At 43.2% G+C, this 288358-nt stretch overlaps 7 protein-coding genes and 3 long non-coding RNA genes across 18 annotated transcripts; 5 read left to right on the plus strand and 5 right to left on the minus strand.

Moving 5' to 3' along the window:
• Positions 1-11255: 11255 nt before the first annotated feature.
• On the plus strand, positions 11256-43242 carry PUS7 (pseudouridine synthase 7). The gene is made up of 18 exons (XM_081927906.1): positions 11256-11535; positions 14012-14054; positions 16033-16430; positions 19840-19924; positions 20033-20134; positions 23112-23256; positions 26005-26022; positions 28725-28836; positions 30422-30499; positions 30972-31100; positions 34181-34306; positions 34754-34815; positions 36110-36270; positions 37004-37130; positions 38085-38186; positions 39059-39188; positions 40677-40768; positions 42278-43242. Exons 3-18 carry the CDS (start codon positions 16063-16065, stop codon positions 42412-42414), a joined length of 1974 nt encoding a protein of 657 aa, XP_081784032.1. The 5' UTR covers positions 11256-11535; positions 14012-14054; positions 16033-16062; the 3' UTR covers positions 42415-43242.
• Positions 43243-45028: 1786 nt separating this feature from the next.
• EFCAB10 (EF-hand calcium binding domain 10) lies at positions 45029-51201 on the minus strand. The gene is made up of 4 exons (XM_081927904.1): positions 51074-51201; positions 48716-48880; positions 47753-47837; positions 45029-45221 (listed from the first exon to the last, which is right to left on the minus strand). Exons 1-4 carry the CDS (start codon positions 51168-51170, stop codon positions 45185-45187), a joined length of 384 nt encoding a protein of 127 aa, XP_081784030.1. The 5' UTR covers positions 51171-51201; the 3' UTR covers positions 45029-45184.
• A 1031-nt stretch (positions 51202-52232) lies between these two features.
• RINT1 (RAD50 interactor 1) lies at positions 52233-72687 on the plus strand. Of its 3 annotated transcripts, none has more exons than XM_081927688.1 (16): positions 52233-52356; positions 55347-55426; positions 55607-55671; positions 56221-56419; positions 57973-58214; positions 60556-60729; positions 60809-60961; positions 62236-62392; positions 63656-63766; positions 64169-64394; positions 65620-65757; positions 67083-67282; positions 68382-68596; positions 70778-70958; positions 71052-71170; positions 72218-72687. In XM_081927688.1, exons 2-16 carry the CDS (start codon positions 55373-55375, stop codon positions 72438-72440), a joined length of 2457 nt encoding a protein of 818 aa, XP_081783814.1. In that variant the 5' UTR covers positions 52233-52356; positions 55347-55372; the 3' UTR covers positions 72441-72687. The 3 variants fall into 3 exon arrangements, with proteins under 3 accessions (XP_081783814.1, XP_081783813.1, XP_081783815.1); XM_081927687.1 differs by having other exon boundaries at positions 52242-52356; positions 55604-55671; XM_081927689.1 differs by lacking the exon at positions 52233-52356 and having other exon boundaries at positions 55380-55426; positions 56232-56419.
• A 1901-nt stretch (positions 72688-74588) lies between these two features.
• Positions 74589-152771, minus strand: ATXN7L1 (ataxin 7 like 1). 7 transcript variants are annotated; one of them, XM_081927670.1, is made up of 13 exons: positions 152563-152771; positions 151820-151888; positions 149570-149632; positions 118476-118580; positions 99607-99829; positions 93454-93731; positions 88529-88611; positions 86817-87073; positions 85501-85693; positions 81467-81588; positions 78363-79308; positions 77618-77692; positions 74589-77196 (listed from the first exon to the last, which is right to left on the minus strand). In XM_081927670.1, the coding sequence occupies exons 1-13, from the start codon at positions 152675-152677 to the stop codon at positions 77158-77160; spliced, it is 2568 nt and encodes an 855-aa protein (XP_081783796.1). In that variant the 5' UTR covers positions 152678-152771; the 3' UTR covers positions 74589-77157. The 7 variants fall into 7 exon arrangements, with proteins under 7 accessions (XP_081783796.1, XP_081783795.1, XP_081783797.1 ...); XM_081927669.1 differs by having other exon boundaries at positions 74589-77199; XM_081927671.1 differs by lacking the exon at positions 149570-149632 and having other exon boundaries at positions 74589-77199; positions 152563-152720.
• Positions 152772-157182: 4411 nt separating this feature from the next.
• Positions 157183-159420, minus strand: LOC309379076. Its single transcript, XR_014172349.1, has 2 exons — positions 158176-159420; positions 157183-157998 (listed from the first exon to the last, which is right to left on the minus strand). It is a non-coding gene; the product is annotated as an uncharacterized lncRNA (long non-coding RNA).
• A 9125-nt stretch (positions 159421-168545) lies between these two features.
• Positions 168546-198396, plus strand: CDHR3 (cadherin related family member 3). The gene is made up of 19 exons (XM_081929272.1): positions 168546-169010; positions 170698-170897; positions 171486-171654; positions 175378-175451; positions 177219-177313; positions 177446-177550; positions 180754-180905; positions 183123-183312; positions 184245-184413; positions 187559-187784; positions 187820-187918; positions 190357-190586; positions 191552-191720; positions 192431-192675; positions 193556-193752; positions 194528-194541; positions 195047-195078; positions 195838-195886; positions 197458-198396. Exons 1-19 carry the CDS (start codon positions 168935-168937, stop codon positions 197823-197825), a joined length of 2859 nt encoding a protein of 952 aa, XP_081785398.1. The 5' UTR covers positions 168546-168934; the 3' UTR covers positions 197826-198396.
• Positions 198397-200227: 1831 nt separating this feature from the next.
• SYPL1 (synaptophysin like 1) lies at positions 200228-209394 on the minus strand. Its single transcript, XM_081927892.1, has 6 exons — positions 209265-209394; positions 209084-209155; positions 205883-206001; positions 204281-204485; positions 202606-202794; positions 200228-201237 (listed from the first exon to the last, which is right to left on the minus strand). Exons 2-6 carry the CDS (start codon positions 209150-209152, stop codon positions 201109-201111), a joined length of 711 nt encoding a protein of 236 aa, XP_081784018.1. The 5' UTR covers positions 209153-209155; positions 209265-209394; the 3' UTR covers positions 200228-201108.
• Positions 209395-209398: 4 nt separating this feature from the next.
• On the plus strand, positions 209399-244260 carry LOC309379079. The gene is made up of 3 exons (XR_014172352.1): positions 209399-209457; positions 226722-226873; positions 243752-244260. It is a non-coding gene; the product is annotated as an uncharacterized lncRNA (long non-coding RNA).
• Positions 233193-257602, minus strand: NAMPT (nicotinamide phosphoribosyltransferase). The gene is made up of 11 exons (XM_081927760.1): positions 257383-257602; positions 248957-249113; positions 246757-246860; positions 245834-245962; positions 244714-244872; positions 244283-244419; positions 242316-242541; positions 239242-239361; positions 237844-237984; positions 237616-237750; positions 233193-236458 (listed from the first exon to the last, which is right to left on the minus strand). The coding sequence occupies exons 1-11, from the start codon at positions 257440-257442 to the stop codon at positions 236345-236347; spliced, it is 1482 nt and encodes a 493-aa protein (XP_081783886.1). The 5' UTR covers positions 257443-257602; the 3' UTR covers positions 233193-236344.
• Positions 257603-273611: 16009 nt separating this feature from the next.
• On the plus strand, positions 273612-276116 carry LOC309379513. The gene is made up of 2 exons (XR_014172522.1): positions 273612-273926; positions 276061-276116. It is a non-coding gene; the product is annotated as an uncharacterized lncRNA (long non-coding RNA).
• Positions 276117-288358: the final 12242 nt, after the last annotated feature.

Genomic DNA, 288358 nt, shown 5'->3' on the forward strand with positions numbered 1-288358 from the left:
ATTGCAGACTAAGGTTTTATCTTATTTTAAGCAGGAGTGGGTGGATCCAAAAGGGTGGAGCACCCACACAGAGGGCCATTAACTTCACCCCTTATTTCCTCATTTCAAAAAATGGGCTTTAGCCATGGTAACTACAATGCATAGAACTGAACTGTAGGTTCAGTTTTCAGGGACAAATGATGAAGTATTCTTAATTCCTGGGTCTCGGCCTACTTTTTCTGGCTATAGTGTTGCTGCTGGTATAGCAGAAGTAAAAGAAATAAACCTTGCATTTGCTCAGAGAAATACAAGATTACTTCTCATTAAAACTTCACCTATCAAATAGGTTCCCATTTCATGTAGCATCAAGATCTCAAGCTAATTTATTGAACAGTCTGGATACTGATGCTTTCCCCCCTACACGTATCCAACAGTTTGGCTCTCAAAGTCTACTTTTGGCTTATCAAAGCAGGGCAACCTTCTTTAACTCAAATATAAACCAGTTACTGTGATACATGTATAAACAAACAGGAGCAGTCAATTAACATGCCATTCATAACAGTGACTGCAGCTACATCTAGTGTTATGCAAGCAATAAATGAGGAGGCCTTGCAACTAAACTTTAGAATGGAAAACATCTAACTATTGTGCGTTCATAAGCAGTAAAAATCCTCTTTTAAGTATTTATAAAGATCACTTATGAATGAACTTAGTCAGTTTCACATAACTGGGGAAAACAGCAGCTCTCTGCCTCCAGGCATTGAAAATTCTCTGTACTCCTACAGCAACTTCTGTGCTTTCAAAACAAAGTAATCTCTTATTAGTGTTTCTAAATATGAAATGTGACACTAAGAATTAATTTCCATCTGATTCTATCTTTATCTGGTGCAGTTTTAGATCTACATTTTCTTATTTCCATCAAATGCCTGTCTTTAGCAACAAAAAATAGGCAGACATCAGCCAAAATTATAGTTAATGTCATTTTTAGTTTAATTGGTCTGGTGGTGGAAGAGCTTCTACATTGTACTAGTGGCAACTGTAAGATCACAGCCACAAAGGCACTCTGTACTGTACTGTGAGAGTTCAGAGGGTCATGTCTAAGCTTAATAAACCAGGTTATTAATAAGTCTCTTGGACTTCTCCCTTCAGAGTGGGAGCTAGCAGTCTACGTTTTACAAAGACAATAAAGTGGTACCTCGGGTTAAGTACTTAATTCGTTCCGGAGGTCCGTTCTTAACCTGAAACTGTTCTTAACCTGAAGCACCACTTTAGCTAATGGGGCCTCCTGCTGTCGCCACCAGAGCACGATTTCTGTTCTCATCCTGAAGCAAAGTTCTTAACCTGAAGCACTATTTCTGGGTTAGCGGAGTCTGTAACCTGAAGCGTATGTAACCCCCGAGGTACCACTGTACTTTCCTAGTTCATCCGATCCAATAAACTATGGTTAGCAGTTTTGGAACAAGGCAGGATATTAAGACAAATACAATCTATGGTTTCATATTCTGGCTTGTTCCAAAGTTGTTAACCAAATTATGTATGCAATGTATGTATGTGTAAATGACAAGCAGTATGCTATTTTATACAAATAAATAAAACTGAATAGTGTGGACCAAAAACTTTTGTTAATGAAAGACTTCCTGTTCTGTATGCTGATTTGTACAAAGGGCTAAGAAGCTCATTCATATCTTATTAAGCTGATTTATGGTTATTCAAGTGTGGCCACTGTGTGAAACAGTGGCGTAGCGTAGGTTGTCAGCACCCGGGGCAAGGCAAGTAATTTGTGCCCCCTAACCCGTGGATTTGTGCCCCCTAACCCGTGGATTTGCACCCCCTAACCCTAACCCCCAGATGTTGCGCCCGGTGCGGCCGGCCCCCCCTGCACCCCCCACGCTACGCCACTGGTGTGAAAGCCTGGGCATGGCTTGCAGTTCTGCATTCTCTTAGAGCTTAATTCTCCCTACATGTGTAACTCTGCCCCTCCTTTTCTCTCACCATTGTGTGGCTTATGTATGTCCATTCCTTTCCTTATTTTTCCCATGGGCAAACTGGTCCTCCAAACACACGGCCTATAAAAATATGTATTTTTAAAATTATTATTATCCCCTTACATATTTCTTGAAATGCCTCTCTCCATATCCACCAGTCCAAGTCCTAGTATTGGGAGGTAGGGTGGAAGGCTGCTTGTAGTATCACCAAGAGGTGTGACAGGGAACCTGGAGCAAGGCCTTCTCCGTGGTGGCCCCCCCAGCTATGGAACTTCCTCCCCAAAGAACACAGATGGCCATGCCACAGATGGACTTTCACCGCTTGGTGAAGACGTATTTATTCTCCCAAGATTTTGGCGGCCGTGTGAGCTTTGCTTTATTTTGTAATGCCTCCAACCCTTTCTGATTGCAGTAGCAGCCATTTTTAATTGTTCAAATGCATAAAATAAATAAATTAATCACAACTAAATCTGTAAAAAGACCTTCTTGATATAATGTGGTATCAGTACTCTGACAAGGCTTTTCGTGGCTTTGCATTCCGTCCTTGAAATATATGACTACGTAATAAACCTTGGGACTTTGACTAATCCTGTTGATTGACACTAAGATATTTTATACAAATAAAAAAAGAAATAAAAATTGCTGGATTGGAAGGAGACCTAAATGGCATCTAGTCTGACTATTTACACGACCGCAGATCCTTACATTAGCAAAGGCAATTGGCAGTGTAATTAAGACTACAGTGCATAAGATCCTTACATTAGCAAAGGTAATTGGCAATGTAATTAAGATTACAGTGCATAAGAAGCTGGCTGAAGGAAGGACCAAGGATTATGGTAAGATTGTCATATGGATAAACAAGTTATCACTATGTTACAATTTTCTCAAAGCAGTAAATTCATATCAATGCAAACAACATTCCCCCCCCCCCCCATATTTGCACTATCAGCAGGGATGGAAAGGAAATTGCTCGACCTCTCAATGCTGGTCTCTTACCTGTGGTATCGCATTGTCATATATAGGAGTTCAAAGAAGGGCAGATGGGGTTGCTGTCACTTTCCTTTTTGGCATTTTTTCAGGAAAGCATTGTTAGCAAACATGGTTTGTACTATGTACAGTATAGACTCAAAAGGGTGCATTAGTCTTCCCCAAAGAGATATTGACCATTCAGACCACAATCTACCTGTTGACTCAACACCATTGTGACCTCATCTGGCAAAACGGTGGATTTTCCAACCACAAGGGCCTATGCTGAAGAAGCCAATTAAATCTAGATGTAACTCTGGCCATTAATTTTAGCCAGGCAAATATAATTACTTTATGCTCTTATGCAGGTTCTCTACTATAATTTGCTTCCCTGTAATTGAATTCCCTTTGCTTACCTTAGTCCTCCCATGTTTTAATGTTGCATGTTATCTCTATGTTATGTGATTTATTTCTATACTTTAATCCCAGAGCCATTTAAGTATTGAGTAAATTTTTAAAACATCTAAATAATATGAATCAGCATAATGAATATTCAGTCAGATTATTACCTTTCACCCGTATATATTTTATCTGATTTTTATCTGGCGAGCTTTTCAAATCCTTTACAAATGAATTGTTGTACCTACTTATTAACAGAGGAGAATTCAATTTAAGTTAATGATTTTTAAAATAAAGATATAATAGTATGAAGCAGCCCTTCTCAATCTTGGGTCCCCAGATGTTGTTGGACTACAACTCCCATCATCCCTAGCTAGCAAGACTAGCAGTCAGGAATGATGGGAGTTGTAGTTCAACAACATCTGGGCTCCCACAGTTGAGAAATGCTGGTAAAAAGGTATAATAGTAAATACAAACATGTCTGAAGAGGGACATGGATTCATGCATTAATTGAAAGAAACTGAAATAATTATATATGTGGTCTCCCAAGTTTTTGAGCTTAATTGTATTTTTTAAATTTAGGTAGACCATGTAGTAGTAAATAACTAGATAACTAATTTGTTATGGATAGGCACTAATATTGGTTTTGATTAACATTTTGTATCTTCTTATTTATAGGAAATAATGGTGGTTCCAATTATCACTAGAATTATTATTGTCTTACAAGTTGGCAAACAGGAGGTATCTCTTGGCAAAATCAGTTGTGTAATTGGCACTTGGCATGATCTAGCCCAGAGGTTATCAACCCTTTTGTGTCTGGAATTTTGGAAAGTGCTAAGGGCACCGATCACAAAATGGCTGCCGCCAGGGTTGTGGCCAAACACAAAATGGCTCCTGCCTCCAAAAGGGCAAAGAAAGAAAGAAAGAAAGAAAGAAAGAAAGAAAGAAAGAAAGAAAGAAAGAAAATAAATGGAAACATAAAAGGGTTGTAATATGGAAAAACGTTTTTATTTTTCCCAAAAAAATAAGATTGAACAACTTTCTTCTTTGCCAGATACTGCCGAGTTCTTATGTTGTCTGTTACTGGTGTGCTGCTGTAAATTAGAGTTAGAAAATAAAATATAATTGAATCCAGAAATTATTTTGAATTACTACAGCATACACATGCCTAGTTACAAATAAAAAGTCGTACATAATGCTGGCTAGGAAGTTTGTTTGTTTGCTGCTGCTATCGCTATGAAATGTAAAAGAAGTACAAGGAAATTACACAGAAAATATATAGAGAGAAAGAGTGGTAGATGAACAATACTAGTAATATTGCTGCTGCTTTTGCACTGTGTTCTCCCCTCCCCAAACATATTGGGAGCCAGACAAGAGGAAATAGTGGTGATAATATGATGCCTCTGAAATACCTCCATCTGCAAAAACAACACCACATGGTAACAACCAAGGAAAAGATTATAATTGTTATCTCTATCATCATTATGATGCCTCTACACTACACTCCCCCCCCCCCACGCCAGCAAAAACAACTTTGGAACAACTTCTATTATAAAAAGGGTTGCTATGTCTTCACTAAGAGCTGTGTGCTCCACATACTGGCAGGCAGCAAAATAGACAATGCAGCAATGGGAGCATTCTTGTGTTTCTTCCTCTACCACCATTTTTTCATAGTTTCTCAAGCAAGCCGCCTCCGACTGTTCACATAGTCAGTGGACAACAAAGTCCCACCCTTCTTTCCCTACTCCAAACACACCTATTGAAAAAGCCTCTCAAGTAGGGCTTGCCAATTGCTCGATGCAGCTGGTAGGCAGCTGGTAGGCAGCAAAGCAAAACAAATACTGCAGCAAACACATAGAATCAAGAAATAGAACATAAGACAGAAGCAAGAAAGCTCACTAAAGGGGAGAAACAGCAGCTTTTTAGTACTGCAGGGATTCCTGTCACCTGGGGTCCAAAGAACTTGGTCCTCAGTCACAGCTCTCTCTACATTCATTAGCTAAAAACATGAAATGTGGGAGCAGCCATGCTGGCTCATTTCACAGAAATTGCTTAGAAGGGTACCTGGACATTTTGCTTCGTAACCTTCCTTTTAGGAGGGCTACAGATTCTATTTTATTTTTTAAATGAAAACTCTGGGGCCCTTGCAAGAGGCACCAATGAAGGCTTTTGTGGGTACCATGGCATCCACAGGTACTGGGGTTGGTGACCCCCAACCTAGCCAAAGCTGTACACTTTAAAATCCTATCATTTCAACGGCAGAGATTTATGTACTTAACTATTTAATTAAAATGAATGGAACAACAACTTTTACTGGATCATGCACTCTCTTATGAAGTAGTCGCTGCCACCACAGTCCGATTTAGGAGTAAGCAGGGCTGCTGTTTGTTTTGACAGTTCTAGCCCCAGGCTTTATTTTTAAATAGACGTAATAAAAACATTACATTCATGTAAAACACTTGTTTTCAGTATACCACTTTTCTAAGGCTAGCAGTGTGAATGAGATCTACATTAAGGCATTTTTACGCATGATCCACATACACTTTTCATACTTAATTCCCTTACTTAAGCCTCAGATACTTAAAAAAAAAGCATTATGCAAGAGAGACAGGAAGTGTAGATTGAATTTGCATACATTTGCATTAAATATGTGGGAAATATAGAACACTATTTCCAGATGGGGCCAGAGGCCTATGCTTGAAGGAGGCTGCAGACTCCCGGGAGCCTAAAAGGAAATCCCTTGAGAAAAAAGGGTGGAAGACTTGCACAAGCTTCTGTACTACATAGGTTAGGTCCAGATTACATTGGGAAATCATGTTGACAATGAGCTGGATAATGATTGGGGACAATGTCTGCCCTGCCTTAAATGAATCAACCAACACCTTATTGAAATACCAGAGTATATAACAAGAAGAAATCCAAAACATACACTCAGATTTATCGGATATAATGGGCATTGTCAAGATGCTACTGTGTTGTCAGAAAAGAGTTGGCTTCCAATTCAGTCATGCTCAGAGTAGGTCCACTGAAATCCATTGATTTAAAAGGATCTACACCAAGCATGTTTTAGCTGGATACCATCCAAGATTTATAGGTGCTGAACTGTCTTTGAAGCTTGACAAAAATTGGTCTGCTTCTCAGAATAAACAGCTGATGTTTATAGGGTTGCCATATTTTGAAGAACAAAAAAAAGAGGACACAGTTGCCGACTTCCACTTTTGGATCAATATGACGACTTTATCCATTAAAAAGAGGATGTGCCCTGGAAATGAGGACATATGGCAACCCCGAAAGTAGTACCTGCTGTTTTAGTCCTCCATTGCTTGTTCTTTGGCACTATGGAATGGAAGGACAAGTTGCTTTCCAAACAAAGGCAGATCTAAAGGTTAATAGGTAAAAATCCTAAACATAGTAGGTAAAGGTAAAGGACCCCTGACCATTAGGTCCAGTCGTGACCGACTCTGGGGTTGCGCGCTCATCTCGCTTTATTGGTCGAGGGAGCCGGCGTACAGCTTCCGGGTCATGTGGCCAGCATGACGAAGCCGCTTCTGGCGAACCAGAGCAGCACACGGAAATGCCGTTTACCTTCCCGCCAGAGCGGTACCTATTTATCTACTTGCACTGTGTGCTTTCGAACTGCTAGGTTGGCAGGAGCAGGGACTGAGCAACGGGAGCTCACCCTGTCGCGGGGATTCGAACTGCGTCCTTCTGATCAGCAAGTCCTAGGCTCTGTGGTTTAACCCACAGCACCACCTGCGTCCCGTTAACATAGTAGGTATCATCTAGCTAAACATATGCATGCTAGAAAAATCTGCAGCATATTACCTCTGAAGTAGCATGTAAATATACCTTTGGTATATATTTCTGCAGGACATGTACTTGGCCGGATTGTGACCATTAGGATTTGCATGGAAATAGCACGTTTTGAACCAAGATAATCATATTCTTCCAAGACACTCCCCTACAATAAGATTTTAGTAATCTTTAGTTACCTCAATGACACATGGTGTAGAAAAGTTGGATATAAATGACTGCAATAAGCAGGTCTTCTGTTTTAATATGGTGCACTGCCTTGCTGTTTTATTATATGGAAGTAGAAATACTTCCACAAAGAAACAAGTGGCTATTTTTCCTGCCTGTGTTTTGAGTTAATTTGTCTTACTCCAATCAGAGAAAAAGCTGGCATAGACACAGCAAATATTCTATGAATTATGTTCCCACTCACTGCATTCTGGAAGACCTAGCCTCCCTTCTTTTGTTTCCTCCCACTAAAATGCATTAACAGTTCTTTATTCTTCACTTTGCTACAAACCTAATTTAAAATGGCAGTAAGACTATAGAGAACTGTAAAGGTCTTTCTACTTTTAATATGTATATAGACCAGTTGTCCGTGCTTATATGTTTCGGAGAAGGTCTGTTACAAATGCAACGCCAGCAATACTTCAGGGTGGCAAATGGGCAGTCACTCTTAAAAAACAACTGGTAAGAACACTTAATTATGTGAAGAGAACAATGATGACCAAAGATAGCCACTGTACCCGATAAGAGACCAAGGCCTGGTCATCTTCATGCATGGGAAGCCAATGGGAAGCCCTCCAGAGTTGACCAACCTAACTAGAGTTCTGTCTACCACCTTGTACCCTGCTTATTAAACAGAACTTTAAAAATACACATTTTGAACTGAGTCACTCATTTCAATATCATGGAGGACCAGAGGACCCCAGCCCACGTAGCATTTGGGTGAGCTGCCTTAACAATGGGCATTATGAGTATTTTATGTGTATTTTAGTGAACTGAATAGAAAGATTATGAATCACGGGGGGCATGGAGAGTGCATATGAACTTAACAATGCTCAGCTTATTTTTTTAGTTGCCCTTTTGTTAACGCTGTTTTATAGATTATAAATGCCATATCAATAACTGTAGTTGCCTTTTTGTTATGGCATTTATCATCTATAAAACAGCAGTATCAATTGCTAATCGTGTTAATACGCCTTTTGCTGCAATTGTGATGTTTGGCTTATTTTTGTAGTTGCTGCTGTGTTAACAGCATTTTATAGATTGTAATTGTTTCATGCATGATGTTAATTACTTTGTAAATCATGGGCATTTTTTCCATTATGTTTTATTACATTATTGTTATTTAATGTTTGTAAGCTGCTTTAAGATTCATTTCAATGAAAAGCGGCAAGGAAACACAAGAAATCAACTCAAATGAGAAGGCCCCTGGTATCTTCAGCTGGAGATAAAGACACCTCTTGAGAGGTGCTGGCAACCGCTGTAAACTCAGCTGGACGGAGGTTAGAGGTACAGTAGCTATGAATGAAGCAGGTGTCATTGGAATTCTGTTTTTATGTCTGTTGGAAACCACCCAGAGTGGCTGGGGCAACCCAGCCAGATGGGCTGGGTATAGATAATAATAATAAAAAAATTATCCTGCAAATTGGTGTGAGAGTTGTCTCAAGCAGCCTACATACTCAGGCAACCTGCTGCAGTTTTAAGAGGGAAGATCCATGTAAAGAAAAGGAAGGAACCTTTTATCATATGTGGTGGACCTGTCCCAAGGTGAAAGACTTCTGGGAAAAGATTTATAATGAATTTTTAAAAATGTTGAAATAAACATTTATAAAGAAACCAGAGGCCTTTCTTCTTGGAATAACAGGTTTGGAATTGCCCAAGAAAGATGTTAAATTATTTTTGTATGCCACAACTGCTGCTCGTATTTTGTTAGCTAAAAAGTGGAAAACCCAAGAATTAACAACGATAGAAGAATGGCCGATGAAGATGATGGATTTTTCAGAGCTAGCCGACCTAACCGGAAGAATCCTGAAATATACTCGGAGTCGCAAAGTGATTTCATGCTCTTTATTCAGCTCATAGTGGTGAGGAGGAATGAATGAATGTCCCCTCAAAGTATCTGCTTTATATACATTATTTACACAATGGGCTGCACATGATTGGCTAATTCCGGAATTCTACTGTAAGCCAATCAGGTTGTGGATTCACTTCTATCTGGAGCATGATTGGGTGGTTCCTGCTAACCAATCATACTGCTGCATTGTTCTAGGACCAATCGGACTGCTGCAGTTTGGATCCTATTCAACTCAGTACATAACAAGTCCACAACCAGACAGTGGATTAAATTTAATTATTACTTAGTTAAATACAGTGGCACCTTGCGTTAAGTACTTAATTCGTTCCGGAGGTCTGTTCTTAACCTGAAACTGTTCAAAACCTGAAGCACCACTTTAGCTTTAATGGGGCCTCCCGCTGCTGCCGCACCGCCAGAGCACAATTTCTGTTCTCACCCTGAAGCAAAGTTCTTAACCCAAGGTAATATTTTTGGGTTAGCGGAGTCTGTAACCTGAAGCGTCTGTAACCTGAAGCGTCTGTAACCTGAAGCATATGTACCCCGAGGTACCACTGTATGTTAAGTTAAATTAACTGAAAACAGCTTGCAGATACTTAATTGGCTTAGGATTTTATTTATGTTAAGCGATGAACTAATATGTTTAATTTCATAACGTGAAGATCTAAGGATGTTAATGTTTAAGTGAAATTTTATAAGAACTGTGATTTGGAAAACCATTAAAAGGCTATGCAACCAAGGGGAAGCGAGGAAGTCCCTTAACAATGTTAATAAGTGTAATTTTCAATAAGGCTATGATTTATGTTCGTTTGTCTTATGTGCTTGTTTGTTTATAATGTTGTGAAAACCAATAAAAAAGTGTTTGGGGAAAAAAAGAAAAGAAAAAAAAGAAAATCCCCCATAGGCCTTACTTTTAAGTATGGAGATCTGGCTGGAAGAAACATGGATCCTGTTGGGCCGGAGCATCTCCGAGATTTGGGGTTCAACATTGAGGACTATCAAAGAGGCCGGCAGAGAGGAACTGAGAGAGATTTAAGAGCCTCGGACGTGAGATCTCCAGGCTAATAGTATATTGAGACTGATGGACACTTGCTGGGGACTGGAACCGGGAAGGGGGTGGGTGGAGTTTGGGAATCCAAAGGGTATATAATTATAACTTGTTTTGTTTTTATTCTGTTTTGTTATCCGTATGAAAATTGGGAAAGTCGTGGAAGGAAATTTTGGTCGACTTTAGGAAAAATGCTTAAGAATGAGTATTGATGTATAAGTATTGATGTTTAAGTTTGGATAAGCTAAAACTGGTCTTTTAAACGACCTAAATTAAATGAAAATAAGGTTTGTAAAAATAAATTGAGGAAATGGATGAAAGAGAAAAAATAAAATAATAACATGTTAAAACAAATTATCAAGTTAAAGTTGAGAAATAAGTAAAAAGGATTTGCTGAGCTAATAATTTGAATTGGAATACAAGAAGGGGAGGTGTGAGGTCTGAGAAGCAAGTTAAAAGAAAATAAGCAATTGAAATTTGATGTGTTTTTAATTGTTTTTAAGTTTTGTACTTTTGTATTTTTGTCATTTTTTGTTTTTCTGTTGTTATTGAAAATGCTAATAAATATTCATTTAAAAAAAGAAGAAGAAAAAAGAAAATCTAAGAGGGAAGATCCCCCAGGGAGCAAAGGCGCGTGCAGCAGAAGCGCCAATCCTTGTTTCTCCATCCTGGAACCAGATTACATCTCTCTCCCGTAGCCTTCGAGAAACACTCGCCGAAGGAGCTGGCATACAAATCCCCATTACGGCGGCCGAAGAGCTTTCTTCATCGGCTTTCCAAGGGAAATCTTCCCCGGTCAATGCGGGGAGCCTACCCGGCCTTCCCGCTTGGGATTGACGCGCCGCAGGGTGGCCCCAAGGTGCGCCCCGGCGAGGCCAGAGCTCGCCAAAGCGATCGCCAGCTGCGCCCGATCCTCCGAGCGCTGCCGGATCCCCCCCGGCCCTTGTCCCGAGGCAGCCATAGCGCCTGCAGCCAGCCAGGCGCCGGAGAAGGAGGAGAAGGAGGAGGAGAAGGCAGCCCTGCGCGCTGCTTGGCCGGGGCTGTGCCCAGCGCGCAAGGGCGCACGTCACGCGTTTCTCCGCTGTGCCCCGGAACAGCCTGAGCAGCTCGCCCAGAGCCTGTGGGCCTAAGAGAGAGAGACCGCCCCTTTCCCCTCCTCCTTCTCCTGCTCCGGCCCGGGCCTTTAGATCGTGGGGAGAAGCTGGGCACGTGTGCGGCGAGGATCGCTTGGCGCCGGACGGGGCTGCGCCGTGCGCCCCGCTTCCCTTGGCTAGCCGGGAGATCAAGAGGTGGGTCAAGGTTTCTGGGGCAGCGCCCTTTGCGGATGCCGGCGCAGGGGGGGATCCCGGCCGGGTTGGGGGGGTGGAGGAGGACGGGGAGGGGCGAAGATTGGAAGAAATTGAAAGACTATTTACAGAAAATTAATGAATGTTAAAATTAATGAATGCAAAATCAATGAATGTTAGAATGGTGTCGGACAGAAATTAAGTGGTTTCCAGCTGTAATGCTTTAGGAGAATATGAAAAAAAGGTTTAGAAATAGGTTAAAATTACAGATAGGTAGCCGTGTTGGTCTGCCATAGTCAAAACAAAATAAATTCCTTCCAGTAGCACCTTAAAAACCAACTAAGTTAGTTCTTGGTATGAGCTTTCGTGTGCATGCACACTTCTTCAGATACACACTTCAGATATATACTTCAGATACGTGTATCTGAAGAAGTGTGCATGCACACGAAAGCTCATACCAAGAACTAACTTAGTTGGTCTTTAAGGTGCTACTGGAAGGAATTTATTTTGTTTTAAATAGGTTAAAACTTATTGATAAGGATTGGCCAAACTAACAATTTGAATCGGAATACAAAAAAGGGAGGTAGGAGGAGGTCTGGGAAATAAGTTAATGGAAAATAAGTAATGGAAACGATGTGTTTTTAACTTTTTGTATTTTTGTATTTTTTTTCCTTTTTGATTTTTATTGTATTATTATTGAAAACTTTAATAAATATTCTTGAATAAGAAAAAAGAAAAGGCGCCCCGCCGCCCTCGCCAGAAAGGGGGGCTCCTCTGCGGTGCCTTTTCTGCGTGGGCCCCCACAGAGGTAAAGCGCTTTCGGAGAATCTTCTTTCGAAAGTGGGCGCCGGGGGGGGCTGTGCCTTTTGCGCCCCCGCCCAGCTGCCTTTCTGTGACGCGCACACGCACGCGCGCTCGGTTGCGCGAAGGAAGAAGGGGACACCTGGCATTCCAAATGGCAATGGGAAAGTTTTCAGTTCCTTTAATTTCCGGGGACCCCGCCCCTCGCCCCGATTCTCCCGTAGCGTTGCCATGCAGCCTATGACATTTCTTTGGGAAATCGGTGCACGCTGTGCAATGCCAACTTCAAACTTGAATTTGTGCAGCCTTTCCAGCGAGGAGGAAAATCGCGGATTATATTTTTTTAACTGTATTGGGGTTAGGGGAACAGCATGGGGGGCTAAGTATATTTGGACTAAAGGTAAAGGTAAAGGTACCCCTGCCCGTACGGGCCAGTCTTGACAGACTCTGGGGTTGTGCGCCCATCTCACTTAAGAGGCCAGGGGCCAGCGCTGTCCGGAGACACTTCCGGGTCACGTGGCCAGCGTGACAAAGCTGCATCTGGCGAGCCAGAGCTGCACACGGAAACGCCGTTTACCTTCCCGCTGGTAAGCGGTCCCTATTTATCTACTTGCACCCAGAGGTGCTTTCGAACTGCTAGGTTGGCAGGCGCTGGGACCGAGCAGCGGGAGCGCACCCCGCCGCAGGGATTCGAACCGCCGACCTTTCGATCGGCAAGTCCTAGGCGCTGAGGCTTTAACCCACAGCGCCACCTGCGTCCCTCCATATTTGGACTAGAGCCACTGAAATAAATGAACATAAATTACTTATGCCTGGTAACTTAAGTGGGAGTACTATGAGTAGGATTAATACAGGGGTACCTCAGGTTACATATGCTTCAGGTTACAGACTCCGCTAACCCAGAAATAGTGCTTCAGGTTAAGAACTTTGCTTCAGGGTGAGAACAGAAATCGTGCTCCGGTGGCGCGGCAGCAGCAGGAGGCCCCATTAGCTAAAGTGGTGCTTCGGGTTAAGAACAGTTTCAGGATAAGTACAGACCTCTGGAACGAATTAAGTACTTAACCTGAGGTACCGCTGTATTCGATACAACTCAGTATGTACACATCAGCAGTCCTGAACGTTCCAGAGCTATAGTTTGGGCAGATTTCAGACTTGTACTTTGTTTTCCCCACTGAAATCCCAAGGCACACCAAGGAGAGCCAAATGTGCATTGGGAACTTAAAGGTGGACCCATATGCAATATGTTGACTTGGGGGGTTGTAGACACTGGGATAATAATAATAATAATAATAATAATAATAATAATAATACATTTATTTATACCCCTCCCTCCCCAGCCACCTGCATATACAAAATGCACATCTATATCTGAGTACTGATCAGGGATTTCAATAACCTGAGGGGTTGGGCAATGGAATTGTTGCAGATCAGATGAGATCTACCAGTAAATCTCAAATCTTCTGCTCACCCCTACTGTAGAGGGAAAATATTCGGGACAAAGGAACTGGTCTGCTGCTTTACCTGATGCAAAGGACAAATATATTTAATTTTTTTAGGAAGAGAAGGGCATACAAAGTCTTGTTGTTGTTTTTTGTGGAAGTATTTATCACTGATTGTTTCCATTGAGCATGAAATTCTTTTCTGTTCTTCTATAATTTTCCACCTTTGCCTATCCAAGAGGGGACGTTGAAGCTCCTACTGAAGCACCCTCTTCTGAAAAAGTGAGTAAACAGTATTATTTATTGTAGCAAGTTTCCTCTCCCCTTCCACCTCAGGGAGCCTGTTCACTCTCCTCTGGTTTATTGGAGGGGAAGGTTTTTAGCTCTTTGTCAACCTCCAGGTGAGTTCCAGAAAGAAGGCAGAAGATTCTCTTAGTGTTGGGGGTGGAATCCAAGCAATGGGGGGAAACTGGTGACACTTATGGTGTAGGCTGGATCAAGAGCAAATAACTACAGATAATTACAGATCCATCAGGAAGACATGCTAGGTCTAGAAGCTGGGAGTAAACTAAGGTTTGCTCAGAGCAGACGTACTGAAATTGACGAACATAATTAATTTATGTCATTTCATTTCTATTTTTTTTAAAAAGCAATATTTATTAAAGTTTTAAAGGTTACAAAAAGAAAAAAGAGAAAACACCAAATTAAGCAAAAACAAGACAACACATCACAATAAGGAAAAAGAAAAAACAAAGAAAAAACAGAAAAATAAAACAATTAAAAAACACAACGAACCTTCCCATAACTTATCTTTCATTTGCTTGTTTCCTTGACCTCCTCACACCTCCCTTTTTCGTATTCTAGTTCGGTTAGCTATTTCAGCAAATCCTTTCCATCTTTCCCAGTTTTTGTCCTATAATTTATCTTAATATAATGTAACTTTACTTTCCCTCCTTTCACCAATTAACAGTCTATTTTTACTTAATCCTTTATAACATTTCTGCTAAACCCACATAACTTCATTCCAACATCCTTCTAATATTCCTTAATTTTACAATGTTTCTGTAAATAAACTTTAAATTTCTTCCAATCTTCTTCCACCAACTCTTCTCCCTGGTCTCGGATTCTGCCAGTCATTTCCGCCAGTTCCATGTAGTCCATCACCTTCATCTGCCATTCTTCCCTTCATTTCATTTCTATGGGTCTACTATGAGTAACAGTTTAATATCACCCAGAAAAATCTACCCATTCCACAGCAAAACTGTTCCTAGACCATATCATTTCAAGCTGTAGATGGACACATTGAAGATCATCTGCACATAGAAGCTAGGTGTCAAATAGGGATCTAATTTATCCATTGGTCTGATGTGTTATTGTTCCCCATTCTCCCTCTTGTGTCTTTTTCGGGCCTGTGCCTATGAACCTCATTTTAGGATGCAAAGGCATATTTTTGTGGGGTAGCAGTCATTCATGACATTCTCTCATAAAACTATCAGGTGCCTGGTAAAGAGATGGAAAACTAGCTTGCTCTGCCATGTTCAGTTAAAAGAATGCATTTGCCTTTGTTGGAAGGTTTTTTTTTATTATTTCATGGGTGCAACACACAATGCATAGGTGTAACACAAAACAGTCAACACATAGCTGACCCCTGTGTAACAGAGGCCTGACGGGCATTAACTAGAATTCAGATATTTAGTGTCATTAGTCCCGTGATGTGGAACACACTTCCAGCAGAGATTGGGCAGGAATCCTGACTTTTAACTTCCAAGTACCGTATTTTTCGCTCTATAAGACGCACCAGACCACAAGACACACCTAGTTTTTGGAGGAGGAAAACAAGAAAAAATATATTCTGAATCTCAGAAGCCAGAACAGCAAGAGGGATCGCTGCGCAGCGAAAGCAGCAATCCCTCTTGCTGTTCTGGCTTCTGGGATAGCTGCGCAGCCTGCATTCGCTCCATAAGACGCACACACATTTCCCCTTACTTTTTAGGAGGGAAAAAGTGAGTCTTATAGAGCAAAAAATGCGGTATATCTTGAAGATATTTCTGTGCCTACAGGCTGCTGCAGCTGTTTGAAACTTTCTTGATGAGCTAATCGTTTCAGTAATAGTTTGGTAGCGTTTTTAACGGTGCTTTATGTTTTGTTGGCTACATATTGCTGTACGCTACACTGATATGTCATGAGATGGTGATATATAAATAAACAAAATTACAGGGAATATCTTTTGGGGTTAAATGGTCTACTTTTTTCTCTGCAGTAGTTCATACCACCAACTTTTGCTTTAAAAATGGAAGCGGTAGAAGTGGATACTGCATCCCTTAAGCGTCCTCATTCTGAGGACAAAGAGGCGAACGTGGATGAAATCAAAAGGCAAAAATTCTTGGAAGAAGCACTGAAAGAAAGAGAGAATACTGACCAAAAGACTGAAGCTGAGGCAGAGCGCAAACCCATCAAACCTCCAGTTGAGGATGCAAAAAAAATAGTTCTTAATGAGGGAAGCGCAGGCCAAGATGAGGAAGAATTGGAAGAAATTGATGGAGAAGGAGACCCAGAGAGCTTTGCAGACATGATGAAGCACGGCCTAACAGAGCTAGATGTTGGCATAACTAAGTTTGTTAGTTCTCACAGGGGCTTTTCTGGAATATTGAAAGAGAGGTAAGTACTAACTCTTCTGCTGCTCAACCCTGTGGGTGGATCAATGCTTCACGTAACCCCTTTTGCTGGTTCAGCTTGAACATGGGTCCCATCTGCACAATGCATTTAAAGTGGTAAAAAGTCATGGCTCCCCCCCCCCAAAGAATCCTGGGAACTGTGGCTTATTAAAGGGGCTGAGAGTTGTTAGGAGACAATTCCCAGAGCTACAATTCCCAGAGTGGTTTTAACAGTCCAGTCCCTCTTCACAGGGAACTCTGGGAATTGTAGCCTTAGAAAATAAAGCAAGTAATCACGTCAGTCTGCAAAATCTGTAGTCGGATGGAGGGGGTAGATGTATAGCAGGGGTCAGCAAAGTTTTTCAGCAGGGGGCCAGTCCACTGTCCCTCAGACCTTGTGGGGGGGCAGACTATATTTTGGAGAACAAGAAAAAATGAACGAATTCCTATGCCCCACAAATAACCCAGAGATGCATTTTAAATACAGTGGTACCTCGGGTTACAGATGTTTCAGGTTACAAGAAGATTGGAAGAAATTCAAAGTATATCTTAAGAATTGTTGTAAAATTGATGTCAAGGGAAAGGAAAATATAGAATTACAGCTGTATTTGTTTGATTAATTATGAGAAGAAATCTAAAAAGAAAATAAGTAATTATCTAATTGGTACGAAGGGTTGTTGGAAAAATTTAAAATAAGGATGCAGAGATGGGGAGGTAAGGGGAAGTCTGAGAAACAAGGTTCATGAAAAATGGATTTGAAATTATATATGTTTATATGTTTTTGTCTGTTTATGTGTGTATGTTGTATTGTTTTGTTTTTGTTATTTTGTATTGGAAAATTAATAAAAAATTATTATAAATACAGGTTACAGACTCTGCTAACCCAGAAATAGTACCTCGGGTTAAGAACTTTGCTTCAGGATGAGAACAGAAATCGTGTGGCGGCGGCGGGAAGCCCCATTAGCTAAAGTGGTACCTCAGGTTAAGAACCGTTTCAGGTTAAGAACAGACGGGTCCACTCTCTGCAGGTGTCAGCTCCTTGTAAACTGAGAACCAGCCTTTTTGAATGCACGCTTTTTCCCCTTTCTGGAGCAAATTCCCCTTTATACTGTAAAAAAGGTGAGGGTTAGTTTATAGCATTGACCATGTCCTTGTGTTGTGAGTTCATCTGCACAAACCATGGTTTTCTTTTATAAGACAGAATTTGAAATCCTAGCTTGAACTGAAGCCACGAGGAATTCTGATTTTTGTTGACCATGGTTGGTATTGATACAGGACGCAGGTGGCGCTGTGGTCTAATCCACAGTCTCTTGGGCTTACTGACCAGATGTGTAAGGTGAAAACACAATTAATGCCAGGAAGACAGAGGGAAATAACTTGGAGGAGGAAGGGGATATACATTTCCCACTTTGGCTTTCAGTCAGTCAGTCAAGTTTATTGCTTATAGCCAAAGGCTGCTGCAATGTATAAAATGTCAATCAAAATATATACTAATTTGATACAAAAACTTAAAACATTTGCATTGTCAAAACATGACCTAATCTGCACAAAGCTATAGAAACTCCTTAATATACAAATTAAAACATTAGACAATAATTATAAGCTAAAATCACTGCGGGGCCGCTGATATATTAAAAGAAATGTTAAATAATGCAATAGGCAAAATGTGCTACACGCCAGGTCACATACTTATCAATGTCTGCAAGGAGATACAGTGGTACCTCGGGTTTAGAACTTAATTCGTTCTGGAGGTCCGTTTTTAACCTGAAACTGTTCTTAATCTGAAGCACCACTTAACCTAATGGGGCCTCCCACTGCTGCCGCGCCGCCAGAGCATGATTTCTGTTCTCATCCTGAGGTAAAGTTCTTAACCCAAGGTACTATTTCTGGGTTAAGCCTGAAGCATCTGTAACCTGTAGTGTCTGTAACCTGAGGTACCACTGTATATTGATTGATGGATTTATTACGGCCATTGGCCCATATCTAAAAACAATACATCAAAATTTATCCATAAACAATACAATTTAAACAGTTCCAAGTTAAAACACCCCTATAAAACCAATTTTACTTCAATTAAGTAAACTATACACAATAAGCTCCCTCTATGTCAACCGCAATTCAAATCCCTCAGATTTTGGGGGATATGCGTCTTAGTTCTGGCACTTATTGATGGTTCTTAAGTTTGGCTAAGCTGTCATACAGTTTGGCTAAGCTGTCATACAGTCATACAGTGATCCATTTCTCCTCTTATGAAATAAGACATTAATCAGGTATCTAGCGACTGCATGGGATCTACTTGAGTCTTCGTCGTTTAATAAGTATATTATTGGGGCTTCCTGAGGTCTGTCAGCAATTCTCGATAAATATGGGGCCAGAAACTTGGACCGTGAAGCCGAATGTAAAGGACAACAGAAGATTATATGATATAACGATTCTATAGATCCACTTTTACAGTCACAGAGGAGTGAGATCTGTCCTTTGGAGAGTCTGTTACCCAACACATTTGATGGGAAAACATTGAATCTAGCCTTTATAAAGGCGTACCTGTGCATCACCACAGATAAGGTAGTTAAATAAGATGGAAGTTTCGTTGGTGGTGTTAAGCCAAGGTTTATCGGCGAACAGGTGCCACCACCTGTCGCAATATTAAATTGTAAATCCATCTCCTCTAATTTGTGAGTTATAATTCTCTTGGCAGAAATTAAATCCAATTTTAGTAGTTCAGATGGAGATAGTCCTAAGGACACAAGTTTCCCATGTATTATTTTTGCCCAAGGGCTAGGGAAGTCGTCTCTCCAGAGACACTGTACCGAGTGGAGATTTGGAAGTTTATGCCATAATGCCAACCAGTAACAGAGGATGCATTTCCATAATGTGGTTTCTAGAGATGTAACATTTAGTGTCTGTAACCTGAGGTACCACTGTATAGAATTATGTCAGCAGGATTCTGGCCAGGGGACGTTTTCATTATAGGTGTCAAAAACAGTTCTCTTGCTTCAAGATATAAGGGGCAGTACAAGATATAATGCGTAAGGTCCTCTAATTCAGGGCATCCCCTAATACAAACATGTTCAGTTACTGGTATGCCTCTATGAGGCTTTCAGTTATGTGTTTTAGGGAGCCCATACTTTCTCTTCATTAGACTGTGTTTCTCCTTCTTGTTCCTTTTGCAAATGAAACTGCTGAAATAGAATAAATAGAATAAATCCTTCATTTAGTACCCTACCCCTTAAGCAAGATTCTTCTTTTTGGTTTCTTCCTTTTTAGTTTCTGGTGTGAAAGGGCTGATAGACCTCAGTCCCAAATTTAAAAGTATAGAAGTGACTTCAGGGTTGCAATTTAAGCTGAAAAGGCTCTTATTTGACATTTGTATCCCATTCTCTGTTGACTGTCCTGTCTTGTTTTCTACTTAGATATTCAGATTTCGTTGTTCATGAAATAGGAAAAGACGGGCAAACCATCCATTTGGACGACTTCTCTGTGCCTTTAGATAAAGAGGTAACTTTTCTCCTCCTAGCTTCCATCATCAAATGTGGAAGGCCATAATTCAAATCTTGGTTGAAAGATTTGCACAGATTTCTACTTAACATTTTGTGGTGTTTATAGGATCCTTCTGAGGAGATCTTCACAGTGTTGTCAGCTGAAGACAAGCAGCGATTAGAAGACCTCCAGCTTTTTAAAAATAAAGAAGGCAGTGTGGCCATTGAGGTAATTGACAAAATATCAAAGGTACTAAATAAACAAGTTAATGGTTGGCAAAATGATGCAACAGCATCAAACTGTTTTGGAAGTTGATTTTGTTCGACTATGCACCTGTGAAGGGTATATAAAAAGCTGCAAGGCTTTTTTTATGAAGTGTTTTAAATTAATTTCCAGAAAAGTTGGGAATAACTACAATCCTCTACATTCATCATCACGCTGGTAAACAATGCTTCTTGTGACTAAATTTACATATAGGAGCAAAGTAGGCCTTTTCCTCTTGGGAATATACCCTGCTGCTTGCCTAAAGGCAAATGAGAGTGGTATTTTTTTGTAGTTTGGTGTATTGGTCTCATTACTATTCTAAGGGATTATGAAAATGGGATTAAATGATTAAAAGAATAATATAATGACAGGAAAAGTGAATTTAATAATATAATACAGTGGTGCCTCGCAAGACGAAATTAATTCGTTCCGCAAGTCTTTTCGTCTTGCGAGTTTTTCGTCTTGCGAAGCACGGTTTCCCATAGGAATGCATTAAAAATCAATTAATGCGTTCCTATGGAAACCGCCTTCAGACCAGGTCTGGGGACAGTCTGTCCCCCTACCTCTTCTGAAGTCTTTGCTCCCCCCCCCCCGCCTGCCTTTCCGGGACAGCGGAGACTTTTCCGCTGTCCCTGGGCGATCTTAAAATGCTGGCGGTTGGCAGCGAAGGCTTCGCTGCCGCCCGCCAGCATTTTAAAAGCCCCCGGGACAGCGGAGACTTTTCCGCTGTCCCGGGGCAATCTTAAAATGCTGGCGGGTGGCAGCGAAGGCTTCGCTGCCGCCCGCTAGCATTTTAAAAAGCCCCCAGGACAGCGGAGACTTTTCCGCTGTCCTGGGGGCTTTTAAAATGCTGGCGGGCGGCAGCGAAGCCTTCGCTGCCGCCCGCCAGCATTTTAAGATCGCCCAGGGACAGCGGAGAAATTCTCCGCTGTCCCGGGGCGATTTAAAAGCCACCGGGAAGGCAGGCAGGGGGACAAAGAGTTTTGCCCCCCGCCCGCCTTCGGAAGAGGTCCTGCACCTCTTCCGAAGGCGGGCAGGGGACAAAAGTCTTTGCTCCCCCCTGCCTGCCTTTCCGGGAGAGCGGGAAGGCAGCGCTGCCTTTTCCGCTCTCCCGGAAAGGCAGGCAGGGGGGAGCAAAGACATTTGCCCCCCGCCAGCCTTCAGAAGAGGTCCTGGACCTCTTCCGAAGGCGGGCGGGTCTGCCAGCCTTTCCGAGAGAGCGGGAAGGCAGCGCTGCCTTTTCCGCTCTCCCGGAAAGGCAGGCAGGGGGGAGCAAAGACTTTTGCCCCCCGCCAGCCTTCAGAAGAGGTCCTGGACCTTTTCTGAAGGCTGGCGGGGGGCAAAAGTCTTTGCTCCCCCCCCCCGCCTGCCTTCAAAAGCCGTCCGGGATAGCGGGAAGCGCTTCCCTGCTATCCCGGACCGCTTTTAAAATGCTGGCGGTGGGGAGCAAAGCCTTTCGCCCCCGCCGGCCTTCCTGGACCTCTTCTGAAGTCCGGAGGGGGGGGGGAAGGCTTTGCTCCCCACCGCCAGCATTTAAAAGAGGTCCCCGAGATTTCCCTATGGGCTTTCGTCTTACGATGCAAGCCCATAGGGAAAATCGTCTAGCGAAGCGTCGCAAAAACCGAAAAACCCTTTCGTCTTGCGGGTTTTTCGTCTTGCGAGGCATTCGTCTTGCGGGGCACCACTGTAATTTATTATTTATACCTCGCCCATCTGGCTGGGTTTCCTCAGCTACTCTGGGCGGCTTCCAACTGAATATTAAAAACAAAATACAGCATCAAACATTAAAAACTTCCCTAAATAGGACCACCTTCAGATGTCTTTTAAAAGTAAGATAGTTGCTTATTGCCTTGGGAGGGTGTTCCACAGGGCAGGCGCCACTACCGAGAAGGCCCTCTGCCCGGTTCCCTGTAACCTCACTTCTCGCAGCAAGGGAACCGCCAGAAGGCCCTCGGAGCTGGACCTCAGTGGGATGAATACGCTCCTTTAGGTATACTGGACCGAGACCGTTTAGGGCTTTAAAGGTCAGCACCCACACTTTGAATTGTGCTCGGAAACGTACTGAGAGCCAATGCAGATCTCTTAGGACCGGTGTTATATGGTCCCAGCGGCTGCTCCCAGTCACCAGTCTAGCTGCCGCATTCTGGATTAATTGCAGTTTCCGAGTCACCTTCAAAGGTAGCCCCACATAGAGCTCATTGCAGTAGTCCAAGCGAGAGATTACTAGAGCATGCACCACTCTGGCGAGACAGCCTGCGGGCAGGGAGGGTCTCAGCCTGTGTACCAGGTGGAGCTGGTAGACAGCCACCCTGGACACAGAATTAACTTGCACCTCCATGGACAGCTGTGAGTCTTGGTCCTTCAGGGGCACAGTTACCCCATTCAGGACCAGGGAATCCCCCACACCCACCCGCCCCCTGTCCCCCAAGAACAGTACCTCAGTCTTGTCAGGATTCAACCTCAATCCGTTAGCCGCCATCCATTCTCCAACCGACTCCAGACACTCACGCAGGACCTTCACCTTTTCTAGACTATGTCACTTCAGATTTGGGCACCTGATTTGTAGTCCCTGCATACAGAAAAATCTAGCAAGTCAAATAAGGGTTGAATCTTAGCTTTCTCCCTTACGTACTATTTTATTTTTCTTTTAAAATGTGCAAAGAATTCTTTTTCTCCTGAGGAGCATACAGTCCTAACCCCCACCGGCTGTCTCATCTAGTGATGGTCAGAAATGGGCTTCTGTCCTCATCTGCTGTTTATGAGATGATGTTTACTTCTCTCCCCCCCCCTTCTTTAAGTTGGTTATTTATTGCTTTTCAGAGTACACGAAATAGCAATACAGTGAGGTCTTGCAGGCCTCCAATATCACCAGGAAACTACAAAGCTAAAAACCAACTAAGCTATCACTTTTTGTATTATTATTTTTTCTGCCGCTGCTTAGGTCATTGAAGACACTAAGGAGAAAAGGACCGTTATGCACCAGGCTGTAAAATCTTTGTTTCCAGGGCTAGAGACTAAAACAGAGGATCGGGATGGGAAAAAATACATCGTTGCTTATCATGCAGCTGGAAAAAAGGCTCTTGCAAGTGAGTTTGGCCTTATTTGAAACTTTCAAAACAAAAATGGCTTCGTAGTATATCCTTGTGTAAAAATCTGTCTTAACTGCAATTCCAGGTGTGCCTACTCAGGTGCAAGTCCTGTTGGGCTCAACAGAGCTTGCTTCCAAGTGAGCATGTGTAGGATTGCAGCCCAATTAATCAAAATCAGCATTCACTAGGCATTGATTGTGTTAGTTTAAGTCACATAGGATGGTAGGAAGTCTTGGAGGGAGATTAAAACCCTGTGTACTTGCTTTTCCTAAGTGCGTTTTTACAAAGCTATGGAAGAATTGTCCTTAAAGAAATAACGGTCTTGTAACAGACAGTCCATAAGTATGTAGTGGAAAATGGTAATATTCTAGTTTGGGTCTGCACAGAGATTTGTGTAACTGTAGAACAAGCAGATTTGATGTAAGCTCAGCCTTTCCCCTCCTTTCAAAATGCGGCTTCTGTAGATTTTTTTTTTAATTAAAAAAAGGTCTGAACATGCAGTCAGGTTGTACAAATAAAGTTAAAAGAAGTTGCAGGGGTTATATGATCAACCTATGTTGCTGAAACACTATTTTGTATGATGGAATTGCTAAAATAAAATAATTACCTCCGTATAAACCTGAGGAAGCAAGCATTAAAAAATCTGCAAGGATTTTAGAAAATGTATCGGTTTTAAAATAAATGCTAGTCTTACTGTCTAAAAATGGAAAACGTTTGGAAAGGGAGGGGGGAAAACCCTGTAGGCTTCCATGCTGTCTGCTTACTTGGGAATAAGTCCCATTGAACACAGTTACTTCTGAGTAGCATTGGTAGAGGAGAAAAAATATCCAGGCTTAAAATTAAAGCATGGGTGGCTAACCTTTTGCTCTCCAGAGGTTGCTGTGCTGAAATTCTCATCATCCTGAACTATGGGGCTTGCTGGGTGGGAATGAGGGGAGTTGGTTAACCACCTGTATGGATGAATGGACCCACTGCAGTCTGGTGCTACTTGAGGATGGGGCTAAATCTGTCATGCCCCACTTCTGCACAAATTTTATCTGTTCGGAAATACAGATTAAGAATAAAAATACTTACATGAGGCTGTCAGAGGGTTCCAGCGTTGCCTGCCTGGTGCTTTCTGATCTAAAAGCGTGTTTGTTCCTTTTAAAATTGACTAGAAAAAGAGTCTTTATGTACTCTTTGTGCCTTTAAATAAAAACCAACCAACCAGTAGGTTGCTCTGCAGCTTGGCATTTTCCCAGCCTATGCCAAGATTGACTGGGAGAAAAATATCCCAGTGTCTTTATTGGCATCTTGATCTGTTAAACAGCAGTCAGTAGATGATGCTCATCTCCATAGAGTGAAAAACGTCAGATTAAGCAGCTTGTTAGGGCAGATAAATTTCTCAATCCTAGCTGCTCTGTGTCTTGGAATTAGAATATTATTGCTCTTCACAGCTGTGAAATCTATATTGCCTATTTTATTTTTATTATCACGGCCTAGGACCCTCGTACCTACGGGACCGCCTCTCCTGGTATGCCCAATGGAGAGCCTCAAGGTCCATAAATAGCAACACCCTAGAGGTCTAAGGAAGTTAGATTGGCTTCAACCAGAGCCAGGGCCTTCTCAACACTGGCTCCGGCCTGGTGGATCGCTCTGCCTCATGAGACCAGGGCCCTGCAGCATCTGATTTCTTTCTGCAGGGCCTGTAAGACAGAGTTGTTCCGCCTGACCTCCGGCTTAGAATCAATTTGATTCCCTCCCCCTCTTTCTTTTTTATTTTCCTTTCTCCTCCTGCGATGAGGCTACATTTTAATATTTTAATGTTTCAGTATTTTAATGTTGTGTTTTAATTTTGTTTTTAAGTTGTATTCATTCAACTTGTTTTTATTATTGCTTGTTAGCCGCCTTGAGCCCGCCTTGGCTAGGGAGGGCGGGGTATAAATAAAAGTTATTATTATTATTTAATGTGATTCAAAATAGGATATTAAAGATCTGGGGGGAGATGTGGTTGTCAATTGCACAGAATTTCTTTATTGCACTGAATATATTTAAGTACAGTCCATGTTTGCATGCGTTGTGCATGGAGCATGCATGTTTACAGGTACAAACAGAAATACTCAAGCCACGCTCTCCATCTTCCCTACTGTTGGAGCAAAATGCATGTGTTACCATATGTTATCTGGATGATTTTTCTAAAATGGTTGAAGGGAGGGGGTGATGTGAATGTCTTTGTATGGTGCTACCAAACTTCAGGCAGTGACCTTTCAGACAGTCGTACGTTTTCCCAGACGTCTAGTACAAGTGAATTTGTTCAGTGCATATGAACAAACTTCCTCCTGCGTAAGAATTTGCAAGTTCACTGTATTCTGTACTGGTTGGGGGACGACACAACCTGACTCATTGAAATTTGTATTAATTAGACTCTCAGTTTGGAACTGGATTCTGCAGGCGCTTCTGTTCTAAACACATGGAACGCTTAATAACCTTTGTTTATCCGCTCTTTGCGTCGCTGCCCTCAGTGTAGTTTGTTGCGTGTGTAGCTGAAACCTTTCCATTTGTTCACTTCTCCCTCTGCACGATTCCATTGCATAGCTGTCTAAATAGACGTCAGTCGCCACATTCACTGTTGAATGCTCCAGACATCTGCAGCGTTATAACACATAAACTTGCATGTTCCCATCTGAAGCACTTTGATACCTTTAAAAAATAAAAACAAAATAAAACATTCCTCTCTTATGCTCTTTACCCCATGCCTATGAACAGAGGTCAGAACTTCAACAGGTAAGAAAGAGATGTTGGCATTTCATGTTAGGAAAAAATGAAATGCCAATCCAATCGACAGTAATTTAGACCAGCTAAACAGTTTTCCAAGTTCATGACTAACAGAAATAAACCTTTCTCCAGCCCAATCATAGAATCATAGAGTTGGAAGAGACCACAAGGGCCATCGAGTCCAACCCCCTGCCAAGCAGGAAACACCATCAGAGCACTCCTGATATATGGTTGTCAAGCCTCTGCTTAAAGACCTCCAAAGAAGGAGACTCCACCACACTCCTTGGCAGCAAATTCCACTGTCAAACAGCTCTTACTGTCAGGAAGTTCTTCCTAATGTTTAGGTGGAATCTTCTTTCTTGTAGTTTGGATCCATTGCTCCGTGTCCGCTTCTCTGGAGCAGCAGAAAACAACCTTTCTCCCTCCTCTATGTGACATCCTTTGATATATTTGAACATGGCTATCATATCACCCCTTAACCTCCTCTTCTCCAGGCTAAACATGCCCAGCTCCCTTAGCCGTTCCTATCTATCATAGAATCATAGAGTTGGACCACAAGGATAATCTAGTCCGGCCCCCTGTAATTCAGGAATCTTGTTGCCCAGCATGGGGCTCAAACCCACATCCCAGATGACAAGACTCTCCTCTTAGCCTCGCTAAGGTGGTTCAAAGGAAAGCAGAGCAAGACGTTTGGCACCAGCTTAGCTGCCAGAAAGAAGTCTATAAGGCACCACCCAAGCGTCTTAGGGACTCCACTCTGGGTTTGTGTAGGGTTCGCTCCTTAAGCCTTTTCTTTTCCCACAAGGCAGTGGAGGTTAAGGACCAGATGGGCAAGCCTCGGATGCCCCTCACTCATTTTCTGTGAGCCTCCCAGAGAAGCATTGTTATGCTACAGCGTACAAAAGCCACAATAAATAAATCAATAAAAATAAATTTGTCCTCAACAAATATGACCCCTAATTGTCATAATATTAAAATAGATAGCCTCTTTGAGAGTTAGGTTTTCAGTATGCTCAGAATTCTTACATTCTACATCACTTTTTTTGTAAACTGCCTTGAGGGTTTTTCCCGGTATGTAAATTTTATGAAATAAAGGATAAATAAAATGGTTTAACCAAAGTAATTTGGAAATAATCCCAAGTACAGGGGTACCTCTAGTTACGAACCTAATTCGTTCCAGAGGTGTGTTCTTAACCTGAAACTATTCTTAACTAGAGGCGTGCTTTCGCTAATAGGGCCACTTGCTGCCACTGCGCCGCCGGGACATGATTTCCGTTCTCATCCTGGGGCAAAGTTCTCAACTCAAGATAACTCTTCCAGGTTAGCAGAGTTTGTAACCTGAAGCGTTTGTAACCTGAGGCGTTTGTAAGTACTGTCCCTCTGCTTGGTTGCAGACCATAGCAGTTAATCTTTCAGAAAATTATAACCCATTAATATTGTTCTCTATATATAATACCTTTCCTTGCACTTGAAACAACAGAAGACAAGAGAATTAAGTGTTAAAAGAAAAAGAAAAACATTCAAACCCCTGAGGATACATTTGCATCCTAACACTTAACAGTGATTAATGTGAACCATGGTTTGCACGTTCTGACCATAGTTTCTGCCCAGTTTTGAACCATAGTGTAAATGTTCACCATATCTAACCACAGTTAAGGAGAGCAAACAATTCTTAGGCATTATGTCTTCTCAGAGCCTGTTTGAATGCAGTGATGTACCATAATTGATGGCAGTGGGAACAAGGTGTGTTCTTGGCTACAGTTAGTGTTTAGCGAGGAGAGTGCTTAACACTGGTCCCAGGTTTGGATGACACGCTAAGCCTAACCTCGACTTAACTGGGTGCAGCTCAGAGTAATAAAGGCCAGGGAGGAGTGAAGCGGTTGCAAGCTCCTCCATGGGAGCCTTCACAATCCAGGTAGACCATAGGTTGGTTTACTGTGACATGGGAAGAAGACCATTGAGTTTGTTCACATGTACTACCAAACCATGGTTTAGCACATTAGGGACAAGTCCTCTGCTTGCACAACGTTGTTTAATTAGGTTTGTCAAAAATGGAGTATGAGGAGGAGCATACTAGCCTCAGGCTTGGTAATACAACACTAAACCATGGTTTGGTATTAAGTGTGAACCAGCCGAGTGCGCTTTTGAAAACCACCCAAGAGTCTACATAAGGAAAATGCGATTTGAACTTCCTTGTTTTCAGTCCCAGTGCATTAGCCTCAGCATCACATTTGCAACAAATGAAATATTTGGCAAGAAGTGTAATCGTTGCATTAATAATGTGTGACTTTGCCCTAAGACTATCCAATATAATATTTTTTTCGTTGGTGGGACCCCTGACATCTCTGCGTATGGGCAAGCTACCGTACAACAATCTTTTCAGGTGGCGACCCTTAGTTTTGTGGGATGAATTATGTTGCATATCTTTGCAGTGTTCTGATGGACTCCTAAAAAAGTTGCCAAGAGGAATTTAACATTGTCGAAGGAAGATGTCAGCCTGATATATTCCACCCCCACAAAGAATTGATAAAGCACCAGCAAGTGTACAAATGATTTGCAGGGGGGGCGGGGAAGAGAGATTTACTCAAGACTTTCTTTTTGTCTGAATTACAAAAACACACACAAAAAAAAACCACAACAACCCTAAATGGAAAACAGTGAAAATGGCCATACTTTAATACTTTGTATGTTTTAACGTTTTGTCTTTAAAGATCCAAGAAAACATTCTTGGCCCAAATCTAGGGGAAGTTATTGCCACTTTGTCTTGTACAAAGAGAACAAGGACACCATGGATGCCATCAATGTGCTGTCGAGATTTTTAAGGTGAGTCAACCTTTTGACAAGAGAGGACAGTAAATCTGCAAAACTTGCTGTTTCTGATAGGTGGTAGAAATGTCATCCTTTGAGATGGTTGGTTTGAGGAACATTGCAGCATGTTGAAGGTAAAGCGGTTGCTTTTTAGTGGTCAGTTTTGGAAATAATGTATAGCTCGCGTGTAACAATTTGTAATTTTTCATCATTGTGGAATCCCGAGGCGGTAAGACTCCATTACAAAAACGGGAGGGAGAGAGATAGAGAGAACCATGCATCCATGGGAACTATATGTTATTAAAAATAGTGTTTCGAACCCTCAGGGATAAATTCTCCCATTCAGTTTAAATCCTATGCATTGTAATAATCATAATTTTATTATTATACCCTGCCTATGGGGTTTCCCCAGCTACTCTGGGCGGCTCCCAACAGAATATTAAAAACACAATAAAATATCAAACATTTAAAACTTCCCTAAACAGAGCTGCCTTCAGATGTCATCTAAAAATCAGATAGTTGTTTATTTCCTTGACATCTGATGGGAGGGCGCCACCACCGAGAAGGCCCTCTGCCTGGTTCCCTGTAACCTCACTTCTCGCCCTGAGGGAACTGCCAGAAGGCCCTCAGAGCTGGACCTCAGTGTCCAGTCTTGTGTGTGTTCAAATACTTCTTTCCAAATTCAGTCTTTACATCAGCTTGGGGACAGTGCACATTGCTTTTGTCCTGTCAAGCTGACAACTTCTAAGACTAACTGTGGTGGCACATAATAGAAGGAAAAGGTTGGCTTTGACTTGTGTGCTCTGGCTCCTAATTGCGGGTAACCGTGGTGAGACAGAGACGTGTGTTTTTCCCCTAGACTGTCGGAAGTTCCTTCCCTGAATTTTTGTTCTGCTTTGTACTGAACTTCAAGAGAAGCAGCCTCGGCATAAGTGCAGGGTAGAAATAAATAAAAATTTTGCACTTTGCATCAGCTCGCAAGTTATTCAAGTGGTGGCAAACAGAAATCCTTACGGATTGTTTTTATTTGGGGGAGTTTTTTTGGGGGGTAAATGACTCTTAACTGGATCAGATTGTTGTTATGTCTCTTGAGCTTCTCTCCTGTGCATAATTATGGATCAAATCAGCAATCGGGAACCTCAGATGAGGAGGCCAGACATGGTCCCCATGGCGTCTCTGACCCTCGAGACTCATGCAAGCCCTGCCCCTTCCCCAGGCCACCCTCTCTTCCGAGACCAGGCCTCCGTGGGTCGTGCTCTGCCCTTGCGCAAGTCCTGTTACAGGGTGGAATATGTCCTTTAATTGTAACAGTGCTTCGCACTTGCCTGGATGAAAAGGAGTGTGTGTTTGTAGAAAGCGCTGACATTTTTGCAGGGCTGGAAGGTAGCCTACTGTACAGAGGTAGGAGTCACATCCGTTACACCACCAACTTTGTCCAACCGCTGACATGCAGCCCCTTTCAAGGTCGCCCTAGCGGGAACCTGGCCGTCAAGTTTATTTAAATGATACAGCCTTGGCAAGCAAAGGTAATAACATCTATGCTTCTTTCCCCTGCCTGTTTTGCTAGTGCTGAAGATTTTTCTTTCTCATTTTTTTAAAGAGTTAAGCCAAACATATTTTCATATATGGGGACGAAAGACAAAAGGGCTATTACAGTTCAAGAGATCGCTGTTCTCAGGTAAGTAGAAGCAGGGCGGTGTTTAAATGTTACCTGGCTTGCTGACAGAAATATATTATTATTATTATTATTATTATTATTAATTGTATACTGCCCTATACCCATATATCTCAAGGCAGTTCACAAAATAAAATCACAATATAAAAATAATCTTTGTGCAAGATGGAAATAATTGATTATATAAAAGTGTTGTGGCATTCAGTAAATACACTAGGCATTTGAATCAGTCATCCCCCAATTCTGCAGAGTAAGTGGCTGCAGTTAGATTTGAAAACCCTCAGTTTTAAACTGGGGGCATGAATGTTAAAAAGATGTAATGAACGGGCTGCTGGAATCACGGTTTCAGAAATAGATTTCAGAAATACAGTTTGTTACCTGTGCTTCAGTCACTGTACAGTAACTCCAAAATCAATTATCCTGTGTGGAGACCCCGTTTCTTGTGAAATCTTTCCCTCTCTATCTCCATGTTTAGAATCACTGCACAAAGGCTGGCTCACTTAAATAATTGCTTGATGAATTTCAAGCTTGGAAACTTCAGTTACAAGAACCACCCGCTAAAGCTGGGAGAATTGCAAGGAAATCATTTCACAGTAGTTCTCAGGTAAAAGTTCCGTTTTCCAAGGCTGCTTAGTGCTTTATGTTAAATCCCAGTGTGTTGTGTGAAAGATACGATAATCAAAGTTGACTTGCTGTTCTATATATTTTTTTCTGTTGGAGAGATAGAAAATCCATTCATCTAAGAGTGGGGGCTGTTTTTAAAGAGACTTCTGGATTTCACAATCACCAACAAAAATGTGTCCAGCTTTGTTTTTCTTACCCAGGGTTATAGCCAAGATAAAACAAAGGGAGGTGATTGGTCTGGTAGCATCAATGTTAGGAATATCCCAGATTTGAACATGGTGGGTTAGATCCAGATTAAATTTGTTGCATTGGACCCACTGGGTTCTATTCAGTGCTGCGTGAGCAGCGTTCCATTTGCGCAGCATAACTTTCCCTTTCTCTCCTTTGCCTGCATGCCCCCAAAATCTGACCCAGAGTCCCCCACCCCCTGGAGGGTATTCAGGGGGCTGCAGAGGAAAGGAAGATGAAATTTCATTGCAAAATCTGAAGTACTGTGTGTTACATAAGTGGGATCTAAGCGATATATTTCAGTGGAACCTAAATTGTTTCTAATGGGACTTAAGTGTGTCTAATTTACCCTGAACATGATGCTTTCTTTTGAATACTTTTTAAAAAAATTTTTTTGCACAGCCTGGTTTTTCTTTATCATGCCTTTTTCTTCTGGATGCAGCTCTGCCTTAACAGCTGCGAGGGCAGCGTTTGCACGCCTGTGCACGATTGCTCTGCAGTTGTGGAATCTGGAACTTTGCCCAGGGTTTGGCTGCTTGACAAGCTTAAGCAATTCAGGGAGCAGTCATAACAATGACACCAGGTTAAGTTGGTATAAAGTCTTCTTCTTTGGCAATCGCTCGTAGCCGAGTAAGATTGTCATCCATAAACATGGTTTTAACAATGAGTCCGTAAGTGACTGTGGAGGCCAATTCTGGACTCATGCGTCCTTCCACAGTGGGGACATTGGTTTCCGGGCGGGAGTTGATCACGGTGTGGATTTGCCAAGCGTGCCTTCCTCTTAGCACGTTTCTCCCTTGCGTCCTGAGTTTGTTTTTTTTAAAAAAAATATTTATTACTTTTCTAACAATTTAAACACTACAAAAATTATAAACAATACAATACAAAAACACTACATAACACTAACACATTAAACTAACAAAATAAAACAAAAACAGTTTAAAACACATCAAACAATTTCAATAACTTATCTTTCATTCACTTATTTCAACGACCTCCGCACACCTCCCTTTTTGTAATCCACTTCTGTTAATTGTTTCAGCAATTCCTTTCCATCTTCCTCTGTTTTCTATCCTATAATTATCTTAACATATTCTAACCTTATTTTTTCCTTTAATACTCTAATAATCTATTTATACTTAATTCCTTATAACATTTCTACTAAAGCCATATAACTTCATTCCCACATTTTTCTAACATTCATTAATTTTACAGTATTTCTGTAAATAGTCTTTAAACTTTTTCCAGTCTTCTTCCACCGACTCTTCTCCCTGGTCTCGGATTCTGCCAGTCATTTCCGCCAGTTCCATATAGTCCATCAACTTCATCTGCCACCTTGCGTCCTGAGTTTGAGTGTCTTCAAAGCCCATGACACCTTTGGTAAAGGCTGTTCTCCAACTGGAGCACTCGCAGGCCGGTGTTTCCCAGTTGTCGGTGTTTATACTACATTTTTAAAGATTCGCCTTGAGACAGTCTTTAAACCTCTTTTGTTGACCACCAGCTTTACGCTTTCTATTTTAAAGTTTGGAATAGAGTACAGTCATACCTCAGGTTAAATATGCTTCAGGTTAAGCGCTTTTGGGTTGCGTTCCATGGCAACCCGGAAGTAACGGAACGTGTTACTTTCGGGTTTTGCCGCTCGCGCATGCACAGTCAAAATGACGTCATGTGCAGTCGCGACACGCGCATGCGCGGGTTACGTTCGCTTCAGGGTGCAAACGGGGATCCGGAACAGATCCTGTTCATATCCAGAGGTACCACTGCAGTTGCTTTGGAAGACGATAATCAGGCATCCGCACAACATGACCAGTCCAATGAAGTTGATGTTGAAGAATCATTGCTTCAGCCCTGGTGATCTTTGCTTCTTCCAGTACACTGATATTAGTTCGTATAAAGTACGTCAGATCCAAAACCCATTCAAGAGCGAGGCTACTGCTGGCAGAGGAAAAGCAAGCCTTTGCAGTAGTGTTTTACTTACACCACCCGTTCTGTTGGGTTGTGTGTCATGTGACTTGGCTGAATAGAGTTAGGATTCAGCAAAGGACCGCCCCCACCCTGTCCAGCTATGCCCTGCAATGCCCCTTTTGGGAGCTTACACCAGACCCAGAATGTAGAACTTAAGCCTGTGTATCTCTCTCTGAGCTGGGGTTGAGGACTTGCGCCACTATAGCCCTGGCTAAGCCAGGGTTCAGCCAGCTGAGCTGGAGATCTACTGGATCCTAACTAACTCATTCTGGCAGATCTGGGGGTTGGATTGGTTCCTTAGTGGTGTTTTTTTAATGCAAATTTCAATCCCTTATGACTGGAGGGACAAATACCTTGTGAAACATCTGAAGTAGGCGAGGGTCTGAGAACTGATGTAGTCAGAAAAGCTATTTTTGCAGGTAAACTTGATTTTTCTTCCCTGCTCCTGTTTACTGGATGGATGGATGGATGTTTATTTATTTATCCAATGTTTATTGGATGGATTTTCCCCCTAAATTGATTTTTTATTTTATTGTTATTCACATTTTATACCGTATTTTATGCTGGTTTTTTTTGTAGCATCAATTAAGTTTTTAAAATTTGTTGTTAGCCACCGAGCCCGGTTTTCTGAACCGGGAAGGGTGGGGTATAAATAATTTTTTTAAAATTATTATTATTACTCAGGGCTATAAACCTAAACACTCAATGGTGAAGCAAGAGCTGAACTGAGTGGGATTGACCTCTGAATACGTCTGTGCACAGGATTGTGCTCTACACGTGCAAATTCATTGTGACTTTTATCTTTCCATTCTAACGCACGGTGTGTGCCTGTGTACTTTCTCCTAAAATAGTTTTTTCTTTTATCAGAAATATAACCGGGACCGATGATCAAGTTCAGCATGCCATGCAGTCTCTCAGGGAAATTGGGTTTGTTAACTACTATGGGATGCAAAGATTTGGAACCACGGCTGTCCCTACATATCAAGTTGGAAGGTGAGCTCCTTTTATTTGGCATATATGTGGCACCCTAAAGCAGCTGGGAGCCCAGCGAGTAGGAATTTGGGGCCTGACAGATACGGATTCAAACCTCAGATCACCTGTCGCCTTGCTAATTGGCCTGGAATGGGCTGCTGTTTCTCAGCTTTAGCCCCCTTTCAGTAATAAAAAATAAAATAAAATCATAAATCTCCTGGTCCATATGATTATGGGAATGATTGCTATAAGGAATACTATGTTTAAAATTTTGGCTGCTGAATGCACACTGTAAAAAGTTTTCATTTTATCCGAATTGCATGCTTTTTCCTTTGAAACCTTTAGTAGAACTAAGACTGCAGCCCAACCCACTTGTTTGCTGGTTCAAGTGATTCCTTGGCAGACTCTCAGGATTTTCCTCCCTTGCTGGCAATGCAATATTAACCAGGTGTTCTTCTATATTTTTAGAGCTATACTACAGAATAACTGGAATGAAGTCATCGATTTAATCCTAAAACCGCGTCCTGGAGGCAAGTATTTTTTTTTTTAAAGCCATTTTGGGCTCAATTTCATTCAACAGTGGTTTTACATACTCAAAGGAGCACGTCTATATAGTTTGCCTGTTTATGTTTTGAAAGCAAGTGATTATATTAATAAAAATATTGATAAACAGCTACAGTGGTACCTCGGGTTACAAACACCTCGGGTTACATACTTCAGGTTACAGACTCCGCTAACCCAGAAATAGTATCTCGGGTTAAGAACTTTACCTCATGATGAGAACAGAAATTGCGCGGCAGCAGCAGGAGGCCCCATTAGCTAAAGTGGTACCTCAGGTTAAGAACAGTTTCAGGTTAAGAATGGACCTCCGGAACTAATTAAGTTCGTAACCAGAGGTAGCACTGTATTCTTTAAAAAAAATAGTAATAGAATGGTTCACCGCAGTCATACATAAAACCATACAATTAAATCCATATAAAAATTTAAAATCAGAAATCTACTGAGAAGGATATTTTCTTCATTGCCAGCAAAGGTTTGGCAGCATAGAACAGTTTCCAACAGCTGCTTAAAGTTTAAAAGAAGCGGCTGGATCTCTGTTTACAGAGCATTCCACAGGACTGCAATAATGGTAATGGCACATTTTCTCATTGCTGCCAAATGAGCCAGTGTCCAACATATAGATCCTAATTCATTTCAAATTGTGTCCTGATTCTATAATACTAAGTATTGTAAGCTGATGCTGTAGGATGGAGCTTGATATTTAAATTCAGAAATGCCGTATCCTGAAGTTTTAAAATGGGGAAACAAAAGGATATGTGGGTTGCAGAGTAGGGAATAGTTAAAAACCCAGCTAATAGCACAAATTGAAGATGGAAATATAGGTGGCCCACTTGATATGTGGGGATAGCTGTGGTTCCAAATCTTTGCATCCCATAATAGTTAACAGTTAACATGACGCTCTGAGGAAAATGGATTTTAAGGGCAAGCATGCTGGTTTGTGGGTCTAGATGTCAGACAGCATACATTGCAAATCCACCCAGCGGATAGGTATTTGCTGAAATTCAGACTGACTTTAATGGGGCTAACCTCAAGGGAGTTGAGTAAGGTCTGCAATCTAGCATGTTGCTATCTGTTCCAGATAGTTAACTGAAAATGCAGGATAGTTTTGAAACTGGCTGAGATGGATTTTGTGTTGTAGATACCATTGACTTAGGTTCTGTTTGGGCCTGTTTTTGAGCTGAACTCCTTTTAAAAATAAAAAGGAAACCCGCTCACATGGGTTGAAATTAAAGCGCTTCCCATTTATGCAAATGGTCGTTGCAGCTGAAAAGGGATACTTGGTAAAATGCCGAGAAGAGTGGGCAAAAACAAAAGACCCAGATGCGGCCCTCAAAAAACTGCCCGTGAAACGGTGTGTGGAGGGACAGCTGCTCCGGGGACTTTCAAAGTACGGACTGAAGAATATAGTCTCTGCATTTGGCATAGTAAGTTGAAGTGTTTTCTTGTTTTTGTAGACCCTCTCTGAGCATGTCTGAAAAGAACTTGGGGGTGAAGTCAAATTTATGGTGAATGGTAAATGGCCTACTGGAGAAGTATTTTCCCCTCCTTCCATATTTTTCATTAGGTTTTATTAGTTCTGACTTGCCAGGCCAAAGGGAGTTGTTTTTTAAAGATGTAAATTGAGCCAGGGGCCCCTAGTATTTTCTGGCGTGTATTTAAACCATTAACAGTGCCGTCCTTACATATGTCTGCTCAGAATTGTGTCCATTGAGTCCATTGGGTGGTGCTGTGGTCTAAACCACTGAGCTTCTTGGGCTTGCTAAACAGAAGGTCGACGGTTCAAATCTGTGCGATGGGGTGAGCTCCTGTTGTTTTGTCCCAGCTCCTGCCAACCTAGCAGTTTGAAAGCACGCCGGTGCAAGTAGATTAATAGGTACAGCTATGGCGGGAAGGTAAACGGCATTTCCATGCGCTCTGATTTCCGTCAGGGTGTTCTCTTGCGCCAGAAGCGGTTTAGTCATGCTGGCCACATGACCCAGAAAGCTGTCTGTGGACAAACGCCGGCTCCCTCAGACTGAAAGCAAGATGAGCACCGCAACCCCATAGTCACCTTTGACTGGACTTAACCATCCAGGAGTCCTTTACCTTTACCTTACCCCAGGCATGCGCCTTACAAAATTAGCATCATGTTGATTAACACTTTTTCCTGGTCTGCAGATCCCAAGAAATAATCGTTTGATGTATATTCATAGCTATCAGAGTTATGTATGGAATAACATGGTGAGCCGCAGAATAGAAGAATATGGGCTTGTTGCTGTGCCAGGAGATCTTGTACTAAAAGGAGGTAAAATGTCAACATTGCTTGATGTCAGGGCATGTGTGTATGTGGTGGCACATTTTGGAATACCGTAACTGCCTAGTATTTGTTCCTTAAAACTAGAGATGAGCACATACACCCTCTCGTTTATTTAGATTTAGGCTTGGCAGACCAAACTTTTAAAGTGTTAAGTTTTTTTTTAAATGCCCAATTCTGGATTATGCTCTTGGTTATATCATTGGGAGTGCGATGGGATCTGAAAGTCCTTTGAGCCCCCCTCCCTTCCCACTCTGGAGACGGCAGCGAGCTCTTGCTCCCAGTCGTTGCTCCCAGTTGGATTCTGGTATCCCAGTGGCGTAGCGTGGGTTGTCAGCACCCGGGGCAAGGCAAGTGATTTGCGCCCCCTAACCCGTGGATTTTAGCACTGATTTTAGCACTGCGAGCGCACGTGCCCCCGATGTTGCGCCCGGTGCGGCCGGCCCCTCCTGCACCCCCCCACGCTACACCACTGTGGTATCCTGTGGGGTACTACATTTCTCAGGTTACCTGAGCTCTGGAACATGGTTGTTTGGGAGTCCCCTGTGTTGACAGGGAAGAGGGCTTTGCAGGAAGGGCTTCAGTGAGATACTGCCATCACTGCCTAAGTTAAGTAGGAGAAGAAAGAGGTTCGGTGGGGGAGGTCTTCAGAGGGCAGAGACACAGATTTCAGAGAGGAAGGACCTGGTGATCCGACACAGCAACACTAGGTCTTAGATTTGCCAGTAATTTGTCAGTGTACCTACCAGTGACAGTCTGGTGCCTTCCATTGTGTGCAATTTTGTGCTACCCAGGCTGCCTAATCCTGTTTGAAACTGTCTGTCCTCTTTGCTTTGTTCCTTGTTAAGGAGCTCATAAAGATATACTATCTAGAAAAAATATTTCTCATTAGGAAGTCTGGTTGAGATGACCTGGAAATTGCTTGAAACATCCTCTTGCTTTTAGGTACAGCTGTTTATATCGAAGAATCAGATGTTGAGAGTTACACCATCCATGATGTTGTGATGCCGTTGCCTGGTTTCGATGTTATCTATCCAAGGCACAAAAGTGAGGATTCTATTTAAAGTCAAAAGTGGATGATATGTGCATAATCAGGTTTGCTATGCTGGCAGATAAGTGCTGGGGATGAGTGTGTACGTGTGTCTGTACAAAAGTAACTAAATGGGTTTCGTATCTGATTTCAATAAGCACAGATTAAATAGGTACACTGAAATCAGCTGGCTTCATTGATTTCAATGGATTTACTAATGTGACTAACATTTGATGTATAAATATTGCTGTATATTAACGGAGAATTCGGAATATTTCCTGTATTTGGATCAGCGGTAATTTAGTTGTAACCATATTTTAAGGGAAGATCATTCAGTCATTAAATAGTGTTCTCCAAACAATAGCATCAGGCATTAACAAAGTGCAGCTAGCAGGAGAAATAGAAAAGGTTTTTTTAAAGAAACATTCATCAGCTTGTATGCTAAAGGGAAGGAAAAAGAGTTTGTTGGAGGCAAATAGTCTAGCAGCATCCAGATTTAGGGCATGTGCGGTCATTACTTCATTCCTCTATCCCCAGCTGGTACACATTGCGTGACTGGGAGCATGTTAATAAATATTTTTAATAGGAATGGAGGCACATCTAACTAATAGGGGCTTATATGATCGTGGGCTTTGCTGCCACACTAGTTCAATTCAGGATGATTGCCTACTTACCAAAATGGCTTGATAGTAGGTTTTTATATCCCAGGACCAGGGATTTCCTACAAATAATTCCTTATTAAATAGAGCTTTAAAGAACAAAGACTATGCTTTTGGGCCACGTTTCAGCATTACCGGTCAGAATTGCATCAGATGCAAAAAGGGGAAACTTACAACGCATTTGCCCTGAATTCCATGATGCCATTCATTTATATGTCCTTTTACGGCAGTTGGGAAAGCCTACGAGGAAATATTAGCCGCTGACAATCTCGACATCAGTAACATGAAGCACAAAATTCGCGACTATTCCTTATCTGGGGCCTACAGAAAGATCATCATCCGACCTCAGGATGTGAGCTGGTAAGTAAATAGCACACAGTTTAGTAGCCAGAGGAGGAGACGGATGACAAGCCTAACAACTGCTACTAGAAATGATGGTTTTATTGCTTCCAGAGTGTACTAGTTACTTGAGGATTTCAAGTGGGAGAGGGCTGCTGCGTTCATGTCCTGCTTTTGGACACCCCAAGGAGCATGGAATATGGGACTAGATCGGTCTTTGGACTGATTCAGCAGGTCTTTTTTATGTTATGAACCATGTGTTTACTGATGTGTGCTTGGTGATGGTTGTGCTCCACTGCTTATCTCTTTTTTCTTTTTAATAGATATTTATTAAGGTTTCAAAAATTATATTAAAAACAAAACATAACAACAATACAAACAAACACAAAAAACCAAGTATAATTTCATTCCCTTATTTTCTTGTACCCTACTTCCCCGACTTCCTCATACCTCCCCTTTCTGTATTCCAATTTCTAGTTATTACTTCAGCAAATCCTCACCCTTATTTTTCATCTAGTTTTTAACCTTTCTTTTCTATTTACTTAAACCTTTACAGCTGAAAACCACATAATTTCTAAACCAACGTCATTCTAGCATTCATTAATTTTGCAATGTTTTCTAAGATAGTCCTTAAATTTCTTCCAATCTTCTTCCGCTGTCTCTCTTCCCTGGTCGCTCCACTGCTTATCTCAAAGAGCAGCATGCAGCCACAAGTCTATAGTGCTGCTGCTCCTCAGTTAAAAAGATAAAGGTTTCATGTTTAAAGGGGAGTCACATATGTATGTAACAAAGGTAACGTTTAACCTTCGTTAGGAAGAAATCCCAAGTCCTCCAAGATTCAGGTGCAAGACTCTGCAGAGCTACTTGAATAAATCCCATTGGTTTCAGAAGGAACCGGGTAGGCGTGGAAAGTATTGCAGTGTTTAAGCCAACAGGCTTTGCACTGAAAACAGGTTGCCATCTTCATTTTTTTTTTTTAATAAAAAATTTTATTCATTTTTCCAACACATAATATAAAAAACAAACAGAAGACAAAACAAAAACATACACAACATTAAACATATACCAACTTCCCCATACCTCCCTTTCGCTGCATCCTTATTCCTGAAAACAGGTTGCCATCTTCAAGCCCGGGTGTGGGGAACCATTTCTACCAAGTATAAAACAGTCTCCTAGAATAATGATGCAATGAGGAATTTCTAATACAGTGGTACCTCTGGCTGCGAACGGGATCCGCTCTGGAGGCCCGTTCACAACCTGAAAAGAACGCAACCTGCGTGTGCGCGGGTCGCAATTTGTCGCTTCTGCACATGCGTGTGACATCATTTTGTGCGTCTGTGCATGTGCGAGTGGCAAAACCCGGAAGCAAGCCTTTCCGGTACTTCCGGGCCGCCGCGGGACGCAACCTGAAAACGCACAACCGGAAGCAAACGTAACATGAGGTATGACTGTACAGGTATATGATTCTTATTGTTGGGCACATTTTAAATCTCTCTCTCTTTTTTAAAGGGAGCTAGTTGTGTATGATGACCCTAAGATTCCGTTATTTAATACGGACTTAGATAAACTGGAAGGAAAACCACCTGCAGTTCTTGCAACAGGTAATATTTTTTCAATTGTGCCATATATGATTATTCAGCCATGCATGTCCCTTTTTTTTAATAACAACAACAACAACTTTTATCTGTATCCTGCCTTCCCCGGCTGAGACTGGGCTCAGGGCAGCTAACATCAAATATATAACATTGGTATAAAATCAAACAGTAATTAAATTACCTCCTAAAAACAAGTCAGGATCAAATTAAAATCTAATTAGAAGGCTTTCCGCGGAATTAGGATTGGGAACAGTAAATGTTCATAAGGCCTAACTGATGTTCGCAGAATCTAACTGCTTAGTACAATGGGTTTTTTTAAAAAATAAAATGTTGGGCTGAAAGCTTTAAAAAGTGTATTTCTTCCCCCAAATTAGATATTGAGCTAATAGACAGAGTTAAAATAGCTTACCAGGAACACTGGTACTTTTGCTGTAGAGATAAACATGAGCTGGCCTCTTTGAAGGGATGTGAGATACTGCTGATGGAGGCAAAGTTGCTGCCAAAACAAATCTCCCATTTGAGGGACAAGTTGAAGAGAGCCCTCAATACTTGGTCACCTCACCCTCTTTTGCAATAGTTGCTCGAGGATATCAGATGCCTCTTGGCAAAAATCTGGTTGCCAGTCTAAAGACAAAAGGTAAAAAAACATGGAGCAATCTCTTTCAGGGGCAATTGGACTTGCTAGTAGACTGGTTTTGTTGAGTTGATCCTTCACTACTACCTTAGAGATGTTGTTGGATTACAAGTCCCATCATCCCTAGCTATAGTAGGACCAGTGGTTGGGTACGATGGGACTTGTAGTCCAACAACATTTGGGGACCCAAGGTTGAGACAAGCTGCCATAGAGAATTTTATCTTTTTTGCTATAAAGGATGTGTGTGTACTCCTGTAATGACACCGCCCAGGGAACACCCATTATTTCTCCCTCGCTCTGTACATTCCCACGCAGGAGATCAGATTCCGAATTCCTGCAGATCTGTATTTCTTCCAGCCTACCTCTTGTGGCTTGATTTGCTGGGTATAATTCTGGCCTTTTAAACCAGCTTATGGTTAGGAGGATTAACCTTGAGTCATTGTGACCCTTTGACCGAAAAGGGTTAGCCACCCTGGCTTAAACACATCTGTCATTGTGACTTCAAATCTGTAAAGCAGGTTGAGAGATCCCACGGGGAGGAAGTGGCAGCTCACCTGAGTTGTATGTTTAACATTAAGATCTTGGAAGTGATGTAAACTGAGTGGTTGGAGGCAATGTGTCTCTGAATACCAGCTGCTGGAAACCACAGGAGGGGAGAGACTCTCTTGCCCAGGTGCTGTTTCCAGGTTTTCCACAAGCATCTGAGAACAGGATGCTGAATAGATGGGCCATTGGCTTAATCAAGCAAGCTCTTCTGAAGTTATTACGTCAAATATTTTGCTCCTTTGGGGGATGAAGTCATTTGTTTGGCAAACTCTAGGGCTGTTTGATAACCCGTGGTTTTCTTCTTCTTCTCCTAAACATTAATTTACTTACGACAGAAGGCAAATACAAGGCTTTGAAGATGGACTTTTCTCTCCCCCCATCAACTTATGCTACAATGGCCATTCGAGAAGTGCTAAAAATGGACACGAGCATAAAAAACCAGACCCAGTTAAACACAATATGGCTACGCTGAAGATCCTTCGCAGCGATTGGATAAAAGTTTTATCATGAAACTGGTTTCGTATTTACTAGTTCTATCCAGGCAATTTCTAATTAAAATTGTATTTTTGTATTAGCTTGAGGTATATAATTTCAAATTCATTGTAAAATGGTGTTTATAAAAATGTAACTTTTGTTTTTAAATAATCTGAGCAAATACGGTGCTTGAGCTGTCTGCACAGTGCAATTTTGCTGGCGTAGAAGAACATGGATGGCTTTGCTAGTATTTTCAGGTCTGCAGAAAGCGTTTCTAAAATGTTTTCTCCCAATACAGTAGTAAACATGGCTTCATGAGTCTGGTACAGATGAAAACTGATTGCAGGGATGCGTAACACTGCAGTTCAGAAATCTAATTAGAATAGGATACTGATGAATGCATATTTATAACCAGTGAACAGATATATTTAGCCTTAAGAATGCTGATAGGCTCTGCACTCACAAGTGGCAGAATGTTCATGTCTTTTATGCGTACACAAATGTGTACAGCTGCTTTTATTTGAGCTGTAGTTCATTAAACTTTTGTGTTGGTTTTTCACAACCTATTTCAGTTTCTGCTATGGGTAAAGAAGTGAGCGAGCAATGTCAGAGTTTGTACCCTCAACAAACAAGGTTTAGCTCTAACATTTATGGTTTGTCTGTTGCTGGCAATGGATGAACTAGGAAAATCTCTAACCTGGCATGTCAGGATTAAATAGCCATTCTTAATTGGACAGCTATGATGTTGTACTCTCATTTTATTTCTAACACTCAACAAAAATATGTTTTCTACTGCTTGGTTTATTAAAGAGTGTACTGAAACCTCTTCCCCTTTTTTGTTCTTGTGCCCCTAATTTCTACCAATATTATTTATGTCTTTACAAGCAACTCCCCCTTTCCGTGGCAGTTGTGTTCTGGGTCATTTTGCGCTTGTGTGAAATTGCTTATAATCAGAACGCCCATTGAAAAATCCTGCAAACGCCCCATTCTGCCCCTGCCACGATCCGGCCCTTTTTGTGACATTTTTGAGTCACTTCCTGGTTTGGCATGATGCGTGTGTGTGCGGTTGCGCACATATCGGACATGCCTAAAATGGTTGCTGCCTGCATTCGACTTATTTAGTCACTACAAAAAAAAGTTTCCAAGCAACTTACTAACAGGATAAAAGACAAAAAGGCTTTCTTCATTATCACACAGCAAAAAATGTATTTCTGCACACATGCATGTGACAAATGTATAACTTTGGAAAAAGTTGTGCTTTTGCAAACAACTCCAAAAATCCAAATCCATTTCCCCCAAAATTTACTAAGTACAGTGGTACCTCGGGTTAAGTACTTAATTCGTTCCGGAGGTCCGTTCTTAACCTGAAACTGTTCTTAACCTGAAGCACCACTTTAGCTAATGGGGCCTCCTGCTGCCACCGCGCTGCTGGAGCCCGATTTCTGTTCTTATCCTGAAGCAAAGTTCTTAACCTGAAGCACTGATTCTGGGTTAGCAGAGTCTGTAACCTGAAGCGTATGTAACCCGAGGTACCACTGTACTGTAAAAACCAAGATACAGGTAGGTAGCCGTATTGGTCTGCCGTAGTTGAAACAAAATAAAAAAATTCTTTCCAGTAGCACCTTTGTTGTTGTTTAGTTGTGTCCGACTCTTCGTGACTCCATGGACCAGAGCACGCCAGGCACTCCTGTCTTCCACTGCCTTCCGCAGTTTGGACAAACTCATGCTGGTAGCTTCGAGAACACTGTCCAACCATCTCATCCTCTGTCGTCCCCTTCTCCTTGTGCCCTCCATCTTTCCCAACATCAGGGTCTTTTCCAGGGAGTCTTCTCTTCTCATGAGGTGGCCAAAGTACTGGAGCCTCAGCTTCAAGATCTGTCCTTCCAGTGAGCTCTCAGGGCTGATTTCCTTCAGAATGGATAGGTTTGCTTTTCTTGCAGTCCATGGGACTCTCAAGAGTCTTCTCCAGCACCATAATTCAAAAGCATCAATTCTTCAGCAATCAGCCTTCTTTATGGTCCAGCTTTCACTTCCATACATCACAACTGGGAAAACCATAGCTTTTACTATACGGACCTTTGTTGGCAAAATGATGTCTCTACTTTTTAAGATGCTTTTTAAGTAGCACCTTAGAGACCAACTAAGTTTGTTACTGGTATAAGCTTTCGTGTGCATGCACACTTCTTCAGATACCTTCAGGTCACCTTAGTTGATCTCTAAGGTGCTACTGGAAGGAATTTTCTCATTTTGTAAAAACCAAGGTTTCTGTTTTTAAAATGGATAAAGGCAAACTCTGAAAAATGTTTGCCCCATGCCTATTCTCTAAACAGGCAAGGGGCAATCATTTTTCATCCTGTTCCTTTTTGTTCAAGCTAGAGCAACTTCACAACGTGGCAAGGAAATGTGTAATTCTTTTCCATCTGGTTTAGAAATGGCCCATAGGAGTGACACTCATAATCTATTTACTGATCTACATAATATACCTTGCATCTTGTAGGTAGAGAGAGGTAAATATAAACAATAGGTATCATGAAACCTTCATGAAGGAGAGAGTTTGGGGCAATAAATATTTATAAAGCCCCCCCCCAATGCAGTAAAGGGACTAAAACTGCTTAATTTTGGCTATAATGAGCCCAGTATTTATTTGACAAGCCAAATTCTAGAATTGCTATAGTGTTGGTGTAGTTGTTATTACACCAGGAAAAGAAATAGTAGTTTCTCAAAAGTAAAATATGAAGTCAAGCAGCTTTAGATCAGAACACTGAAGATTAAAATGCTCCCCACATTTCAGCAAATTTTTTCATCCTGTGGGAAAACAAAAAACAACAATTAGAATGTATAATGGGCGTACCATTCACTGTTCACAATATACAGTATGAGGCTGAGAAGCATGTCTTAATTATATTGAACAGAGAAATTTCCTGCATGTATTTTGTTTACTCAACATCATTGCATGCTAAATCTGTTCTGGATTGTGGTCATTTTATTTTAAGTACCGAATGTTCTTCAAATAATCTTTGCGTTTGTTAATGCCACTTATTTCTATCACAGCTCACACTTTCCAAATTTTTCCACAGTAAACATGGCAAGTTTTCTTTAAAGTTAATCGCCTTCAAATGCCATAAATTTCAGTGGGAGAGATTTGAGCATTCACTTAAGTCTCACTGAAAATAAATGCAACTTAATGCTAACTGGCTAGTTTGTTCCCAAAAGGTGTAGCAGGAAAATTCCAAACGTTGTAGTTGGCATCCGTCTTGTCTTGAGAGACAATGGAGTGCGCCTCTGGGGGTGAAGCCATACTGCTGTGTTAGCGACGCGGAAGTGACCTCCCTGGGGTGCAAGCCTGAGCAGCGTGTATGGAGGTCCTGGGCTGCCCACATGACAACCCCTTGCTTATGTGGTCCAAAGGAAACAAGGAGTTGCTGGAAGAAGGCCATCCAACTGCCTTAGGGACTCCACTCTGGATTTCTGTAGGGTTTGCTCCCTGGCCTTTTCTTCTCCCACAAGATATCCCACAAAGCAGTAGAGGTTTAGGATCAGTTTTCCTGCACCTAGATGGGCTATCTTCCCAGGCTGACAATAATAATAATAATAATAATAATAATAATAATAATAATAATAATAAAGCCGAAGCCAGGCTCAGGGTGGCTAACAACAATAAAACTGTACAAAAGTACAGCACAAACAACATTCTAAAATCATTCATTATAAAATTAATTAAATTCACCATTGGGCCAGAGCTCCGTGAAGATTGCCGAGGGAGGGAGTCAGGCTGTGCCCTGGCCAAAGGCCTGGTGGAACAGCTCTGTCTTGCAGGCCCTGTGGAAAGATGTCAAGTCCCGCAGGGCCCTAGTCTCTTGTGACAGAGTGTTCCACCAGGTCGGAGACAAGCCCTGTCTGCCTCTCACTTCCCTCTACAGCATGGGTAGGCAAACTAAGGCCCGGAGGCCAGATCTGGCCCAATCGCCTTCTAAATCTGGCCCTCAAGACGGTCCAGGAATCAGCGTGTTTTTACATGAGTAAAATGTGCCCTTTTATTTAAAATGCATCTCTGGGTTATTTGTGGGACATAGGAATTGGTTCATATTTTTTTTCAAAATATAGTCCGGCCCCCCACAAGGTCTCAGGGACAGTGCACTGGCCCTCTGCTGAAAACGTTTACTGACCCCTGCTCTACAGTATGTGCAGAAACCGCCTTCTTAACCGTTGGACCCACTATTGGTCTTGTCCTCTCAATCGGCCAGAGTCTGTCTCAACATGCAGAGTAAGTCGCTAACTCATAGTCTACCCTCACCTTGCTTAGCTGTTTTCGGGGTGTGGCGGCTGTTGCATGCAGACAGCTTCTAGGAGCTGCAGATAAGAGCTGAGTGCAGTGTGGGGACCAAAGGTGGACAAAGCACCCCAGAAGGAGCATGATATGTCCTGTCAGAGGTGCTACTCCTCCCCTAACACTCCACCCCCCCCAAGTCCATACATATTCCAATAATAATCTTGGAGGAAGGGCTAACTGGATATTCTAAAAATGTTGACCTACCCAGAGAAAAACAGCAAGATTGGCAGAGTAGTATTACCGTATTTTTCGTCCTATAGGACACACCTCGTTTTTTTGGGGGGGGGGAATGAATAAAAAAAAATTATTCCCCCCCAGCCATGGCTGGCGCCCCAAGCCTTACGCACACCTGCCTGAAGCATAGAGCACCCTCCGGAGGGCTCCGCGTGCTTCGGGCTGCAGGCTGCCGCCCCAAGCATCGCGCGCCCAGCGGGACCTCCCGCCGGGCGCACGAGGCTTGCAGACACTCGCCGGGGCTGCAGGCTGCTGCCCGCAAGCCTTGTGAGCCCGCGGGAACTCCCGCCAGGCTGGCAAGGCTTGCGGATAGCTACCTGAAGCCTGGAGAGCGAGAGGGATCGGTGCGCACCGATGCCTCTCGCTCTCTAGGCTTCAGTGAAAGCCTGCATTCGCCCCATAGGACGCACACACATTTCCCCTTCATTTTTGGAGGGGGAAAAGTGCGTCCTATGGGGCGAAAAATACGGTAGTTGCCAATGGTTCCAAAGTCTACAAGCACTAATTGATTAAACATCCGAGCACAAGAAGATTGAACTTCTTACCATTATAAAGCTTCAATCTCTTGGCGTACGTCCATTAGATTTTATACATTTAAGCCCTATTCAAACATTACAGAGATTTGGAAGTGGGACAGATGCACGAGGATGGTAAATGTAGGGAAACAATTCAGATCCATATTGGTCAATCTAGCCCAGTATGGCAGGAGCAATAGAAAAAAATCTATAATTTAAAAAATTAAGCAGTTGTGCAACATTCAAGTTCAACTTACACTTTCTCCCTGAACTCCACTGCTGTCATAATGTCAGTTTCTTTATAAATTTCATCCTGGATACTTAATCCCAAAGATTCAAGTGCTAAAATAGGGGAGAGGAGATGAAAGATGCTTAGAGAAATGGTTCCTGAAGCATACACAACTCTTATAGTCAGTGCATTCTTTTCCATCTTCAGTTCTGCTTAGACCTTAACTAATCAGATGTGGATGGGACCTCAACCCAGCAAGAAACCTGTACATGCACGTATCCTCCCCTACCACTGCATAAAGTAATGAGAATCACATTATACTGGATTTATCTAAATGAAGGTGATCTTATGAACCCTCCATTAGATGGAAGGCTGAATGAGGTCAAATCATAGATTAGGCAGATCTGACATTCAAATACATATAGCACAGCATAATTTGCACGCCGTTATCTCCATATAGCAAAGAGATACCCCTATCTTCTCATATCCAGTCTCTAAAAACAAGGCAGGTTTGTGATGGGTGGGTGAGAAAGGAGAGATGGCTGCTGAAGAAGAACCCACTACGCTTTACTGTACTGAGGTTTTTTTTTTTACAGAGCATTGCTCCCAAATGTTACTTGTTTCCTTTTATCAACATCAGGAACAACTAACAAACTGTAGAAATTTACTTAATATAAATCTAAAGGATTTGTTGTTTTACTCACTAAATTTCTGGAAAGATTAGGCTGAGAATAATCTTGAAGCTGTTTTTCTCATGCCTAAACTTGCCACATGTGGCCATAATAACCTACAGCAGGAGTGGCGATCTACTCACAGAGTTAAAAACTTGCAGTGATCTGCCCCCTTTTTGGGGGGTTCAGGAGGAAGGACCCATTTTGGGAGGGTGCATGGGGAGCAAAGGTGTTATCTACCACAATCTACCTGTTGGACATGCCTGACCTACAGTATATGAAATGAGATGTTCATTAAAAAAAAATTAAGGGCCGCTAACCTCCTTTGTACTGTGGTATGGTTATGTAACCTTGGCCTGCAACGTCTAGCATTTCAAACATTGCGTCCACGTTTGACTCGTCCATAAGATAAGGAAAGTCTGTAGAAGTAATTTTTGCATACTTTATCTTTTCCAGTGTCTTTATCAAAAACTCTCTTGGTCTGTCTGTAAGATAAAAACACACATATGTTCCCATTTCAACGTGTCCTGGTAGAGACTCTCACTATTAGTTTTCTAGGCATTGTGCAAAGGTTAAAAAAAGATGCAGGCCTTACCTCCAGACTTTCAGACTAGGATACAAAAAGAAACAGGTATGGGGTTGGAAGAGGAAAACAAGGAAATGCAGATACCAAAACTTGCCGGTTACATAATGTCTAGGCTGAATGGCCACTAGGTAGTTCTGGAAGAGGAGAACCCAAATGACAATTTGTCATAGCCAAACTGTTGTTGGGAATGTTTCTACTATTGTTCAGAGGCAGCTAAGCGTCATTTCCAGTTGCACTTTTCCTGGGAGCTTTTCCGCAGCTAAGCGTCATTTCCAGTTGCACTTACGGTATTTAATCATAATGGACAATGGTTTTCATGACCATGTCGTGGGTTGGAAGAAACAAACTATGATTCCATGTTTGGAGGCACGGAAAAAGCCAAGCATCACAAGCAAGGTGAGAGTGGCAACTGGGCAGTGTGTGCTAGCAAACTGCTTGTTGACGCTAAGCTATTTAACCGTGGATGCCGGCAATGACAATGTTCCACTTGTGAAAGAGGGTTTTCCTATCGCCTTCTGTAGCAACACTGAAGTTTCTTCCGACACAGTTCTGTCTTTACAGGAAATAAGCATGAGCTCTCATCTACAAGTCCTTGCCCCTAAAACACTTGTCGGCCCATGAACATTGTGAGGGGCTTGGCAACCAGGCCTCAATTCCACATGTTCTCTGTGGGTTAAACCACAGAGCCTCTTGGGCTTGTCGTTCAGAAGGTTGGCAGTTTGAATCCCCGTGATCGGGTGAGCTCCCGTTGCTTGGTCCCAGCTCTTGCCAACCTAGCAGTTCGAAAGCACATCAAAGTGCAAGTAGATAAATAGGTACCGCTCCGGCGGGAAGGTAAATGGTGTTTCTGGTGCTGCTCTGGTTCTCCAGAAGCGGCTTAGTCATGCTGGCCACATGACCCGGAAGCTGTACGCCGACTCCCTCGGCCAATAAAGAGAGATGAGCACTGCAACCCCAGAGTCGGCCCCGACTGGACCTAATGGTCAGGGGTCCCTTTACCTTTACCTTTTACTAACTTCTCCACCACCTAAGTGCTGCTAGGGTAGAGGACTGAATTGGCACCCCTGACACACATTCTCACATACAGACCCTCCCCACCAGGGAAAAATGGGTGAGCGAAGATCTTCATTGGGAACAAGCAGGGAAGAAAGACTTAATGTTATGTACTGAATTGAATAGGATCCAAACTGCAGCAGTCTGATTGGTCCTAGAACAATAGGATCCAAAAAGCAGCAGTCTGATTGGTCCTAGAACAATAGGATTCAGAATGCAGCAGTTTGATTGATACTAGAACAATGCAGCAGTATGATTGGTTGGCAGGAACCACCCAATCATGCTCCAGATAGAAGTGAATCCACAACCTGATTGGCTTACAGTAGAATTCTGGAATTAGCCAATCATGTGCAGCCCATTGTGTAAATAATGTATATAAAGCAGATACTTTTGAGGGGACTTTCATTCATTCCTCCTCACCACTATGAGCTGAATAAAGAGCATGAAATCGCCTTGCAACTCTGAGTATATTTCACTTAACATCCAGGATCTGCTGCCTGAGTGGATCCTGCCCCTGAGGCAGTCGCCTCACCTTGCCTTATTGGCGGGCCGGCCCTGTTCTTACATTTGCACCTGTGGCAAAATTATCTGTGTCACATGGCAGTCAGGACTAAGTGAGCTGTGGCTGTTGGTCGTAGGAAGGAGCACCCAATTTGGAGCAGCACAGATGGGTCCCCTACACAGGGTGCCAAGCCGAGAGGGGAGTAAATATTATTAACAACACCAAACAAACAACAACAAATATAATAAACCTATATTTATATGGGCACCTAACAAGAAGATCTATTTAAAAGCAACTGTACCAAAAGGATTTATTGTGTATAATGATTCTTTGGGTGGGTGGGTCAAATACTGTCCATAACTGTCAACGTTTCCCTTTTTTAAGGGAAATTCCCTTATTCCCAATAGGATTCCTCGCAAGAAAAGGGGAAAGTTATGAATCCTGTCCTCCCTCCAGGCACCATATTTAAATACCTCCACATTTACCATATTTGCAAGAGGTTTGGCGTCTGGCATGGCCAGGGTGAGGCGGGCTTACCTGGCCGGTGGTAGAGCAGCAAGGCGCTCAGGTTGTGCAAAAGCTCCGGGATTTTGTGCTGCGCCAGGTAAGCGCGACCCTCCGCTTCGCGGTCCATCGCCGTTGCTAGGAGACCGGAGGCGACGCTCCCGCGGTCACGTGACGAAAGGGCTTGGCGCCGGCGGACCAATAAGGAGAGAGTCCTTAAGTCCCATTCATTTTACTAGCGCGAGTACCGTCCACTTATTTTAACCATTTATTTTGGTATCGGCTGCAGGAAGCACAGAGCAAGTGGGGTATGCATGGTTGCAAGCGGGCAGCAGTGGGGGAGAAATTCGGAGTTAAGCTTCTCTCTCCCTTTTGCTGAATTTGGGAAGCAACCTCCGCGGCAGCAGAAGATCCAATAACATGGGAGCCCCAGCGGGAGAAAACTAAAACCTGCTGCCCCGCCGCAGCGCAATCTCTGCTCGTCTTTTATGATGCACAGTAAGGGCCAGGGTGGGATTATAATAATAATAATTAATTTTGCATTTTCTCAGAGCTTCCCTAACCTTGCAGCTCCTTTCCCACTCAGCTCCCATGAGGGAGGTGAAGGCATTGCGAAGAAGCTCACGGGGTTGTGAGGATGAAGTGGGGAAGAGAAGCATGGACACCGCCTTGAGCTCCCTGGAAGAAAAAAGTGGCATAGAAATAAAATAAGGATGTGGGAAGAATAAGCTCTTGAGTGGGCGGTTTTTCTTTGGTTTCCAAAATTAAGAACACACAGAATTGGACCTAAGCAGGCTATAGCTCGGTCGGTGGGAGCCTCTTAATCCCAGGGTTGCAGGTTCGAGCCCCACGTTCGCCAAAAGATCCCCGCATTGCGCTAGATGACTCTCGTGGCCGCTTCCAAGTATATGATTTTATACTTTTTTTGTGGGGGACGGCGATGCAGCATATTTTGGCTGCCCGGTCCCAGCTGCGCTGAAACACGCCGACAATTTAAACTCTTTCCCGCTCCTATCCGAGCGCAGAGAAGGTTTCCCCAAAGATACCCGGAAGCACGGCGTGCGGGCGCGGGTCTAGAGATTTACAGCGCTACGTTGCGCAGGCGCACTGGGCGGAAGCTCTTGCGTCTAAACGGCGCGCCTCCGTGCCACGTGACCCCGCCCCCTTTCCTCGCGCTGCTTCCGCGCCGTCACGGCGCTGGGCTGCCGACGCGTCGACCTGGAGTGGGCGGGGCTTGAGCCCGGTCCTCCTTCGCGCCCCTCTGAGGGGACGGAGACTCCGGGGCGCTCGAGGCTCCAGCCGCGGCTCTTCTTCAGGTGGGGCGACGGGGAAGGAGGTCGCTGAGAGAGCCGGGGTGGGGTGAGGACCGCGTCTGGCCGGACAAGGTGGACATGTGGCAGGGGGAGGGAAAGGGGTCGGTGGGGGTGGGCAGGCTGTGAGGGGTCGGTCCGAGCAGTGCCCCTGTGGTGGTGGCCCCATAAATGCGGTAATGTGTCACATTTAAAGGGAAGCTTTTAATGTTTGATGTATTACAGTATTTAAATATTTTTTTGGAAGCCTCCCAGAGTGGCTGGGGAAGCCCAGCCAGATGGGCGGGGTATAAATAATAAATTATTATTATTATTATTATTATTATTATTATTATTATTATTATTATCCCTCTAAATCCTTGAGTGTGCTTCTAATAGAGAAGTTAGGGTAGCCTGTTACTTTATGAAACTGCAGATTTTGCAAGTTGCTGCCCCCCATTGGGGCAGAAATAAATCACAAAGATCCAGCACAAAGCTAGAACATAAGTTGCTATGTGTAACACAGGTTCCCAACATGCACACTAACACAATGTAACAGAACACGGTGAGAATCGGAACTTACCATATTTTTCGCTCTAGAAGACGCACCAGACCACGAGACGCACCTAGTTTTTGGAAGAGGAAAACAAGAAAAAAAATAGGGATTGCTGTGCAGCGAAAGCAGCAATTCCTCTTGCTGTTCTGGCTTCTGGGATAGCTGTGCAGCCTGCATTCGCTCCATAAGACGCACACACATTTCCTCTCACTTTTTCCCTACTAAAAAGTAAGTCTTATAGAGCAAAAAATATGGTAATCAGCAGAAATTGCCAGTGCTTATTGCGCATGTGTATTAAACATGAAATGTGGTAATGATGCTCAGTGAACACTCGAGTTGCAAACGTGATCCATGCGGGGTGCACGTTCGCAACCCACAGTGGCGCGTCTGTGCACGTTGGGGTTGCGATTTGGCGCTTCTGCGCATGCGCAAAGCACAATTTAGTGTTTCTGCGCATGTGCAACTGCCAAAACCCAGAAGTAACCTTTTCCGGTACTTCCGGGTTTCGGCAGGTCCGTACTTCTGGGTTTCGGCAGGTCCGTAACCCAACAAAACGCAACCTGGAGTGTCTGTAACCCAAGGTATGACTGTATATGATTGGTCAAAATTGAAATGCTTTGTTTAAAACTTTATAAATACCACTGCCTGGACCATCAGGCGGGGTTGCAGTTTTGCGGAATGATCTGACTAACCTATTGCTTTGCAGTAAACAACCCTGGACTCCTAACTCCTCACGTTTCTGAGTTTTATTGGCATAAACTCAGGAGATAAGCTATTTTTGGCATACAACACCCCCCACAAGGCCACAACAACATTGCCAGTGCTGTCATAATTACATAGTCAAGTGGAATGGAAGATGGTAGGGTCCCTGAGGACATGCTTCAGACACTAGGCCAACTCTGCCCTACAGAGATAGCTGAAAACAAGATGTGAAGGCTGGCAACGTCAACCCCGCCATGTGGGAATCCCTTGTTGGCCACCATGCGGCGCCTGGAGTCAGGTTGTGCATCCACAGCAGTGACCGGAGAAGGAATGACCGCAGGGAGAAGAATCACCATGGTGTACCTGTAACAGTGAAAGCAGATGCCTTAATCCGCCCCAGATGGAAGAAAACGTAACTCCTCAACAGTTTGACTTCTCCCCCGATGGCACACTCTTCTGTTGTCTATCAATAGAGATGGATGCTAATGGATGTCTTGCCAAGTGGAAATGCAAAGTCCACCTAATCCAGGGTCCCACTTCCTTCAGCATCCAGCCAGATGTTTCTAGGCAGAGTGTAATGGTACTGGTTGTCTTGTTCTTTATTTGTTCCTGTTCCTGCCTGAGGTTTCATTCATCTGTGTTGGCTGCTGAGAGGCTTCCCTGTTGCATTGGCCACTTGGTTATGAAATACGGTTATCCAAGTGCATCTGTTCCTCGTGTGTTGCGAAGGCTTTTGATTCATGGCTGCTCAGAGCATCTCCCAAACAAGAAAACCCTGCAGCAAAGGAAACGGATGGCAGAGTTGCGTATTTTTCTGCATGTGGATGTCATCTACTTTGAAGTGCAGCTAAGAGAGACATTGATAAGATTTTGTATTACAATAAAAAATTGAATGTAAAAGACTATTCTAGACTACGCACAAAGGTCTGCCATCTAAGAAATGGGATTGTAAAATAGAATAGGAAGGTTCAGGAGAGCAATAAATTTGAAAGTCTTAGGGAAAAAGAAAAATCGAAAGATCCAGTGGATTAGAGTCCAACTTCTGGGTAGAGTCCTCTTGTTCTATGTGGCTGTTGTGGACAAGGAAAGAAGGACAAATTAAGGTAAATCTTAAGAAGACCAGTAAAGTGGTACTTCGGGTTACATATGCTTCAGGTTACAGACTCCGCTAACCCAGAAATAGTACCTCGGGTTAAGAACTTCGCTTCAGGATGAGAACAGAAATCGTGCGGCGGCAGCAGGAGGCCCCATTAGCTAAAGTGGTGCTTCAGGTTAAGAACAGTTTCAGGTTAAGCACGGACCTTTGCAACGAATTAAGTACGTAACCAGAAGTACCACTGTAGTTTGAAGTTGCTATTACAAACATCAGAACAGCCCTGGTGAATCATCTAGTCCAACATCATGCTTTCAAAGTGTTGCCAGCCTATAGGAAGCCTTCAAGCAGGTCCTGAGCGCAACAGCATTCTTCCCAGGTGTCACTCTGTGCTACTGACATTCAGAGGCATTTTGCCTCTGACAGTGGAGGTAGCACAAAGCTGTCATGGCTAATAAGCATTGAGTTCTAATCTAATGGGTACATACATTTGTTCCAGTGAACCCCTTTCAAGTCTGATTCTCATGTGCTGGGTGCATTTTGTGATTACATCCAATATAATCTCTATTTTAAAGGCAGATCGTTTGATATTGGCACACTTCTTAGTGTCAAATTATGCTGCTTGGTTTGTAATTTTCTGAAATGTAGATTATTTTCCCCCTGCAGAAAATACCCCTTCAGAGTGGGCTACAATGGAGATGGTTGAACCACTCTTGAACAGTGATGCAACTTTGGACCTTCAAGAGGCAAGGGAACTTTCTTTCACTGTTTATCTATTTTCTAGATTTATACTGAAAATATTTTTGCATTTCCAATCTGCCCATCCAAAAGGAGATGTAATGGATATTGAAAGATAGTGTTTCATTGCTCCTGAAAGCTGATATTGAAAGGAGGTGGACTCAAACTGTGCCTCTTTATCTCAGCAGGAGGCCAACAAAGAGGAAGGGCTAGGAGGAGAAACAGAAGATTCTGAAGACACTCAACTTCTATGGTGGGTACTCTCAGGGCTCTTCAGGACAACCTGTTTATTCAGCATTCATCCTGATTTGCATGCCCAAAGCTTATGCAGTGGTTAGATGCTGTTCAGTCCTCATTGAGCAATCACTGATTTGCTTGAGGTTATATAACAATGAGCATTTATCCTGATTTGCTTGCAGGGTGTTAACATGTCTGCCCATTAATCATTTGTTCATCTCACACTTTCCAGTCTGTTTTTCCATCACTTTCCAAACAGCAAAAGTCTTGAGTTTTTGTTTTTAAGTGTTTTTCTCATACAAGGACAGCAAAGCATTTGCATTATATTAAATGCAAAAAACATAGTTCTGATATATGGCTAGGAGCAGATTCCAGTTTTGTGACATTGCAGTAATCTATTCTGAAGAAAATAACCACTCGGATATTTCCCAGGTTATATTTAATAAAATTTGCACACCTCTTTCTATTAATACTTTTGTTGAACTGAAGTTCAATTAAAATATCTTACTCCAAATGGACTTCACATTTGCTTTGCATACCGTTAACTCAAACCTTTTTAACTCAGTACTACTGTAGGTGATCCAAAGATGGAAGCCCTGGACAGCAGAAAAGAGAGAATTCCTAGAGACCCAGAGAGCTGCGATATCCCTTTTTATGTGTCTGAATTTGTGGAAAGGGAGGTTGGAACAGACTACGAGTCATTAAGCAAGCTTGGCAGACTTATTGAACAGTTGTCAGAAAATAAAGCAAAGCTAGAAGAACAGGTGAGTTGCGTATGTTTGGTTTTTTAAAGAAGTACATGAACAAAGTGCACCCTGTTCACAAAATTTGAGCTGTGTTGTCTGTACAAATGATAGGGAGCATAATCACTGATATTAGGGCTATGTCATGTTCACATTCTGACCAAACTGCGGGAGGCAGTGGAAGACAGAAGTGCCTGGCGTGCTCTGGTCCATGGGGTCACGAAGAGTCGGACACGACTAAACAACAACAACAACAACAACAACAACAACATGTTCACATAATGGGAATAACAATTCAGTATATTTAAGAATGCAGCCCTAATCTGTCCTTCAACATCTGGGAGGGACTTTTTAAAAAAAATAGTTGTACAATTTGGCTTGCATGTGTTATACTTGTAGATCATATTGAAACATCATGTCCTGTGCATGGATGGGATGCAAAATGGACACAATCCCATTCTGCTGACTAGTTAGAGGCCCCTGCAGTTAGACCATTCTTTGCAATTTGCATCTTTACCATATGTTCTTCCATTTATGCATGCTTTCTGTATCTCCTATGCTGTAGGTATCAGCCCATTGTTTACTTCTGTGGTTTCATTTCTCTAATACAGTTGCTATATTCCTTCTTTTATGACAGTTATTTAGCTTACATAAATGAGAGCATGCTATTAATAATGAATCAATTACATTTGTTTCAGGGGAGATGATATGGGAACTAGAGGAACTTTGGCCAGAGTCCAAAGCAGACTTAAATGCTGTTGGGATTTTTTCTTATTTTCATAATTTCATTTCATTCCAGTTTTAGGTTGTTCAGGCTATTCATGCATATCTGAAAGTTGGTTCCACTGAGCACAGTGGCCTAGTCCTCATGTCATATTAAACCATAGTTTAAAACAACCTAAGGTTTCTATGTGAATAGGTAGTGATGAAACAAGCTAGTCTTCTAGTTTGTTTCTCTCCACACAAACCATGAGTGGTTGCCAAGACTGGCTCTGACCATTGGCCATGCTAGCTGGGCTGTTGGGTGCGGAAACTGGCAACATCAGGAGGCTCACAGGCTCCCCATCCCTGTTACAGATGGTCAGAGGTGTGAGGAAGCTGGGATTAACTCAATCAGTAGGGCATGAGGCTCTTAATTTCAGGGTCGTGGGTTTGAGCCCCATGTTGGGCAACAGATTCCTTCATTGCAGACGGTTGGACTAGATGACCCTCATGGTCCCTCCCAACTCTACAATTCAATGATTCTATGAGGTCTAGTATAGTCTTACAACTGAAACAAGGATTTAGGGATTGATCTGTTAGATTGCATGCTTCTCTTGCCTTTTTCCTCTTCCTTATGAAGTTCTCTCCAGGCCTTTTTCTGTGGGTTTGCCGTTAACTGTTCCCAGGACAAGAAGAGAGAAGCAGTTTGTGTACAATCAAATCCCATGTTGCTCTTATTACGTCTTAAGCCTTAGATTCAGTTATTTGTCTGAATTGGATGAAATCAGCTACATATGTGTTCCTCTGGCACATAATAGAAATGTCCTACAGTGTACAGATGCCTGTTGCCTCTTTAACGTATATTTATATAGGTGCTCACAGTTTCGTCTGAAGTTCCCAAAAGAATCCAGAAGGCCTTACAGAATGCAGAAGACTCTAAAAAATCTCTCAATCAGCTTCTAGAGAAGGAAAGCCTGTTGTACGATTCAATTAATGATCACTTGATGACATCCAAGCCATGGATGGAGGATCTTGGTGTACTGATAAGTCAAATAAAAGAAGTTGAAAGGCACCTGGCTTATTTAAAATGGATTTCACAAATAGAGGAGTTAAGGTAAATAGCACCTCACATTATGTGTTTTGGACATGATGAAAGATTTAGAGTATCCAAATACTTTATATTGTTTTTATGTGTTGCATTATATCTTGTCAATTTGTTTTGATACTTTTTTTTGATAAAGTAACTATAATAATAGTACAGTGGTGCCCCGCAAGACGAATGCCTCGCAAGACGAAAAACCAGCAAGACGAAAGGGTTTTTCGGTTTTTGCGTCGCTTCGCTAGACAATTTTCCCTATGGGCTTGCTTCGCAAGAAGAAAGGGATCTCCAGGGACCTCTTTTAAATGCTGGCGGTGGGGAGCAAAGCCTTTCCCCCCCCCGGCCTTCAGAAGAGGTCCAGGAAGGCCGGCGGGGGCCAAAAGGCTTTGCTCCCCACCGCCAGCATTTTAAAAGCGGTCCGGGATAGCAGGGAAGCGCTTCCCGCTATCCCGGACCGCTTTTGAAGGCAGGCGGGGGGAGCAAAGACTTTCGCCCCCCACCGGCTTTCAGAAGAGGTCCTGGACCTCTTCTGAAGGCCGGCGGGGGGCGAAAGTCTTTGCTCCCCCCCGCCTGCCTTCCCGGGAGAGCGGAAAAACGCGCTGCGATTCTCCGCTCTCCCCGACGGCTTTTGAAGGCAGGCGGGGAGCAAAGACTTTCGCCCCCCGCCGGCCTTCAGAAGAGGTCGGGGGACAGACTGTCCCTGGACCTGGTCTGAAGGCGGTTTCCATAGGAACGCATTGATTGATTTTCAATGCATTCCTATGGGAAACCATGCTTCGCAAGACGAAAAACTCGCAAGACGAAAAGACTTGCGGAACGAATTAATTTCGTCTTGCGAGGCACCACTGTAATGATAATAGTAATTACATACATGCCTTGAAACAAGGTAGGGTTCATAGAGCCCCCCCCCTTTAAAATTAAAGTTTCAATCCTATTGGTTACTGTGTGACGCAGAAAGGGTATATGACTGAATCAAGCGCCCTGTGTTCCCTCCCAGATAGCTGATTGGTAGACTTCTTAAGTTTTTGAAAGGACTCTGTGTTGGATCAGAGGAGTTATGTGCTCTGCATTTGCATATGCTATTCCCCATCCGAAAGGATCATTGCTATGGGTCCATTGTTTTATTTACCGTATTTTTTGCTCCATTGGACGCACCGGACCATAGGACGCACCGGATTATAGGAGGGGGAGAACAGGGAATTTTTTTTCCTTGTTCTCCCCCTCTAAAACAAGGTGCGATCAAGGTACATTCACCAGAGCTTGTGGGGCTGGCGGTGGGGGGAAGCGCTGCTTTCCCCCACCGCCAGCCTCAAAGATCCCTGAAGCCTTTGGAGCGCAGCGCCCCGCTGCCCTGGAGAGGCTGTGCGCGCAGCGTCCCCAAGCTAGAGCAGCGAGACGAAGCCCCCCGTCTCGCTGTTCTGGCTTGGAAACAGCCTTGCTAGCTTCTGCAGGACAGCGGGGTGAAGGCACCCCGCTGCCCTGGAGAGGCTGTGCGTGCAGCCATCCCCAAGCTAGAGCAGCGAGACGGAGCGCTCCGCAGTGCTCCGTCTTCCTGTTCTGGCTTTGGGCTTAGCGGTGCAGCCTGCATTCGCTCTATAGGACGCACACACATTTCCCCTTAATTTTTGGAGGGGAAAATGTGCGTCCTATAGAACGAAAAATACGGTAGGTGTTTTTGTGCATGTGTGTGGAATTTTTTTTAGTTTGCAAGCTTCTTTGAACAAGCTATAAATGGTTAACATAATCCAGATTTATTTGGTTTAAATAATTAAAAACTCCATAGGCATTGTAAATATTAATTTCCTACACAACAAAGTAGGAATATATGGAGCCTTCAGTTGAGTGGGGCAAGATAATAAAAATAGTTAATAAATGTTGTGGTGCATCTGAATTTTTATAGTTTATTTAAATAGCTTGCCATGTGTCTTAGGTTGAGGTTTTTAACATTTTTAGTCTGATATTCTCTTGGTGTCCTGATATGCAGAAATCAGCAGCTGAAGTTTCTTACAGCATGGAGATGAACACTGATACCTGCTAATTCCTGCAGATCCTGTTGGTGGATATTAAGTTCTGTTCTCTTGTTTTGGTGAGAGGGTTCAGACAGATTTCTAAGACTTAGATTTCTTTACATGATTTTAAGTGCAATTTTGTAGTGGTATTTGTTCAGCTCCTCCTTTCTGGTCATTGACCGTATTAAATATATTTGATTTGATTTGTTCAGCTCCTCTGTCTACAAACATGTCAGTTGGCCATCTGATAAGGCGCACCAGCAATTGTAATATTAAGCACTTCATAAATAATTGTAAAATCAAGCAAGATCTTTTCACATTAGCCTGCTCACTTTTTTCTTTTCCAGCGACAACATTCAGCAATATCTCATGACTAACAATGTTCCAGAGGCTGCTACAACTCTAGCAACCATGGCTGAAGTTGATATCAAGCTTCAGGAGTCATCTTGTTCTCAACTTCTTACTTTTGTAAGATCTACTGTTCAATTCTGGCACAAGATCCTGAAGGATAAATTGTCAAGGTAGGAATATGAAATAATTCTTTCAATTTTGTTTTGCATTACTAAATCAGAGTAATTTTTATGTGTTCTTCTATTGCAGTGATTTTGAGGAGACTTTAAATCATCTTCATTGGCCATTTGTTGGACCAACACAGTCCCAGCCATTTGGCTTGGCTACACCGCCAGCCAACGTCCAAGAGATATACACAAACTTTGAGACACTCTTTTCTCAGCTTCTGAAACTACAAACTTCGTATCCTTGGAAAAACCATAAGGCTGTTCCTTTCCTAGTGGGCATATACATAAGCTCCAAAGTAGTGTAGATTAAAGGTAAAGGTAAAGGGACCCCTGACCGTTAGCACCAGTCGTGGCCGACTCTGGGGTTGCAGCGCTCATCTTGCTTTATTGGCCGAGGGCGCCGGCGTACAGCTTCCGTGTCATGTGGCCAGCATGACTAAGCCGCTTCTGGCGAACCAGAGCAGCGCATGGAAAAGCCGTTTACCTTCCCCCCGGAGTGGTACCTATTTATCTACTTGCACTTTGACGTGCTTTCAAACTGCTAGGTTGGCAGGAGCAGGGACCGAGCAACTGGAGCTCACCCCATCGCGGGGATTCAAACCGCCGACCTTCTGATCAGCAAGTCCTAGGCTCTGTGGTTTAACCCACAGTGCCACCCGCTGTGGTAGATTACCTTGTGCTAAATGCTAATTTTGGCACTAACTAGGAAAACAAAACAAAGCGGCCTGGCATGCTCTTGTGCCTTGATCTGCAGAAACTGGCAGGTGAAGATTTTCACAACATGGAGATATGCATTGCCACCACCTTGCAACTGCAGATCAAGATGCCGATGTTAAGGATGGGATCCAGACCAAGTTTGGTCCCATCAGAATCTAGAGTCAAAAATTAGTCATGTCTAAGTCTCGTAGTGTGACTAACTTGTTATGAATCCAACCAAATTGTCAGAAGTCAAGAATTCTGTGTTTATTTTTAAAAGTTTGGACCAAGAGAAGTTTGAGCAGGGTTTCATTTCTACATTGGGATTTTATTTATTACACAGTGTACACTGTTGACCTCCCTGTAAAGCGGTTCCTGGGGCTATGGGGATCCTCCAGAACTGTGTGAGATGTGGGGCAGGTGAGCTGTAGCTAATACAAATCAATGCTTCTTGTCGTAGCAAAGTGACTTAATAACGCAAATGGAGTCCAGAGAGATAAGCCCTGATGACACTTTGCTAAGCAAACTGAACAAAAACAGGGTATAATTTGAGGAGGAGTGAAGAGAGAGGCTTTGCCTTTCATTTTGTACCCTGTAGATAGCAGGGAGGCGTACAACCAGACGTACAGCGAGAAATCTCCCTCAGAACTACATAGACAATCAGAGCATGTGCTGCCTCACTGAAGATCACACTACTATGCCTGCTTATCAGGATCCCTTCCAGCATTTTTCTCACTTAGGATGTGGTCCAGAGATCAATATGCCTGTATCTGTATGAATAAGATGTTTAACTTTGACTCTTAAAAATCTCAGAGATGAACTATTAACCAAACCAAAACAGCTTCCAGAAAAATACGTTCTTCCTCCATCTCCACCTATCATACTACCTATGCAGATCATGCTGGCTCCTCTTCAGAAAAGATTCAAGTATCATTTCACAGGAAACAGACAAACAAATGTGCTGAGCAAGGTAGGTAGATGGTGTTGTACAAAATCCTTGTCTTAAACAGAACCTTCTAAAAGGCTATATGAAGGAAAATTTACTAGTCCTTCCATCCATTTTCAGCCTTCATTTAAAATACAACCTTTAGCTCTCTAGATGTTGCTGGACTCCCAATTCCCATGTGCCCCTGTCAGCATGGCTAATGGTCAGGGACGATGGGAGTTGTAGTCCAACATGCAACAGGCCACAAGTTCCCCATCCCTGCTCTTGCTCTTTTAACTCACACAACTGCAACAGCAAAAATATGCAGACAACGTCTTATCAGTTGGAAGTAAACCTCTTCCTGCATTACATTGGGAAGATTGGCATGTATTTGGCATTTTGCGCATCTTTTAAAATGTATGAAATGACGCCTGCTTTTAGTAACAACTTTAAGTGAACTCTAGACATCTTATAAACATATTAGACTAACTTGATCTAGGTTCCTGCTGCTTTGCATTGATTTCCAATGTACTCCATTCTCCCAGTTTCCAGAAAGGTAGCTGTGTTGGTGTGTTGCAACAAAAACAACAAAGTGCCACAAGAGTTCATTGTTTATATCCCTTCTATTGGCCTGTGACTCGGGTAGCCTGTTTCCTATATCTTTTAAGGAAATTATTGTCTGTACTGCAGCACACACCTATAGCAAGCATGTATTCTGCTTACTAAACTATTTTTGGTTAAGCACTTCCCTTGCCAAGCACAAACCACTTAATTTCTGGGAATATAAAAAGCAGCGGCGGAATCCGAGACCAGGGAGAAGAGTCGGTGGAAGAAGATTGGAAGAAATTTAAAGACTACTTACAGAAATATTGTAAAATTAATGAATGTTAGAATGATGATGGATAGAAATTAAGTGGTTTCCAGCTGTAATGCTCTAAGAGAATATGAAAAAAAGGGTTAGAAACAGGTAAAAATTTAATGGTAAGGATTTGCTGAACTAACAATCTGAATTGGAATACAAAAAAGGGAGGTATGAGGAGGTCCGGGAAACAAGCTAAAGGAAAATAAGCAATGGAAAATCTGTGTGTTTTTAATTATTTTTATTTTTGTATTTTTGTTATTTTTTTTTCTTTTTATTGTATTATTACTAAAAATCTTAATAAATATTCTATAAAAAGCAGTGGCGAGGGCTGTTAGAGGGGAACTGGGCCAACAGGCTAAGGTGATGTATGATGCTATGATCAGACAAAGTAGGTTGCATTTTTGACCTAACAACCAATACTGTGAATTCTTCTCCTTTCTCAAAAGCCTGAATGGTACCTAACCCAGGTACTCATGTGGATAGGAAATCATGCTAAGTTTCTTGAAGACAAAATCCAACCAGCATTGGACAAGGCAGGTGTATCCGTGAATGCAAAGGTAAGCATCTCTGTATATTGTTAACATACTGATAACCATGGAATTATACATCCAGCACAGGATGGGCAGAAGATTGAACCAACTGTTATGGTCACTGGGTGTTTTCCAGTTGATCAGCAAGGATTTCTGACTCCTAATTGATTATTGGCAGCAGCAAGAAAGTGACACATGCAGACTACTGAAATTAAGAAAGATGGGGGGGGGGCAGGATAGTCAATTTGAAAGGACTGTGAGAAAATGTTCTAGGCTCAGGATTTTTTAATTCTAAATGTGTCTCTTTTGCGCATGGGTGGCGGGGCATTGATTTTTTTTAAAAAAAGTAGATTCCACCAGCCTGAAGTTTAACCATTTCTGATACAAATGCAGTTGTCATCTGAATTAATCTCTCCGTTTCTTCTTAAGCTGGAATTTTCCCGAGCTTTGGTGATGCTGATCCTTGAGAAGCTGGCTGCCGATATCCCTTGCTTGTTGTATGACGACAACCTCTTTTGTCACCTGGTGGATGAGGTGCTTCTCTTTGAGAGAGAGCTGCACAGCGTTCATGGGTATCTCAACAGCTTCCCCAGCTGCATGCACATTCTATCAGAAGAAACCTGTTTTCAAAGATGGTTAACTGTGGAAAGAAAATGTAAGATACTATGGGGAGATCTGACTTGGTTAAAAACCAGACCTGAAGGAATTGGGTGTTTGGGGAGGGGGGCCATTCCAAACTCCCCTACCTTGGGGGAATAACTGTTTTAAATCTGAACAAGTCTTGGAACTAGAATTGTGCTCTAAATGTTTGCATTTGGGATAGAATTTACGGTGTACGTAGTTTTCTGCAGAGGTCCATGATTGTAAGAAACACAGTCCATGCTGCTGCTCCTAAAGGTGTCAGGCTTTTGGTGGGGAGAGGTATATAGATCTGTCTGACAATAATCCTGATGCACAGCAGAGGATATAGCTTGTTCCCTAATCAGGAGGCCTACTTGAGAGCCGCTAGAGGGCTATCCTAGGAATATTAGTTTTCAAACATAGCATGGTAGAACCAACTTTACTGGGAGAGGGTTAAGATGCCATGAATTAAGGCTAGATTTTTAGCCATTGAGCCTGTTGAGATAGGCTTCTAGGAGATGTGCTGTAACATATGAGCTCTTCAGAGCTTTTTATCTACTGCAAAGCAAATCCCTGACAAAGAAAATAGAGGCAAGAACAGACTGTACCACCAGAGATCAGGCAGCTGATGCATAGTTGCTTTCCATGTCAGATCCATCTTCTTATTTCTGCCTGAATAGTACTCTCTTTGCTAAAGTTCAGGAGACTTTAAAGTAGAGAAGAAACCACAATAGCAAAAGCAACCTGGAAAAGGGTGCATTATTGCTAATTACCCCCTTATTACAGTTTATCGTAAAATTGAAGATCAGGTCAATAAGAAATTGAGTTTGTAAAACCTATGAAATTTGAATAAACTGTAAAAATGTGGCACTAGGAAGTGTTAAGCTTTACTTTGGCCAATACTTGCATAAAGATAATAGTTTGTCAGTTTTGTAAGGGATTTGGACAGCTGGTATAAGAGAACTCATCTGATTCCAGGGTGTTATTGATAAACGTGCTCTCTTACTGGGTTCATATTGGTTGTTTTAGCCGTTACTAAGGTTCGTTCAGTTAACTCCTTTAGTTGAAGCAGCATCTTAACTTTGATTTGAAATTGCCATATTTGATATGTTTTTCCCCTGTCCCAAATTTCATGTTAAAAAGGAACAATTTGTTTCCCTCTTGAAATGAAATTTGAAATAATAAGGTAACTACGGTAAGTTATTCTATTTTAACTAAGGTAACTATTTAAATATTTAATTTCTTTCTGTGCTTGGCAGTTGCTCTTCAAAAGATGGACTCGATGCTTTCATCTGAAGCTGCCTGGATATCACAGTATAAAGACATTACAGATGTCGATGAAATGAAAGTCCCAGATTGTGCTGAAACTTTTATGACTCTGCTACTGGTTATCACAGGTAATTATAACATTTCTGTTATAATTCAAGAACTGTAACACAATCAACAAGGAGATCAGCATCCTGTCAGTGCCTACAGTTGTCATCAAACAACAACAACAACAACAATTTATTATTTCTACCCCACCCATCTGGTTGGGTTTCCCCAGCCACTCTGGGTGGCTTTCAACAGAATAAAACTTCAAACATTAAAAACTTCCCTAAACGGGGCTGCCTTCAGATGTCTCCTAAAAGTCAGATAGTTGTTTATTTCCTTGACATCTCATGGAACGGCGTTCCACAGGGCAGGTGCCACTACTGAGAAGGCCCTCTGCCTGGTTCCCTGAAACTTTGCTTCTCACAGTGAGGGAATTGCCAGAAGGCCCTCGGCGCTGGACCTCAGTGTCCGGGCTGAACGATGGGGGTGGAGATGCTCCTTCAGGTATACTGGGCTGAGGCCATTTAGGGCTTTAAAGGAGTAAGAGTTGGAAATTGGAATTGCATTTGCATTGGAACAAATCAGTGTAGTTTCTGTTCATTCTTCTTTCCATCATTGAATAATTCACAAGGTAGTCATGGCACTGTTAATACTAACAGCGTGGATATGTTGGGCAATTACTGCTGGGATAATGTACCTTTAAAAAAGAAAAACAATCTAAGACTACTCAGAAACCTAAAAGAGACCAAACATTACTAATAATTATAGTATGGATTTTGAGTGTACGGTAAGCAGGGACCTTATGCTTTGAGTAGCATGGAGCAGCATCCGTTAATTCAGAAGAAGTTAATTGCCCTTTCCATCATTATCTCATGCATCTCCCATTGAGTTGACTTGCACTCAACTGTGTGCAGTATTTCAGGCTTCAGCCTGCTGAAATCAGTGGGGAAAAGTTAGTCATTGTTAACTTCGGGTCCATTGAGACCATGGTGGCTAACTTCCTCTCGATCCAGCCTAATGTGTTTAAGGTTGATACCCCTATTTTATTAAGTTAGTTAGCAGTCAGTGTTGAGCCACAGTGCCATAGAACAACAGACAAATGCCATTAGGGGAATGAAATGTGGCCTTTGTGTGTCTACAGAACAAGTTCCCAGCCTGTCTTGTATCCATTAAAAATGCTCTTTCTGTGGGACAGCAGAGACTATGAAAAGGAGGCAAAAGTGTTAAGTGCCATAGCGCGAAGCATTGAGCACATTAATAAACCATTTTTTGTAACACCATTCCCATTCCTTAAACAGGGCCTCTTAAGTCTGATATGAAATCTTGGACGGTAGGTGCTTTCTAACAAAAGAGAGCCTTTAAAAATATGAAATAATTTGCCAAATTCCTTGTAATGTGTTCTGCATAGATAGGTATAAACACCTTCCTGCAGCTGCTCGAAAGCTTCAGTTCCTAGAGTTGCAGAAGGAGTTGGTGGATGACTTCAGGATACGGCTCACTCAAGTTATGAAGGAAGAGACCAGAGTGCCCTTAGCCTTTCGCTACTGCGCCATCCTCAATGCTGTGAACTACATAGCAACAGTCCTGGCAGACTGGGCGGACAACGTTGTAAGTGATGATCGTTTTACATAACTACAGTTGCTCTTTGTGGATTGCCAAAACTTAATTTTAAACGCCTTTTGTTACACAACTGCTCCTATTTCTTCACAGTATAGAATTGCCTTTCACTTGCACTGGTAGAATTCAAAACAAAAAAAATTCCTTCCAGTAGCACCTTAAGGACCAACTAAGTTAGTTCTTGGTATGAGCTTTCGTGTGCATGCACACTTCTTCAGATACACTGAAACAGAAGTTACCAGACCCTTCTATATAGTGAGAAGGTGGGGAGGGGTATTACTCAGAAGAGTGGTGGGAATGGGTGATTGGCAGATAGCTGTGATGAGCCTGTTGACGACTCTTAATGACTGCAATAGGTCTTACAGGAAAAAGCAAGGGGTGAGAAGGTGAAAAATGGCTTTGTCATGTATAATGAGATAAGAATCCAATGTCTTTGTTCAGACCAGGTCTCTCCATGGTTTTAAGTTTGGTGATAAGTTGCAATTCAGCAGCTTCTCTTTCCAGTCTATTTCTGAAATTCCTTTGTAGTAAAACAGCTACTTTGAGATCTTGTATAGAATGTCCTGGGAGATTGAAGTGTTCTCCTACTGGTTTCTCTGTCTTGTGATTCCTGATGTCAGATTTATGTCCGTTTATTCTTTGGCGTAAGGTCTGGCCTGTTTGTCCAATATAGAGAGCTGAAGGACACTGTTGGCATTTGATGGCATACACAATGTTAGACGATGAGCAATTAAATAGTCCTGAGATGGTATGTGTGATGTTGTTGGGGCCAGTAATGGTGTTGTCCGGGTGTATGTGGCAGCAAAGTTGGCATCTGGGTTTATTGCAGGCTCTGGTGCCAGTGTCCGTGTTAGGTCTGGTTGTAGTACGGTGCTACTGGAAGGAATTTTTTTTTGTTTTGACTATGGCAGACCAACACGGCTACCTATCTGTAACTGGTAGAATTTAGTACATTTTCAAAGTGCAGGGGATCAGATTGCGGCCATTTTAAGGTTCCACATTGTTGGGAGGTATCCATGCTCAAGCAACCCTCAAATGTATAAAATTTTGGGGTGGCAGTGAATACAGCAGGGTCTTCATGTCTATCTAGTTCTTTTTGCAGCTTCAGCAGGCGGCGCTGGAAGTTTGTGCTGATAGCAACACACTAAATAAGCTGCAGCTAGGACAACTGGCTTCCATGGAAAGCTCCGTATTTGACGACATGATCAACCTCCTGGAGCGACTAAAGCACGACATGCTGACTCGTCAGGTGGACCATGTCTTCAGAGAGGTCAAAGAGGCTGCTAGGATGTACAAAAAGGAAAGGTAATACTTTGCTGGACACATTTTAATTTGTACACAGTTTGGAAGGGAGTGAAGGGGAATTTTAAAAATGTGTAGCCTGCGTTCTTCTTCCTACAATACTGCATGCCATTACCTTGTTTTATAAAACCTGATCCTGCAGAATGCATCTGGCAGGACACAGATATCTGAAAGGAATGATCTGGATGTCTATTTGAGGGAGAACAGTCATCAAGGAATTATATTCTGTGCTTGTTGTGAGATTGATAAATAAATCGGCTGTTTTATCGTGCCATGAAAAACACTTGTGTCTTCAGGATGTAGGAACAATTTTGCCATTTAGAGAACCCAGTTTTGTCACCTGAATATTCAGGGAGGACGACCTTGGAGTAATTCTTCCAGTTCCAGAGTACCGTATTTTTCGCCCTATAGGACGCACCGTCCCATATGGCGCACCTAGGTTTTTTGGGGGGAAATAAAGGGAAAAAAATTATTTCCCCCCCAGGCGCGGGGCTGGGGCGAGGGAGGCCCGAGCTACCCCTGACCCCAGCCCCCAAACAGGCAGCTCTCTGCAAGCCGTGGGAGCCCAGCGCTGGCTCCCGCTGCTTGTGGAGAGGTCCGCGAAGCCTGGAGAGCGAGAGGGGTTGGTGCGCACCGACCCCTCTCGCTCTCGAGGCTTCAGCGAAAGCCTGCATGCGCCCCATAGGACGCACACACATTTCCCCTTCATTTTTGGAGGGGGAAAAGTGCATCCTATAGGGCGAAAAATACGGTAGTTGTGCGGATTGACCCAGTAGTGTTACAGCTTTGGAACACAGAATTGCTTCCAAAAACTGTCTTAATGTTCAAGATGGTTAAATAAAGCCATGTTTGTTTTTATTTTAAGATCCACTATGATTCCACTTTGATTTATCGTCTATCCTATCATATCACAGAGTTCGAAGGGACACCCGAGGATCATCTAGTCCAACCCGCTGCAGTGCAGGAACATGCAGCTGTCCCTCCCATTCAGGGATCGAACCTGCAACCTTGGCATTATCAGCACCACGCTCTAACCAACTGAGCTATCCAGGATGGATACTAGTCACTGTGGTTTTGGGATCTAGTAATGTGTGTATTAAAATACATTCCTCCCTCTTGCCCCACCCTGCTGGCAAGGAGTGTGTTGCTGCCGTTCCCACCATCCCTGGCCCATTAGGTACCTTAACTGGGGCCAATGGGAGTTGGACTCCAAGAACATCACAGGTCACAGGTTGACCATCCCTGTGCAATGGAGAGAGATTCCTTTTTTAAAAAAATAATATTTATTACTTTTAAAGCTTACAAAAAAGGAAAAGAAGAAAAAAAGACAGTAGAAAAAAACAAAAGAAAGAAAGAACAATACAATATATAAACAATACAAAATGCAACCTTAGCACATTAAACTAAACAAAACCCTAACCCTAAACAAAACAAAACAAAAACAATTTAAAAACATACATCACACCTTTTCCATACTCTATCTTTCATTCCCTTATTTCATCGACCTCCTCTCACCTCCCTTTTTGTATTCCACTTCTGTTAATTGTTTCAGCAAATCCTTTCCATCTTTCTCTATTTTCTGTCATATTATAAATATCTTAACATATTTTTAACCTTATTTTCCATTAAAACTAAAATACTTATATATGCTTAACTACTTATAACATTTCTACTAAGGCCATAAAATTTCATTCCAACATTTTTCTATCACTCATTAATTTTACAGTATTTCCAAATATAAACTTTAAATTTTCCAATCTTCTTCCACCATCTCTTCTCCCTGGTCTCGGATTCTGCCAGTCCTTTCCGTCAATTCCGTATAGTCCATCAACCTGGAGATCTTATGTCCGAGGCTCTTAACTCTTTTCCAAGTCCCTTCTGCAGGTCTTCTTCATACTCTAATGCCAGTGGCAAAATGCAAAGGCAATCTACTGGTTGTGTCTCCTAGACATTAGCAGGTGTGTTTCTGGACTCTCTACTCCTTGAGAGCTTTGAACCAGAATGTCAGGGATGGAAGCTGGGCTCTGCCATTGAGCTAGATGTGGTCCTCTTCCCCATCTGTCAAGATAATGGACTTATCTGGAATCGCAAACGGAAACAGTGTCTTGTAAACTCCCAAGCAAACTTGGAGTTCGGTGCTGTCAGAAGCTTTCCTTTGCAGTGACGATTTTCTGTTTCTTTCAGGTGGCTGTCTTTGCCCTCACAGTCAGAACAGGCTGTGATGTCTCTATCAGCCACTGCCTGCCCACTGCTAATGACCTTGAGAGACCAGCTCCTACAACTAGAGCAGCAGCTTTGCTACTCGTTGTTCAAAATCTTCTGGCAAATGCTTGCAGAGAAGGTGGACTTGTTTATCTATCAGGAAGTAAGTGTCTGTCCTGGGTGACTAGGGCCGTAATGATAAATCATGCCAGAAATGTTCACTATGACCTGCCTGTTCTTTGTATGCTGTGTACAGATCATTCTGGCCAATCACTTTAATGAAGGAGGAGCAGCGCAGCTGCAGTTTGACATGACCAGGAATCTTTTCCCTTTGTTCTCACATTACTGCAAGCGGCCAGAGAATTATTTCAAACAGTAAGTAAAACATATCTCACTTTCTGGTTTACTTCAAAACTTATATATTGGGGGGGGGGGGGGGAAATAGAGAAGGAATTGCAAGGAACCTCTTCTTCCTACCCTTTTGTTATGAACACTTTTCTGAGAAAGCGTATGAGAGAGAGAGTCATCCCTTTTAAGAGTTTTAATAAAAATGTAGACTGGCTAGAGCCAGTGTGGTGTAGTGGTTAAAAGCGATAGACTCGTAATCTGGTGAACCGGGTTCGCTTCCCTGCTCCTCCACATGCAGCTGCTGGGTGACCTTGGGCCAGTCACACTTCTCTGAAGTCTCTCAGCTCCACTCACCTCACAGAGTGTTTGTTGTGGGGGAGGAAGGGAAAGGAAATTGCTAGCCGCTTTGAGACTCCTTCGGGTAGTGATAAAGCGGAATATCAAATCCAAACTACTACTACTACTACTACTACTACTCTTCTTCTTCTTCTTCTTCTTCTTCTTCTTCTTCTTCTTCTTCTTCTTCTTCTTCTTCTTCTTCTTCTTCTAGCATTTACAGTAGGGTTGGTTATATTGCAATTTTATGTTGTAAACTGCCATGAGATCTACAGGTAAATGGCAGTTAGTTAGTTAGTTAGTTAGTTAGTTAGTTAAATAAGCAAGTAATCATATAAAGACCACTGCTTAATACTTTTACATCACTGTTGGGGAATAATTATAGGACAAGCTTAAGGCGTAAAAGCGTATGATCATGGTCCTTGCCAAATTAACTGGGAGATAGTAGTTAAATAACATAAGTTCTGCAAGCATGGGTTCCCTCCCCCGTTTTGTACAAAAAAGTGAACTTACCATTTACAGGCTGAGGTATTTAGTGAGATATTTGTCACTTAAAGAAAAAAAAAGCTGATATAGCATGAAGATCTGTTGTTCCGATTTCTGTTTTAAATGTGGTTTGTCATGTAGCAGGATGTAGCTGCTATATAAGCAACAAGCTTAAAGTTCCCCTCCAAGCATTTGCATAGCTCTCTAGGTTTTCCCATTCTGAAATGAGGACTTTCTCATTATCTTTTGCAGCATAAAGGAGGCCTGTATTGTGCTGAATTTAAATGTTGGCTCAGCCCTACTTTTAAAGGATGTGCTTCACTCAGCCACTGAAAACAGAACTGAAACCATCCCGAATTCAAGCCAGCCCACAGCAATGGCAGCATTAAATGAACTTGGAATTTACAAGTTAGCGCAGCAAGATGTCGAGATTCTTCTTAATTTGAGAACAAACTGGCCTAACACTGGGAAATGAGCAAATAGAGAGATTAATCACTGTTGCATTCTATGAGAAACAAAGCCAACTTTATCAATGCTCCTACTTTTCTCTGTGCTAAACTAACTTTTTCAGGGAAGATGAAAGAGCTGTATACATGTCACAGTTTCAAAGATACTAGTTCGTGCTGGGTACAGTTCAGCAAGTATTATAATTGAACAATATATTCAGCTGGAATATATTCTTGTCTAACACCAGTGTGACAAATACAGTTTTCTCAGCTGACTTTCTGTGGTAATCAAGTAGTTATTTTCATTACAGGGCATATTCTTAATGTGTGTGTCTCTTAATCTCAAGGTTGTGGATGGGGCGAAAGATTAATGGGGCAAAAGATTAATGCACTGCAGAAGGTTAGACTAGATGATCCTTGTGTTCTCTTCAAACTCTACAATTCTATGATTTTATTTTAGGATCCTTCTAGGAGTTTGTGGGAACTGCATTTTATGAGCTAACCTGAGTTGCTTCCTCTTGTTGGCTGTTCAGTCACACAGAATCCTGTTAAGTCTGGCTGGATTGTTGCTAGGGTTTTCCAAAAACTCTTTGCAAGGGCTCTAAGCTGTTGCAGTGGTCCGCTGTCAGCACTAAGGGCTTACAGTGGTTTGCAGCATTTTCTGTGATTTCTATGTCTTCGTCTGGAAGTCTAGAGCACTTTGAAACAGCTGCAGCCCTAATCAAACTGAAGACCAGCCAGGGAGAACTTGAGAACTGGTTTGTCTTTTTGTCTTCCTGGGCTGTTGTTTCTGTCGACATCCCCTGTTGCTGAGGACTGAGATTTTGCATTCTCCCTGACGAAGAGCAAATAGACAACTGTTTAATTATTTGTTTGTTGAAAAATTGGGCTGGGGGGTTGCTACAGGCCTCAGTAGAAAGGGGGGAAAGCAAAGGCTGGAGAAATAAAAAGGAGTGGTGTCAAGATATAGGTGGCCCAGCTAAAGACTGTGGCAGATCATGAATAGTGCAGTATTGATAATTATCTGGTGAAGACTGGGAGCCAGCGGCTAAGTTGGTCTGAGAGTGCCTTGTGTAAAAGGTTGCACAGGTAGGTTTTTAAAGGTGGCCAAACTGTGCAGTCAGAAGTACATCCATAGGAGCTTTGGGGTGCAGAAAGAGCTTAGTTTGTTTCATTTCATAAAATTAATACACTGGTTTAAAAAACACAAACACAAGGCTCCCCCAGACCTCAGAGCGATTTACAAGAGAGGATTTGCCACAATAGCTGAACTGAGTTGTAAGAATAATTGGCTGGCATGGAAATGGGGAGGGGGGGAAGAGAATTTGGCCTGCAGTAAAAGTCTCTTAGAGGCTGGCTCTTGAGTCTTTGGAAAGACTGCAGCATGTAAATATCATTATTTCCTTGGGTACAAAGGTTGTCTTTAATAAAGCAATTATCTTAGTTTAAAGCAGGCAAGTGAAAAGTCTGTTTCGGGGGCCTGACTTGGTCAACAACTTTGGTTGGCCCTCATGGCCCTTCACTTCATCAAATTTGGCCCTCTTTGAAAAAAGTTTGGACACCACTGGTTTAAATTACAGCACTCCTCTCTAGCCAAGTGTCTCTAAAGATGGCTGGCTAAGAACAAAGTATATATAGCTTTTACTTTCTTGGGGTTACTGTTTTCTTGAGTCTGTGCGATGGCAGGAGGAACATTGTGTGTGTTCCCTTCTTCAAAATGGAGCAGGTCCTAATATTAAGGGTGTAGACTAGAGCACCACTCTTGACTAAGGTGTCTCTGAGTCTACCACGAAGAGACCAAAACACTTGACCTGTAAATGTACTATCTGCTCCTGAGCTTTAAATTCTCCATCTTGGGACCAGAACCATCTATGAACAAGCTATGAATTGTGGACTCCCCATACCCCAACCCTCCTATCCCAGCAGCAGCCGCCACCGCCTCTTAAGTAGGAAAGAATGGGGATGAAAATCCCCACAGAAACCTACTTCTTCATGTGGGCTGGACCTTGCTGGATCAATGATGACATTTTAGAGTGAACCCCAATCTTAAGTGATTGCCTTGTATTTACAACAGTGACAAAATGAGGTAACAGAAGCACTGGTTGATGCTGCATGAAACAGAAAAATGTTTCCCAAAGGTAACTTTCCTTCAAAAGCTAATAAAAACGCTTCACCTATTTCTTACAAACATATAAATTATTTTATTTACAAAGCCATGTTACAAAAAATAATAATAATAATAATTAATAATAAAGCAAAAACAAAATGTAACCCCAAAACAAAAGAAATACAATCGCTCACTAGAGAATATCTCCAGGCCTGGTGTTGGAACTGTGGCAGTATCAGTCAGATACATGTTTGTTCTTTTTTCAAAACTGTAAGCCATAAAGTTTTATTATTTACACCTTACTTCCGACACAATTTTCACAAGCATGGAATGGGCTCTTTCTGATACTGCTAATACATAAAAGGTGCAGAACAAAGAATGAAAATACTTAGTGTTACAAAATATGGGTTTGTAGAAAAGAAACTGACTGTACACATATGGCATTTTCTTTTAGAATGATTGGACATGCTTTCTTCAAAAGTCTTCTGGAAAAAGAGTCTAAAATCTGTAGTAGGAAATCACAATACAGGAGGTGCAAAGTCATTTCTGTGCAACAGTTAATATTCCCCATGACTGACCAGCTATGCAAAACCCACAGTTTTGTTAAAGTGCCATGGGCCAACAGCATAACAAAATATAAGGTGTAAATAGAAAATTTTCTTTTTTTTTTTCAAACAATAGTTCACTGAGAATCAGCAGTAATAGAATATGCTGTATAAACTATTCTCTACAAAGGTTGATCAGCACTATGTACAATTGTTAACATTGATACAAAAGAAGGCATACAAGTTATCCAAGTCGCTTTTGTTTTTTTAATATGGCTGAAGGGCCTATGCATTGCGTATGTTTAACAACCAAAGCTGCTGAGCCTCTATTGCTGGAAACGAATCACAAAGTCTTCAGGCAAAGGTGGGAGGAAGAAGAAGGAAAAGCAACTGTTGAATGAATGCTACACTAATAATACATTATAGGCTGGTCCAGTTCAAACCCATTTTTTTAAAAAAACAACTGCATTTCACTTTTCAGGCTGGACATTTTAGCACGTATAAAATCAATTGGTGATTTTTTTAAAAAAAATGCAGGGGATTAAAAACAGTATGAGGTTTTTACTTGGTTTCCAAAATGCTTTCAGATCGATGCCACTGAAAATAAAAGGATACATAGATAAGCAGCAAAAAACACTCCCCAGTCCAGCTTCTTACTTAACAGATGCATGTTAAGAGCTAAGGAATTCTTAACACGACTGAATTGTTCCTTCGGTCACTGAGTGACATTAATTCTCAGAAGCAGCCACTGAATCTCCCCATCCCTGTTTCCCCTCTAGAAGTAGAAAACAGCAGTTCACTTATCAGATGGTGTTTTCTTACTGAGATTTTAAAACTCCTGCAGTTATACAACACAAAATAAATTAGTTTTTTTTATAGATAAAAAAAGTCAACAAGGCTCTGTTCCTACAACCGAAGACAAAAATTGTGCAAAAATAACAAAGATATGTACACTTTTTTCAGTCTGAATAAATGTACAATAAAACCATAACTCAAAAGTACATGAAAAATATAAGCATTGCTTAAAACTTTCCTAAGTTTCATATTGTTCATGAAACTATTCCTGTCACTTCCCAAATATAGCAAAACATAAATTACAAAATTAACACTATAAAATTTTACTTTAAGAATATCTTCTAATTTCCCCCCAAAGGGCCTAGCCATGTTTCCATTTGTTAAACATTGTATAAGCTTTAAAAATTTCCTTAAGCCTTCCACCCCCCAAAAAGTAAACGGCTTTCTGCCCCCTTGAGATGTAAATAAACCAGCATTTAAGTGCACTTTTAACACTGTAGAAATAAAAATTAACTGCTCTGTAGTAATTTTGCAGTACCCTAGTATTATTATTAAGTTCCTGATTTCAAAATCTACCTTTATTTTTTTAAAAAGCAGTAATTCCTGTAAAACATTGTCAGTGCAATTCTAACTGATACAAATTCAGTATGCTCAGCTCCTGTCTTTTCAAAGAACAAATTGTTTCATTAAGGAAAACAGTAGTATAGATTCTTTGTGGCTCTCCATCTACAAGTGAGAAATTTTTCACATGGTGCTCCTATTAATCTCACCGGGAACAAATTGAATATACCCTTCAGTACACTGAGCAGATTAGGAATACCATAATCAACAAGAGGTGTTGCACACTGAAACCACTGAACAACGTCAGTGAAACTTCTGGCCACACAGTTGTTAGTTACTGCTGAGAAATGCACTAGGACAATAATCAATAATAAATACAGAAGTTACTGTAAATTTTAAACAATGAAGGGGTGTTTTAAATATAATATAACCACACATTGCATTATTTCGGAATGTTCACTGCTGTCATTTGTTGCAAGAAACAAAAAGGGGGAAATGCAACAATTTGCTTTTAAAAGCTTGAATCCGAATCAAACCAGATTGCACAGATCAAAGGCCGATGTATATTGAAGAACTGAAATATGCCACAGTTTTATGTAGATTTAAAAACATTTGTTTTTTTAAAAAAACCCACAAAAATATTAAGTAAATTTTATCTGCAGGAGACAGAAAATAAAATAAGAAACCAGAGTAGGGCTGCTAAAACGAGAGAGATTATAGGCTGGTTGCTTTTCCTCGTTATGGAAGAGTCCTTATCCTACCAGTCCGGTTTAACGTCTTCTGGAAGAAAGATAAGAGTTGATTGTAAAACAATGCAACATTTTGCTCCACTACATGAACTTAATTAACTACAAACCCCAAAATTTGGGATACCCTCCAAAGTTTTGCAGTCCTTTTGCAGAACCCCACATTTTGCAGCAACCCACTAAACTGAGTAATTCATGCTCAAACCAGAGGTCATAGGTATCACCCCAAAACCCAGCATACTTCCAGTTTACAGGACCTTCCCGACAGTTGGCTAGGCAGAATTCTGACTTGCCAGACAGAGATGAGTGGCTTTTTAGAAGCCTGCATTAAATCATTACAGTACTTATTATAATGCAATAAACATGCACAGCTTCAGTAGTTTATATTAAAATCACTGGTCAACAAACTGGTTATATAACCACTTCAGGAAAATTTGTAAACTGCAACTCACTTGTTTGTTGTGCACTGGGTTCGGTGTACTTGAAGGACTGGACTGAGACAAAGCTACACTGCTATTTTTTCCAATCTGTAAGGTACAAACAGTATTCAGAAGGCAAGATGCAGAAACCATATAGAACTGCCGTAAAAGCAAGCGTACTCTCAAAATCTTTTGCAAACTTTTTCAGCAGGGGGCCGGACTATATTGGGGGCGGGGAATGAACGAATTCTTATGCCCCATGAATAACCCAGAGGTGCGTTTTAAATAAAAGGACACATTCTACTCATGTAAAAACATGCTGATTCCCAGACCGCCCGCGGGCCGGATTTAGAAGATGGTTGGGCCGGATCCAGCCCCCGGGCCTTAGTTTGCCTACCCATGATTTAACGCTCTATTAACATACTCTCACTTAAAAGCAATATGGAACACGTGGCTCTCAATTTCAGTAATGTATCATGCAGATGTCAGGCTATCCCGGGAAATGTTTGCGGCTGGCCGTTGAGTAACCGTGGTATAAGAAACCAGGAAGCTGCCTCTGCAGCCAGGAGCGGAATGGGAGATGCAACCTTCCTTCAACCTCATTGCTCACTCACAGGCCAACGGAGGCTGGCTGGAGTTGCGCATTACATTTGGTCAGGATGCTGACTGGGTGCTCCCTCAGCAGTTCACCTCTGTGGGCATCCTGATACATCCGCCAGACTGCTTTGCCCCTGCCAAGTCAGGGAAACAAGACCCGACAGACTCGTGAAACCCTTACCTGCCGAGAGATGGAGCTGTTTGGAGTATCTGGCACCGTAGGAATAAGGTTGGCAGTGCTCTTTTTGTGAACGCTATTCATACCAGGCATTTTAGTGATTTTACAGGCTTTGCTACTAGAACTAGAGTTTTTGCGCTTCTTCCCTTCCGATTTGTCAAAACAAAGGGGGAGAGAGGACATGGCGTTGTGTGCTGTTAGGGAGTGGTCCCCTGAATGGTGGAGGAGGGAGGGCACAGACAAACCGGAAGAGTCAATACTGTTTACTACGATGCTCATGTGTTTCACTGAGTCTGCTGAGCTACTTGATAACGAAGTCCGTCCTCCCGAGGGCTCCGATTTGGCACTGAGTGGGGTTGTTCCATTGTTTGCATTGTGCACAGACAGACTGTTATAGGAAGATGTGGCCTGATAAGAGTTCAAGGTCGAGCTGGGGTTCAAGACGCAGTTCTTTTTGTGAGACCCTGAAAAGGAAGAAGAGGGGGGCGAGGAAGTCTGCAAAGACAGCGAGGAAGAAGAAGAGGGCGGCCTTTTCTTTTTGTTGCTAGAAGACTCATCACCGCGGCACGAGAGATCTCTGACCTTTGAGGATTTGCTGGTTTTCGTTTTGGATGGCTTGTGGGATGGGGGAGGGATAACCGCTGGCACAGGTGACATGGCCGACGGGGTCTTAAATGTCGAGTCTATAATACTCAGGCTGGCAGCCACGTGAGGGAACGCTGTAGTGTGCGACATAATGGAATTTGTATCCGATGCAGTCACAAAAGCCGCGTTGGACAACATGGCAGAAGTCATCAAGTAGGAAGAAGGTATTCTTGAACTGACGGGCGCCGAAGGAATATACACTGCACTAGGATTGCTGAAAGGTTGCAAAACCGATGCTGGAAAAGGGGTGGAGATATGTGCTGCTGGAGAGGGCATCGGACTATCCACTGCAGGAGGGATTTTCCTGTAACAGGAAAGAAAAAGAAATACTTTGAGGTTCAGGCATCTCGTAACTCAGCTTTGCTACAAAGACTGAGCAATAAACACATACACACAAATAAGAATTACTGGATAGTTTTACTTTACCAGCTCCAGTTCATTACATTTTGGGATTTATTTCCAGATTCTTGCAACTGGGCCTCCTCTTGCTTCACACTGGACTGAGGGTATATGCCACTCAATCACATATGCTCTCCCACCTTCCCCGCCCAGCCGTCTTATGTGAAATTTCCTTCCATTCTTTTCTACTTACCAGTTAATCAGGAACGCTCCTAAACTTACTTTGATCAATTGAGTTTAATCTGGGTTCTCAAAAAGAAGTAACACCACAGTTGTGTTGTTAGTATTCAAATCATACACAGAACTGGGCCTGATCCACTCAAGTGTCAGAGTAGGTTTCCTAAGCGGTTAAGTCCTATTTCCCCCATTCTCTTGCCATCACCAGGAGACACTGCAGGGGATGGGAGACATTCATGCCCCCCCCAGCCATGCTCAGCCCTCCCTCCCTCTGCCAGGCAAGTTCCTTGAATTCACCAGACAATCTACTGCAATCCAAATAACTTCAAATATAGAAGGACTATCATAAACATTAACAACCAATTAGTATTGGGATGTGCAAAGTTAACAGAAGACTATCAAGCCTGACCCCCAAAGTTCCAACTATTGTACCTCATTAAAGGTAAAGGGACCCCTGACCATTAAGTCCAGTCGTGACCGACTCTGGGGTTGCGGCGCTCATCTCGCTTTATTGGCCGAGGGAACCGGCGTACAGTTTCCAGGTCATGTGGCCAGCATGACTAAGCCGCATCTGGCGAACCAGAGCAGCGCACGGAAACACCATTTACCTTCCTGCCGGAGTGGTACTTCTTTATCTACTTGCACTTTGACGTGCTTTTGAACTCCTAGGTTGGCAGGAGCAGGGACAGAGCAACAGGAGCTCACCCCGTCGCGGGGATTCAAACCGCCAACCTTCTGATTGGCAAGTCCTAGGCTCTGTGGTTTAACCCACAGCACCACCCATTTTTATCATTATTATTTATTGAATTTATATACCGCCCTATACCCGGAAGTCTCAGGGCGGTCGTCAATAAATTACCACTAAAGAACAAGTGAGCCATGTTCCTTCAGGCAAATGTTACAAGTGACAACAAATGGGAATCACCACCCCAATCTTCGGAAGTTCGCAGAGTTTGCTTTTAACGGCCCAGCCCTGTGGGGGTCACACAGTGAATGAGGAAGAGACACGAGTTCTTCTGGCAGTTTTCTATCCTATGGTCACACTGGAGGCTTCATTTAGCCATCAAGACAAATAGCCTCTGAGAGCCCTTATGAATTGGTATAAATCCCTTTAAAGCCATCTCTGCCAGTGGATATCACCACAGATTGTGGCATTGACACTGAATACATTGTGCAGAATACGTCTCTCTTTTTTGGGGGGGGGGTGCCCTGAAACTGTCAGGCCAATCAAGCTGGTTGAGTTGAGTATAGAACTTCTCTTGATCCACTTCTGAATACTACCCATAATGGTTTAAACCTGTTATGTCTCTCATTCACATTTTTTCCCTGGTTAAAACAAAGCAAAACTAAACTCCAAACATTCTAACCTTTCCCCATGAAGAAGGTCCTCTAAACCGCTCGATTGTTTCTGCACCTTTTCTACCTCTACAGTTGTGTGGTTTTTTTAGTTTAGTTAGAATCGAGTATATTCACTTCCAGAGTTAACACTAAATACATTAATTGTAGTAAATGAACCACCATAGCCGCTAGACTCTAGAGGGCCGTGAAAAGTTGTGTCCCGGGATTTTTGGTCTCCTCTATCCATGCACTATCTAAAACCAAAGGGGCCAGAGGAGCCAACTTCTAGGGACCAAGCTCCCTTCAGCCCCTCCCCCAAAATAATGTATTTGAGGGGGCTGGCCCCCCCAAGTTGATGGGCATTGCCATTCAAAATGGGTGCATGCACTGTCTGTTGTGATCAATTATATGCAGCACGGAGCTTACCTGCTCCCCCCTTAAAAAACCCTTTGAGGTGACAGATGTGAAATACACTGGCGTTATTTTCTGCTCTCATACCCCACTCTTAGACCTGTAGAATAACATGAAAGCAGAAGCTGTTTACTTACCTCCACATCTGTGAGTTTAAGTGTCTTTCTACCATGGAATTCAGTGCTAGTCGAAAACGATCCCATCTTCTATCAAACACGTAGTAACCTCTTCCCATCAAATGACTTCCAAATGAACAAAACTGGAAAGGATAAAGGGGGAAAGATATAGGGATCTTGCAAAAATCAAAGGATGCTGCTGATCAATACATTGACTACAGAAGTTTAAAAATGCTAACTGAATAGTGATTAGTCTGCTATCTGTTGGAGTCTAGTGAAAATAATTGCATTAGTAAATACCTTTGGCTTTCTCCTTTTACCCCAAAACTTGATTTCATTTTCAGGTAATTTGGATGTATATCACTTTTGGTATCTGTAACTAACATCCCTAAATTTATGCTGCCGTAAATGTAAATATATATATATATATATATATATATATATATATATATATATATTACGGTCTCTGGCTTGCTGTGCATGCATCTTCTAGTAAGATGCAAGTCATCACAAAACACAACATGGGAGAAGCCACAAATTGCATTAACATTTGCTGTAATGGTTATATGGGGTTGCTCGTGCGTAAGTTGCCACCACTCCTGGCTAGGTAGCCTGGTTAAACCTTTCCTGGCTGGACAGCCCTTCACTTTGTGGCTGTTCAGTCGCTAGCAGAATCCGTCAGTGGGCGTTTCTTGAACTTCTTCCAGCAAAGAAGTTCTTTGACGCCAAGTCTACACCTACTTTCCCTGCGCGGAAGTCTTCTGCGCAGGGTGGGTGTGGGTAGCGGAGGACCCGTGCTCTCCCCGCTGGTCTCCGGCGAGGAGTCCTGGAGCCCCCTCAATCTGCCCCCCTTTATCCCTGGTGTTACGCTGATTTCCTTCCCCAGCCAATGAGCTCCCTCTCTCCCTGCTTGGCCCTTCTCCAGCATCGCTTGGGAGCCTTGCCTCCACCTCTGGCTCCGATGTCAGTTCCCTGACATTTGCATTTGCAAAAGCTACAGCCTTGAATACTATAATTTTAGAGGATGTTATTAGCTTTATAATAGCTATGATCTTACTTTCGCTCCTAGGTCATCTACCTGGTAAAAAAGTAAAATCTACTATTAAATTAAATGAGGCAAGGAATTTCACACAAATATGCTGAAAGAAAAGATATTCATGAAATCAGAAGAGCTTCAGGGTATACTATAGGGAGCCAAGATTGCAAATTAGTTAAGGATCTTTGGACTTAACTGTGAAATCATTCTTCTAAATCAGGCATAGGCAAACTCGGCCCTCCAGATGTTTTGGGACTACAACTCCCATCATCCCTAGCTAACAGGACCAGTGGTCAGGGATGGGAGTTGTAGTCCCAAAACATCTGGAGGGCCGAGTTTACCTATGCCTGTTCTAAAGACATCTAAAGATGACCTCAGGTGGGACTTGAGTTCCACCTAGTGGTTGAAGTCAGGAAGTGCTGTTCATTTGCAGAAGCTTCTGGGTATCAATTGAACCACATGGCCGGTTCTTTAATGACAAGCCATACAGAGAACAGAACACAAGACCCGTGGCAATAAGGCAAAAGACATACACCGCTGCTCCTGGCTCCTCTTTCCTTCAACCCAGTGGGCATCAGATGGGGACGCTGAAATCTCCTGGGGCACATTCATGATCCCAAAGGCGATGCTTCACCAAACCTGGGAGGTGCAGGGATCACTTGCATCTACATTAACCACAGAGGCCAAAACACAGCCTTCTGGTTTGGCAAGAGAGCTGTGTGCATCATTTAAGGAAGCACAGGCATTTTTCCCTCTGCTTTTCCCTAATTGCTGCAAAACACTTTGCTTGGAGCTAAACCAGAAGTCTGGGGTGCGACAGGTCTGCTGGAGACAGAGAAGGAAGGAAGACTGGGGGCACAATCTTCACAAAGGGCTTCTGTGGAGCAGGAAAAAGATGAAAATGGACACAGGTGACAAAGGGCTCTTTTATTATTACTACTTAAAGGCAAAAAGGAATGGGAAAGCGGGGAGACCTCAGGAACTAGCCTAGGGAATGGACAGACAAACTGATATGAGAGAGACAGAGAGAGTTTAATGGAAAATAGGCATCTAGATGGGCTCCACGGAAAACATATACACAAACCAAGGAGGGAACAAATGAATAAAAACACACCTAAACTGAAGGAAGGAGGTAAAGTGCGTGCTCAACAAGGTGAAGCCAGAAACAGAACTGGTCACAGAGTGAATTGAGATCCAGGAGCTTCTGCAAATGAACAGCAATTTCTGCCTTCAATCACTAGGTGGATCTCAAGTCTCACTTGAGGCCATCTTACATTTGGTTGTTTTTCAATATCAATGAGCTGCCTTCTACCTGAAACATAAATCTATGTCCCTACTAAGGATTGAAGCAATTAGATCTGCACGTTCACAGCTTGTGGTCTCTTTCATTCAACATGACTGACTGATCTGCAGGAATGCAACGGTACAGTTGTGTGGACTGATGTTGGCATACAAAGTTTGAGCAGTGTGGGGCAGGGCAGCTCACCAACTTGGGAGACCTCAGATCAGGGATGGAGAAGCTGAGAACCTCCAACATGCTTGAATTCCAGCTCCCATCAGCTCAGACAACATGGTCAGCTGTGAGGGGTCCATCTGGAGGTTCTCAGGTTCCTCACTCACCCTTGCCTTCAATTATGAACTACAAAGTAAATGAGGACATGCCATGGAAGAGTAGGGTGGAAAAAGTCAGGATGAAGAGAGAGGGCTACTTCTGGAAAAGAACCCAGCACAGGTTGGCATTTGGAGGATGGATGGTGGCTAACAGATTGAGGTTGAATCCTGACAAGACAGAAGTACTGTTTTGGGGGGACAGGGGGCAGGCGGGTGTGGAGGACTCCCTGGTCCTGAATGGGGTAACTGTGCCCCTGAAGGACCAGGTGCGCAGCCTGGGAGTCATTTTGGATTGACAGCTGTCCATGGAGGTGCAGGTTAATTCTGTGTCCAGGGCAGCTGTCTACCAGCTCCACCTGGTACGCAGGCTAAGACCCTCCCTGCCCGCGGACTGTCTCGCCAGAGTGGTGCATGCTCTAGTTATCTCCCGCTTGGACTACTGCAACGCGCTTTACGTGGGGCTACCCTTGAAGGTGACCCGGAAACTGCAATTAATCCAGAATGCGGCAGCTAGACTGGTGACTGGGAGTGGCCGCCGGGGCCACATAACACCGGTCCTGAGAGATCTGCATTGGCTCCCAGGACGTTTCCGAGCACAATTCAAAGTGTTGGTGCTGACCTTTAAAGCCCTAAACGGCCTTGGTCCTGTATACCTGAAGGAGCGTCTCCACCCCGATCGTTCAGCATGGACACTGAGATCCAGCGCCGAGGGCCTTCTAGCGGTTCCCTCATTGCGAGAAGTGAGGTTACAGGGAACCAGACAGAGGGCCTTCTTGGTAGTGGCGCCCACCCTGTGGAACACCCTCCCTTCAGATGTGAAGGAAATAAGCAGCTATCCTATCTTTAAAAGACATCTGAAGGCAGCCCTGTCCAGGGAAGTTTTTAATATTTAATGTTGTATTGTTTTTAACACTTGATTGGGAGCCGCCCAGAGTGGCTGGGGAAACTCAGCCAGATGGGTGGGGCATAAATAAATTATTATTATTATTATTATTATTATTATTATTATTATTATTATTATTTAGCCTGGGGAGTAGTTTCACTTTCCAACAGCCTTGCCTCTGTACTTTGGTGAATGGCTGGGGCAGGGTGCTCAAACAAACCAAGGTTACTCCAGGATCTTAGGTTTGGGTGTAATGACAAACCATGGTGCCAAGCCACAATTCATAAGCCAAGCAATCACGAGTTCAAATGGTGGCTTGTTAAAATGTAAACCATGGTTACTTGCTCAGAGCTGGTTCAAATGTTTAGGCAAATCATACTTAGGTTAAGCAAACCATGGTTTAGCATTACATGCAAAAACAGCCAGTTTGTTAATAAGGTGCAATGAGGTACCTCTTTCGTAAGTGTATACAGCCAGTCACAAATGTCAGCAATGAAGAGGGTTACTGGAGATAAAAAGACATACCCCAAGAGGTCGAGGATGGTGTCCGGAATAGTGACAGTCTAACTTCTCAGATTCTTCGGATCCCTCCACTTCGCCCTCGTCACTAGATAATCTGCTAGGCAGATCTCCTCCCATAGAAGGCAGAGGCAGTTCTGGAGCATAACCACCATGGTTTGAAGAACTCGTGCTATTTATGCTGTTTGCAGAGGAAGGCCTAAGAGGGTAAAATGACCAACACAGGGTTCAAACGCCACAACTACCTTCCTAGCTAAAAGGAAACTTACAGTCAGATACCGCAACACATACTTACGCCAGAGTAAATGTCACCATGCTCAATAAAACTTATTACATCCTAAGCATGTTTACGATGGAAGCCTAACACAACTAACTCTCAACTTACACACATTTATCTTGTGTGCATTCAGCTTTACACACTAAGAAAGAAAGAAAGAAAGAAAGAAAGAAAGAAAGAAAGAAAGAAAGAAAGAAAGAAAGAAAGAAAGAAAGAAAGAAAGAATGGATGGATGGATGGGACTGGGCTTACAAGAAAAAAGACGTTGGCAATCCCACCCACCATTAAACCCGATGTGTTTTGACTATACACAATTTGGCTTTCCGCGCTATCTCCTGAACGTAACCCCCACTAAGTTGAGAGTCACCTGTACTACAAACACATTAAGTAAGCAGTAAGTCCCTCTGAATTCTTTGTTCTTGACTTCTGAATAAATGTGCATAGGATTGAGCTGTGTGTGTGTTTCAATAAACTATGCACATAAAAACCTTTTACAAAAAGCCATCTTCAAAATGCCATTAGTATTGAAACATTAAATGCATTACTGCTAGACAGAAAGTCTGGATTGGAAAATAGACATTTCCTACTGAAAAGGAGGAGAACATTCAATGCCCCCACTACACAGAAAGCGCAGAAGCTTTTGAAGTATAGCAGATTTACTATGACATTTATATCAGAAATTTAGAAGGGCTTGAAATTTGCAGGGACTTTTATCAGGAACTGAATTGCAGAATTCTGAATGAAATTCTGAATGAAACCTGATCATTTCCTACTTCATTAAAAAGGTGCAACTTTCAAGCCCTGATTGTGGAAAGCAGTTGGAAAACAAGTTCCTGGTTTTTGCTAGAGTCTGAATAGTGACTATGCCTCAGTCTCTAAAATTTTGCACTGCACACGAGGGATATATATATACAAATAAATATGATTTCCATAATTTATCCACACCACTGAATTGAGCTTGCTCATATCATAATTTGGCATTTCCCTGGGCCCACTGCTTCCTGTGGAAATGCTCACTGAATGCCAGAATCCTGTGCCAACTTACCTAGGAAATGCTGAATTGGGCAGTCTTGATTTTGCAGGCGACGTTCCTTTGGGCTCTTGCCCAGAGTTCACTGATGTTCCTGACAGAGCGTCTAGGACTAGCACAGGTTGGGGCTGATGAGATTCCCTTATACATTGCGGATGCTCCTTATCTTTTGCTACTTCTTTTTCCCGCGATCGAGCTTTGTGTTCAGCTAAGAGAATGTCAAACTGTTTTTTACGGCCTGGAACTGCTCGCCGGTGATTAAGTGAATGAGTCTAAAAAATAGGGTAGTTGAAAAAAAAATATCGGGGGGTGTAAATATAAAAATCAATTAAAATATTAATCTAGGAGATACCTAGAAATATTTGATGGATCATTGATTTTATGACAACACGAAACAGTTATCCTATACAGGTTAGTTCACCTGTCCTCGGAGGCACATGCAGTTTAATGAAACATTATTTTGGTGATAAGAAAACTTTCCATGAAAACACTTTACACATTAGTAGCATAACCAGAGCATTGTGGTTTTTAAAAATGGGGGTGTGAATATAAAAACAGTTAGAATATATTAATCCAGGAAATAGCACAAGTTCCATGATGTTATTGTGTAAATTAATTGCAAACCAGACCTGGAAATTGCATTCTCTGTACCTTCAACATAAATGTTCAATAGCTTTTCATCTACAAGTTTGTTTATTATTTATGTCATAAAATTTATACACCAGTTTTTTAAAAAAATCCTCAAAGCAGTTTACAAAGAGAATAAAACCAAACCAAAAAAGAAAAAAAAGAACTCTTTAATTCATTCAAAACAAAGTTGCAGGAATATTTTCCTTTTGTTTTTAAATGAATGGGTAGGAAGCAGGTGTTCTTGTCTTTACAAAAGGCAATATATCCTAAGGACAAGGGTTCTCAGTTTGGGTCAATCAGTCAAAAATAATATTTTCTTGACTCTGAAACAGGAGCTGCAATGCTGAAGTCACTCTGACTTTTCCACATTTCTTAAAAGGGAAGGCAAATATTACTATTCTCCCTTACCCCTTTGTAATCTGTTAAATTATGGCCTTAAAAGGATTTTCCTTAGCTAAGGGAGTAAGTTGTCATATATGACAAACAGCTCAGGTATGTCTGTCTGTTTCAACCCTTTAATTGGAAACCACCCAATTGGATATTCCTGGTCAGATAACGTTGGTCTGGGCTTTGGAGGCCTGAGTTTGGGAGCTCTGCGATGAGGCAAGCTCCTTTCTGCCCTCCCCAGGACTGAGAAGAGACAGGGAAATGCTTACTCCACTTAAAGGGATTTTTGTTTGGTTCCTCTTGCTGTCCCTCCTTGCACTCCAATGCCTGAAACCTGCCATTAAATGCCTTGTCAGCCTCCCTTACTCCTCCAGCCGTCAACACTTCATCCAGCAAACACCTGTGTCTTCAAAGCATCGTGTGCTTAACCCCTATGAATTAGCTACAAAAAGAAAAAAAGATAAAGCCTATCCATAAATGAGGACTGCACTACTGCAGAACTATTGTCTTCATTCATTCATTCATTCATTCATTCATTCATTCATGTTTGGCAATGAATAACCACAGTGCCCAAATCACCCTTTTGATTTAATATTGGGTTGCTCTTGGCTATTTAAAAATACACGACGTATCAGAAGGACCTTTATGCATGAGTAAAGATGTCAGTCACGGCAAAGCATGATATATATTTAAATTAACAAGAAAACTACCTTGCAGGTGAGTGATCTAGTGCAGGGTTTCTTTGTCTCAGGATCCAATACTCCACAATGTTTATTTGGGTCAAACTCTCTTTCTGTTTGAAAATAATAATTATAATAAAGTGAGAGGGTTTTCTCCCTTTTTTATATAAAAAAAACCTTAACATGTTTAAAGTGACATGAAACAAAAACTAAATACACTTTAATGGTGCAGATGAGAATAAATATATAAAGATATTGTACTTTTCCTTAACACATTCTGATTTTTAGCATACCTGCAACAAGGAATGATGTTTGCAGACAACAGATTCACAGACACACTAGTTCATTCTCACACAGAAACCTAGCAAGATTCCTATCTAGTTAGTAACAAAGCTAATTTCTCTGTTCCACTCTGCTTCTTGAACTGAAGCTTGAAAACGACCTCACCAGCATCACCTACCCCTTAACAGCAGAGCATTTAATGTAGCAAAGGGAACGGCTGGTGCAGGCCTGCTTTCCATACTGTTCTTGTGTAACGGATGGATTTATTAGCACTTCACTAAGCTCAATATGAAATGTAATGAAAGACTGGAAGGGAGGCAGATCGATGGAGGTTACAGGCTTCTTTCTATAGGCGTAGATGTGCAGAAGAACTCGCATACCTGTTAGAAGGCATGTGGAACTATTCTTTTCCTTCCCTCCATTTCCAGTGGCTTGGACAAAACGAGCTGCTTGTCCCAACTGCTCTATCAGAAAAGTTATGGGCTACTCATACTCTTAGGATCAAAGCAATGGCCAGTCATCTTGTTTTGGTTACACTTGCCCTGGGCTAGATCAGGGCTGACAACACGAAGCCCATCTGGCCTGCGAAGGGGTTTCGATCAGCTCCCATGCAGTAGCTTACCTGTTCACCCTTCCAGCCAGGCAAAAAGTTTTACAGAGCCAGGAATAGGGAACTTCTAGCTTCCAGGTGTTGTCTTACTACAGCTCCCATCAGGAGTGCCAGCTTGGCCCAGTGACTGTGGGTGCCCAGGGCCTTGGGTGCCATGCAGTGTGCATGGCCCTGGCACCAACATTTGTGGGTGCCTGGCTCCTTCATGGGGACTTTTATCAGTGGCCCAGGGTGCCAGGGAGTTGGCACCTATGGCTCCCATCATCACTGTACTGGTCAATGGGAGTTGAAGAAAATTAGCGTTAGGTAGAGCCATAGGCTCCCCACTTAAGGTCAAGGATTAGACCCAATCTGCATGCACAAAGACATCATTGAATATGAAAAAGTGTTTCACTAATACAAAACAGTGTTTAGATCCTGCCATTTAAATATAAAGCACAACACTAAATTTAAGTATGTGCTTCTCAAGGTATGTCATTCGAAAACAGAACAGACCTGCCCCTTTCTCAATCTGCTAAGGTCAGAGAATTCTGGATCTCTGATCAAAGCGTGAGTGGTGAAATTAATGGGATCAGAAGACTTCCCCGCAATAAAATGTATCATTTTTACTATTACATAACAGAACCAAGAATGTGATAAGAATTCTCAGGATGGTTCAGATGGTTCATTTTCTACCAATTTCTTGCCACTTTTGGCACACTGCATGTTAAAGGTCTAGCATTAGCTCTTACGAATCGTTGCAACCACTCCTGAATATGGCATAATTATGCACTAATTACAAAGACCTTTCTTGTGTTTATTTTGTTCTATTTCTCCACCAAGGTGTTTTGTTGTTTTTTTGTTTGTTTCGTTTTTAATGTCAGGAGAAAAGCATACATGATAGCTTGCTCATTTGGATGCAATTGCAAGCTATGGTCTGCCCAAAACTGAAGTCAGTGAGGGAACTGGAGTGCATGAGGGACAAGGGAACATGCAAGCCCAAGACTTGCTCATGTAATGCCAGATCACAGTTTGGTATTACATGTTTAACAGGTCATTTAATTGTGCTCCCTTACTAACTGTGGTAAACATACGATCCCAACTTTGCTTTCTGACATTCTTTAAAATATTGTTCTGCCCTTAATCTTGTCTCGGTTACACATACCCAACTCCTTCAGCCTTTCCTTATATGACTTGCCTGCTGGACCTTCTGTCACCCTCATCACAGAATCCTCTGAACTTTTCCTCTTTGTTGACAATGTTCTTGCATTGTGGCACCTAGTGCGGAACACCATATTCCAATTGGGGACCAGCCAATGCTGAGAAGGAGGATACTATTCATTTACTCCGTGTAGCATACCACTCACAACCTTTACTATCAAACCAACATTGCCTCTTCACTATCATCCCTGGGCAGAGGATGTTGTAAAGTGTACTTAAACTGAGAGAACATGCGAGAGGTATTCTCAGATGAGTGTTCTACAACTGGGGAACTTCTCCTGTCGACCTATTAAACTTTGAGTCTGTAAGATACCCCTGTTTCAAGTAACCTACAGCTATACTTCAACTGGTGGGTCAGGACCCACAACTAAGTCAGACTAAGAGAAGGTAACGCTCACTGTTGGCACTAACAACCAAACACATGCATGGTAAAAAATTAAGAAGAGACCTCCCCTAATCATGAATGAGTGCCAGATCTGTGAAGACTGAACAGTACTGTGCAACACATAATAAAGTCTAGGAGGGCAGGGAGCTGCTATTATTAGACTAATGCTTTGGTGGAAAGTTCGTCTCTTCTTAGAACATCTATATAACTATGCTAATACAAATGTGTACATTGAAATACTATCAGACCAATTACTGTTCAGTATTCCTAAGGTATTAATAAAACATGCCAAATAACCATTAATGATCAAATACAATCTTTCAATGTTCTTTTATTGCACAGGCCTGCTAAAAGTCAATTCTTTGAGAAAAATAAAACTTCCCGGAAAGCTTTTCACTCATTTCATAGAAGCATCACAGTGCTGGATGACAAGGGCACAGTCTTGAGCCAAATGCACCTCTTGCTGCCTTTGAACTAAACCACTAAAATGAGATAATGAAAACTATACATATACGAAGTAATCTGAATGGTCTGCTAAAAAGACAGCATCCATATTTGTGCATTTCCCATTTATGTGATCTCTCATTAGGGAGTTACCAGTTGGGCTTGTCCAACTGCGAAAAGGCACTGCAGCTTTGAAGCAACATGCATAGATCAATAATAGCACAAAGCAGCTGGATAATCAAAGGGGGTGAGTGGATAACTTCCTTCGTACAAGAGCTAGTACACACAAATTTCTCCAGAATTGTAGTTTCCCTCCTATAATGTTAAGCGCTAATACTTTACTCAGGCATTGCGTACATTTCTCCCCCAACATTTGAACAAAGATGACTTGACTGTTCAGCATTGCTTTCTCACCTAAAATGTTTCTTAATTCTCATTTATTTTTCTTGCTCACATAACTCTCAATTCTAGACTTGCTTCACTGTAAGATTTTATTTTCTGGTCCTCCTATTTCTGACCTTTGTCCTACTCTCAGTTCCTTTCTTCATTTGAATTGCTCGGAATATTCTGCCTTTTCCTCTTGTTTCGATTTACCACTAACTTTCTTCCTTTCAAGCATCTTTGGACCGCTACACCTTTCCTATTTCTCCATCTTCCACCACATTCTCCACTCTCCTGTTAACCTTCCTTCTTAAATCTGTCCCTTTCCTCCGGAGGTCCACTTTATGTTCCTTCCCTTTAAAAAAAGCAACCCGTTGAAAATAATCATTTCCTAAGCCTCCCATGGTTACTCCTCCTTTCCCATCCTCTATTCCTTTCTCTTGTTCTATTCCTTATCTTGCAAGTCTATCAGGGCTACGAGCCCAGAGCCAATGATTATCTTTACTTTTCAAATTTTATGCATTGTCCAGATTTTAAGCACTGAAAACAAACAAAACACCTTTTTAAAAAATCAGGTTCTTTCCCATATCATGGTCCAAATAGAATTGTACAAGCAACATTCCTGCATTAGAAGGCGTTCTGGTCATCTTCAGTACACATGAAATGATCTTTACTCCTTTAAGTTTTTAGGAGTACAGTAATAAGTCAACAGTTAGTAGTTTATACAGTGCATGATTGCCAGTTGAAATGCAATGAGCAAAGCTATGTGTCATTAGAGTAATGCTTTGTTCCAACAAAGGCATGAATATTCACATGAAGGGAATGCTGACCAATGAGACAAGTAAAGGACACCTACCTTTAACCAAGAGAGAGCAAGTACTTTGTGCAAATCAATTGCTTTTTTTTGCTTGTTCAAATTTGGGAACACTGGGTTAGATCCAGAGGTTCCCGCATTCCACTGGGGCAAGGCAATATTCAGATCCAAATCCATTTTATTTAAATACCGCTGAAGGGAAGAGCAGCCAACAGCCTCCTTTACGAGATAATCCTGTTTGATTTTTACAGAATTTGTTCCTTAGTTCTCTCCTACGTTATATTAGGTAAAGGGACCCCTGACCGTTAGGCCCAGTCGTGGCCGACTCTGGGGTTGTGGTGCTCATCTCGCTTTATTGGCCGAGGGAGCCGGCGTACAGCTTCCGGGTCACGTGGCCAGCATGACTAAGCCGCTTCTGGCGAACCAGAGCAGCGCATGGAAACGCTGTTTACCTTCCCGCTGGAGCGGTACCTATTTATCTACTTGCACTTTGACGTGCTTTCGAACTGCTAGGTTGGCAGGAGCTGGGACCGAGCAACGGGAGCTCACCCCGTCGCAGGGATTCGAACCGCCAATCTTCTGATCAGCAAGTCCTAGGCTCTGTGGTTTAACCCACAGCGCCACCCGCATCCCCTACGTTACATTTTGCAAAATTAAGAAATAATACCAATATAAAGTGTGAGGCAAGTTGTGCTTCGGTATTGACGCGTAAACAGATTTGACATGTGGGCCGAGATCACCATTATGTAAATAATAGCTACGGCATATAATAAATAGCAACAAACGCTACTAACGAAGAATGATGGGATCTCATCAAGTCATGCTACAATGCTACTTACCCGAAACTCTCTTGTAAGACTTGTTACTGTTTTTAGTGCCGTTTTGGTGTTTCTTGTCTATTGATGGAGCAATGACGCCTTTGCCGTTCAAAATCTTTTCTGGCGATGGTGGCACCGATTTACATGTCAAAGCAGATTTAATTGGAGCGGATGTGGTGGATGAAGAGGCCGAGGAGGTGGAGCTGGTGGTAGTGGTTGCAGAGTTCATTTTAACATTGGCACCATCTGCCTTCACTAGGTTAGGAATTTTCTCTAGACTGACTACGGGAACAGGAACACTGAAACACCAAAAAAAAGGTCTTCAAGATGTGTTTTCTGCACCATGCGACATATAGTCTCTCAACTTCCTTCCATGCTTGGTTTCACATTACATCACTAACCCTGAAATTAACCTAAAACCGGCACATTTAGTTATACTGTTTATTAACATGCGCGCACACTATTTTCTTAAAGGCCAGTTCTAAACACAAAAATATAAGTGGCGGGATATGTATTTTTAAAAACCAATCCGTACTTGTTTTTAAAATTGTTTTCTCTTTGATTATTATTATGCCTACTCTTGAAATAGTGTAAATTTATAAGGCTGTATGGTGCAGGCCTCTATCACAGAGAATAAAGGTAAAGGTAAAGGGACCCCTGACCATTAGGTCTAGTCGTGACCGACTCTGGGGTTGCGGCGCTCATCTCGCTTTATTGGCCAAGGGAGCCGGTGTACAGCTTCTGGGTCATGTGGCCAGCATGACTAAGCCGCTTCTGGCAAACCAGAGCAGCGCACGGAAACGGCGTTTACCTTCCCGCCGGAGCGGTACCTATTTATCTACTTGCACTTTGACGTGCTTTCAAACTGCTAGGTTGGCAGGAGCAGGGACTGAGCAACGGGAGCTCAACCCGTTGTGGGGATTCAAACCGCTGACCTTCTGATTGGCAAGTCCTAGGCTCTGTGGTTTAACCCACAGCGCCACCCACGTCCCATCACAGGGAATAAAAGGAGTCAAAAGAATATTAACATTTTCAAATTTATCATCCAAACTAAAGTGTTTGATAGACAGAAGAGAAGTCTTAAAAGCTTTTAATGGCGTGCTTTTAAATATTGTCAGAGCATTTAATAAATCTAACGGACCCTGAAATAGAGGACCAGAACGGAACCCCTATGTACACAGAAATAGAGGACCAGAACGGAACCCCTATGTACACAGATTGTGTAATATTAACAGTGCTTCATTAATAAAAAAAACAGTTTCCAGACACTGTGATGACAAATACATATTTTGAAGTGGAACTGGCAAAAGTATACAAAGCAAGCGAGAAGGATCATTGCACTCAGCTTTAAGTTCTCCCGGCTCCATTATAGTCTTGTTGCTTTATGATATTATTACAGTACCATACTTAATTTCACTTTCTGATCTCAGTCAAACTTAGAAGCAGTTTTCACACACAAGACTAAAAACACATTCAGCTAATGTTGTTGATACAGGAGAACAAAGAAAAGAGGAAACTGGCATTTCTAAAGATCTTCATTGGAGGCCATTCTTTGGGTGCCCCAGCCTATACTGGTTAGGCCAGAAACCTCCTGCCCAGCCAATGGAAAACCATGGCAATAGACACTGGCATTGTGAATTATCTGTGTTGATTTCAATGCCAAATTAAAACTAACTTATTTTGAAGACTTTATAACCAAGGTTTCTAGAAGGCTTTTCTGTTTTATAGTTATCTTGCTGGTATTTTACTTATTATTATTATTATTATTATTATTATTATTATTATTATTATTTAATGTATTTTATTTAGAGATGTGATTTAAGTACACTTATGTTAACCGCCTTGCACACTGCCCAGTGAAAAGGGAAAATACACTGAAACAGACCCAAACATTTAAAAACCCAGTGTACAGTTTAACCAATACAGATGTTACATCCACGTATGAGATTTGGTAAATGTGTCGTAAGTCAAAATAGCCTGAATCATCATGCATCATTAGGACATTGAGAAGATCTTTGACTGCCAAAAATATTTCACAATCAAAATTCTGGCCAGTACCTTTTGTAAAATTTCACATTAAAGTTAGGTTGTTGTAAGAAACGTTTAACCTGGCTGCTTTAAGAATTTGAAAAGGGCATTCAATTTCCCCCCTTTTAAAATACCAATTCCTTTTTTGTTGTTGTTATTCTTGTTTTCAGTACTTCAGAAGTATAAATACAGAGATAGAGATGTAGTCATAGGCAGAACGATAGCATGAAGCTCCATGTCTCTCTTGTCTCATGCATCAATATGCTCTCCCTTGCCTTCAACCCATATTATCTTTCTCCATTTCACGATACGCTATTCTTTCATTCATGGAAGATTTTCTACGTGCAGCATCTGTCCTGTGTTTACCAGTTTTTAAATTTCTCTACAGTTGGAAATGAGGGCTGTTGCTCCTTTAGTCACATGATGGGAGAATATTCGCTGTGTTCCAATCTGTGCAGAATTTTAAAGGAGCCCAACACAGACTTAGCAGAAGTGCTGTCAAGCTATCACTGCATATGAGGCCTTAGTCTATCATATCAACATGGTTAAACCAGCTCTGGCTGTGTTTTAGCATCCTGGAATTTAATTATAATGGAGTTACTTTTATAGCTAACTTGCATCAGCAAAGTATATCTCTACAATAAACATGATGGCATATACTTCATGGGTAAGTGAATCATTCAGAACTTTATTTTCCACAAGTGACAATGACTGAGTTTTGAAACTGGGCAACTTGCAAGAAGATGGGTCAAAGCCACAACTGATTCCATGAAGCAGGTCCTATCCCTTAAAAAACACACCCTAAAACTGCAATCCAGTAAAGGGGGACAAAGAAGCCAGACATTAGGATGAGTAGAGATAGCCTAGTGATAAAGCTGTAGTTGAGAACATATGGGATTGGTGGAAAGGCACCCTAGCCAACCGGAATACAAGTTGGGATAGCTCAGTTGGCAGAGCACGAGATTCTTAATTCCAGCGGTGTGGGTTTGAGCCCCACGCTGGGCAAAATATTCCTGCACTGCAGAGGATTGCTCTTTTGGTCCCTTCCAACTCTACAATTCTATGATTCTAAGCACTGCTTTTCAGTAGATTCTGGACAGAGGCTTGAAAAATTAATCTGGATCAACCTCTCAGTAGAAACAGGACTGTTTTCTCTGTTTTAAAATGGGTTTGAGTCTGTGGTTGCTACCTTTTGCCTATAAATGACAACTTTGGAATGGATATTGCCTGTTACCTATTGAGAATTCATACTCTTGATGTTATAATCCAAAAACAAAAAGTAGCTGACATTCCCCCAGGTATATAAAATAACTACTGGGATTAACTAATATTTCATCAGCTTTTTGCTGTCGCCATGTTGTCATGGAGTGGGGTTCAGCCATTTTGATGTGATTCCTCCTATCCCCTCCTCAGGAAATGTCTTTTCCAAAGGAAGTCTGAATTCCTTATTAACTTGCAAAATCACAACCTCTTATTGGGTCATATACAACTAACTTTTACTCGGAGTAGACCCACAGAATTTAATGGACCCAAGTTTGGTCTCACCGAATGTGGTCCAAAGGAAAGTCTCACATTGGAAACAGCACAATGGCAGCCGAGAAAACCAGTAACGTCCCTTTCTAATATTATGTCATTTTTAATTAAGAGCAAATGAACTAGCATACCCTCCAACATTTCTCCGATGAAAATAGGGATGCCCCATTCCATAATGATAATTTTATATTTATACCCCACACATCTTACTGCGTTGCCCCAATCACTCTGGGCAGCTTCCAACATATATAAAAACATAATAAAACATTAAGCATTTTTTAAAAACTTCCCTATACAGGATTGCCTTCAGATGGCTTGGGGGGTCGGATAACTCCATACCCTCCAACATTTCTCCAATGAAAATAGGGATGTCCTAAGGAAAAGCGGGACATTCTGGGATCCAATCAGAAATCGGGATGGCTTCTGTAAATCAGGGACGTCCCTGGAAAATAGGGACACTTGGAGGGTCTGAACTAGTGCATATCCAATCTAATTCTCACAGATAAAGGAATCGTCCTTTCTACTCTATATGGTACAATTACGATGCGTTCAACTTTTGTCCCTTAGGAAAGAAAACTGTTCAGTAATGGGCCTTGTCAAATATTAAAAACTGCAATAAAGATACAACAGCCCATATCCTATCACACAAAGGCCTGGGGTTGCTCTTCTCCAGATGTTTCCAGGACAGAAATATCAAATGCAATATTGACAAATTATTGTTTTTTCTAGAGAAAGCCAGAGCAAGATATGGCAATATGCTGCCCTAGGGTTAGAGGCTGTTCTAGATTATGAATTAAGGGAGGATCTATATACTGAAGGCTGCCACAGGAATCCAGGACAAAGGAGACATGATGAATAGGGTCACGACAGCTGTAAAAAATGATATAGTATATTTGACTACCTCACTGAGGTCCTAGTTTTCCAGATCTCAGGAAGTGCAGGCCCTGTTAGAGATTCTGACAGGCATTTAGCAATGCCTAAGGTTTGTTTTGCAAGGGAGACTTCCTTCTGTACATGTGCAGAGACACTAGTATTCAAGCATGTTTTAACTCTTTTGGCGTAAAGTGCTACTAAAATGCAGCCCCAAAGGGCTGAAAAAACAGGTCCTCATTCAATAAAGGTAAAGGTAAAGGGACCCCTGGCCATTAAGTCCAGACGTGATCGACTCTGGGGTTGCGGTGCTCATCTCATTTTATTGGCAGAGGAAGCCAGCGTACAGCTTCTGGGTCATGTGGCCAGAATGACTAAGCTGCTTCTGGCGAACCAGAGCAGCGCACGGAAACACCGTTTACCTTCCCGCTGGAGCAGTACCTATTTATCTACTTGCACTTAGACATGCTTTCGAGCTGCTAGGTGGGCAGGAACAGGGACCGAGCAACGGGAGCTCACCCCGTCGCGGGGATTCAAACCGCCGGCCTTCTGGCTCTGTGGTTTTTGAAGATGACGTTCTGTCGCATGCATGGAAGTCTGTTGCAGCAGCAGGGCTGCAGGGCTGATTACAGTCCAGAATGACAGCACAAATATAACAATAAACGAAATTATTGACAGTTTGATGCCTTTTACTGGTACCCAGAAATCTACTGTATCTGCTTAAGAGCTGGTTGGGCCTGCCACTAAACAAACATTTCCTATTAATGCCAATGGGGCTGCAACATGAAATGACTGGGGTTTTTTTTTAGGTGTGCACATATGCATGTGTTAAGTACACACAGTGGCGTAGCGTGGGGGGTGCAGGGGGGGCCGGCCGCACCGGGCGCAACATCTGGGGGTTAGGGTTAGGGGGCGCAAATCCATGGTTTAGGGGGTGCAAATCCACAGGTTAGGGGGCGCAAATTACTTGCCTTGCCCCGGGTGCTGACAACCCACCCTATGCCACTGAGTACACACACACATACCACAGGGCATAAATGGAAGTTTCCAGCTCTTGTGCCATGAATGAATTCCCATATGTAAATAATTCACAAGGAATTAGTCAAATAGAACACCACAATTGGGCAGATACAACACACAAATCATGCAGTAACAGTATTATTCTTATATACAGCTATTGTCTGGAATCCAAGTACCAGATGGGGAATTCTATACTTCCAGCTGTGCTCCTGGAGCCCCTCCTACCAAGAGCAACACCCGGAATTAAGGGGAAATTTTGGAGCAACCGTCAACACAGCACAAGGATCTAAGGAGAGGAAGGAAAGTAGTGGGGTGTGCAAATTCAGGGTCCTAAGTGTGGCAGCACTTGCCCTCGACAACAGGCAGGCACCTGCAGTATTGGCACTGAGGTACCTGCTTAAAACTCACCTGTTCACTCAGACTTTCTTTGAGGGACGATTCAACTATGTTGATAAATTCATTTGAGCTACTAATTTGCGCTGTCTTTGTTTTGTGGATATAATCTGATTGTTTATTTTATGTCATTTTGTGGTACACCACAAAAACAATATGCCCATCTTCTATTTAAGACACACACACACACACACACACACACTACTCCAACGCTAGAAGAGATCCATTATTCAGCCACATATTAAATTTCCATGCCTGTTTTATAATAAATATTAAGAAGAAAAAGGAGAAGGAAAAAAAACCCAACAGTTTTCCAGAACAGCAACTTACCAAGGTTTATCCCTTGATACTTTCGAAGAAAAGACCATGTGCTGTTTGCTAGTGGAGGTAATTAGATTGTCTTTGGGCGTTTTGAATGGCTTTGAGTTGTTATTGACAGGGTTATGGCCGCTGATACAGGATCTCGGTTTCATCTGTATAAATGTTGCCCTGGAATTGCAGGGTGGAGAAGCTGGAGACGGGGAAGGCTTACACATTGAACCGTGTCTTCGTTCTAAAGCAGGGAAGGGAAAACCCAGAGACAATGAATAGGCAAGACAATGGCAGCTAGGTAAGAAAAAAGAAAGAAACCCAAGCAGTATAGAAACCATAAGCCCAAAGCACCCCGAATAAAACTGATTTGCTATTAAAACATTATTTATACTATAATATATATTATAATATATAGATGGCCAAAATAGAAATGGAGTACAGTGCCACACTGTGTGCTTGGTGAATCAATGCTAATGGTTATTGCTGAGCTGGCATTGAAATACAGTCCTTGGAAAAGCCAAATGGAAACCAAGTGGGACTCTTATGTCTGATGAGTGGACTGGTTTGCAGGTATCTTCGGCCTAGATACAAGCTGTATGGATAATAAATAGAATTTTCCTTATGCATACTCAAAACATATCAGCACCTCTTCATTCTGGGCTATTCAGCTTAATAGGGTGGCCGAATAATTACACAACAAAGCTACATTTCTCTCACAAAAATAATTCCCAACATTCCCTCCCCCCCAAGTCTTGTTTGTAGACTTGTAATTAAGAATAGAGAAATGTTGAGACTAGGGCAAATAATTTTAGACGTGGTGGCAATTCCCATGATCTTAATGGCACATTTGTAAAATAAAAAGAGAACCGCCAAGGAAATGGCTGCTGTACATATATGTCATCATGTGATCCCAAGCTTGAGCAGCAGAAAATAAAAGTAACTGGCTCACAGATCAGTTACAAGCTTTGAAACAGTCCTAAACTTTTTATCCTGACTTCCTGTGCCTGTTAGCAAACACAAAATGATGTACAGTGGTACCTCAGGTTACATACGCTTCAGGTTACATACACTTCAGGTTACATACACTTCAGGTTACAGACTCTGCTAACCCAGAAATATTACCTCGGGTTAAGAACTTGGCTTCAGGATGAGAACAGAAATTGTGCTCCAGCGGCGTGGCGGCAGCAGGAGGCCCCATTAACTAAAGTGGTGCTTCAGGTTAAGTACAGTTTCAGGTTAAGTACAGACCTCCGGAACGAATTAAGTACTTAACTTGAGGTACCACTGTACTATGATATGCAAAACTTCAAATTTCAGCCTGTTCATTTGCTCATGATTTGATCTGCAGTAACAGTTTGCACATACTCGTTCTCATTAGGGACCATTAATTACCACATTTATAGGAAATGCCAGGTCCTATCTTTGCAACGGGGGAAAAATTGAATTAAGAACTGAATCTGAATGAACTGCCTAAGTGTTTATACTGATCAGTATTTAACTATTTATATTAACGGTCATAATCAATTAAAAACAAAAGGGTGAGAAAGACAACATTAATTCCTTCTTCAATCCTTCAGTAAAATTAAAGTGAGAAGCCCATGGACCTTAAAGGTCACATTCTGTCCAACCAATACAAGGGGAAAGGCGCTCAGTGTGTCCGAGTCAAGGGCCTCTCTTAAGAATGCACTCTCTTCCATTCCTCAGCACATGAACATATCAAATGTCTAAGCTGATCTCACTGGCTGTACAGTCTCATGCATGCAAAGGCCAATACCTCGTTATACATTTAATTCACATACACCAACATTAAAACTGTGTGGATTAGCTTTATGTCAATAGATTATGAAGTTGGATAATCGATCTTTAGTAGCACAATGATCTCAACCGCTCAAAAATGCTCAGTGCTTACTAGAGCTCTTAAAAAGAACACAAGCCAAGTATCACAAGTAACGTTGCAAACATTAGAGAAAAGAGATAAGAAAACAGGAATGTTGAGAAGAACAATGCCTAGAAGAATGAATATTTATGCCTTTACATTATCAAAATCTAGCATATCAGATTGTGTTTATTCATGCTACAGTCTTAAGCCAATAACTTGTGCATATGCCGGAAGAAAGTTTTGTCATTCCTGTTTATTATCCAAGGTTGTTTATTTGTACTGAATTTGGAACTTTGTGATTACCCAAGTCACCATATGCTACAGTGGTCAGTTATTCAGAGAAAAACACAAAAAGGTGAGAGCCAAGAACCCCAAATTATTACTATGCTTTCGTATTTCCCCCCAGCCTTACAGATTAATCGCTGATTGGAGTGAAACAAATCCTTATCATCTCAGGCTAAAGAATCATATGAAAAGCCCTAGGAACAATAAATGCAAAAAGGCAGGAAGTGAAGTAAATTTCAGTTGCGCAGCCACAGGATGCTAAGTCAGCGGCAGAAGAGTAGAAATGAGTTACTAAAGAAAAATCTATAAAAGGAACTTGGTGGGTGAAGAATTCGAACATTTCAACCCCATTTCTGCTGATTAAAGCATTCTTCCTTACTGGACCAACCATAAAAGGACTGCTGAGACCCTTTTCAGTGCTTTTTGAAAAAACTTTTCTTAAAAAATTATGTTATTTATAATATGATAGAAAATAGAGAAAGATGGAAAGGATTTGCTGAAACAATTAGTAGAAGTGGGATACAAAAAGGGAGGTGAGAGGAAGTCGAGGAAACAAGGGAATGAAGGATTGAGTATGGAAAAGGAGGGATGTTTTTAAATTGTTTTTGTTTTGCTTTATTTAGGTTTAGTTTAATGTATTTAGGTTGTGTTTTGTATTGTTTATATACTGTACTGTATTGTTTTTCTTTTTCTTCCCCTTCTCTTTTTTTTTTTGTTTTGTCTTCTTTTTCTTCTCCTTTTTTGTAACTTTTAAAAGTAATAAATATCATTAAAAAAAGAAAAAGAAAACTTTTCTTAGATATGCTTCCACTGCCAAAGCAATCAGGCCAGTGTCCGTCCCCCCATCAGATCATGTGTGGTTGATTAAATGTAGCGTCTTTATCGCCACAACATTCTGTTGCAAATAATCATAGCTGCATCAGGGCAAGAGTTCTCCCATGCAATGGTGGTGGGCAGTAAAAACACCAGCATAATATGGCAAATCTGATAGTATCAGCCTTGCTGCCTAGTCAATGGCATAAGTTTCCTCTCTCCATTCACAGTTAGGATAATAAGAGAGCAAAGAATTCCTCCATTGATATTCTGTCTTTTTAAAACCCCCTGTATTTTTTTAAAGCTCTCTATAAAATATAAGACTTGGACTAGGCAGTGATATGATCTCATGATGTTCATTGCATGATCCCTGATTGGCATGGACTATGCCATGACTATCAGCATGGACTAACCCCTTCGTGGCTCACTGCCTTGCCGTGGCGAAGGGGCTTGAATAACTCAGAGAAGCTATGAGCTATGCCGTGCAGGGCCACCCAAGATGGACAGGTCATAGTGGAGAGTTTTGACCAAACGTGATCCACCTGGAGCAGGAACCGGCAAGCCACTCCAGTATCCCTGCCAAGAAAACTCCATGGACAATTGGTGCTGGAGGAGACTCATGAGAGTCCCATGGACTGCAAGAAGATCAAACGTATCCATTCTTAAGGAAATCAGCCCTGAGTGCTCACTGGAAGGACAGGTCGTGAAGCTGAGGCTCCAATACTTTGGCCACCTCATGAGAAGAGAAGACTCCCTGGAAAAGACCCTGATGCTGGGAAAGATGGAGGGCAGAAGGAGAAGGGGACGACAGAGGACAAGATGGTTGGACAGTGTTCTCGAAGTTACAAACATGAGTCTGACCAAACTGAGGGAGGTAGTGGAAGATAGGAGTGCCTGGCGTGCTCTGGTCCAGGGGGTCACGAAGAGTCAGACACGACTAAACGACAACAACATGCTATGAAGAAGCCCTTTAAAATAAAATGAGACAGCAGCAGTAATTCAACAAATGTTGCAAATAGGGTGCAAAAAATGCACGAAGTAACTGAAGGGAAGGCGTGCAGTTTGCCAGATTCTTCCAACTTACTGAAAGGGCACTTTTTACATTGAAAAATGAGCCTCATGAAAATAGAGCATAGCGTTATATGAAACCCTGCAGGTCACCATGGCCTTCCCAACATTTAAGCGCTCACAGAGTGCCAGATATGGGGACATAACTCTGTGGGCAGACAAAACACTGGGAGCAAAAGAAGAGAGGCAACAAAAATTTTACTTGTCTCAGGCAGGCTTACTGAGATAGAACTCAAGATCCCCAGTGAAAACTGGAAAATCAGGCCGCCACCACCCAGCTAGAAAGCTACTTATCAATGTTAGCTTACAAAATTGAAAACCAGAGAGTAGGGACTCATTTACAATGGTGTTCATGTGCTACTGCAATGTACTTCCTGTTAATATCGCAAAACTATAGACTGACACACTTCATTCGGAATTTTCATTAAGCATGCAACCAAACTGATTTCGTACAGGCAATACCCTTCATAAGTCAACAACTTTGTAGGTTACTATCTTAGTAAGTGATATGACGTATGCTCCCAGTTTAAAAGGTTTAAACATTAAACCAAGTGCCAAGCATATTTTAATACAAAAAAGCATACTCTTGTAATGAGCCAAATAACTCGAGTCACTGGGGAGATTAGGGATAACAGGCAGTTACTTCACAGCCAATCGCAATAAACACCTTGCTAAACACTTTCATTTTCCTTGTGACAAGGTCTGGCACACAATGTTGTCCATTAAATTAAATAACAGAAAGGAAGGAAGGGAGAGGGAAAGTCTGCTAACAAATCCGAGCGTTGTAGGAGTGGTAGAAAATATCCAAAGAAAAATGTATAACCTGAGAGAGTTGGATAAACATAGTTTCAAGTTTGGTTGAAAACAATCTTCAAACTGAATCCACTCCAATTGTATTTGCACTGTTGAAAAGGAAATGGCAGAGAGTTTAGCTTTGGCTCTTCGTGTAAACTGAGAAAGGAAACAGACTGCCGGGTCGAAGAAGAGTACTGATGTTTTTGATTTAAAAAAATGCAATTTAAGAAACTTGTTAACTCCAGAGACATTACTGGAAAACAATCAACTGAAATACCCACCAAGTTGCACTTTTCCTGTATTGGTTACACACATTGTCTTCCAACATAAAACAGCTAAAAACTCCTCATTTCTGCTGGGGAGGGGGAAATCAGCAAGAAGACACAGTATACAAAACAGCTTGCTAGAAGAAATTGTAAACTAAAAGGACTTACACCGAGGCCCAATCTGCCAAGTTAATCCAATTCCAGGGCGACTGTAAACAACTTGTACTGCTGGAACATGAAATGATTCACGTTACGGACACTGTCAGAGAATGACAGCAATATGATTAAGTATTCTGCAAAGGCTGGAAGTGAGGCAGGCGACTGCTCCAGTAAGCAGCACATTTGCAGCCGCAACTGTTTTGACTACAGACACAAAACACCATCCCTAACCAGGTTTCACACCCTACCAGTTAGACAATATAACTTTTTAAACAGCTTAAAAAAGAGAAAGACAACTACAATGCATTATAAAAGGAAAATGCTCTGCACATTAATTAATTGTTGGTGGCAAATCTCAAGGTGGCCAAGTAGGGGTGGCAGTAAACTTACCCCCCAATTACCATGGCCTTTTGCATTTTGAAAACACAGCTCAGGACTACCACACAATTAGGTACCGTCTGTGTACAATGTGGCTTGGCATTGGCCGGCAACTCTGTTCACACGAAGACAGCTATCTTGTCTGTTGTTCAATCAGTCAAGAGACCATTGTTTCTTTTTCTACTGTCAAAAGTTTATTCGCTGCTCAGTGTTTCTCAAGCTTGAGTGACCAGCTGTTGTTGGACTACAACTCCCATCATCCCTGACCACTGGTCCTGCTGGCTAGGGATGATGGGAGTTGTGGTCCAACAACAGTGGGGGACCCAAGTTTGAGAAACACTGTGCTACATATTTTGGTGAGTTCTGCAACCAACCAATGAGGAGGCATACTCATAACAACTATTTCATGTGCTGCACAAACATACAAAACTGTCTTATATGGTGTAAGATTATTGGTCCAGCTATTCCTGGACTTCAGCTCCCATAATTCCTGAACAATGGCCATGTTGGCTGAGGCTGATGGAAGTCCAAAAATACCTGTAAGGCCACAAGCTACTTGCCCCCGCTACTATTGTGACTGGCACCAGCTCTTCAAGGTCTCAAGGAGAGGTTTTCCCCCACCTTATTACCCAAGTTTCATTTATACTGAATTAACCTATAATATTTTGCATGCAAAACATGTGCTCTACCCACTGAAATATGGCTCCTCTATAGAATCAAAATCCAGCCAAATAACCCATTTGTGTGTTTTATGTAAACAGAGGAGTGTCATAATGCATTCTAAAAAACCAATATATTACAAATGGTGACTATAGTCATTTATACCAAAAAACCCCACCCTGGTTCTGTTTTAACAGTGTGTGCTTTATCGTTTTCCCCAATATCTACAGTTCCATAAACCAAACATTAGGAGCATCAGTGCATTAAAAAAAATCTATGAATTTATAAGAGTTTGGGAGAGTGCACCTGGGCTGGAATTGGGAGATTTGGCTACCAGACCCTGGTCCAAAACATTACCCACTGGACCACAGTGATCATATCTAGGGTTGGGGAATAGCTGAGTGACCCCAAACTCTGAAAGTAAAGCCATGTTCCCAACAGTCCAAAACACTCTCAAATGCTTCTGCATGTACACTGTGGGCGTTTTTTTTGGAAGGCTCCACTCCTCTCTTTGCACTGGTCTGCCCTTGAAGTTCTCCCAGTTTGCATGCATGGAGCTTCACAAACCACCGTTTGATTCCCCACTTCAACAGGCAATTAGAAGAAGCAGAGTCTATTAGCTGAATACAGGCAACTTTTCCCTTCATTCCCACTTGATGAATTTCTACCTCCCACATACCTTTCTCCTAAATATTTTGCCAAAGCTCCAATTCGAACTTAACTGCTACTTTTAACAAAAAGCATAAGAATGTGAAAAGCAACTTTAACCCAACCCCCTCAAAGTAAGTTGCAGTACTGCTTTCAACAGAAGCAAAAGTTCTCAATATGTGGCGGTGTCAGTAGCTGCTCTTTGTAGCTTATGGTTACAACACGTCCCCGTTTCCCAGGGTTAGTCCCTGGATTTACAAATCTGTCCCCAGACAAAATCTGTCCCCGGATTTCATTTAACGTCCCCGGATTTCATTTAACGTCCCCGGATTCATATTTTAAGTGTTGTAGATTTATTAGTAGAGAATGAATGTTGCATGGTTGGTTCAACGGCACAGACACATCATATGGGGACTTCCACCGAGGCAAAATGGCGGGCGCCATGGCAGCGAGCAGCTCCTGAAGCCAGCCAGAGCCAATTGCTCTACCAGGCTAGCTCCAACCTTGCTGCACTGCCGCTGCTGCTGTAGCTGTAGCTGAGGAGAGTTAGGAAAGCACCGGGAGGGCAAGGACACGTGGCCGAGCCCAGGCCCAACCTGAGCCTACTCCACAGCTGCTAGCAGGCTGGGGCCCAGAGGAAGGCTGCGCAACAGAGGAGACCACAGAAGAGAAGGTATTAAAAATATGTTTTTTAAAAAAATTAAGAAGTAATAACTTCCCCCCCTCCAAAAAAAAGTGTCCCCGGATTCTTTGAAAAAAAATCTGGTAACCTTATTGTAGCTTGCTTTGTAATTATTTGACAACGGAAACTACAGAAATGGCTTGAGACTGAAGGGTTGAAATTAAGGAGTGGCATCTGACAAAATCATATGAAGAACAGACCCACTGAAATCACCCTCCTTCCCAAAGACTAATTGGTGCTTTCCCAGCTTTGGGAAGGAGATGGGAGGGCCTAGGACGCTGCCAGAACCTCGTACCTCCTTTTCAAAGACTGACACTTCGCTTAGGTGGTTTTGGGAAAGCAGCGCAAGGACTGGGGTGGGTGTGTCAAATTCTGGCCTTGTTGCCTCCCACCGCCCCCCCACGAATGCACAACAAGGCAGCACGTGGCCCGCGGGTTCCATGTTGATCTAAAAAAGTTGGGTCGCCCTGCTCCAAATCACCTTCCAAAAGCAAGGAATAAGGATAGCTAGGAGGAAAAGCTTCGAAAGGAGGGGTTTGTATGGACAGGGAGCAGCAAGCAGGGCAAGGGTTAAGCACCACCTTCTCCCACAGATTCTCCCCATTCAGCGGCGTTGCGTGGGTTGTCAGCACCCGGGGCAAGGCAAGTAATTTGCGCCCCCTAACTCGGGGCAAGGCAAGTAATTTGCGCCCCCTAACTCGGGGCAAGGCAAGTAATTTGCGCCCCCTAACCCGGGGCAAGGCAAGTAATTTGCGCCCCCTAACTCGGGGCAAGGCAAGTAATTTGTGCCCCCTAACTCGGGGCAAGGGAAGTAATTTGTGCCCCCTAACTCGGGGCAAGGCAAGTAATTTGTGCCCCCTAACTCGGGGCAAGGCAAGTAATTTGCGCCCCCTAACCCGGGGCAAGGCAAGTAATTTGCGCCCCTAACCCGGGGCAAGGCAAGTAATTTGTGCCCCCGAACCCGGGGCAAGGCAAGTAATTTGCGCCCCTAACCCGGGGCAAGGCAAGTAATTTGTGCCCCCTAACCCGGGGCAAGGCAAGTAATTTGCGCCCCTAACCCGGGGCAAGGCAAGTAATTTGCGCCCCCTAACCCGGGGCAAGGCAAGTAATTTGCGCCCCCTAACTCGGGGCAAGGCAAGTAATTTGTGCCCCCTAACTCGGGGCAAGGTAAGTAATTTGTGCCCCCTAACCCGGGGCAAGGCAAGTAATTTGCGCCCCAACCCGGGGCAAGGCAAGTAATTTGCGCCCCCTAACTCGGGGCAAGGCAAGTAATTTGCGCCCCTAACCCGGGGCAAGGCAAGTAATTTGTGCCCCCTAACTCGGGGCAAGGTAAGTAATTTGTGCCCCCTAACCCGGGGCAAGGCAAGTAATTTGCGCCCCTAACCCGGGGCAAGGCAAGTAATTTGCGCCCCCTAACTCGGGGCAAGGTAAGTAATTTGCGCCCCTAACCCGGGGCAAGGCAAGTAATTTGCGCCCCCTAACTCGGGGCAAGGCAAGTAATTTGCGCCCCTAACCCGGGGCAAGGCAAGTAATTTGCGCCCCCTAACTCGGGGCAAGGTAAGTAATTTGCGCCCCCTAACTCGGGGCAAGGCAAGTAATTTGCGCCCCCTAACCCGGTGCAAGGCAAGTAATTTGCGCCCCCTAACCCGGTGCAAGGCAAGTAATTTGTGCCCCCTAACCCGGGGCAAGGCAAGTAATTTGCGCCCCCTAACTCGGGGCAAGGTAAGTAATTTGCGCCCCCTAACTCGGGGCAAGGCAAGTAATTTGCGCCCCCTAACCCGGTGCAAGGCAAGTAATTTGCGCCCCCTAACCCGGTGCAAGGCAAGTAATTTGTGCCCCCTAACCCGGGGCAAGGCAAGTAATTTGTGCCCCCTAACTCGGGGCAAGGCAAGTAATTTGCGCCCCCTAACTCGGGGCAAGGCAAGTAATTTGTGCCCCCTAACTCGGGGCAAGGCAAGTAATTTGCGCCCCCTAACTCGGGGCAAGGCAAGTAATTTGCGCCCCCTAACTCGGGGCAAGGCAAGTAATTTGCGCCCCCTAACTCGGGGCAAGGCAAGTAATTTGCGCCCCTAACTCGGGGCAAGGCAAGTAATTTGCGCCCCCTAACCCGGGGCAAGGCAAGTAATTTGCGCCCCCTAACTCGGGGCAAGGCAAGTAATTTGCGCCCCCTAACCCGGGGCAAGGTAAGTAATTTGCGCCCCTAACCCGGGGCAAGGCAAGTAATTTGTGCCCCCTAACCCGGGGCAAGGCAAGAAATTTGCGCCCCCTAACTTGGGGCAAGGCAAGTAATTTGCACCCCCTAACCCAGGGCAAGGCAAGTAATTTGCGCCCCCTAACCCGGGGCAAGGCAAATAATTTGCGCCCCCTAACCCGGTGCAAGGCAAGTAATTTGCGCCCCCTAACTCGGGGCAAGGCAAATAATTTGCGCCCCCTAACCCGGGGCAAGGCAAGTAATTTGCGCCCCCTAACTCGGGGCAAGGCAAATAATTTGCGCCCCCTAACCCGGTGCAAGGCAAGTAATTTGTGCCCCCTAACCCGGGGCAAGGCAAGAAATTTGCACCCCCTAACCCAGGGCAAGGCAAGTAATTTGCGCCCCCTAACTCGGGGCAAGGCAAATAATTTGCGCCCCCTAACCCGGTGCAAGGCAAGTAATTTGTGCCCTCTAACCCGGGGCAAGGCAAGAAATTTGCGCCCCCTAACCTGGGGCAAGTAATTTGCGCCCCTAACCCCCAACCTGCCACCGCTGCCAGCTTCTTCTTGCTGCTGCCTGGTCTGGTCTGGTGTGGTTCTCTCCCGCGCTCAGCGCTGCGCTGGGCGGCCGCTGCACTGTCCCTCCCCCAGATAGTCCCTCGCTCTCTCTCCGCACCTCACGCCTGGCACCCACCCCCTCCACAGTGGGCGGCGACCCGGCGGCTCAGATCGGATTCGCACAGCCAGCACTGCAGTGAGAGTGAGTGAGTGAGTGAGCCAGGTAGGGGCAGAGAGCTGCGAGTGCGAGCGCGCCCCCCCCCCAGATGTTGCACCCGGTGAGGCCGGCACCCCCCACGCTACGCCACTGTCCCCATCATATCACCTACATTAGTCAGCGGATACGGCAAAGGAACACGACCTGCCAAGGTAATATTCAGTCCCTTACTCAGCTTCCTCCCGACAATTGTGTGCAGCCTGCACACACACAAACAAGCAACCAAATCAGCCCAGAAATCCCCTGACCGTATTTGTTACTCATCGCCGATGAAACTCCAGTTGCACCTCACAAGTGGGCACTGCCAACTAAATACAGAAAGAGAGCCTGTGCTTATCTCTAATTTGGTGAAATAAAATAAACAGGGCTCTAGAGAATATTAAAGCAGTTCCAGGCGGAAGGAGGACACCAGCCTGCAACAGTCACACTTGTAACAGGAAAAAACAAACCCTTGAATAACAACTAATAATAAATTAAATGTACATTGCTCCTCTTGGGAAGGCCATCAGGTGATTATCAAATGTGGAACAAGAGATCTATTATTGGATATATTTTTGTTCACGTATGACATGTTACGAGATAAATTTGCTTCAAATCTTATTCAGTTTAGGGAGGGGGCAAGGAGGGGAGAGCGGAAATCTGAAATCTGTTTTCTACACTTTACTGAGCAACACTGTTGGATGAGATTCATACAATTTTGGAAAGTTTGTTCTCATTTGCTCTGCTACTTGCTGCAGTGTTTGTGAACCAAGAAAGGCAACAGTGCGGGTTAAAATTTGAATCCAATTTAAAAAGTGTTCTAGGACACCAGTTAATTTGCGGGCTAAACTTCCAAGTGAGATGGCAAGAATTACACCTGCGGAAATGAAAGCATTTGACTGCAGCTTTCTACTGTTAAAGCCTCCTTCAGATCCCAGAAGAGGCCAATAGTTGCAAGGCCAAAAATGTAATGATATGAGCTCCCTCTGCTGGCTATGTATATGCAAGCAGCTGAGAAGCTATGAAAATCTGAGTGTTCCAATAGAATGCATTTCAAATGACAGGGGAAAAAAACTAAATTAAGTTATTGCCACATTGGGAAATTAAATAGCCTTTTCCTCTTGTTCCTGCGCTGAAATTCCTGAATAAACCCATAGGCCACGCAAATTTTTTTTGAATGTAACAGTGGTCAGAGTTCCTCAGCTATGGCGTGAATAATTTCAAGCCACACACTGTCTTGCAGGCACACATATTTGGAAAGATGTTCCACAGCCTCACAACTCCCCTCATATCTCTAGCATGCTATACAACTTTCTTAAAAGAAAAGAAAAATAGCTGAAAGGCGTGAAAGGAAGACATCCCATGCTGGACACCAGCATCACCCAAGGTGGCTGATGAAAGATTCAGCCACAACATAATAGCAAGCAAACAACTGTAAGAGATTTACAGCCATACCTATATGGCCTATGGTTTGAAGAAGCACCTTAACATTGTTTTGAATTTCTTCCCCCATTCTAAAAAAAAAAAAAAAAATCTAACTCTTATCTACACCTCATTCCTAGATCTCTTGACGAGATAAAGGTAAAGGTGAAAGGGACCCCTGACCATTAGGCCCAGTCGTGACCGACTCTGGGGTTGCGGCGCTCATCTCGCTTTATTGGCCGAGGGAGCCAGTGTACAGCTTCTGGGTCATGTGGCCAGCATGACTAAGCCGCTTCTGGCAAACCAGAGCAGCGCACGGAAATGCCGTTTACCTTCCCGCCAGAGTGGTACCTATTTATCTACTTACACTGCATGCTTTCGAACTGCTAGGTTGGCAGGAGCAGGGACCGAGCAACGGGAGCTCACCCCGTCGTGGGGATTTGAACCGCCGACCTTCTGATCGGCACATCCTAGGCTCTGTGGTTTAACCCACGGCACCCGTTGACGAGATAGCAAGTCACAAAATATTGTGGTGGTTTACTGTACTGTGAGAATTACAGTAAGAGAGGGTTTTTTTCCTGGTGACACACACCTACTATGATTTGTGACTGGGAATGTTATGATCTGTATGCTAGACAGAGAAATAGAGATTAAACACAGTTTTAAAGAATAATATTCTTTACAAAGGGGCCACAAAGTCACATGTTAGACCAGCTTTATTTCACACTGTAAGAGAAGCCCCAGTTCTTTGTCAATAAGATCAGTCGGTGTTGTGGCCTACGGTGCCTTCAGCTTCTACGCAAGAGGTAGCTGTTATTTAAAGCAGCCAAGGAAGTGATCCTAACAAGTGCGTAAATGTGTAGGAAGCTTTCAGATGCTGAAAATAAAATGAGGCTGTTGATTAGCTGTGCCCTTTCAAAGAAAGGGCAGCCTAAAGAAGCAAACTGTTTAGCCACAAAAGTTATCTGAAGCCTTTTCCTCTACTTATACCGGCAATCTGTAAATTTAGCACAATGGAATATGCTGCTCCATCTCTCTCTCTCTCTCTCTCTCTCTCTCTCTCTCTCTCTCTCTCTCTCACACACACACACACACACACACACACACACAGACCCAGGACGTACCTCCAGATTGACATAAACAGAGTTCGCACTCACAGCCAATACTTTAAAATGAGGTTAATGTCCAAACAGCTCAACTCTGCATTATTAAAGAGGAGCCAATGCATATAGAACGACAATAAGAAAACAGCACACGTGGCTGATATGAACTCCAATACTTAAATTGAATTTTTTGCTGTGCCCATTCACTTGCATCAAGCTACTTTTTCATATGGCTTGAATCCCAATTTGTGGGGCTCGTGCAGGGGAGTGATTCAAGGTGGAAATCTTATTTGTTCACAGTTGGCACATGTTCATTCTAATGCAATACTCTTTTCGGCAGGGTGGATCAACATAATTTCAAACCAGAACCTATGTATGTTGATTGAAAGCAAATCTCGCTAATTTGAAAGGGAATGGTTTGCTGAGTAAGGATGCTTTGAGGCAGGAACTTCCCACAGTCCTGGTCTGCTTGCTTTTGTGATGAAGTGCAGAACATACTTGCTTAAGCAAAAACTGCAAACAGCAGGTACCTTTCTTCAGGAAGCTTGTGGAATTCAACTTCTGCCACATGTACACCACACATTTAAAGCATACAGTAAACCCGCAATTTATGCACACTGAACTTGTGTGCATTCAGCTTTACACAAGCGGCAAAAATAAAAATAAGAAGGGGGAAAGGGGGCAGGATTCAGGGGAAGATTCAAAGTGCTGGTTTTGACCTATAAAGCCTTAAATGGCTCAGGACTGCCTCTCTCCATATGAACCCCGAGATCAACTTCTGAAACTCTTTTTCGTGCCTCCTTGAGAGGTTTGGAAGGTAGCAATATGAAAACGGGCCTTCTCTGCAGTGTTTCCACGTCTGTGGAATGCTCTCCCCAGTGAGGTTCGCCAGGCACCTTCATAATACACCTTTTTAAAATGTTCCTTTTTAACCAGGCCTTTGGTTGATTTCATTGACAAATCCTATGCCCTTTTAAAACATGGGGTTTTTTGGGGGGGTGGGGGGTTATTAGGTTGTTGTTTTGATTTTGATTATATATTTTGTGGTGTTATATTTTGATTTTGTTCTGTGAACCGACCTGAGACCTCTGGGTATAGGGCAGTATAAAATTTTAATAATAATAATAATTTTAAAAATGTATTCAGCCATGGACTGGCAGGTCTGTATCAGTCCTGTATTCATTGCCGCTTGCGATGGGGACTGGTGGGAGCTAGCATAGGAAACAGTCCCTGATATTTCAAGGAACAGAGGCAGCCCAGCTATAAAGCAAGGGAAGGCTTATTATGACACACAGTCCTCATGCTGCACAGATGCTATGAACAGTGGGGCGGACAGGACTGTGTCCAGCCTTTCCACATCATAGATTCCCAGGTTGCATGTAGCATACTGACTGCAACATCTGGACCCATGTGCAATGAGTTCCTAACCCCCTTTGCAAATGTTGAATAGTTTCTGCCTAGTAAGAAAGTAATCCAAACTTGGCCATTGAAGAGGCAGCAGAGTGGGAAACAGGCAATTCTGATCCATGGGCATAAATATTTGTTTCAATGGTGGCTGCACAGGGATAATACCTCATGTCTGTAGGATGTCCCCTGTGTTAATTAGTGGCAGCAATCAACAGAATGCGATTTCCTGGCCAGTCAAAAATTAATTGCAGCTGGGACCCTCTTTATCCCACGTGTCGAATGTACAGCAAGCTCGTGGGAAAATCTGCTCCTCTTTCTAGCTTAAACCTTGTGGCTAGGAAGGAGAGGCAGAAAATCAGAGGCCCGCTCTGCCTCGGCAACTTCTCTAATCTTGGCATGTACCGTGTATGCAGAGCAAGCCAATGCACATCCACCTTTACCCCTTCAGCTCACAGGTGCATTGACCTGCTTTGCTTTTATGCCCTACAAACACTCAGAGCAGCCCCCAGGCACGGAAGAAGAAAATGAAAGGCGTAGGAAGAAGCCTCTCACTAACCCCTGTAGCTTGGAAGTACAGAAGCATTTGACTTTTGACTCCAGGTCCAAAAACTAAGCTCACTCAACAGAACCCGTCTCCCTTCTTGCCGTGCCAAAGGGATGAGCGAGCCTGCAAGCGGGACCTGAGGGCAACAACTCTCTCTCCTCCTGGTATTCAGAAGCACACCGGCTCCAACAATGAAAACAAAGTGCAGCCACTAAGGTTTTCAGCTACAGATAGTCTTATAGGTAAAGGTAAAGGGACCCCTGACCACTAGGTCCAGTCGTGACCGACTCTGGGGTTACGGTGCTCATCTCGCTTTATTGGCTGAGGGAGCCGGTGTACAGCTTCTGGGTCATGTGGCCAGCATGACTAAGCCGCTTCTGGCGAACGAGAGCAGCGCACAGAAACGCCTTTTACCTTCCTGCCAGAGTGGTACCTATTTATCTACTTGCACTTTGATGTGCTTTCGAACTGCTAGTTTGGCAGGAGCAGGGACAGAGCAACGGGAGTTCACCCCGTCGCGGGGATTCAAACTGCCGACCTTCTGATCAGCAAGTCCTAGGCTCTGTGGTTTAACCCACAGCGCCACCTGCGCCGCTTAATAGTCTTCTTCTCCATTAAATGGGCCATCCTAGTTGGTGGCCATTGCAACAGCTCATGAAAGCGAATTCCATAGTTCAGCTATGCACTGTGCACTCTTTCACCTGTCCTCAATCTTCCAACATGCAGTTTCATTGGATGCCCCTGAATTCTGGTGTTTTAGGAGAGGGAGAAAAACTTCCTCCAAGTCAAGAATAATTTGAGGCATCTCCATCATGACTCCTCTCCTCACCTTTTCTCTAAACTAAAAAGCCCCCAAATATTGCAACCATAAATCATTCTTGGAGAGCAGACCCACAGAGAAACGGGAAGATGGTCCTTGCCTGGTCTTCCCTCCTAGCCAGCAAGTGTGTTTGCGCTGCAACAGCTGTTTGGCTCGTGTATCATCTGGTTGCGCTGTTTGTACTGGGGGTTAGTACTTTAACTGCTGGCTGAGTGCATGCAGCTGGGGTGCAGCTGTGATCTAGGGTTCGGCCCCGAAGGGGACAACACGAAAGGGATTCAGTCAGGATATAGAAGTGTAGGCCTGGCAATGTGTGAGACAGGTCTGTGAGTCTCAGCCAGGGTGAGAGTTTGGTGGAGTTCCCCCTGCGTGAGAGGCAAGGGGAGGAGATCAGCTAGCGGATTTAACCTCTACCTCTGAAAGTGTAGGGTGCCTATTACCACTGGGCCTTAGTTTACTGTTCTGTGGTCCATGAATGGTGGCGTCAACAACTTTTCTGTCCGGATTTTCACTTTTTGAAATATGGCAACCCTAGGTAACGCTCCTTAGTGGAGTGGCAGTTGTGCGGCTGCTCCAATTCCAGTGGTGGTGGGTAGGGGAAAGCGTGACTGGAGTTGGGGGGCTTCATTCTTTGTTCCAGCCCTTTCACTACAGCGGAACTCTCTGTGGGATGTGAAACACAGAGCAGTCAAATACAACATTCCTAGAATGGACATAAAAAGGGGATGTCTGGACCAGCCAGTCGGAACTTCCTGTTTCCTCCTGGGCTGGGGCAGACTTCCTCTGCATGTGACCAGAGGTGGGTGTGGCCTCACCTGTGCAGGTAACAAAATGCCTCCGGGAAGGCAAACATCTCTCTCTCTGACTCCATTCCTCGAGGAAGCAACATCTTATTAGCCTGAGATGCTCTCTTGGCTCCCAGCCAAGAGAGGTCAAAGGAACTATCTCCTGATGGGATAGATTCCAGGTGTATATATTTTGTAACCTAAGTCTGCCTTCTGGGATCCTACTGTGAACAGAATGTGAGTAAACTATTTTATATACTTTTATACAAGACCGTGTCATGTCTATCTTTTTATGAAGGAATAAAGGGGAATTACCAAGGAAACTTATTTTAGAGGCTTATACAAGTCTGGCAAAGACGTTACAGTGGTACCTCGCAAGACGAATGCCTCGTAAGACGAAAAACTCGCAAGACGAAAGAGTTTTTCGTTTTTTGAGTTGCTTTGCAAGACGAATTTCCCTATGGGCTTGCTTTGCAAGACAAAAACGTCTTGCAAGTTTGTTTCCTTTTTCTTAAAACTGTTAATACCCAGGGAATCCGTGCTTCGCAAGACGAAAAATTCACAAGACGAAAAAACTCGCAGAACGAATTAATTTTGTCTTGCGAGGTACCACTGTATCTGCTGTACAAGTTTAAAAAGGGGAATGTTACTCTGCTAAATTGTAGAACTTGTTAACACAAGTTGGGAAGGATATAATTTAACAATATATCCTCTCCTGCCTCCCTGAACATTCCCACACTCTCGGTAGCATATCCACTGGGTCCCTCTGATCTGGTGGTTCCGTTGCTGAATCACAGTTCAGTCCACAACAAACTTGACTGTGGATGAGCAGACTGATTTGCCTTGTATTACTGAGACTTGGGTGACTGAGCTGGGTGGGCCTGACCTTACCCAGTTGCACCCGCCCCCTGGATTTTCGATACTGCACAAGGCTAGACTGGGGCGTGTATCAAGGTGGGGATGCTTCTGTTGTCTACAAGAACACCATCTCCTCTTGACCTTGGAATGGGCTTGGGTCTGCATCTGGTATTGAGCCAGAGAGACACGTCAGGGATGCTGCTGCTCTACTGACTTCCTTGCAATCCTGACCAGGCTGGTTTAGGTAGTATCTGTTGGAGGACTCTAAAACAATAATCCTGGGTGATTTCAATATCCACACAGAGGCTGCTGTTGGGCCAGACGAAGACTTCATGGCCTCCATGGATCTTTCTCAGATGGTCATCAGTCCCACACACCAGGCGAGGCACACTCTTGATGTTATCTTTGCCCCAAATGATACAAGAATGGACTGAAGATAGAGGGACTGCGATGCACTCCCTTGTCAGGGTCCGACCATTACCTGGTTAAGTTTGGACTAACAGTGGCAATTCCTCCCTGTGAGGTTGGGGAGCCCATTTGAGAGGGTGGGATTCTCTCAAAGACTGATGGAACTTGTTGTGTTCCTGAATGCTCTGGTAGGAGTTAGCACAGGGAATAGTCCCTGACATTTATAGGAACAGGGGCACCAAGGGAAGGCTGATTATGGCAAGATGAAACGGGCAGTCAACATGATCATTCCTGAGCCTCCTCCTTGGTGTTTGGGACCCCAAGCATCCCTTCGCTACTCTGAGGATTTCTGGACAATCTGGATGAGGACCAGAACATAAGTGGCGCAAATCTCACTCTGCAGCAGACCTAACACTGGTTAGTATACATAACTGTGCCAACCATGTGGCAGTATTCCCTTTGGCACCTGTTGAAAGCCTGCACAGATGTTTAGAAAATTTGTAGGAGTTTAAAATTGTTTTAGTCTATTTTTTTGCAACTTTAATCTTCTGTATGTTGTAAATTTTTGTCTTTTTTTTTTTTTTTGGTCTTTATCGTTTTCGTAAACTGCCCCGAGGTTTATTTTCTACCATCAAGCGTTATATACATTTAATGAAATAAATAAATAAACCCCAATCAGCAGGAAGGGAAATGCCACTTGGATTTTCCCTCCTAGGTAACGGATTTTTTGGAACTGGCTTTGATGAGCAATAAACACACTTCTGCCATCCCACCCTTAAAAAAAAAGGTGTTTTCTGTCCGTTTAGGGTTCCAACCTCGGCAAGGTAATTGAATTTCAAGTGGTTTAACAAGATGAGAAGTTCAGCTTGAAAAAGAGGAAGGAGGAAGTTAACTGCTAATGCACCATTTCTTTTGGGACATGTACAGCGAGCCCGTAAACCAGGAACAAAAGTTTTCACTTACCGCAGTGTGACTGGAAAACCTGTGGCTTGACTACCTGATTGCAGATATTGCACACTACTAGATAGAAATCATCATGAGCTGGATAATGGCCAAATAAGTGCATATCTGTGGGAAAGTTAAAAATATATATATACAAGTATTAGAAGTTGTCCTTTCAAAAAAAAAAAAGTTAAGAAAAAGTTAAAATTCCACCATACTGTATTTTAAAAAGACACTCAGGGAAAAAATATATTAGCATCACTACAAAGAAGAGAATCTTAAGAATACAGCTTTTCTAACTCTGTAAAGTCTATATATTTTTCTTTTTAGTATATCAGGGATAGGACGTCTGATTACCTCAGTGCAAAAAACAACATGCTCAATCACTGTGACTATCAAAGGTAACTGGTGTTCAAGTAAAAGAAGAACCAATGCAATTATCATCACCCCCATCCAAAAAGAAAAAAAGAATCAATTTCTGAAGTTATTTCAAGAAGGAAGCTTACCAAAAGTTATAGTCATATAAAGTTTGGCTGCTGATGAAATCTTAAAAGAGTGAGGAACTAGTGACAAGGCAAGACAGAAAGGGGAACAAGGAGAAATGTCCCCTGGTTGTGTTGGAAGTCACGGGAAATGTCAGTGCTGATTACCAGTCGTCAACCAGTATTCCCAAGGATGTGTCCTACACAACGCAGACTGAAATGAACTCCTGGCCAAGGACCCATTGTTTCCACACACATAAGCTGCTGAGCTGCAGCCTTCACTTTTCTCATTAATTTTTACAACCTAGGGGTGAGGTATAGAAATGATTGGCATAGAAGTTTCCATCCACAACAAACCTGGGAAAACTCTTCAGCTAATTAGGAAACAATCAGCAGAAAAAAATGACTAGTTTAGTCTGCCCTCGGACTTCTACATCCATGGAACAGAAATCAAATACCAAATGGGTCATGGTCTCAACACGGAGAGCAGTGATGGTGCATCTGTGCAGTAGTGACTGTGTCATCCCCAAAATCCCACTTAAAGTACTTGTAATCTCACTGCCCGAGTCTCTTTTTAAAATATATACATACAGTACATGCAGCAATATACCTATAAGGCATTCTCTTTCACTCTTAAAGAAAGAGGATGATTCAGCTTAAAATGCAATGGTCAATAACTGCCAACATGAGGCCTAGCAGAACTGCTTTTCACTAATAAGCATAAAAAGCTCACTGTCTGCAAATACCGTATTTACTCGAGTGTAAAGTGCCATGGAATGGAATGAGCACCTCAATTTTCAGAACCTTGAAACCAAAAAAAGTATTTGCTGGCAAATATAAATGTGCCATCAAATCTAATGCACACTTTAATTTTGGCAACCTAATTTGGCCCAAAAAAAGGTGAGCATTGGAGTAAACACAGTATTCTGAATTCAAAGGCTTCCTTCCTCTACAGGAGGAAGGCTCTTTCAACCAGAGGAAAGGAACCTTGGGATTCGACCCTTTGCATTTATCAGTCACCTCCAGTGACTTCAATTAGTGACCTAACAGGTTCTCAGATAAGGGGCAATTCTTAACTCTCGCATGCTAATAGGCTTGCAGCGAACACCAGTCACCGTCTGAAATATCCCTAACATTTTCTAAAAAGCCTGAACTACCAACTCCATCCATTCTTCAATGATTATGAGGTCAGTCATTCCCTGGTGTTCCATCTCTTCTCCTGCCACAATTTCAACTCTTTCTTTCTTTTAAAGCTTTAATTTTAAGCAATCGGTATTTCGATTAACCCTTGTTGAAATGAATGGTAAAGTGGAACTGCTGAATGGTTAGACTAACTGAGAGTTCATTTATCTCCAGCAACACCTTTAAAAAGGGGGTTATTCTGTGCACGATGTCAATGAGGTGCACACCATCCTGTATCAGATAAACTACTTGTACCCTTCCAAAGTCCTGCTCTTGACTCCTAAAGCAGCCCTCTGCATCTTACCTACGAGAAAACAGAATTTTCTCCATTTCTCCTGAAAATTTTATCACAAATGCCACCAGCTTTTAATTCAAGTTGTCCAACGGAAACCCACAAAATCCCCAGCACACTAGATTTAACAGTGGAAGAAGTTGCAATGTTAGATGCTAACACATTCAAGGTGCAACGCAGAGAAAACGCTGTGTGCCTACCATTCGCTGAAAATAAAGCGACCGAACCTAGAGCACTTAATTGTGCACTTGAATTCTACAGACCACAATGAAATTTAGACACCCAACGTCCCCTAGACTGCACCCAATCCAATGAGATGATGCAATTCAACAGCCTTTATAAAGATTCACTAAAGAGGATTACAGGTTTGAAGTTTTAAAAGCACAGAGGAGCTGCACCAATGATTGCTACCACAGCTAAACACACACTTAACGAGGTGGTGGAACTTTTTCATAAGAAATCGCTTTTCAGACTGAAAGGTATGAAATTTCACCTCAATAATGTGTAATTTGGGGAAAACGGCAAATAACCCGACAGTGTTGGAAATAAAATATGTGGGAGGGCAATGGCAGTGTTGCCATCCTATCTGCAGTCAAAATATTTAGAGCTAATACACTTAAAACCACTTCATCTCTCCCCCCCCTCCAGCATTTGTTTCCTTCTTTTTGGTCCTCTGAGAACCATCAAGATGGCTTACAACAGTGGTGTCCAATTTTTTTCAAAGAGGGCCAGATTTGATGAAGTGAAGGGCCATGAGGACTGACCAAAATTGTTAACCTTTTTTTTTTTTAGGATTGAAGTTTAAGTTGTTGAGATTTTTTTGCGATTGAAGTTGTTGTTTTTAGGATTTTACCCCAGGAAATAAACTGCCACAGGGCTCCCCGAAACGGACTTTGGACATGCTATTTGGATCCATGGAGCCTTCAGTGCAAGTGAAGCACAGGTAACAAAAAATAACACTGTTTTCCAACTCCATGCCCTAGATAGCGAGACACTGGAGGTTGTAGATGTTGGTAGACAGTTGTGGCTTCTTTTGCCATCAATCCTGGTTCTTGACAAAAAAAATCTTTTCCTCTCTTGACTGAAGGGAAGTTGTGTGAGCTATGTGCAGGTCTCTTCCCAGGTTGTTGTTTGGGCAATATATTAAATGACTGCTATTTTCTTCCCCTTCTGTGTTCAGACACAGTACTTATGGGCCAGGTGTCCTACACGTCCAGCCAACATGGGGGAGTCCCTGGGTGCCCACAATAGGTGGGCACAGATGGTGTTGCCATGGGTGCTGGGAACATGGCTGCTGTTGCTCCATTCTGTGCCTTTTGAAGCAGTTTGTTTTCACCCTCCAGTTTTGGGCTGGAAAAACAAAGGATATGGTGGACATTATGCTGACTGACATAGGGGTGGCATCTTTCTCCCTGTACTGGGGAACAAGGATTGCTCTATCGATTAAGCTCAAACGCAAATTCACCTTATCTTCTCAAACGATTTTATTTCCCCAAGCAAACTAGTTTACCAGTGGGACTCCCCTTCAACTTGGCCTCTCTTCAGCAGCATAATCCCAATTCAGATTCCTAGGGTGAAAAATGGGAATCTAGGCTCCATGCCACTCTTGAAATGTTCAAGATCCCTCGCCCAGCACTAAAAGCTCACTAACGGAAGAACAAATTCACTGCCACCATTCAGTTCTGTAATTTGGTTAAAGTAAGCTCATAAAAGGGAGGTAAAAAAGAAATAGTGGGTCTTCAAAGTAACTCTTTATAAAAGTAAAATACTTAATTAGTTTTTTCCCCTCCTGCTTTGGAGCGCAATCACAGATGGTGTATAAAACTACTGGCAATATTTCCTCTCGCCGTGGAAAAAAACCCCATAATTGCACAACTATAGCAGATCAAATACATTCATTTTGTTTCCTGGTTTGTTTGTTTGTTTGTTTGTTTGTTTGCAAGAGTGCATGTTTTAATGTTCTCTCATAGCTGACTCAGAATAGATGTTTAGATTTCCAAATCATTTATTGGCATTTTAAATGAGGATATTTGAACAACATCACAATAATTGTTTTTGATAAAATGATGATCGTCCCAAATGAAACTAGAAATGATTTGTGGTTTGAAGTTATACATATGTCCTCTGTGTGCTCCAGTGGCGTAGCATGGGGGTGCAGGGGGGGGGGCCGGCCGCACCGGGCGCAACATCTGGGGGTTAGGGTTAGGGGGCGCAAATCCACAGGTTAGGGGGCGCAAATCCATGGGTTAGGGGGTGCAAATTACTTGCCTTGCCCCGGGTGCTGACAACCCACGCTACGCCACTGGTGTGCTCTCTTATGTAGATATGTAGATATATTTATCTGTATAAACACACACACTTCCAAGGAGAAGATAATTTAAAGACCTAACCTGCCAGTATGGATTTTACACAATAGAGTTGAATCACACTACTCAAATCACAGAAAAAGTATTCAGGACTAACAAGAATTCAAAGACTGGAAGCATGCCATCCTATCATTGCCCTTTGAATAAGGTCAAGATGTTCCAAGTGAATTATACCAATTTAGCTGTATGACTCTTTCACAGGAATCACACTCTTACGTCCCCACAATGGAACAACAATGGAGCAACAATTTCCAAGTAAATAACTCAGAAATCACTAAAAATGTGGCACGCTGGCCCTGCAAGTTCATTAATCTTAAAAGGAATCCCGATTTCATTTCGTGGGGGTAAATGTAAAGTCGGGGGCATGCGCTTTCAGTGGGCAGAGGAGTGCTCAAACAAACAGGTTTAATGAGGAAAGATTAAAAGATCTGCAGTTTGACACCTGCAAAAAACGCTCTGGTTATAAGTAGTAACAAGGCAACATTTGGCTTTCGGACAAAAACATCCCCTTTGGGTGAAAGCAAACATGGGAAGCACAGACAAATTATTTGCGGAGGAGATAGCACTAAAGCAGATAACAAAAGAAATCCGGCAAGTCATTAAGTGAGTCTCTTGGCAAAGCTTTAAAACTTCTTTAGCAATTGTGCCAAGATTTGTGAACTGCTTTCACATAAACTCTGTGTGTGTGTGTGTGTGTGTGTGTGTGTGTTTGTGTGTGTTTGTGTGTGTGTGTTTGGAGGGTGGGGAGAGAGAATCAAGCAAAAGCAGCAAAATTCAGCTGTCAGGAAAAGCACTGAAATGGGGGATAAAGGTAAAGGTAAAGGGACCCCTGACCATTAGGTCCAGTCGTGACCGACTCTGGGGTTGCGGCGCTCATCTCACTTTATTGGCTGGCGTACAGCTTCTGGGTCATGACTAAGCCGCTTCTGGCGAACCAGAGCAGCGCACGGAAACGCCGTTTACTTTCCTGCCGGAATGGTACCTATTTATCTACTTGCACTTTGAAGTGCTTTTGAACTGCTAGGTGGGCAGGAGCAGGGACAGAGCAACGGGAGCTCACCCTGTCGCGGGGATTCAAACCGCCGACCTTCTGATCAGCAAGACCTAGGCTCTGTGGTTTAACCCACAGCGCCACCCGCTTCCCAGAGAATTCCTCTATGGGTCAGAAAGGAAAACCCAATTTTGCCAATGAACTCTGCAAGGTGCAGCCAATCCTGGCTCTCCAACAAGTGCTCTTCTGTAATACATGTATTTGCCATATTCACAAGTTTATGTATTTTTTAAGTGAGTACCTAAAAAAATAACATAATGTATAAAGGGATCCTAGGATCAAGTAGGAAAATGCTCCCACCACTTCAAAAAGCTGCCTATCTTTGACAAGCTGAGCTTTTTACAGGCTGAGCGTTTTATATGCAACACAACATTATTTATTTCATAAAATTTATGCACCACTTGGTTGTTAAAAACCCCCACCTCAAAGCAGTTTACAAAAAGATAAAGCATCAAGAAAAATTCACAACCACGCTTTAAAACAAAGTTAAAATACTAAAACAGATAAAAAATTACCTGAAGTGCATCTAATCCATCAATGAAAGAGGGGGAAGGCAGAAAGCAAGGAATCCAACTAGCTTACTGACATCCCCTTAAATTGCCCACAATTATGAGAAGCAAAAGATGGATTCAGGGGCCTGGTAACCTCATAAAGGTTTCAGGCTTTGAGGTGGAAGGGACTGCAAAAGCACCAGCCTGTTTGCACCTGAGAAAGCCCTCTTTCCAAGCACAGTTACTCAGAAGTTAACTACATACTGAAAACCAGTGGGTCTTCGAAGTCAACACACTTCAGTTCACACTGAAAGTTGTGCTGTATCTTATTTAGAAAGACAGTAATATATATGCCATAGAACAGTGCATAGGTACAGCATGCTTTTCACAAGCATACTAACTCCCAAAAGACACGACCTACAGCACAATATTTCGCGTTTGCACACTGTTCTCTGGTCCCTTTCCTTTGCAACTATTCCTGACAAAGTCCACCATGTAGAAGCCACAAGTGACAACAGATCCACAGGCCCATCGCGAGGGGTGAAAACCATTTGTTTATCACTAAATTGCTGGATTTCTTGGACCTGTCTGTTCACAGACTGTAAAGCCATGGTGCTGCACATAATTAAAGTGCTAGGCCTCTCATGCAACAGTCAATTTGTTATACTGAGCCCATTTTAAGATAATATTCACAGACAATTGCTTTTTCACCAGAATGCATTCAGAGTGAAGTGTGGCGTGCTTAATGAGGATGGCCAACCATGATCTCATGAATGTGTGAGAAATACATTGACAGATTAGTTGAAAAGGGCTGAACAGAGATGCTGGATTTGGCAGAGAACTCGGTTATTTTTACTATCTCACATTGTGGTACAGAGTTAAGATTACCTGGCTCAGGAATCTTGCTATCTTCTCACCACTGAAAGGAAACAAGAAGTTCATGTCCTTTACTTAGTATTTTAAAGCAATGATGCACATTTGTGGTTAATGCCAAGAGGCACAATCCACCAGACATTTCTCCAACAGAATCCGAACAGGAAATGAATGGATCACACTGTCTTAATAGACGCGCTAATATTCACAACAGCACAATGTAAAATTGCTACAGATCCAGAGATGAACCTGAGAATGTAGCAATTAAACAGGCCAAATTGGAAAGGTGTGTTACATTTTAAAGTCCACAACACAGGCAGACATGCATCTAAGATTTCCAATTTTACTGCACTACAGTAGCATTCTTAGAAAACACAAACTGTATTTTACCAACTTAACAGTTATAGAAATAAGACATTATCAAAAGAAGAAAACAGATTTATTCTCCAATAAAGATATAGTTGTAACAATAAATCCTGTCTTGAATGATAAGACTAACTTAAACCATAACCCTACTACATATTGTGGGCCATAGCTGACCCCAAAAGTATGTGTGTGTCCCCAAAAAACCCCCTGCCCCCTCCCATGGGAAAACCCCCTTTGCTATTTCACACTTTCTAAACTCTCCTACAATAAAGAGGCTGGAATGGAAACACCTCAGAATAAACCCCACAATATCTGAAATTTGGTTCTGTTCTTACACTGAGGATTTCGCTGAAAGACAAAGCAGACTGTTAGCCTCCAAATAAAGTGAATAAGGGGCAATCAAATACTTTATCTCAATGACATGGGGGGAAGGGGTGTTGATGACTCCTACACAGTGGAATTATTTAACAACACGGCAGGAATCTATGCTGATGAAAAGTTAAAACAAGGTATGAAAGATTCAGTTTTTTGTTTTGTTTTTCAAAATTCATACTTTTCAGTTGAAGGCAAACTGAATTGCTAACAATGAGGCCCATAACAGACTCCAGAGACCATCTTTCTGCACTTCAAATAATAAAGTTTCATTTAACATTGCACACCACTTTCATTTGCCTAAATTTTACATTGTTATGATTTAACTCTTTGATTCCAATATTGTATTAGTAAAAGACTCCTTATTATAAGTATAGGAGGGTTAATAAAAAGCATAAACACTGCTGCAGAAGAAAAGCAGCATTAGCATTAGAAAAGCAGCATTAGAAGAAAAGCAGCATTTGCAATATCAGCCCTATACGGACTAGGACCCTCGTACCTACAGGACCGCCTCTCCTGGTATGCCCCACAGAGAAACTTATGGTCTTCAAATAAAAACATCTTGAAGGTCCCAGGCCACAGGGAGGTCAGACTGGCCTCAACTAGAGCCAGGGCTTTTTCGGCTGTGGCTCCAATCTGGTGGAACGCTCTGTCACAAGAGACTAGGGCCCTGCAGGACTTGACATCTTTCTGCAGGGCCTGCAAGACAGAGCGGTTCCGCCAGGCCTTTGGCCAGGGCACAGCCTGACCCCCTCCCTTGGCAACCTTCGCGGAGCTCTGGCCCAATGGTGGCCAGTGGCTTGAATTTAATTAATTTTATAATGAATGATTTTAGAGTGTTGTTTGTGCTGTACTTTTGTACTGTTTTATTGTTGTTAGCCGCCCTGAGCCCGGCTTCGGCTGGGGAGGGCGGGATATAAATAAAATTTATTATTATTATTATTATGTGACCAAAGGCAACTTAACAAGGGCCCTGTTCTTAAAGGGGGTGGGGGAACTATATGTCTGTCTATCGGAACCGGAGGAGGACCTGCACCGGATCCTCTGCCTCAGGCGGCATCTGAACCGAGTCTGGGGCCTGATCCTGAAGAGTCCCAGTCTGCACAGGTTCCCCTGCAACAAACCCCAGCTGGGCCGAGTCAGGGGCCTGAGCCTGCCCTGGCTCCAGATGCGGGCATGACTCGCAGGAGGAGTGCTCGCCTTTGGGCGAGACAGGGAGGTGAGTTGCCGGGGGATCAGGACTGGCCATTACCCAACAGAGATAAAAGGCTGCTGGACCCCGCCCCAAGTTGCAGGAGCAACATTGCTTCTACCTGCCGATTACCCTGCGCCTGACCTAGCCTGGTTTCCTGCCTTGGCCCTGTTGGACTGACTCCTCGTGGATTCGGGACCAGACCTGGACCGCGTTGCTCAGGTTAACCCCCGGGCCCAGCACAGGTGCCTTCCAACTCTAAGATCCTATGAATGTGTACTACACAGCCAACAATCGTCTTCTGTAACACTTACAGAGGTGAACCATCTCAGATGCTTTTGCCCCATCCACTGCATTGTGTGGTGCACGGCTTCTTTTACGCAAATGGCTTGAGGAAGCACATACATGTTCAAGTTGAGAGGAAGGCTTAGAATCATAGAGTTGGAAGAGACCACAAGGGCCATCGAGTCCAACCCCCTGCCAAGCAGGAAACACCATCAGAGCACTCCTGACATATGGTTGTCAAGCCTCTGCTTAAAGACCTCCAAAGAAGGAGACTCCACCACACTCCTTGGCAGCAAATTCCACTGTCGAACAGCTCTTCCTGTCAGGAAGTTCTTCCTAATGTTTAGGTGGAAACTTCTTTCTTGTAGTTTGGAACCATTGCTCCGTGTCCGCTTCTCTGGAGCAACAGAAAACAGCTTTACCAACATGAACAATGAACTTCGGGGAGGGAACTACAGAGTAAACTGAAATACAGTTGTACCTCGGGTTACAAACACTTCGGGTTACAGACTCTGCTAAACCGGAAGTAGTACCTCAGGTGACGAACTTTACCTCAGGATGAGAAAAGAAATCACGCAGAGGCGGTGCGGCGGCAGGGGAAGGCCCCATTAGCTAAAGTGGTACCTCAGGTTAAGAACGGTTTCAGGTTAAGAACGGACCTCCAGAACAAATTAGGTTTGTAACCAAAGGTACCACTGTAACAGTTGCTGTAGCTTCCCCCACCCCCAGCTTTTAGAGAGACATTACAGCATACAGTCATACCTTATGTTACGTCCGCTTCATGTTATGTTCTTTCAGGATATGTCCCACAGCGACCTGGAAGTACCAGAAAGGGTTACTTCCGGGTTTTGCCGCTCGTGCATGCACAGACGTGCAAAATGACGTCACGAGCATGTGCAAAAGTGGCAAATTGCAACCTGCGCGTGCGCAGACGCACCACTGAAGGTTGCATTCTGCTCATGTTACGAACAGGACTCTGGAACGGATCCCGTTCGCAACCAGAGGTACCACTGTACTAGAAAGATCGAGGGCACAAGGAGAAGGGGACGACAGAGGACGAGATGGTTGGACAGTGTTCTCAAAGCTACCAACATGAGTTTGACCAAACTGCAGGAGGCAGTGGAAGACAGGAGTGCCTGGTGTGCTCTGGTCCAGGGGGTCACGAAGAGTCGGACGCGACTAAACAACAGAGAAGCACAAACTTTCTCTTATCTGCCTCAGTCACCAAAAGAACCCTTCTTCAAAACAAAAACGAACAATCCATGATGGATATCCACAGCCTTGCAGACCTAGAAAGAATCCTTGCTCACGCCATTTAATACCATAAGCCGATTGTAGTTACCCTCTCACATGCTAAAGAGACTCACTTCTCTCTGCTAGGGAGTAATGAGAGGGAAGCAATGCCAGGGCAGCGGGGAGAACACCTTCAAGTTTTTTAACCCTCTTATTTTCCTGCTCCAGCATCCTGGCATTTATAGCAAAATATCTAGCAAACCTTGAAGGGGGGCTTTTTGGAAAACTCTTTTATTCAGAACACACTGAAGTCAAGTGACCACCCTCAAAGTTAACAATTTTCTCACCCTGTACATAAACTACTGGTGCACAACAGCAAAAACCTTTCTGCCCAGAAGTGGTGCTATTGAAAGAATCATTAGCTGCCTTTGGTGAGCAATTAGAGACAACTGTAACCAAAGAAAACCTTTAATAAAAATAATTTATTATTATTATTATTATTATTATTATTATTATTATTATTATTATTATTATAAAAATTGCTTCCGTAGCCTCAAATAATTAAAAGAGAGCTGGAAAAGAGGAGGACCTATCAAGGTTTAGCAATTAAGTTGTCAGGATGATTAGCTGTCTATTTTTATTTTTTATTTTTTTGGCGCATCACTAAAAAGTCTTAGCTTCCCACCAAGGCAGTAACCTCGTGTGTGGACTGTAACAACGTCAGGCTGCAATTGGGCTCACATAACTGAATGCTTCCCCATTCCAAAGAATACAATAAATAAGAATCTCTGCAGTTGGAAAACTAGAATGTCAGGGAAAACATTCTGCTTAACTTACTGGTTCCTTATGTGTAAACTTTGTTTTCATACCAACATACCAGCAAATGAGCCCCCACTCACTGTCTAAAGTGGTTCTCATAAGACCCAAATTTGCTACCCCAGCAAGAACTTGGTCAAAGGATATGTAAGCATTGAAAACATTAGCAAAACTATTTATTTGGGAGCAAAAAGGACTACATAACTTTATGCTATAATATACTGTGATTTTCTATAATACTCAAAGATAGGTAAAGGTAAAGGTAAAGGTACCCCTGCCCGTATGGGCCAGTCTTGACAGACTCTAGGGTTGTGCGCTCATCTCACTCTATAGGCCGGGAGCCAGCGCTGTCCGCAGACACTTCCGGGTCACGTGGCCAGCGTGACGAAGCTGCTCCGGCGAACCGGCACCAGAGCAGCACACGGAACGCCGTTTACCTTCCCGCTAGAAAGCGGTACCTATTTATCTACTTGCACTTAATTATGCTTTCGAACTGCTAGGTGGGCAGGAGCTGGGACCGAACGACGGGAGCGCACCCCGCCGCGGGGATTCAAACCGCCGACCATGCAATCGGCAAGCCCTAGGCGCTGAGGTTTTACCCACAGCGCCACCCGCGTCCCAAAGATAGTCAGCACCATAACATCATGAGCAAGCAAATTTTCAAAATGGATTAACATCCCATGGTAATTGTTGAAGAAAAAGGCTTTGGAAGAGAGATTTCTTACTCTCTTGTAGCAGCGTTAAACACAACAGCAATTGCTTTGAGCACATTTAAATTTGGTTAGATTTTGCTATCTGGCCCCATCCACAAAAATACACTTTAAGCAAAAACACTTAGGGTAGAATAAATCACAGACACATGGTAGTAGAAGGTTCTAAACAACTTAAAAAGAAAAGTACAAAGTTTTCTTACAAAAAGGATAATGCAATCTTTGAATGAGCAATAATAATAATAATAATAATAATAATAATAATAATAATAATAATAATAATTTATTTGTACCCCGCCCATCTGGCTGGGTTTCCCCAGCCACTCTGGGCGGCTTCCAACAAAGATGAAAGATACACTAAAATGTCACATATTAAAAACTTCCAAGAACAGATGTCTTCTGAATCTCAGGTAGGTGTTTATCGCTTTGACATCTGATGGGAGGGCGTTCCACAGGGCGGGCGCCACTACCGAGAAGGCCCTCTGTCTGGTTCCCTGTAACCTCACTTCTCGCAATGAGGGAACCGCCAGAAGGCCCTCGACGCTGGATCTCAGTGTCCGGGCTGAACGATGGGGGAGGAGACGCTCCTTCAGGTATACTGGACCGAGGACATTTATGCATGTTCCAGACAGCACAAAGAGAAAGAGAATGAGAAGGGGGGAGAAGCGGCTGCTGAGAGCCACTCACTTGCAGCCTGAGCTCAGATTAACCCAGGCACAGGCAAACTCCGCCCTCCAGGTGTTTTGGGACTACAACTCCCATCATCCCTATCTAACAGGACCAGCGGTCAGGGATGATGGGAATTGTAGTCCCAAAACATCTGGAGGGTCGAGTTTGCCTATGCCTGGATTAACCCTTTCACACACACAAGTGTGAATTAATAACTGTATATTGCAACAGTAAAGACAAGAGATTCCTGCATTTCCACTTCATTAACTCCTCATGACTGTCCAGAAGTTCCTCTTTTTAAATCATGATTCTGTGTCAGTACAGTGGCACTTCAGGTTAAGTACTTAATTTGTACTTAACCTGAAGCACCACTTTAGCTAATGGGACCTCCTGCTGCTGCCGCGCCGCTGGAGCACGATTTCTGTTCTCATCCTGAAACAAAGTTCTTAACCCGAGGTAATATTTCTGGGTTAGCGGAGTCTGTAACCTGAAGCGTATGTAACCTGAAGCGTATGTAACCCGAGGTACCACTGTATTAGGAATCAGCAGCTTACTCTCAACACCTGGTTTTGTATGCTACTTTTTGTGGTCAAACCTGTGGCTGTTTGAAAAGCAGATGTTCTCTCAGTTATGAATTCTCTGTACAATAGAAAGTATGAAACCCTCACTGATCACACATGCAAATCAGAGTACACCACAGCTGACATACACCCCCAGTTCTCAGAGGCTTTTTCACCAATTTCACTGGTATTAGGACTTTTTTCAAAAAAAAAGTTGTGATGCTCATCTATGATGCAATTCACGATTTAACATAATTTCTGAGGAGTTTTGTTTTTATACACCAGTTGAGGAAAAGACAAAGCTGCCAAGCCAGGTCACTGGTCTGTATAGCTCAGCACTGTCTACCCCAGCCTCTCTCAATCTCGGGTGCCCAGATGTTGTTGGAATACAACTCCCACCATGATGGAAATTGTGGTCCAACAGAATCTGGACCACAGATGCTGAGAAAGGCTGGTCTACACTGAATGGCAGTGTGACGGTAGTAACACTCTCTCTCTCTCTCTCTCTCTCTCTCTCTCTCTCTCTCTCTCTCTCTCTCTCGTTAGCATGCCCAGGTAAGGAAAGAGATACTTATGTATTTTTTTTGCACAATCTCTAGAACTACATTGGGGATGCGGGTGGCACTGTGGGTAAAACCTCAGCGCCTAGGACTTGCCGATCGTATGGTCGGCGGTTCGAATCCCCGCGGCAGGGTGAGCTCCCGTCGTTCGGTCCCAGCTCCTGCCCACCTAGCAGTTCGAAAGCACCCTTAAGTACAAGTAGATAAATAGGTACTGCTTTATAGTGGGAAGGTAAACGGCGTTTCCGTGTGCTGCGCTGGTGCTGGCTCGCCAGAGCAGCTTCGTCACTCTGGCCACGTGACCCTGAAAGTGTCTCTGGACAGCGCTGGCCCCTGGCCTCTTAAGTGAGATGGGCGCACAACCCCAGAGTCGGTCACGACTGGCCCATATGGGCAGGGGTACCTTTACCTTTACCTAGAACTACGTTAAGCCATCCAAGCCGTGCTCTGGGCCCCTTCTGTGCAAACACCTTTGCCAATAGACTAGGAGTACCCAAAGGATGCCTGATTTTGACAAGGCAGCGTAAGGGCTCTTGCGATGCTGGCGCAGCCCTAGCACTGCGTTCCCAGAGACTCTGGAATTCCTGACAAACAGGAACTCCAGAACCTGAAGAGGCGTGTGCCTGGTCACTTGCACTTCCAGGGTACAGCTTTTTGCACTCCCAAACCTCCGGATATTTTGGCCTTTTTAAAACATTCCCCCGGACGCTATTTTCGCTGTTTGAATCCTGGACGTGTCCAGGAAAATCTGGTCATATGGCAACCCTAAAGCAGGGATACGCCCAGGATTCGAACCTGGAGTCTTCTGCATGTAGAACAGATGCTGTACCACCGAGCTATGGCCCTTCTGAAGTTTAGGAAACTAACAGACAAGTAAGCTAATGTAAATGTACGGCGCACACACTAAATAACAAGTTCTTGTGGTGCAGGCATGGCCTCTGGAGCAGTCCAAAGGAGATTATAAATTAGGTGATTGAGAAAATGGAGGAGTAAACAACACGTCGCAGGGCTCAGGAAATAATATAATGTTGCAACTACTCCAGCAAATAAATCTTGTTTCCGATGGAAGAAAGTAACGTTTCTTTACATCGTCCCCTTTTTGATCCAGTTCACCTCTGGTTCAATTGGGAACGACTGAATACATTTACTATAAAATAATGTTTTATCCTTCTCCTCATCCGAAAAGGTTCTCAGAGTGGGAAAGAAAGAAAGAAAGAAAGAAAGAAAGAAAGAAAGAAAGAAAGAAAGAAAGAAAGAAAGAAAGAAAGAAAGAAAGAAAAGTCCCGAAGGTGTTAAAGAAAGATAGAACATTTTTCATGTACGCAACAATAGCAACAAGAATACTACTTGCTAAGAACTGGAAAACTCAAGATCTACCCACACTGGAAGAATGGCAGATGCAACTGATGGACTATATGCAATTAGCGGAGATGACCGGCAGAATCCGAGACCTGGGAGAAGAAAGGATTGAAGAAGATTGGAAGAAATTCAAGACCTACCTGCAGAAATATTGCGATTTAGTGGAATGCTAAGAAGGATGCTTGGTTATAAATAATTGGCCATCATTAAAATAGATTAAGAATTGATATTTAAGCATGTGGTTATAGATTTGGAAATAAGATGATAATTTGCTTGACAAAAATTATTAAAGATGTAAATGGGAGCGGGAGACGTGAGGAAGCTCAAGAATATTATGAAACTTTGTTAAAACAAAGCAATAATGTTTATTATTATTGTATTCTCTTTTTTAAAAACCTTAATAAATATTTATAAAAAAAAAAAAGAAAGAAAAGTCCCTATACTCAGGCTTACAGTCCAAAAAGACATGGCAAAAGAAAAATGGATCATAAGAGTTGGGAGAGAGACCCTGAGGTTCATCTAGTCCAGGAATGGCCAAACTTGGCCTCCTGCTGTTTTGTGACTACAACTCCCATCATCCCTAGCTAACAGGACCAGTGGTCAGGGATGATGGGAACTGTAGTCTCAAAACATCTGGAGGGCTGAGTTTGGCCATCACTGATCTAGTCCAACCCCCTGCAATGCAGGAATATACAGCTGTCCCTTATGGGGATGGAACCTGCAACCTGGGCGTGATCAGCACCACGTTTTAACCAACTGAGCTAGGAAATAAACAAACTCAGGTTCCAGTTCTTAATTGCAAGTTGTTCCAATTACCAGCCGGGATGGAAAGATTCAAGGAGAGGAGGAACCAAAAGATGCTGGCCCCCCAGTTGTTTTGATGGAGTGGTCCTGCGCCCCATTTCTTCCCTCCTCTGCTGCAGACTGATGTAATGTTACATCCATTATTGTTGGCCGGTATTCAGTTTCGATCTTTGTTTTATAGACAATTACGTCAGCTCCCTAAGATAAATGCCATATCTTTTGAGAATCCATAAGCAGCATGGGCTAAGCAACCACTTAGCCTGCCACCAACCTGTGATCATCATCGGAGACCCTTCTCCGCGTGCCTCCCCTACGAGAGGTCCGAAGGGTGGCAACACAAGAATGGGCCTTTCCTGCAGTGGCCCCCCCATTTGTGGAATGCAGTCCCCAAGGAGGCTCACCTGGCACCTTCATTGCATCTCTTTAGGCGCCAGGCAAAAACATTTTTCTAAAACCAGGCCTTTGGGTTATTAACATTCTACGGCTTTTTAAATGTGCTTGTGGGAGGGGGTGGTTATTGGTTGGTTTTTGTTTTATTATGTATTTTGTGTTCTCATTTTGTATTTTTATGCTGCGAACCACTCTGTGTTCTTCGGATGAAGGACACTATACAAATGTAATTAACAACAATACAGTGGTACCTCGGGTTACATATGCTTCAGGTTACATATGCTTCAGGTTACAGACTCCGCTAACCCAGAAATAGTACCTTGGTTAAGAACTTTGCTTCAGGATGAGAATAGAAATTGTGCGGCGGCAGCAGGAGGCCCCATTAGCTAAAGTGGTGCTTCAGGTTAAGAACAGTTTCAGGTTAAGAACAGACCTCCGGTACGAATTAAGTTCTTAACCCGAGTGTCCACAGTACTAGCGGCCTGATGTACACGGGTGTAGCACACCAAGAATACCAGACTGCAAGTGAGTAGCTTTGTGCTCTCTTCTACACAGTAGTCAGAGAGAGAGAGAGAAAAACATAGACACTAAGAGTCCTGTTATGTCCTATAAAATAGCTGCTGTAGTTACTGTATAACCTTATTAGCATTAACCTGTCTCCACAGCACCTTGTAGAAAGTGTGATAACAAATGCAGAAAGGAATAGAATTAAAAATTCATTCCTTTCCTAAAGAAAGCAGGGGGGGGAGAATTAAATCATTCTCACACTATATCATAACAATACTGTAAGTAGAGAAGTAGGCTATCTAAGCTCGGCGTTCCTACTTCCCCACCAAGACCACGAACCACTTGAAAATGGCTTGGTGGACCACTTTATGATTTTCCTGCCTGTCGTAGCAATTACACCTTGAATTCTGTGGAATTACAATGCATATAAGATGTGCTGTCTACTATCTGCAGCCACAAACCAACCCGCATGTCACAGATCACCTGAATGAAACTTGCCTAAGGACCACAGTTTGGGAGCCCCTGATCTAGCTGGCTACTGTACAGTGTTCTGTCTGGAAGCTGCAGCTACAGCAGAATTCACCGGTTCATTCTGGCCGCAAGCAGTCATATTTAGGGGCGCGTGGGTTAAACCACAGAGCCTAGGACATGCCGATCAGAAGGTCGATGGTTCAAATCCCCGTGACGGGGTGAGCTCCCGTTGTTCGGTCCCTGCTCCTGCCAACCTAGCAGTTCGAGAGCACGCCAGTGCAAGTAGATAAATAGGTACCGCTCCGGAGGGAAGGTAAATGGTGTTTCCGTGTGCTGCTCTGGTTTGCCAGAAGCGGCTTAGTCATGCTGGCCACATGACCCGGTAGCTGCACGCCGGCTCCCTTGGCCAATAAAGCGAGATGAGCATCACAACCCCAGAGTTGGCCACGACTGGACCTAATGGTCAGGGGTCCCTTTACCTTAACACTGGGAACTGGCCTCAGGCAGAGTCAGATTTAGGGGAGCATAAATTGTTTAGTTGCATCGGGTGCAGAGCCTCGCAGGCACTGCAGAGGACACCACAAATATGATTTAGAATGGTGCGTGAGAGGCAGGGGGCAATTTTTTTGGGGCATCACTGAAATTTGAGACCCCCAAGGACCGACAACCACTGCAGGGTTGGCAAATCAACGCTGACCGATATTGGTCCAGATCTGAGGGGTTTCGAAGAAACTTTAGCTGAAATTCCTAAAGGACCTGGGATGAGCATATACGCCAACCTTTCCACTCTTTAGACCTTACCGGATGAGGCCTTGCTCCACATCCCTTTACTGAGTGAAGTAAAACCAGCAGCACCCAAGGCTGGAGGACATGCTCTGTATTAGCATGCCCCTGAATGCAAATGGCTAGTCAGGGGTCAGCAAACTTTTTCAGCAGGGGGCCAGTCCACTGTTCCTCAGACCTTGTGGGGGGCCGGACTACATTTTGGGGAAAAAAGGAAAAAAGAACGAATTTCTATGCCCCACAAATAACCCAGAGATGCATTTTAAATAAAAGGACACATTCTACTCATGTAAAAACATGCTGATTCCCGGACCGTCCGTGGGCCAGATTTAGAAGGTGACTGGGCCGGATCCGGCCCCTGGGCCTTAGTTTGCCTACCCATGGGCTAGTATCTATCTCATTACTTGCATTTGTGCATAAAAACAGAACCTTCTTATTCTCCTGTTTAAAGACACTTTAAATTTTCCCATTGTTTTCTGTTTTCATTTATCCAGTTGTTTCTATTGTCATGACATTCGAATTGCCTTAAGAAAGTTTTAGTCGTTCTTTTTATTTGAAAAAGGGAGCAATTAATACTTTATTTTAAAAAATCAGCAGGTTATATCTTAAGTATTGTCCACTTCAGACTAAATTTATAAATCTCATTAAGGTTACCTTCAAAAACACAAACTATAACTTCAGGTAAGCAATATTTTATATAGTTTTCTGGGAATCTTTCACCGGGATTGTTTAAAATGTTTCCCTCATATAAATTAGCTCTCATATCCTGGCAGTTCTTCTGTCTCTGTCCCAGCAGCAAAGCCTGTTCAGTAGAACATCACCTTATAGCAAAGCACAAAGTGATGGAAAGTGACAAAAAAACCCCAACAACCCGAAAGAATAAAACAAACAAAAACATTCTTTCTAGTGGCATGGCCAATTCTCCCTTCACATCAGTGGTAAGAAGCAATACTTTCCCTGGGGCACTCATCATTTGTAACACCAGAGTCCTCTTTGCCAGACAAAGGGGAACCTGTTAACCCACTGTATGCCGACATTCTTACTATAACCCAAGCTGCACCCCTCCCTCAAAGTTTTAAGGACACACAGAGCAGTTCCAACCTTGATTCACATGAAGGGAGAGAAATCGTGGAAGGAAGTCAGTGTTCATACATCATTCCTCCACTAGATTCACCATGAAAATATAACAAGGAACCAGTTATTATACATCAGATTCTCATACCTGGCATCTTTTTACAGTTTCTGTGAAAATGCAATGTGACACAATCGATAACCAAAGTGAAGAAGCAACACAGCAAGGGTTGTGGTGCAGTTTGAAGGCTTAAATACACATTCATCAGAATTCTTGCAAGAAAGCAAAATATGAGAAACCATGCAAGGTGTTATCTCAGAAGCACCAATTCATGAAATAAACACAACTGGGAGGCTGCCACACCAGCCTCCAACAACCTGGTCCCTTCCAGATGTTTTCGACTATCATCCCATCATCTCCAGCTGCTACAGTTGTGTCAGTAACAACTTTAACCAAACAACTAAGACCGGGAAAAATAGGCTTCTGTGACACAGAATGGAATCCCTCAGTTAAGGGAGACCCTGGCGATTTACATAAATCTTAGAACTATTAGTGCAAGTGTTACTCATTAGTGTTTAGCTGCTTAGGCAAGAGTAAAGTGAATGTTTTCAGTTTGGGATATTACAAAGCCATAAGAAACAGGCAGGGTTTTTCAGCTACATCAAAACTGGCAATCTGTTGAGGAACGTGGAGATCATTTTGTTCTGGATTAGTAGTCGACTTGTCCTCATATTATCTCCGTTAAGCATGATGGCGGTGGTTCTTAAGACTTCGGCTTTAATGGAATTTTTACTATTTTCTTTCCAAAGAAGTTATGAAGTGACAAACAGAAACGTTCAAAAGTTACTATTATGGTTTTAAGTCTGCAAAGTACTTATTTACAGTCTTACAGAAGAACCCTTTGCTTGTCTACATAGAAAGCGCCACTAAGTTTAACAGGATATATCCCAGACAAGCGTGCATAGAATTGCAGCCTTACCTGTGCTTTGTCATCATAATTATCTTCAAAAGTAGGTTGATGTGGGCCAAAGCAGGTGCATGAATGTTTTATAAACATATGATCTCCTCTGGTTTTGCTTCAGCGCAAGGGTTAACATTTAATACTGTGCTTTACAGCTGAAATAGTGAAGTATCTGCGAAAGACACATGCACCAGATTTGGCACCATTTTACTGATTTGCGATGGAATACAGTTGTACCTTGGAAGTCGGACGGAATCCATTCTGGAAGTCTGTTCGACTTCCAAAATGTTTGAATACCAAAGAACGACTTCTGATTGAAGCCGCGGGAAACCTGTCAGACGTTCAGCTTCCAAAAATAGTTGGCAAGCCGGAACAGTCACATCTAGGTTTTGTGATGTCCGGGAGCCAAAACGTTCAAGAACTAAGCTGCTTGAAAACCAAGGTACAACTGTAACTTGCTCAAGTTCTTCCAGTGAATCTGTGGCGAAGGTGGGACTGGAACATCAACAGTCCTACGAAATCCATGCCTACCTAATTTCTAATCATAGTTGCTCAGATGTGCAAACCTAACCCCACCTGCAAGAAAGCTTCACTAATTTGGTGGGAACATGTGCAGAGGAGGGTGACCAAGGCGAGACCAAGGGTGTGGAAACAAAGCCTCATGAGGAACAGTTGAGGGATTTGTGTATGTTTAGCCTAGCAAAGAGGACACTGGGAGGAGATATGATGGTCAAATATTTAAAGGGGCTATCACATGAAAGATAGAGCAAGCTTGTTTTCTCCTGCTCGGGAGGGTAGGATCAATGGATTCAAGCTACAAAAAAGGAGATTCCGACTAAACATGGGGAAGAACTTTCTAACAGTAATACCCGTTCCAAAAGTGAAACAGGCTCCATTGGAAGGTGGTAAACTCTCTTTTGTTGCTTTTTAAGCAGAGGTTGGGTGGCTATCTGCCACAGATGCTTTGGTTAAGATTTCTTCATAGCAAGGGGTTGGATTAGATGACCCTCGGGTCTCTTCCAACTCGACAATTCTATGATTCTACTAATTAAGCTGCTACCCTATCAGCATTACCTATTTAGCTCATCTGACAAACACAAATACATTTCAAAATTTGCTGCCTCAGGCAACAATTTGTAAAGAGAAACTAAAACTTAACCCATGTGCTGCAGCCTTCCATGCAATTCTAGCTAGTTGATTCCAAGCTGTAAGCGTAGGAAGAGAGAAAGGCCAGAGTCTGCACCAGCTGCTTGCAGAGTGGTGGACTGAATATAAAATAGCACAACGGTTTCAGGCCTCTGGAATGGGATAGTGTATTGTGTTCTACAGTTATCTCCTGGTATTTGTCTGGCTTGGACAAATACCGTCCCTTGGTGTTTGACTCGCTTTGTTGTAGCGCAGAGGTGGCGTGGTTTCTATTATACTTTTTGCCCAGAAAAAAATTACACCCCCCCCCTTACAGAAAGTACCTTGGATTACAGACGCCTCAGGTTACAGATGCTTCAGGTTACAGACTCTGCTAACCCAGAAATAGTACCTCGTGTTAAGAACTTTGCTTCAGGATGAGAACAGAAATTGTGCGGCAGCAGCGGAAGGCACCATTAGCTAAAGCAGTACCTCAGGTTAAGAACAGTTTCAGGTTAAGAACGGGCCTCCAGAACGAAATAAGTTCTTAACCCGAGGTAAAAAGGTAAAGGGACTCCTGACCATTAGGTCCAGGTGTGACCGACTCTGGGGTTGTGGTGCTCATCTTGCTGTATTGGCCGAGGGAGCCGGTGCACAACTTCCGGGTCATGTGGCCAGCATGACTAAGCCGCTTCTTGCGAACCAGAGCAGCGCACGGAAAAGCCGTTTACCTTCCTGCCGGAGCGGTACCTATTTATCTACTTGCACTTTGACGTGCTTTCGAACTGCTAGGTTGGCAGGACCAGAGACCGAGCAACGGGAGCTCACCCCGTGGCGGGGATTTGAACCGCCAACCTTCTGATCGGCAAGTCCTAGGCTCTGTGTTTTAACCCACAGTGCCACCTGCATCCCCTTAACCCGAGGTACCACTGTACTTAAGGCTCATCTTTCTCAGTGCAACTGTCGTGTGAACCAGCTCCTAGAATGTTTTGTTTCATGTTCCCACCAAACAACTCTTGACAACAGCTTGGCAGCAGCATGAAACCAAACTCTGTGTGGTAGGAGGACATCAGTGTGGCAAGCTCACTGCTTGGAGCAACTGTGGCGCACAGAGGTTTCCTGAATGCAGTCCTCACATGGCAGCAGCTTATCTTGTAAAGCAGCCATAGCAGGCTTGATGATTTTCATTTGTTTTAGCTAGAATTGCATGGAAGGCTGCAGCACATACCACCTCTAAGACCTCACCCTTACTTACTTCAAACCCAACTTATGCCCCTTGTTTCAAAACCCTACTGTAAAAAAGATGAAACATGCAAAACCGAAGTTCATCCCATATTATTTCCCCACTTGATTCCCCCCCACACACACACCCATTTCCTTTGTGTCAGACTGCAGGCCCCTTAGAGTACAAACCTGTCAACTACTTCTTTGTGAAATGCCATATATACTTATCTATTTATAAAAGTATTTCTGTGCCACCGTGCTGTAAGATATTGGGGAAGGGAACAACAATAAAACATAAAAACAATGTGAATTAAAGTAACTGGCTAGTTAAAGCGCTGCAAATAATAATAATAATAATAATAATAATAATAATAATAATAATAATAATAATAATACAGTGGTGCCTCGCAAGACGAAAAGAATCCGTTCCGCGAGTCTCTTCGTCTAGCGGTTTTTTCGTCTTGCGAAGCAAGCCCATTGACGGCTTAGCGGATTAGCGCTATTAGCGGCTTTTAGCGGCTTAGAAAAAGGGGGGGAGGGGAAAAACCCCGCAGGAACTCGCAAGACATTTTCATCTTGCGAAGCAAGCCTATAGGAAATTCGTTTTGCGAAGCACCTCCAAAACGGAAAACTCTTTCGTCTAGCGAGTTTTCCGTCTTGCGAGGTGTTCGTCTTGCGGGGCACCACTGTAATAATTTTATTTATACCCCGCCCTTCCCAGTTCAAAAACCGGGCTCAGGGCGGCTAACAACAAATTTAAAACACTTTAAAAACAATTATAAAAGCAGCATAAAATACAGTATAAAAACATGAATAATAATAAAAATCAAAAGGCCTATTGGCACAGAAACCTATTCAAGAGATGCCTGAAAGTGAAAAGCAAGGATGCCTGCTGAATCTCTGCTAAAAGGTTAATGCCCAACTTCCGGCTGAAGCTAGTTGGGCCTCTGTAAGACGGGGAATAACCTGAAACTGGCCTGGCAGCATATGGGCAGCCAATGTAAATGTTCTAGCAGAAGTGCCACATGCCGTCAGCCGTCTGCCCACACACTGCCAGCAGTCTAGTCACTGTAACAGCTGGAGCTTCCAGAGAACATACAAAAGCAGCAACTACCATTGCTACACCGAGTTGCCTAGGCGGGCAAAAGCAGCCACGGAGATAGGTCCAGAACAAGGTGCAAGTGATAAGCAAACGCTACTGGAAGCCCCCATAACTGAAAAAGCAAGGTGCCAGAGCAGTCTATGCCATGGAAAACTATGCCAGAGGCAGCCTGATAAACATATGGGTAAAGCTTATGGAAACAGTACCAAGGGAAGAAAAAGTTCATGTATTCAAGCTTCTGTATTAAAGATATGGCCAAATTAATTATCCATTTCCTGCCTCCACTGTGAACCAAAGCGGGAAGGAAAAGGCTCGTGTCATTGCCCTCTCCCAATTATCACTTCCTCTATCTTCCACATGCCGAGTTTGTACAAGGAAAATTGATGTATCCACGCAGGGATATTACGTCAGGCCATGAGATACACAGCTGGGTCATCAGCAGCATATTTGGACATGACATCACCCATCTTATAAAGAATCAAGAGTGAATGTGTTGCGTTCCCAGAGGACATTCCTTTTCCGAGATGGGCTACCTTCCCAGGTTGACAAGCCTCATCTGCCCCTCACTTCCTGCTACAGCACGTACAGAAACTAGCCCCTTGACCGATGGACCCACTATCGGTCTCGTCCAAGCGATCCACCGGAGCGTGACTTCGCATGCAGGGCAAATCCCTAACTCACCGAGGGTTTGAGACCTATCAGCTAGCCTCATCTGGTTTATCCAGCCAGTAGAAACCGTTCCCAGGGTACAATGCTGTTGTATGATGAGCTTCTAGGAGCTACAGGTGAGAGCTGAGCGCAGGGTAGGGACCAAAGGTGGATGAGATACCCCAGAAGAAGCACAACCTGTCTTCTACCAGAGGTACTACCCTTCTCCTAACCCCCCATTAAACCTGTATAGGCTGCAAGGAATAGCAGTAACCAACAGTAGCTACATGCAATATTTCAGACTTTACTTTCAGAATTGTACAGTGTATTGTACGAATCATTTAGTAACCGATAGGCTATTCTGTGGCAATTGGGCAATGCTTCATCATGCTTTGTGTCCTTCCACTGAAATCTATTTCCAACTATGTGATCATCAACCTTATAGGTAAAACAATCATATGCCATATAGGTAAAACACCTATATGTAAAAAACCACACGCCTTTTAGGTAAAACAATCGTACGTCATAAATGAGACCTGGAATTAATTTTGTCTCAAAAGCAACAAAATTAAAGTAAGCTCCACTGGAAGGCAGCAACATATGAAGATAAACTGAATTTTCTCGCTGTAAAAGGAATCCAACATATTCTGTCTTATTAAAGTTTTGCTCAAGATGGACGAAGTAAAAGCTTGTGAACTGAACCAAAGTGTTCAATGAGCATGGAACCTTAAAAATATTTTCCTCCATCTATCACTAACTTTCAAATAGTGTGCCTTCATACCTAAATGTTAGGCTTCACTGACAACAACAACAACCCTAATGGTTTAATTAGTACAGGCGGAATTTGTATTTGATGGAATTTCTCTCCACATTTGTCTTCCATAAACATTAGTGAACCTGTGGTCCTCCAGACACTGCTGGACTACAACTCCCATGATCCCAATCGATTGACCATGCTGGCTGGGGGTGATGTGAGTTGGGGACACAACATTTGGGGGGCCACAGGTTTCCCACTCCTGCTTTATATAATACAATTTCACATTCAGAAGGACACATTTCAAGTCTGCCAAACAAGCTACATGTTCTTCAATTGGGATGGGAAGGGAACCCATGGGTTATTCTGCAGAAATGGCGCAGGAGAGTTAAGATACACTAGCTGTTTACGTGAGAGTCTAATTTGTTTTGCTCAAAGTTAACAATGTAAGACAAAAGTGCCTAAAAGGCTCAACATGTCCTGGCTATCTCTTTGTTCTCCAGAAATTTTGAGGGTTCTAACTTCAAGCATAAGAATTTTTTACTGCAAGCACGAGGATTCATCCATTCTCTCTCCCACATCCTTCATTGCTGAATGGAAATTTCAACCAAAGGCCTAGGAAAGAGCACCTGCCTTCTGTCTTCCTTTATCTTGCCCATTGGCCAACTATGCAGCACCAATCTCAACAGATGCATAGTGAACACAGTACGTAATAGGGAGGCCTGAGTTTTAACGTGCCAAATTTTAATGAGTCACTACAGAGTAATCTATAGTTTGCATTTGTTGCACTGGAGATCAGTGTTCTGGTATCTTACATGGTGCTGTAATAATCTTTCTTTTGCATATTTTATTTTATAATAATCTCACACATTCACACTTAGCCATGATTTGCGCTATGTGCAAACCAACCAGTACGCTGCAACAGGGAAAACCTAAATTTTCTTAAAGTAGCAGATGAAATAGTATTGTTCAAGAAAAAAGGAACGACAAAGAACAATTATTCTGCTCAAGACTATTAGGGAAAATGGATAGCCTCAGCCTCTCTCTCTCTCTCTAACTTCAAATAATGAGAATTTATTCACACAGTGTACTTGCATATTATAAGGGCCAGGTTGATCTTGGGAGATCTCGATCCCCCAATAAATGACATGCAACATGCTGAAAAAATACATTAGAAGTTTCCCTCCAACACAGATCTGAACTACTTTCTTCTTTTTCAAGATGTTTTACAAAGATCAGTCAAGCTCTTCCAGCCTTGAAGAAGCCAGCAGGAGATGCCTATTTGGTTTCTCCACTCACAGCATCAAAGCCAACGAGCCAGTTTCTGCCACTCCAGACACAGAGGTTCAGTAACAATATCGGTGCTGAGTCAAAAGGATTTCTCAAGTGAAGTGCTACAAAAACAGCAAATGCACAGCTAACCCTAATCCTAAATCGTATCACCACAACCCTGCCTTACACTATGACGCATATGCAAGGTTTCCTCATGTTGGTAAGCTTCACTCCAAAGAATCACCTAGGTGAGAAAGATTTCTTTTCATTCATGATCAAATCCCCTAACAACTAAAAACAACAACAACCCACAAGCATCTACTCCATATGCACTTAATAAAAGTATCGCTGCAAAACACCACAATGTAAGAGCTGATTCACACACCGTTGTGTGGCATAATGGCTAAGGGATGGGATAGAGCCCACTCCTGAAACTTGTGAAGGCAACCCTAGACAACATCATCGTTTTCAGCCTCCACCCCATCATCTAAAATATGGGAATAATACTGACAGACCTAACATGATTATAATGATTTATAAGGGCACTTCCAGACTGCTGCTGTTTTCGGGTGGGATTCAATCACACCTAGAAATTCAGGTTACATGATTAAAGTTGATTCAGTGTTCTTGCAGAACAAATCCGTCTGTAGCCACCACCACCTCACTGGACTTTTTGCTGTAAGAAAAGTGACAGGAAAAAGAATTGGAAAGTGGGAAGATAACACTTACTTGACAGAACATTGTCAAACCTCTCGGAAAACGAATACTGAATAAATAGCCAACATCATCTAACCTCCCCACAAACCTTGTGCAAACAAATCAGTATTAAATGTTCAATAAGAGGGTCATCTGGAGGTGACCTAAGATAACATTGTAAGGGTTACAGGCAACTCCGAATGACGCATGATCACACACATGCGCACAGCTCAGAACTCGGAAGTAGCCCCAAAACATCATAAAGACGTCATGAAAAGGGATGGAGCAGGCTTACACATGCAGAGGTCTGGAACAGAACACCTTCACCAAACAAGGATTGCCTGTACTGCAAGAACACTGGAAGCTTCCTTACACAAAGATCACTGTGCCTTCTTGGTCAGTACCGTCTGTGATGGCTCAGTTTGCATGTAATGCTAAGCCAAACTATGGCTTAGCTCCAGGTAACAAGACAAGGAGGGAGCAGCAAAGCAGCTGCAATTTTTACTGTAACTTCAGCGCATGTGTTCATGCTTAGCCATGGTTTGGCTTAGTGGTACATGTGAACTGGACCACTGACATGATTTAAAGCATGATCTCTCCCAGCCTACCCTAAAGGTGCCAGGGAACGAACCTGGGAACAACTGTATGCAAAGCTCTCCCAACCAATGACCCTTCGTACTATTTTGAACATTTCAAAGATACATGCCAAGTATCACTTTTTTCCGCATTGCAACTGACTGCAAAAGCTGCTCATGCAGGCGGTATACTCATGTGAATAGTGTTAACATCGGAAGTGGCACTTACAGAAGGTACATAGTGGCTTCTGCCCAGGAGCAGATGTGCAAGAAACAGGGAGTTGCTTTTCAAGGAAGTAGCTGCTGTAATCTTTCAGGAGCCATAGTTCCTCCACCATGACACTACTTATGTGAGTAGACCACACACACACACACACACACACACACAGAGTTATTTCCACATATTAGCCAGTCAGATTCTGTACAAACTGTTTTTCAACCACTGGGTGGTTTGAAGAGATTGCATGGGCAATGCATGCTATCGCATCGAAACAATCAAATTCTGTGCACAGATTACGTTTGTATCAAAGAGACTTAAGCACACAGTGCTCTTGGGATGAGATCTCTGTTCCCCAGGCTTTATTTCTCAAAAGAACAAGGCTCTGGATTCTCTAATGCAAGAAAAACATTTAATATTTAAATTATTATAATACATTTCAATGTTGTGCAGCAACATATTTTTACAATATATTCAAGCACATGGTCTGCTTAAAAAACAACAACACCCAGTCAAGATACTACTTCCATTTTATGATAATTTGGGTGTTGTTTTATTGTCCCATTTTCCGTGGATTGTTTTTATATACACCACTCAGAAATGCAAATAACTAAGTGGTGTGTAAATGTCTTAAATAAATATTTTGAAAGGCCTATTATATATACCCTGATGCGGTATAATTCTAATCAGAGCAACTCTTTACTAAAGCAGAACTGCGCAATCCACTGCCTCTGTTTTATCAAAGTTTCTCCAAATCAGCCTATCCTTGCTCCCTAGATTGTACTGACAGCCAGTGGCAGAGCTTCATGCTCCAGCACCAGGGGGCGAAGAGCAGGCGGGGCTGGTGTGTGTCCCAGGGGCATGGCGCACCACCTGTGGGGGTGTGGTGTGAGTCCCGGGGGAATGATACGCCGCTTGTGGGGGGGCGCGGCATCAGCACGGGGGGGGGAGCCACAATGGCACCCCACCAGGATTGCACTGCTCCCCCTGCACTCCTCTTCCTCCGCCAGTGCTGACAGCCAAGCCCCATGCACCTCACACATTTGCTACCAAGTCAGAACTCTGAGCCCTAAGACTGACAGGCAGTGTCCCTTATGGTGTGTGATAACATCAGCATACAAGCAGAAGCAAGAGCAGGAGGCAGAATTCCGCGATCCTCCCAACCAACAGAATAACCACTACCACTTAGTAGGGCAGGGCAGGGCTGGGGCAGCAAGGCTGCAAAGTTGAGGCTGCACAGGTGTGAGTACTGGACTGGCTCTGCCAGTGTGCTCGCGGAGCCCCAGTTTCACCCCCCACCTGCCTTACCCTGCCTCACTAAGTGGCAGCACAGCACTGCTCCTGAGCAGAAGGGACTAAACAAAATATAGTGGTACCTTGCTTTGCAAACAGTCTGGCTTGCATACATTTTGGATTACAAACACGCCAAACCCAGAAGTGTGTGTCCCTGTTTGCAAACTTTTTTTGGATTACAACCCATTTTTTTTTTGGATTACAACAAAAAAAATTGGGAGGCCCCATTGGCGAACGCGCACCTTGGGTTACAACGTGTTTTGGTTTACAAACAGACCTCCGGAAGGGATTATGGATGCGGGTAGCGCTGTAGGTTAAACCACAGAGCCTAGGACTTGCTGATCAGAAGGTCGGCGGTTCAAATCCCCGCGACGGGGTGAGCTCCCGCTGCTCGGTCCCTGCTCCTGCCAACCTAGCAGTTTGAAAGCATGTCAAAGTGCAAGTAGATAAATAGTTACCACTCTGGTGGGAAGGTAAACGGCGTTTCCGTGCGCTGCTCTGGTTCGCCAGAAGCGGCTTAGTCATGCTGGCCACATGACCCAGAAGCTGTACGCCTGCTCCCTCGGCCAATAAATCGAGATGAGCGCCGCAACCCCAGAGTCGGTCACGACTGGACCTAATGGTCAGGAGTCCCTTTACCCTTTACCTTTACCACTGTACTCCCTACCACCTTCGAAATGGGTTTGTTTCCCCAGACTGTGAAAAATAGCTAATGATGAAAGACAGCTAACGAGGAAGTCCTGTGCATGTTTACTCATAATTAAATCCCACTGTGTTCAAATAAATGTGCACCAGAACGCAGCCCAAGAATGTAAGCCAGTAGGTCCCTACTTCAAGTGAAGGCAGTATTTCTCAGCATCCTACCACTTGCCATATGAAGATATCCATAATAAAATGAAATCCTCAGTTCACCGAGAACTGACATGAAGTGTGCTCTAAAAGCACTTCATAGCTGCTAAATATCACCGTAAGATCAAGATGTCAAAACAGATCTGGTGCTGTTCTGGGATCTGGAGACCTGGCCCCCAGAAATTGATATTACAGTAAGCCGCTAGATAAACTGCAAGATAGCCAAGCAAAGTTGCCCACCCATCCCAGTAGTATTTCTAGCTGTGTCTAGGCAGTCTTCTGCCACCCTTCTGATGCCGAGAGAGCCTAGTGCCACAATGGTAGATGTTAAAGGTAAAGGTAAAGGTACCCCTGCCCGTACGGGCCAGTCTTGCCAGACTCTGGAGTTGTGCGCCCATCTCACTCAAGAGGCCAGGGGCCAGCGTTGTCCGAAGACACTTCCGGGTCACGTGGCCAGCGTGACATCGCTGCTCTGTCGAGCCAGAGCTGCACACGGAAACGCCGTTTACCTTCCCGCTAGAAAGCGGTCCCTATTTATCTACTTGCACCCGAGGGTGCTTTCGAACTGCTAGGTTGGCAGGCGCTGGGACCGAGCAGCGGGAGCGCACCCCGCCACGGGGATTTGGACCGCCGACCTTTCGATCGGCAAGCCCTAGGCGCTGAGGCTTTAACCCACAGCGCCACCCGCGTCCCTTTATGGTAGATGTTAAGAGAGTACAAAAAGGGATGTGGGTGGTGCTGTGGTCTAAACCACAGAGAGTACAAAGAGTAGTTCTCAATTTGAAAGCCTCACTTATTCAATACTGTAGATTATTAATTAAAGTTATTCTCCAACCAAACAACAAGTATAACCAAAGCTCATTTTGACAACTGGACCTTCATGCAGGCCATTCAACGGCTCAGCCTGAAGGCATGTTACGTTAGCAGGCAAATGCCGACAATGAGGTACATCAACAGCTATGACAGTGTGATATCAGAAAACATGGCATTACTCTGCTCTCTCACACAGGATAAAAGGTTAACATTGGCGTGGAGGGACCCCATCAACAGAACTTTGCCAGCCAAACACTTTTTGTTCTCACATAGATTCCTTGGCTAAACTATTCAGGTACTAAATCAAGTGCAATCAACATTTAAGCAAACAACAACCACAACACCTTTTCAAAAAGCTGCCGTCAGTCACAAACAATGAAAACAAGAGCCTACAGGTTGCAGCAAATTATATTGTGGAAACTTTTCAGTTTAGGCCCGACAAAGGGGGTGCCTAAAATAAGCTAGGAATATACTACAGCTAAAAGTAAACTTTTAATATGTTATGTTTACATCATAACATGGTTTAATTTGAATGTAGTAATTGCACTGTGTTTTAAAAGCATAAAGTTTCCACCTCCCTAAGAAATAACTATGGAGGGACCACTTTCATCGCAGAAACAACAATATTTTTAGGGGAGCCATTACAGCAGAATGTGATCCAAGGGCTTTTGCAATGTCAAAGAATATCCCTGGGGCGTACCTCTCAGTTCACTAGATTCATGCAGAAAAGCTGCTTCAGGAAGTAGCCCATCTTGAATGAACCCTACAACAAATATAAAAAAACACTACTGTTTTTAAAGACCCACGTCATACAGGAGCTGAAATTGCGGCAAGCTCAATGACCCTGTCTATATACAAACTAGTGCAAAATACATTCATCCACTAAATTCTCAGTCTTCCCTTCTACTGTATTATCTCAGTTATCAAAATTTTACATTAATCTTCATATTCAGGGTCATCAAGCAATTCAAAGCAACCGCACAGCACACTTCCTGGGAAATAAGTTCAGTTAAAATATGTGAGGATTTGAATAAGGAGACATATTTAACACTATTTTAAAAATTGGAGAACATTTTTAGCCTGCAACGTTTATACTACAGTTCCTCTTATGGACAACACTATGGACCAGGCGGTTCTACAACGGAATTTTCTGAGGTACATCTGGAGGCAGTTATCGTGAGAATTTTCAGCTCAGTCTGATGTAATTTGGGAGGCGGATTAATTTGAATTTATGATATATCCTGGCAACAGCAATATTACAAAATGTTATAAAACCCTAGCTATCCCCCAAACATATGCTTGTGATACTGAAAATAATTAATAATATTGGTCCTAGACTTGTACTAAGATTTATTAGAAGCTGATGTATCTATACTTGGAGTTGAATTTTTCTTTCAAGGTAAATAATTATATATCCTAATCTGCTGGTGGAGCATTGATGCCCCTTCCAAAAGCCTCTTAATACCACAAAAACTCAAAAGGGTGTAACAGAGTTACACCACTGTTCTTGGCTTCAGGGCAGATAAACGGCATGCGGTGTGCAAGCCTGGGAATGTAAGCCTCACCATATTTAATGGGGCTGACTCCCAGTTAAGCGCTAATACAAATGTACCCTTAGAATGTCGTCGTATGGACACCATCAGCAGAACTAAGATTATAATCCTTACCTGCATTTACCTGACAGGAAGCCCCACTAAATTCAAGAGGACTTGCTTCTGAGTAGACACAATTAGGTTTATAGCTTTACCTCTGAGTAAAAACAGGAGTATGCTGACAGTTGCCACTTAAAAAGCTACTAACCTTACTCTCACTCATTCCCACACGTCCACTTAAAAAAAATAGCCCTTGCACAGCTCAGTAGAGTGGAAAAGGAGAAACCCGTGGCTCATCCTGCTTCTTTGCTTGGGCCAGAGTTCGGCACCTGCACCAGCAAGGCAGAATGAGCTATCCACCTTCAATGGTCCTGGAATCTACATGCCTGATCTTGATGAAGTATTGTCTCAGCACATTAGTTAACAGGATCTAGCCATTAGCTTGTCCTATCAAGTTCCAAAAATACAGTGTTTTTCTACAACATACACACTAGTTAGTTTCAGTTCTGCTAAAAGGGTGTGTCAAACCCTTGCTCATGCCATCATGAACCCACGCAGCTTCTTCAATGTACATAAAATCTGACAAATGCTTGCTGATAAGTCTATGGATCACATTACAAAACAAATCTGTCAATAAGAACTGTCTGCAGTCATAAGTTCTTCCTTGATAGAAAGTATAGGCTTGTTTGCCAACTTCACTCACTCGTAAGCTGCACACATGCTCACAAACCTGGTGCCATATTAACAATTCTCTGAATTACAATTTATGTATGTTTCTCATACATAAATGCTCATTTAGTTTGAAAAGTTGCCTGAAACTTAAATACTCACTACTCACTGAACCTCTGTGCACCAACAGCTTTATCATCATGAAAACCAAAGCTTATGTTGAATATTGACCCAACATCTGGTTATTATGACAGAACTGTTTTCAGCAACACTAAAAGTAAAACTATGTGATTGCTTGATTCAGCTGTTGCCTTTTCAGCTACAGAAGAAGTTAGTAAAAAGAATATGAAAAGCTGACTAGCCTGGACGCAGATGAGCAGATATAAGTGTGTACTTACTTGCACATTTGAAACACAGCACTGTCTCAAATTAATAATGGGATAGCCAGTTCCTTATAAAACAAAAGCTGAAGAGAACCATGCAAGTACTGAATATTCATACATGGAACTATCTCAATGCATAGGCCCAGGAAGCCTTATTTGTGGTTAGATTCAATAGGATCCACATGGCTGTGAAGCCCCAGCCATACTTGGCAAAACAAAAACAAAAAACCCCTGAGCTCTCTAACCAGAGCCACGCGGAGAGCAAGGTACAAGAACATATGGTCAGACCCCTGGCCCCTTCCTTACCTTCTTTATTAAGCCTCATCACCTCCCTGCTTTTTCCACCCTCTTTTCCAGCATCTTCTAGCTCTATACCTGCAGAAGAGAAGCAAAAGTCAAGGGAGGGCAGAGGCCGCTATATCCGACGAGAGCGCTAAAGAGTTAAAGGGTGCTCCGCTAGCCAGCGGCTGCAAAAAAAGGCAAGATGCAACAATCGCTGCATCTGCCAGGCAGGAGCATCCTCCCGGGCAGCCTTCAACCAGGCAACAAGCATCCTTCCTGCCTCCTCATTCCGCACCCAGCAGCACCCTGGCCCAGATCGCCCCCCACCCCACCCCCTCCCCAAATGCAACGGCATTCTCCTGCCCCTCCCCCCCCCTCCATCTGACAGCCAGCCACCCAGACAGCATCTTCCTCCTCTTCTGCAGCCGGAGGTGCCCAGCAGGACAGCACCGGCCGGGCACAGAGCACCACCCGCACACATGGACGGACCGATGGGTGGGTGGGTGGGTCTCCATGCAACTGGGTGACGGGGGCGGGAGCAAAGCCCACTGCCACGGGGGTCTATGCAATGCAAGGCAAGTGCAATGCAATGCAATGGGTCGGTGGAGTGCTGGGGGAGAAGAGGCGGCGGGGCATGCAAGCTCCCTCCCTCCCTCGCTCGCATCCACCCCGCATGTGCGTGTCCGGGGAGAGGGGCGCCTCGGCTTGCCCCGCACCCCACCCGCCGCCCCGCCTGGCCGGTCCTTGTGTGCGGCGGGCGCCCTTACTGTGCGGGGGGGCGGCGCAATGCGTGTGCGGAAGGGCGGCCTCCCGGACCCAGGCGGCCCAGGGCTGGCCCAGGAACGCCTCGGGACTGGGCACGGGCCGCTCCAGGGCCGCCATGGCGCCGCCGCCGCCGCCGCTCCTCCGGCAAGAGTCTTCCTCCTCCTCCTCCTCCTCTTCCTCCGTCTCCTCCTCCTCCGCGCCGCTCCTGCCGCCGCCGCTCCTCCTCCCTCCTCCTCCTCCTGGCTGCTTCTTCTTCCCCCGTTCCCTTCGGCACAGGCGAGCGAGGAGCCAGCGAGCGAGACACGGGGTTCGAGAACGCCGCACGTCATCCTCGGGACGTTCCGCCGCCCACACGGGGGTAGTGTCAGCCCTGGCTTTCCCTATCAGATCGGGCTCCCCGGCCGCCGCCGCCAACGCGCAGGCGCGGTGCGGGGAGGCGAAGCCGCTGCCCTGAAGAGGGCCGCCGCCTCCTCCTCCCGCCCGAGTCCGCGAGGAGGGGAGGCGCGCCGAGAAAGAGGGGGGGGCGTGGGGAAGGGGCAGGGTGAGGGAACCAAACCCACGCAGTCCACTGACTAGAAGACCCCCCCCCCGGTCGAGGGATGAGAGGAGGCGCCGGCTGGACTCTCTCCCCCTCAGCCGCCGCCTCAGGAGACCGCGCTGAGGGGACGAGGCTGGGAGCAAGGAATTCGGGTGGCAGAGGGGAGGGTCGTGGACGGACGAGGCTCCTTCGCCCGCCTCAGCTGCTGTCCCTCGAGCGCGTCTCGGTGCTCGGATTTCCTCGCCCTCCGTGAGGGAAGCGGGAAGAGGAAAACCTGTCAGAAAATCAAACCCCGAAGCCCAGCGCGCGCTGCGTCGCGTCGCGTGACTGGGGGGGAGGGGAGGGCGCGAGGAAAGTTTTCCTCAGGCTCTCGCTTCGCAGCGGGGATCGGGGCCTCCTGAGGCGTGGGCCGAAGAGCCTCCCCTCATCGCAGGAGGCTGGCCCGGCAGAGAGGCGCGCTGCTCCTCCGGGGTTCAGAATATCATCCCAACCACCCAGTGGCGTAGCGTGGGGGGTGCAGGGGGGGCCGGCCGCACCGGGCGCAACATCTGGGGGTTAGGGTTAGGTTGCGCAAATTACTTGCCTTGCCCCGGGTGCTGACAACCCACGCTACGCCACTGCAACCACCGGGAGAGCGGAGGGCTCCCTGCAGGGAGATGGGAGCTCTTTCCAGGAAGGAGAGTCCGCTTCTTCGGAGCGCTTCCTCGCTGGCGTGGTTTTGGGTTTGGGTTTCTGAAATATAGACATAGTACATAACAGCTTCTCTAGCTCAACATCAAAAAAACGAAGAAAGAAGAAAAGTAAAATAATAGCAGGTTAGAACAAATTATTAAGTTAAAGTGGAGAAATAAGTTAAGGACTTGCTGAACTGACAATTTGAATTGGAATACAAGAAGGGGAGGTGTGAGGAGGTCCGAGAAATAAGGTAAAAGAAAATAAGTAATTGAAACTTTATGTGTTTTTAATTGTTGTTAAGTTTTGAATTTTTTGTATTTTTGTGTTGTTTTTATTTTGTTTATTTTTGTTTTCGATTTTTATATCTATGCTGAAAATACCAATAAATATTCATTAAAAAAAAAAACACAACATCAAAAAAAGGAAGATCATGGCCACTGGGCCCATCGCCTCCTGGCAAATAGAGGGGGAAGAAATGGAGGCAGTGAGAGATCTTACTTTCTTGGGCTCCATGGTCACTGCAGATGGTGACAGCAGCCACGAAATTAAGAGACGCCTGCTTCTTGGGAGAAAAGCGAAGACAAACCTAGACAGCATCTTAAAAAGCAGAGGCATCACCTTGCCAACAAAGGTCCGTATAGTTCAAGCTATGGTTTTCCCAATAGTGATGTATGGAAGTGAGAGCTGGACCATCAAGAAGGCTGATCGATGAAGAATTGATGCTTTTGAATTCTGGTGCTGGAGGAGACTCTTGAGAGTCTCATGGACTGCAAGAAGATCGAACCTCTCCATTCTTAGGGAAATCAGCCCTGAGTGCTCACTGGAAGGACAGATCCTGAAGCTGAGGCTCCAATACTTTGGCCACCTCATGAGAAGAGAAGACTCCCTGGAAAAGACCCTGATGTTGGGAAAGATGGAGGGGACAAGGAGAAGGGGATGGCAGAGGATGAGATGGTGGGAACAAACTGCGGGAGGCTGTGGAGGACAGGGGTGCCTGGCGTGCTCTGGTCCATGGGGTCACGAAGAGTCGGACACGACTAAATGACTAAACAACAAAACAAAGGACCGGGATGAAGGTAAAATGCAGTCTGGAGTGCGGGGCATGGGCATAGCCAGGATTTATGGGGGTTTTGGGGGGGCAGAACCTCAGTTAGTTAAGTATTGATTGACTTGATTGGGGAGGGGGGCAGCTGCCCCTCCTTGTCCCCCCTGCCATGGTGATGGGTTGTTATTGTTTCATTAATATTAACCTACAATGCCGTATTAAAATGCGAGTTTTTTTGGGGGGGACTTATTGGGCTGTTCTTGATTTTATTTTGATTCTGCATTTTGTGTTTTTGTATTGTGGCTTCATCCCATGAACCGTCCTGAGACCTGCGGGTGTACAAATTTGAATGAATCAACAAATCAGCTCGTAGGGTTTCATCCACCTGGGAAGGCAGCCCATCTAAGAGAAGGAAAACTCTGTTCCTAAGCCTCCACTGCCTTGCAGGACATCTTCAGGAGAAGAACAAGCTAAGGAGTCCCTAAGGTGGTTGGGTGGTCCTATAAATTTCTGGCAACTCCTGCAGCCAAGCTGGTGCCAAATGTCTTGCTCTGCTTTCCTTTGGACCACATCAGTGAGGCTGAGAGGGGGGTCTTGTTGTCTGGGCAGCCCAGGACCTCCAGACAAGCTGCCCAGGCTTGTGCCCAGTTGAGGTCACTTTGGTGCTGCCAAAGTAGTGGTTTGACTTCGGAGTGGTCTTTACACCTGGCAACCAAGTCATACTCCCCAAAAAATTTAATGTGTGTTTTTCTTCTTTTTCTTTTAAAGCAGGCCGGAGCTACCAAAAAGCAATTTTGACATTCCAAAATTCCAATGTCATTTTGAAAATGCTCTGATGTGGTCAGTTAAGTAATCATGGCAGTGGATGGAAATGTGTTGAGAATTAGACTGCAGCAACGTTTACATAGGAAGCACCAGGTCAACGGGCAGAGGAAGGAGTGGGGTTTGACCTGTTACGGGTGGAGCTTGGTGAATTTTTGGTGGTTCACTGACTGGAGTCTCTTGCAGATTTGGTTTGAGATAAGTTATTTTCTCAGTGATACTGAAAATCAGTCGGAGCCTGCTGATTAAAATGTACTGGAAGGAAAAGCTGTGTTGGTTTTGTTTTGTTTTTGTGAGTTTTATCTTCAGAAGCAAAGAGCAGTAGGATTTACCAGCTTTTGGGAATGGAAACTAATATTGTAGTTTGCGGCAACTTTTGCTCCTACTGCATTTTCCATTGACCACTGCTGGACTGCATCTGAGCCCAGTGTCTTCCATACTGGGCTTTCCTTATTTGTATACAATTTCTCTTCTGGAGACTGATTTTTTGAAGTTACTCTCCCCAAGTCTATATACCCATGTTAAATATTTACTCCTCTTCGACTGCTGTCTTTCCTCGCCCCCACCTTCTTCCATTTCCCCCATGCATAACCTTCTCACCTAGCCATTGCACAAAAATGGAAGATACTGGAGGGTTTGAATTTAGACTTGTGATATTGCAGTGCATGGGATATACTGGTGTCTGAGAGAAAGACTCAGGCAAGAAAACTCCAGACAGATTTTATGTCCTATGGCACACATTTATTGAAACCTTTCATCATGTGGAACAGAAACACAGATATGAGTTTGGCTGTTCTGCTGACAAATACTTTGGGACTATAGCTTTTGAATGGATACGCCTTTTGAATGGACATTTATATCTTGATTTTGCGGGACTTGAAGGAAGCAGAGGAGATGAGAGACATACTAAATTGCATTGGCTGTGCATTTGGTTGTGACAACTCTTTTCTTGCTGTATTTGCTGAAGGATCTGGCTAATTTCATATGCAGCTTAACACACTTGTTGTTGTTGTTTGTTTTCCTGCTTTATTTGATTGCTGTTTGACCAATACGGCATTTGAAAACAACAACAAATTTAGTAGGGACAGCACAGAAAAATAAATAAAGAACTGCATAATCTTATCTGATCAACTGCCTGCTGCTTATGCATTTTGGAAAATTTCCTTAACACTCAGTTATCTTCCAGGCAACACTTTCAGAGTGCTTGGCAATGTCCATCAGGAAACAAGGTCTGGATAAACACTTCCTACAGGACGTTGCCACTGCCACTTTGGCATTTCCTTCCCTTTATTTGCCCCACCAGCACAAGGGGCTATTTGCCACTTTTATCATCTATTGATGCTTCACATGTTTGTGTGGGTGAGGAGCTGGGATGTGATTTGTCTTCCCATACAGAGAAATTCTATTTGGATTATGAGTGCTTTTAAATTTTAAAATAGACTGTGTGTGCTATGTTTCCTAATGCTAACCACCTAAAAGGTTAATTTGAAATTAACAGTTTTCCCGACATTTTATCTATTCGCTATAGCACATTTTTTAAAAAATAAAACTGTACCTTTTTTAAATGGAAAAAATGTTCTGCAGAAAAATATAGTTGTAGGACAATGTCCATTCCATATAACTTTTAATATGCACATTCATATTTCTTTTGGTTTGGTTTCTGCTCACAGGGCTTTGAAACATTGCAGAAACTGCAAGTCTTGTTTACTAGAGGCAAAGGTGGGGTGAATATGCACAGCACTGGCAGCAAACCTTCTTTCCCCCTTCAGCTCCTTGACTCCAGGCTAAAGCTGTGGTAGGAAAACATGATTTCTCTCAACTTGCCAATATCTGAATTTGCCTTTGTTAATGCAGACTGTGATTTCAATATAAAGCAAGTCTTTCTATAACATATATGATGTTTTCTGAGTGCAATCAATTAGATATTTTAGTCACATGCAAACATTTCAGGTTTTGCTGAAGCTGAGGTCAGCTGGAGCCTGACAGAGACACTCTGCCTTTTCTTACCCTAGCAGTGCGAAACTTAATCGCTGCCCTATTAAAATGAGCTAACACTGTGTGGAGTCCCTGCTCAGACTGTGCACTAGCAGCTGTGGCATCCTAATAAGAACAAGCTGTGATTTTAGTTTTGCCTTCAGGCATGGCAGACTGGAGAGAGTTTACCTTTTCAAAATTGGATGCTGTTTCCTGCCCAAAGCTTTTCTTAGTGGATTCAGTAAATGAACAAAGTGCAAACACACAACCATTTTTGACACCTGTTTTGCTTTGCAAGGAATCAGAGGGGTTGCTAGTGGAGCTGGCTTTCAGTCTTCTGTCCTGATAAAATGAACAGTTTATAACAAGAGCACAGATGTAATTCTGCAGGAAGCAGTGGCGTAGCGTGGGGGGTGCAGGGAGGGCCGGCCGCACCGGGCGCAACATCTGGGGGTTAGGGTTAGGGGGCGCAAATCCACGGGTTAGGGGGCGCAAATCCACAGGTTAGGGGGCACAAATTACTTGCCTTGCCCCGGGTGCTGACAACCCACGCTACGCCACTGGCAGGAAGATAATCTATTGTCTCTTTAAAATCTGTATGAGGTGTACTCAGGAATTAGTATTATTTGTCTGCTAGCATTTCCTGAGTCTCAGGGAAGGTTGACAACCACATTTCTGGTAAAGTATAAAACTGTACAGTATTGACTCCTCAAAAGGAATGGATGGTGGTACACAATGCGCAGGAAGAACCAGGAAAACCTCCAGTCCTATTAGCCCACAGGAGGTAGGAATTCTTTAAAAACTGAAAGGAAGAGTCTTTGAAGCATAATTGCCCTAGTCCATGATAAAATGTAGGGAGAGGATATGCTCAAGCCAGAACATGCTTATAAAGTGTAGCAGTTAAGACAATGAGCTTGAAATCCCTAGTTAAAATCTCAGCTCAACCATAAACAGAGACTATGTACACATCATTATTTACTCTGGCTCCAGCAAAGTACATATGATGTTTGCCATATTCTATAGCTCAGGCATAGGCAAACATGGCCCTCCAGATGTTTTGGGACTACAACTCCCATCATCCCTGACCACCGGTCCTGTTAGCTAGGGATGATGGGAGTTGTAGTCCCAAAAACATCTGGAGGGCCGAGTTTGCCTATGCCTGCTATAACTTCTTGAGAAATACTCCTGTTTGATGTGCTTTCCCTTAGACCAGCTTCCATCCACATTGAAAAAATAAGCTTTGGTTAAGCTGAGGTGTGTACTTTTAAGGCAGTTGTTGCACAAGTGTAGATGACAGCTTCACTGAATTAGAGTTTAGCTCAGGGAAACAAATCAGGTCATTTGCCTCAGGTGAATACATCACCTCCCTCTCTGGTGTTGAGCAACGTAAGAATGTGACTTGAAACACGGCGGGGGGAGACAACCTTACTGTGTTTCAAGCCACTAATGTGTACATTGTCAGATTGTGCCATGGACAAGACACTTGTTGTTGACTTCAGCCTCTCATCTGTAATATGGACATCAAGCAGTGCCAGTACCAGGCTATTTTGCACCCTAGGCAAGACTAACTATTTGCACCCCTCCAAAGAAAGGCTAACTCCAGTTTTAAAAAAAAGAACTGTAGAAAAAAATGAAAAGCACAAAACTTGAAACTTCTGAATTTATTCTAAATTGCAAGAATAAGTAACAGAGGTGGTGACTATTTTAAAGGTAAAGGGTAAAGGGACCCCTGACCGTTAGGTCCAGTCGTGGCTGACTCTGGGGTTGCGGCGCTCATCTCGCTTTATTGGCTGAGGGAGCCGGCGTACAGCTTCCAGGTCATGTGGCCAGCATGAGTAAGCCGCTTCTGGCGAACCAGAGCAGCTCATGGAAACACTGTTTGCCTTCCCGTCGGAGCAGTACCCATTTATGTACTTGCACTTTGACGTGCTTTCAAACTGCTAAGTTGGCAGGAGCAGGGACCAAGCAACAGGAGCTCACCCCGTTGCGGGGACTCAAACCGCCGACCTTCTGATCGGCAATTCCTAGGCTTTGTGGTTTAACCCACAGCACCACCCGCGTCCCTGGTGACCATTTTAGGCATGTCCAATTGACAGGTGATCACCAACGCATAGAGACTCGGAAGAGAGAAGAATGAGGGTGGGGCAGGCTTATGTGCACTCACATGCACTCTGTCAACGCACGTGGGGGCCGGGAATAGAAACCCCACATGAGAAATGGTTGTTGCCTGTACAACACACTTTGAATATATTTCTCAAATGCAAAATAAAATGTTTTGGCACACAAATAAGTTCGAATAATCTTGTGATTTGTGATGTTAAAATTTAAATTTCTTAAAAGTTCCAATTTCAGGCCCATCAAATTCTCACTTTGCGTGCCTTTTCCTTTGTAAATTTTGTCATCAATTCCTTCAGGTCAAGTGCTGATGCTTGGGCATGTTCAACTGATATAGTTGCCAAGCCACCTAGTCCCTTTTGCAACATGTTAGTTTTTATAAGTTTGAGCTCTGAGAAACTGCATTCAGAATATTAAATAAAGTAAAATATTACCAGAAATTTATAAGCTATAAAAAACCTAATCGGTATCAAACTGTGCCCCTCTGAGGTCTGCGCCCTAGGCAGCTGCCTACTTGGCCTAATGATAGCACCAGCACTGAGATCAAGGATAATTATACTAATGAACGTGACTGCAGCACTTTAGTAAAAATTGAAATAGCAAACACAATACTCTTGTAGTTTGGTTAAAAAGAGTTGCCCGATTCAAAGCTGGTGAACACTCATATAAATGAGGGACTGCCTCTCTTCTCATGTGTCTGTCCATACTTTGAGTCATCAGTCTGAGGTACTTCTTTGGGTTTCCCCACTGTCTAAGGTACAGGGTGGTTACATGGGAAAAGGTATTTTCAGGATGGTACCCCAGCTTTTGAATGCTTCCCTCGGAGAGGTTTAGTGGGCACCCACTCAAATTTGTTCCCATGCCAGGCAAATATTACTTTGTTTCCCCAGGTGTTTTAACTTTGGTTGACCAGCATTATGGCTCCACATTTTGTTTTTCTGCTGCTTTTATACTTTTAAGCGTATTTTATTGTGTTTTTAATATGTTATTGTAAGATGTCCTTATAATGTGATGGAAGGGTGGGGGGGTACGTCTCACAAGGCAGGAGCAGTCAAGGCGGGTGTTCTTTCTCCTACATATTTCCTCCAGCTCATATGGATAGGTGGATGATAGAAGCAGGGAATGAACAAGCACAGGAATCTGCACCTGCCTTGTTATATCCACACTCATTGAAAGCTCTAAAGGTTCTGAATATTCTCTGGCTTCCCTGTTATTAAGAGGTCAGAAGTGTGTCTTGGGATTTTATGCTTTCTCCTCCAGCACCTTCCTTCTCTCCACAGCAAGATATTTGTGCTGCAATGCTAATGTGATATGTAGCAGAATTGCACAATTCTCTTTGCCTAGGAAGTGAGAATTCCTTATAGCACTAGATGGCGATATTCCCTAGCTCTCATTGACTATTCAAAAGCCTTTGACTGTGTCGACCACAGCAAACTATGGCAAGTTCTTAAGGAAATGGGAGTGCCTGATCACCTCATTTGTCTCCTGAGAAATCTCTATGTGGGACAAGAAGCTACAGTTAGAACTGGATATGGAACAACTGATTGGTTCAAAATTGGGAAAGGAGTACAACATATTGTTTCCCTGTTTATTTAACTTATATGCAGAATTCATCATGTGAAAGGCTGGGCTGGATGAATCCTAAACCAGAATTAAGATTGCCGGAAGAAATATCAACAACCTCAGATATGCAGATGACACAACCTTGATGGCAGAAAGTGAGGAGGAATTAAAGAACCTTTTGATGAGGTTGAAAGCTCAACATCTGAAGCTCAACATCAAAAAAACGAAGATTGTGGCCACTGGTCCCATCAACTCCTGGCAAATAGAAGGGGAAGAAATGGAGGCAGTGAGAGATTTTACTTTCTTGGGCTCCATGATCACTGCAGCTGGTGACAGCAGTCACGAAATTAAAAGACGCCTGCTTCTTGGGAGAAAAGCAATGACAAACCTAGACAGCATCTTAAAAAGCAGAGACATCACCTTGCCGACAATAGTTAAAGCCATGGTTTTCCCAGTAGTGATGTACGGAAGTGAGAGCTGGACCATAAAGAAGGCTGATCGCCAAAGAATTGATGCTTTTGAATTATGGTGCTGGAGGAGACTCTTGAGAGTCCCATGGACTGCAAGAAGATCAAACCTCTCCATTCTTAAGGCAATAAGCCCCAAGTGCTCACTGGAAGCACAGATCCTGAAGCTGAGGCTCCAATACTTTGGCCACATCATGAGAAGAGAAGACTCCCTGGAAAAGACCCTGATGTTGGGAAAGATGGAGGGCACAAGGAGAAAGGGACAACAGAAGACAAGATGGTTGGACAGTGTTCTTGAAGCTACAAACATGAGTTTGACCAAACTGCGGGAGGCAGTGGAAGACAGGGGTCCCTGGCGTGCTCTGGTCTATGGGGTCATGAAGAGTTGGACACGACTAAACAACTAAACAACAACAACAAGGCAACCTAGTTCTAGTTTTCTCTAGAGTTGTGTGGCAGAGATGCACAGCCCTGGTTTTGTTATTTGTGTACAAAATGATCAGGTACGGCAGACCTGCAGAGGTCAGCAGAGGACAATTTGAAAATAGAAAACGGATTTTCACGTGCTGTGTGGATGACCCCATGGAATCTATCACGTCATGGAATCTATCTATCATGGAATCCCTCAATGGTGATCCCCCACTTTTTTTCATAATCAGGTTAAGAATTGGATTCCTGCAGTTTCCCTTCAGGGATTCTTAGTAATAATAAGGGAAAATGAAAAACATGTGCAAAACAACACAAGGCATGGTCCTAAGCATGTTTATTCAAAAGCCCACCACTTGCTTATAAATATGTTTCAGAGCCCAATGGTCACAAAAATGTCACTTTCTCTATTTGTGCAAGTATCTTATTTTTTGAAGGTATGATAGTGTCTCACTTCAGTTTTTCTATGAAAGAGCTGTGTGTTTAAAGCAACAAATACCCATTTTGTTTAATGGAGCTTCAGCGTAAATTTGTGCCCTAACTAGACTTTCTCTCTTTGGCAGTTTGACAGAGGATTAATGTTTATATTCTACAGTTGTGGGGCCAATCCTCTACACACACACACACACACACACACACAGACACACACGGTTCCTATACAAAAATAATGTTTGTGTCAGAAATAGCATGGACCTCACCATGGCCAGCACAAAGCAGTTTAGCACCTGTGGTGAACCACAAAACGGTGCTACCCCACCAGGGAAGAAGGAGTGAGTGAAGATCTACATGAGGAACAAGGGAGGAAGAACCATTTACATTGGGGACAAGGATAGAAAGTGACAGTCACACATATACTAAAACCAGTGCCCATTCATAACATTTATTACTCATTCATTTCAGAAGAAATGACAAGTTAATAGAGTGTGCCCCATTTAGTTGAGTTTCTCAATCATTCCAAAATTAATACCCACCCCAACATACCCCCCAAACCCCAGCTAAGTCAACCTTTGAGGGGTTTGAACTTGAGTCTCTTTGTCCTTCTCTAAATACAATACTATATCCATACTTCTGTTACTGGGAAGGCTTGACACCTTCTTGTGTCAAAGTGTATTTATTCAGTTTGGCAATATGTGTAGCACAGATTGATTTACAAAATGTCGTTTAGACACAGAGATTTCCAGTTCTGTTGTATTTGCTATAATGTATTTCCACTTTTCTTTCTTGAATTTACTATGCATTTTTCTTGGAACAGATTTGCATAGTGGGAAGAGATTATTGACTCTCAGTTTTGCTCAATAATCCTGAGTAACAGTAGCTTGCTCCATCTCTAGGTAAATATTGAAACTGCTTCAGGAAAGCAGTGGTGATTTAGTAAAGGACATGTGCCTGTCGGATGGAATTTTTGTGCAAGTGCTACTACAGGGCAGGCTGAGAGATCACAAACACTTCTACAATGCCATAGCAGCACTTACTGTTAGAATTAATCATTCAGTAAATATTTTGAGAGCATGCTACAAAGCCATAAAGTGATGAAGAAGAAGGCAGGGACGTCTTTCAGACATGTCATGGCAACCTCCTGAAGGTGGAAGATTAAAATAGGACTATAAACAAAGTGCTCTAGTTGCTTCCAAGTAAAACAGAGGGAGGGTCTTGCTGATCCCAGTCTACACCCCACTTTGTCAACTGGTAGCTTCAGTCTTAGTTTTCCTGCTCCTTCAGCCCCATGAAGAGCACAGATTCATTCTCTCAACCCTTGCACAGATCTTCTAGAAAATGGAGATTAAGCAGAGAAGTGGTGCAATGGAGACTGGAAAATGTCCCATTGCTGTGTATAAGACTTGACCCCTTTCTTTCTTACCCAAGCAAGCAAGAACCATCAGAAGCAACATTGTGCTATTAGTGAATCTGGTCAACCAGCTCTCTTCTGCTCTGTCCATCCATTGGCTTATGTTCCTGAGATACTTTTCCATCTGCATCTGGCAGTGGCTTGATGCTGCCACTTTCCAAAGGCTCATTCCTCAGTTATCAAGTCACACATAAAAAGAGCTCTGGTGAATCAGATCAAATATCAAGTTCTCCTGGTCTTGTTCCTCAACAGCTGGTCAGTAGCATGCTGAATCTGATTTACAACAAGGGATAGAAGAACCCGTCAGTTTCTCTAAGATCCTCATTTTCCCAAGCTTATGTTTGCATCATATCCCACATCAGTTTGAGATTTTAAAAATTATGCACAAAATGCATATTATTATTATTATTATTATTATTATTACCCATTCTTCATGAGCAGATTTCAGAGTGGGTTACAACAATGTTAAAATTAAGAATAAAAATACTTACATTGTTACATTCACAAGAATAGGGTGGGCTCTGAAAACACACATTTCAGGTGTCGAAGGCCAAGGTAAAGGAAGTGCACCTTCATCATTTGCCAAAATCTCATACATCATAAGGTAAAGGTAAAGGGACCCCTGACTATTAGGTCCAGTCGGGACGACTCTGGGGTTGCGACGCTCATCTCGCTTTCTTGGTCGAGGGAACCGGCGTACAGCTTCTGGGTCATGTGGCCAGCATGACTAAGCCACTTCTGGCGAACCAGAGCAGCGCATGGAAATGCCGTTTACTTTGCCGCCGGAGCAGTACCTATTTATCTATTGCACTTTGACGTGCTTTCGAACTGCTAGGTTGGCAGGAGCAGGGACCGAGCAATGGGAGCTCACTCCGTCGCGGGGATTCGAACCGCCGACCTTCTGATCGGCAAGTCCTAGGCGCTGTGGTTTAACCCACAGCGCCACCCACATCCCTTTCATACATCATAGGTAAAGGTACCCCTGCCCGTACGGGCCAGTCTTGACGGACTCTAGTGTTGTGCGCCCATCTCACTCTAGAGGCTGGGAGCCAGCGCTGTCCACAGACACTTCCGGGTCACGTGGCCAGCGTGACGAAGCTGCTCTGGCGAACCGACACCAGAGCAGCACACAGAAACGCCGTTTACCTTCCCGCCAGTAAGCGGTCCCTATTTATCTACTTGCACCCGGAGGTGCTTTCGAACTGCTAGGTTGGCAGGTGCTGGGACCGAGCGACAGGAGCGCACCCCGCCGCGGGGATTCGAACCACCGACCTTTCGATCGGCAAGTCCTAGGCGCTGAGGCTTTTACCCACAGCGCTACCCGCATCCCTACATCATAGGTAAAGGTAAAGGTACCCCTGCCCGTACGGGCCAGTCTTGACAGACTCTGGGGTTGTGCGCCCATCTCACTTAAGAGTCCAGGGGCCAGCGCTGTCCGGAGACACTTCCGGGTCACATGGCCAGTGTGACATCGCTGCTCTGGCGAGCCAGAGCCACACACGGAAACGCCGTTTACCTTCCCGCTGGTAAGCGGTCCCTATTTATCTACTTGCACCCGGAGGTGCTTTCGAACTGCTAGGTTGGCAGGCGCTGGGACCGAGCAGCGGGAGCGCACCCCGCAGCAGGGATTCGAACCGCCGACCTTTCGATCAGCAAGTCCTAGGCGCTGAGGCTTTAACCCACAGCGCCACCTGGGACCCTTCCCTACATCATAGAGTAGTGTAATTACTCTACATCATAGTGTAATTATTTACCTGGAATACTGGAGATAATTTTTGATTGTTATTCTAGCAACATTTTATCCATTATAAAACCTCTGATGAAATCTTATTTGCAGGGAGTGAAAAAATATAGGCTGCAATCCTGACCCCATTTACCTGGGAGTAAGAACTTACTTCTTAGTAGACATGGGTTCAGATCATGTGTGGAGGAAACCCACTTAATAAAGCAGGAAAACTGTTCCTTTCCAAAGAATGAAGAGATAACACATTCTGGGAACCAGATCTCTGCTGCCACTGTAAAGTTGTTTTCTTCTTCATCATCATCATTTAAAAATCCAGCTGTGCTACAATGCTGTTCAACACTTCTACTGTCAGACCAAGCTTTTATTTTATTTCCTTGTGGGAACAGAACATCATTGAAAAACTTAGGCATGAGTTTCTGTACATAGAAACCTCACAGTTTCTGTAAACCTATTTAAGCAACTCTGTTTCCTTTGTGCCATTTGCTACTTCAAATAGACATTTGTGTATTTGCCAATCTCATCAGCTCAGGAGGCTGAGCAATTATACAGCAGTATGTAAACGAGTCAGTAAATAAACTGTAAGTACTGCAGCCTGCCAAATAGTTTAGTTGCCTTTCTTGTATGTCAAGATAAATCCAGATCTAATTGCTCACAGCATAAATCTCTTCTCAGGGCACAGATCAGGTCCATGTGTCGGGGAGAATTCTGCACAGTGAGTTCTGATGTCCAATTTTGCTGCTTCCCCTTTCACTGTCTGTTCTGGTGGGGAGAGGAAGAGAGATTACACATCTGTTAAATTTAAAGAACAGCAGGGTCAGAACAAACACCAAGTCTTGTTACCTGCTATATGCTGGGTTAATTTGGACTGTCATGTTTGATCAAGAATGTAATAAAAATTAACCCTTCTGTGAATAGTGCGAAGACTTACCTCTATTAAATTTATTCATCCATGAAGAAGCGCTGAGATAGACATGTGGAAATTTAAAGGCAGCATGATTTTCTAAGTTCACATTTAGGAAAAGAAGCCAAGAGCTCTATCCCTGGAGTTCTTCGTTTGACCTTTCTACAGGGCATGTCTAGCTGCGCCTACGGCCTCTTTTCAAATTCTCTGGTTGGATCCTGCCTTATATTCAAGTCCTACAATCTAGCTGAAATATACTCGGAGTCGCAAAGTGATTTCATGCTCTTTATTCAGCTCATAGTGGTGAGGAGGAATGAATGAAAGTCCCCTCAAAGTATCTGCTTTATATACATTATTTACACAATGGGCTGCACATGATTGGCTAATTCCGGAATTCTACTGTAAGCCAATCAGGTTGTGGATTCACTTCTATCCGGAGCATGATTGGGTGGTTCCTGCTAACCAATCATACTGCTGCATTGTTCTAGGACCAATCAGACTGCTGCATTCTGAATCCTGCTGCCTTTTGGAGACTATTGTTCTAGGACCAGACTGCTGCAGTTTGGATCCTATTCAACTCAGTACATAACACTAGCCCAAGCCTAGAATTAAGATTCAACAAAGAATATGGAAAGAGTTGCGAGAATGGGGGGAAATCTTGAGGAACAGAAGATATCTAGATTCTAAATTGTATGTTCTAAAATTAAGCTATACCTATACTTGATCATTCAGATTTAGTCCTATGAGGAAACAACAACAACAACAACACTGCACTAGATGGACCACTGATCTGGATTGGTATGAGGCAAGTGTAGTTTACTGGTAACAGCTACTATTCCCAGCACCTTCAGTAAACCTCAGTTCCAAGCATTCTTTATCGGAAGCCTTGTAAATGAGACCTGTGAACTATTAGAATACTCTTCCCATCCACTGCCTACACTGTAAAGCACTGAGGTTCTTGCCTAATACCACTGATAAGAGGCATTAAGTGAACCATGGTTAGGCTGTATTTGTATAACCGTTTAAATAGGGGAAAAAATACATCCATTACTTTAAATTATGAAATAAAACATGCAGTAAAGAACTGTAGGGATGCTGGTGGGTAGGGACGCAGGTGGCACTGTGGGTAAAACCTCAGTGCCTAGGACTTGATCGTATGGTTGGCGGTTCGAATCCCTGCGGCGGGGTGAGCTCCCGTCGTTCGGTCCCAGCTCCTGCCCACCCAGCAGTTCGAAAGCACTCTTAAGTGCAAGTAGATAAATAGGTACCCCGTTATAGTGGGAAGGTAAACGGCATTTCCGTGTGCTGTGCTGGCGCTGGGTCGCCAGCTGCAGCTTTGTCACGCTGGCCACGTGACCCGGAAGTGTCTTCGGACGGTGCCGGCTCACGGCCTCTAGAGCGAGATGAGCACGCAACCCTAGAGTCGGACACGACTGGCCCGTACAGGCAGGGGTACCTTTACCTTTACCTAAAGAACTGCATGCATTTTTTCATGTTGTCAGCCACCTTGAGCATGGTTTGAACTGTGGAAAGGTGGAATACAAATATTTGTATGTTTGTATGTTTGTCTGTTTTGGGGGATCTATTCTACCACTCTTTTTTTCAAAAGCACTCTCTTCATCCATGAGATCCTTCATATACCCTAGAAAGAGAAGAAATAGATACAGTGGTATAAAATATACAACCCCCCCCCAATAAATTCTCTTATTTATTACACTTGCCCATGCCAATTTGATTTTAAACCATTGCCACCAGCAGTACAAAACTCAGCATTGAGATTACCCAACATTCCAATACCCCAAATTAATATTATAGATTTTATTTATCCTGTTGGCATTAAATACTGCTTATAAGAACCATCAAATGTCTTTTTAAAAGCTATAATAATGATAAGTATAAATAAAAGTGATTCTGTAAGCCTGTTTTAGTAGAACCATATCTTACATTCCCAGTTTTTGCCATGTGAATTTCTCCATGTGGTTTAAGATTGAAAAAAAGGCCATTCAGATAATCAATTCTGGCTACCTGTCAACTTTCTAAAATCTTCTGCCCTCCTCCTTTCATTACTACTCTATGAGGATCACTAACGTTGTGATGGATTGTTATCAGTGAGCCATTCACAAGATGGTAAACAGACTGATGTTTTAGAAACTCTCCTAGCTACAGCAGAATCTTTGTTTGATTTGTCACTTCATGATAAGGAAGAAATTGAGCAATGAGATTGAAGTAGGCTAGGAGGAAGATATCTCAGTTTGATCATGGATGGCCACATTCAAAGAAAGACTCGGGACATGCTGTGCTTTTGCCTCCTTCTTTTGTTAGGAGAAATATATGGTAAGGACATGATTTTATTCCTAGATTAAATATGGAACACTATTTTGATTGTTCTCAGTAAATCTTTAATATTCTGGTAATCAGTAGACCAAAGCCCAGTTTTTCAGGGTCTCTCTTTGATTTTCTTCTATGAAAGGGAAAGTGCTAAATATTTTTTTAACAGTTAAGGCTTAATTGATGGGGTTCACTCTCTCTTCCCTAACTGTGACCCTTCCCTCAATTGGGAGGCTGTTTTCAAGTCTAATTGCTTTCCCTGGGACAGGCAAGGAAGTGAAGCCACAGACGGAATGGCTAGATCTTGCAGACCACTTCTTGAATTAAGCTATAACCAATCAGCGTAAAAAAATATTTTTGCTTCATATTATTGCTTAAGAACATAAGACAGTGCCTTTTTGAATCAGGTCAAGGCCCACCACAGCCAGTGTTCTCTGAAAGTACATCAGCAGGTGCTAGGTGATTTACCATAAATTTGTCGGTGGCACACTAAGGGCCGCAATCCAGCTTCTGCCCATCCTGAACTAGACAGTCACTTCCTAGTGGTTTTGCTATGGACTTATAGTGCACAATTGCAAACATGGGAAGTAAAGACGGATGGATTGTATACTGGGAATGACCTTGTTATAGGATGTGGGGTGTGAGATCAATGCAGCTCAGTGTTGACTGCAGACTAGAGGGAAATGAATGTGAGAAGTACGGTACTTCATACCTCTCCCTCCCTCTCTCTCTCTCTCTCTCTCTCTCTCTCTCTCTCTCTCTCGTGTGTGTATGTGTGTGTGTTTTAAATGTTAGTAAAGAATTTCTTTTTTAAAAAAATATTTGGGGATGACTAACTGACTTACTTCCTTTTACATGGGGATTGATTGCATGGTTTCCCCTCTATTTGCTGTTGATATTGATTTTATTGCTGCTATAATTATATTAGCTGTTTGATATAGATTATTTAGAAAGGCCGTTTGACCAGATGCAGCATTTAGGTTGCACACAACAACATTTTATTTTAGAATCAATGGAGACTGAGTATTTTTACTGCCCTATGTAGTACACATATAATTTAGATCTGTTGCATATGTACACATATAATTTAGATCTGTTGCATATTTTTTGCCCCTGAAAAGCACTTATTGATAAACTGGTTTCACAGATTCCAAAAATAAAAGCTCATTGTAGATTGATTCTGTGTTACCCAACGATGTGTGCATTTGAAAACAGATGTAGGCAGTCCCAGCAATGTGTGTGTGTGTGTGTGTGTGTGTGTCCACACCTGCACAGTGATATTGTAGGTGGGCATATACCAAGATCACAAGCACCACTTCACTCACCTGGGACATCTCCAGGGAGGAAAATATGTGGGTAACCTAATCAAGGGAATGGTTTTCAAAGGCACATCAAATAACCATGTCCACTTTTGTGGACAGCAGGATCTAGAATCTATATGGATTGAAAGCAGCATATTAAACATAAGCATGAATGATACTGCATTGAGAAAAACTACATTTTTTGTGCTATGAATGGGTTAATGTTTTTGCAGTCATAAAGCTTAAGGTAGACAGATGGATATAGTTAGAAAGCAAAGTGGTTTCTATTTCATGGGAAGATACTGTTAAGACAAAGTGTACGTTGTCGACCAGTCTGCACTTAAAAATAATATTTCTGAACAATATATGCCTTATTTCTCTGTAATCTGCAGGGGGAAGAACACTGAGTTTTTCTGGCTTACCTGATACAGCCAATGTAACAGAAAATTCTCCAGCTGGTACTGTGGTGTATACTTTCGGTGTTGATTTAACCCCAAATGTTTCAGTGGCAATCGGATATCCTAAAATAATAAACTCAAACCCACTCACACAAGCTTTTGCTATCAACCCTAGATCTACAATTCTGTACCAGGTAAATATTTGCTTAGTCTCAAAATCTTGCCCGTCAGATTCTGGTGGTGGAAGATACTGTTATAACATCAATAACTTTTTTTCCTTTAATAATAATCTTCTTCTTTGGTGATCACTCATAGCCGAGTAAGATTGTCTTCCCTATACACGGTTTTAACAGTGGAGGCCAATTCTGGATCCACACGTCCTTCCACAATGGGGAATTTCTGGGGTTTTCACAATGGGGTTTCTGGACGGGAGCTTATCACGGTGTGGATTTGCCAAGCATGCCTTCCTCTTAGCATGTTTCTCCCTTTTGCCCTGAGTTTGATTGTCTTCAAAGCCCACGACACCTTTGGTAAAGGCTGTTCTCCAACTGGAGCGCTCGCAGGCCAGTGTTTCCCAGTTGTCGGTGTTTATACTACATTTTTTTAGATTTGCCTTGAGAGAGTCTTTAAACCTCTTTTGTTGACCACCAGCATTACATTTTCCATTTTTATATCAAATAATAATTAACATGAGTACCATCAATTTCATTAGGAACTAATTGCAACTCACTTATTCTGGGTCTAACCCAATGTTTGCTAATAATTACTCGTTTTTATTTTAGGTTGTTACCACTGGAGACCCTGTTCCAGATTATGAAGCTATGCCACATCGATTTGAATTACAGATCCTTGCTTATGACGAAGCTGGGGCAAATGACCTAGAAATACTGACAATCCAAGTGCTTGATATACCTGAACCTCCAATGTTTCTTGGCAATCTGAAATATCAAAGTAAGTCATTTGCTTGAAATAAAAAGAGTGCTTACTACACTACTGATAGCTCAGGTCCACTGGAAGAAGACTTCACCTACACCTGAAACACATTACTATTAGACTTGTAATAGTAAAAGATCTGCCCTGCCTTCACCCCCATAATGTTTCCACTGATCTGGTGGCCCCCCTCTTCATTCTGTTGAATGGGGCCTTGGACATCTGCCCCAAAGTCCCAGTCTGAAGGCACCACTAGGTTTGCATCTGCCTTGTGATTGGAAGGGAGCACACTCGCAGGCAGTGATTCATGCGCATTGCTGACCCAAGGCATTTTGCTGCATGAGACGACGGACGCCACCTTGAGTTCCTTGGAGGAAAGATGATATATAAATGAAATAATGATTTTAAAACACCATCTCTCCATTCTATGTGCAGAAGCTGATTGGATTGGCAATTGAATGCTATTTCAATGCTGATGGTAACAGGATAGCACACCTGATGGCTGCCGCCAGGTTGCAGAGAGTTGGGGGCAGGGTCCAAACAGGCCATGCGTCTCACACAGCTCTATCCTCCTAAAGAGGGGGTGTCAGAGGCTCAGGGGGAACAGCCAGTGGGTTCACAGTGCTGGCCCCCCAGCATTGCCTGCTTGATGTGGTCAGGGCCAGCTCACACATGAAGTAGCCACCTTGATTGGCAGAATCCTATGGGGCACCCGCCACCCGCCAGTGACTTCTTCCAGTGAGATCTCACAAGTTCTCATGAGATCTCACCAGAAGCCACCTGCAAAATGCTGCAAAATAATTGCCAAACCTTGGCACTGGTTTGGAGTGAATTAGACAATGTTGGGCTCTTGGGTGATACCCCTTGCTTTGAATATGATTTACTTAGGTTTTTTTGGGAGGTGCTTTAAAATGTGGGATTTTCACTGCAAAACTTTGGCACAGGTTTGGGGGGGGGTCCCAAATGTTAGGGTTTGTGGTTAATGAAGGGCAGCACCTTCCTGTTTTGCCTCTGGCAGTGAAACAATACGGGCCACCGCTGGAGGTGGTCATTTCATTCTGCCTAATGGTAGCGCTGGTCCTGTTCAAGGAAATACACAATGGGCACTTCTCTCTGAAGGCAAGCAAGGCATCTCCACATTGGGAGTTTTTCACCTGCTTTCACACAGTCCAAAACCATGTAATTTGAACTTTTGGAGCAGGTGAGGTGTCATGCCAACTGTACCCACTTCCAGCTTCCACAGATTAGCTCTGTATGTACGGAACCTGTGTACAGCGGCGTCGCAAGGGGTGGGGTGGGGGTGCAGTCTGCCCCGGGTGTCATGCCTGGGGGTGACTAAATCCCCCCCGGGCGGATCAGTGTGGCGGCGCTCACACCCTCGGCAAGCAGATTTTCCCGATCGTTGTGAAAATCCACCTGCTGTTCATGCAAATACACCCAGCGGGCGGCACTGGCCACCGGGGATGCACCCCCCGACAGGCAGTGCTCGCATCCCCGGCGGCCAGCGCCGCACACCGGGCATATTTGCATGATTGATGGGGGGCGCTGGCACCCCCAGGAGGATCAGCATGTCCCCGTGGGTGGATCGCCCCGCCCCCGGGTGCACATCATGTTTGCCACTCCGGTAGCCCAAGCAACTTCCTCCACTACTGCCTGTGTACATTTACATGTATGGTCTTACTCTGAATTAATCATTGGGTAGAGACAGCATACAATATATGCATACAGTACAAACTTAAGGAATGCTCTCCCTGCTTAAATGTGGGAAGCCCCATCTGGCACTCCCTTGATGTCTGTCCTGAGTCTTCTGTTTTAATTGCTGTGCTGTTTTAATGGGATTGTTTTAGTGCACATTTTAATTATGGAAGTTTATATTTTAGTCTTTTAAGGGAAATGTTTTATTTTGTATTTTAATTATGGAGATTTATATTTTAGTGTTTGTGTAATTGGTTTTTATGCTTGCAAACTGCTCAGAAGTCTATTTTTTTTGCATTAAGCAGTAAATAAATTAATTATTTTGCATTGCTAATGACCATGTAAAAAGTGAAAGAGAGAGCAAGTAAGATCTCCCTCTTCCTTCTCCTCCTCCACACATCCAGCCTACATGGTTTTGCCCAGCATCGGCATTAAGCCAACAGTTTGACTGGAAGTTAGGTAAGGTGTGAACAGTGAATCAAGCAGATGCATCAGACCACATCCTTTCACTGAGCACTTCAGGCACAAGAGTAGTCTATTGTGATTTGCTCAGTTGGTTAGAGCATGGAGCTGATAATGCCAAGGCTGCAGGTTCGATCCCCGCTACATATTCCTGCATTGCAGGGGGTCAGACTAGATGATCCTCAACGGTCCCTTCCAACTCTACAAACCTAGACTCTAGGATCTATGCTTTAAATTAATAGGTTTTTTAATGTTATGTTCTTGTTAGAACCTCCCTCCAGTTCTGCTGATGCTTACTAGAGACTGGTGGCATTTATGTAACATTTGGAACACTGGAAAATATAAGAGCGAGCACATAGTACAAGAATTTCTTTTACACTTACATACATCTGTTTTCTCTCTCAGCTGGAGGTGCAATAAACCAATGCTTACTTCTGAGTAAACATGCATAGGCTTCAGGGCCAGCATAAAAACACATTGGTGGACCCTCAAGCATGGCACTGCTGATTGGTCCCGGGCCAGAGCCAACCTGACCTGCATTGCTGCCACCCACCGTTGTGCCACTGCCATTGTACTGTGCTGCTGCCTCCACAAATCACCCCCCTACATTTCTCAGTAGGCACTGGACGACGGCAGCTCATGAAGATGGGAGCCAGTCTGACCCTTGGCCATTCTATGGCATCACCTGCCATCTTACTCATCAGGCAGTGCATTTTGAGCAATCTATGTAGAGCATTGTATTTTAGGCTATCTAAGGTTGCAGCTGGTCACCATAGATCAGAGAGGTGTGTTGGATCAGCTCCCATTCCAGAGTGCTGCTACCAGCCAGGGATATGTCCAAGGAAGATGGGTGACTAGTGGTCCCAGTATGCCGCAGCACCAAGTAGGAGGTCCCAGTGTGGTGGTCGGCAGCTGCAATACTGCACAGGAGCCCTGGTCAAGGTGGAAAGGGTAGTGATTATGGGCCCTTCTAAGCCCCAGTTGCCCAACCATGATAGCCCTTGAAATCTGGGCCCTGATAGGATGGTTCTTGTTAAGTTGTGGGCGAACATATCAGACGACACAGCGATTCTTCCAAAGCAGCTCTTTATTTGTAAGCTGGAACAGAACTGAACTGAGGAGCTCAGTCAGCCTGCTTATATAGAGCTCCACTAGAATGCAACAGTAACCATTTTCTTTAACTAGCCGATCACTGAACGTCACTTTCGATCCTTCATTTGCATAACTATCTACAGTATCCCCCTGCTGGCCCAGGGTGAGAACTTCAGTACATAACAGTTCTGTTAGTGATCCTTCACATGAATGAACTCTGCAAGGAGGGTGCAATTTTTGAGTATAGCTTCACATCCAGTGTCCTTTACACTGCATCTTAAAGCTGCATTTCCATAAACGCTTAACAGACTTCTTAAACGAAGCAGCAAGCTTTGCAAGCATTTTAAAAGCCCTTTATTGTGTTACACCTGAAAGATGCACAGGGTATTATATAGGCATCAAGTCATAATGTGTTCAGGCCTACTTACCTATATGCTTGCATAATATCTTCATAACCTCTTTAATTTAATGCACATTATACTTTCATCTCCACAGCTGTTATGATCTACCAATTTGAAGGAGCACCAAGTGGAAACATATACCAAATTAATGTAACCACTCCTGTAAAGGTAAGTCAATGTGAGTTTAATTTTAGAAAATTATGTTCTAGGAAATACAACAGTTAAAACTCTTCTCAACTGAATTCAGTAATCAGAAATGATCAAAAGCCACACAGCATATCTGAAACTTATTGCACTGAAGCACTGAAGTCTTTGACATTGATTGACTGAGTTGCTGTGATGACAAGCTGGGTGGAGGAACAACATTAAAAGTGACAATGGTCATAGTCCAGCTTTGGTGAGTAGGAATAGTTTTCAGTTTGACGGCGATTAAGATATCACACAGAAAACTAGATTGAGTAAAAAAAGAAGGTTCATTTTTCCAGATGTGTCTACATTACTGTGCAAATACCTTATAATTTTCCTCTTGATAGTAGCTGGAAGTTTTCCAGGTGTTGGGAAGTAACGACGTCTTCTTTTTAAAAAAGATGGTTAAATTCATTTTATAAAGTGTATTTTATAATGAGAAGAATTATAACAACAGATGAAAATTAAAAGAGGAAACGTGAACCATAAAATAGATACGTAGAACAAGTAAGGAAAATAACTTATGAGCTGGTATGCTTGGGTATAGTCTATAGTGCATTGCTCTGACTGGGGGGAAAATGACCCATAATAATAGGCTTTTAAGGAGATAAACTACTCTGATACACTTAAGTCTATCTGGTTTCCATTTTTGTAAACACCTGTAAAAGAACCTCCAGAATAGATTTCAGAACTGATTTATGGGGCATGCAATGGAAGGCGAGAGTGGAATTTCTGTTGCACAAATGGAAATCCTTGCATTGATGAAACAAATTGGTTGGATCCATTGTCTTAGTTCAGCCAAGACGTTGTCAGCGTTTTCTGACTTCCCAGAATCCAGACAGAGAGACATAATTGCCCTTAAGAATACCATTAAGGCCTGCTTAAACTATGATAGGGTTGCCATATTACCGACAGTGACAATCAGGACAGAAAAGATATTAAGCTTTTTTGGCAAAGTTGTTGAGCTATTTTTATGAAAAATTGGCAAAAACAGTACAGCCGACATGGGCTGCCATACATCCGGATTTTCCCCGGACATTTTTCCAATTTCTGCACAGACACTGGATTCCAGATATGTTCGAGAAATCCTGGACGTATGGCAACCCTAAACTATTAGTCAGTTTCTTGACCTAAGTTTGTTTCCACTCCATACCCAAACACTACCTAAGTAACACAACTAATAATGATTTTTTTGCAGGTCACACAACTATATATTAGGACCACATGCTTCTTTGCTTACCTCTTTACAAAGAATGTGTTTTGGTCTCCTTGGAATTCTTATCGCATCAGCTTCTTTCCCTACCCATCTCATGAGGGTTCGATGTTATTGTTTCTGTCTTGGAAGCAGGAGTTATCTCACGTGGGATTGTGTGAAGTTGATATTGGTTGTGGGCTTTTTTACTATACAGTATCTATTTTAATAATTTATATATTGCTTAATACAACAGTTTTTATGTGGTGTACAGTATGTGTGAAGATAAGATGTTGCACATGTGAAAAATCATCAGGGTTAAAATAGAATGAAGGTGATGATATAACACAGTGGGACCAAGGCAGAAATTAGGTATAACCTGGTGAGACTGCCCAGGCTAATTGCTGGAGGAATTATGGCTCTGTGGCATTTCCTATAAAGAAAACAGGGAGTGAATTACCAAATGGAGCACAATTCACTAGCCATTTGCATCTCTCTGATTCATACTGCACAACAAAGCAGTTCTGTGATCTCCCAATTTGTGTCATTTATTTCAGTATTCCATGACCCCAGCGTCACCACTGTTCTCTATTTCTGGAACTGGAACCATTTCTTCCTTGAAGGTATTTGATTATGAGAAAGATCCCCATAGGTGAGTACGTATTATGTAGGTAGTCCCTAAACGAGCACCTAACTTGGCTTTTTTAATCGATTATTGTTAGCAGAGAAGAGATCTGTCGTATGGAACCCACAATGTGACATTTTGGGTGTTTTGGTTTTACAGCTATATGTTAAACATTACGGCAACAGACCACCTTGGTCGGAATACCAGTGGGACTCTGATAGTCACTATCATAAACAGGAATGATGAACAACCTTATTTTACCATGTAAGTGAAAAATTCTAGGTGTATCAAAACAGTGTATTTTGGCTTTATACGTGGATAGCAGCTCACACAAACCACTCCATGCATAGCTGGGATAGATGAGTCTAAGCCCTGTCCTGTTTGTGATCACCTCATTAGCACCACCACCAGCACCACCACATTCAACCACCATCAGAAGGAGCTCTACCTATGTACATCTGTACATACATAGAACTCCTTTTGATATCCACTGAAAGTGTGAACTGTTGGAGTAAGGTGGTGGGTGGATGTGACCAGATGCCCTCTGCTCCTTCTGTGAATTCTTTCAAAACGGAGGAGGCATCTGGAACCGTCCCCTTTCAGTGTTAATGATCCATGAGTTTTGGATGGTTCCAACACAACGATTAACTAATTTGAGTTTTCTGCTCAATATTTGGCAGGTTATTTCAGTTGAGCATGTCAGGGCCAAACAGATTCAAGACTGAATTTTCCAGATATTTGTTGTTGTTGATGATGATGATGGTGTTGTTTTTGTTGTTACAAAAGCAGCTGTGAGGCATTCTTATTTTTATCAGAAAAGTGACACCCAATTCTATATTTGTGTTTACATATAATGACAATGATTAGCATGTGGGACGCATGCTAGACAGTGATTTTCACCAAATAATTTTGTTTGTCTGGTCACGATACTAGGACATATGGGATAGTGTTATGAGTGTGTCATCTAGTGTGGCACAAAAGCAATGGCGTAGCGTGGGGGGTGCAGGGGGGCCTGGCCGCACCGGGTGCAACATCTGGGGGCTAGGGTTAGGGGGCACAAATCCACGGGTTAGGGGGCGCAAATCCACGGGTTAGGGGGTGCAAATTACTTGCCTTGCCCCGGGTGCTGACAACCCATGCTACGCCACTGCACAAAAGTTACTTTGAGGTGTAAACCCCCTCCACCAGTTCATAAATGCAGCCTGGGCTTCTCATGTTAAAGTGTGCCATGGCACCCTGGGGTGCCTTGAATGATGGCCAGAGGTGCCACAGGCAACACTGGCCTCTGTCCCTCTTTCCTTCTCTCCTTCCTCTGATGCCCTCTTGCATCTCTGCCTCCCAAAGGCTTGCCCTGGCTACAAGCTCCACAAGTGAATGGTGCCTCAAGGGCTGGCCAGGGAGTTATTCCCAAGTCCCTATGGGCAGTGGCGTATCATGGGGGTGCAGGGGGGGCCGGCCGCACCGGGCGCAACATCAGGGGGGGGGCGCGCTCGCACTCGCAGCTCCCTGCCCCTTCTAAAATCCACGGGTTAGGGGGCGCAAATTACTTGCCTTGCCCCGGGTGCTGACAACCCACCCTACGCCACTGCCTATGGGGCACTGTGAAGGGGGCACCTATCTTTGGGGTGGGGGTGGAGTACAGCTCAGAGACCAAGAGCAGCAGTGGCAGCTGCCCTGAGGACTCCCAAGGAGAGGGAAGAAGAGACGAGACTGAGGGAACACTCTACAACAGGGGTCAGCAAACTTTTTCAGCAGGGGACCAGTCCACTGTCCCTCAGACCTTGTGGGGGGCCAGACTAAATTTTTTTTTGGGGGGGGGACGAATGAATTCCTATACCCCACAAATAACCCAGAGATGCATTTAAATAAAAGCACACATTCTACTCATGTAAAAACACCAGGCAGGCCCCACAAATAACCCAGGGAAGAATTTTAAATGAAAGGACACATTCTACTCATGTAAAAACACACTGATTCCCGGACCGTCCGCAGGCCGGATTGTTCCGGATCCGGCCCCTGGGCCTTAGTTTGCCTACCCATGCTCTACAAGGAAGGGTGTTCTAAAAAGGGTGAGAGGCTGCCAGCTCTGCAGGCAAGGGGTGACACAACTGGGCTCCTGAGCCCCACAGGGGTGTCACAGAAAGAATGCAGTTGGTCAAGGGGGGCGTGGATGAAAACCTCTGTATTAAAGCATATTGCTCAAAAAGGATGCTTTGGGCCAGAGAGAATTCTGCTGCATCTCAAAGGAGACAATCTTCCAGTCATAGGTTGTACGATATGGAGTAGTGCAGGCTTTTTTTAGATATCCAAATGTCAGACACATAAACTTATTTTGGGATGCCATGTATGTGAAATTTAAGGTGCTCATGCAGTTGCTTGACAGACAAGGATCTGGGGGCTAGGAATATTTATATTTAAGTATCATTTAATGAAAGCTTTTTTACCCAATTTTTCAACTGAAAAGCTCCCAGAGTAGCGTACAAAGTTCATTGAGAATACAGTAATAAGGTATTAAGGCTCCAGTACTTTGGCCACCTCATGAGAAGAGAAGACTCCCTGGAGAAGACCCTGATGTTGGGAAAGATGGAGGGCACAAGGAGAAGGGGGCGACAGAGGACGAGATGGTTGGATAGTGTTTTCGAGACTACCAGCATGAGTTTGACCAAACTGCGGGAGGCAGTAGAGGACAGAGGTGCCTGGCGTTCTCTGGTCCATGGGGTCACGAAGAGTCGGACACGACTAAATGACTAAACAACAACAACAAAAAATAAGGTATTGGGAACTTCAAGTTCGTGGTTCCCATAAAACTATATTTGTTGAATAAGTTGATCTTAATAAATGCATCACTAAAGAGTATGATGAGAATAATAAGCTCTTGGTGGAAGAGGAAACATACACATCACAACGGATAGCCTAAGTGTTTTATTTTGCTACCATGTAGAAAAGCTACTACATGCATCTCAGAATTTTATGCTCAAGGTACGTGTAAACATCTTGGCTAGACTACATGAACAGAGAATAATAACACAGACAGCTATTTTTATTTTTATTTTTATTTTTATTAATAATAATTTGCATGCCGCCCTTCATCCATAGATCTCAGGGCAGTTCAAAACATAAAAAACCTGTGAATAAGAGAAAAGTAAACTAAATAAATGCAGGCCCTCACATTAAAATTGGGGTTAAAAGTGAGTCCTGGTACTAGAAAATCTAGATTTTATTCATTTATCATACTTTTTGTCTAAGGCACTCAAGGTAGTGGTCATGAATCTTCACAACAACTCTGTGAGGTAGGTTAGGCTGAGAAATAGTGGCTGGCTCAACGTCACCTAATGAACTTCACACTGGTCACACTAAAGAGACAATAATCTAGAGTCTAGATATTTTTAACCCAAGATGCCGGTTCTCTTTTATACAAGGAAGAGCTGCTCAAACATTCACATCTGTGGCTTCATTTTCTACAACAGGAAACAAAGAGCTTTCAATATTCTAGAAGAAAGTCTACCGGGAGACATGGTTGCCAATGTAACAGCTAAGGATCCGGATGATGAGGACGGTGTTAGTAGTCTTCGCTTCAGCATCATTCCTGAAGGGATTCCTTATTTCTCCATAGATACAGGTCAGCATTTCATTTTACGGATTTCTGAAGGATTTGGAATGGCAAGAAACATTGTGGGATACGGAAGGCAAATTCACTGAGTAAATGTTGAAGGAACTGAGTTTGTTTGGCCCAGAGAAGAGTGGGCAAGAGGAGGGTCATGATATCACCTTTCAAAAATCTGAAGGGCTGACATAAAGTAAAGGGACCCCTGACCATTAGGTTCAGTCGTGAGCGACTCTGGGGTTGCACGCTCATCTCGCTTTATTGGCCAAGGGAGCCGGTGTTTGTCCGCAGACAGCTTCCGGATCATGTGGCCAGCATGACTAAGCCGCTTCTGGCGAACCAGAGCAGCACACGGAAACGCCGTTTACCTTCCCGCCGGAGCGGTACCTATTTATCTACAGTGGTGCCTCGCAAGACGAAATTAATCCGTTCCATGAGGCTCTTCGTATAGCGGTTTCTTCGTCTTGCGAAGCAAGCCCATTGACAGCTTAGCGGATTAGCGCTATTAGCGGTTTAGCGCCTTTTAGCGCCTTTTAGAGGCTTATCAGCTTAGCGGATCAGCTGATAAGCGGCTTAGCTGCTTAGAAAAAGGGGGGGAAGGGAAAAACCCCCGCAGGAACTCGCAAGACATTTTCGCCTTGCGAAGCAAGCCCATAGGGAAATTCGTTTTGCGAAGCGCCTCCAAAACGGAAAACCCTTTCGTCTAGCGGGTTTTCCGTCTTGCGAGGCGTTCGTCTTGCGGGGCACCACTGTACTTGCACTTTGATGTGCTGTCAAACTGGTACGTTGGCAGGAGCAGGGACCAAGCAACGGGAGCTCACCCCGTCGTGGGGATTCGAACCGCCGACCTTCTGATCGGCAAGTCCTAGGCTCTGTGGTTTAACCCACAGCACCACCCACGTCCCAAGGGCTGGCATAGAAGGGGGCAAAGACATGCTCTCTCTGCTGCATCAAGGGGCAGGAAAAGATCTAATGGGCTTACATTACAGGAGACAGTAAGGGTTTTGCTTGAACCTTGGCAGAAATGTCTTAATAGAAAGAGGAGTTTGGCAATGGAACCTGTTACCTAGAGAGGTGGTGGTGGGCTGTCTCTCATTAGAGGTCATCAGGCAAAGGCTGGCAGCCAACAATTGAGGAAACTCTGGTGTGTTTTTTTTTAATGATATTTATTGAGGTTTCAAAAAAGGATTACAAAAATAAGAAAAAGATAGAAAAAAGAAACAGAAAATACAAAATACAGAAAAAACAAAAGCAATCAAAAATAAATCCATCTTTCCATGCTTTTCTTTCATTTACTTATTTCCCATACCTCCTCACACCTCCCTTTTTTGTATTCCAGTTCAGTTTGTTAATTCAGCAAATCCTTTCCCTCTTTGTTTTTATCTTAATCCTTCCTCTTAATATATTATATCTTTACTTTCTCGCCTATTTACAATCCATTTTCACATGCTCCTTTATAGCATTACTGCTAAAAACCACTTAATTTCATTCCGACATCATTCTAACATTCATTAATTTTACAATATTTCTGTAAATAGTCTTTAAATTTCTTCCAATCTTCTTCTACCGACGAGGAAACTCTGGTTTTGGCTTTCCTACCATGAGTAGTACCTTGGGCTACGTGGCCCATGAAACTCTCTCTAGCTCTCTATGATTTTGTTCTACTTGCTTCTCTACAGTTTGGAGGTAACCAAAAAAACCTGTGGTTTATCATTAAGGGAACAAGTCACAGTGAACTTTGGCTTCACATGGTCAGTGCCCTGTTCCTCCTTTGCTGCAGTTAGGCTTTTTTAAAAAAAATTTAAAATCCCAACCTTCTATTGGAAGCAATAGAAATATTTTCCCCAAGTCAATTTGCCATTCATTGGGTATTTTTCGGTGTGGGGACGGAGATAATCATAGCCGTGGGGTGGAGGGAACTCTCCCTTCCCTGTGTTCGTTGACCTCCTGCACCGAAACCCTACATGCAATTAATTTAAGGGGAAAAGCTGCCATTTAGTTTCTATTGATCTCTCCTACCGACTGAAGCAAGTGCTGCTGATTCTAGAATGTCTCACAGATCAGAAAAACTGGGAGTGCATAACTCTATATTTAGAGTAGAGTGGAGGAATTGGTGTTTGGAAACAAATGTATGTAGGATGTGGAACACCCTTTCAAAATAAAATTCCTAAGTCACAGAAGATATTTGTGCTGCACACAATTGGAAATGCTTACAGTATATTTCTTTCTCAGTAACTGGTGTGCTTCTGGTGGCTAGAAGAATAGACCGAGACTCGGACCCATTGCGAGAACATCCCAACATTACATTGATCATTCGTGTTGATGATAGGCCTAGCGGTGGACAATATGCTGAAACAGAAATTGTTGTAACTATTGAAGATATTAACGACAAACCACCAGAATGTGACAAATACAATTACAGGTATTTGTATTTTTGCACTTTTATCAAATTCCACAACATTTGAGCAAGTTTTCAGAACAGATTATATCTCCTGAATCTTTTTTAGCACAGGGTTTGTGCTAAAAGTTATGAAGTTGTTATTGTAATTTATTGCTAGAATAAAAACCAAGCCCCACCAAAACATTAGGATTAAATTATTTTCTTAATAAAGGCCGCTCTCCAGTACTAGCAACACTATCCACTGAAATATATAAATTCAATAAATAATAGTAGTAATAATAATAAAATGGCAAAATAAAATCCTTATAAGAAAATGTAGTAGGATAGTTGTTATATATGTATATATTTAAAAATCTTGTCCTAAGTCACTGCCAAAACTTCTTAGGAAATTGTTAAAACTTCTTAGCAAATTTTGCCCTCTTGAGCTCTCCTGCCTTTTTGGCTATCTTCTCTTATGTTTTCCAGCTCCCACAATGCTCCTTTCTAAATGCCAGCAGCTCATATTTCATCCCAGGACGTATTTTAGATTTTTCATAATCAGACCAACTTTCTGCTTTTCCCAAAGCAGCTGTGCTTTGTCATTTTTTTAAATAGCCAAGCTCCCCCCTCCCCCACCAGAATGTTTATAGACATTCTGTGACGTCACAGTCGCTCTGCCAAAGGCTAGAGTGGACTCGCTGACAAACAACAAAGGATAATGGATTTTTTTATCCCATGCAGTGGCGTAGCGTGGGGGGTGCAGGGGGGGCCGGCCGCACCGGGCGCAACATCTGGGGGTTAGGGTTAGGGAGCGCAAATCCATGGGTTAGGGGGTGCAAATCCACGGATTAGGGGGCGCAAATTACTTGCCTTGCCCCGGGTGCTGACAACCCACGCTACGCCACTGATCCCATGTACAATATTAATTTGGCCTGGAATAAGGATTATCAGTTATTTGTGCCTTTCTTTAAAAGGAGAGAGATAAAAGAAACAGACCGCCCTGGAGAAATAATTCTTGATTTGAAAGATTACTGTCGTGACTATGATGCTGAGTTACAAAACCAGCTGTTTAACTTCACTGGAATGTCTGGCGTTGGAAGTAGCAAGTTCACACAGGATCCACCTGGTTCTGGAAGGATCAAGGTCAGCTTATTATTGATTTATTCTCAAAATATTTATTTACTAAATTAAGAAAATTTAGATCCCCCAGAGCTTATTGCTCTGTACAAAGAGGAAACTAATATTTTTTTTAAAAAATCACAAAATGAATGGGAACAGATATGTAATGGAAGTAACAATTGCCAGAACAGCAGAGGCAACCTTAAAATACTAGAAAGTAAAAACGCATTTAGAACTACTGGTTCTCAAAGCAACCTGGCATAGAATTATCAACACAGCAATTAAAATTAAAGTATAACTAACATAGGCATCACTAAAACCAAACGCTGCACAGAAAATAAAGCAACAATACAGTTTCTAGAGTCTCTTTCTAGGTACTCAAATGCCTTTTTTAAAACAGGAAAACCTGTAAGTCAGGTGGACCCTGACGATTGTACAGTTCCAGTACGCATAGTTTGGCTTACTGTGTCATGTGAAATAGTTCCTCAACTGGAATTGTTGTTCTTCCAAAACAGGAAGTATGCATATGGGTTTTTTTGCTACAGTTTTTTTTGCATAAATGAATTACAGGAAACAGATCTAAATCACAAAAGAAAGCTCTGCTAGTGGAGGAGAATTTCTGTGTTACTCTTCAATAAAATATTTGTGTGCAGCATGTTTAGTCGTTTAGTCGTGTCCGACTCTTTGTGACCCCATGGACCAGAGCACGCCAGGCACTCCTGTCTTCCACTGCCTCCCACAGTTTGGTCAGACTCAGGTTTGTAGCTTCAAGAACACTGTCCAACCATCTTGTCCTCTGTCGTCCCCTTCTTCTTGTGCCCTCAATCTTTCCCAACATCAGGGTCTTTTCCAGGGAGTCTTCTCTTCTCATGAGGTGGCCAAAGTATTGGAGCCTCAGCTTCAGGATCTGTCCTTCCAGTGAGCACTCAGGGCTGATTTCCTTCAGAATGGATAGGTTTGATCTTCTTGCAGTCCATGGGACTCTCAAGAGTCTCCTCCAGCACCATAATTCAAAAGCATCAATTCTTTGGCGATCAGCCTTCTTTATGATCCAGCTCTCACTTCCATACATCACTACTGGGAAAACTATGGCTTTAACTATACAGACCTTTGTCGGCAAGGTGATGTCTCTACTTTTTAAGATGCTGTCCATGTTTGCCATCACCTTTCTCCCAAGGAGCAGGCGTCTTTTAATTTTGTGACTGCTGTCACCATCGTGGGCAGCATACAATAACATAATAGAAACTATAAAACTGCTACCGGATAACACTTAGAAGCAGCATTAAAACTGGATACCACTGTAATCAACATCCACCTTATGCTACATGCTAGAACATCCTAGCTAACAAATAGGTCTTCACCTGGTGCCAAAATAACATCAAGGTTGAGGGTTGTTGAGCCACCCCAAGGAGGGGTGCCACAACTGAAAAGGCCTTCTTTCTGGTTGCTTCCCAACTAACTTCAGATGGCGGGGAACATGGAAGAGGGGTTTGAAGTTGATCACAAAGTTTAGGCAGGTTTGTGTAGTAGAAGATGGTCCTTAAGGTAGCCAGGTTCCAAGGGCTTTCTAGATACAGTGGTACCTCGGTTTAAGAACACTCCAGTTTAATAATGGTTTGGTTTACAAACTCCACAAAACCGGAAATAATGTTTTGGTTTGAGAACTTTACCTCGGTCTACGAATGGAATCTGAATGATAGAAGGGCACCGGCGGCGGGAGGCCTCATTAGGGAAAGCGCACCTCCGTTAAAGAACGGTTTTGGTTTAAGAACGGATTTCCAGAATGGATCAAGTTCGTAAACCGAAGTACCACTAGCAATTGCTAGTATTTTGAATGGTGCCTGAAAATGGACTGCAAGCTGGTGTAGCTGTTGGGAGACCTGACCGAGTATGATTCATATAGTCAGTCCCAGTTAGTAACCAGCTGCATGTTGCACTGACCGATGTTTCCAGGAAGTATTTAAGGTTAGTCCCATATACATTGCAATAGTCAAATTTTGAAGTTACCAGGGCCACACTACTTCTGTCCAGGAGGGGTCACAAGCTGGTGGGAAGAGGTTGCTCAGGATCGATAGAGGCAAACTTTCATGAGTAACTGGTGTTCCTGAAATTCAATAATACTAACCTTTAAGAAGCAATCCTAAGCTCCTGGGAAGGGTAGTTGAGGAGGCCTCCCATACTACAGATCTCCATCTCCAAGCCCCACGGGTGGAGAAGGAGCTTCACCTCTGGGCGGCGTCTTGTTTTGATGGCGGAAAACTTCTCACCACCTCTCCACTGCTTGTGTTCTGACAAGGGAAGAAAAGGAATGTGTTGGGGTGGATCAGGGAGGCCTTTAAAAACAGTTCCAGGGAGCAATTTTTGAAAAGAATAACTGTTATGTACTGAAGTTCTCACCCTGGGCCAGCAGGGGGATACTGTAGATAGTTATGCAAATGAAGGATCAAAAGTGACGTTCAGTGATTGGATAGTTTGTATGCAAATGAAGGATCAAAAGTGACATTCAGTGATTGGATAGTTTTAGAAAGTCGCAACAGTTACATTGTTCTGGAGCTCTATATAAGCAGGCTGACTGAGCTCCTCAGTCCAGTTCTGTTCCAGCTTACAAATAAAGAGCTGCTTTGGAAGAATCGCTGTGTCATCTGATATGTTCGCCCACAACTTAACAATAACCAAGTACAAAAAGTGGGGCAGTTGCTCCCCATCTACTTCCCTGTCTAGTGTACATTCAGCAGGGCTTAGGAGGTAGTGGTCATTCTGCCATGAATTGTCCTCCCTCTCCCCTTTCCATTGGATTACAGTCATACCTCGGGTTGAATGTGCTTTAGGTTGAGCGTTTTGGGGTTGCGCTCCACGGCAACCCAGAAGTAACGGAGAGTGTTATTCCAGGCTTCGTCGCTCGCACATGCGCAGATGCTCAGAATGATATCACGAGCATGCGCGGAAGCAGCAAAACGCGACCCACGCACGCGCAGACGCGCCATCACGTATTACGTTCCATTCAGGATGTGAACGGGGCTCCGGAACGGATCCTGTTCACATCCCGAGGTACCACTGTACTCTGTTAAGGAAATAAACCTTTCCAATGCAGCTTATCACTAAAGTCACAATACAATAGTAAAATCGCAATAAGCCACAAGCAAATAAAATTCTCCCAATTTTTATCCAGCTGATAGGAAATGTGGATCTTGAAAATGCAACCGATGGAGCAGAGAAGGAAGAATATACTCTGACCACTGAGGTGCAGAATATTGCTTTCCCATACTATGCCAGCAAGTATCTCTTTTATTCTTCTTATATATTATTTTTATTTTTAATTTTCCTACATTCTTCTTCTTCTGAAGGAACTGGTCTCTTTAAAATAGGATTTGCAACTTTAAAACAGGATTTGTTTCATCCTTCATCCTCCCCTTAATTGCTATATTTACAGATATTATCTACATTTATGTCAAAATACAACCGGTCAACGAGTTTAAGCCAGTATTCAGTGATGCTTCGTATGTTTTTAACGTGTCAGAAATAGCAGCAGGTAAGTAACAACACTTCTTTCTGAATTGTACAAGGCTGTAGAATGTAAGTATACTCCAAAATAATGTCCGATTGTATGGGGCCATCAGCCACTCATCCTTTCAAGCAAGTAGTCGTGCTGTGCTTAATGCTGCATTCATTCATTTTAGTTAGTAAGTTACACAAACACACACACACCAGTCAAGTGTTTGCCCCTCTCTGCCAAGCAGTGGCAAGAGCCCATAGGGTCCCAGGCACTCAAGACAGGATCTGTGCTGCTTTGGAGAATTGAAGGCATGGCGGAGAGTGTTGTGGCTTTAAGGAAAATGGTTTATTCACCTACAGTGGTGCCTCGCAAGATGAAAAGAATCCGTTCTGCGAGTCTCTTCATCTAGCGGTTTTTTCATCTTGCGAAGCAAGCCCATTGACGGCCTTTAGTGGCTTTTAGCGGCTTTTAGCGGCTTAGCGGATAAGCGGCTTAGCGGCTTAGAAAAAGCGGGGGTAAAGGGGAAAAACCCCGCAGGAACTCGCAAGACATTTTCGTCTTGCGAAGCAAGCCCATAGGAAATTCGTTTTGCGAAGCACCTCCAAAACGGAAAACTCTTTCGTCTAGCAAGTTTTCTGTCTTGCGAGGCATTCGTCTTGCGGGGCACCACTGTATTTGCACCTTCAGTCTGCATGAAGGGAGTCCAGATCTTACTGCATGGTCATTTCAACCAGCCCCCTCCAAAGATGCATCTCAGCTCTTCTTCCTGCTTCTTATTCCCAACACACCTTGGCAACCTGTTCACATCTCAGGGTGGTGGTGGTGGGGAGAGTTCTCTTGTATTGCTAATAGCCCTCTATTGTTCTTTTGATAGCCATAGCTCAGCCAGGTTGGTTTGTATAAACCAGCCCAGGAATTCCTTGCCTGGAACAGCTCTGCAGCTTGTACTTTAATCCATATCCCAATTGATCAAAATCCCAGCATTTAGTCATTTCTAGGGTTTAGTGGGGACCCCCCCTAAATCTATTGCAATAATGGTTTGTGAAATATACTCGGAGCCGAGTGCGGATTTCATGCTCTTTATTCAGCTCATAGTAGCGAGGAATGCTAGTTCCCCCAAAATGTCTGCTTTATATACATTATTTACACACTGGGCCCCATGTGAGTGGCTAGATCCGGGATTCACCTGTAGACCAATCAGGATGCGGATTCACTTCTACCTGAAGTTGGATTGGGTGGCTCCTGCGGACCAATCAGACTGCTGCATTCTGGATCCTATTCAACTCAGTACATAACACCTTGCATAAAATGGTATAAAGCTAGGGTTGCCATATTTCAAAAAGTGAAAATCTGGACAGAATTGGGGGGGGGGGCATAGCTGTTGAGTTTTTTTTAATTTTTGGCCATAGTTGTTGAGCTTCTTTGCAACACACACACACAGAGTTTTGAGCTTTTCTGCCCAAATGCTCTTTACAGGGGCCAAATCCCAGATATTTCCAGGAAATTCCAGAAGTATGCCAGCCCTAATAAAGCAGAGTTTTCCACTCTGGAGAACCCCCAGCCCATGGCCCTAATTAGACCTGCCAATCCTTCCCACTTGGGCCAGGAGACCACTTTGGCTAAGCCACACCCACCTGCCCTACACGTGACATCATGTACTTTTAAAAGAGTTGCCAAGCTGTTCCATGGATTAGGGAGGTGGTGAATGGATTCATGATATCACAAGCTCCAGGACGCAGGAGACCTCCGCAAGCAGATCCTCCTCATTCAAACCTCCATTATGCTGCGCCACCATTTATAAAAGGAGTTGCCTCAAAACACCACGGTTTACAAAGCAGCACAGCTTCCTCTGCCAGTTTCACAGTGCATGAACATGTCATATCCACCCTGACAGAGAAATCCTATGCGTATTCATTCAGAGATATGTCTCACTGTGTTTATTGGGGCTCATTCCTTGGTAAATGTGCTTATGATTCGGAAAACAGAACTATTTGTAAACTAGAAAAATGGAGGTGGGTGTGGAGAGAGGCACAGGAGGCCCCTGTAACATGGTTAGAACCGCAGCAAATTCTCCTGGATGTAAACCGTTTGGAAGCCATTTTACAAATAAGCCGTATATAAATAAATAAACAATAGTGGGTGGTATTCAACTAAGTTTTACTCTGAATGGGACCCATTGAAATGAATGAATATGACTAAGTTAGGTCTGCTAATTTCTGTGGGTCTACTTTGAGTAAAACGTAGTTGAAGATTTATTTATTTACTTGTCAAATTTATAAAGCTTTCCATCACCAAACATTCCCTAGGCAGCTTACAGCAGAATATTAAGAATGCAGTTATAATAATAATGAAAACCATCAATAAGAAAAGCAGTTATGGAAACTGCTGAGGCAATCTGCAAAGTCCTTCGCCTTTAATATTGGAAATATATTTCCCTCCAAGATGTGTGTGTTTCAAATGTTGCTTCATTTCAGTTTATTCCAGAATCGGACAAGTGATTGCTACAGACAAAGATGTACCATCCACCGGAATATCATATTCAATTTCAGTGGGAAAAGGCAACCCTAACTTCTCAGAAATTTTCTGGATTGATCCTACAGGGGGCTACTTGACAATTATAGCTAGATTAGACTACGAAACATGGCAGAGTGCCATTCTCATGGTGCAGGCCTCTGACAACAATGGCGAGTTTGCAACTGTGCCAGTGAGTAAGATGCTGGCTTTTAGGCCAATATCTCTACTTCTAATATGTGCACTTTTCTTCCAAGTGTCTAATAAAAACAATAGGGCTTGCAAGGCATTCCAAGAGTGCAGAGACATGGGGGTTTTCTGAGCCAGATGAGTTTCATGTTTCAATTTTCACTATTCCATTCCAAAACTCAGAGCCATCCTTCATCCAGACCTGACAGCTTCTGGACGCTGAGTCAAATGGGACCTCCTTAGCAAAGGAAGTTGGTTCCACCTAGCGAGGACTCTGAGGCAGCCTCTATAAAGGGCTCGCCATCCTTGCACTCAAGGGTTCCAACATATACCCTTTGCCACATGCCTACCTTCCCCTTATGCCACAGCAGCTCCAAAAACAACAAAGACAATAGCAAACCTGAAGAGAAATGGTCAGCTGAAGAACGGAGTGGTCACTTGGCAGCCTGACATCTTCACTAAGGTCTGCTGCTGAGGGATGAGACCTGACTTAAGTGCTAGCAGGATTGAGTACCCCACATGACAAGTAGGCTTCCCATAAGGAGAACCCCTCATCAACCTCTGCTTGGCTGGAGCTGGTATAACACCTATCCTTTCTTTGTCAGCTGCTCTGCTGCTATTTCAACAAATGCTCTGGACCCTGGTTCCCCCATCTCCCTTGTAGGCCTGTGACTCCATCCCACCTGCTCCTGTTTGCAGAAATGGGACACTCCTTGTTCACACTGTTTGCTCATTGGAATGGATAAACAATTATGAAAGAAACCCTCTCCTGACATCTTTTAGACCCATTGAAATTAATGAGCCTAAGTTAGTCATGTCTATTCTGAGTAGGACTAGTGTTGAATACCACGCAATATCCCTAAAAGGTGGGTGGGAGAGGATCAGTTCTTGCCAGTGAGTATAAAAAAGTAACCCAGCTTAATTACAGGAAAGGTGGTTTCATACACACACCCTGCTCCCTTCTTTTAGGTGACAGTGAATGTTCTTGAAGCAAATGATGAGCCACCAATCTGCAGTCCTAATTCATATTTGCTGAACATCCCAGTAGACCAAACTTCTGGCAACATTGCTGGATTCCATATTACATGTGTGGATCGCGATTCAAGTCCTAGATCATTCCGTTATTCTTTTGATTCAGGTAATTTACTTTTGAATTTCCCTGTGTGATTGTTTGCTAGCAGTCTTTAATAGAATCAAGCGTGTATTACAACCAAACATTTCATGTGGTTTTGATTGCATATGACGTTGGTTCCCAGGGCCAGTCCTACCTTTAGACAGAATGAAGCAACTGCCTCGGTCAGTGGATGCTGGAGGGTGGGGCAAGGAGTAGTGCAAGAGGTTGGAGGACAGAATTGTGTGGGCTATGCAGCCTCCCTAAACTAGCCGGCTGCTCTCAGGTATGGCTCTCAGGTACAGTGGAGGATGCTGTTCCATCATCAGTATGTGCTCTGGTCCATGATGATGTAGTCAAGGGAAGATAATGGCCCAGGCAACATGGAAACCATTAGGTCCAGAAGCAGATGAGAAGGTCAGGACACCTTGGATAGGGATCAAGGTGTTGGTTCAGAACCACAATTCCTGATCTTGCAGCTGAGCTAGAAATTACAAATTTTCTCAGCATAGCAGCTGGCAGAGACTTGGTTGTCTGAAACATACATCAGCTGTAAGGGACAGAGCAACGTAAGTCAATGGGGAGCAAAACTTGTGCATTGAGATTTCTATGCAGTAACCACCAGGTTAATTGGAAATGTCACAAATCCATCCATGCTAGAGATTCAAAATCAGAATCTTCCTTCCTGTAATTTGCTACTCGTTTTAATCTGCAATTTTACCTTGGCTTTGTTTTAGGTAATGTGAATAACCACTTCGCTTTCTCACCAAATGCTGGCTCTAATGTCTCGCGGCTCATCCTTGCATCCCCTTTTGACTTCGAAAGCGGCTTGGATAAAATTTGGAACTACAGGCTGAAAGTCTTCATAACAGACGATAACCTACTGTCAGTGGGAGACAGAGCTACAGTCCGCATTGAAACTGGCACAGTGACTCTAACCATCAACGTCATCCCAAAGCCAACCACAGAGGCCCCGACAACAGTAAGTGCTCTTGTGTGCTGAAGAATGCAAGTCCCTGTCTGTGTGGCATTAAGAGACATCAGTAAATATGCCTCTTAATAAGTGGAATCTCTGAATTCCCCTAGGGGGGATGTGAAAAGCCTGGGCCCACCTCTTCACAGCTTCTCCACAAAGTAGTTTTCCAGTGAAACGATTTGTTGACTAGGAGTGTGTCATTAACGCTACCATTTTGAATTCGGGTTGGGAACCTTTGTCCGTGTGTGTGTGTGTGTGTGTGTGTGTATGTGTGTTTGAATCTGGCCCTCAGGACTCTCTCTCAGTCATGCCTCCACCCTAGCCACGCACCGCTCTGAGTATTTTTGCATGCCTGGGGTGTGTCCTTGAACTGTGATAATGTCTCTTTCTATCCTCAATTCAGGGAAACGAGGTGGGGAGGGCTTGGTTGGTTGTAAAAATGAAAAATTTATATTTCTCCGCCCACTTTTGCCCCCAGAAGGTTGCCCACAAACCAATATGGCCCGCAGGTTGCAAAATGCTCCCCGCTCACTTCTTTAGAAGTCTCTCTATCTATGACAATCGTTGAGCTAAAATAAACCATAGTTTCTAAACACATCCACAAAGGCTGCAATCCTATATTCATTTGCTTGGGAAGAAGTCCCATTGACCCAAGGGGTTTACTTAAAGAAACTAACCCCCTGCAATTCAGGAATCTTTTGCTCAATCCCACGGTCCTGAGATTTAAGAGTCTCATGCTCTACCGACTGAGCTGGACAGAGAGACATGCATACAATTGCACTCGTTAACAGTCTCAAAAGTACCTGCAGTATATAGTTACTACTGAAAGGCTAACCTTCCATTATGAATGTGTTTCTTTTGACATTTTTAAATTTTGTTTTGCAAGCCTCGTGTTTTCATTTTGACTAGCAGAGAAAATGTGTATTCTGCTTTGGCTTGGTACGTGCCATTCATCATTTCCCTTGGCAGCGTGATCCTCCTTGGGCTTCTTGCATATCTCACCTTTTGGCTGGCAAAATACATCCGTGCCCACTGCCCACCAAAGCCTAGAGCTCCAAAACCTAGAGCTGATAAACAGCCACTGTAAGTAACCGACAGAAACAATGCACCTTGTATCATTTCTTTCTACACTAATGTATTACTGCCTCCACTAAGAATCCATGCAGGTCAGCAAGATCACATGCCCTCAATTGTTTTTGCTACATTCAAGTTTCAATGTAAAATACTGTACGCACTTTATCTAGAATCTCACATGGTACATGGAATTTGTTTTACAGCAGCGTGTCTTTTTTTGCACAAAAGAAAACTGAAAGCAAAACGCAAAATACTAATACTGAATATAATACAGAGTAGCCTTTGTTCAAGAAAGACAAAGTAAAATTGCTTTTAAAACATGCAACGTTTTCCCATTCACATGAATTGCATTAGACAAAATTCAGTAGCAGAAATTAATTATTATGTGAACACCCAGTTGCTCTTATCTGTCTGCAGCAAGGCAACTGGAGGAAGATGGGTGGGAATGAGATAACAACAGGAATTAACCCTCAGTAGGAGGAGCACCTAACAGAACATCATAGTCCCTGGTATGTTGCTTTCTTCCCCTAGCATAAAAGCACTAAAATGTTATGCCATGCATATTGTGTTTAGGGGCAGACTTCATTCACACTGTCATCTGTACTAAATTGCATTGTTATGATATCTGCCACTTAAACCTGGATCATGAGCAAATGCCCAAAATTTGGAGTCTCCATTGTGTTTGATATGTATTATAGGATTAAATGCTCATTTGTGTATTGTGTTGCCAAATGACTGCTTAAATAGATTAACATTTATCTATTTATTTATTATTTTACGACAGGATGAAACCACCAGGTATGCATTTCCCCTTTTTTTTCAAATTGTGTGCGTATTTCTCAGATAACTCTTCAGTCCAGATTTGCATGTTCTAAAGTCCTGTTGAGGTCAAATAACAAGGTTAGATCGAAATCTAGACCAGAATGTAAAGTTTCAAATATTAGCAGAGCTGGGCAGGGTTTTGTTATATAGTTTATAGCCAACGAGGCTGGTACTCTCCACCACATTTGTTTGATGCTGCAGTGCCTGCTTCCTTCCGCATATGTATCACTTGCTAGGTCAGTAACTGGAGGCACAAACTGGATTCAGGTGTGCATTTGAATTCAATCTGAGTGTGGAAACCACCCACCACTAATTCATCCATCCATCTGCACTACATTGCTTTCAATGGGGTGCATATTATTTATTTAGTGTGTTTTTTTAAAAAATCAAATTATGCCCATAATTACAGGTCTAGTTTAAATCTGGGGTATTGTTAAAAGTTAGCATAAGCAAGACCATCTTTTCCTCTTTTTTCCAATAGAAAAGAAGAAAGCTAAGAAAGAAGTGGTTTGGGTATGTATGCTATCAAACAGAAAATAAAAAGAAGTGTTGCTAGCATGAGACTCTCCCTTTCTTCTTTCTTCCCATCCTAATGTTATAGAAGCTTTTCCTTTCTGTTCAGAACCTACATTCAAAATACAAAGCACACAAGCATTTGAGTCACTGCTTTTCTTGCTGTAATGCACAGAAGCAAGAGACCAACCACTCCCTAGTTGCTGTTTCCTTGTAATGCTTTGATTATGAGGAATCGCCAACATGGCGTCCTCCAGACGACAGCTCCCATCATCCTTGACCATCAACCATGCTGGCCAACAGCATATGGGAGGTACCACATTGCTTACCTCTGCTTCACACCATTATTGTCATTCACAAGCGAATCAGGAATGTAACGTGCTTTGAAAAAAGTTGCCCTAATTTGCATATAGGCGGTTAAGATACATTTATGAGCCATGAATAAATCATCTTGTCATCAGGTTTTGAGACCTGTAAAAGTACTATTTCTTGCATTCTAAGTTACATTTCCTATAAAATATGGAGAAAGCATGGATAATCTATAAGATTTGTTTGGAAAACCTTGTGCAGAAAAGCTTGAGAACAGCATCTCTCTCTTTAACCAACCGATTTACCTGGCACAATGATTAGATTCCCAGCAACCTGCCTTTCATAGGTCTCTGAAATCTGCTTCATTCTATATAGGTCAATATTTCTGCTCTTCTCACCATTTAAAAAATAATAAATGACACTGATTTCTTGATTTCTTTTTCTGGCTAGGAGATGACCAACATAAACCCTGTTTTTGATGGTGAAGCAAAAGACCCAGGTATCACTACTTCTAATGGGAGGGGAAATGAGAAAAAGAAATAAGTTTGAAATGAAAGAGCTTAACTTTAATTGCAAGGAGACACTGACATTTCCAAGGCAAATATCAGTGACATACAGTTTAAATAGGAAAGTCAAACTGCAATCTTTGGAAGTGTACTAAAGTAATAACACATATTTGCCGCTATTGAATAATTGGTTTGCCTACCAGTTAATACTGCATGTGTGGAATAACTTTTCCATGTGCAAAACTCACCTTCTGCTTGTCTAAGGAAAGCCACAGCAAATCCACCCAAATGCACAAGCACATGATTATGGTTTTGTTGCTTTTTTCACTTAAGTGACCCAAAGCAATTTAAAACATTTAACCAAGCATAAGAACAAGAATAAAATAAGCACCTAAGTACATGAATATATTCAGTGCAATGCAAGCTGTAACATCTCTCCAGAAGACAAATGGATATGCATTGCTCCTCTTTCTTTCTTTCTTTCTTTCTTTCTTTCTTGATGAGGATGAGAGACAATGTGCATCCTTGCTGTCCTTTTCCCAAGGTCAGGCAGGCTGGAGCTTGAATGAGAGATGTTACTTCACCAATGAAGCAGGGAGCTTATGTAAGAGCCAGGCCCTGATCCGAGAAGGTGATTCCGTGCCATTTCCCGTCCTCCCAATTAGCCTTCCAAGCAGCTCTTTCTGGCAGTTTGGTGGCAGCATGCAGCTCCTGCCAGGCTCACTATCTCCTCTGGTCCTGGGGGAGATGTCAAACTGCAGAGGTCAGCAAACGTTTTCAGCAGGGGGCTGGACCGCTGTCCCTCAGACTTTGTGGGGGGCCGGACTATATTTTGAAAAATATATACGAATTCCTATGCCCCACAAATAACCCAGAGATGCATTTTTAATAAAAGGACACATTCTACTCATGTAAAAACACGCTGATTCCCAGACTGTCCGCGGGCTGGATTTAGAAGGCGACTGGGCCGGATCTGGCCCCCAGGCCTTAGTTTGCCTACCCACGAGGGTCTGAGAGCTGGCCAGGAACCCAGGCAGATGGTGTGATGGTCTTTAGTCTTGGGGCAAGGTGTCCAGATCCAACAGCTCCTTGCATTGTAACGGTGTGAAGATCTGTTGGGGTGCCCTGCTTCCCCCTGTGTACTGTGGTTTAAGGTCTGTGTATGCCTGAACCCTGACAGTGGTCCACATCACCATCATACATATCTTAGCTACTTGTTACCTGAAGGTCTCCAAGTGACAAACAACACAGTTTAAAACACTTGAGTACATTTATACAATAAAAACCAAAACCCCTTAATAACAGCTGCAGGAAGCTTTGCCAGCACACTAGTAACCAAACATCATCTCAGTGTATTCAAAGATCTTGGGGGAAAGGTAAGTCTTTACCTGGCACCAAAAAGATGACAGCAAAGGAACCAGGTGAAAATGACTGAGAGGAGTATTCCACAAACAGGCAGTCACTGTGGTTCTTTGGCTTCACTGTTAATATAAACTAAATATAATCTTACGCCCTTAATCTGTGATGTGGAAGAGCTACGTTATTGTTTTTCCCCTCTCCATAGTCACTGGCAAATGGTATGAATATAATTCCAAGTCTGGGGCTCGAAGATGGAAAGATACCAACAGGCCTTCTAAGTTGGAAGCAAAGGACCCAACTGCAGAGGTGATGACTACGAACAGAGTCCAACGGGATCTAAGCCAACAGGAAACTCAGCCCAGTGGCCCAAAGTTGGGAGGACAAAACAAGGTGGCACAAAAGTCCACAGAAAGGAAGACAGAGACTGCTGACCCAAATAACAAGCTAAAGTTGCAGAAGCCAAAAGAAGAGCCTTTGGGCAAGGGGTCTTTGTCACCTGCTCCCCCTCACAAGTCCCCGGTCCCTTCTCCCAAAATATATCCCAAGTACGAGAACCAGTCTATACAGAAATGAAGGGGGTTGTATTTGTAACCCAGAAAAAAACCCCACCTGTAATCTTAGTCCAAATAGCGAAAGGTAATGCAGACAATTTGTAATCATTTTCAGTTTCACCCCTACACAAAAGGGAGGATACCAAATGATCTCTTCTGGCTGCCTAGCAATTCTCATTGCGAAGGCCTGTTTAGAGCACAATCCATTCCAGTGACTTAATACAATGGGATGGTGAGTGATTTGTATAATTTACAAGCAACTTTGGCTTTTGCAATCTCATGAATCAGATCTGAAACAGTGGGGTGGGGCAGGAACTGATCTTGATTTTGAGAAAACAGAGTGAAGTGCATGTATATTTCATTAGAGTTCTTGTGACAAGATCATTTGCCTGTGGGAAAGTTGCAATAGAAGGTGGCTGCAAACTGCTATGGGATTTTTGATATATGTGTAATCATAGACATACTAGTAGCATAATTTGGACACAATGGCTTTTGACAACAGTTGGCTCTATTTTGGCTCATCCTATGTATCTTAATTTTTGAAGCAAAACGGCCATGCAAGTTTCTCCAGAAATATATTACAATAAACCAGCTATTGCGGCAAGGGCGGTGAGCCTCTTTTGTAACCCCTGGGTCAGCACCCATACTTGGGTTCCACGCCCCTTGTATTCAATTCTGGCTTGAGCTGTGGCTCACAAATCTCTCATACTATTAGTAATTTCAGGCAAGAGTCCAGAGTCCCTAACTACCCAAAAGCCGAGAGAAAGTGCTAAAAGGAAGAATAGGGGAGTGGGTGTATCTGATCTTGGAGCAGGTGTGGTGTCACAAGGCAAGGAATTGAGATCTGTGCTTTCTGCAAGAGTTAAGCTCTCCACTTCAAAATCCCATTTCAGCAAGACAACATTGTGTCTCAAATGTTCCTGTGGTCCAGTGGAGTGTAAGGTTCATCCTTCAGATCGCTGAGAAACAAGGACGGGTCTTGTTGGAGCTGTGAGCTAACCAACCATTGAAAACTTGAGGATTAAGTATATTTTGATTCCAATGTCTATAGAGAGGACTTCCTTAGTGAGTGACTAACATGACACCAAATTCTTTGAACTGTTTTCCTTCTAGTGCACTATTATGTTTTGTGAGGCAAGAATGAAGTGAAGAAAACACAACCTTAATTTTTGTGAATACTACATCTTTAGCTTTTACAATTGCTGAAGCATAAATTTATATCAGGCATTTTTTTCACAGCCTGTGTGATGTCTTGTTTCCACCAACAGAGGAGACTGATAACTAGATCTTTATGGCAAATACAAGGGTTCATATGTTCTGATCTTTTCTGCAAACGTTAGCTGTTCTTTCCAGGTCATGTTTATGTTAGGAATTTGCACCATGGTCTCAGATAGTTCCGGGAGGATATATTTTATATTAAACATGCCAGCTACACTGATTCCTTCATCCGCAGAAGTAAATTCTCCTATTGTCAGGGTAGAGATTAGTGCATGATTTATTTTATTTGGAAACGCCAACAAATTAAGGAGACAAATGTCATTCTACTACTGCAATTCATTTCCCCCCTTATCTGAAAATCACACAATAAAGAGTGTGGTGGTTGAAAGCCGGTGGGTAGCCCTGACATGTCCAAAGTTTACTGTGGCTCTGTGGTTGCGATGGCGACAACGGGTCGGGTAGCATTAATGATGCAAGTTCACCGTTCAGAGCTCTACAATGCCATTGTTGCCACTGATTTCATGTAAATAAAATGCATCCAGTTTTGTCATGGGTGACCTTCTAATGAAGCAAAGGGTGCCATTGCTAGAAGAACTTATCGTTGCACTCATGTTCCATCCTCATAGCTTTGAAAGGACCAAGGCTACATACACCAAAACTGTATAATGAGACTGTACACGTCTTAGTAGTCACACATTCAAAGTGACTTTAAAAGAATGCTCGTATTTTTGCTTGCATTCCAGTTGACAACCCTCCCAATCTTCTGCCATGCAAATGATCACAATGCAACTCAAGACACCTCTACAAAATTAAACCCTTTTTGAGTTCAGCGGGACTCAAAAGCAAGTGTGTATAAGACTGCAGCCTTAGCCTGAGTACCTTACTCCAGTTTCCTGGCATTTTCAGGAGGTAAAATTAACACTCTTTGGTTTCCCAAAAGCAACTTGTACTTCATCAAATGTACACTTACCAAGTTAAATGTTTCTCAATAACAGCAAATTGGAATTTTTCGCACCCAAAAACATCTTTAAGGCACCTTACTAAAGAAATTTGCCAAAATTAAGTTTCTCTCCCCCCCCCACCCGCCCCCCAAAATGACACACTGTACAGTCAGAAGAGGAAACCAATAACCCTGGGACAAGAACTTCAATAGTCTAACAATGCTGACAAGAAATCAGAAGGAAGAAGATTCCCAACAAAACAAAATTCCTAGAAACTTCCATTTATTTAACTGAAGTCAAAATACAGGCATGTCACAGGTGTTTCCTCAAAACGAAGTAGCCATGCTTATACATTCAAACTTAAGAATTAGGAGCAATCTTCCTAAAGGGAAAACTGTTTGCGTAACCAGTATACTCCAGAAGAGAATCTCTCTCATTTTAGCACATGTCAACAGCTTTTCAATTTTAAACATGTTGTCACTGTTGAAACTTTGGTTTTAAATGGGCATGGGCGACTCACAAGTGGTTAGAGCAACCTTTGCAAACCTGGTGCCCTCCAGGAGTTTTGGATCCCATCACCCCAAGCCAGTTGTAGCCTAAAACATCTGGAGAGAACCAGGATGGCAAAGGCCGATTTAGAGAATTTGACCCAGTATTTTTGTCATCCAAGATTTACTCTCTCTTCTAAATCAAGAATTAAACTATTATACCAAAAGCTGGAATGCAAGTGTGCCAAATTTGGAGGGGAAAGGCTTTTAAACCAAGCAACTGAAACCTGTTTAAGCTTGAGAATTACAGTTTCTGAGCATTAAAATAGGCAACATTATTTTTAGCTCCTCAGATTGCATGTTAAACGGAAGTGCAGCACAGGCTTGGAAGAGTACTAGTTACACTGGCAAGGTTTTGTAGAAATCAAATGCCGCTAACAAAATATTACTTCCAGAGAGATTGCCCAAATTTTTATCAAGTGTCTGAGTTAGACTGAATGTGAATACTCAATCAAGTATAGGCAACCCTTCCAAAACTTACTGATTTTTCTATGTACTTTGAAATGAATTTCCATTTTTAAAAAACAGCTAAAGTACATTGAACTTCAAGGTTTTTAAACTATTGTCAACAGAATGCAGCTTTTTGTTGTTGTTATAGTTAAATTCCTGATGCAGGTGGATAAAATCCGGAGTCTGGAGAAGCATTGTTAGGTTTATGCAGAACCGTCTCCTTGTATACAAACCAAGCGTTTCCTGCCCACAGAACCATGTTTAACAAGCCAAAAACCTGCAATTTAAGACATGTGTGTTATCAGATAGTTACATTACTATTGAATACAACCAGCTAAAAGCCTTCTCCTCTTAACAATTCAAAAACTTTTATTGTGCAGCCCAATACTTACCAATTTGATTTGTTACCCACCCTCCACCCCAACGTCTCAAGGTGCGTCACAACCATTCAAAATGCAACATTAAAAACAGTTTAAACCAAATGACAGTCACAAGAATAGGGTCCTAGAGGATACATCTGCAGAGTTAAAGTCTAGGGCAGGGGCAGGAAGTTTCCAAGAGACTGCAATCTACCCCCACTAAAAAAACCTGAACACTGGGGAGTTCCATAACTTAGGGGTTGCCACAAAGAATCCCATATCCTCTGTCACCAGCACTCCTGAGGATGCTGAAACTATCAAGAAGGCACCCTCTGACCTTACCACCTGAGAAAGTCTGTAGGGAAGGAGTTGGTCTTTCAGATTGTTGGAGCCTACATGGTTTAAGACAGGGGTCTGCAACCCGCAGCTCCGGAGCCACATGTGGCTCTTTTACACCTTTGCCGCGGCTCCGGAGCGGATACTAGCGATGGGAGGAGGCGCATTGTGCGCCCCGACACTCCCCACTGTGGCGGGCGTTGTACTGGCTGTGACGTGGCATGGGGGCGGTGCGTGCGTACGTCACCTTCCCGCCTGCCTGCTACATTGTAAGGGGCATGTACGCTGGTCACTGCATTGAAAGGGGGCATGTACGCTGGTCACTGTTTTGAAGGGGAGTGAAGAACACACACACACAAAATGGTAACTTGTTAATTTAACGTTTATTTCTATGAGGAGAATTCTGAGGGGTCAAACAAAGAAATAATAAAAAAGTGACAAAAAAGTTATTTTTATAATGACGAGTTTTGCGGCTCCCAGTCCCCCCCCCCTTCGGAAATGGGTCCAAGTGGCTCTTTTTGTCTTAAAGGTTGCAGACCCCTGGTTTAAGACTATAAATACCAATGTGAGTAACTTGAGTTTAGTTTGGAAACAAACTTACAACCAGTGCAGCTGTTATAAGACGAGTTATACAATTTCTAAATGGAACCCTAGCTAGTATTCTGGGCATTGTATTTTGGACCATAGTTTAGAGATGAAGCAGCAGTTATTACATTATTATATTCCCATTTGTGTGTCTGGGCATATGCAAGGACACTGAGCAATATCAGTTAAACATTAATATTAAATACTACAATATACAAGGTTATTAGTTCCCTGATCTCTTGCATTATGCCTAGTTGGGCTCCAAGTTTACAGACTCGGGTGGTTATTTACGTTTGATCTGCTGAGGCTACTTAGATTCAGCTCGTAACGCTAGCACTTGAATGCTCAAAAGCTGACATACATACCACAGACACATTCAGACTTCCCATGCTGGTTACCGAATCAAACAAACAGGAGGTTCCTGGTATTTTGCAAGCAGATATTTCTTCAATAATGCGTGGACCAGTTGATACTTTGATATCAACAAGTGCCTTTGCCCACGCAGCACTGCTGACTAGCCACAGAAAGACGGCACTAAGAGTGAAGATATAATCCTGTAATGAGACAGTCCAAAGTTACCAATTGCTTCAGTCTAAAATGCATTTAGGGGTTGAGAGGGGGTAGTCAATATTTACTATCACTTGACATAAAACCGTTTTCACTTTAGCAGCTGTGTTCATTTTACTGTAAAGTATCTAACCATCCAACCACACTCCTAGCATGCATGCTACCATTTTCTGGAAGACACTTTCCTTATGTAGCAGTGACTATTTGGCCAAAATACAGACCGCTTGAGAAATCCACAACTCCAGCTTTTTATCCAAAAAGTCACTTGGGTGTAGCACTGAGGATGCCGTTACAGTTTTCAAAGAAGAAACCATAGAGTCTAAAGTGATGCAGAACTGGTAGCTAAACAGAGCTCAAAAGATGCTGGTTGTGTACTCTATTTCAATAATAATAAATAATAATAAATTTTATTTATATCCCGCCCTCCCCAGCCGAAGCCGGGCTCAGGGCGACTAACAACAATAAAACAGTACAACAGTACAACACAACACAACACTCTAAAATCATTCATTATAAAATTAATTCAAATCAAACCAATGGCAACCATTGGGCCAGAGCTCCGCGAAGATTGCTGAAGGAGGGAGTCAGGCTGTGCCCTGGCCAAAGGCCTGGTGGAACAACTCTGTCTTGCAGGCCCTGCGGAAAGATGTCAAGTCCCGCAGGGCCCTAGTCTCTTGTGACAGAGCGTTCCACCAGATCGGAGCCACAGCCGAGAAAGCCCTGGCTCTAGTTGAGGCCAGCCTAACCTCTCTGTGGCCTGGGACCTTCAAGATGTTTTTGTTTGAAGACCGTAAGTTCCTCTGTAGGACATACCAGGAGAGGCGGTCCCGTAGGTACGAAAATGCAAGTTTATTCTCTTCAGCAGCACCGTTTCTCAACCTGGTTCCAGATGTTTTAATAATAGCTGGGTTGATGGGAGTTGTGGTTAAAAACATCTGAAGGACACCTGATAGACTTTTCATGTTCATGCAGGCATGCTCCATTCACAGAACTTGAGGGCAATTCTCTGCACCAACAAATAGATACTATGCAAAGCAGGAATTACACCTCCTAAACACACTGACTTGTTCCTCATTTCTTGCATTTATAGCCTGCCCTTCCTTCAAGTAGCCTAGGGTGGTGCACACTGTTCTTCCTATCTCCCATTTTATCCCCACAGCACGCTCCTGAGACAGATGTCCCCTCCAGATGTCCTGCTTACTGCACATTTGTGATGACTTGTGCTCATGATGCTGTTAGTTAGGGTGATAATAGGCTGCACTGCTTTCAATACAGTTTGTGCCTGCAAGGGTTTCGGGGTAGTCATACGGCTTAATTAATTAATCAAAACAACAGAACCCCCACATATTTTGAATGATGAGTTTACACATCAAACAGGTAAAAAAACCCAGAGTTCTGAGTTACAGAATTAAACTTCTGGTGACTTAAATTCAAAATTATTATTTTTTAGATTTGTCTTTAGTATCAACCTACCATCATTGGTAAAATGCCACCGCTTTGGTACAGGTGCATATAACCAAGGTACAGCACAAGGGCAGCCATGCAATACAAGAATATCAAAATTCCAAAAGTTACGAAGAACTGTGCAGTGGTGGAGAAGTTGCCCACGAGGTGGGTTTCACCCCAAGTGCCATTGCATCGGGTTGGATCTGGCGAACCAAAGATCACTTTGTTCAGCCTAAAAGAGAGGTAGGCAGAAATTATCAAGGGAAGCATGTCTTAGCTACTACAGTCATCACAGAGCACTGGCAACTGGGCTGTTAAACTTCACTTTCTGTACAACCGTCAGCTAGCATATCAATTTCCATTCCACTGGTATATATATATTGGAAAATAATGAACTGCATTGTGTTAATCTCCTATGCCTGCATACCCATCATCCTCAGCTGTTAAGGCTAGTTTAATGCACACAGCAGAACAGCTTAAGGTAGATTATCATTATTATATATGCATACCCCACCTTGCCCCCCCCATAGGGACTCAAAGCAGCTTACAGGTAAAATAAAGACAGCTTAAAACATAGAAGGAGAGGAGTCATTAAAAAACAAATAAAGACCAGTAGAATTTTCTGACTTTTTGTGTAAGCTGCTTTTTGCTGCTGTGGGTGCAATGTGTTGAGGCCTTGACACTGTGATAAGAGTAGCAGCCACAAAGCCAAACAAAGATGGCAGCATAACACGTTTTGACAAACCAGTACGGTATTTCATAGTCTACATCTTATGCAAGTCTGCCCATATGAGTAAAGACATTAATGGAAAATTAATGGAAATTTCCATCCCCAAGCCTGTTGTTGATCCAGGTCAGCTCCAGATTAAGCAGAAAAGTAACAGGTTAACTACAGAATCTATCTAGAACTGAGCACTGAACTATATGTTACATTAAGCATGTTTTTAAAAATATACAGTATTCATGCTTGGCTTTTTTCTTCAAGAAAATGCAGCCACACAGGAAGGAGAGCATAGACAGAGGAGGCTGCAGGTGTATTTCACTAGATAAAGCAAAATGGTCTCTTAGCAGTGAACAAATTAAACAGGATATGAAAGGAAGTAGCAGTCAATCCAATACACTGGTTCTCCCTGGCTGGATGCTACATATCTGAGAAGACACTTTTATTCTGAGACCATTTCTGCTATTACTGGAGAGAATGCACATCGGACACAACTGCCATGCAAGGTACATCAAACTTCTGTTAGAAAACAAACTTTTTCCACTGATGGCACTATAATAGAGGATTCATTCTCCATTCAGATTTAAAAAATAATAATAATCTGTAGAACAGGCACATGTTGTGCCAGGCCACATGAGAAATGTGATTCCCGCTGCCCTAATTTTAGAAAGAAAAGATTGTTTGTCCTGTACATTTGTATAGTTCATGTTCTATCATTAATTACCGATGTAGCCTCTGCTAGAAGACCTTATCAGAGCAATATTAAGTAGTTCATTAAAGCTGGAAAGATTTATCAACTATAAATTGCTGGATTGACCTAGTGCTAATCAGGTAATGGTGACCAACGATCAAGCACTGGCAGGAAATATACAGAAATATACTAGACACTTGCCATTTAAGAGGCTCACCTGAAAGGATAAGCAAAACTTGCTCTTACTGTTCCATTTACAAGTCCATTACAGGATACTAAAAGCGTCGTTACACCTTTATAGCCTCCACATGTAGCAAATGCAAACATGGAGAAGAACTGTACAAAGAGAAAATGCACCACATGCATTATTATACACATTTATGTACATTTGGAAAATTCAACAAAATGTAAGGAACACTTTACATACAATCTTAATTTGACTCATTAATTCCATCCAAATTTACAGCTTTAGTAGGTGTAGCTACAGTCGAAACACTATGTGCACTTATCTGGATGAAAGTCTCAGCCAAATCAGTGGTGCTTACTTCTGAGCAGTTTATATATAGGACTGCACTGAAAAATGCTGAAAGATTGTTCCTTTTATCAGAGTTCCTAAGCAATATAAATGAAGCATACAAGTTTTTTGATATTAGTATTTTATTGAAAAGTTTTCAATTATAAAGAAAATGAAAACAAGGCACAAAAAATGTGTAGAGAAAAAAATGTGTATACAAAAAATACCCTACCCCATACATTATTTTATAAGTTTGATATTATCCTAATATATTTGTAAATACTAACAGCCTGCATTATACAAAATATTGTATAATTCCAACTCGTTCCAAATATTGTCCTATTTATCCAAACAAAGTCTATGTCTGTAAGCAAACTTAAGCATGCAAGTTTATCAAAAGGGGAAAAAAGAAATTCAATTTTATATTGGCATAATCTGTTGAGTGTTCCTATGGAAGGTGTTTGACAGACAGTTATGAATGTTTCTTTACTCTTTATAGGGCTGCTGGCATCGTTATTAATGGCAATGGCACCTAGAATGTTTTGTTACTTGAAATTAAAAATCAATTTAAAAATAGTTATGGGGAAAACGTTTTAAAACCTGTTTCTGTCAGAAGCAGTTCCTTTATCAGCTGCACGATAAGCAGTTTAGCAACACGCAAAAGATGTTCAAGTTGCTTTCATTATAAAGGAGTTGGAGGCAGTCAAATTATTATCAGATGTACACCTTATTGCTTAGGAAACTAGGCATTTGTCTTCTATTAGAAAGCTTACTTGTTTTCCCCTATTGCCCTAAAGCAAAGTCAAGCCCTACCCTTAAAGCATAACTAGGTAGCTGCCTAAGGCAAGGATAGGAAACCTGTGGCCCTCCAGATGTTGGATTACAACTCCCATCAGGCCCCCAATCAGCAGGGGGCCAGTGGTGATGGTTGATGGCACCCTGTTGGCTACCCTGGTATAGAGTATCACTCTACAAACAAGTGGGTGAGTCCATCATGGCATAAAATTGTTAAGGCTAGATATAGGAAATTGGTCAAGGTCAGGGGGGGAGGCAGGCATATTGGGGTGTTACAGCAGGGCCAACTTTAAGGGTTTGCAAGACCTTGCACTAACCTAGTGAAAAAAGCAGTAGGGTCTTTAATAACATTTTTTGCAAGCGGCCTGACAAACTACAAAAATGAATTCCCATCAAATTAGCTTCTTTTTCAGGCTATTGCCACGTGTCCTATACAAAAATGAGACCACCGCTTTATTTGATGCATCGTTGCCGTGTACAACAAATATAGCTTGTGTGTATGCATACACACAGAGACAAATAGAAAAGAAATGTGCAAGTTTGATTTCAAAATTCTATATCTGTGACAAAAAATTATCTAAACACCCTGTCCGGAACTAGAGCAGGAGGTTACTGGCAGGAAAGCGGAAAGTGCAAAATAGCTGTTGGGTTTTTCAATACACAACTTTTAGAAGACAGCTTAAGTATTGGGAAGATTTAATGCTTGACATTTTTTATATATCTTTTATTTTGCTGGAAGCTGCCCAGGGTGGCTGGGAAAACCCAGCCAGATGGGTGGGGTATAAATAATAAAATTATTGTTGTTGTTATTGTTGATGGCAGGACCTGGGAGCAGTGGGACTTCTCGCTGTTAGGCTTTGCATTCCTGCACAAACCACGCAAACTTGGCAACACTACAAAGCTGGCTGGGTGTGCTAGATGCAGCAGAAAAATCATAATTGGGTCTAGAATGCTTTAGGGTGTTAACATTAGTATTTGTAAAACAGAAGGAACGACATCACTTTGTAACAGGGTGCAGAAAATCTGACTGGCTGTTTGCCTTGCATTGTATAGATCTATTATATTAAATCCCTTCATGGATCACTGCCTTGTTGCGGCGAAGGGGCTTGAATAACTCCCAGAAGCAATGAGCTATGCCGTGTAGGGCCATAGCCGAGAGTTTAGACTAAATGTGATCCACCTGGAGAAGGAACTGGAAAACCATTGCAGTATTTTGCCAAGAAAACTCCATGGACATAAAAAGGAGAAGCTTTGAGAAGAGTTTCCAAGGCATATTCTGGTTCATGGGGTCAGGGAGAGTCGAACTTGACTAAGAAGACTAAACAACAACATTATATTTAAAACAGCCCCCTCAAATTCAAATGGATTTCCCATTTGAATGCAGAAGCCCAACTTTATTTTATAGAAGGCCGTTTTTCACATGAATTAAAACACCGAGTTTTCACTGAAAAAACAGGTATTTGGTAGGACATATGGTACTAATTTTGCTCAACAGACCTGTGCAACGTGACTGTTGAGAGATTACACAGAGACCCCAATGCTTAAAAAGACATTTTACTCCTTACAAATTAAGCGTTCAAAGTCATCGGCTTTCAGGGTTTTCACCAGCGCTGCAGGAGCAACTGGACACAGGCATTACTGCATCAGAATTATTATTTTTAATGGAAATTATTTCCAGTAATTTAATATTTTGTATTAAAGGAACCTACTGGGAGATTACAAACATCAGGATTCAGAGGGGCCAGGAGTTTTAAGGGAACACAGGCTTAGAAACAGCTCCTGGATGGATTTAGGCCATGCCAGGCCTAACAATACACGCAACTACTGTATTTAAAAAGTCATTTCCAAAGCATGCGCAGGTCTAGGCCTCACCACTTCGGAGGCAAGCTTAACCCCACATTTTGGGGGGTGAGCCTCCTTGAACCCAACAGGCCTTGCTTCCAATTAGGATGGCACTGCAACCTCAGCCTTTTATTCCACCATCCCTCAAGCCCTTTTAGGATAACACAACACAGCCCCCCACCCCATATCAAAGGAAACAGCCCTGCAAGACAGTCTAGGAAGGGGGGTGACCCATATGAGCTGTACCCCCTAAGCCAGCAGACTCACCCACTCAAGAAGCTTGATGAACCCCAGGGGCTCCTTGAGCGGGCTAAGATCCAGGTGAAAATCACTCATTTTCTGCAAGAGAAAGGAAAAGGAGGAGGAAGGGGAACACATTAGGACAGAGAAGTGCGTGGAAGGGGAGCCCAAAGGGACAAACAGAACCATGCGAGGTGTAAGACCAGACCTGGCGTCCTCCCCCTGGCCTGGCCACCAAAGGCTCCTCCTTCCCTCTCTAGGGCTTCACTGCAGACACCGCCCGGCCTCTGTCCCCTTATATAGGCTGCCTCTTCAAGCTCCGCCCACATCTCCCAGGCAATGGAACCGCCTTCTCCTCCTTCCCCAACTGCCATCTTACAATGGGCCTTGGAGACTCTCAGGTGTGTTTGCATCCTGCACTCTTCTCTATGCAACGCAAGGATGCGCCGCTTAAAACCATGTGCGGTTGGTTTTTTTTTTCTGTTTTAGTACCTAGGCCGAAGCTTCTCTGTCATAAAGAAGTCCTCTTGTTCACTGACAGCCTCCTTCCAATCCTTCGCTAAAAAGCCGGATTTTGAGGGAATCGCAGTCGTCAAGCTGGTCTGAAGCCTTGAGTAAAGCCTGGCATGCTCATTTCTGCCTTAATCTTCTACAACAGCCAGTATTTTTCAAACAGAGACAGGGAGGGTTAGTGGCCTTCATAAAAATAGTCAAAGAAGTCCGTTTTAAATGTTAATATTTTAAGTGATAATTAAAGTCAATGTCTGCCTGCAAATTGGCAATGGCCATTTCCCCTCCCCCTTTGAAAGAGGTGGTCACTCCAAGAAGGACCCATCTTGCTCCTTCCTTGAAGAATGCCTTTCTTTCTTTCTTTCTTTCTTTCTTTCTTTCTTTCTTTCTTTCTTTCTTTCTTGGGAGTAGTTTCCAATTTAACTGTCTTGCAAGGTTAAAGATGACCGCGCTATGAGAAAAAAACCAACTATTTCAGAAAATAAAGAGAGAACAGTATTGTCTTCCAATGATTGGTGCTTTTGTTCCAGAAAGGAATAGATATAAAGAGAGAGAAGGAAGATTAGGGTCCCTGCAACTTTATTTTCAGCAGAGTGAGTTTCTTTCAAATGCTTGTAACACAATGAAACATCAGGCTACACCTGCTGAGATTCCCAGTGCAGCAGTTAAAGGTAGAGGAACACTCATGCCAAAAGGTTGGTCATCCTTAAGCTAAACCATGGGTAGGCAAACTAAGGCCCGGGGGCCGGATCTGGCCCAATCGCCTTCTCAATCTGGCCCCCTTGGACGGTCTGGGAATCAGCGTGCTTTTACATAAGTAGAATGTGTCCTATTGTTTAAAATGCATCTCTGGGTTATTCGTGAGGCCTGCCTGGTGTTTTGACACGAGTAGAATGTGTCTTTTTATTTAAAATGCACATCTGGGTTATTTGTGGGGCATAGGAATTCGTTCATTCCTCCTCCCCCCAAAAATATAGTCTGGCCTCCCACAAGGTCTGAGGGACAGTGGACCAGCCCCCTGCTGAAAAGGTTTGCTGACCCCTGAGCTAAACCAATTCCACAGTCCTTTCCAGTGCAATTTCTACCAGTTTGCTTTCAGAGCCAGTTATATGTGGGAGGTATAGCTGCAGCAATAGGGCAATTCAAGAAAAGCTTTTTAGTCTTCTAACGTTTCCCCTTGGAGCAACATACTTTTGACTGCCTGATGCTATGGCTTAATAATAAGCTATAGGTAACTTCTCTGAGGCCAATGTTAGCAGAGGATGGTTATCATTTAAATGGCCTATTGGATTAACCAGGAAAGCTATCATTTTCTTTTTCTTCTGATTTTATAAGTTTGGATAGAATGGAAAGAGTTTATATTGACTCCAGAGTATTCCTATTTACTGTTGCAGACCTAATCCACAGTAATGGTTTGGGGTCTGTTTGGACATAAAGGTAGAAAATTGTAAAGGAACAGTTAAGTCCAGTCAAAGGCAACTATAGGGTGCGGTGCTCATCTCACTTTTCAGGCCAAGGGAGCTGGCATTTGTCTGCATGGCTAAACCACTTCTGGCGCAATGGAACACCGTGACAGAAGTCAGAGCGCATGGAAACGCCGTTTACCTTCCCGTCGCAGCGGTACCTATTTATCTACTTGCACTGGGATGCTTTTGAACTTCTAGCTTGGCAGAAGCTGGGACAGAGCAACAGGAGCTCACCCCATCACACAGATTTCAGCATATTCATAACTGGGGCATAAGTCTTCTTAGAACTTCTGCAATTACATTGTAAAAGATAAATTGGGAGGGTCTATAAGTATGATGGCCCATGACTGTCAACAGTCCTTCCTCCTGGAAGTGCTATGCTGTTTTCTGCTAGCCCTGGCCTTCTTGATGCAACTGGCCAATCTGCTTTAAATTATTATTATCCCATATCCTGGCACATGGTCTGCAGGTGTGAACAGTGCTTGGAAGGAAGACTTCCTCACAGGAATGCCAGCTTGGCCCTGCGACCGTGGGTGCCCGGGGCCATGGGTGCCATGAAGCGTGCATGGCCCTGGTGCCAAAATTTGTGGGTGCCTGGCCCCTTCATGGGGGATTTTGTGGGTGGTCTGGGCCCCAGGGAGTAGGCACCTATACTTCCTCAGAACTCGGAGTTCTTTGGTATGCTTTGATATAAGTGATTTGTGGATATTCATGCCACAAGCTTTGTGTAGGCCCACATTGGTTGAATGGTCTTGCTTTACTGCTTACAAATTAGGATTAGGGGGCCTGACAGTCCGCTCATATTTTATGTTCTTGTCTGTTTGAATGGGAATATGTTATCTGCCAACTTATTTTGGAGTCGTGTTGTAATTTAACCTTTGTAGGCTGCAAGGATTCCCATTAAATTAATGCAAAGTCTGCCCCTTTTGATTTTTATTTAAAATTATTACAGACATAACATAACCATCAGCTGCACTCTAATCTGCTTTAAATTGTTGTGGAAATCTCAGGCCCATAGGATCAAACCTGATCTATAATTCCAGGCAGAATAACAAGCTTCTGGGTTGGAATTCTGTTAGCAATATTTATTGGGAAGATAAAATGCATGTTGGTCTATAAGAAGAAAACTCAAAAAATTGACATTTTGGCCAACCCAAATACCACTAAATTATGGGAAGCTTTGACAGCAGGGAAGGGAATTTAACAGTAAAAAACATAGAAGTACAAAAATTTGGCTAGATATTTGTAGCCATGAGGTCAATATGTAGACTTAGTTCCAAGATGTTGATTGCAGGTTGTTCAGTCCCTGTTTTGTGTAACCTCTTGCCTGACGAAGAGCACCAGAGAACTCGAAAGCTTGCCACAAATTTGGTTGGAGATTTTGGCTGGTCCTAACAAACGTATTGCTAAACTGTTGATTATGGAGTTTTGGGTAAGGGTAGACATGCCCTCTAGTGGCTAAATAACACCAGAAATGGACCAACTCAGTTGAAAAGTTGCAAATGGGGACATTTTCCCATTTTCTAGCCCAGCAGATGGCACAATCTCCATTCTGATGCCAGTGGCAAAGTGAAAATGAACTGCCTTTACAGTAAGACCCTGGTTCCTCCGCCCTTGTAGTAAGTTGAGGAAAGACAAGATACGTTGCTGCCAGAGGTGTTAGTGGTGAAGGGCGCCAGGGCGCCAAGTTCTGGAGGGTGCCAGGGAAGAGGCGGAGGCTGGACACGGCGCCTTCCGGCATCAGCTCACCGCCCTTGCCCACCTCTGCCATGCTGCGCCTAAGCAGCCCCGTGCCTGGCGCCTCCGCCTGCTGTGGCCACTACGGCACGAATAATAATAATAATAATAATTATTTATATCCCGCCCTCCCCAGCCGAAGCCGGGCTCAGGGCAGCTAACAACACTAAAACAGTGCAACATTATAAAACATTATAAAAATTAATTAAAATCAAAATTGATGGCAACCATAAACTAAAGTTTTGTAAAGATTGCCAAAGGAGGGAGTCAGGCTGCGCCCTGACCAAAGGCCTGGTGGAACAACTCTGTCTTGCAGGCCCTGCGGAAAGATGTCAAGTCCTGGAGGGCCCTTGTCTCTTGTGACAGAGCGTTCCACCAGGTTGGAGCCGCAGCCGAAAAAGCCCTGGCTCTAGTTGAAGCCAGCCTAACCTCTCTGTGGCCTGGGACCTTCAAGATGTTTTTGTTTGAAGACCGTAAGTTCCTCTGTGGGGCATACCAGGAGAGGCGGTCCCGTAGGTACAAGGGTCCTAGGCCGTATAGGGCTTTGAAGCGTCCAGCTGAGCTGGGAGCCGCCGCGTCCAGCCTCTGCCTCTTCCCCGGCGGAGGTGCTGCCCTCCAGCTGCTGCCTGTCTCCTCCAGCCCTTCAAAGCTGGGCACATCGCTGGCAGCGCCGTCCTCCCTAAAAATGGTGTGCAACTCTGGGAAACGGGGGGGGGCGACGGCGGGAGGAGGGATCTTTGCATCCCAGCGCCCAATATACTTAAGATGGCCCTTGTTGCTGCCTACCCCGTATTAAGTGCATGTCTACTTTGCGTGGCCCTTACAAATGGTGGCATGCCTCCCTAATCATTTCCATGGGGAATGTGTAAGTTTGGGGGGAGAGAGGAGGAAGATTTCCTCCTTAACTTTATGAGTTCTTCACCAGATAGGGGAGGGGGTGGCAAGCTGTCCCTGGACCCCTCAATATGCATCACTGTCAACTTTCTCCGAGTCCCTTTATCTAGCCCTGGTGATGAATTCAAGGTGAAATAGTGCAGAATGTGTTTTCTCACTCTCTTCTTCAGCCTCTGTGCCATTGAGAAAGCTTGTCATGGATTTAGGACAAGACATTTCCATCTCCTGTGTCCAAGTCTCTGTAGCCTGGCACCCACAGTGGTTTCAGGGTCAAAGTGACACTTTTATACGAGGCTGGAGGGAAATGAGTGACAGGCTTCTTGCTTCCTTTCAGCCACCTGCAATTTGATCCTCTGAATCATAGAATTGTAGATTCAGAAGGGACCCTCTGCAATACAGGAAACAGTTGTAACTGTTTTTCTAGACTGAGCAAAAGACCCTTGCCTTCCCTGCCTGAACCTCTAGATTCCCATCCTTTGAAAATAATAGATTATGTGATCTACTTTTTCCAGTTTCTGCTTTCTTGCATCAGGATGCAGCAGAAGTAAGCCTAAAATAAATGCCCTTTCAGCAGAATGACTCTTCCAGCTGTGCTCCGCAGATCACTTAAGCCTGCTTAATTAAGTAACTGAGGACAGTCACTGTGAAATCTGTAGCAATGCCTCAGGTCGTGGAGAGTTAGGATAATTGTTTGGTGCATGTTTGTAGAAGTTGGTCAGTGTTTTGAAGTGTGGAGAGTTTTATAGCAAAGTTGGCAAGCTGTTTCTGGGCATGGCTGAAGTGTAAAAGTGAGTGGAGCAAATTTGAATTTGTTTTAATAGTCACATTTGGGGGATATTGGAGTGGTCAAAAAACATTTGGGATCACAGAATGGTTAGTAATTCTTGAAAATAAGTAAAAACATGTTAAGCATGTTTTTGGGGAGGTTACAAAAAGCTTTTGGCATCCCAGTGGGGGGTTTCTATCAGAGCAGTCAAAAACAAATTTAATGGGACCACCCCAAATCGTTTTAGCATCATGGCATCATAGGATTAGGTTCAGCATAAAGAAAAAAATGTTATTAATAGAAGGGTCTTACAACTTGCTTTTGGATCTCTGAATGAAATGAGTTTTGAACTATGGATTTCTCAGTCATTGTTCGTTCTCTTGAACAGTACAGTGTTTATGAACCACATAGTGAGTGAGGAATTGCTGCAAGATTCCCAGCTTTCAGCTCTGTTATGTACTGAAGTTCTCACCCTGGGCCAGCAGGGGAATACTGTAGATAGTTATGCAAATGAAGGATCGAAAAGTGATGTTCAGTGATTGGATAGTTTTGTATGCAAGTGAAGGATTGAAAAGTGACGTTCGGTGATTGGATAGTTTTAGAAAATGGCAACAGTTACAATTGTTCTGGAGCTCTATATAAGCAGGCTGACTGAGCCCCTCAGCTTAGTTCTGTTCTGACATCTGAATAAAGAAGAGCTGTTTGAAGAATCGCTGTGTCGTGTGCTATGTTCACCCACAACTTAACAAGCTCAATCTCTCCATCTCCATTACTGGCCCATGTTTAACTGTTGAATGACATTTTAATGAGCAACAGATTTATTGGTGCATAAGCTTTTGTGGTATAAAACACAGTTTGTCAGAAAGGTAATCAACCTGAATGGGTTGGGGTCGGGTTATCTGAAGGACTGCCTTCTTTTCCTTGCAAACAGTGTTCAGCATCAGAGGCCAGGATCCATGTTCCCCCACATCAGCTTGAAAGTGTCTTCTCAGTAGTGTCACTCAGCCTGATGGAATTGCTTCCTGAAAGCCATTGCCGTGCTGTTGTTTTAATTATTTAACTGATCTATTGTGTTAGTTTTTATATTTCTAAAATATGTTTGCACTTTTTTGTTTTTACGTTGGAAGCCACCTTGGGGGACCCTTTGGGAGCTGAAAAGAGGAATATAAATGTTCTTAAATAATGAATAAATAAATAGTTGCGTAAGTCTGTGGCAGTGAAAGGAACAGTCTCATGGCATCTTCAGACACTAGCAGGTTTATTGTGGCTAAGCTTTGGTGGAGTAGAGCCCATTTCATCAGATGCTTGAAGTGTTGTAATCACTTGACGCATATTATGTGCACATGGACATGCACACATTGTCAATGGTGGAGCCAAATGGAATGAAATTTAAAGAAACAAAACTGTAGCAATTCTGTGTTAGGTTCGATGGACTGCATATCAGACAAACGCAAGGACCATTCACATCAGCGATAATATATGATCACACAATTTATTTAGCTTTCATTATCTTTTCAAAAAGCCAGTATAATATTCCAGGGGGCAGGGACATAGTGAAATTAATTTGCTAATAAATGCTAATTCAGCAATTTCATGTGGAGCACCCCTTCAAAGTACTTTTGTTGAAGACTTCAATTGCAATTCAATTGTACTGTAGATTTCTGGACTTTTGATAACGTAGCTATTAATGGCATCTGCATGACACTGTGTTCAAAGTCACTTGTTGGAGCTTGGTTGACTTTGGCATAATAGTTTTGCATGCTTTCAATGCAGTGTGTGACTCAGAAGCAAATGTATCGTGTCAGGTGAGATGTTCCAGACCAGCACAAACGAGACTATTACTCTCAGAAATAAATATTCCTGCCGCTTTATTGTAAGAAAAGGAGAAATACATCAGGCCCAAAGAGCAATTGCTCTAAATATATCAGTTTCTAAGTATAAATATAAATGCCAAAAAGTTGACAAAACAAACAGTAATGTGAAAGGAGCAGCTTAACTCAGAATATGGTAATCCTACATTTCAAATAGAACCAGATCTAATGGCAGCATTTGTGCTCAGCCCTAACATCGGAGTACATAGTTTTTTGTTCAAAATAATTTCATGGTTAATAAAGGAACCGAGCAACACAGGAGTAGCTAATCTGTTTCTTTCCATTTGTTGTTGCACTGCAACTCCCTCCCACCCAAGACAACATGGTGAATAGTCAGGGGTAATTAATAATAATCAATTTTTATTTGTACCCCACCCTCCCTGGCCAGAGCTGGTCTCATTAGGCATAAGATTTGCTAATGTTTGACAGGCATCTTCTATACTATTTTTTTATAGAAAAGCCAGCATAAAGTGTTTTTACTGCAATAATAAAACTCCACGTGTTTGCGTGATGATGGTGGAGGAGGCAAGGGAAGAGGCAACAGCAATTTTATTACCAAAATTCACTACGTGAGGGGAAAGATACCGTATTTTTCACTCTATAAGACACACTTTTTCCCTCCTAAAAAGTAAGGGGAAATGTGTGTGCGTCTTATGGAGCGAATGCAGGCTGCGCGGCTATCACTGAAGCCAGAACAGCAAGAGGGATTGCTGCTTTCACTACGCAGCGATCCCTCTTGCTGTTCTGGCTTCAGCGATAGCTGCGCAAAGCCTCTTCAACAACATTTGATTCAGCATACTTTTTTTTCTTGTTTTCCTCCTCAAAATACTAGGTGTGTCTTATGGTCGGATACGTCTTATAGAGTGAAAAGTACGGTAGTCAGTAGGATGGTAGGAGGCTGTGGCAAGCTGCAACAACCAGGCCTTTGTCTCCTGCTAATGCCCCACCCAGCTAGCTCTGCCCAGCTGATAACTAAATCCAAGGTTTTTTGTGTGTTTGGCCAATGTTAACCAAACCTTCATCAATTCTAACTTTTACTACATCCAGGAAATATGGGAAGGATCTGGCACCCAGTAATTTAGGGGAAGCTGACCCCCCTCAAAAACAAGTCCTGCCAGACATTTGAGTGTTTTTTTGGATAGAGTTACAAGCTGTTAGATCAGGGGAATGCTGTAGACATAGTGTATCTTGATTTCAGTAAGGCTTTTAGCAAAGTCCACCAGGACATTCTAGTGAGAAATCTGGTAAAAACTGGATTGAACAAAGTGATTGTTTGGTGGATTTGGAGCTGGTTCTCCAACCAAACCCAAAGAGTGCTCACTAATGGTTCCTTGTCATCCTGAGGGGAAAAGTGATAAGTGGATTGATGCAGGGTTCTGTACTAGGCCTGTTGTTGTTCAGCGTCGTTATAAATAACTTGGATGAAGGTATCAAATTTGTAGGTGACACCAAACTGGGAGTGGGTAGATATTGCCACTGACGACTGAAGCTGAATTCAATATGACCTGAACAGATTGGAGAACTGGGCCAAAACTAATAAAATGAATGTTAATAGGGACAAATGTCAGGTTCTGCACTTAGGCAGGAAGACCCAGCTGCACAAATAAGATGGACACATGGCTTACTATCAGTACATGTGAAAAGGATCTCAGGGTCTTGGTGGACCTCAAGCTGAACGTGAGTCAACAGAGTGATGCAGTGGCAAAAAAAAGGCTAATGCTATTTTAGGCTGCAACAACAGAAGTATAGTATCCAGATCAAGGGAAGGTATAGTACCACTCTATTCTGCCTTGGTCAGACCACACCTGGAATACTGTGACCAGTTCTGGGGGCCACAATTTAAGAAGGATATTGACAAGCTGGAACATGGGCAGAGCACATACAGAGTTTGGAAACCAAGCCTTATGAGGAGTGTTTGAGGGAGTTGGATATGTTTAGCCTGGAAAAGAGGAGACTGGGAGTAGATATGATAGCCATCTTCAAATATCTCAAGGGCCTTTGAGGTTCCTTCCAACTCTACAATTCTATAATTCTGTGATTGAAGATTGAAGGCTGCAGAGCTGTGCTCACTTATTTGGAGTAAGCTCCATGGAAAACAATGGGACTTACGTTTGAGTAGACATGTATCAGATGGTCAGAACAAAAGGAAATGCCTACTGGTAAGATCAAGAAAGACCAAAGTGCTCCTTATATACAAATTCAAATACATTTGTTTTTGGACTACTCCAGTCTAATCTGAATGAGGGGAAACATCTAAATACAGTAATGCTCATGTGTGGATAAGCCTTAATGCCTTGACTAGAGCTTAGGCCTGTTACTGTGGAATACTGTATATCAGATTTCCTTTCTCAATTGCTTTTGTTCCTTGGCTTGCATCCCTTTTGTGATTTCCCAGGCACACGTGCTAAACTGTTGTTATTAGTTTTGGCACTTGCAAGAGCAAACAGTATGTAACACTGGAAAGTCCCCAGTGCTCTGTGGTCCATTCCATAAGTGTCTGGAAAAGCATCCACACGGATGTAAAACAGGGGCCATAACCAACATCAAAACACACACACACACAAAATCTAATATAATTTGAAGGAAATAAAAGGAAACGGATTGAATGACAAAGAACCACCACTTGAGAATTTATTGTAGAAAATGGAGTAAGATGCAGCAAATGTATTAGTTGCCTTAAAGTTACAGTTCCACAAGCTTGTACTTTAGAATTTGTTTAATCAGCTCAATCTTTCATGCAATACTTATTTAGGTTATCAACTTCAACTGTTTCAAAATCTGTCATTAGCACGTGCTTAATCATGAATAATACTTGTTGGAAGATATAACTATAGTTTAACATAACACCTTTAATTCTTTAAGTTTCCCTCATTTATATGCAGACAACAAAAACAAAATTCTATGCATAGAATTCCATGCAATTTTATCTTCCTCTCAAGTAACAGGCCCTTTAAATATTACGGAAGCCACGTGCAAGCTCTCTTTCCATAGTTTAGCATTGCATGCACTCATTCACTTCTTGCCTTCCTCCTCCAGCATGGCTGCAACAAGAGTGGAAGCTTTTGCTTCTATTTTCAGCTATCTGTGATTCCATGTTATGTCCAAGTCTGGGCAAAACAAGGTCGTTATTAACTATGGTTTATTGAAACAAGCCAACTTCAAGCAGTAGTTGTTACCATATTGCAATCAAGTAGCCACAGCTCCCAGTTCAGACATAACTAGAAACTATGGTTAGTTTAAAATGGAAGTGAAAGCTTTTGATCTCATCACAGCCGTGCCAGCAAAGGAAAGGGGACAGGTTAGATGAACCCAAAGCTTCTACGTGTATTGGGTAAAGTGCAGTGGCGTAGCGTGGGGGGTGCAGGGGGGCCGGCTGCACCGGGGGTTAGGGTTAGGGGGCGCAAATCCACGGGTTGGGGGCGCAAATTACTTGCCTTGCCCCGGGTGCTGACAACCCACACTACGCCACTGGTAAAGTATGATGACGTTATGTGGAACCCTGGCCAATGCATGAAGAATTCCTACATTTTTATTTCAGAAGTCTTTATCTGGAAACATATATTGCTGCTTCCTCCAATTTTCAGGAGATGGAGCTCATGTATTACAAATACCAGATTCCTCTTCATATATTTATGGCATTCTGTTTAATTTTTATCAATTCCTCACATACACCTAATTCTTTTTGTGAGATTATTGATATACCAAATATTTTTTTTGAGAAAATACTCCTTGAACATTTGTATCTAAGTTTGGTTTTAACCTTTTTTAAGGTGCAGTAGTTATAGGGAAAACAAGATAATCATTTGGAAGAAAGTAATATGTGAATGTATTTTATTCCAGTGGGAGGTTTAAAAAAAATGCAAAGAATTGGAGTTTTGAGCATAGTTACATGAAACTATGCTCAAAACTCCAATTCTTTGCATTTTTTTAAACCTCCCATTGGAATTTCTTAATAACTTTTCAGTAGCTTTCATTACGAGAAACACTTATCTTCTGACATTATTGGGATAGTGGAAGCGGCACATTCTGCATCAGGATTTGATTAATTCTCCAAGGCTTTGCACATGTATGAACCTGTTCCTAGTATTAAAGACTCCAGCATGGAATCCAGATGTCTAGATGAATGTATTTTTCAAATGTCCAGATGAACATTCCAGATCTGTGAGACATCTAGTGGACAAAAACTGGTCGTCATCGTCATCGTCGTCGTCCCCATTTCAGTGTAGAACCATTTTTCTTCAACACCCAGAGGGTGATGTTTTCTGTTTTGAAACTCATTCATTTTTTAATGTGTTGATGTTTTGAGTTCCTGGGGGCATCCACCCCCTCAAAAAAAGGAACCAATATTATGTCCGGATCAGGTTTTGTTTCTTACCTTGTGCATACACATGTGTTTAACAGCCTGCTATTATTTTCACTCCAGTATAACTGCTGTTTTAAGCTGTCTGAATCCCCATCTATGATTATTTTGACATTTAAACTTGCAAATTGTGACAGCCTTCTCCTCCTCACTAGCTGTGTATTACAGTGTGCGCCACCTCTCTGATATGTATAGCTGGCGGAGCTCTGCTTGCTTCCAAAAACAGACCAATTTATTTTATGCTCAGTGATTTGGGCCAGGTTGTGGAGCGATGTCGGGAATTCAATGTAAACTGTGCTGTCTAGGCAAACATGCTAATAGTGCTGCTTGAGTCCCTCCATTTATACACATAATTCAACTTACTTCAACACTGATGATGGGGCAACGTCCTGCAATGTACCTGTTGGCAGTAGGCTAGGTTAGGAGACAGGTTAGCTTAAGGGGAAATGGTAGAGGGCTGATTTCATCCCTGGCATTTACTGCCTGAGGCAAGTGCCTCATTCTACCTAATGGTAAAGGTAAAGGTACCCCTGACCATTAGGTCCAGTCGCGGATGACTCTGGGGTTGCGGCGTTCATCTCGCTCAGCCGAGAAAGACGGCGTTTTGTCCACAGACAGCTTCCAGGTCATGTGGCCAGCATGACTAAGCAGCTTCTGGAGTAACCAGAGCAGCACACGAAAACACTGTTTACCTTCCCACCAGAGCAGTACTTATTTATCAACTTGCACTTGACGTGCTTTCGAACTGCTAGGTGGGCAGGAGCTGGGACTGAACAACAGGAGCTCATGCCATCATGGGGATTCGAACCACCGACCTTCTGATCAGCAAGCCCTAGGCTCAGTGGTTTAGACCACAGCACCACCCACATCCATAGCTGTCAACTTACAGATTTGAAAATAAAGGACCAGCAGCCTTGAAAATAAGGGACCAGCAGCCAAAATAAGGGACCTGCAGCCTCACCTGTTCCAGGCACTCCAGTCTTCCTGTCCTCCTGCAGTCTGGTCAAACTCATGCTGGTAGCTTCGAGAACACTGTCCAACCAACTTTGTAACCAGAGGTTCAACTGAATAGAATCTGAATCACATGCACCACAAGGCCTATGCAGCCTCAACTTAAGATGGCTCCCTGGCCTGGCTTTGCACTTCAAAGTTTGCAGCAGCATGTGCAACAAAATGGCGTCCAGCATTCAAAAACCCCCTCAGCTTGCATTAACTAGCCAAACACAAGGCATGCAAGCTCCACCCCCCCAGTCGTTCTTAGACTTCTTATTGGGTGAGCAACACAGCCAAGCAACACAGTTGGAGCCTCCCTCCTCCCTGGCGGGCAGGGAGGGAGGGAGAGGAGCTGCTTCCTTTGAAATTTAAGGGACATCATTTAAGGGACATCCATCAATAAGGGACAGCAGCGGGGCACGGCGCTGGAATAAGGGACTGTCCCTTCAAATAAGGGACACTTGACAGCTATGCCCGCGTCCCTCTATTAGTGTCTATGATAGGGGTGATGAATCCCTGGTCTGCTGGTCTGATCCAGCCTGCCAAGGCTTTCTCGGTGACATGCCAGACCTCCTTGTCCAGTTTTCCATTGTGTTGCAGCCCTGCCAGTTTTCTTTCTCATCAGATCACCCTCATTATCTGATTAGCAGGGAGAGGTGATCTCTGAACCCATCATGGCGCTAGGACTGAGGGGAAAAGGAGAATTCTGTGTCTGTATGTGTGTCCTGTTTGTGCATATAGACTGTGTAATATAATGATTTGTCCAGCCCTTTGATTTATCCTGGGACATGATGAAGGATAAGCTTGTGGCAATTATACCAATGTCATTTTAGCCCCAGGGAACAAACATCAAGATCAGCACCTTTTGGGAACAGTCACAACATGAGACCTCATCAAGCAGCTTTACAGGGAAACGGTGGGCCATCTTGTTTGTGGTTAACAACTGAGAAACAGGAGATTAATTTGCAGTTTAGGGATGGAAACAGGAGGGGCTTCGCTGCATGAGGCCTGCACTGCCATTAACACCAATAAGAGAAGAAAAAGAGTGTTGTCTTTGTGGCAGCCCGCTCCCCAACCCATAAGAGTCCTGCGTGGGGAGCCTTGCCTAGAACATTAGCCAAGCAAACGTGATGGGTTTCAGCTAGCCAGTGACGAAATAATAGAACTCCTCCATCGTTTACCTACTGTATGGTGCATCCTTGATTGGATAAAAGCTGGTTTGTTTTAAAATGAGCTCTTCACATATTTTCAGTAATGCCTTGGCTGCAAAGATGAGTAAAGATTCTGATAGGAATCAGACCCCAACAAGGGAAGATATCTGGGATCTACAGCCACTTGAATCTGTGACAAATCCTTTTCTTGTTGTTGTTGTTTAGTCGTTTAGTCGTGTCCGACTCTTCTTGACCCCCTGGACCAGAGCACGCCAGGCACTCCTGTCTTCCACTGCCTCCCGCAGGTTGGTCAAACTCATGTTTGTAGCTTCGAGAACACTGTCCAACCATTTCGTCCTCTGTCGTCCCCTTCTTCTTGTGCCCTCCATCTTTCCCAACATCAGGGTCTTTTCCAGGGAGTCTTCTCTTCTCATGAGGTGGCCAAAGTATTGGAGCCTCAGCTTCAGGATCTGTCCTTCCAGTGAGCACTCAGGGCTGATTTCCTTAAGAATGGAGAGGTTTCAAATCCTTTAGGTAGGCATTACTGCCTCCAGCACTTGCCAGAGGTCATGATGGACAATCCAGAGAATAAGCAACAAAGAGCTTAACCGATTTCTTTCTGCATAAGGCCCGAGGCCACATTATCAGATGCCATGAAATGTTTTCTGCAGCTGTGTGTGTGTGTATGCAAACAAACACACTTGTGGATTTTGTAAGCACAAGGGGCCAAATGACTGTGAGGTGCAGTTTGTGACTGTTCTGTCCAAGCAAAATTAAGCACTGTGATATTCACAACAACAGTAGCGCAAAACAGTTGCCCCCTGTCCGTTATTTCACAGAACGTTTCCTTTTCTTGGGTCATTTAAATAATTTGTTGTCGCTAGTCTAAAGATTTGGGGAATAAATATTGCTTTTTAATGTAATGTGTCGGCTCTACATGCAATCCACAGGTGATAATTCCAGAGTAGTATGGCATTCGTGGCGAGATCTGGCACCTCTTTTTCTATAAAAATAGCACTGATAGGTAGATAGATAGATCAATAGATCCCACTGCTGAATATTGACTGATGATGGTCACACATTTCATGCACATGATATAGCTGTGCATTCATAGCTGTCAACCTTCCCTTTTTTTGCGGGAAATTCCCTTATTCCAGCGCCGTTTTCCGCTGCTTCCCACTGCTATCCCAGATTGTTAGACATCCCGTAGACTGTCCCCGGGATAGGTGAGGCTGCTGATCCCTTATTTCCAAGGCTGATTCCTTATTTTCAAATCTGAAAGTTGACAGCTATGTGTGCATTACACTGTGGCAGGGCCCATTCATAAGTTGTTGGACACCAGCTCCTCTCAGGTCCAGCCAGCATAGCCAGTGGTGAGAGATCATGGGGTCCAGCAATATCTGTAAGGGAGGGACAGCTTACCTACCCAGGTTTTAAAGTATAACTATTCAAAGCACTTTCTGAAAATCCTCAAGTTCTTGCATTATATAACCCAGTGGATTACAGTCCCTACACTCGACTGCTTTGTCTACTCCATCTTATTTTTTCCTTAATACAGTGAGCCAGAACGCTTATTATCCTCTGTTAAAATAATAGCAATCTTTTGATATTTGAAACGACAGGAAATCAGCATATTAAGATACTGTAAATAAGTTCTTAGTATATTATGCCAATCAAGTTAAAGGTCCCCACCTGCTGGGAAAGATGAGACTCAATATGGTTTCTGCTGGTAAAAGATCTCTTGTGGTTTTGTATTACACTGTTAATGTGTGGGGTCAACGAGCATGGCGCGTTCTTTTTTTTTTTAGCCTTTTATCTGCCAATGTCCATTAAGCTTATAGGGAGCTAGATATGATCTGAGGAACTTCATGACATATGAGCCTGTTCATAATTTTCCAAAGCTTGTCCTTGATTTGAATGCACATGATTAAGAGATAACTCTCTTCTTGAAAGGTGTTTTTAATAATCGGAATAATCCATAATACATCTCTCTCCTTCCTTTTGAATCTTAAAAAAGTCTCGATCTAAAAAATTAAAAAATGTCTCGATCACATTTTCGGAACACACTGAAATGAATATATTGTTGTAAAGAGGCCTAGCCTAGGAAAACATTGGTAATTTAAGGAGCAGATGGAGGAAAACCTGTTTCTCTCCGCTGCACTACTTCAGACTGCAGGTGGAGGAATCATGTACATGAATGCTCTTCCACTCAAATAAATCCCTGCCTGGGAAATTTAGATACCAGAGGAAAGGGCACCGTACTAGGCCAGTGGCCTTCCCCACAGCAGCTACTTTTCTATATTTATGTATTCAGATCATAGCTGTCAACTGTCCCTTATTTGGCAGGAAACTCCCTTATCCCAGCGCCTATCTCCCTATGTCCCGCTGCTGTCCCTTACTGATGATGCCCCTTAAATTTCCCGGGTTTCAAAGGAAGCAGCTCCTCTCCCTCCCTCCCTCCCTGCCAGCCAGGGAGGAGGGAGGCTCCAGCTGTGTTGCTTGGCTGCCCGGTCTGCCCCCCTCCGGCCTCCTCTCACCAGCCCCGGCCCCCGGGAGCCCCTCCCCGCAGGGACTGGCGGGAGCTTCCGGCCCTTCTGCCACCATCCTCCTTGCGGTTGCCAAACTGAGCATCTCTGCCTGGGGCCTCTCCTCTGCCCGCTGCTGCCGCTCCCGCTAGGCCACACTGCGGCTGCCCCACCAAAGGACCCGGATGAAATGGGCAGCCTGGTGCGCCCTATGAATTGCTGAGGAGCCTTGAGAGGAGAGTGAGGGCAACCATAGAGAAAGCAGTTCAGAGAGAGGTGAAGGAGGCGTGGGCAGGTGTTCCAAGGGCTAACCATAGAGGGGGAAAGCGGAAGAAGGACCGCAAGCACTTCTCCCATAGATTTGCAGTGGTAGACTAGCATAGATGGGTTTACTTCGGGCGCTATTCCCCCCCCCTCCTCCCGCCCCGCCTGATGGAACTCAGAGCTGCAGATGGAGCACAAGAGAAAAGATACAGAACTGCAGCAGCATCTTCGTAGCTTGGACTTCGTTTTGCACGAAAAGTGGTTGCTGCTTGTAGTTATTTGATTGCAGTGTTTCATCAGCTGGTGTCTTGAGCAGCAACCTCTGGAAACGAAGGGCTAAAAGCCGGCGCTGCTCTCCAAAATTATCTGGTCCCTTTTAACTTCGTAATTCAGCTGGTTGACTAAAATCCCTTATTTTGGCTGCTGATCCCTTATTTTCAAGGCTGCTGGTCCCTTATTTTCAAATCTGTAAGTTGAGAGCTATGATTCAGATATGTGAGCTCACACCTGCAATCTAAAGGGCTCCCTCTCAGAAGACGATTTACCTAGCAGTTGTGTATAAGAACTAGGCAATATAATCACTAAGCACCTTGAGCAAACAAAACAGATAAAGCTGCTGAACTGTGGGGTAAGGAAAAGCACCGTGCTTGGGATTTGGCAGCAATATCATCATGCACACATATGCAAACCTTTTCTGCTAAGTTCTAACCTGCCATCTTGACCCGCTTGCGACACCCTCCGCCCTGATGCTCCCTTTGGTTTTCTCGGATAAATTATGGCAGCAAGAAATGCCAGCCCGGCAAACAGGAGTGCTTAGAAACAGAGAAATGTGTGTGGCAACAAACGCCAGTTTAGAGGGCTGAAAAAGCAGAAAAAAAATATTTGTGCTTCAAATAATAGACCGTAGTTTTGTGGTGAAAAGACACAAACAGATTCATCGATCTACTGGAAAAATGTATTGCTTTCATTCTCTCTCACACAGCTCTTTCAATAAAGCCCTTAAGATTATTGTTAAATACGTGAAAGTACATGAGTAATATCTAGACCTTTTTATATAAAAAAAAACTAGCAGGGGTTGGGTTTAAAGGGCAGAGGGGGCATTTTTAATAGTTTGCTGTACTCTTTCAGGGCCAGCCCAAGACATTTTTCTGCCTGAAGCAGAGCAGAAAATGGTGCGGACACATCCCATGAACAGTCTGCGTGGTAGTCAAGAGCAGCTGAGTAATTTTGGTCCTGAGGTAAAAAATCCCACAAGGATTGATCCCCCACCCATTGTGACGGTAAGAAGAAATAAAATAAATTGTATCACAGCCATTTGCCTCCCATTCATGACAAGCAAAAACAGTGGCCTGAGGCAGCCACCTCATCCATCTAATGATAGGGCCGGTCCTCACTTCCTTCATCCTGTCTACTGTGTCCCAACTGTGCTTCCATTGCCTCAGTTCTTCAGGGTGTGGGTGTGGTGAGCGTGTGGATATAGATCCACTGGAAAGACCTGGTTCAAAAATCACCATTCAGACATTAGACACACTTGGACCGATCACTCACTCTCTCAGCCTATTCTGCTTCACAGGATTGTTGTGAGGGTAAAACATACGCACTACCCTGGGCTCTCTGTGGGCCACTGGTTTAAAAATCAAATAAACCGCCATGGTTCTGAACAAAATAAATGCACCTAAATTGACTGAATGTTTGTGAGGTGCATTCAAAATAAGCCCAGTATTATAGTCATCAAATGATAAAATCTGTGTTTCTATTGAAACCAGTTTGATTTCCCTGCCTTCCTAGTTCCTTAACCTCAAATTCTCATGTCATTTTAAGAGCCAGACAGCAAATTGGGATGAATTGGAATCTGAGTCACTCCAGTGCCCTTAATGCAGTTCTATTGCATTGAGCCCATGAAGATTTGGATTGCAGACAAGTGTTAAAGCTCACATTAATACTAAACAAGGTGTCAGGAAGTATGATAGCAAAAATATACACATTATTATGGTAAAAATTCCAGAAAATAGAAGCAGGGGGAGGGGGAAATTGAAGCCTGCCTAGATAGACACATACACTCCCCCAATTGTTTATTTTGTTCTTCACTGGCACCTTTCTGAAATGTCAGATTATAACCTTAATCAACAATGTAAAACCCTATTGGTTTTTTATTAGTACAGTCGTACCTTGGAAGCTGAATGCCTTGGCTCCCAAACAAATTGGCTCCCAAATGTACCCGGAAGTGAGTGTTCCAGTTTTTGAATGATATTCGAAAGCAGAACATCTAGCGCGGCTTCCAATTGGCTGCAGGACACTCCTGCAGCCAATTGGAAGCCACACTTTGGTTTTCAAACAGTTCTGGGAGTCGAACGGACTCCCGGAAGGCATTCTGTTCGAAAACCAAGGTACCACTGTAATTTGAAGAAAGCCACATTTGTTTTCATGATGCTATAGCCTGAATAAAAAGCAAGAAATAAAAATGCAGGGCTTTGTAAAGCATCATGTTTTTCTACATTTAGATAATGTAGATTTAGATAATGGTAATATTGCATTTTATTTTGCTCGTCCAAACTCCGAATTGCACATCAGAAAACAAATATTTTTGAACTTTGAGAAAGAATCTTAGATGAGCTTCTGATATATCAGAAGGATAGCATTCAGAAAGGCCTTGACTTTTCAAGAGAACCTTGACTGGGCATTCTGCCATTTTAATAGAGAAATACCAAAGAGGTGAACCTTGCAGCTTGCCAAATATGTGGAGACAGTTGGACACTCCTGTGAACTTCATTCCCAAGTTCTCTTGCTTGCTAGGCTCCATACATATTCGAGCAATCGCGCATTATATTGAGTTTTGCATGATGGAATCAACCCATTTACTTTCCCACCTATTAGCAGAAGGGGGCTATAACTCACCATAAATGAGTTTTGACAGGACCATTGATTTCCTGACTGAAGAAATAGGTGTACCTTTTCATTTTGTCTACCTTGTTGCCAGTGTCTGCGCTCCAGTTGTCTCAGAGGATCAATAGAAGGTCTCTTCTATGGTTACGACTGGGGCGGTGGTTTGTCAATTAAATGGCACAGCACAGCAGGATTTAGGAGAACATTGCTCACGGGGAGCCATGTCTGAGAGCTAGAAACCGAGCTGTAGGAACACTTTCCCCACTTGGTGCTCCTCTGCCGGGAACACTTGTCAGTCACGAGCAACTGAAAATAGCAGAGTGAGTTCATAGTGCAGCTGCTAAAAATATAAGGGAAAAGATAGCCAACAAGTGCTCTGGGTTATGGGGTTCTAAAGCAGGCAGACGAGAAGGCACAGGGAAAGTCAAACTTAGTGGTCTCAAATTTGGTTTCACATTCTGTACTTGACAGTATGAAACTCTACATTGCCGATAGCTTGCTACAAGTCATGGGGTGAAGAAAAACTTGTAGAAGCAGATTTGTTATAATTTATTATAAAAACTATAACCCATCCTTCAAATAGTGTCTCAGGGTGTTAATAATAATAATAATAATAATAATTTATTTATACCCCGCCTATCCGGCTGGGTTTCCCCAGCAAAATGATAGTACAGTAAAAGCATTTAGAAAGCATAAGCACAGAAGTTAAAAGAAATGGGGTTTGAAACCTAGAGAAGAGCAGCGTACAAACTTCAAAACAATAAAACGGTTTTAAACGGAAATTATTATCATTATTATTATTAATTTTATTTATACCCTCTCCCCCACACACATCTGGCTGGGTTTCCCCAGCCACTCTGGGGAAGGTGTGGGAGGAAAGAACAAAAAGGGGAGTTAATTTACTTTGCTGTAGAAGTTGCTCAGGATTGAGCGCCACACTGGAAATATATCCTAAGCCAAAGGAGTGCAGCGTTGTGTGGATTTCAGTACAACAGAATTAGCAAAATTTGTACTGTGAACTTGGCAAATGCAGTTTACATCTAAAATCAGAAGCATTGCTTAATGGCAAATACTGTACGTACGTTATGGAGAAAAGTTTCTTGAAAATAAAAGAAAGAACAATCCTAGCATAGTTCCAGTAATTCTACTGGAAATTTTTTTTTAATGGTAAGATAACAGTCACAGATCTTATGTTTGACTGCCAAGAGATGGAAACTAAGAGAAAGCTTATCTATTCATTGATTTTTGGGAGGGGAGGGGTTAAATGTGTTGCCAGGTAGACGAAGCTTTTCCCTTCTGCAAAGTGGGTATTTTGTCATTGGTAACACAGCTGGCTTGGCGACAGATACAAAAGTTGTTTACCATCAATGAAATGGGTGGTTTGTGAAAGGCCACGTATGTATTAGGGTTATGGTTAGGGCAGGTATGTCCCAAGTCCGTTTCAGGGGCCTAAACCCTAAAAAGCTCAACAACTTCAATTCTAAAACAATGTCAATAACTTTGGTCCACCCTTTGGTCAGCCTTCAAATCTGGCCCTCTTTGAAAAAATTTGGACTCCACTGGGTTAGGGTTAGGGTGCATAAGCAGCCATTTTGTGACATCTTTATAAATGACTTGGATGAAGGAATTGAGCGGATGCTCATCAAATTTGCAGATGACACCAAACTGAGAGGTAGCTAATGCCACAGAAGACAGAATCAGAATTCAAAATTACATTAAAATTGGAGAACTGGGCCGAACTAACAAAGTGAATTTCAGTAGGGACAGATGTAAGGTTCTGCACTTAAGCAGGAAGAACCAGATGCACAAATAAGATGGGTGACACCTGGCTTACTAGTAGTATATGTGAAAAGGATGTAGGGGTTTTTAGTGGATCACATGCTTCTAGGTAGCATCTACAGTGTCCAGATCAAGGGAAGTAATAGTACCACTTTATTCTGCCTTGGTCAGAATACTGTGTCTAGTTCTGGGTGCCACAATTTAAGGATATTGACAAGCTGGAACATATGCAGAGGAGGGCAGCTAAGATGATCAAGGGTCTGGAAACCAAGCCTTACGAGGAACAACTGAAGGAGCTGAGTATGTTTAGCCTGGAAAAGAGGAGACTGAGAACAGCTATGATAGCCATCTTCAAAGATCTCAAGGGTTGTCACGTGGAAGATGGAGCAAACCTGTTTTCTCCAGCTCTGGAGGGTAGGCTTCAAGTCACAAGAAAGGAGATTCCACCTAAACATCAGGAAAAAACTTTCTGACATTAAGAGCTGTTTGACAGTGGAACCGTCTCCTTCTGGAGTTTGCGGACTGGTCTTCCTTGGAGGTTTTTCAGCAGAGGTGAATGGCCATTTGTCATGGATGCTTTAGCTGAGATTTCCCTTGGCGTCCCTTCCAACTCCACAATTCTAAGATTCTATAAGAGCAGCCCAGGTCTAGCAGCCCAACTTTCTGTTTTCCCAGAGGCCAGCCAGATGCCTGTGAGAAGACCACCAAGCATGGAGTGAAATAAGTATGTTCCTGTCTGCCCCAAATTTGCAATGGTGACAACTTACACAATTCTCAAAATTCCAAATGAGCCCATAGATTCAAGAGGTTGTGGAGCCCTGTTACACAGGAAGAAAGTTGTGAAGCTACAGGAATGCAATTTGTATCTTAATAACAGGCCAACTCCCTGAAGGCAGAATCAAGCAGTATTCCTGCTAAAGTTTTCTCTACACTGCAAAAAAGTTGACTTTCAAGTATAGTAATACCTGTGTTATGTTCCATGGAGAACACCGTGTAAATGAACTGTTAGGAACTTGTGTGCACACCCTCTTCCTGTGTTACCTGGGCCAAGGCTTTGCCTGAACATATCTTTTGGCAGAATGCATTATACTGAGTCATCACTTCTGTGGTTACTTGCTGGAAGGAATGGTCCAAAGATTATTCATGTGTATTATCTTATATCTTTTTATTTGGATGTAGAAATTTGCATGGTTACCATCCGTTGAAAGACTGCCTCTGCTGTCTGCTTCAAAAAGAAAACAAGTTGTAGCCTTCCAGGTTGTATATGTGCAATGCTCTTCCATTTCTCAATACCTACAAGGGCAGGCCTATACCTCAGTCATGCAAACAAATCCAAGTTCTGCTGTCTGTGGGGAGGAAGTTGGACCTATGTTCCATTAAAGCACATACAGGTAACCCCCCCCCCCTTTACACGCATTCAATATGTGCGTGACTATGTACGGTATATGTGCTTCGCCTGACGCAAATTTTAAAAATCGCTAAAACGGCCCTCAGAAGAGGCACAAAGAAGTAGAAAAGGCGCGAAACATCACCTAGCAATCCCACGGGCCTTTGCATTTGCAATCCCAACCAAGAGCCCTTCCACTGACCATTGAAGCCTGTGGAGAGCTGGAGTTTGAGGAAAGTTGGGGGAGAGCGAATGTGTTGGCGTTCTGGGAGGAATTTCTTTGAGATGGCACCTAAACACACAGCACTGTCATCTTCCTTGGGTGATGGCAAACCCAAGAGGCAGAGAATGGTGCTCACGTCGGAGAAATCGGAAGTGCGGGACTGTTTGCAAGCCCACACAAACAGTCCCCTTTGCAGCAGCAGATGAGTCCTAGGCAAAGTTCAGAGACTTGCCTGGCCTGCTTTTATGCTCAGTTAGCTCAGTTGGTAGGGACGCAGGTGGCGCTGTGGTCTAAACCAGAGCCTAGGGCTTGCCGATCTGAAGGTTGGCAGTTCGAATCCCCGCCACGGAGGTGAGCTCCCATTGCTCGGTCCCTGCTCTTGCCAACCTAGCAGTTGGAAAGCACGAATTGCAAGTAGATAAATAGGTACCGCTCCAGCGGGAAGGTAAACAGCATTTCCGTGCGCTGCTTTGGTTCACCAGAAGTCATGCTGCTCTGGTTCACCAGAAGTCATGCTGGCCACATGACCCGGAAGCTGTACGCCGGCTCCCTCGGGCAGTAAAGCGAGATGATCACCGCAATCCCAGAGTCGTCTGCAACTGGACCTAACAGCACAGTAGCAGATTCTGGTCTCAATTCTGCCCACCACACAAAGAACAAATAATTGTTGGCGTCTAGAGAGCTTTGAGGCATGGTTCTTTGGTCAGGGGCTTGCTACAGGTCTGGAGGGTTAGACTTTTGCCACAAAGGCACATGGCATTTCCACATATTGTTAACACCTTGTCATAAATCCTACACATGAAATTGCACCACTGGTCTCAAGAAACTCAATGAAACTAGACCTAAGTACAGCACATGATCAGCACTCCTTTTGCTTTACAGGAAAATAATGGTGCTCTATTCCAATTTAATTTTAAAAAGCAGCAGCATATATCTGCACTTGTGCAGCTGCGTCAAGGTGAGAGTGATGTAGGATTTCACAGGGAAAAACATTCATTTTTGAGTTTACATCTCAGACAAGCGCTATATGAATTGTAACACAGGTACGAATTTTTGGCTCTATGGAAGAAAAGACCAGTTGAGCCCAGTGCCGACTTCTGAAGGGACAGTGGCTCCAAAGTCGCACACTGAAGTCTTTATCAGAAGATGGCAGGGAATGAACCTGGGACCTTTGTCATACTATGCACATTCTCTAGAAGAACTACAGCACTTTCGCAACGTGTGCTTGTCAGAGAGGTTGAAGATGCTTAAAGCAGACATTTCCCAAGTCATCAACTTTTTGTTTTGCTAGCTACACACCATTTTACAAGTATAAAGCACAAACACAAATTTTTAAAAGTATTTTATTGAAATATTTGAGTTCCATCAAAAAGTGCGAGACTCAAGACACACCGTAGACCACTAGAAATCTTTAAGAACCGCATATTTTAACCAGGTTATTTGGGTTACAGAAGGGATGGTTAGCTGGCAGGCTGTGGCCTGGATGCATCAGAGAAAGTATGTGTCATCCTAGATGACCGTATCATATTTTATTCAAGGTGCAGCAAGCAAGGGGATGGGGACTGTTGCCCTGAGTGTTGCAGACAATATATAGTATTGCTGTTCCTTATCAAGGCAGGCAAAGGACCTCTGCTGATCTGGCAGATCTTTTAGGAAGCACATTCACGTTCAGCTTCTCGAGTCAGTGACCTCACACCATGCAAGCCAATGAGCTCCATACCTGTGAAGCCATTTAGTGCAGTGTGGTGCCAGTTTGAGTATAGAACTTGACTCTCCACAATGGGTTCAGGTTGCATGTTAAAATATATTGCCAGGCCTGGAAAATAAAGTGGCCAAGCAGAATATAGTGGCCAGCCATCCCTGGCTTACAGCATCACCCTTTCTTCCGTAAGTAATTTTTGACAAACAAAAAGCACAAGTCTGAAATAAAATCAAATAGCTATATGTTTTACTACTGGAACTAAAACTTTATTTCCATGTTTATTACATTTGTCTTCAATGCAAAGTACATTTTGACTAAAACACAGGATTTAGGTGAAGAATACTTACTCGGCTAAGTAGGTTAAGAAGGAATGTAAAACTAGAGAAAATTCTGTTTACTTTTTGAATTTTGGCAAACAATAAATACATCTCAAATCTTCCAAGGTGGATTCTTTGCTATAAAAAGATTTCATATCAATTTCATAATCATTCCTCTGAGAAAAAAATAGTCATAAAAATAATTTCTTATGTTAAATACAGGTTACAAATAAATTAAACACAAAGCTTCCCAACTGCCGTTTTTAAAAACAAGTACTGCACTACAATGAAATGGGAGCTAAAGATCAGAGTCCATACGATCCTAATTGATAAAAGCAAACCCAAACACACTGCTTGCTTTTGCATGGAAGAATTAGGATATTTAAGGTTCAAGCTCTGTAAAGTTGTATCCAGCACCAAACTACTTCATGTTTCAGGTGTCAACCGTCTTAATACTAAATCCTTGATGGTAAGAGCCCAGGATTTTCCAACTAGGATAGGCGAGGAAACCTAGTGTTTTACAAAGAGGGGGGAAACCACATACCAGCCCCTCCCAAAAATAATTAGAAATCAAACACCCAGGGAACGCAGGGTGCATAAAAGAGTGCCTCTCCATTGCCCTCAAATATAAAAATATCAGTTGAGAGACTTGCCAGGTTTCTTGTACCACTTATCATACAGTTCATTCCTTGGTACATTATGTGGAAGCTTAACCATGCTGGCCTTTCATCAGTTTTGAACTTTTTCAGCTCAAGACAAGCTACTTCAGTTATCAGGGTAAGGAGATTTCTAGGAGTGAAACTCACTGTTCAGAGTGCTAACCAAATCACTATTTCTGATAGCAATAACATAGAAAACCTTCTAACACAAAATAGATCGAGACTGTGGAATTAAATATGTTCCGTAGCAGGAATATTAAAATATGGCTTTTCAAGCATTTTAAAAAGTATATTATCTTTGTTTTCTCCATTATGTTAGAGCTCTTCTGAACCATTTCCCAGATAATTGTTTAAACCCACTTACGCGTCACCTATACAGTGATCCGAGATTTTATCCCTCACCAGAGCTAACAAACCAAAATTATATTGCTTCCTCTAGAAAGGCTGACAAATCCATGTCTTCTACCAACCTGAAGTATGGCTGTACACCTGAGAACTTGATACAGCATGCCAAGTCATTCACCAACAGACTTGTTCTTTAGTAAGAAATTCAAAGCATGTGTAGAAAGTGAATCAAGTGCAGTCATGAAAAGAGTACCTTTCGTCACCTTTAGTATTTAAAATAGTTAACCTCTGCATAGTATCCCCTATAGGGGAGGCTACCAATGTAAAAGGAGTTTGCTAGTATAATGTTTTATTAAAGTTGTTCAACAAAAAAAATAGTTAAGACGTCTATACAAGGTCAACATCCAGTCTGACAAAAAGGCAAAATCAAAGACCAAAATACAAAAAGTAAAAAAGTGCACAACCAAGACCAGTATTCTGCTTTTAGGTTTGTCACAATATATGTAAAAATAAACCCCGAAGTGTAGTTACTTTAATACATCACTTCCCTACCTGTCAATATTTTAGATATAAATATATGTTCCGTAGCGGAAGGAAATCCCTTAGAAGTTCTGCTGCCAGATCTCCTTCATGCTTACTTGGAAAAGAGTTGCACAGATTTCAGATTCCAGTGTTCTTGGAATATTGAGGTGCATTTGGCAATCTTTGTTGCAGTAAGAAGTCCTTCCTCATTTGGCATTCCAGTTATATCGCCTACTGTCTAGCAAGTGTTTATGTGTTTACATATTCTCACAGCACCTCAGCAAGAACAGGTTTCGCTGACCAGTAGCTACAATGAACAGCAAAGTCCCTTTCTCTGTGGGTTTTGAGGGAGCTATCCTGATTTAAACTTCCAAATAGTACAGTTGTCACAACAAAACTTAAGGCCATGTTTTATTTGCTGATCAATGGACACAAAGGCAATGTATTCCCCCACCCCAAAATATTTCCTTGAAAGTCTGTGCTCATAAAAATCATGAAAAGTTGGAAAGACATTATAATTGTAACTTTTAAATATATTTTACACAATCTTGTTTGTACAAAAATACAAGGTAAATATAAACATAAAGCAATGATACTTTTATGCAGATCTGTTTTGTGGTATGTTGCTATATATATATATATTTATATGTATAAAAAGTCTCAGTTGTGTCTCATCAATGAGGAGCTCAATACCAGATTGAATACCAAAGGACCCCTAGAATCACGTATTTTACACTGCAAGTGTTTTCCCAACTCCATTTTTTTTTCTAAAGGCTGGCAAAAATAAAGGAAAAGAAGAGAGAGGGCAGTGATGTCCATAAACCAACAAATAATTTGGCTATAATGTGGCAAACAGAAACACACAGATCTGTACAAGAAATCATTAGCTATGCAGTACACAGTTGTTACACAAATACAAACATGGAATGAAACTTTAGTGAGATGCCTCTGTCAGTTCACTAATCTTCAGCTTGGCATTTTTTCGTACTTCATCAAACGAGTAGGACTTCGTTACTATTCCATTCTTAAACACTGTATGAAGGAGATCCTGCAAACAGACACCATTTTCTCTTAGTTTCAATAATAAAACAGTATTTGGCCTGTCAATGTCAAGGAGTCTGTTTTGGCAGATGAAGACCTTCACTCAAGAGCGACACAGCTCATCATTCCAAACTCAGACACATATAAGCCAGGCTGGGAGGAATTTGAAGTCCCCCAGAGACAGGCAGAGAACATAGATTTTATTATCTACCGTATTTTTCACTCTATAAGACGCACCTGACCACAAGACGCACCTAGTTTTTGGAGAAGGAAAACAAGAAAAAAAATATATTCTGAATCTCAGAAGCCAGAACAGCAAGAGGGATCGCTGCGCAGTGAAAGCAGCAATCCCTCTTGCTGTTCTGGCTTCTGGTATAGCTGTGCAGCCTGCATTCGCTCCATAAGACGCACACACATTTCCCCTTACTTTTTAGGAGGGAAAGAGTGAGTCTTATAGAGCAAAAAATATGGTATATCTGTCTTTCACACTGTTGCTTTTCTACCTACTTGTTTTTAACGTTGGTTGATTTTATCTGTATTTTAATGAATATTTTGTATTATTTTATGTAAACCACTTGGAGTGTTGTTGTTGTTAAGCAGTATATAAATCTGTTTGAATAAATGGAGAAAACATCTTACCTCTTTTAGCAGCTAACTGTGCCTAGGGCTTGAGAGTGGACAATTGTATGGACAATTAGCCCCTAAATGAACATTAATGTCTAACATATTCTATTTCAAACTGGGCTCCTCAAACCTGGCAAAGTGTGCTTGCTTCAGCAGCACATAAACTCAAAACCTGGCGAAGCTACAGCTTTAACTCTGAGTTTATTAATTTACGTATCATGGCAATTATGATTTAAGTTAAAACCCATATTAAAATAGACCCATGGGCTGATTTACACACTTGTACGTCTTATCCCTTTACGGCTCTGTTAAAAACGTGAACTATCGCAATTGAAATGATTGCCCTGGAATAGGCATTGGCTAATACTCAGGTTCTTCCTGGTGCTGATTGGTTCACACGTTCAAGTAATCACCTGATGCTACAATTAATGAACATCAACTGTATTCAGCATGCTATAAAAATTAGTTAAGTCCACAGATGGGACTATGCATGACTAACTTTTGATATCACCCTACATCAAGGGTTTAAGACATACATACCTGCCCATATTCTTCAAGGTCTCCCTTGCCTTCTTCTAGCGTAACAAAGTCTCCATCGGGAGTCCTGTGTAAAGACAACCTCCCTTTCTTTGACCTTTTGTTGGGATCAGCTACAGGATCTTTAAACACGTTTACCTAAAATTTGGAATAAAAAGATGCTATGAGTAAAAGATGAGCACATTCAAGGCCCTTTTTTTCTAATGTAAAATCTACATGTAAAGAACATACCCCAAGGCCGTTGGTTACCACATAACTGCACTTGAAGGAACAATTCAAGAGATCCCTAGTTACTTTCTGGAGTAAAGCTCCACCAGACCCAAATGAAATATTTTCAATACTCCATTTATTTTGTTTCATTCCTTCCACCATCTGATAAGAAAGCAATAAAATAAAATTAAGAGGTGCACAAATAAGACATTTTTCCTATTAAGCATTTACCATGGTGTTTTTTTTTACAGACTAGTGTATATTATGGGAACAGGAACTATATACTATTTAAGGCTCAATGATACTTCGCAAACCTTCTGAAAATATTTCATGTAATTACAGCAAACTGCTGCCAACAAATACCATAATATGCATAAAAGTGCAATTAATTATCTTTGGGGAAAACAACTGCACTGGTAAGTAGGCATATTTTAAACACAAAGATACTGACTTTACAGCAACATGTGAGGATAAAAACGCCATTTATTTTTCCAGCTGAAAGACAAACACTCAGACTTCACTTCCTCCCTTCCGCTAAGGTTTGCTCACATGTTATTTCAGTTCAAGGTTAGATGGTAATTTTGTATGCCAAGTGACAACTAGCAATGTTCATGCACTACAGCTGTTACTAATCTATTGAACCACAGAAACACACAAATGAGTAAGCAATTGATTTCTGTGGTTTAATGGTCCAAGAAATGCCTTTGAAAGCACAGATCAGCTCCTGCTCTATTTACACCTTCATAACTCTTTGCGCTCTCCAATTTCTCACACCCTATTTCATCTTCCTGTCTATACTGGGTACCACTGTTAGAAGAGCCCCAGAGAAACTTTCAGCAGGAATTGCCTGACCAGGTGCGCTCTCTTCTCCTCACCTTCCAAAGGCTCTTCTGCACCAGATAATCTGCATCTTCCCTCCTTAGGCTGGGGGTGGGTTGTTATTGAGTGTTATCCTGAGATTAGGCAGCTCTCAGCTGTTTCAAGACATCTTCTTTCAAGGCAGTGTCTTTCACAGCACTGGATAGCCTTCAGCCTGAATACAGCTTTCAAAGGCTAGATGCAGCCAGTTAACAGCCGGCCAGATTTCTGCTTTCAATGGGATCCCTTGGCAGGGCAGGGGTATTTTTGGCATCGCATTAGAGGCCAGATGAAACAAAGCTGTGACATACAATCCTAAATCATAAAATCGTAGAGTTGGAAGGGACCCAATGGTCATCTAGTCCAACCCCCTTGTATCCTGGGTGGGCTCAGGCTAGCAACCATCTAGTCAGGCACACTGACCCATTTGGGAATGATATTAACAAAAACGTGAACAAAAACAAAGCTGTTAATCATTTTCCCCCTCCGAACATCTTATTTTAATTGCTGTGTCAGAGAAGACACTGAAGACGCAATCTACATATTAATAAAAAGGCGCACCTCTTGTAATGTGTTGATATCTACACCGTCTCCTTGAATAATTCTTAAGTAAGGGGGCAACACTTTATAGCCTTTTCCATTTTCTGTAATAGGGAACTTCCTTCCTAGAATCTCCAAAACCTGCAGAAAGCCAAATTAAACAATTAAGTCCATTACTCCATTGAATGAGCCACTTCAGTCATACAAATGTGTGCCTTGAGTCAAACTTTTATGCTTCAAGAAGGTGAACATAAAGGAACTCAGCCACTGTATTGAGGCCTACAACTCCCAAGGCTCAATCCCTGGTATCTCTAGGTAGGGCTAGGAATATTCCTTGTCAAGAAACCCGCTGCCACTCAGTGTGTGGAGAACACTGAACAAGATAGACCAATGCAATGATTTGGTATAGGGAGACTAGACTGTGATATTCTTAAAAGTAAACTAAGTTTGCGAGGTTGGCTTTTTAGTACAGTCGTACCTCGAAGTCAAACAGAATCCATTCTGGAAGTCCGTTCGACTTCAAAAACATTCGGAAACCAAGTGCGGCTTCTGATTGGCTGCAGGAAGCTCCTGCAGCCAATCGGAAGCCGCATAAGCCACGTTGGATGTTCAGGTTCCAAAGAACGTTCGCAAACCGGAACACTCACTTCTGGGTTTGCTGCGTTCGAGAGCCAAAACGTTCAACTCCCAAGGCGTTTGGGATCCAAGGTACGACTGTAGAAGGCTTCCAAAAAGCGGTAGTCCTATTTACTTAGGATTAAGCCTTAACTACTTGTGTCTCTTGATAGGAAAGTAACTGAAAATTTGTTATAGTAAGAAGTGTTCAAGTCTTCTTGTTACCTTCTGCATGGCTGCCTGCTAAAGTCACTAGCTCATCCGAAGCCTTAATTTGAGATTTACGGCTCTATTTAATTACAAAATTGTTTGTGCCTACTCAGGTCTTTCCTCAGGTCTCAGTAATGCCTTAAAATTGTACAATATTCTGCCACTGGAACCTGTGCCAATTTAAACAAACCAGATATATTTGTATTTGTTTTTGTAGATAGCAGCAGCTGAAACATTTGTCATTGTTTATCAAGCACTCCATTGTGCTGGTAAACTGAAATCATTAACTTTTATTGGCAACGCAGCGGCACTATACAGTGTTGTTTTGAATTTCTGAAAGCCAAAGCTGGAATCCCCAAATTTCAGAAACTAGTCTGGAAGTCACCATTCTAAACTATTATCCTGGAAATGGTGATGTCACCCCCACCCCAAAATGCTTTTGTAAGTATAATTGAGATGTGTCCTATGCAAAAGAGCAAACTGATAGCTTAGAACTACTTCACTTAAATAATATGCTATCCTGCTACCATCCATTACGGTTCGGAAAGGAAGGGTTAGGACAATCAATTTACAGGCAGCTATATGTAAGAATGAAAAGACTCAGTGGTGCAACCTACAGTGGTGCCTCGCAAGACGAAAAGAATCCGTTCCGTGATTCTCTTCGTCTAGCGGTTTTTTTGTCTTGCGAAGCAAGCCCATTGACAGCTTAGCGGATTAGCGCTACAGCGGTCTAGCGGCTTCTAGCGATCAGCTGTTAAGCGGCTTATCAGAGGATCAGCTGTTAAGCGGCTTAGCGGCTTAGGAAAAGGGGGGGGGAAAGCGAAAAAAACCCGCGGGGACTCGCAAGATTTTTTCATCTTGCAAAGCAACCCCATAGGGAAATTCGTTTTGCGAAGCGCCTCTAAAACGGAAAACCCTTTCGTCTAGCGGGTTTTCCGTCTTGCGAGGCGTTCGTCCTGCGGGGCACCACTGTACTAGTCAAAATATATGTATTGCAAACAGTTTAGTTTTCTGGGATTTTGATTTTACGGGGTTATGAATGTCTTTTTTAAAAAATGCATAGCTAACGAAGAGAAAAAAAATAAAAGGATTAAACAAATATAATACATACATATCATTAAGGATACACTAATAAATCAAAACAAAAGTTACCGTATTTTTCGTCCCATAGGACGCTCCGTCCCATAGGATGCACCTAGTTTTTTTGGGGGCAAATAGAGGAAATAAAGGATGCACACAGATTTCCCCTTCATTTTTGGAGGGGAAAAAGTGCGTCCTATAGGGCGAAAATATTATTATAACATGTTCAAATAGTTATCCACACAAAACTGTTGTCTATATGAAATATGGCCAGGGCAGTGAGGTCCTCTGTTCACTACATGACACACCATATCTTTACGTGCTCTTAGCAACGTAGCTTGTGAAATCCATTTTCTGCACAGCCAAGTGCAAAGCCACATGTCCATTAGGTCACTGGTTCCCATGCATGGCCTGAATTATCTTGCGTTGGTGGCCTCATTCCTATGTCATGATCTATATGACTTATTGGGACCATGCAAATATGCTTGCACTCACTACGCTCCTCCAGAGTCCTTTTCTTTTTAGTCCTTTTAGCACAGAAAAGGCTTGAGCTATCATTACAGGCTGTGGTTAAGGAAGAAAAGCCCTTAACCAAGAAAAGCCTAATCTTGACTTGGCCACTACACTGTGCTAAAAGGACTGGGAAGGAACAAAGGCAGGCATAGGCAAACTCAGCCCTCCAGATGTTTTGAGACTACAACTCCCATCATCTCTGACCAGTGGTCCTGTTAGCTAGGGATGATGGGAGTTTAGTCCCAAAACATCTGGAGCGTCGAGTTTACCTATGCCTGAACAAAGGGGTTGCCAGCTTCTCTCTGGAAGTCAACACAGTATGCATGGTCCCAAGCATAATTTTGCTTACCATAATGTGTGAACCAGGTCACTTTATGAATTTCAGGTTAACTATATGAGATGTTTAGGTCTTTATATATGCCAGACACCAGCTTAATAAACATCAGCACAGCTCATAAATATATTTAGATACAGAAACTGAACAGATCCAACAAAAATTATCTGTAGGCACAGCTAGTGAAGTCCACATAGATATTTCTAAGTAATTTTAGATAAATCATTTTGTCAATCATACAATTTTGTAACAGAGTAGAAATGGCATTAGACTAAAAGAAAAGGTCTTTCCCAAATAACTTCATTAAGTAAGTTTAAAAACTGAAGATTTTTTAAAGAATTACCTTTAGCACAGTGTCAAGAGGATTTCCTGAATCTGGCCTAATAATCAGCGGCGCTTCTGCACTTCTTGATTCAATTAAATGTCTTAAATCTTCACCCCATATCTTTTCACAAGCATTGTAAATGTCGTAACTGTCACTGACCACAGATACAGGCACTGAAGAAAATTGTGTCACGATGTGTTCAAAAGCATCCTTTTCGTGGTCTTTCCCCCAAGCTGTTATAGTACTGGAAGAACAGAAGAGATTTACTCATTTGATATTTAGTTGCCGCGCTATGTTTTCCTTTTAGCATGCAGCAGACAACTCTAATCTATGCTAATACAAATGCCACCATTCCTTATCTTCACACTACTTTTTAACCAACCGACAGTACAGGTTTCAATCAGTGATGCTTTCTGGCGCACTACAAAGTTTATTCATGTTCCGCTTTCATTCATGTGGAACAATTTTTGCTGCCCAATTAAGCCCAATATCTTAACTACCTCTTAGAAGTTCTTGGTTATGCCCAGGTTTGGAGGGCGGGTATCAAGACAGCAGTAATAATGCTCACCCTCATCAACTGCATGCACACAAGCAAACACGGGGTACCAGCAGAATGTCAGGCTACAGTCGTACCTCAGAAGTCAAACAGAATCTGGCGTGGCTTCCAATTGTGCAGGCGCGTCAGAAACATTAGCGGAAGCTGCACCAAATGTTTGGCTTCCCCCAAAAAAGTTCAAAATTCGGGACCGGAAATCTGGTTTTCATTCATTCAGGAGCTGGAACGTTCAACTCCCCCAAGGCGTTCGGGAGCCGAGGTATGACTGTAATTGCTGGGACATTAAATCTGCACTTAATCCCAAGTGTGTAATCAGATTTCTCAGGAAGTGAGATCTTATGTATACTAAAGAACCATCTTATACAAAAACAGTTCCAAGGTCTACCAAGTATCTCTTAGACAGTTGAGTAGCAAAGAAAGTACCCAAATTTTTAACATTCTAAAACAGTGTAAGTAAGAAACAGAATATAAAAATCAAACTATATTCTTGCCAAAAAGTAATAAGGACTGTGTGTAGTAGAAAGGCACTGGAATTTACCACTGACTTCAGCAGCTCACCTCAGCATAATTTAGTTATGTACCTGATCATAACGAGTTATCAACTTTATGGTACATTATTCCCCACGCTGCATTTCACCCATACACATTGAACAAAAGTGCAAGTATCAAATATTTAGGCACCCTGGTTTTTTCCAGCGTGACTTTTCTTTGAAGGTTGCATACAAGTTATTCAATCTGTTCATACTGACCTATGAAACATGGTTATTAATGGGTTAAGGAGCACTTGGAATGGGGTGGGGGGACTGGGTTAAGCAGCACTGACTCATTTTGCTGTGCTATACATACTCAAACTTTCTGCTCTGGAACACTCCAAAAACCCAAGCTTTTTATATTGTAGTGGAAGCATTTGACAGCGATGGAAAAATTGGACATGCTGACAAAAGAGGTACTCAGTTTCTAATTAACTAAATATCAAGCTTGCCAATTGTGACACATTAAATAATTATTCTAATGGTTATTGCTCAGATCACAAAAATATGGCAAGAACAAGCTGTAAAAACATGTTACATATTAAAGTTGCTGAATCAAACTTCTATCTTCCTGGGAACTGGTAACTAACTATTCAGGCAAGAATTTACTGACTAATTAAATAATGTAAAATCAGAGTCAAAAAGAAAATTGAATGCTACTACATTTGAACATATAAAACAAGCAGAATCAACAGCTATAATTGCTTGTCTGTAATTATGAACTTGTTTTATCAACTTGTTAATGAACTGTTTAATAATTTGAGTTCAAGGTGTGTGCTTCCTTTTTTAAAAAAAACAACAACAGGACATGTGGTCCTCAAAGATGCTGGAGGACCAGACCTTCAGCTAATCTGCACTTGATTTCCACATACAATGCATCAAAAGAAACACAAAGATACCTGTGTTCTGCAGCTGGTACTGAATGGCCTGGCACAGGGTCTTTCGTTCCATAGTACTTCTTAATTAAACAAATTCCCGCTACTGTGTCAGTTCCTTTAAAGTTCACTAAATGTGCAGAGGCTCCTATTCCTGCAGTCTGAGAATAAGACACAATTATGAATTATAGGCATGCAAAACCAAAATGGCAATCACTAGAAGATTCCATTTCAGAGCAGAGTAAGTCCACATTAATAGGTACTCTCTTCATTTGGTCTTAATATCTGCTGGACAATGTAAGTAAGATATGAAGTGCCACACTTATTGACTATTACTGAAGAATTTAAGACTGCAAGAAGAAACATACAGTATACTGTGGAAGTTTATGGATTCCAATTTTGGAAAGAAAAAAAGATAATATGTAATTTCAATACATTTTTTAAAACAGCATTACCTCTTGCGAAGAGACTCCTCTGTAACCGAAATCATGTAGTTTGTACTCCAGACCTTCTAAACTGCCTGAGGTTTCTAGCAGATATTTTGCTAAGATTTTCTTTTGTTCTCTTGAGTTTGTGGCCACTGTGATGGGATACCATGACTGAACAAGAATAGTCTATAAAGATGAAAAATGTTTCATGCGTAAGTGTGAAGATACCCACTCTTAGACACAATAGGGAAAATGAACCTTTCCACTAAATGGAAACTACAATACAGAATCAAATTAGATATGGCAGGTAGTTTTCATATATGCACAAAGGTAATTCAGGTTTCTATTGGCGCTTTCCAACTAAAGGTTTTCAAACCCACTCACAGACATTTAAGAAGTAATTGCAGAAATATACCTCCATCATCCCACAACAAAAATTCCGTCTGTGGAGAAATAAGCACGACTGGGCTTAATTTCACTTAGTTTGGGAGGGGAAAAGGATGGCAAAAGATGGTGGTTGTGATAGGAGCCTAGTAAATCTTGGAAAACTCAAGGCTCTATTTCTACAATGCGCTTTATGTGAGGCAGGCCTTCCAAACCTGATTTTCTTCGCCAACCAGCTTTTACAGATGTGCTTGATATAGTTTTAGCATAAAGAGATGGGGGAAATAGTGACACCCTAAAGAACCAGTTGCCCCTTTGGGGACAGAAGGGAGAGGTGGAACCATGCAGACAACTTGACAAGAGGCCTGTCCATAGCACAGGCTCTCTTCCGCATAAAAGATGCCTTGGCACCACTTTATACCAAACAGGGGACACATGGCTTCAATCTTAGAACTCGTAACCCTAGGAAACTTGATTAAGCAGCTTGTGGGCCAATCAGTAAGAAATACAAGCAGCCTTACATACATCTGGGAAAAAGAGACGCATGCAAAGGAATAAGCCAATGCCTTTTGAGTGTAGTCTAAAAGCACATGGAACGCAGTACAATTAGCACAACTTGTATTTAATTATGTGTTCCCTCATATCAAAGGGCAGAATGACATCTTTAAACATGGATTCAAATATATGATCAGGACATGTTGAAAATAAAGCAAATTAGCTAGAAAGTTATCACCAATCACAGAGATAATTTTTCATTAATTACCTCGATCCAGTTTGTGAGCCAGTAACAGTCCGGATCCGTGTTTTCAACAGTGAAGAGCACATTCCCCCTGGGAACGACACTGCCCTCAGGAACAGCCTTGACTTCTATGGGAAGACAACCTTCGTACTTCTGTAAACAGATACAATAATTATTTGGAAAAGGGGTTGAAGACTTTTTCATTGGGTGAAAAATAGGTTTTGTATCCATGAGTATTTTTTTTATTTGACAGTATATTCCTTTAAATGGGGGTTAATCAAAGTACAAAGCTACACAACTTTCAAATTTGATTCAAAAAACACTACTTTTTCTCTTTTCAGTTACAATGCTTATAATTGATTTAACTTAAATTTAGCAAAGCTTAGCTCACATGCAGAACTTGTGCATGAGTCACAGTGCGGTTTTAAAAGCAAGTGATTTCACAAGGGAATTTAAGGCTGTACCTTCAAACTGTGGGGTAAGCTTCCTTAGAAGGGCAGTGACAAATTGCTGGTGCATCAACATGTTGCCCAGTTTCAACTCACCTCTGAATTTAAATTAATATAATATTGTAAAAAAACCACCTGTTTTTTATCAGTCAAAAGGCATAGAACAAGATTATAATGCTCTTTCCAAATGTGTCAGTTGTCAATTCTAAATGGATTCCCTCCCCCCCCCCCACCAAAAAAACCTCAAGCTCAATTCCCACATATTTTTGTGTACAATAACAACTCCCAGTAAAGGATAGGCATTGCCTTTGCTCTATGAACTATTAAAAAAACCAAAACCCACAAAAACCAATACCAACAAAGTAGCTATGCTATTCCCATCAAACTGAAGAAGCTAAGCATCTGTCAGCTACAACCACATAGTTAAGACCAGATAATATTAGGCAGTTTAGTGTGTTTGTGTCTTCACATTTGAAGTGTTCATTATTATTTTTTTACCTCAAGGATGTAGTTCCAGCCAGTTTCGTTGAAGACATCATCCTGAAAGTGTTCCTTGTATACCTCTTTGGCTTCCTGGATTTTCTCTTTGGTTACCACTTTGCCTATGGTGAAAAATTTTAAAAGATGTATAACAATTACAAAAAAAAATACTGAATCATAAGAATATGTTCTAAAAGTTGGTTGGGCATTGCCATTTATTGTTTTATGGAAGTCCTGAGGGGAAACAAACTAGCCAAACTAGTTTGCAAAAATTGTGATTTCTTGGCCACGGCTAGTGCCGTTCTCTCTAGGACAGTACAGGCCTGCGGTCCTATACCACTTACCTGAATGTAAGCCCTATTAAATCAATGCAGCAGGTCTGATTAGACATGCCAAGGGTTGCATTGCTGGGCTGCTGCTGGGAGAAGACCTGACAAAATTGGTAGGATATATGTCCAAGTAAACGTGCCACAGATTGGGCTGGGTGCATCATCCAGATTGTAAACACTACTTACTCAACAACAGATTCCATTGCTTAAAGTGCAATTTAATTTCAAATGAATGATTTACAATTAGGACATAGAGTAAATCAAATAGCCAGTTAATGTACCAGCAAAAATAGCATGCTTATCTCTACCCATTGGCTGTAATCAGATGAGTCTGACAGCGATTTCATGTACTCGAATGAAAGTTGCAGTTGTCACATAGTAAATCTTAGATTACCATTACATTCCATAGCAAACAGAAAGCTTTTCCTTCAGATTGGGTCTCTAGACACTATGCTGATCAATATAAATCAAGAAAATGACGACCTGACTGCATGCCAGTGACAAAATGATGACCCTAACCCAGGTTATAGAGATATATATTATCATCACTGTACTTGCAGAAGCTGATATGATAAACGAGACAGCTCCACATGTAAATAAAATAAAATAATAATAATAATAATAATAATAATAATAATAATAATAATAATTTATTTATACCCCATCCATCTGGCTTGGTTTCCCCAGCAGTATATTAAAAACACAGTAAAAGATCAAACATTAAAAACTTCCCTAAACAGGGCTGCCTTCAGATGTCTTCTAAAAGTCAGATGGTTGTTTATTTCTTTGACATCTGGTGGGAGGGCATTTCACAGGGTGGGTGCCACTACCGAGAAGGCCTTCTGCCTGGTTCCCTGTAACTTCACTTCTCGCAGTGAGGGAACCACCAGAAGGCCCTCAGAGCTTGACCTCAGCGTCTGGGCAGAACAATGGGGGTGGAGACGCTTCTTCAGGTATACTGGGCTGAGGCCACTTAGGGCTTTAAAAGTCAGCACCAACACTTTGGTTCCCAGTAAGTTTCCGGGCACAATTCAAAGTAGGTCCTTCAGGACTGGTGTTATCTGGTCTCAGCGGCCACTCCCAGTCACCAGTCTAGCTGCTGTAAAGTATTGGAAGAATTATTACATTATGGAAGAATGTAAAGTACTTCCATAAAATGCTTTGCCAAGTTACACTATCATATTTGGGAATAATTTTTAAAATTAGATTCTGTGCAAAGATTGTGTTTGGTAATCATTAAACTGCATTCAAACGTTGTTACATTTGTATGCCGCCTTCTCACCAAACATATAAATAGAAACAGTAAATTGAAGGAATTGCAGCATTTACTGAGGCCGTACCTTTCAGCTTATAAGGCCAAAGGCCATCACTCTTGAATAAAATGTCTTTGCCTGCTGCTGAAAGGTCAGCAGAGAATGAGCATTTGACTTTATCAATATTTTTTAAATAAATATGTTGAAGAGTCATAGAATTGCAGTGTTGAAAAGCACCTTGTCCAACCCCCAGCTATGTAGGAATCTCAACTACAGGATCCATGACCTGTGGCCATCTAACTTCTGCTTAAAAACCTCCAAGGAAACAGAGTTCACCACCTTCTGAGGGAGAAGCTTCCACAGTCTAACAGCTCTTACTCTCAGAAAGTTCTTCCTGGCCTGTGAGGGGTGGGGGAAACAACAATAGGATCCAGTGACCATATCCAGTCGCCCACCCCTGACCTAAGTCTTAAATTAAGTCAACCATTAGAGTATCAAACAATATTACCCTTTGATAGTTATTTTATCATGAATGAAGACATCTTCATAGCTGCTCCTGCTTAAAGGATCCATGAAAAAAGTTATGAAGTTAAAGAATGGGTGAGTAATTTTATTTAAAATTCCAACATGAAATACCTTTTAAGTATTTATTAAGAATGTACTGCAACCCGTAAAAAACCGTTTCCTCATATTTCACCTTCCTGAATTTAGAGTTTTCTGTCTTCTTTTCACGACATTCGAAGTAGGAATAAACTTTACTTGTATTGGGTGGATATTGTTTATAATGTGTCACCTAAAATGAGAAAAACTTGGGTAAGAAAACATTTCACTACATACAAAATGGTTATCCAAACGAGCTTGTACAAAATGGTTATCCAAACACATTGTAGTGAGGATCCCTTTCACCCTTCAACCTCCAGCTCAGCCTGGCAAGCTGAAGTAGTTCAGCTTTTCCAGGATTTGGAAAATAAGGAGCAGTTTAGCACTCTGCATCTCTTGTAGCATATCGAACAGACGATTTCCAACCAGACATCCCTTTGTCTGTCCAGTTTTCAGCTGACCAAGCAAAAATGTCCATTACTATATTACCTATGGGGTTCCTTTTCTATCTTGCTTATCTAACAACTTTTCCATAACTGAGAAGTGAAACTGACCAGAATTCAGAACAAATGGGAAAAGCGACATGTTTGGTTAATTTTTGCTTAGGGGCTCCAGTGTCAAACATAGTATAGGAGCCTGACTTTAGAGGTGTCAGGGATCTGCAGTATTTTTGCTGTCCTCATTAGAAGTTTTCCTTCAAGCACAAACCGAATGTAACAAGCATTGCTTGCAACCAGTTATTCTGGTGGAAGATCCATATGATCTCAACACCCACCACCATGAGCAGTTGCGTGTTTTTTACTTGCACAGCAATTATAAAGTGCTTTGTCTTGTCTATAAACAAGCTCCTTTTAAACTTCACCTGTCAATTGTGTGCTTCCTGGGGAAATTGCACAGCTACACACGAGAACTCCATATAAGCAGGGGAAGAAAGATTAACCAAATTTTATTGTCCACATTAGTGACACCACAGGTAATGAATGACATGGTACAGAATATTTCCCCCCTCAATTGCAACAATGTTATAAGTGGTTATAAAATTACAGGAAGCTTAAGAAAAAACAAGAGCTTTGATTGATACAGTTTTCAATAAATGACTCTGCTAACGTTCTATTGAAACTAAAACAAATCTATAATAAGACATGAAAATGGGATAATTTTACACATAGAACATCATTTTGATGGCACCTCTTCTGAGAAAGATTTCCCAGCTTACTTTAAAATATGTACTTCCGACATTTTCAAGACAAAAGCATTTTATTTTTCCCTTACCTGCAAACTAAAGCTGTAGATTAAAAGATTTTTAAAAGCCAAATTTCCTTTCCACCATTTATGCTTTTTTATTTTTTTTGCATTTCTCTCAGGTTGGGAAATGAATTAGACTGGTCAGTTTCACTCTCTGTTTCTGACACACCAGCACAATGCTGTAATATTTGGGTTTCCAACACTGCAAGGGAATGTTTGATAATGGTAAAAAAAAATTAATATAGTGAAAATATTTTCAGTCAGCTTTTTTAATTCTAAAAATCCTAAATTTGAATTACTGGCGTATTACAATGTGTAAACAACTTCATAATTTTAGAGTTAATTTAAGCAAACCACTCTAAAGAGTTTGATGTAGCCCTACAAGCAGGACACCCATTAATTAAACAAACAGAATGGGGAATTATTTTGTTCCGTCATCTCCAAAGGTAGCATTTGCTACAACAATTGGTTGAATTGCAGTCCACAGCTAACACCAGCAACCTTTCTCTGAAATAACAGATCAGAAGGTTTGTTGGAATGCTATTAAAAGTTTTAAGAATTCCACACAGTCTGGAATTTTTTTTTGAGCGCCATATTTGAAGATTAAATGTCACATCCAGGTCTTACTCTAAGGAATATGCCTAAACTGAAAACACTTGATAAGAAAGCTCTTTCACTACATTCTATGGTTCACATATCACATTAAATCATGGCGCTGCTTACATGTTCCTCACACATCCCACAGACCATGGTGCTACTCAAAAGTAGCCACTCCTGCTGCCATCACCCCTTGAACAAAGCATCTTGTTGAATCATCTGAACCCAGGCTCAGTGTATGTTTCCGTCAAATAAACCAGAGAGTAGTGAGTCAGGACCAAACTGGTTTGACACTCATGTACGTTTGCAGAGAAACAAACTATGAGCCTGTTTCATGACACAGCAGCACAGTGGCGGCAGGAGCTGAGGACTAACGTGGGAGCTTTGGAGCACCTTCCTTTTAATGTATGGTTTAGTGTAATGCTCGAACTAAGCCTATCTTTGCTTGAAAAACTGAATGTCCATACACTACACCATAGATGTTTTCTGGATAGCAAACAGTATCTTTTTCAATTTAGTTTTCTGATCCGGGAGCTACTATGTTCACTTTTAAATCTTGCATCCTAAACTTCCTTGAACTATGTAAAGTGATATGGAACCTATCAAGACTAAAAACATATGAATATTTTTTAAAGCTTTCCAAAACTCTGCAAAAACTCTGATTAAACACTTTTTCAGGCAGGACTATGTACGCCTGCACATTGTTCTCTGAACTAGACAGCATTCCAGTTGCAGAATCTAGAAGAGTGTTTTTAGTGCAAAAAGAGACAGGAACTCAGCAAATTAAAGCCTGGATGCATAGTAAAATTAGCTCCATATCAAGGGAGTTTCCCTGAATGCAAATAGAAGTATTTTTCAGTCTGGAATGTGATGCCAAATAATGAACACTATGCAGCTTATATTAAAAGCTTCATGGCACTGATCATTATGCAATACTACGAATGGTTAAAACAGGTTATAATCAAGAACGAGGTGGGTAGTAAAATACATATATTTCATATATATCTATATTTCAAGGATCAGGGGCGATGAAATGTCTTTTCAGTGTACAACACAAACTATACAATTAAGGTGACACTCACAGACAATTCCACTGCTTAGGGCCTGCCACAGAAGGTAATGAGGCTATCTGAACTGTTTCCATTCTAGCTGGTTGTTTTAAGAACTGTAACTTTCAGAACTTTTTCGAGAGCTTACTTTTTCTCTCTTCCCTCCCCAACCGCTTTCCCTTGTATGTCACATCTTTCAGACTGTCATTTTGAAGGCAGATACTATTTTCCTGGGGCGCGGGTGGCGCTGTGGGTAAAACCTGTGCCTAGGACTTGCCAATTGGCGGTTCGAATCCCCGCGGCAGGGTGAGCTCCCGTTCTTTGGTCCCAGCTCCTGCCCACCTAGCAGTTCGAAAGCACCCCTAAGTGCAAGTAGATAAATAGGGACCGCTTTATAGCGGGAAGGTAAACGGTGTTTCTGTGTGCTGCGCTGGTGCTAGCTCGCCAGATCAGCTTCGTCACGCTGGCCACGTGATCCGGAAGTGTCCTCGGACAGCGCTGGCTCCCGGCCTCTTAAGCGAGATGAGCACGCAACCCCAGAGTCGGTCACGACTGGCCCGTACGGGCAGGGGTACCTTTACCTTTTTACTATTTTCCTACTGATCTTCGTAAGCCACTCTGGAACCCTTTTTAGCAAAAGATTGGGGCAAACATGTTTCAAATAAATAATAAATGTGCTGCTGTATGCCAGCGAGTTGGTTTAACCCAAACTACAAATTAAGGTCATCTGTAACCAGGTAATGTGTTTAGTGTCTTATATTTCCTCTGAATCACAATCACTTATTTCCATCAACAAAGTCTCCATACTAAAAGGAAAAGCATTCTAATCAGATGAGCAAAATGTCTCACAAATGCTCTTCCAAGGTAACACAGCGCCAAACTTTGTGTTCTTATCCACCCAACACTTATGCGGCTTCCCTTCCAAAGTATTTGAAAGGTCCAGCTAGTGGAGAACATGGCAGCTTCTCTGTTCAACTGGGAAAAGGCACCATGAATATAACGCCTGCTTTGTGTTGACCACAATGGCAACCAGTTAGTTTTCTGGCAAAACGCAAGTGTTTTAACCCACAGCTAAAGACTTTGCACGGTCTTTCCACCCATTAAAATGGAAGTCCTGCTCTGAGTGCTAGTGACTTGTGAAAGGAGCAGGGCCTTCACAGTGGCAGGTCTGGTTTTGCGGCAATCTCTTGCTAAAGGAGTTCAACCAACATCCTTGCTTGACTTTCAGTGATGAACTTAACATGCTTGCTTAAGTTTTGTGCAGGAAAATAAAAGACTGCCAGTGTGGTACAGCGATTAAAATGTAGGACTAGAACCTGGAAGACCAGGATTCAAATTCCCACTTGGCCATGAAGTGCGCTGGGTGACACTGGGCCAGTCTTATCACTCTCAGCCTAGCCTATCTGATCTCAACTACCTCACCAGGCTAAATGAAGAGGGAGAGAACCATGTACACCATCATCTTGAGCTCTTGGAGGAAAAAGTGGAATGTAAATGCAATCAATAATAAACTTGGATAAGCTTACTTTTAAATTTTAAGCAACTCCAAGAACATCTATAAAGTGTTTTTTATAGATCTTCAGATCCCTCTAAAACATTTATCACCTCATATTAGCTGCATGTTGCCTTCCCAGTGTAAAAATTTAGACTGCAAGGTCCATAGGGCAACCATTTGTTTGGGGTTTTTTTGTTTATGGCACACCGACATTAATTTTTAATTGTCCCTATATACTGGTACCCAGGGTTAAAATGCCAATTGCCTCTATTTTGCCTTTCAGGCAGCTGTTTGGAGCACGTTTTTTTAAAATGATCAGTACACATGCACTCTACAAGTTTCTTATCCTCCATCTAAAGGTCTGTACAAATGAAATGTCTTTGGTGATAAATATTCACTAGTACATATACACAGAAATTCTCTAATTTGAATGTCTATGCCATTTTCACATTTTCACATTTCTTCATTCATAAGCCCACACCATTTCCACATTCTACATTTTAGACAAATGTGCATGAAAATTCATGTTAAACAACTATTTAAATACACATGTTCAAATGTGTTATCTTCAAATAGATTTCTAAACCAATTTTCTATTAAAATGAGCATTTTTCGTGCTGAAAACTTTGTCAGAAACATTCAGAAAGTGCAAACATTCAGAAAGTGCAAACGCTGGTGGATAACTAAGTTCCAGTCAGCTGTGGGGGTGCAGATCAGGTCACCTCAGATCAGAATTCAAAATTCCCTAAGCATCTGCACACACACACACACACACACACACACACACAACGTACTGCTTCCCTGCCATCCTTGATTCATAACTATCTCCCTCTCTAGATAGTAGAGGCTGACGAATCTGTCTGAACTGCAGTTAGGTCTGCTATAAATAAAATCAGTGGGATGTGGGTGGCACTGTGGGTTAAACCACAGGACTTGCCAATCAGAAGGTCAGCGGTTCGAATCCCCGCGACGGGGTGAGCTCCTGTTGCTCGGTCCCTGCTCCTGCCCACCTAGCAGTTCGAAAGCACATCAAAGTGCAAGTAGATAAATAGGTACCGCTCTGGCGGGAAGAGAAATGGCGTTTCTGTGTGCTGCTCTGGTTCGCCAGAGGTGGCTTAGTCATGCTGGCCACATGACCCAGAAGCTGTACACCAGCTCCCTCAGCCAATAAAGCGAGATGAGCGCCGCAACCCCAGAGTCGGTCACGACTGGACGTAATGGCCAGGGGTCCCTTTACCTTTACCTAAATAAAATCAGATCACTTGTGGGGTTCAGCATTCCTCTGTAATAAGCGTACAGCCAGGTTACTAGCACACTTGCTTCAGAAGCAAATGTTGGACAAGATATTGGACAATGTTGGACGAGTACATCAAGGCAATACACAGCAAGTGGAAAAAACCTTCAGCAATACCGTGCTACCTCGGGTTACATACGCTTCAGGTTACAGACTCTGCTAACCCAGAAATATTACCAGGGGTTAAGAACTTTGCTTCAGGATGAGAACAGAAATTGCACAGCAGCGGGCCGGTGGCAGTGGGAGGCCCCATTAGCTAAAGTGGTGCTTCAAGTTAAGAACCGTTTCAGGTTAAGAACGGACCTCTGGAATGAATTATGTACTTAACCTGAGGTACCACTGTATTTCTCCAATAGCCACCAAGAATTCCATGCAGGCAAGTGATCAGGCTGGTGAGGTTGGAGGGATCTGTCCATCACTCCTTCAGCAATTCACTTGGGAGTGGGCTCTTTTTACTGGCAGTCTGTGTTTCTATGCTGGTTACTGGTGAAAGGCTCTCCTTCTGGGTCAGCATGGAAAGAAGGCTACTAGACTCTTAGCAGTAAGGAGTGTAGGGCTTTGTACAAGGCTAAGCCAGGGATTACAGGGGTACTGTAAGTAAACAAGACTAGTCCATTCAAATCTAGTCTTCACTCTGAATTCACTAGATGCCCACAGGCATCTAGCTGCCTCTCTCTTTTGAGTCCAGCTGCAATCTGGGGGCCTAGAAATACTGACTTACCTTATAGGGTTGCTGGTAAGAATTACAGCTAAATACAGATGAAGTGCTTTGAACGCTTGAAAGCAAGATTTAAACAACCTTTGCTATTTGATACTATAGCAGCATAAGGCTCTCTCTGAATTGCTTTCATTTACTGTTAAATGACAAAGTCTCTTGGGCAAAGATTAGGAGACTCCTTATACATAACAGAAGGATCTCTTTCACTGCTATTCCCATAAAAGCTAGTCATTGTTTCTAGCAGGGCACAATCTAGCAATTAAGGCTGCAATCCTATACTCAGTGACCTATGAGGTTGCACTTAACTCAATGTGGTTTAGTTCTGAGTAGACATGTAAAGGATTACATTGCAAATTACACTGATATCTGCCTGCAGCAGGTAAATCACTACAGCAAATCTGAATCAAATGCATCATTTGAAATTATAATTTTAAGCCAATTATTTCCATTTATCATTTATTTTAATTCCATCAATTGGTCATAGTTTCCCACAAGAAGAACTTTCCCCTGAAATCAATGTGGCTATTTTAATGCTTTTATCATCAGTAACAACTGTACGACTGGTTTAATGGTTTCAGTTTCACAATGCTTGATCTACCACCATATACAGCTCCAAGTTTTTAAAGACTGACAAATGTGTAACAGAATTAAACTTTGGGTAGTACTATCACTACTGTAATTATAATCCAACCATTTATGCACCAAAGGCAGGTCTTGCTAAGAAACAAATATATGTATGCTGAAGGATAGCTAAACCAGTAATGAGTCCAAGCGAAAACCCTGTGATTTAAAACCTTGCCGGAAGAGCTTAACTTCCTTATCTTTTCTCATTAACCTCCTCTTTTTTGTTTTTCTACAACACTGTACTGTTGTTGTAACAGTTAGGAAATACCAAAAGTATAGGAAATACCAATAGTATAAGTGACGCTTTCAGAGCTGTTCAGTTCTGTACAGATGAGTAGCTAGAATCTACTATCTTGATAAAAAGCAAACAGCATGCTTACTTTGATCAGGTTCTTTCCCACACAGAAACCTGGTACTTCTACTATCAGATAAGTGTTAAGTCAGTTTGCCTGCAAAGATTACCTTTCCTCAGAAACACTCCCTTTCCTGCCACCAGAGAACTAATATTAGCGCTTCCCACAAGTCTAGTAAGTGAAGGAGGCAGGTGTTTCACTATCATTGCATTCCCCCTGCAAGAATTTGGAAGTGAGATGAAAGATCCAAGTGCAGTAGGAGTTACAGTGGGGAGGCATCTCCTCCATGCCACAGGTGTCATTTTCTATCTTGCCCCATTTTCTCTCTCTGCACTTGCCTATTACTTACTAGAAGCTTCTCAGCACAAAGCATAAAGGGAGGGGGGCAGAAGGAGTAAAGCCAGTGTCTCCTGCCCACCCTCCACCTATGTTAGCATCTGTGGATGATAAACCCAAAAGAAGCAAGGAGCTTCACTGTCGCTCGCTCCCTTCTCCATTGAAATTATATACCACTTAATACATTCAATGGGGTGGGCAGGTGGGAACAGCTCCCCCCCCCCCGGACTCCAATGGCCAGACCAAGCCATCAGAGCTGACAATTCTGCCCTTAGGAAACAAAACAGCCCCTTGCAGGCGTGCTAGCAAGCCAAAGTGTACAAAGGACCGCAAGCTTCAGCCTGCGCTTTGCATTGCATAAACCGAGGCGAGCCCGATGAAAGAGCGCGCGCAGGAGAGAAGGGCAAAGGCCAAGCGGGGCGGCTTTCCCACCCCCCCCCCGCAGCCTCCTGCATGTGGGCATGGCCTGCGAGCAGCCCCACACGTAGCTCCGGCGCCCCCTCGCCATGCAGGCAGCCCCAGCCCCGTCCTGGCCCGGTGCCTGGCCTGGCGAGGGCGGGGTGCGAGGCAGGAACACGAAACAGAAAGGAGACTGGAAGGAGCGGGGGGGGGGAGAAGCCCAAGGCGGCGGGGGGAGCCCAGCCAGCCTCCCTCCCCAAGGGGCCACAGGGGAGCCCCTCGCCCGCCCGCCAGGCCTCCCCCCTCCCGCCCCAGACCCTCCTCTCTCCCTCCCTCCCGCTTCGCCCCCAACCTTGTAGGAGTCGGTGGCCAGGAGAATGTTGAACTCGGCTCCCCCCGTCGCACTTTCCATGTTGCTCGGGGGCTGAGGACGGAGAAGCACGACGACCCCCTGAATGGGGAAGGAGGGACGCGGAAGAGGGGCTTCGCCGCGAGGCAGGCAGGCTGACTGCCACTGGCTGACTGACTCGCTTTCGCTGCCCGCTTGCCAAGCGCCTCAGGGGGCAGCCGGGCGGCGGGGCGGGGCCACGACGTCACGGAGGGCCGAGGGACCGCCCCGCCGCCGCCATCCCCGCCCTGGATTGGACGCCGTCCCCAGAGTGGCGGGAGGGACGGTACAGAGAAAGAGCTGTGAGGTCACCGCCGGGAGGAGGCGGGGCTTTTCGGCGTCTCCGTCAATTGGTTCCGCAAGCTCGGCAGCGGAGGGCGCGTGGGGTTGGTGGAGGGCCGGAGACGTCGCGCGACGAGCAGCGCGCGCGCGTTCTCCCCTCGTCCTCCTCTGGGTTCAGGAATTGACGTCACAGGGGCTCGCGCTCCGCTTTGCGTCCCTCCGATTGGGCTTAGCGGGCGAAGGACTGGAGGGAAGGAAGGCGGGCGTGAGGCGGCGCTCGACGCGGATGGCGAAGAGAGGCGAGAGAGAAAGGGATCTACGCGCATGCGCGGCAAGCGGCCGCCTGGGCTACGCTTTCGATTCTCCTCAGCTCACGGGCGGAATTTGCTGAGGCGTCTGAGGGGAATGGAAAGCGAACCTGGAGCGCGAAGGGACATTCCTCCCCTCTGCGCCCTCGTGGGCTCTGAGTTTCCTGGAAGCGGCTGGGATTCCCGTAAATCCCCTCAAGATTGCTTGTAGGGTGTGATTCGGCCCTGAACCAAATATATTTTTTAACCTCTCAGCTTTCAGTGGTGGTTTGTGACCGTGCTTGGGGGTTGCGTTTAAAAAAAAACAAAAAACACCGAACGGTCCAAGTGCAAGTCCTGCTATGTCCAAAGGCACTTGTCTACTCGAGAGTAGACCTTACTAAATTCAGTAGGGTTTGCTGCCAGCGAAGTGAGCAGAAGATGGCAGCCTCAGGGCGACACTATAAAGTCCTAACGTTTCCAACTATAACCTCCATAAAATGTGCTCTGGGGAAACGTAATTCTAAAATACACACACACACACTAGATGTTTAGGGATACTCTCCTTTTCCTATCATACTGAAATACTGCCCCTCAATGAGGCCAAACTTCACAAAATGTTTAGGGGTATGTGTACCCCCAGAAAAAAAGCACTGTGTGTGTACAGTGGTACCTCAGGTTACATACGCTTCAGGTTACAGACTCCGCTAACCCAGAAATAGTACCTCAGGTTAAGAACTTTACCTCAGGATGAGAACAGAAATCGTGCTCCAGCGGCAGTGGGAGGCCCCATTAGCTAATATGGTACCTCAGGTTAAGAACAGTTTCAGGTCAAGAACGGACCTCCAGAACGAATTAAGTTTTTAACCCGAGGTACCACTGTATTCGAAATCTGTTGTGATGGCTAGGTATCCCAAACAGGGCTAATGCAAAATAGGAGGACATGTTGGAGGGGAAACTCCAGATTTGCAGAACTACTTTGCAGAAAAACCTTTGTGCCATTGCAGAGCTGGGGCTCCGGTAGTTGGAATGGAGTATCCTGAAAACGGCATGGCTGGGCACAGAAATCAGGGCCTTTTCAGACATGGCAAAGGGTACTTGGGGAAGGCCATCCCCAGGGAAGCCCATCCAGCCCATCATAAATTTTGCTAGTTGTGTGAAATATAATTGTTTCTGAAATATACTCAGAGTCATCAAGTGATTTCATGCTCTTTATTCAGCTCATAGTGGTGAGGAGGAATGAATGAATGTCCCCTCAAAGTATCTGCTTTATATACATTATTTACACAATGGGCTGCACATGATTGGCTATTTCCGGAATTCTACTGTAAGCCAATCAGGTTGTGGATTCACTTCTATCTGGAGCATGATTGGGTGGTTCCTGCCAACCAATCATATTGCTGCATTGTTCTAGGACCAATCAGACTGCTGCATTCTGAATCCTATTGTTCTAGGACCAATCAGACTGCTGCATTTTGGATCCTATTGTTCTAGGACCAATCAGACTGCTGCAGTTTGGATCCTATTCAACTCAGTACATAACAGTTTCCAAATTACATTCCTCTCCCCACCTTTTTTTCCTGACCCCATACTAGTTTTCCTACCTGTTCTCAGACATTATTTTAAAATAGTTGGCTTCCTCTGTTTAAACTCTCCAATCGATTCTGTTCTGCATCTGAAATAAGCTAATTCCCTTTTTGATATAATAAATTTACTTGGGGTTGATCTTCCTGTCGACACTTGGGGTGCCATCTTTCAGAGCACATCCAGCCTGCGCTGTGGGAAAATCCCTAGAACTGAGTGTTAGGATTGCATGTGACAACTGCAGGCTTCCATGCAGACTGAAGACTTCGTAACAGGAAGTAGCCGCTGCTGAGCATAGCACAAAACACACTAACATGAGTCAGTTCCTATTTGTAGTGGTTTCAGCAAAACCAACAAGTAAATCTCGTGGCACGTTAGAGTCTACCAAATTAATTATGGCCCACATATACTGTGGACTACAGTGCACATTTGTGAAATTTGTGGCCCTCCAGATGTTGTTGGATTCCACATCCCATCAGCTCCAGCCAGAAGGATCAAAAGTTATGGATGATAGGAGTTGTAGTCCAGCAACATCTGGAAGACACCATGTTGACAACCACTGTCCAACCCTTTACTTGAAAGAAATAATCCTATTAACCACACACTGATGCTGTTTTCTTTTGTTAACAATGTAGCATAACCATTTTTGGACATTCTTTCTGCCAAGAGGGGCTGAAAGGAGAGATGCTTTGCATTTATGTGGCACAAAGGCAACGTTTTCACCAGTGAGAACAACCTTTTTCATTTGGTTGTTTGATGTGGCTATCGAGAAATCAAAGCCCAAAAGATCAAAAGATTACGGTATTAAAGGAAGATTATTGTGCTTCAGTTTAATGGAAAATATTCCGCACAAGCTTTAAAAAACACACAAAAACACATTGCATCACAACTTTATGAACAGTAGTTTGCTCTTTAATCCACTTATAACCTCTTGGGACATCATCAGGAGTCCTTTAGGTGTGCAGAAGGGGTTCCTCACATACTCTGCCATCTAGCTTAAGCTTACCCTCCATGCAGCCTATAAACACCACCTGGTGTTGCTATGCAAATTTCTTCTTCAAAAATCCTCAGGGGATTGTCAAAAAGTAAGCAGAGCAGCTATTACCAAAGAAGAAATAGGTCACAATCCTAACTTGACTACAGTGGGATTTAATTTGGGGCAGGTGTGGGGAAAGTTTTGCCCACCAGATGTTGATAAACTACAAGTACCATCATCCCTGACCATTGACCACGTTTACTGAGACTGATGGGCTTTGTAGCTCAGCCACATTTAGAGGGCAAAAAGTTTCCTAATGCTAATTTTGAATAAAACTGTTTAGGACTGGACATGCCGCTTGTTTGCAGTCTTCAGGGTGGTAGCCTAGGATTACCTTGTTGACCTTCTGCTTGTTAACTCCTTTTCTTCTAACTTCACAGAGAACAGTAGTCATGGTGCTGCCTCCAGGGTGGAGCTGCTGCACACTTCAGGTGCATATTTCTTCCCCACATATTTCTTCTAGGGCGTATGACATTGACTCACAACAAAATTGACCGTAGGCATCTTGTTATGCATGGTGGTTGTGTTGCCAGCGCTTAAAGTAATGGCGTGTTGCTGTCATTCCATTGACTCAGCAATGTCGCCAGTCACAATGCGAAGCACATGGTTCTCCTCAAACAGCCTTTGGTGAGTCATTGGGTGACACCTGGCTTGAGAGCAGTACATGTGAAAAGGATCTAGGAGTCTTGGTTGACCACAAACTTGACATGAGCCAACAGTGTGACGCGGCAGCTAAAAAAGCCAATGCAATTCTGGGCTGCATCAATAGGAGTATAGCATCTAGATCAAGGGACGTAATAGTGCCACTGTATTCTGCTCTGGTCAGACCTCACCTGGAGTACTGTGTCCAGTTCTGGGCACCACAGTTCAAGAAGGACACTGACAAACTGGAACGTGTCCAGAGGAGGGCAACCAAAATGGTCAAAGGCCTGGAAACGATGCCTTATGAGGAACGGCTAAGGGAGCTGGGCATGTTAAGCCTGGAGAAGAGGAGGTTAAGGGGTGATATGATAGCCATGTTCAAATATATAAAAGGATGTCACATAGAGGAGGGAGAAAGGTTGTTTTCTGCTGCTCCAGAGAAGCGGACACGGAGCAATGGATCCAAACTACAAGAAAGAAGATTCCACCTAAACATTAGGAAGAACTTCCTGACAGTAAGAGCTGTTCGACAGTGGAATTTGCTGCCAAGGAGTGTGGTGGAGTCTCCTTCTTTGGAGGTCTTTAAGCAGAGGCTTGACAACCATATGTCAGGAGTGCTCTGATGGTGTTTCCTGCTTGGCAGGGGGTTGGACTCGATGGCCCTTGTGGTCTCTTCCAACTCTATGATTCTATGATCCCTGTAGTCTCTTCTACACCAAAGGCTTGTTGGACTTGCAGGGGTGGGAAAAGTTCAGCGAGAAAGAGAAAGGTATCCCTTCGTTTTATCACCTCCCTGAAGTGTTCTGAGCTTAGCCAAGATAAGTCTCCCTCTGGTAAACATTCAGTCTCAAACAAATGTCTCTTTATTGTCTTCCCTTCATAAACACAAGCCTTGTTGAACAAGATGAAAATGGCAGGAATTGCCTTGAAGGAGCATTCCAGGTTTTACTTTCAATGACTTATTTCCCACACTTTTCCTACCCTCAACCCAATCCTCCAACTGGTTTGCCTGGTCTTCCTTGTCACGGCTTCTCATTTTTGTGCAGAGGTAGGCAGAATGTAGACTAGGATCCTAGATCTCTTGGTGATTTGCACTAGAGATTCATTCATTTATTGTATAACAAAATGTATGCACCACTTGAGTGTAGTAAAACCTCCAAGCAGTTTGCAAGAAATATTTTTAAAAAACAGTTAACAACAATTTAAAATAATATTAAAATGATTAAAATAAACAAGAAGAGATTAAAAGGCATCAACATCTACACGCTTGGGTAGGCTTGCCTAAACAAAAACGTTATAGCAGGCGCTGAAAAGAGGACATTGAAGTCAGTGGTCTGATGTCAATATGCAGGGAGTCCTAAAATGTAGTATTGCTAGACAAGAAGAACAATTTCTTACAAGTGTGGAATGACTAGTATCTGTAACGGTGCCAGTTCTACAAATCAAAGCGGTTATGTGGACACATGTGGAGTAAAGCGATCCCACAAAATAAACTGGTCCCAAGTTGTTCTGGGCTTTATAGACCAGTAGAAACACCCTGAATTGGTAAATCGGTAACCTGTGGAAATCTCTCAGCAGACAAGGTCACACTCCTGTCAAGAACTGTGCTGCAGCATTCAACACTATCTGCAACATTTTTGGATCCAGCTCAAGGGAAGCCCCACATACAGTAGTGCATTGTAGTAATCCATGTTTGAAAGTCACCAATGCCTGAACTAATGTGACCAAGCTCTCCTAGGTCCAGGAATGGTCAGAGTTGTGCATACCAGGCACAGCTCCCAAAAGGAGCTTCTAGCCACCGTGGCAACTTTGCCTCCCAGTGACAAAGTTGGATTCAGAAACAACCCCAGACTGTTCTCACAGGGCCAACTTGAGGTGAAGGTAGCCAGAGCTGTACACAGAGTTTGGCACCCCAAGAGTTATCACAGGCAGCTGAGACAAACATAAAATTTATTATGTCAAGAGGGAATTAGTGAATTTACTAAACGTGCAGACCTTTATAAGCAACACTGTATTATGAGGTGGAGTTTAGAAGAGTTGAAAACCAATGCAAGAGTTGTTCTTAAAACATGTCTGGAATTTCTGAGGGAAAACCTCGTGTGCGTTCAGAGAGAAAAATGGGCGCTGGTTAGAGCTGCTTGCTTTTAGAAAGAGAAAGGGAATGTAAGAGGAATTGGGGCGGTTGGCGTAGTGGACTTTGGCGAAGTTCTGAGATAAAAATGAGAGCAAAGCAGGTGGGGGAGTTTGGGGCAATGGCTAAACGTAAAGGTCTGTTTTTGCAGAGGGTTACTGTGGATTGTGAGGAATTGGGTATCTTAGATTGGGAGTTGAGACATCTAAGGGGGAAGAGATGATAACAGGAAGGAGGAGGAGCAGGAAGTGGGGATGAAGGAAGATTCCAGACTTGTCTTTCTTCTGTGTGGTTGGGGTTCAGTGGGTACATCTTTAGCAACAAAAGGGATGGAAAATGGAGCAGGGTGGGAGTCCACAGAAAAGTTTCTGGGCAGAGAGGAGAGGTCTCTTGGTAAGCCAAAGATTCCTAGTTGGCAGGGTGAAAAGCATCAACTTTTAGGCTTAAATTGGGCTTAAAACATAAAAAAGGCTGAAAATCACATCTTATTGACAGTGAGAGGGCTTAAAATTAAAAAAAGGTGCCAGCCAGGGAGAGCCTATCTAAAATGTTTGCGAAATAGCTTCTAGAAATGTGTGTTATCCTGCTGCCCAGGTGAGATGGGGGAAAGAGATTAACATATATTTTGAGCTCCCCAGAAAGGAGTCTCAGGCCACTGAAAACAGCATGATTGGTGATTGTGAGGAGGGGGGAACAGGAAGGCCCTAACCCCTAGGTGATCACATCTTTGTTGAACACTCCTTAGAAAGATCCTGGTGTGCTTTTGTTTCTTTTGCATTTACAAATGCTACAGGAGGGAGGGTAGACATTTAGAGTAACAGAAACCATCTACCAGGTGCTGTTGCTTGCTTGGAACATGGCTTCCTGTAATGAAGTCTCTCTTGAGGTCTCCATGTCAAAATCAAATCATGCTTCTCTGGTGCTGGCTATGTTTGCAAAAGCTGGATATTTTTAGGGGTGCTTCATAACACTGTACCTTAATTCTAACTTGCTCTGGTTAGTAAGGAGTTCTTGTAAACAGCAAAGTAGCTCCAGCAAGCTGGAAGTCTGCCCATAGAGCAGTTAGTGTCTACTTAGCTTCACTTCTGCCCTGATAATGTTCCCCCCCCCCCCAAAGATACCACTTCATTGCCTTTTATCACTTACTCCACACTCTGTTGGGACACATATAAGCCTATTTCTGACTAAGGTGGTAAACAGGTATCTAAAAGAGTGTGCCACTTTTGACTACTGAACTCTTATTACCCAAGCACTGTATTTTCAGTAATAGGATCTCAATGACCCATGCAATTTGCACTAGCATAACACAACACAGAACACAAAGCTGGTGTAGCATATTGGGGGAAAAGACTGTGGTGCGAACAAGGAGGTATTCATATCTCTTCTCTGCCATAAACTCAGTAGCTGACTTTTGGCAACCCAGCCTCTGACTTCCCATTTGCAGTACAGGGTATAAAAATACTAACTTGCCTTAAGTTAATATGGGGAACCTGTGGCCTGCCAGAGACTAGTAGTTGGCTTTTGTCATTTTCTAACCATTGTTATTGACTGCCCCCTCATCCCACATCTTTAAAATATACCTGCTCAGCAAAAAGGTTAATATTTTGATATGTACTGTCCTCTGCCCTGCAACTCAGCCTGCCGAACAGGAATCCTTTGCAAAGCAGCTGAAATATTAAGCCTTCAACTAATGTTTCACCTGAACACGTGTGCGTGTGTTTTTAATTTCTTATTCCTCCATCTGCCCTTCCATATATCACTAACTGCTCTCAATTGTGGTATGTTATGCCTGCAATAAATTCAAGTGTGAAAGTGCTTTAATTATACTTAGAAAGCTAAAGCTCTTAACACCCATTATGTAGGCAAGACACAAAAACTGTCACTTGTGGCTGTGTGAGTAGCTACTATACACAGCTCCAGCATAATTCCATAGCTGGGATTTGCCTTGTATAATGCACATCAAAACTACCATACTAAGTTGAAGAGTGTTCCAAGAGCAAAGTGGCTGAATGAGTATCATTAAATATAGCCATGCTGCTAAGTTAAATGGAACAAAAAACAAAACAAAAAGATAGTTCCATTTTGAGAAATGCTGCTGAGCTAATACCTGGCTAATAGCTCACATGAGTACTTTTCCCAAAGCCATAATTCAGATGGGCAAAGCTAGCCACCTCAGCTAAGCCCGATGACTCCTTCTGATGTTTGCAGCAAAAGCCCCGATATTTTATTGTTATCATCAAGGGGGAATTCACATCTCCTCTGGCCACTATCCATCTCAGCTCATCACAAGAAAGCCTGGTGGGGGAAAATGCAAAGAAACACACTCCTTTCTTTTATGTCAAACCCTTTACTGATCTGAAACTGGACAGAAATCTACTGTGGCTTTTTGAAAATAACAGCAACTTCAAAAGAAAAGAAAGAAAGAAAATCTTGAAAATGCAACAAAGCTACTCAGAAGGGAGCTGGGGAGATTAAAATGTAACCATGCAACAAGCTGTCCTCTGTTCGAGAACTAAGCACTCCCAAGAGGGCTTAAATCCACAGAGTCTGCAAATGGAGACAGTTCTCCTTAAAATGCCATTTCTCCACTGGCCCTGTTCATCTCAGAATAACACCAGACTGCAATATAAAATTTGGTAGAATTTCTGCCGTTTCCCCCTTCCCAGTGTGGACGTAGAAGCATGCGAGCCATGATGTTGCATAAGGCGCTTGTCAAGATAGAAGCAGTATTTGGGTCACTGTGTTTGGTCTCAGTGTGAATGGCACCACTCAAAGCAAAAGCATCAGTTTCATGCACAGTTCTTAGGCTGGCTACCAGCCCTTTTCACATCAGGTGACAGCACAGTTAAGACGTCCCTGGGTACATTTTATAGCACGGGGATGATCCCGTGGCTCTCCATATGTTTGCTGGGCTACAGCTCCCATTGCTCCTTGCTATACAAAAAATATGGGGTTGGCTTTTACAGCCCTACTCCCTGGTATAGGAATTCTAAGGTCTTATATATAAAAAATAAATGTTCATCAATGTACAAGGCAAACACATACATAAGTAAGTAAGGCTGACGTTTATTTGTCTGTTGGAACAGAGTTCACACACATACCCCTTGCAAGGAGATGAGGAGGAACCAGAACAAAGGTGTGTAACAGCTTTTAAAGACTTTAGATGTTGCCCAACCCTTAGCCAAAGACCCTCTAAAAGTATCTCAGAAAGAGATGGTCTACAACAGAAATTCGACAGTGTAGCTTATCTCCTGTCTGTCAAGATATCTAATAAGTCTTGCTGATTGCCCCACCTTGGCCAGGCTGGGCCATTCATTTGAAATGGTATATGTCTTAGTTCTTGAATCCAGTTCACAGGCCTACCCTGTTCATACACAAAACATCCCCATTTGACAGGATTTGAAGGATTTGTAATTCAAAAGAACCATTGGGAGAGGTTTTTCCAATATATTTCCTTTGGGGTCATTAAGAGTAAGATGGCTTTGGGATTGCTTTCATGTACGTGTGGTTTATATTCTTATGTGTGGGTGTTTACCTTGTGCACTTATGAATATTCAACTTATTTATGACAACAACTTAGAATTCTTACAACAATCGCCCGCCCCCACAAAAAAACTGGTATCCAACTTCTCAGATGGTTTTCTACAAACATGAAGAGAGACTTGCATGCCAGGCCCTTTAAGGCTATTAAGAAGCGTTCTCTCCCCTTTCCTTTAGAAAATGAGGGTCTGTGCTTTGCACTCCCTGTGGGTAATGGCCTTCCCTGTAGAGAAATGCCTGCACCTCTTCAGCTAACCGCTAAGGGACTTTACCTGGCTCAGCAACTGGCGGATCGCTTGAGCTCAGGAGTTCAGGGCTGCTGCTGTGGGCTACGCCGATCGGGTGTTCGCACAAAGTTTGGTATCATTCATGATCGTAAGAACATAAGAAGAGCCTGAAGGGCCACAGCTTCCATGGGCCTGTATTCTACAGTACCGGTGACAATCCCTGGTGATGATGGCACCATTCTATTCTCACCCTGAGCAACTTTCTGAATATATCTATTTATGGCCTAGTACAGCTCCCCTTGGGAGTAACTGTAGACAGACACTTAACATGAAGGGACATCTTAGCTCAACCTTAAAGCAAATCTATACGAAACCTTTTAAAGTCAAGATAAAAGGAAAAGCAAGGCATAGAATATGATATCTGTGCTTGCTCATCTGTAGTATGATTACTCACTGAAAGGAAAAAACCAACCCAGGTGTTTCCAGAGAAATGCATAAGGTGTAAGAAATGTTAGTCTCAAGAAATGCAAAATGTAAAAGCTATGCATCTCCTTTTTTAAAAATGCAAATGTGTTTAAGTAGGAATGAATATATTTGTTGCTGCTACTACTACCAAAAAAAATGATAGGGATTTTTCTTTTTAACAAAACAATTGTTTTAAAGCTTCGTCTCAACTAGCATAACATTGCCATAGTATGGTCAAATTACAGATATATATACATGCTTGGGCATGTATATATATATATATATATATTTGCTTTCGTAGATTTTCACGGGTACAGGAATGCAGGTTTTGGTGTCCTCGGGTGTCTTCCCGTGTAAAAGTTGGGGTGTCTAGGCGACGTTTCGACGAGGTCTCACTCGTCATCTTCAGGCTGGTGCTTTCGGCTTCTTGTTACTGGAAACAAGAAGCATAAGAAGCCGAAAGCACCAGCCTGAAGATGACGAGTGAGACCTCGTCGAAACGTCGCCTAGACACCCCAACTTTTACACGGGAAGACACCCGAGGACACCAAAACCTGCATATATATATATATATATATATATATATATATATATATATATATTGAAATTGCTCTGCTTGAAGTTCAACCGATTTATATCACAAGGCACTTTCACCCTTTCTCAGGGTGAGATGATTGACTCAGCAGCATTTTAATCCATTTGTATCCAAACAGCTGTAAACAGGTTACTTACATAACACTATTTTCTTTGGCCTCCTTTAGATTCTTAAGTGCTTTCTCTATCAGGTTTGCAAATCAGTGTGCTGTAGTACTTATTTACTGGAGTGTTATGTTCCCGGGTTCACTCCCAAGTAAGCACGCTTAGAAATATAGCTTCAAACTCTGATATTATCAGTTAATCATAGCACAATCCTATGTGTGCCTACTCAAAAGTAAGTCCTGTGGTATTAAATAGGGCATATTCACAGGAAATTTTGCACAGCATTGCAGCCCTAGATGCAGAGGCGTAGGAAGGTCAGGTGGTACCCAGTGTGGAAAATTTCTTGTGTCGTTCCCCCACACACACACACACACATTGATTTTTTATTTTTATTTTTGCCTACAACAATAGTTTTACGTTATTTCATATTTTCTTACAAAGGAATGTGGATTCTGGGCCTCTGATAACAAGCAGGCGACTGTAAAATCTACAGGATGGATTGTGTTTTGGTTTGTGTTGTTTTATTTATATTTATTGTTTATTTAATAAAATTTATGTTTCAAAATCTGCAAAGTGGTTTACTGAAACAAAAAAAAAAACAAAAAAAAAACCACAGCAGTAAAATCAAGAAAAATTAACAATCCTACTTTAAAGCATACAAAAGCTAAAATATTAAGATTAAAATTCCTTCAACTTCCTAAGCATCTAGGTATGCTTGCCTAAAGAAGAATGCTTTTAGCAGGTGCCCGAAAAGAGTCTAGCAAAGGCGCTGTCCCAGTAAACAATGCAGTACGGATATTATGTGGAACCTGTAGCAGTGCTTGAAACTACTGAAGGGGAGGTTTTATTTATTGTGATTTCACCATGCTCTGTATTATCTGGAACAGCCTGAAGACGTGACGCAGAGAGGAACCCCAGCTGGAACGAAACACATTGGAGGAGGGGAGGACAACAGTCCGCCCATTTGATCCTCTTTGGGATGCTGGCGCTGGGCGCTGGGCTCTGGGACTCCCCTCCGCCAAATATTTATTTGTCTTCAATGTATTGTGACTGAAGCCTTAATTACTTGGGATCCATTTGCCCGCTTACCCAGGACGCAGAGGTGACAAAGAAGCACCAGGGATTCAGTTCCTTCGGAGAAAAAGTTTATTGTGATCTGCGCAGAGACCACCAGCGGAATTATTTCCAAAGGCTGGGGGCGTCTAAAACACGTAAGCAAGCAGTTTTTATACCCTAGTAGCACCTCCCAACCACCCCACCACCAGTAACGTATCATATCATATTCCCCCCTTTGCCTTATGGCCTCATTGGGTGTTGCCAGAGCATTTTGGCAGTGCACTCCTTTCGCTTATCAGTCAAACCTGCATATCTTATTTGCTCCAGATGTATTTCTCCTCCTGCTCTCCGGGCGTTGCCTTCCAACTGTCAATGCACCCCCCCTGCCCACTCCCTTCATTTCCCTCCTCTTCTTCTGAACAACCTAATCCATAGGTTCGTTCGCAGGGATAGGCCTATACTCTCGCATGAGGGCAATCACACGGGGTCCCATCATTCGGGACATCATTTTTTGCATCATATTTTGCAAGCATTGGACCAAGCAGGGCATACAAAAGCATAGCAAAAGCAAAATTAGCAAAGGTCCCATAAGCATAGCAAAGAGCCCCCGGAGCCACCCTGTTGGGAGGAAATTGTCTAGCCAGGACATATCCCATCCTTCCCAAGTTTGTACAGGAACATGGGTTACTTTTTCAATGCTAGCAGCCAAATTACGGATGGCTTCGCCATGATCTGAAATGTTAAAACAACATGCTCCACCAGTCAGGTTGAGGGCCGCACAAAATCCTCCTTGCTTGGCCAAAATAAAGTCCATTCCCAAGCGTAATTGGAGAACGGCAGTGCGGGTTTCATCTAACTGGGTGGCCACGAGGCGGAGGGCAGTGGCCGTGGCATTGGCTATGATTTCCACCACTGCCTGGAGCCGGATGATGCGATTGAGATTGTAAATGGGTTCTCGGGCTCCTGTCACCCACTCATCGGGATTCCAGGAGGCAGGGTCATAGTGGGCAATTATGCGTTCAGGTGGCCATTCGTCCTTTCCCCAGGTTTGTTTACTACCCCCCGCGATGTTGGAGATATCAACAGAGCGGCGGTTACGATGGGATGGGGAAGAGGGTATCCACATTGGAGGTACAAGAAATGCTGGAAAGCAGACACCATATCCGTTCCGTGGATAGCGGTGATAAGCTTTTGTCCCACAAATCCAATAAATATTACTGCCGCGCTGAGAAGAGGCCCAGCTGGCTCGAGAATCTCCCTCCAGGAGTGCAAGGTTAGTACAAGCCCCGCCACATTCAGAGATGTCCAAAGGACCACATGTACAATTACATGATGACCGTCCTAAAAACCTCGTATGGTTGTAAACGGCATTTCGGGTTTTATTAGTACAGAACCATCCAGAGACCCTATAAACTCGTAAAGGAGTTGAATGGTTCCAATAAGGAGTTGGGCGGGATGGACTATACGTATATTGGATCTGAGAACGATTGAGGGGTACGGGGAGCATGGGCATTCCTCCTCCTCCATCAAAGGGTCCAAGGGTGCAAACAAGACAAGCAGTTTTATTTGCTTCATGGGCTACTATTTCTGCCAATTGAAGCCACTTGTTATAGAGACTCTGAGCCCCCTGTCTTCTCATTTCATGTGTGGGGAAAATGCTATTACGATTTAAGGCCTGGAAGCATTTGGCCTTGGGAGTGGATTCTCCCACCATAAATAGGAGAAGGATCATCAAGGGGATGGAGGGGGATCGCTTCCTTCCAGAAAACCTATGGCGTTCGTGCCAACAGAAATATAACAGCATCCATATAATCAAGGCAGTACATGTCACCCCTATCCACCATGCCCGATGGTTCCAAGGTTCCTCCCACCATTCCTTAATCATGATAAGGGTCTGGGGAAGGATTTGGCCTGCCTGGGCGTTCAGGGCGATCAGGATAAAAGGGGTCGTGGAAACCTCCAAGGATCAAAACCTATAGTATGCAAATAGAACCCTTCTAGTCCTGCGGGGTGACTATATCCTTGGTGGGTGGAGGGCAAACACAAGCCCCACGGGGAAGGAGCCCAAGGTTGGTAGATTACCACACACCCACAAGAGTAGGTGGCACTTGGTGTCAAAATACCCACGGGCTCTTCCTCACACCAAATAATACACACTAGAGTTCTTTCGGAATTTAAAACATTATCAGGTGGTGTTACTCGAACTGCAGGTACGTTGGGAGCGCTGCCGGCGGGCGCTCCTCCCATCCACTTCTCCAGCCGTGCCTAGAGGTCCGGAGTGATACCAGCAGAGCGGTCGTCCGCTGGGCGCCTGAAGATGGTCAGCCGGAGGGGGTCCTCGGGATGTGGGGACACAGTCCAATCAGAGACTACTTTCTTCACTCGAGAGTGGTGGACCCAAGGGGTAACGCCAGCAACCTTCACAGCAGTGGGTGTAGAGAGGAGAACAGTGTAGGGTCCCTTCCAGCACGGTTGCAGCGGGATTTGGGCCCAGTCTTTTACCCACACTTCATCACCTGGGTTGAACTGGTGCAAGGACTCGACTAAAATGCAAGGAGTCCGAGCTTGGGCCCACCTATTGAGAGAGAGAAAAACTTGGGAGAGTGACTGTACATAATTATTCAACTCCACATCTTGAACAGGGATAGGTGAAAGCATGCGCACATAAGGAACCGATCTTCCAAACATCACTTCAAAGGGTGACAAGTGAGTACGTTTCGATGGGAGACTACGGACTCTAAGCAAAGCCAAGGGCAACATGGACACCCAATTAGACCCTGTTTCTTGGGTCAATTTGGACAGTTTATTTTTCAAAGTCCTATTCATTCTTTCCACCTTCCCAGAACTTTGGGGTCTATATGCAGTATGTAATTTCCAGTTTATTTGCATTATTTTTGCTAATTCCTGCAAAACTGAATGCACGAACGCTGGGCCATTATCTGATCCTATAGAGCGGGGCAAACCATAGCGGGGAATGATTTCCCGCAGCAGACATCTAGTGACTTCAGATGACCGCTCAGTCTTAGTGGGCCATGCCTCAACCCATCCTGTGTACGTACATACTGCCACAAGCAAATAATGATACAATCCACATCGAGGTAATTCAGTAAAGTCCACAACAAGGTCCTCCATGGGTGCCATCCCACTGTGCTGAACTCCTGGTGGAGCCAAGTATCCAGTTCTAGGGTTGTTCCTTTGGCACAACATGCATTTCCTGGAAGCTTGGGCAGCCAGTTGGTAAAGGTTGGCCACATAAAAACACTTTTCCAGCTGCTTGGTCGTGGCATCAGGTCCCACATGGGTGGACTCATGGTACCGCTGAATTACTTGCCGGGATAATGATCCTGGGATCCATATCCGGTCATCAGGGGTGAGATACCATCCTTCTTTAGAGAGCCTTAGCTCCTCAGCGTCTGCGGTAGCCACCTCATGGGCAGAGTACCTTGGTTTCAAGGTGCTATCCAGAATTTCTTCTGGTACCAGGGCCCCAATGAAAGGTGTTGGGGATGAACCCCGGGCTGCTTCCTTTGCTACCCGGTCAGCCAGGCGGTTTCCCCTGGCCTCTTCACTAGGTCCAGTTTTGTGTCCATAACAGTGTATCACTGCCACTGCTTCAGGTTCCCAGACAGCGTCCAGAAGGTCTAAGAGCGCCTGAGGGTGCGCCACTTGACCCCCTCTGGAGGTGAGCAGACCTCTTTCCTTCCACAGTGCCCCGTGGGCATGCAGGGTGAGGAAAGCGTACTTTGAGTCAGTATAAATATTGATCTTTTCCCCTTTTGCTAGACACAGGGCCCTGGTAAGTGCCGTTATTTCAGCCAGTTGGGCTGAGGTTCCCAGTGGGAGTGAACTGGCCTCAACCACGTTGTTTTCAAGGGCTACTACTGCATATCCTGCCTTTCGCTGTCCAGCCTCAACAAAGCTGCTTCCATCCACAAACCATGAAGGCCAATGTGGGTTTGCCTCATCCTTCAGGTCAGGCCTGCTGGAATACACTTCATCCATGACCTCTACACAATCATGGGTCGGTCCCTCACCTTCTCCTACCGGTAATAAGGTAGCTGGGTTAAGGGCTGTGGTAACCTGAAACTTCAGGCGTGGATGTAATAACAACATCTGGCACTTCCTCATTTTTGCTTGTGATAGGAAATAGGTGCCTTTCATGTCAAGTAAGGCTGGGACTGCGTGTGGAGTCACACAAGTGGTGTCTTGTCTGAACGTGAATTTATCTGCCTTTGTGAGTAGGGTGGCCACTGCCACAACCGCTCTCATACAGGGGGGCAACCCTTGTTCTGTTGAGGTTAGCCTCTCTGACAAGTATGCAACGGGTTGCTGCCAATTGCCCAGTTTCTGGCATAAAACTCCCTTGGCTACCCCCTGGTCTTCATCTATGAACAGGGTAAAAGGCTTCTCGGGGTTTGGGATGCCAAGCGCTGGGGCTTGTTGTAATGCCACTTTGAGATCCTGAAAAGCCTGCTGCTGTTCCCTGCCCCATATAAAAGGATCCTTCTCTGTTCCCCTAGTTGACTCATGCAGGGGCCGAGCAATGCTGCTGTAGTTAGGTATCCATATCCTACAGAACCCTGCGGATCCCAGAAAACCACGGAGCTCCCTGCGGTTTTTTGGCTCTGGTATTTGGATAATAGCCTGTTTTCTTTCCTCCCTTAGAGTTCGTTGTTGGTGAGAGATGTCAAAACCAAGGTATTTTACAGTTGGTTGACATATCTGCGCCTTTTTCTTGGATACCCGGTATCCAGCCTCAGCCAGGTGGTTTAACAAGTCCTTGGTGGCTTTCATGCATGTTGTTTTGTCCAAACACGCCAATAAAAGGTCATCTGAGTATTGCAATAAGACCCTGGTTGGGGAGGTGGGGAAGTTAGCCAAATCTGAGGCCAATGCCACCCCAAAAAGGGTTGGGGAATTCTTGAACCCCTGTGGGAGCCTAGTCCAGGTCTATTGAACCTTAGTGCCAGTCCCTGGGTCAGTCCATTGAAATGCGAATAAAGGCTGACTTTCTTCTGCTAATCTGCAGCAGAAAAATGCATCTTTTAAATCCAGCACTGTGAAGCACTGAGCTGTTGGTGGAATAAGGCTCAATAATGTGTATGGGTTTGGCACATTTGGATCGAGCGTTTCCACGGCCTGATTCACCAGCCTCAAATCCTGGACTGGTCTGTATGCTCCTCCCTCCTTCTTTACAGGGAGTAAGGGGGTGTTCCACTGTGACTGGCATGGTTTCAGAATGCCATACTGAAGAAGCCGAGCTAGATGGGTCCATACTCCCTCTGCTGCCGCCCTCGGGATAGGATATTGGTTCACAGCTACTGGGTTGGCAAATGGCTTTGGCTTTACAATTATTGGAGGTATATTTTTGGCCATGCCGGGGGGGTTGTCCTCTGCCCACACTTCAGGGTTTACCTCATTGAGGAGTTCATCAGGGACAATTCCCTCCTCTTCTTCTACCATCATGAGGCGCCAATGTTCCCTCAATGGTACCTCTAAGGCCCACTCTCCGATGGGCCCAGTGGACATGGCAACTTCCCCAGATGGGTTGAAGAAAATTTGAGCTTGTAGTTTTGCCAATAAGTCTCGGCCCAACAATGGGATGGGGCATTCCGGAATGTACAAGAATTTATGTTGTACTACCTGGCCTCCTAATTTACAAGTTACAGGCTGTAGAAAGGGGGCTTTTTGTGATTTCCCAGTTGCCCCAATTACACTGATTGTTTTGGTGGTAGGCTTAGTCATGGGGATTGGGACGACAGAGTAAGCCGCTCCTGTGTCCACTAAAAAAGGCATCATTTGGTTCCCTGCTTGTATCTTGACCATGGGCTCACGGGAACCTATATCAGCTGGGCCCGGTCTGTCCTAATAAGTCTCTTCATCTTCCCTCAGGCTCATGGCTCCCGGCTGCCGCTGCGGTGGTGGCATCCATGGAGGCCCTTGGCCTCTTCCTCTACCCCTCCCTTGATTCCCAGGAGCCCAGGGTCTTGGACCTGGGCCTGGTGTAGCCTGGGCGGGTTCGGATATCCTAGCTCCTCGTCCCCTGGCTTCTTGTTGTGCTTGCGGGCACTCCCGTTTCCAGTGCCCTTCCTGCCGGCAGATCGCGCATTGGTTCCGTCCCAAGCGATTTCGCCCTCCTCCCCGGGTTGCTTCTCCTCCCAAAGGACCGCTAGTCCGTAGCGCCATTAACTTCCTAGCTTGGTATTTCTCTTTCTTTTTCTGAGCTTCCTCCTCTCTCTGGTTATAAGTAGTCTGTGCTATTTCTAACATCCACTCCAAAGAATGTCCCATGAACCCTTCATTCTTCTGGATTTTTCGGCGAATATCGGCAGCTGCCTGGGCTACGAAGGCGGCCTTCAAAATGGGGGCATTTGCTCCGTCATCTGGGTCCAGGGGAGTATACTGTCTATATGCCTCTTTCAGTCTTTCTAAATACGCTCCAGGTGGTTCTTCAGGCTTCTGAATTACTTCCCTAACTCTCATCAAATTAGTAGGCTTCCGGGAGGCCCGCCTCATCCCAGTCAATACATGTTGGCGGTACGTATTTAAAGAATTTTGGCCTCCCACTTCTTGGTAATCCCAGTTAGGGGTTTCTCGGGGGTAGGCGATATTTATGGCCACCTCACCCAGGTTTTGAGCCCGCAAATGCGCTCTTGCCTCAGTGTGGACTCTCCTAGTTTCTTCTGTAGTTAGTAGTGAGTCCAGGAGATATTGTAAATCATCATAAGTGGGATTATAAGTTTTAAAAATCCCTTCAAACAATTTTATAATTTTCGCTGGGTTCTCCTCAAAAGAGGGATTCTGATTGCGCCAATTACATACATCTGCACTTGAGAAAGGCACATGTTGGACCGTATATGTTCGTGGCGCTGGCGCCCCGTTCACCCCTGGGGGTCCCGGTGGGTCATAAACCCGGCGCAGGGGGGCTATTTTCTCTGCTCTCTCCTTTTGTTTCTTGGCTGCCTTATGCAGGGCAGCTCTATCCCAAGCCTGTTCCCAATGTCTCTGTTTCTTCTTCCATTGCTCCCTTTTACACTCTGCGGCACTCACTAAGTGCCCACTAACGTCTATTTCTTCCTTAAAGTCATTTACAAAATCTCTAACTCTTTTCCTTTGTTCTTCAGTCCACCTCTTTCCACCCTTTGTCAACTTTCCAATAGTCTGTCTAAACTCCTCATCCTCTCCCTTTTCCTCATCTGATTCATCATCTTTGGCCTCCCCTGGCACTGCCGTTGGTGGGGCATATGGGGGAGGAGGTCTCAATACACCTTCTTCTTCCGGGTCCTGTAAGACCGGGGGTTTTGGCTTCGTTCTGACCACACACAGGCGGGCGCCCTGGTCTATTCTACTGCGGCAGGACTCCAGCCACGAGGGATTTTTTTCCACATTAGTTTTCCAGGTGGAAATATAAGGAATCTGGTCTGGGTGAACATTAACTATATTTTGCCACAGGGGGTCTATTAACTGCAGGTCGAGAGTGCCCTCTGATGGCCAGCCAGTTCCGTGCGTGGGCCAAACTACTTCACATAAAGTTCTGAGTCTCTCTTTCTGCAACTTAAAACCCCAATAGTCATGTTTTGTAGCTGTTCTCCAGTTATCCAGTAAACACTGCAAAGGGGTACATTTACTGCCTCCAGATCCCATGTCTAACAAAATACTCTGCTCCTATATGGGACTTCTCTTCAAACACACCGGTTTTGCTACAGACTGTGGCTTGGACGAGCTCGCGCTGCCAAGAAACTCACAATCCTACACACGCTTGGCCAAGGGGACGCTAAGCCCCGGCCTCACATATACATTCATCCTTTCACACCACACACAACACAGGCTCCCCTCTGTCCTCCCCTCCTACCCTCCTGGCGGCAGTTTTACTGCCACGGCCAGGTGAGGTTGATCAAGCCTCTAGCCCCTTTCCCTTAGGGCTCACCTTTCTCCTGTTGTGGGTCCCTTTCCTCGGCCTTCCTTTTTCTCCCTCGACCCAGTGTCTCCACTTCGGGACGGCGTGGCTGGCTCCCCCTACAAACTGGCAGGGTGCGCGCTTGGAGCTGCGAGCGCCAGCCCAAGCTGTTCACCGCGGTCGAGCCTGGCCTCCGGTCCAATGGGTATGGGCAAATCCCGGACGAGCCCCCAAATCTGAAGCCTTAATTACTTGGGATCCATTTGCCCGCTTACCCAGGACGCAGAGGTGACAAAGAAGCACCAGGGATTCAGTTCCTTCGGAGAAAAAGTTTATTGTGATCTGCGCAGAGACCACCAGCGGAATTATTTCCAAAGGCTGGGGGCGTCTAAAACACGTAAGCAAGCAGTTTTTATACCCTAGCAGCACCTCCCAACCACCCCACCACCAGTAACGTATCATATCATATTCCCCCCTTTGCCTTATGGCCTCATTGGGTGTTGCCAGAGCATTTTGGCAGTGCACTCCTTTCGCTTATCAGTCAAACCTGCATATCTTATTTGCTCCAGATGCATTTCTCCTCCTGCTCTCCGGGCGTTGCCTTCCAACTGTCAATGCACCCCCCCTGCCCACTCCCTTCAGTGACCACTGTTATTCTATAGGACAGATCCTTTTTAAATTAAACACTTTCTCTGAAATTAAGTTATAAGGGGAAAAATTGGAGACATAACAGTTGAAAGGTATAACACAGAATAAGATTTGAAAAAGGGCAAGGCACTGCTGAATATGATTGTGTGAAAAGGGAACACAGAAAAGGGAGATGTGAGGAAGTCTGGAAAGAAGGATATGAAAATAATAAGTAAGAAACTGGATTTATATGTTTTGGTTTTTTTCAAGGTCTTTTTTCTTCTACTTTTTATGTTTTGTACTGCATCTTTCTGTTTTTATTTGATTGTGATAATGTTTTTTCTATTCTTTTTGGGGGGATTTGATTGTGAAGTTTGTTATATTGTTTAAAAATTGCAATAAATATCTTTTAAAAAAAAGAAATTAAAATGGCCTCCTCAGCAGCCAGGAAAGTCGGCCTGTGGGAAGAACAGGAGACTAGGCCAAGTAGATTCGGCCTGGCCTGGCCTTGGTCCCGCCCCCAACCCAGCTGGCCAATCGGCTGCATGCAGGGGGCGGGGCGAAGGCAAGGCCTAATCTACTTGGCCTAATCTCATGCTCTTCACACAGGCTGACTTTCCAGGACGCAGGAAGCCCATTGGAGGAAAGGGCAGTAGGGCGGTTCCAAAGGTCTTACCTTAAACTAGGGATTAGATAGCTATATCTGAAATTTCATGCGTATCAGTTAATATATTGGCCCTGCTCCACTGAATTGAAATTTCAGCCTTCAGGACACAGGAAAACGGCCAAGTAAACAGCTGTTTTTGTGGAGGAGGGTCAAGATACTAACTGATATGGACAGCAAAGAGCCGAGACGGGGCAGGCCATCAGAAGCGCGCCCCCCTTCGCCGCCTTGACTGGGTTGTGGGCAGGGAGCAATGGCTGACGCCGATTTTAGGCCCCCCCCTCGCCTGTGCCCCTGGCAGGGACCCACCTCAAAAACCCCTAGCTACAGCCCTGGTTGGTGCTGAACTGAACTGAAAATGAAATATACACTTTAACTGTCAAAAAATTAATCCTAATGTAGAAAATGTAAACAACCAGGAAGACTGAACCTGGAAATGCTGCGGAATGTGCCTTATTAATTTTTAAATACCAAACCTCAATATTTATTCAGTATTTCAGTATAGCTCATTAAAGGAAAATACATTTTCCTCTTAGAGGAATTTTTGAAAAGACATCCGTTTCTTGAAAGCAGAGAGCAGAACACAGCTTGACAGGTAAAGTGTGTATTTCATTTTCAGTTCAAAGCTGTAAAAATTTAAATACATCAATCAAAGGATGGGGCGTGGGGGTGGGGACCAGGAAGAAGACCTGAATTGTCCCAGTCGAATCACAGTACTAATTAATCTACCAAATCCAGAACACCACACATTCAGGTATATTTCCCCCCCTGTTGGCTTCTTCTTTTATAATCTTATATATTGAACTTATCCCATGCAAAGATTTAGATATTAAAAGGTAAAGGTAAAGAGAGTTTAAAGCAGTATCATACCACTATAAACAATAATGGCTTCTTCTCAAAAATCGTAGGAACTGTAGTTTCTCAAGGGTGCCGATAGTTATTAGAAAACCTGTTTCCCTCATGGAACTGCAATTCCCAGAGTCCCGATGGAATTGGATGGATTGTTAAACCACTCTGAAAGTTGCAGCTCTGTGAGGCCTCGCATAAACATGACCCAATACCATTTGAGCCAAAGAGTCAACGGCTTTATTTCCCCAAAGCAGAGATAACACTTTATTATGACAGTGTGGCCTTTGCTCTTCAGTCCAGGGTACTTTCACTGTGAGCCCCAACGCTTGTTCTGTTGCATACCTTTGTGGAGGAAAACTTTGGACCAAGGTTATCAAGTCCATTGCACTCCTGCCCTGTACTTGCTGGAGGGTGCTGAGGCAAAGATACTGATGACTTGATACGGGACTATTTGTTTTGCACTCACTTTCGCTGATATAAAGAGCAAACAGGGACCTCTTACCATTACTCCAGATTTATATTAGTGCAGTTCAGTTTTACAGCTTCTCTGCTTAAACCACTGGCAAACCCCTTATGTTGTAGCACTTAAGTTTAATTAGGGTGTTATCAGTAGCACTGATATGTAAATTTATAAACCACAGGGAGCTAACTTGTGATAAAGATGTCACAAATGGGGGTGGGTCATGAAGGGTGTAACTAGGGTGATGTCTCCATGGACTATGGGAGTACATTTAGAACCCTAATGTAAGGTTTGAATAAGATATATATGTAAGAGATACTCTGTGTCATTTCCAGTGGCGTAGCGTGGGTTGTCAGCACCCGGGGCAAGGCAAGTAATTTGCGCCCCCTAACCCCCAAATGTTGCGCCTGGTGCAGCCGGGCCCCCCTGCACCCCCCACGCTACGCCACTGGTCATTTCCATAATTGTTTTGCAGTTATTTATTATATTCTGTATTTCATTTGTAGACATGGAGCGTTCTCTTTCTGGATCCTGTCATTGCTACCCTCACACTTGAAAATAATAATAACAATAACAAAAGACAAAAGAGGGAGGCGGTCAAAGACAACTTCAGGGTCTTCTTCAGTCAGACTGCTTTTCCCCACCTCTCTGCAGCAGGACTAAATGGACACCCTCTGCTCTCTGGGAAGGAAGAAGGAGGCAGCAGCAGGCAGCCAGCCAGCCAGGGGTAAGCTCAGGAATTGCTCCAGGCAGTCTGTTCCTCCCTTTGTATCATTTGTTTTAGTTGCTTTAAATTTGTAAATGGCCTTGAGTAACTTGGCAAAAAGGCAGTAAAAAATGCAACAAGCAAACAAGGAATGGAACATTGCATGGGCAGCTGTGGCCGGAACAGGAAAGGCTGTGGCCTTAACTATGGGGCCAGATCAGATCCGTCCTCCCTGCTTAGTTGTCACGCTGCACCTGCTCTCCTGCTCAGTAAACCTGAAGCACAACCACACAAAGACACTGGGTTGACCATGTACTAGTATACACTTGTCTCATACTTCCCTTTGTACAGTGGGCTGATTTCTACATGAACTCACACACCTGTCTCTGTCCTTCAGCCAGGCAAGCACATGTTATTATCAGAGTTCAAGGACACATTCCACCTGGGTGGTGGTGGTGGATAGACACACAAGGGCTGTAGTGTACTTCTCCCCCCCCCCGGGTGGAACATGCTTTAAATGTGCTCTAAAGCATACGTATGTAGGCAGAGGGCAAACCCTTCAAGAGGAGTTTGGCGTGGAGAAAGGGGGCATCACCTGGGAGAATTCTGAGGGCAGATAAAGAGGCCTGGAGAGTCACATTTGGTCCCTGAGTATGTTCCCTGCTGCCACAGCAATACAATAGATACTGAAGCTCCGTGTCCCTGCAGTTGGGCTGGCAAAGGCCACTGGGCCTCTCTGTAACCCAGGTCCATGGAGGGGATACTCTTAAAAGTAGGACGATAATTCCTCCTTCACCCATCACACTGCAACCTACCATTTTAGGAGCACCCACTTCCTATTTTGTCATTTCCTAGCAGGGCGTTCCATTGTTTTGTAATGTCAGCGCTGTTGTCCTCATCTAACCTTGTGCTGCAAACAGTGTTACAATAATGAAGCAATGCTGCTGCAAAGTCCTAGCTTGAAGAGTAAACATGATGGGAATGTTGGGACTGCTGTGGGAACAGAGGGGCAGTCATTTCACAGTGCGAAGCACTGGAATTACCTCAGAGTGTAATATGAGCTGTACAGGAAGTACAGGGAGTTTTTGTCACAACACTGCTGGAGTATGGAGAGGGCAGTCATGTTTTTTGTAACGCTGCAAAGACAGAAATAAAAGCATGTAAATACGTTTCTGTCTATCTCTTTCCCCTGCCAGGGGGAGAGGGGGTGTGTTCTTCTCACGTTTGAGAAGAATCACCGATCGAGACCTTGCCCGCGCTTGCTGGGGAATGCAGCCAGGGAGGTCAACAGGGAATCAAGCCGGGTGCCTGGGACTGCTGCCAGCTTCTCATGAGAAGGGCTTGAATTTCCCAACAAACAGTACCTTGACAACGAAAATGGAACTTGTGAGTCCTCATGGTTGCAAAGTGACATACTTCAGCTGGTGTTGGGAGTGGGGGAGCCTAATGATGGCGAATCTGTATGTAAGAGTCAGACAGCTGCTGAATTCCTTGAAGGCATTGTGGGCTAAGAGCCTAAAGGAGCATTTCAATTGCAGCAGAACGCTGAGGCAACCACATTGAGGTTACTGATGTACCAGGCTCACAACTAGTTGGCCGGGGGGGGGGGGGCAGAGCCTGAACTTTATTTATTTTTAAAAAAGAAAAAGTATGTGCCTAGCCCCTCTAGAAAAATAAAAGTTATGAAGCAAAATGTGCAAGTATCCTTAGAAGCAATTTCTGTAAGATGAGCCAGCCTACCTGCTGCCACCTTTTAGTGTTTTTAGCCAATGAGTGACGGACAGATGTCAACAACAACTTGAAATGCAGCTGAAGAAGTGATGAGTTCTTTGCAGTTAAAGCCTCTCTAGTGTGTGCATGGTTCTAATAAATTAAATGAATTGTAGTACAGTAATAGTAGTGGCAATTTTCAAGGTTTGGGAGCAGGGTTTGTTTTTTTGTTTGATGTGTCTGTTTGCAAGTGTAGAGCAAGAAGCAATTTATTGCCCTGTTGCTCCTCACCTGGCTGTTATCACAAATGCCCTAAGGTGACTTCTTAGGATACGGATATTTAAATCTTCTGATAGCTTCTGCCCCTTCACCCTGAGGCTTGACAATATCCACCCTCCCTTCCCCACAGGTGGGTGGAGTTTGTGGCACCAAGCAGGGCTCACCTGGGCGGGTGCCACCTACCTGCTTGAGTTGGCCTTTGGCCCGCCCTCGGCCAGGGAGGACAATGGACGACTGGCCAGGGGTGGCCTAAGGCCAAAAGAAAAGAGGAAGACTCTGTTGCTCAAGCCTCTTTTGCTGTTCTTCCTTCCAGTATCATGCTCTGATCACTCTGTCATGTGCTGTATGAGATCTAGTCTTACTCATCACAGGTGATGTCTGTGCTTTTTAATGCAAATTACCTAAATGTGGGTTATACCTGAAAGAGGGATATACAGTTTCTTTCTTGATAGCAAGGCAAGATGTCACTGCTGGGATTTCAAAAGAAGGCTGTGCAGCCATGTCACTGTTGTACATTTTATTTGAAGGTCTGAAGCAAAGTAGGGTGAAAGGTGGTTGTCCTCATTTGACATTAGTTACTAGGTTCTGTATTTGTGTTTTTTACTGGCTCGCCATAATCTGCACTTGCTGAATGCCATTTTCTGTTTGGACAGTGAATCAAGCACTAACTTCACTAGCATCAATAAACTATTTGGTTTCCCCCAAGGATGCAATGGTAGAGAACTCTATGTTGTGACAATGTAGGACATCTAGAAGGAGGGAATTCTGCTGCAAATCTTGCTCTCCAAAGCTCAGCGGTTTGGCTATCCCTCAAACTCAGCTGCGTGGACTAGCCCTTCCTTCCCTGCCTGTTTCCAGGCCCTTCCCTTTTGGTCATCCTAACAAAGTTATTACAGCACCGAAAACATGCTATGTACATGCATGCATAGTAGATTAGGATGGTCCTGTATAGAAAACACATTTTCAGAGCTTTGGCTGCATGATCTGATGTCATGAAGAAGGCCTTTAAATTATAACTGGCTGCAATGCATCAAGGCTGCTTTAAAATCCTCATTTTGTCAGCAGCTTGAGAAACCATCTCTTTTGTTTTGGGGTTCATTTTGGATACCCCACCACTTTTTGAATTTTATTTTTTTAGGATTGATTATGAGCAGCACAATTCCAAACTCTGAGTCTTCATGCCAAGAACATATTCTGCTGCTCAGCCTGAAAAGAGAAACTCCCAAGGGACCTGGAATTATTGCAATGCGTCTCCATGCTTTGCTTTAGAGCTCTAAATGAGATCAGACTTGTCCTTGGGTGAAACTGTCAAAGGGAGTCTCTAGCCTTTACCTTGCTATTACTCAGTTTCAGCTCCTGTGCAAGTCCCCTCTTTGCTGGCTGAGTTCTCCTCTTGGGTGCTGGAGCCACACACCATCCATTAAAGAAGTAGGTGGGGTCAACAACATTACACCCACCACACCTTCTCCATCTTCTGGGTGAGAGGGCTTCCTTTTTCAAGTCAATGGATGGGTAGATCCATCTAGAAAAAAGGAATCTGCATATCAGTACATCCCTTGTATTAAGCCAGGCTAGTTTCATCATAAGGTGATAATCTTGGGGTTGAGTCATTAAGGGGGATTAAGGTGCAAATAGGTGGGGCCCTTCTCTCATCTCCCAGAGAGTGAGAAGGACAAAACCAGAATTTAGGGCAGAATTTTGCAGCTATGTCTGTGATTTAGATGCAAAGTGATAAGCAGAGAGAGAGAGAGAGAGAGAGAGAGAGAGAGAGAGAGAGAGAGAGAGAGAGAGTGCCATGCCAGATCTCTGCTTGAATCCGAGGCTGTGGCTATGGGTGATTTATGTTATGAGCCCCTCCATCCCAGGCTAAACTTGTGTATATCATAAAAGACGCCACCATCTCCACTGTGCCTCACTTCCAAAAGGAAACACGAATCCTGGGTAAGCACCCCTGGAACTTTGCACCACTCAGAGGTTGGGGTGGCATGCAACAATATAAATAGTCCACAATGCTCTGGTGACAAGACAGAGAGCAGTTATCATTTTCTTCTTAACTAAGAAGTCCCAAACTGATTAACACATCCCTATAGGGTGAGCTGGACCATAAAGAAGGCTGATCGCCGAAGAATTGATGCTTTTGAATTATGGTGCTGGAGGAGACTCTTGAGAGTCCCATGGACTGCAAGATGATCAAACCTCTCCATACTGAAGGAAATCAACCCTGAGTGCTCACTGGAAGGACAGATTGTGAAGCTGAGGCTCCAGTACTTTGGCCACCTTATGAGAAGAGAAGACTCCCTGGAGAAGACCCTGATGTTGGGAAAGATGGAGGGCACAAGGAGAAGGGGGCGACAGAGGACGAGATGGTTGGATAGTGTTTTCGAGGTTACCAGCATGAGTTTGACCAAACTGCGGTAGGCAGTGGAAGACAGGAGTGCCTGGCATGCTCTGGTCCATGGGGTCACGAAGAGTCGGACACGACTAAACGACTAAACAACAACAACAACAACATAGGGTGCTCCAACCCTACAAGTGTTTGTTATGGTCGTTCTTTGCTACAATCCCTGCAGCTCCCTGACCACACAGTGTCAGTATGCCTTTCAGCCGATGCCAACGGGCGGGGGCATAAAATCGGCTGCCGAGACCCTCCAGCCAGCACTCCCTGTCCAGCCAGCATTCCCTGCCCACAGCCCAGGCAAGGTGGGGAAGGGGGCGCGCTGGGCGGTGGCTGCTCTCAGACACTATTTGAATGGCAATGCCCATTAACGGGGGGGGGGGACCTCCTCAAATATTTTAGGGGGGATGAAGAAACCTTGGCTCCTAGGCCCTTCTCCCTATTAAAGTGGGGTGCTCCCCACTTTATGGGATTTCACTTATGCAGGTAGGGGCCTGGAACGTAACCCGCACGTAATTGCGGAGACTTCTATATACTGTGGTACCTCTGGTTACGAACTTAATTCGTTCAGGAGATCCGTTCTTAACCTCAAACTGTTCTTAACCTGAGGTACCACTTTAGCTAATGGGGCCTCCCGCTGCTGCAGCGCTGCCACCACACAATTTCTGTTTTCATCCTGAGGTAGTTATTAACCCGAGGTACTACTTCCGGGTTAGTCTGTAACCCAAAGTTTTTTTAACCCGAGGTAGGTCCCCATCTTGGTGTCCTCCTTTATCAGAATTCATTACAAAAAAGAATTTATTACAAGGTGAAGTGTGTGAGGAATTGAATGGGTGCCGGGGTGTTGGTGTTGGAGGAGAGGCAGAAAGAAGAGCTAATTTGTTCGTGGTGTGATAGGAATTTTATGGTCTTAGATATATGGTTATGTTCATAACCGCACATACATAGATCAACATAGGAAGGCCAACCTGGAACCATTTTGATTCCTAAACTGAGCAAATGTTTTCTCTGCAAGGTCAAACTGGAAAAGTCTCCCCATTGTCTCTTTCCTCACAAATCCTGTCTTAAGGACACTTTAAGATATGAATAGGGTGTGAGCCTGTAACCTGGCCCAGGAAATAAGTATTTTACCACTACAAAAGAATGGCCAGGCTCCCCAGGCAATCCAATCAAGTAACTTGCCAGACAGGAGATAAACTGTGACAGGAGAAAAACAACATTTAAATTTCTGTGATGTAGGTGGGATGTATCTGAGGGGTGGTCTTAGGTTACACCCCTTCTGTGATGTATGCATAATGTTTCTGGGGTGGTCTTGATCTAGAGAATGGGAATTTCAAAAGTCTTTATAAGCCCTTGCACAGCATTTTTGTGGGTCCTCTTCTTCCCTGCGGGTGAGGGGAGCACCCTGTTGCAACAGATCAATAAAGATCAAGCTTACTAGCTGCTTTGCTTCTCAATATTCTCTGGTTGGCCTCTGTTATCTTCTCCTACCAATAGGGAACCTATGTAAGGACTCTATATGGGCTCTTGGATACCCCATAAGGGAAAAGGGCATATTTTTTATTTACAACAGTGGCTAGGGGGCGCAATCTGGACGGTTCTGCCAGGGGCGCAAGATCACCTAGCTATGGCTCTGCCACCAATCTACCTCTCAGTCTTGCCATTCCCATCCTCCTCCTTATCTACCAGCCAAGGGGGTGCAGCTCGCTGTCTTCTTACTCCTCCTTACACTAAAGGTTGCCTTTTCTGATCAGAACACATAGGCAGGATGGCGACCAAAGTGGAATTTGTTATTCCTCTAGCTGTTGGTCTCCTTGCCTTCTGTCTTACCAGCCACCACTCTCCCATATTCCAAATGTTCCTGCTCTAACTTTTCAACTTGTAATGGCATATTGTCCATAGAGATCCACACTCTGCACCGAAACTGTCAGCAAGCTAAGACATTCCTGTTAAGCTGGGCCCTTAACTTAGTTCAAACTGCGTGTGGCATGACTGTGATGTGTGTGTTTAGTCTGTGTACACACTATGGCTTTAGAGCACACTCAAATAACATTTCCCCCCTGAAATATACTCAGAGTCGCAAGGTATTTCATGCTCTTTATTCAGCTCATAGTGGTGAGGAGGAATGAATGAAAGTCCCCTCAAAGTATCTGCTTTATATACATTATTTACACAACGGGCTGCCCATGATTGGCTAATTCCAGAATTCTACTGTAAGCCAATCAGGTTGTGGATTCACTTCTATCTGGAGAATGATTGGGTGGTTCCTGCCAACCAATCATACTGCTGCATTGTTCTAGGACCAATCAGACTGCTGCATTTTGGATCCTATTGTTCTAGGACCAGTCAGACTGCTGCAGTTTGGATCCTATTCAATTCAGTACATAAGACCCCCTCAAAGAATTATGGGCATCAGAATTTCTAAAGGGTTGCTGGGAGTTGTAACTCTGTGCGGTGCAAAGGGCAGTGCCCAGAATTCTTTGAGGGAAAGAATGTGCTTCCAATCTGCTTTCCAAGTATACTGTGTATGCAGCCCTTGAGTGTCCCAACCTAGCTGCAATGCGTCCTTGAACTCTTCCTTGATTGGATAGAATACAGAGACATGGGCAGGAGAAGGGGAAGGACCTTGGTACTGTTGGCAGCACAAGATTAGATGAGGACACCATTGAAAAACAACAGAACAGACTGCTAGGAAATGACAAAAGAAGGAGCAAATGCTCCAAAAACGGTGAAGGAGGAATCACCATGCAACTTTTGAAAAATGTCCTCCCATCCCTACGGACCTATGGTACACAAAGGCTCAGCGGCCACTACCAGCCCAGCTGAGTTTCTATGTCTACCATAGTACTGTGGTATCATGACAACAGGGGAATTTTGTGCATCCTCTGATCAATTGGACGCAAACAGAAGTTACTGCAGGGGTGGGGAACCTCAGGCCCAGGGGACAAAAGTGGCTTCCCTAGCCTCTCTCTTTGTCCCTAAGAACTTTTTCCAGAGCACATCCCTGCTTGAGGATTTGCCTTGTTTCACACTTCCTTGATTGTGCACACATTGTACCTTTAACACACATTCAAAGCACATCCCCGCCCCAAGTTGGCCAGTTACCTTTTATAAGGAAAGGCCAAGGGACTCGAGATACGTGACAAGGACAGCTATTGGTCCACCAGCTTGTCTCCATCATGGATGCAGAAAGCGGGTTTAGGGAAATGCCTAACCCTTTGAACACAGACACCCCAGGGCCAAGGAGGTGTGTGTCTTCTTTCCCCCTACCTCTTAGAGGGTGGAAAAGATGCAAGGAAGGACCCCAATGCTGGAATCTTTTGTATACAGCTTCTGAATTTTTTTTAAAAAGCAGATTCACATTTTCAGCTTACTTAAATCATGACTATAAGAATAAGCTGGAG

The sequence above is a fragment of the Podarcis melisellensis genome (assembly GCF_964234715.1).
Source record: "Podarcis melisellensis genome assembly, chromosome: 10".
Lineage (NCBI taxonomy): Eukaryota > Metazoa > Chordata > Lepidosauria > Squamata > Lacertidae > Podarcis > Podarcis melisellensis.

Excerpts from the sequence above, each read along its gene's own strand:
- PUS7 (XM_081927906.1), top strand. The coding sequence starts at position 16,063 with ATGGAAGCGGTAGAAGTGGATACTGCATCCCTTAAGCGTCCTCATTCT. Across the intron at positions 34,816-36,109 it reads CCTAAAACCGCGTCCTGGAG|CTGAAAAGGGATACTTGGTA; the intron begins GCAAGTATTTTT and ends TGGTCGTTGCAG. Across the intron at positions 39,189-40,676 it reads CGACCTCAGGATGTGAGCTG|GGAGCTAGTTGTGTATGATG; the intron begins GTAAGTAAATAG and ends TCTTTTTTAAAG.
- EFCAB10 (XM_081927904.1), bottom strand. The coding sequence starts at position 51,170 with ATGGACCGCGAAGCGGAGGGTCGCGCTTACCTGGCGCAGCACAAAATC. Across the intron at positions 48,881-51,073 it reads GCTGCTCTACCACCGGCCAG|ACAGACCAAGAGAGTTTTTG; the intron begins GTAAGCCCGCCT and ends TTTATCTTACAG. Across the intron at positions 45,222-47,752 it reads GTGGAGTTCAGGGAGAAAGT|GATGAAAAAATTTGCTGAAA; the intron begins GTAAGTTGAACT and ends GTTTTCCCACAG.
- RINT1 (XM_081927687.1), top strand. The coding sequence starts at position 55,373 with ATGGAGATGGTTGAACCACTCTTGAACAGTGATGCAACTTTGGACCTT. Across the intron at positions 56,420-57,972 it reads AAGCAAAGCTAGAAGAACAG|GTGCTCACAGTTTCGTCTGA; the intron begins GTGAGTTGCGTA and ends ATATTTATATAG. Across the intron at positions 65,758-67,082 it reads TCTGCTACTGGTTATCACAG|ATAGGTATAAACACCTTCCT; the intron begins GTAATTATAACA and ends TGTTCTGCATAG.
- ATXN7L1 (XM_081927668.1), bottom strand. The coding sequence starts at position 152,677 with ATGGCGGCCCTGGAGCGGCCCGTGCCCAGTCCCGAGGCGTTCCTGGGC. Across the intron at positions 88,612-93,453 it reads GTCTTACAAGAGAGTTTCGG|AAAGAGAGTTTGACCCAAAT; the intron begins GTAAGTAGCATT and ends ATTTTCAAACAG. Across the intron at positions 79,309-81,466 it reads TTAAACTCACAGATGTGGAG|GAAAATCCCTCCTGCAGTGG; the intron begins GTAAGTAAACAG and ends TTCCTGTTACAG.
- CDHR3 (XM_081929272.1), top strand. The coding sequence starts at position 168,935 with ATGGATGGCCACATTCAAAGAAAGACTCGGGACATGCTGTGCTTTTGC. Across the intron at positions 175,452-177,218 it reads ATGTAACCACTCCTGTAAAG|TATTCCATGACCCCAGCGTC; the intron begins GTAAGTCAATGT and ends CATTTATTTCAG. Across the intron at positions 195,887-197,457 it reads TGGTGAAGCAAAAGACCCAG|TCACTGGCAAATGGTATGAA; the intron begins GTATCACTACTT and ends CCCTCTCCATAG.
- SYPL1 (XM_081927892.1), bottom strand. The coding sequence starts at position 209,152 with ATGAGTGATTTTCACCTGGATCTTAGCCCGCTCAAGGAGCCCCTGGGG. Across the intron at positions 204,486-205,882 it reads AGTTTTGCTTATCCTTTCAG|GCTGAACAAAGTGATCTTTG; the intron begins GTGAGCCTCTTA and ends CCTCTCTTTTAG. Across the intron at positions 202,795-204,280 it reads GTGGCATTTTACCAATGATG|GATTATATCTTCACTCTTAG; the intron begins GTAGGTTGATAC and ends GTCTCATTACAG.
- NAMPT (XM_081927760.1), bottom strand. The coding sequence starts at position 257,442 with ATGGAAAGTGCGACGGGGGGAGCCGAGTTCAACATTCTCCTGGCCACC. Across the intron at positions 244,873-245,833 it reads GGCTCACAAACTGGATCGAG|ACTATTCTTGTTCAGTCATG; the intron begins GTAATTAATGAA and ends TCATCTTTATAG. Across the intron at positions 237,985-239,241 it reads ATATCAACACATTACAAGAG|ATGGTGGAAGGAATGAAACA; the intron begins GTGCGCCTTTTT and ends CTTTCTTATCAG.